Source organism: Budorcas taxicolor, chromosome X (assembly GCF_023091745.1).
Source record: "Budorcas taxicolor isolate Tak-1 chromosome X, Takin1.1, whole genome shotgun sequence".
NCBI lineage: Eukaryota > Metazoa > Chordata > Mammalia > Artiodactyla > Bovidae > Budorcas > Budorcas taxicolor.
In genome coordinates, this window is record NC_068935.1 from 130,746,477 (window position 1) to 131,024,973 (window position 278,497).

The window sequence follows — 278,497 nt, forward strand, 5'->3', positions numbered from 1 at the left end:
ATAAATTCAATAGATGAAATGTTTGTTTCCTCCACTCTTTCTCAGTCCTAAAGCCTCTTTCTTCAGGCTTAAATGTCCCTTAAGTGGACTATCTACTGTTACTGTTTATGTAACCCTCTGTTCAAGTAACACGATGTATTTTCAAAACAATGAAAAAACACAACATAAACTATCAGGGGGAAAGGTTAGGCTCAGAAATGTCTCACAAAGCATTAGCCAGGGGAAAACTGCAGGGATCTCAGAGCTTTGCTAATACCTTTGGAGACAGGAGAATTCTTCTCTTAAGGAGACAGAAGGAATTTAAGATCTGGACACTGTTAAACCATTAATTCCCTTACAAGCTCAAGCAGGAGGCCTGAGCACCGGGAAAGGCCCTGTCTGGGGAGGGTGGGCAAAGCCTTCTGGAGCCTTCCAGGGTGGGCTTCCAGGGATCGGGCGGCTTATGGAAACCCCCAAATCGGTCACCACTCAGATGGGAGAGTGCCATCTGTGCCCTTCTAAGTCATTTGTCTTCCACAAGTAAGTCAGTGTGGCAACCTTGGCCGCACATTGGAACCAGCTGGGGAGATTTTGAGGCATGGAGGCCTCGGTCCCACCCGCTGAGGCCCAGAAGAAATTGAGTTTCAAAAGCTCGCCAGGTGATTCTAATGTGCAATCAGGGTGGAGACCCACGGAACGAACTAGCTCCTGCCGCCCCCACGTGAGCCAAAGGTTCCAGGACTCTGGGCTTGGGCGAGGCCGCCAAACACTGGGGCCTCGAGCAGCCTCTCGGGCCTCAGTTTCTTTATCTGCACAATGGGTGACGGCTAGGACTGCCGAGGCCCCTCCGGCTGGAAGAGTTCTCTTCTGGGACGCAGATCTGCGCCTCCGAGATCCTCTAAGCCCGCTTCCCTCGGTCCCCATTCCCCCCGCTGGCTTTTCCGGTTTCCTCGCCCCTCGGAGCTCGCCCAGGGGGTCCTAGAGGAAGCTGCGCGCTTCGCCGCCACCCCGGCGCGCGCGCTGCCCGGTTGGGGCCCCGGCTGCGGGCGCACAAAGCCCCCGGCGCTGACGTCAGGGGCCCCTCTCGGCGCGGCCGGCCCCCAGTGCAGGCGGAGCCGCGCCGCGCTCCCACCCCGGCCGGGAGTGATCACCAGCCGCCAGCCCCGCAGCCCAACGCCGCCCGCCCGCCCGCGCACGTGCCCGCCGGACCTGCAAACTTGTGCCGCCGGCTGTGTCCGTCCCCCGGGAGCCCGAGCGCCCGCAGCCCGCGCCTCCCGCCCGTCTCCAGCCATGGGTAAGCCGACGCGCTGGCCCCTCGCCCCGGCCACAGCCTCGCGCCCCCGCCCCCGCTCAGGTGGGGCCTCCTGGGGGCACCTCCCCGACCCGGGCCGGTTTTGGGGAGGCTGGAGGTGGGAGGGGCGCGGCGCAGGTGTCCCGAACGCCCAGGTGCGCGTCCCCGCCCCATCCCGGGGGCGTCCCCACTCCGACTGCGGCCCCCGCCCCGGGCGTGCGACTCGCCGGAGGGGACGGGCGGGACCCCCCAGAGGGGAGCCGAGGGGGCGGACGGAGCGTCCCGGGCTGCGGGCTCCTGCTGTAATTTTCAGGGGGTGAGAGACAGTTGCTCCTGGTCCTTTCCCCGGGACGCTCTCCAGTCGCCCGAGCTCCCGGCTGCGAGTCGGATTCGGTCCCACCCTGCCGGGGTCTTGTTCGCCTTAAGCCCACCTGAAATCAACGCCCAGTTCTTCAAGCCTGGGGTCTTCCGTGAGCTCGTTTGGGAACCGTGATCCTTGAAACCAGGAAAGTGGAAGGGAAGAGGGACAGGACGGGACGGAGGGCGAGGCTCTTTGTCCCCCGTTTCCACTATCAGAAGGCGAACCTGGGGCGCAGGTGGAGCCGATGTGCCCCGCGGGGTCCGAGGCAGTTGGGGAATCGACTAGCCGGGGTGAAAAAAAGCCAAGCTCTGGAGATTACAAAATCTCGCACCTGGCCCGGGGCGGAGAGCAGGAGGCTGTTGTGTGTTGTGTCTGTCACCTCCTGACACCTCCGAAATCCTGCAACATGTTTTACACAGGGACGCTGTATCTCTCGGAAAACTCGTTAGAGAGTGCGGTGGAAATCAACCTCGTTCCGCTGCACCCTCGAAAAATGTGCCTGGGAAAGGGTTTCCCCTGCCTGCTCTGTTATCCTTCTCTCGTGGCTGACAGGCTCCAGCCGCAAAAGCCACAAAGACTGTCACAGGAGCCCCTCGGAATCCGCATTCCGATGAGGGAGTCAGTGAATTTAACCATTGCGGCCCCTGGGGAGAGCTTGGGCATTCCCTACCGGGCCCCAACCCCGGCCCCCGGCCCCCGGCCCCATCCGGCAGTCCCTGTGCTGTTGGTGGCGTGGGTGGTAATTTTGCACCGAGCAAACGTTTGGTGAGGGTTTGTAAGGAGGGCACATGATTTTGCGTTTAAAAGGAAGCTCAAAGAATTTTAGAGTTAAATCTTTTTTTTTTTTCCCTTTTTCTTTTTTTTGGTTTGTTTTATAAATTTACTAGGTGATCAAAATCTGAAAGGAAATAAGGCCCGTGACTCCACCAGGACAATTTCTTGCCAAAAAGTTAGGGGTGAGCTAGGATAAGATCCTTCTACAAAAGGGCAGAATTGCTTGACCTGTATCTCACGTTCCTACTTGTTCAGTTGCTCAGTCGTGTCCACCTCTTTGTGACCCCATGGATTGCAGCACACCAGGCTTCCCTATCCCAATTCACCATCTGCCAGAGTTGGCTCAAACTCATGTTCACTGAGTGGGTGATGCCATCCACCCATCTCATCCTCTGTCGTCCCCTTCTCCTCCTGCCCTCAATGTTTCCCAACATCAAAGGTTCCTGCTCATCATGTCCTGTGACTATCAATATTTCAGTAATGCTTGGCTCAAAGACGTTGAAGTTGCACAAAGTGCCGGCTTGAGGAAGGCATTAACTACTTTTCCTGAAATAAAGTTATTTCTTTTTTTTTTTTTTTGATCCTAGGCTTTCGGATTTGTTCCGGTTAGAAATTGAGCGTCGAATTACCACTTGGGGACCTTCTTGGGAATGGCTTTCACAATGCCCAGGGCCTAATTGGGGGCGGGCTTTATTTTTAGGTAGGTGTGGAAGTTCCCCGAGATTCTCGTGAAGCAAATGCCCAAACCAGAGGCCTGTTCTCAAGGAAGTACTTTGTGTCTTGGACAATTGTTGCTTCTACACTTCAATTGCCAATTTATGTTAATTTGTGCATACCTCACTGGTTCTGGCAGTTTCCTTGGTTTTAGTTTTTAGCTTTTACATTAAAAAAGAAAAAAAAAAGTTCCCCTCAGGCTAGAAAGGAAACATACTGATTTCCTTTGGTAGATTCTTAGTAAATACACCACAAGGCCGTGAACTGGTTTTATTTTTCCAGATGTATTTAATTACTGAACATACCCCAATGAATGTTTTAATTGAAGTGATTTAATGCTGGGAAAACTCTGACCACTTGTCCATTGGCTGGAACTTTGATTCTTATATAAGTCATTTCCTTAATGTGGTATCAGTTCATTTCCTGGTAAACTGGGTGAGGTTTGTGGAAATAAAAGTTCCTCTGCACTCAAATTTTAAGGTATTCAGAATCTTTACGTTGACAAAATAATGAGCAATGTGCGTACAGCTTTATCTTTCAATGCATCTTAAAAGAAAGCATGCTTTTCAAAAATTGTTGAGCCAATTGACTTTTTTAATGGCTTTGTTGATAGAATTCACATACCATGTAATGCACACATTTAAGTGCACAAAATCAGTGAGTTTTAGTATATTCAAAGTTGTACAACCACCACCACTACCTAACATTGTCATCACCCCAAAAAGAAACCCTGTACCCATTAAAAATACCTCCCCAGGCTCCTAGCAAACACTGATCTACTTTCTGTCTCTCTAGATTTGCCTATTCTGAACATTTCATGTAAATGCATTGAGCCCATTGATGTTTGACGTGTGTTTGACTGTTCAGTACCTTGGATTCTTTTGCACAATGGGAAGATGTCATGATGTACTGTTTGTATGTAGTACACCACCTAAATGAGGCAACTGGAATTATTTCACTGGCTGAAGAGTTCCACATTTGGCCATTGTGCATGTGTATACTCTCTCTCTTTCTTTTACTCTCATCTCATTCTCTCATTCAGTGTAACTCTGGTTTTCTCTGATAGCAACTCAGGTTGCCTAATAGAATTTCGAACCTGTTACTTTCTTTATAGACCCTAAGACATGGCAACTAAATGGATTCCCTGCAATAATCTCTTACAAGGCTTTTGTGGACTATCCACCCAGAGTGAATATGGATCATGTATCCAGAGAGAGGGCTTCCCAGGTGGTGCTAGTGATAAAGAATCTGCCTGCAATGCAGGAGACGCGGGTTCGATCCCTGTGTCGGGAAGATCCCCGGGAGGAGAAAATGGCAACTCACTCCAGTATTCTTGCCTGGAGGATCCCATGGACTGAGGAGACTGGTGGGTTACAGTCCATGGGGTTGCAAAGAGTCAGACACAACTGAAGTGACTTATCAGGCACACATCCGAGAAGTACCAGTTTTGTTTCATTAGTTGCTCGTAATTTTAAATGAAAATTATATGTGAAATGATCAGATATAGCAAAACAATGAAGTAGTTGTTTAGATCTGTTTTTGTGATAAGGAAGTTTTTATGAGGATTATGAATTTAAACACAGTCAATCATTTCACTAAACAGCATTAAAAACACGAGTTGAGAGCTGATCTTTAATGTGCACGCAGGTCGTCTGGTGATCTTGTTCAAAATGCTGATTATGATTCTCTGGGTCTGGGTGGGGTCTGAGTTTCTGCATTTCTAGCAAGCTCTTGGTGGTACTGGAGCTGGTAATCCCCAAGGCCAGCAAATAGAGAAAGCAGAGCAATTCTGAGGCTGGGATGCCTGCCTCAGGAATTCCACGAACTTGCCATGTGAGCTTGGGTAAATCATTTTCATTTCTTAAGTTCAGTTTACTATACAGTGAAAGGATTTGATAAAATCATTTCTTCGGGCCCTTACAGATCTAAAAGGATATACTTTCTTGTTTTTCTGTTTTTAAAACTTCTTGTTTTATGTTGGAGTATAGCCAATTAGGGCTTCCCTGGTGGCTCAGAGGTTAAAGCATCTGCCTGCAATGCAGGAGACCTGGGTTCGATCCCTGGGTCAGGAAGATCCCCTGGAGAAGGAAATGGCAACACACTCCAGTATTCTTGCCTGGGAAATCCCATGGACAGGGGAGCCTGGTGGCCTACAGTCCACAGGGTCTCAGAGTCTGACACGCCTGAGTGACTTCACTTTCACTTTCATAGCCAATTAACAATATTGTGATAGTTTCAGGTGGACAGCAAAGGGACTCAGGTATACATATACATGTATCCATTCTCCCCAAAACTGCCCTCTCAAAGGATGTAAGTTAGAAAAAAGAAATAAGAGGGTCACGTTAGGCTTGACAAACGTGACAGAACAGCTTCCTAATTGTTTAAACACCACGTGTTTTCTTGAAGCCGGCATCACAGGCATCATTGGTTGTTGCATTGAATGCTGAGATCTTGATGTGCCCACCAACAGGACACCCAGCCATCCCCAAAGACACTAGTAGGAAGCCGTAGTGTTCACCCACTTGAGGGCTTCCAGCTTTAGCTTCTCCTGCCCTCTTGTCTTTAGAGCTGGCCTTGTCAGAGAGCCTCTCTTGATTCTACATGCAGGGCCCAGGCCACCTTCAGAGGCCAGAGTCAGAAGGAAGCATGGATGCCAAGGACCCACACATGTAACATTTGCTTCTGGCAGTTTGCTCAGGAATTCAGATGCAGCTGGAGATGAAGAATGCTACCCTGAAGATCAGCTGGGCAGGAAATAGTCCCAGGATGGTTCGCTTCCCTCTGTCTGAGTCTAAAGACCTAGGAACAGCCCACCCTCCGGTCTGGGAGAGAGTGCCCTTCAAGTTGTGGGGAAATTTTGCATAAAACTCTAGTCCTATAGCACAGAGTGCTATTTGTGACAAACAGGAAGTAATTAATTATTGAGTATCTTTTTGCTCTAGCAAAACCTCTAGCCCAAACCACTTGACCCTTCCAAGGGGTTCTTAGAGGACATCCTTATTGGCTGCATCCGGGGTCAAGTAGTTGATGGTTTATTGAAAATGCCAAAGGGGTGAATCACTGTCAGTAACCATCTTACACATTTTGTTTAACTTTAAACATGAATTCACCAGTATTTTGTTGTAAAGTCAAGGTCTTTGAGTGTGAACCCTGATTGAAATTCTTGAAGACGTCTATGTATATAAATCACAGCCAGAATTCAATGGCTTTTGATTTCCAGTTTGATCCTTTTAAAGTAGAGTGAGAACCAATCTGTGTGCAGATTCTTTGTAAATCAACAATCCCACTCCTCTTAAACCTTTAAAATTTTCTAGCCCCTACTTACTCTGGCAACTGTTTTTCGAAGTGACTCATCTCTTAAGACTTTCCAAAGCCAATCAACTTGGTTTTCAAAGAAATAAAAACTATTTTTGGAACTCATTTTATTAGCTTGTGTAACACCTAATTAAATGTCATAATTCTAGTAACAAGTACAGCTGGCATAAACAGACTTGAGAGTATAACAGACTTCTGAGGTACACAATTCAACTGGTGGGAGAAGCAGTATATACATAGATGTCTTGGAGAATAGCCTAGAAACCAAGTTCTGTGGGCAATGCCCAGTATTATTTACAAAAAGAATAGAGAATATTGGGTAATTGGGTGGATCCACTAGGTGAACATTGGTAAGAGGGCTCCTACTATATCTTTAAGCCAATATTATCCATTTAACATTTTAACATGATTTTTCTGGTTCCCATTAGCTGGCTTGTTAGTGTTTATGTCTTTTCTGTTCAAATGTCAAACTTTTAAAGAACAAAGATTGCTTTACTCATTGTTTTATCCCAATGTTCATTCAAATAATTGACATAGGTACTCCACAAGTATTTGTTAAAAGGATAAGGGTTTTATCATATAAAATCGATTTTATTAAGGCCTGTCTGCATTATAAGAGTATAGATTTCAAGGCGTATAAAATTATATTTATATATGACAAAATGTGATAAACTAGAACAAATTAACTAGGGCAAATGACATTAATTATTATTTTTTAATAACATTAATACATTGAGCACAGATTTGCCCAGAATAACAGAATTTCAGAGCTTGAAGCTACTTTCGAAGTAAGTTGATTGCTATAGGCATATACAGACACAAAAACAATTTAAAGAACAATGTGAATTTTATTTCATTACTTTTTTTTTGCCTTTAGCCTTTTCTTTTGATGTTATAAAATATTTTCCTCTCTGGTGAAAAGTACTTCCTTCTTGTCAGATTTTTGAAGTGTACAAACTTTTTGGAGTGAAAGTTTGTTTCAGTGTAATTCATTATTGCCCTGAGGATTAAAAGGTAACAATGGTCTTGAGCTTCCACTCTCCACTTGTGTAACTGGGTTAATGAATACCTACTGCTGTGCCATGCAACAGGCATGTGCCCGTTTCTAAGTGTTTGAGTTCCAGTTACATGGCCTTCACCGTGAAGGCTTTCAGGGAATATAAGACAGCTGCTCACGCAACAAGCGTTCACAGAGTCCTGTTCAGATGAGCCAGGTGCTGTGCTAAATCTTGAAGCAAAAATAAACAAGACCCAGTGCTGTCCTCAGATCACCACAGTTATTTCAGAGATGCAGATAAATAGTTATAATAGAAGTACAAGATCCTGTTGAATAATTTCCTCTGTCTCAGGGAGAAAAAAGGGTGGAGTGATATTTCTTAAGGGGATTTCCTGGGGAGGAGGTTTTCCTTGATCTGAGTCTTGAAGGATGAGCAGGATGACAGGAATCAGTGACGGCGGGGGGCGGGGACATCTTGTACATAAAGTGTACATAAAGTAACCTGTTTTAAGTGATTACACATGGACACACATAGCTGAATCTTGCAAGAATATTTTTGATCTTGTCTATTGCCTCCTCCCTTTCTAAAGATAAAGCAGAGAAGGAAGTGTGAGCCTTTGGGGGGAAGGAAAGGGTCTCTTTGGTGTGACTCCAGAGGGGTTAGGCATCAAAATGAAACCCAGTTCTTATCTATTTATACATTTGATTATTTTGAAAGTGTCATTATTTCTTCTTTACATATTTGAAAGAATTCACCAGTGAAGCTGTTTGGGTCTCAAGTTCTCCTTGTGGAAATGTTTTAAATTATGAATTATGTTTCTTTAACAGAGAGAGTACTATGCAGATTTCCTGTTTCTCTTTGTTTCAGGTTTGATAAGCTGTGTTTTTCAAGGACTTTTTTGTCTTATCTAAGTTATTAACATTATTGACATAAAGTCATTCATACTATTTTTGTATTATCTATCTAATCCTGTTGTCTATAAGATCTGTAGTGATGTTCCTGCATTCATTCCTAGTAATGTAGGTAATTTAAGTATATCTGTTTATTTTTCTTGATCAATCTTGGGCATTTATTTTAAAATTTATTTTAGTAGGTTGATGCTTACATCTGATAACTACATCTGATAGATAAGCTGATCACTTAATTAAAAAGGAGTACATTTTCTAGTAATCAGAAAATAGAATTTTAATGTCTAGAGGTAGAAGTTGCTTCCCTGATGGCTCAGACGATAAAGAATCTGCCTGCAATGAGGAAGAATCAAACCTGGGTTGGAAAGATCCCTGGGAGGAGGGCATGGCAACCTGCTCCAGTATTCTTGCCTGGAGAATCCCATGGACAGAGGAGCCTGGTGGTCTACAGTCTATTGGATCGAGAAGAGTCAGACACAGCTCAGCAGCTAAGCACAGCACAGAAGTTGCTTACTTGGTTAGAAACAGAATCTGCCAAAGGAAAAAGTATTAAACCTGATCTTTTGAATTTTACTCGTAATGGCTCTATAACTTGGGTATTTGAACTTGGTTTGCCAAGATCTGTTGTAAATGATCTTGCATTAGAGTTATTGCTTAGTATCTGCTTGTGTATTCATTTTCTGTAGGACTGTTGAATTCTGCTTTCCTCTTCAGAGCAACTGGAGACAGACACTGAAACAAAAGAAGTCTTTCCTTCCCTTTCAAGTGTACTTTTAGGTCAGGGTTTCTCAGGCTCAGCACTTTTTGACATTTGGGGCTGGATGATTCTTTGTTGTGTGGAGACCATTCTGTGCACTGTGGATTGTTTAGCAGCAACCCTGGCTTCTACATGCCAATAACATTACCCTACTTGTGACAACCAAAAATGTCTCCAGAAATTGCCAAGTAAGAACTATTGGGAGACAAAGTAATCCCATGTTGAGAACCACTGCTTTTGAGTAAGAGGGATTGAAAGCCTTTTGTGTTTCCCAATATTATAAAATCTGAATAATGGCATGATTGGAGACTTGGTTGAGCACACTTACAGGATCGCAAAATCTCTGGTTAAAACTGTTATCCTTCCAAAAGGGATACTTGACTTTTCTAGCTAAAGAAAGTTTTAAACCTTTTTTCAGCGTCATCAGAGAACCTGGAGATACAGTGGGGAGCGTTGCACACCATGTAATTCACTCTTCGTTTCGAGTAAAATGGTACCTAAACCATCTTAACAGTGAGAGCAAACCCCGAGTGTCTGGCTTTCCTTGGTAAATTGTTCTGATCTTCAGGATGCTTTATTTCTGAAAGAACTGAATCTATATGAAGTTCATTCTGCTTACCAAAGTTGTTTTCATCGTCCTTTGTTCTCTTCATTAAGTAGAGAGACCTCAAGGATCTAGTCCCATTTCTTAACATCCTTAATTACCTTGATGGCCTTTCCAAATTTAGAATTCATCCCCTTAGCTGTAATCAAATATACCCAGATTAAGCCTTAAAGGCAACCTCCTGCACACTCTGTTTCATCCTTAGGGTCTGTAGTAATGACTTCATTACATATTCCCTGTGGGTTTGAGAAATGTAGAAGTTGTAAGAGAGGGGACTGATTCTCCCTTCCTGCTCACAGAGATCCTTTTTGAACAGCCATTGGTCTCCCTGCCCACTCCTCATCCTTCACTTCCTCCCTCCGATGGAGAGCTTAAATTGGTGTTCTCCAAGAGATCTGAGCACACTTGCAAAATAGTTCCAGTATAAAAAGAGCAGGAGCCTTGGAAGTGAAAGTCAGAAGGAGCCTGTAAAATCTGCCATTTTGTGTGTGTATCAGGTCACCCTTTTAGGACTGCAGTGTTTCACGACTCACTGAAAAGATTGTTTAAATGGAGGATTTTCAAGTGGCAGCTTCAATTCAAGCATCTGCTCCTTCACACAAGGAGCAAAGAATGGAGATGTAAGTAACAAAGAAATTCACACCCTTAGGATAACCTTATTTGATGCAGCCCTCTATTTTGTATTTTCCTTTTAGTTTTCTCCTGTGGCATATTCTGACAATAACCATGATTAAGTAAAGCAGAATTCAGAACATTAAAGAGATGAATTTTTATTCCACAAATTACTGTCATGTTGCAAAGCCACTGTCCTGGATTACCAAAAACTGTTTTGAACTCTATTATATAATGATAGTTTGTCACAGGTATTTTTAGATGTTTTGTGAGAGGTACAAATATTATACAATCACTTTAAAATTTGATATTGAAGTATAACATACACGTAAAAAGTGGGCAGATGTTAAGCCTACAGCTCGATAAATTTTTGCAAACTTAACCAGTATATAGATTAAGAAGCAGAAAATTACCAGCCGCTCAGAAATCCCCTGCAAGCTCCCTTTTAGGCAGCCCTGACCAAGGGTAATCATTCCTAATTTCTGCCAACATAGTTTGGCCAGTTTGTGCACTTTATATAAATGGAATCATAGAGGATGAACTCTTAGGTCTGGAAGCTTTTGATCAACATGAATAACATTATGTTAAAACTCAGTAATATTTTCTGTCTGGAAATAGACCTGCTTCTAAATCATTATGGTTAAAAGCATTTATTAAATGCCTTCATGTGTAGAGCTATGCTAAGGAGTGCATCAGCCACTTGTTCCTACCCTCTGTTTTAAGTAGAAAACATTGACATAGCAGGTGTATGAAGGACTTTGAAAATAATTGGTGGGAGGTGAGATGGGTAACTGAAAAACATGCATTCAGTGGAAGGAATTATAAAGATAAGGTAACCCCACTATCCACCTTGGAAATGGAAAGATACGGAGGATTTGAGAATAAAGAGGAAGTTGTTGATGCTGTGTATTCAGGATATAATCAGTAAGAATGTTTTCTGGCTTCAGGGTATAAGGATGTAACAGATGTTAAGACCTCCTCCCAATTAGTTGCCTGAAGAAGATAGAATTTTAGGAATTGTTTCAATTAACAGTAGTTAGAGAACTGATGGCCAAATGGGTGTTCCAAGCAATATGCAGGTTTAGAAAAAAGATTGAAGGCCTGGGATGATTTCCAGTTATCTTCCTGAAAATTCTTAGATGTAAAACGGTTTTTGCTAAATTAACTTTTCTTCTTGCGGTGTTGGGACTTAGACAGTAAGCTGCCTTCGTTCCTTCAATGAGGTATTTTGTCATCTGGCTGACTGAAGTGATGGTATAGTTGTTACCAAACCAAACTTGGATCCCTTTGCTTGTGTGCAGTAAAGCCAATCTATTGATACCAAGTTGTGGTGAAGGAAAAGTGCAGCATTTATTGCTGGCGACAAGAAAGGAATCTGGGTCACTGGTGCTCACAAGACCCAAAGTCCCCAATGGCTTTTAGCAAGGCATTTTCAGAGGCCAGGTGAGGGAGGGGCATCCCACGGTGTGTGATCAGCTTGTGCTCAGTTCTCAGATTAGTTCTCAGATTAGTGAGGTAACAGGGTGGTGTCACAGGAGTTAATATTATCAGTCCTTAGGCTCCAGGAGGAGCCTGTAAGACAGCTTAGGAAATGTGCATCAGATACAGTGATCTAAGTACCTCAGAGAGGAGCTAAAGCAGAGAATATGGGGAAAGGGGTCTGTCCAGGTAATGCCCCATGGGGTCCTCCTGGGTCTCATAGTCTGCAGAATGAATGCTTTGTCATCACATGGAGCTGCCTTTCGACTGTATAGTGTCACCACTGTCCCCCAAGTCATGGTATCAGTTTATACTGTCACCAGGAGCATTGGAACATTCTCGTTTCTCCAAATCTTCTCCAGCATTTGGTGTTCTGTTTTAAATTTTTTTCAAGAATCTCATAGGTATGAAGTATTTCATTGTTTTTTTTATATTGAATTTCCCTAGAAAGGTTGAAACTTTGGGGTAGGTTATTGGCCGTTTGGCTTTTCTCTTTCATTTATATACTTATTTTGTTCTATTGATTTGTACCAATTCTTTATACATTCTGGATAATAACACTTAATTAAATGTATTGTCAATATCATCATGCTTTTTGTGGCTTATCTTTTAACTTTGAGCACATTTTGTGTTGTGCTGAACATTTTTTATTATAATAAAGCCCTAATTATCAGTCTTTTCCTTTATTCTTCTATGATTTGTGCCTTTTAGCCTTGTTCTAAAATTGTTCCTATCTCCAAGGTCATGCAGATGTTCTTCAATATTCTCTTTTAAAATGTGCTTTTCAAGGACCTATTGAAAAGCACAGGGAACTATAATATACTCAGTATTTTATAATAACCTGTAAGGGTAGAGAATCTGAAAAAGAGTACACACACACACACACACACACACACACACGTAACTGAATTACTGAAACTAACACAACTTTGTAAATCAACTACACTTCAATTTAGAAAACAATTGTGTTTCATAAAAAGTATGGTTTTCAGTTTTCAGTCTTTATTAGGATTTTAGTTTTTGGGGCATAGTATGAAGTAGAAATCTATATTTTACATTTCCTATACAGGAACCACTACATTCTTAATATTTCCTCCTTTCCCCACTGATTTTTATATAATCTCATGCATTACATTTCTCTGCTGTACCTGTGCATACATCTCTGGCCTCGGTTTGGTTTTCTTGGTCTATTTTGCCATCCGTCTGCTAAGACTGCACTGTCATAATTGGTATATATTTAAAGTAAGCCGGGATATCTCCTAGAAGTGTTCTCCTCTTATTCTTCTTTCAAAGTGTCTGAGATGTACACTTCACTGTTTGCTGTTTTTGCAATGAGCCGTTGATGTTCCACCAACTTCCCTGTTAGGATTTTGAGTGGGATTACAGTGAGTTTATAGAAGAATTTCCACCATAGTCACTGTGTTCACTGTATTGCACCTTCCATTTATATCCATGGTGTATGTTTTCACACAATCAGATCTTCTCTTTCATTCCCCAATAATGTTTTTGCACACCTTTAAAAAACTAGTGAAGGTCCCTCATAGAGTGAGAAAGTCAATCCATTGGAGTCAAAACTAATTCCACGGATGTTATGGTTTCCTTCCACAGACCTGCAACGAATTGCAGCCGAATGTACAAAAAGTTCAGATTAATACACAGGCTGTAGGGAAAGCTGATTTTGAGTTACCACCTACCAGCCTGGTCATAAGAAGTGAAGTGAGGTATTCTTACTTCAACCGACCCTAGATATATTCTAATAAGAAAATATAACCCTCAGCATGTTAAAAATGTGGATTTCTTTGAAAAGAAAAATATGGCCATATTTGCTGCATCATTACATTCAGGATGCAAACTCTCTGTGGAAAGAGAAAAAGAAAGGAAGCCAGTCTTCAGTTGGAGTGCACAGCCATGCAACCAGGGTAACCCTAGAGTGGAAGGAACCCGCCTCTTGTGTGGGAGTGTTACTTCCATGTTTGGCTGTGTCACTCATAAAAATGACCTTTTCTTGGTTGATTCAACATTACCTGGTTTCCCAAAGCGGTTTAATAGAACACTTTACCTGGGGTGTTTTTATATACTGCTCACCCCGCTGAGAGGAGGCCAGCGTCTGACCGGACTGTGAGCTTGATTTATTCTGGAAAGCGATTTGTTCAGCTGTCAAATGAGATTATGTGTGTGGCTGTTACCCATCACTTCACAGAAATATTCTTAGTCCTCCATGTGGCCTCGGACTTTTATTTATTTATTTGATGGCAACAGAAATCACACATGTAACATCTCCTAGAACACATCTTTGGAAATGCAGTTTTTCATAGAGCACGATTACCCCCTCACTGTTGATGATGGTGATGCTGCTGCTGGCTAGAATGGAACTGGACTGCTGGACAATTTCCTGCTGTCCCAGGACACCTTCCCTTACCCCCCGACATATGGACTTCCATATATTCAGATTTGAATAACCTGGAAAGGCCCGTCATCAGAATCCGTTCTTAAAATTCACTTGTTTTTTTTTTTTTGGTTACATTTCTTTGTCTTGGAGTGGTCGCTCATTGTAGAAACTCATTTAAAATGGAAGTCTAATAGAAAACACACTTGTGCTTATGAAAAGGGAGAAGGGGTGAGGAAAGGATAAATTAGGAGTTTGGGATTAGCAGATACTAATTACTACATATAAAGTAAATAGTGAGCCCTACTGTATGGCACACAGAACTATATTTGGTATCCTGTAAGAAACCATAATGGAAAAGAATATTATAAAAAAGAATGTGTATTTATGTATATAATTGAATCACCTTGCTGTACAGCAGAAATTAGCACAACATTGTAAGTCAACTATACTTCAAACAATTATTTAAGAATTGAAGTCTAAGTTTAAATATGAAAGTTAAGTTCTTTTTACTTCTTACCATCTTATTTTTGCCCTTGGAGATTTGAGCAAAAATGGTGGTATTTCTGCTTTGTGATTCAATTTCTATTTTCCTCAGCCTAACACAATGATGAGCGAGATATCATTTAAAAGAAAAAGAAAACTGACCAAAATAGCTATGTCCCAGCGTGGGTTATTGACTGAAAACTTCTGCTTGGTTGGAGGCTTAAGAGGTGGGACGAGCCACCTGGGCAGGCTCTTGGCCCATGTGCTCATTGGTGATGTTGGTAAAGTCAGGCGCTGCTGCTTTCCAGGACTCATGGGAAACAGTGGCCTCACAATTCTATCAGAAGTGACCATGAGTTCTATTTTGTTTGAAGTAGAGTTTGTTGAACCACTGATTTTCCACTCAAATTGATTTTTAGCCCCCAGGGGACGGTTGGCAATGTCTGGAGACATTTTTGGTTGTTAGCTGGGGTGAGGGGGAAGGTGCTACTGGTATCCAGTGGGTAGAGGGCAGGGCTGCTGCTAAATGTCCTATGAACCCAGAGCCCCCCTTCCCCAAACACAGTCTTATGGTTCTCACCTCAAGAGTGCCAAAGGCAGGAATCACTACTTAGACTAAACTTTGTATGTGGGTGTTAATTTCTGCTATACAGCAAAGTGGTTCAGTTATGCAAAATATACACATTCTTGTTTTCTTTTCATTTATGGTTTATCACCCAATATTAAATATAGTTTCCTGTGCTATACAGTAGAACTGTTGTTTAGCCATCCTATATATATGTAATAGTCTGCATTTCCTCATCCCAAACTCCCAGGCCTTCTCTCTCCCACCCGCCTCACCCTCTTGGCAACCACAGTCTGTTTTCTATGTTTGTGATTCTATTTTGTGGTTAAGTTCATTGTGCCTTGTTTTAGAGTCCACGTATCTTATGGTATTTGTCTTTCTCTTTCTGACTTACTTCAATCAGTACGATAACCTCTAATTGCATCCATCTTAGTGTAAATGGCATTATTTTGTTCACTTTTATGGCTGAGTGAAAGTGAAGTCGCTCAGTTGTGTCCGACTCTTTGCAACCCCATAGACTGTAGTCTACCAGGCTACTCTGTCCATGGGATTTTCCAGGCAATAGTACTGGAGTGGATTGTCATTTCCTTCTCCAGGGGATCTTCCCAACCCAGGGCTTGAACCCCGGTCTCCTGCATTGCAGACAGATGCTATACCGTCTGAGACACCAGGGAAGTATATGCCTTTGTGTATATGCACCACTGGAGAAGGCAGTGGCCCCCCACTCCAGTACTCTTGCCTGGAAAATCCCATGGATGGAGGAGCCTGGTGGGCTGCAGTCCATGGGGTTGCTAAGAGTTGGGCATGACTGAGTGACTTCACTTTCACTTTTCACTTTCATGCATTGGAGGAGGAAATGGCAGCCCACTCCAGTGTTCTTGCCTGGAGAATCCCAGGGATGGGGGAAGCCTGATGGTCTGCCGTCTATGGGGTCGCACAGAGTCGGACACGACTGAAGCAACTTAGCAGCAGCAGCAGCATATGCACCACATCTTCTTTATTCATTGCATCTGTTGGACATTGAGGTTGTTTCCATGTCTTGACTATTGTGAATAGTGCTGCTGTGAACATAGGGATGCATGCCCCTTTTTGAATTGTAGTTTTGTCCAGATATATGCCCAGGAATGGGATTGCTGGATCATGTGGTAGTTCCATTTGTACTTTTTTTTTTTGGGGGCGCCTCCATACTGTTCTCCGTAGTGGCTGTACCAGTTTATATTCCCACCAATAGTGCAGGAGCGTTCCCTTTTCTCCACATGCTCTCTGGCATTTATTATTTGTAGACTTTGTGATGATGGCCATTCTGACTTGTGTGAGGTGATAACCTCATTGTAGTTTTGATTTGCTTTTCTCTAATAGCTAGTGATGTTGGGCATATTTGCATGTGCCTTTTGGCCATCTGTATATCTTCTTTGGAGAAATGTCTTTAGGTCTTCTGCCCATTTTTCGATTGGCTTCTCTGTTTTGTTGCTGTTGTTATTGAGTTGTAGACTTAACTTTTGAACTCATGAAAGGCAGTCTTTGCCAACCTTTAAAACACAGAACCCGTGGTAAGGTTTCGAATTTGGCCTGAAATAGAGCAAGGGATTCTAGACACCAGATAAAGGGATCCAGGCATAGAAGAAGCTGCTGAGTTAAGAAGGTGCCTTTTTGAAGGGGAGCCTTCAGGACAAGCCTCTCTCTGATGCTGGCAAACCTAGTCCTGGTTGCCACTAGTTACTGGTGCCGATCTGAACCTACTTGATGAATCCAGTTGCAATCCATTGAACTCTTACCTTGCACAAGACCTTCTTTATGATAAGAAACAAATCAAACTATGATAGTGTATATGATCTAAAACCAAATCATAATCAGCTTCAGAAAATTCTTTTTGCCTGAGAAATTTCATTTATTATTTCGGCCTCTAGGAAAAATCGCCAATAGTCCTATAACAGAAGAAGAGAGCACAGAATATTGTAGTGAAGCAATTATTTTTTCACTCACCATTTAGTTTCAAGCAATAGGTTTAACCTTTTTTATGTTCTCCTAAGAGCTGGTAATGGATAGTACAGTAGGTGGGTTAAGTATCATATTTTCTCCATTTTTTTCCCAACCTTGGTGAAGATACTAAGTTGAGGCACGTAAAACAGACAATATGTGTCCATTTGGGGGCATACAGTATGGTATTTTCATATAGTTCAGTCTAATCCAGCATAGTTGCCCAGCTAGCTAAAAAGAAGGTAGTGGCCTAAATATTCCTTCCCAAGGGACTTTCCCAGCCTGAAATTGCCATGAGAAAAAAGAAATGCCTATTCATTTTTTTCTCTGAAGCTTTGCAGATGTAACTGAAACCTCATTCTGATGTGTCTTCAATGAACTCTGACTTTAAACCTGGGGTTTCCCTAAACCTGGGGTTTCCCTCATAGATATTTAAAAACCTAAGAATGCTGCCCTTCAGCAGCTTTTCTGGCAAAGCAAAGAATTGTCCCCCAGTTTATCTACTACTAAAGGTGGATTTGGGTGTTGTATTCTCTTTAGGTATGTGATACACCTGTCTGGATAATTGTTAAGCAGGAACTGTAGGAAGCTCTTAAGTTTGGTCTTTTTTTTTCTTTTTCCACTTGAATTTAGTGAATGCTTCTCGGTGGTTTAATTTTGGTGCAGAAAATTAATGATAGCTGATATTTGTAGAGATGTTTGTCCTCCATACTTTTAGTTGAAATCGATAAAAGTGTGGCCATTTCCAGGTAAGTGTCAAGGTTTTACATCCATACAGCTGAGTTATTCCTGCTGCTAAATCACTTCAGTCGTGTCCGACTCTGTGCGACCCCATAGACGGCAGACCATCAGGGTCCCCCATCCCTGGGATTCTCCAGGCAAGAATACTGGAGTGGGTTGCCATTTCCTTCTCCAATGCATGAAAGTGAAAAGTGAAAGTGAAGTCCTAAATGTATTTATATCTCTATGTTAGTGTGAATTTGCAATCTGTGCACCTTTGACATCTTCGTGAGAAAAATCCAACATAATTTCACAGGTTGTTGGAAAGTCTTATTCTCTTGTAATTTTACCCTGCTTAGCATTCCTGAACATTGTTGTTCAGTTGCTAAGTCATGTCTGACTCTGTGACCCCATGGACTGTAGCACGCCAGGCTTCCCTGTCCTTCACCATCTTCCAGAGCTTGCTCAAACTCATGTCCATTGAGTGATGCCATCTAACCATCTCATCCTCTGTCATCCCCTTACATGAAATAAATATAAAATTGCTCTTTGAGGATGAAATGAAGACTGGGGAAACCCCTATCTTAGTTTCCTAGCATTAAGAATTTATCCTACTATGAAACAGCAAGTCATCAGAATCCTGTTTATTTTAGCACTTACCCTGATGCTTGGAAGCAGGCGTTTTATCTTGAAAATGCTATCCAACAAAAACTCTAGAGCCACATATTGGCCCAATCAAAAAACTCTCTGCTTCTAGTTGTGATCCATTGGCAGCCATGGATCCAGCCCATTTGCCTGGTCCTTCTTTGCACTGTCCACAATACTGGTGTGCTGTTGTTATTTGAAATCTCTGTGATAAAAGGTCTGGCTTCTCTTGACCCTTCCCCAGCTGAGGAAAGTTTGGGGGGCTTCCCCAAAGAAGTAAACGAAGGGTGTTGAGAAGTTAAGAAAGGACGTGACCACGAAGGTGAGATGTGCCCCACTGTAACTCATGTGCCCGGGTAACTGGGAGATGTCTGTGCTTCCATCCCCAGGAAGAAGTGTGTTTGTATGTTACAGAGAAGGGCTACCATTTGGTCATTGTCACAGTTAGCTGCCACCTGGCCTGGGAAGAAAGGACAGGCTCTGAACATCCATGGTAGTTCTTTGCTGTGATGTGGCTTTTTGTTGATCTCATCAGAGGCATCCTGGGAGACTTGGCTTCTTTGACGAGCCAGCTTCCCAGTTTTCACTGTGTACTTTCATCGCCCAAATGTGACTGTAAATGAAAGAGCTATGGTGGTGAGAAAGAGGGCCCTTGACCTTGAGGAGGAGCCTGCATTCTGGTGGGAGAGATGTACCTGTGAGCAGAGAAATTATGATAAGATGAAAATAAAACAATAGTAGTGTGCTCAAAACAGCATTTTCTGCTGATGATGTGTGTATGTGCTCTGCGTGCCTGCCACATATATTACCAGCCAGGGGACAAATCTCTGTTCTTTTGCCAAGTACTGGCTGTTGTAATGACAATATGAACAAATGCCAGAGTTCATTATATCTGAATGTTGCGGCTTTTGCAGGTGGACATCCAGCCAAAACATACTCAGCTGGGGAGACTCAGACCTTCGCCAAAGGACATTGTGTGAATGTAGCAAATCCTCATCGATAGTTTAATGTAATTAGGGGTAAAATAGAGATGGTTGGTTGGAAAACTGATCAAAACCACAGATTGCATCACCAGATAAACCATCAGTGATGTCAGTAACTATAATGGCATAATGAGACATCATCATTATATGATGTTTCTTTCTTTAGAAGCCCAGCGACACCATCACAGGAAACCGAATGTTAATTAAGGTGTTGTTTGAATGCCTGTCGAATTGTAATCTCTTATAGAGTTTAGTCTTAAATGCGTCATTTAATTATTTCTATAATTTTATTACCTATGAAAACTTTATCTCGAGGTAAAGAAAACAGGGTCTGTGTTATCGTTGCCATGGTGACTCTGTACTTAAAATGGCAGGCTATGCTTACTTGGTTTAAAAATATCTACTGTGTGATTGCTGTAAAAATCTCCACAAGTAACTTGCTCATGTCCACACTGCCTTTTCACTGGCATTTCAGTGAACGACTTGATCACAGAAGTTGCTGTGAGAAATGCCAGAGGTTATTACTCTGAAGCACTAAAAATACGTTTAATTTCCACCACTAAAAATTTTAAATATTGCAAAATAGCTTCTATATGTCCTTTCCATGTTTCCCTGAGTGAAACAACCTTAACTGATCGTGTTGAGGGACCAGAGGGACTCGGGGGTGAATTGTACTTGGGCAAGATACAGGGTGTCTACAGTCAGCCGCCATTGTTGAGGCCATGTGCCCACTTTCCGCTCATGGCTCTAAGACACTAGATTGGAATAATCCAGTTGATTGTTGTCTCCCCTCTGCTGTCAGAGAGGTCCCATGAGAGCCAATTGGCTGCCTGATTTTATTTATTTTTTGAAGATGGAAACCCCTTAAAACACACACACACAAATGAATAAACAAATACATGTTCTTTGTAAACTAGCTTAAACAGCACAGAAATCTGCATTGTATTGCAGGCAGTAGCCTGGAGTGGGTGCCCAGGAACGTCGTGGCTCCTTTGTGGAGTGGGCTTTGTGACAGCTGTTGGCCACTCAGAGTTTTTGTACTTGACTGTTTTGCAAACGTTTTGCTTCCAGAACATTTCAAGTCCTGGATAAGTGGGGAGTAACAGTGGATATAGATGCATCCACGCAGAAGTTGCATTCTGTATCCACATGGGGGATATAAACATGTCATTGTTCTTTTTATTGTTTTTTTTTTTTTTTGTAAATATCCACTCCCAAGCCTTGGAGGCAGTGTGGGAAAGAGTACTGCTTCACTCATGAGTGTCTCTTTCATCCATTCCTGCCTGACCCAGAACTCTTTCTTTGGCAGAGTGTGTTTGTCTTTCTGTATTAGCATCTGTTTTTTTCCCCCTCTGATGGCGGCTCAGATCAGTGCCCTTGGTCACTGAGAAAATAAAATGATAGTTCAGAGCCTTGTGAGGCAAGTCTAGAGATGGCTGCCTTGGATGCCTTGCCCCTCTGTATCCACAGCCTCCTCCCACCCTGAGGTTGGGCCACAGCAGTTGAAAACCCCGCTGGGCCATTTCAAGCCCTTTAGGGGACGTGTAAGTGGCAGATGCACTTAATTATTAGGTATATTACAAATGCAGGAGATTAAGCTCTGACAAGGTTTTGGACTCAGGACAGAAGGGCACTTCATTTTTATGAGTCTACTTAGTTTCCAAAGAAATCACAATATAGATGTCTATCAGTCAAGAAATGGAGATACGCAGATACACAATACATATAGACCACACCCTGGTGGCTCAGATAGTAAAGAATCCATCTGCAATGTGGGAGGCCTGGGTATGATCCCTGGGTTGGGAAGATCCCCTGGAGGAGGGCATGGCAACCCACTCCAGTATTTGTGCCTGGAAAATCCCCATGGACAAAGGAACCTGGTGGGCTACAGTCCATGGGGTCACAAAAAGTCGGATACAACTGAGCGACTAAGCACACATGTATAATGAATATATATGTTAAATATAACATACATGTATGTGACAGACATGCATGTATATATATATAGCATGCATATCTATTAGATACATATATCACTACATGTGTGGTACACGTACATAGACGTGTAGGTACATGTGTGCTGTGTGTGCTCACTCAGTCATGTCCGACTCTGCAGCCCCTGGACTGTATCCCACCGTGCTCCTCTGTCCATGGGGATTCTCAAGGAAAGAATACCAGAGTGGGTTGCCATGCCCTCCTCCAGGAGATCTTCCTGACCTAGGGATCGAACCTCTGTGCATACATATGTGATACATATACAAAACCCGTACTGACAGTGTGTGGGCAGTGCTCTAAGTACTCTAGGTGCATCAACCAGTGTAATTCTCTCCATTTCGAAGATGTGACCATTGAGGTCACAGAGCCAGGAAGTGACAAGGCCAGTTTTGAACCCACGCAACTCTGGCTTCATCTTTGCGTTCCTCACCTCCTCTTGATGGAGGTGGTACAGTCAGTATCATTTAATGGTATGGTTAACTTGGTTTGTCGAGTTTGTCCCTTATAACCACAGGGAGCTTTGAACTGGTGGCGGAGGTGGAGGGATGTGGGGCATGCTCTTTCTCCTACTTGTTTTCTTGTGCCAGCACAGGAAAGGGAGAGGGAAACCTGAGGCTCGTTTATTTTAACTGTCTCAGCGGTGGCACACTTCTGAAGGTGGGTTAGATTTTGGGGAAGTGGTCACAGTTGACTGGGCCAGATCGAGTGGGTAAGGGGAGTGGTCAACTTGAGGACTGCCACTTAGGGACCCAGTAAAATGTTAATTGTTTATCCCCTCTGGAGATCCTTCAGCACCATTAGGGGCCAGGTGACCTGGAAGAACTGTTCTTTTTATGTACACTTTTGTAGTTATTGTTACTTTTTAATTGTAGTATAGATGATGTACAGTATTAGATAAGTTGCTGCTAAGCTGCTAAGTCGCTTCAGTCATGTCCGACTCTGTGCGACCCCATAGACAGCAGCCCACCAGGCTCCCCCGTCCCTGGGATTCTCCAGGCAGGAACACTGGAGTGGGTTGCCATTTCCTTCTCCAATGCATGAAAGTGAAAAGGGAAAGTGAAGTCGCTCAGTCGTGTCCGACTCTTAGCGACCCCATGGACTGTAGCCTACCAGGCTCCACCCATGGGATTTTCCAGGCAAGCGTACTGGAGTGGGGTGCCATTGCCTTCTCTGATTAGATAAGTTACAGATGTATAATATACTAATTCACAATTTTTGGTTATACTCCATTTGTAGTTACTATAAAATATTGACTGTTGCATCCTTATAGCTTATTTTAACCACAATAGGTTGTACCTCTTAATCCCCCTCCACTATATTGCCAGTCCCTGCTTCCCTCTCCCCACTGGTAACCACAAGTTTGTTCTCTACATCTGTGAGTCTGTTTCCTTTTTGTTATAGACACTAGTTTTTTCTGTTCTTTAGATTCTAAATATAAGTAATACACAGTATTTGTCCTTCTCTGACTTATTTAGCATGATACCCTCCCAAGTCCATCCATGTTGTTGTAAATGGCAAAATTTGACCCTTTTTTATGGCTGAGTAGTATTGCATTTTATATATGTATGTACATACATACACCACATCTTAATGCGTTCATCTATTGATGGACACTTAGGTTGCTTCCATGTCTTGGCAATTGTAAATGATGCTGTTTATATATATATATATATATATATATATATATATATCAAAAAAGTGGAATTGCTGGGTCATATGGTAGTTCTGTTTTTATATTTTTGAGAAACTTTTCTCCACATCCTCACCCAATTTATTTGTGTTCTTTCTGACAGGTGTGAGGTGATACCTCATTGTGATTTTGATTTTGATTTGTATTTCCCTGATACTTAGTGATGTTGAACATCTTTGTCTTTTCATGTGCCTATTGGCCCTCTGCATGTCCTCTTTGGAAAAATGTCTATTCAGGTCTTCTGTCCATTTTCTAATCAGGTTTGTTTTCTTAATGTTAACTTGTATGAGCTGTTTATATGTTTTGGAATATTAACCCTGTATTGGTCATATCAGTTGTAAATATTTTCTCCCATTCAGTAGGTTGCCCCTTTATTGGTCAATGATTTCCTTTGCTGTGCAAAAGCCTTTAAATTTCATTGGGTCCTATTTGTTTATTTTTGCTTTTATTTCCTTTGTTTCAGGAGACAGAACCAAAAAAATATTGTTAAGATTTATGCCAAAGAGTATTCTGCCTATATTTTCCTCTGGGAGTTTTATGGTTTCTAGTCTGACATTTAGGTCTTTAATCTATTTTGAGTTTATTTTTGTCTATACTGTTAGAGAATGTTCTCATTTCATTTTTACATGTAGCTACTCACTTTTCCCAGCACCACTTACTGAAGAGATTGTCTTTGCTCTATTGTATATTCTTTCCTCCTTTGTCATAGATTAATTGACCATAAGTGCATGGGTTTATTTCTGGGCTCTCTACTAATTATTTCTTAAGAGAACAAAACACAGATAATTTCATTACTTTGTCATCATAGCTTGGATATATGTTTACAGTAATAGACCCTCCCCAAAATGTTAATAATAACTTCGATTTGCCAAAATTTTCCACCCTTCTGGTGTACAAATGCCAAAATATGGTAACTCTCCTCCAAAACAAAAGTCAGAGACCAAACTCTGTCTTATTCTGTCCTACTCATGACCTGGCTTCCATTTCATGATTCAAGACAGCTGCTGCAGCTCCTGCCATCACCTTCACATTCCTGCTAATAGGGAAAAGAAAAGGTTAGGCAGGCCCTTCTCTTAAAGGCCATTCTGTGAAAGTTGCACATGTCACTCCTCACATCCCAGTGGCCAGAACCTGATAGCATAATCACACCTGCCTGCAAGTGATTCTAGCCCAATCTTTAGCTGGGCAGCTAGCTAAAAGTATTATTACTGTGGAAGAGGAGGGCAGAGATATTAGAAAAAAAGGAAGCAGTGTCATTTTAGAAAGAGAAATAAAATTGGTGAAAACATAAAAAGTAAACCTTCAGATTTTTAAAAATCTCACATGTTGAAATAATTTGATTTTTCTTTCAGAATAATGAAATGCTTGCAACCCATAATCCATATTAACATTACAAATGCAAAACTTGAAAGATCCATGTAGCTGATGTGTTACTAAATCTATGATGGAGAAAGGGAAGTTTTTGAAGTGGCTGATAGTGTTAACTTATTTTGAATATAAATTCCCTTGTTTTGCAAAAGGTTCCCAAGTGAAGACTGTAAATAAGATGGAACAAGAAGATGGCGGAAGTGTTTATTAACATTTGAACAATAGATTCAGGGACTGGCTCACCTCTTCTTTCCAGTCACGTTTTTTGGCTGGTGTAAATTGAGGAATTTACCTACTTTTCACATGATTTTCAATCATGTACAATTTCAAATGTAATTCAAAGTTACATTCAATACTGAGGCAGAACCCTACATTTACATCAAGTGTAGTGGTCTGACCAAAAGGGAAACATCTGGGATGTGATGAAATTGTCTTTCAGCACTGCAAGCTTTTTATTCTAAATATTTAGTACTTTTCACCTGAATAAAAAGAAAGTAAGATATATACAGCTGTCCCTTATATCCATGGAACACTGTTCAAGGACACCCCAGGGATACAAAAAACTCTGTAGACTCTCAAGGCCCTTATATTAAAAGGCTAGTATTTGCATACAACCTAAGCATATCCTCCTATATACTTTCAAATCATCTCCAGATTACTTAGAATAACTAATACAGTGGAAATGCTGTGTAAATAATGGCTTGCGGGCAGCTAATTCAAGTTTTGCTTTTTGAAACTTTCTAGAATCATTTTTTTCTGAGTATTTTCAATCTGAGTGTGGTTGAATCCTCAGATGTGGAAGTGAAGGATGTGGAGAGCCGACTCTACTGAATTTTCCTCACTCTGATATTATAAAATGGATGCAGTGATTTTTTTTTCCCCCCATCCCATATGGAGTTTTCTTCAGGCCAAGGTGTGGAAACAAATAGATTAAACTGGAAATTTATTTTCCTCTTCAAGTAACCATATGTGGAATCATTTTGAAATAGCCAAAACTGGGTCAAGTATAGGAAGTATATGGGTCAAGTATATGATTATCTTAGTGGCATTTACAACCCAAAGTGACCATTTGTTAACAGTGACCCATCTTTCCACTGGTAAAAGCAGGAATTCTGGCTAAATTCCCTCAGCTAAATACCCCAGCTATTTCTTTCACTGGGTTACTTCTATGTTTTTTCTTTTGCCTTCAAACTGTGCCCCCACCCTGCCAAGTTTAGATGGTCATTCTCCTTTTTTACCAAAGTTGAAATAATACTGACCTTCTTCCAAATGCATCCATCGAAAGATTGCAACAAAAGCATCTTGATCCCTAGTCTTTTACTTAACTGTTCTCTGCACAAACGTCACGTAAACATTCAAGTAGGTTTCTGCAATTGGATTTTAAGTGCTAATAAAGCATTCTGTTTACAAACCGCTTTCCACAGTGACAACCATTATATCTTTTATTGGTTCAGCACTGCTTTGCTCTCTGAACTAGAGGGATTTTTCAGCAGCAGAGCATATAGCAATAGAGAAACTGCAGAAAAAATTGTCCTCTTTGCTTTAATGGAAAGTAGTGCTTTCCGCGGAGAAGGCACTGGCACCCCACTCCAGTACTCTTGTCTGGAAAATCCCATGGATGGAGGAGCCTGGTAGGCTGCAGTCCATGGGGTCTCTGAGAGTTAGACACGACTGAGCGACTTCACGTTCACTTTTCACTTTCATGCACTGGAAAAGGAAATGGCAACCTACTCCAGTGTTCTTGCCTGGAGAATCCCAGGGACGGGGGAGCCTGGTGGGCTGCTCTCTATGAGGTCACACAGAGTCGGACACAACTGAAGCGACTTAGCAGCAGCAGCAGCAGTACTTTCCAGAATTCAACTTTAAAAGTAAGCCAGCATTTTAGGTTTTTATTCTAGGATTTACTCTCAGTTAAGCCTGTGATTATTTGGTAAGATTGTTCACCTTCGTCTTGGCCTCGGTTTTCTAAGCTATGGAAAGAAAATGGTGAGAGCATAGAGGAGATAACACCTTATGTGGTTGGCGTCTGGGGAAAGACTTGGGGTAACAGTGTCTTCAAGGCCACAATGTCTTCAAGGCCACAGTTTGTGCCATTATTTCAGGCAGGCCAGGCGATTGGCTCCCAGTCAGTGGAATTCATATTTGCCTTATCTTGAAACTTTTTCCAGCCCTTTGTAAACAAACAACATCCTCAACATGCAAAGAAATGTACAACGGCATTTCTTCAGGAAATATTTTCCTTGACTCTACTCCATTTCATGAATCACATGTTCCAATTTATAGCCAAGCCTGCTGTGGTGGTTTTGCCAGGCAAATATCCAGTGAGATCATGGAGATCACACTTGTTTAAACCCCTTGGTGGTTTAACCTCAATAGAGCTTGCAGTACACTGGTGAACTGTTAAATGAACATGGAAACAGAGCCTGGAAGTGCATTTGGTTTGAGAAGTAATTGGAAAAGGTGACAGTGATAAGCCTTTCATGGTCTGTCTAGCTGTGTGTCCAATATGATGGTCACTAGCTATTTCAGTTTGAATTAGCTGAAATTAAATCCACATCAGCCACATTTTAAATGTTCCGCAGTCACATGTGGCTAAAGGTGACCATATTGGATGACACAGATCTAGTAAATTTCCATCATTGTAGAAGATTCTCAGGCACTGCTACTCTTTAGATGGACACCTAGGAAAGAACTTTCTATGGTATAGAAAGGAGGAGGCTTGGAATGGAAGTCCAGAGTTGATTCTGTTCTAATGTGAGCCCTTAAAAGCTATATGACCTTATCTCTGAAACATTGTAGGCCTCAGTGGACGGGTCAGTATTGCAACCACTACCTTTGTGTGTTTTGGTATGTTATGATGCTAACATGAACAGATAGATAATCAGATGTAATAGTGCCGTTTCATGGTTTAGAGAGTGGCCTATGGAGTCAAACTGCTGGATTGAAATACCAGTGACCTATAGGTAGGCTTCTCTGGGCCTTGGTTTTCTAATCTGAAAAATGGGGACAGTGAAGCACCTCCTTTGCATGATTGAGTGGTAAATGGTTTCGTAGACATATATGAGACATATATCTGGCCCATGTTTAAGCTATCATTACTATTATTACAATGATTACTTATTTCATCTGTTGCAGAGTATAAGGTGCTATCAAAAGGTCCTGTTGCAAATAATATTTTCAGTTTGCTGGCGTTTTCTGATTTTTAAACCTCTTCGCACCCTGTCCTGTATCGAGTATAAGTGTGCCACGTTGTAGCTTCTTAATGCTTCTGTTGTCCTGCATAACTTAAGCCCCTTTGGGGAATAAATTACTTACAACTTAGAGGGACAGGTTCAAAGTTTATTCTTTGATATTTCAGCTCTATGATTGGTTCTTTGCAAAAGAAATTAATGAACTTGATGTCAACGCTGAGAAATGCTAGAGCAGATGAACAGCTCCATAGATCGGGGAGAGAAGCAAATCACAAGGGCAGGTATTCTCTTGGGAAAGGTGTTGCCATGGCCCACAGGGAGCCATATCCTTTGTCAGTAGGTGGTAATCCCCAGTCTCCTTGCGGATAAATGGGAGATGAATGCTACCCCAGCAGTTCTCACCCCAGACATGCTCCAGTCACCCAAGGGCTTTCAAAATGCTGACACCTGGCTGTGCACCGCCCGCCCCCCCGCCAGAGATTCTGCTGTGATTGTCTGGGGTGCTGCTTGAGTGTAGAGACTTTTTAAAATCCTCTGGTGATTTTAATGTGCCACCAGGGTTGTGAGGCACCAAGCCCGCCTCTCCCTGGTGAGATGGAGGAGCCGCTGTCCAGTGCTTGAGACTTTGCCCTCCACTGAAGCAGATGCAGGTGTGACCCCCTAGTCAGGGAGCCAAGATCCTACAGGCCTCATGGCCAGAAAACCAAAACATCAATCAAAAGCAGTGCTGTAACAAATTCCGATACCGTCCTAAGAGAACATGTTTGTTTAAAAAGTTATGGCTTCAACACAACATCGTAAATCGACTATACTTGAATAAAATCAGTTTGAGAAAAAAAAAGAACAAGTTATTGCTAAGGTAATACTGCCCTGTTAAGTGGGCATGGGATATTTATTTATTTTTCAACATATATTTGTGTGCCAACTCTGTTCGGTCAACAGGAAGTTGCCCCAATTCACGAAGAACCAAAATGTTTTTGTTGTAAATATTTCTAGGGTGGAGATTTCTAAGATAGTTATTTCCATATGTGTGGGGAACCAAATTCAGTCAATTTAAACTTTGCATTTATTTTGAAATCATTTTGGATACAGTTGTAAGAATAGTGCACAGTTCGTGTCTATCCTTCCCTAGGCTTCCCCCAACGTTAAGTATGACTCAAAACCAGGCAATGATCCTTGGTGTAGTACAGTTACATAAATTACAGCTTTTATTTGGGTTTCATCTGTTTCTCCTCTAATGTCATTTTTCTGTTCTGGGATGCAATGGAGGATCCCACACAGCATTTAGTTCTCACATCTCCTTCGTGTCTTCCAATCTGTGACAATTCAGTCTTTCCTCCTCTGTTCTGCTCTGATGAAGAGTACTGATCAGGTATTTTGTTGCGTGTCCCTCAACTGAGACCTGTCTGATCTCTCATGATGAGATTGAGGTTATGAGTTTGGGGCAAGAATGCCACCGGACATCTGACATTGTGCCCGTGGCAGGGTATCGCTTCAGGGGATACACAATGTCAGTAGGTGTCGTTCCTAGTGATATTAACCCTGATCACCTGGTTAAGGGGGCATCTGTGGATATTGGTCTATTTTTGTAAGTAGCTTTGATAACGGATGCCACTCCTGTGCCATGCTTCCGTGTAAGAATAAGATGAGAGGAATTACGGCCAAGCATTAAATGGTTTCAAACTGCTGTGCTTTGAACGTCTTATGTATAAGTCTTATCGTGTTGTCCTATTAATCTCATTTGTACTCGGAACGATGCCTTCTCACCATTTGCAGAGTTCTGCCCTGAGAGTTGATTGATAAAGCAGATAATCAAGCTGTTATAAGTGTGTGTAAAGTAAAAATGAACAGGCTATAAATCGAGACTTGGGAGAGTCCTCTGGCAATCAAGTACGTGAACTTTAATAGGCGTTGTCTGAAGCAGTTTTTTTTTTTTCCTGCTCTGAACAATCAAGTGCAATATTTGGCAGTCCATTCGGAAATTAGACAAGCCCCAGTCTCCACTCCCATCAAGCCTCCCCTGGCTCATTGTGAAGAGGAAGTGAAAAGATGTAAAGGGTGTGCTGGGCACCGCGTCTGGACCCGATAAATGGCCAGTGAACGTCAGCTGCTTTCTGTGATTTTATCCCACGCAGGGCTCATGTGGCCTCTTAAGAGCTGACAGAGCACGAAAGGATAAACAGTTAGCTTTATGTCCTAATTAATCTGCAATTGGGTTGTAGAATGAATAGGAGACACAGAAGGAGAAAGAGCATACAACCTCTTTTGTGCATTTATCCCCTCAAATTTAAATGCAGTTGGATCGTTCTCAAGTTAGTGATATTGCTTTTTATGACCATTTTCCCAGAATCTTTCTGGGGATGGCTATAAAACACAAAAGATCACTTTTGTCCATAATTACCACATCACTTCCTAGTAAAGGAATGATATCCTGAGATTAGCTTATTAAAATTGTTCTCTGGAATCAGTTTGGGGAGTAGTCTGACTGTTGACAAGATTTGATGAACCTGGGTGGTGAATTTCTTTCTCAGTAGTTACTCTGTTCTTTGAAGTACTAGCTCTTTCTGGTATATTTGATCCTAAAATTGGAAGGTCTTAACTGTGGTGTTGGGGAAGACTCTTGAGAGTCTCCTGGACTGCAAGGAGATCCAACCAGTCCATCCTAAAGGAGGTTAGTCCTGGATGTTCGTTGGAAGGACTGATGGTGAAGCTGAAACTCTAATACTCTGGCCACCTGATGCTAAGAGCTGACTCATTGGAAAAGACCCTGATGCTGGGAAAGATTGAGGGCAGGAGGAGAAGGGGATGACAGAGGATGAGATGGTTGGATGGCATCACCGACTCAATGGACATGAGTTTGGGTAAGCTCTGGGAGTTGGTGATGGACAGGGAGGCCTGGCGTGCTGCAGCCCGTGGGGTCGCAGAGTCAGACACAACTGAGCAACTCAACTGAACTTAGGCATTTCTTTAAAAATGCTAGATTTGTTCTATTTCTAGGAAGGTAACATCTAGTTAGGTGTAGTGTGGAAAAGATCAGAATTCTGTGTACAGCCACTGAGTTTAAATTTCATCTATGTCTGTGTCTCTATTTCTGCTTTGTAAATAGGTTCACCTGTACCATTTTTCTAGATTTCACATATATGCTTTAATACACAGTATTTGTTTTCTCTTTCTGACTTAACTTCACTCTGTATAACAGTCTCTAGGCCCATCTACATCTCTGCAAATAGCACAGTTTTGTCCCCTGTCGTGGCTGAGTTATCTTCCATTGTATATATGTGCTATGTCTTTTTCATCCATTCCTCAAATGTATGGATACCAAGGGGGAAAAGTGGGGTGGTGGTGGGATGAATTAAGAGATCGGGATTGATGTATGTTACACTACTATGTATAAAATAGATAGCTAATGAGAACCTACTATGTAGCACAGGGAACTCAGGGAACTCTACTCAGTGCTCTCGTAATCTAAATGGGAAGGAAGTCCAAAAAAAGAGGGAATATATGTATACATATGTTTGAGTCCCTTTGCTGTACAGCAGAAAATAACATAACATTGTTAAACAAATATACTCCAGTAATTTTTTTTAAAATTTCATTTAGTCATAAATTGTTGATTTAAACTAAAAATCTCTTCATTGCTTAGCTCTATGAGAAGTGGTTTGTTTAAGAAGTGACATCAAATTTTTACCAAAAAATTTTAATTGGAGGATAATTGCGTTACGATATTATGCTGGTTTCTGCTGTACAACAACAGGACTCAGCCACAGGTATGCATATGCCCCCTCCCTCTTGAACCCCCCTCCCATCTCCTACCCCATCTCACCCCTCTAGGTTGTCACAGAACACCTGATTTGAGCTCCCTGTGTCATACAGCAAATTCCCACTGGCTGGCTGTCTTACACATGGTGATGTAGGTTTCAATGTACTTGTCCCACTTTCTCCTTCCCCCACTGTGTCCACAAATCTGTTCTCTATGTGTCTGTGTCTCCATTGCAGCCCTGCCAATAGGTTCATCAGTACCATTTTTCTAGATTCCATATATGTGTGTTAATATATGATACTTGTTTTTCTTTTTCTGACTTCACTCTGTACAATAGGTTCTAGGTTCGTCTGCCTCATTAGGACTGACTCAAGTGCGTTGTTTTTTATAACTGAGTAATACTCCATTGTGTATATGTACCACAACTTCCTTATCCATTCATCTGCTGATGGACATCTAGGTTGCTTCCATGTTCTAGCTATTGTAAACAATGCTGTGATGAACATTGGGGTACACATGTCTCTTTCACTTATGGTGTCCTCAGGATGTATGGCCAGTAGTGGAATTATCAGGTCATATGGTAGTTCTGTTCCTAGATTTTTAAGGAATCTCCACACTGTCCTCCATAGTGGCTGTATCAATTTATATTCCCACCAACAGTGTAAGAGGGTTCCCTTTTCTCCACACCCTCTCCAGCATTTATTGTTTGTAGACTCTTTGATGATGGCCATTCTGACTGGCATGAGATGATACCTCATTGTAGCTTTGATTTGCATTTCTCTAATAATGAGCAACGTTGAGCATCTTTTCATGTGTGTGTTGGCGATCTGTATGTCATCTTTGGGGAAATGTAGTAGAAGTGGTTTATTTTTAACACATAGCAAATCTTCCAAACATGGTGGCCAATAGAATCAAATGAATCTCTTGCCCCCCCACCCCTCCCCCACAATAGGAACATGGTGTCCTAGAAACAGCCAGACCTATACTAGGTCCCATTTTAGTCCTGAGCCTCCAAAATGGGTCTTTAGAATTAAATTTGGCTATTAGCCCAGATTTACTCAAATTTTTAACAAGTGCTGCTTTGTATTTCAGCATCCCCCCCCAGCCCCCTACTTTGTCACTGGTTAGGGGAGGGGAAGTGGGAGGGGGGCCCATGAACAAGAAACAAAAGCAGCTGCTGGAGAGAAACCCCAGTGAAAGGGGGTGAAGAAAAACAGTTCTGCCACAGCAGCTGCTCCAATTATCAAAAGAGGAAGCCCTTGCTTTATATTTGAGCACTCTCGAGTTTGGAAGGTATTTATCGCTCTTCTTTATTTGAGAAGCAATGAAATGAAGTCTGTACAGGAAGCCAGTCGATTGGTGCAGAAATGAAATTGGCACGAGACCAGTGACTCTTGAATCAACATGGCCCTTGGTTTTAAAATTCTGAGCCATTACTTAATATTCGACCTTGAGATGAATTTGGACGTTTGTGTTGTTCTGTCGTATTCCCACTGTTAGACGAATGGAGGACATGGCTGTCATTGGCCCAGTCTTCTATCTGAGATCACATAGAGGTTTTGAAGCTTACAACAGGAGAGGAACAAGTCCACATGGTATATAGCAGAGAGAACTGGGAAGACAGGTGGCAAGGTAGCACCTTGATCCATTTCATAGGGGTGCTCTTCTTATCGCAAAACACATATATGGCCAGTGTGCAAAATTGTAATGACCCAGAGCCACGTGAAAGAGGCAGAGTGGCTAGCTGGCCTAGAAAACTCTTTCTTGGAAACGCTCATTTCCATGTTTTCCAGATGGCTTATGCATATGCAATACATTTATCATTGCGTTTCTCAGTCCCATGAGCGAGTTCTTGCATTTTGCAAGGGGGCCCACTTCACAAGGTGATTTTATCATAAGAAGTAAGGAGCTGAAGTTCCACATCAGCTTCTTGGTCTAAGAAACGGTAAAGGACGAATACAAACTCTGAATAGAGCCACGACTGCGTGCAGGACGAGGGGGTCTATGAAGGCCATGGCACGTCCTTGGAGGATCATCACAGAGTCTCAAAGGCAGAAGCAGGCCTGGTCGGCAGGAAGCCTGCTCTGGCCTTGCTCTTTCTCAGGCCCAGAGACAGACTTCCTGTGCAGTGAGCTCTGGCTCCCTTGAGGTTCAGAGAGCTCAGGAGGCTCGGAAGATGGGCACAGCATCAGGCGCTCCCTGCTGTGAGCATCTGCTTGGGACCCGCTGCCCCCTCTGTCACTCCCAGCATCAGACCTGAGCCCTGGCTGGCCCCAGACTCACCGAGTCTGTCTAACATTGGGCTCAGCCGACTCCTTCTGTAAAGAGCCAGGTAGTCAGGCTCAGTCACAATGACCCACCTGTGCCGCGACAGTGGGGGTGGCCTTGTGCCAGTAAAACTGTATTAACATGAACAGGCAGCAGGTCGGCTTCGGCCTTCGTGCCATAACTTCTTGAGCTCCGCTCTAGAGCAAGGGCTTCTCGAGGGCTCTGTGGGCTAGAACTCAGGGGGCACTGGGGTAGGGAAAAAATACGCCCCTGTATTCACTAACCTCCGACAGAAACTGAGCGCCTGCTCTCGTATGAGTAGGGGCAGTGCTTTAGCAGGCCTGTGACTTTGCCATGAATAGACATCATGGGTAGACCTGCCCACCGTATTTTATTGCACTTCATTTAATTGCACTTCCCAGGTATTGTGGTTGTGACAAAATGAAGGCTTGTGAGAGCCCTGTGTCAAGCAAGTCTATTGGTGCCATTTTTTTCAACAGAAGTTTTTTTTTTTCTTTTTTTTTTTAATAAGGAATGTACTTTTGGGGGAGGGCATAATGCTATTATTGCACACTTAATAGGCTGGTATGATGTAAAACTTTTATATGCACTGGAAAACCAGAAACTTTGTGTAATGCTTTCTGGCAGTGTTTGCTTCATCGCTGTGGTCTGGAACAAAATCTGCAGTATCTCCAAGGTTGGCCTTTATCCATTTCTCATTGCAGTTGTTTCAAGAATCTCCAAATATCATTATACTCGTCATGACTTTGATATTGTGTACTGTATCCTCAGCAGCATTAATAAAGAACATACATATTAATACATGTATATAGAGTTGCATATTATATGATTACGTATAAAGCTTTGACCCTGACATCCGCATCTGGTTGTGGTCATTTCTAGGACCCACTGCCCAGCCCTGGAGAACCCTGGGATGGTTCCGCAGTCTCTCGGTGGAGTCGACTATCGATGTAGCCCTTCATAGCCAACAGAGTACTCTTACCTGAGCCCTCTTCCATCTTGATGGAACCTGAACTTTAGTACCTTCTCTTTGGAACTGGGTCACACAGGCCTCCTGCAGTTCACCAGTTGGTACCACAGATCAAGCACTTTGAGGGTACCAGTGTTGTTGGGATTGTCCAGGCCATTGGGATAAGAAGAGACAGGCTTCTCTGCGGACTGGCCTTTGGTTGTGAGTGTGAGTCATTAGTCCTGACTGGGGTGGGAGAGAGAGGCCTGACCACCTCCTTAGTGATTTTCTGCTGGCCTTTGGGCCGCTCCTTCGGCGGGGGCTGTTGTGGCTGAGTAGAAGGTGTTAGCGGAGGCCCGGGTGTTAGCACTGTGACTTCCACTATCTATCTCATGATCTCGGCCAAGCTGCTTAACCTCTGTGTGCTTGTGTGACCTTGTTGAAAAAGGAGTAATACCCTCCCCAAGGAGTAGATGAGATGGTGTAGAGAAATCACTTGACAGGCAAGCGATTGTCCATGATCAAGTGAGATAATCAACACAAATGCCCAATAAATTCAATCCACCCTTATGGAATCACCTTTAATAACAAATTAAGAGGGAGGGAACGTTCCTGTGTTGGGCCTGTAGTATTTCCTGCTTGTTTCTGAGGGCACCTCTTGCCAGATAGGAATAAAGACCTTAGCAAACAGGATCCTATTTGTATTTCTACTGCCGCAGAGGTGTTAAAGGAGGTTCTGCATCACTGATGGTGGACCAAATATGGGAACCATACCTATTACACAGTCTCCTAACTTTCTCTATCCACTAGTAGCCCAGAGGTTGTATAGGAATCTAAATTCAGACCAACAAACGATGAGTCTTGATACTGGAAGTTTACATTTCTAGGGTAACCTTGTATTGTCACCTTTCCTCCTATGTGATGGTAAGCAATTCTTTTTTAAAAATACAACAAAACTGGAGATAATTTAATTAATGTGTAATGAGAAAGAAAATCAGCAGGCCAACTTCAGCCTTCAAAGCATCTCTTTCTTTGTTGGGAAAGTTCCCTGGGACCTAAGTTGCAGGACCAGGTTGAGCAGAGAGGAGTTGTTGTTTAGTCACTAATTCATGTCTGACCCTGTGACCCCCATGGACTATAGCATGCTAGGCTCCTGTGTCCTCCACTGTTTTCTGGAGTTTGCTGAAATTCATGTACATTCAGTCGATGATGCCATCCAACCAACTCATCCTCTGTCGCCCCCTTCTCCTCTTGCCCTGACTCTTTCCCAGTATCAGGGTCTTTTCCAATGAGTCTGCTCTTCACATCAGATGGGCAAAGTACTGGGGCTTCAGCTTCAGCATCAGTCCTTCCCATGAATATTCAGGTTTGATTTCCTTTAGTATTTGATTTGATCTCCTTGGAATTCAAGGGACTCTCAAGAAACTTTTCTAGCACCACAATTTGAAAGCATCCATTCTTCGGTCCTCAGCCTTCTATGGCCCAGCTCTCACATCTGTACATGACTCTTGGAAAAGCCATAGCTTTGACTGTATGGACCTTTGACTCAGTGGTAGAGTTGTTCTTCTGCCGATGCAGGAGAGGCAGAAGACTTGGGTTCGATCCTTGAGTCAGAAAGATCCCACGGAGGAGGAAACCCAATCCAGTATTCTTGTCTGGAGAATCCCATGGACACAGAAGCCTGATGGGCTAAAGTCCATGGGGTCACAAAGAGTCAGATGCAACTGAGCATGCACGCATTAAGAGCAGAGAGTAACAGGAAGGAAAATTCACCGAGTTCACAGCTCCATTCTTGCAGTCTATGTCCATCTTCAGGTTCACGTGCGTGTTCTCTGTCGAAGGAGATTTGCACGTGGACTCCCTAAAACAAACAAGAGAACTCTTGGGATTTGGCAGCATGACCTTGTCTGGCTGGCTGGGCTTTGGGAACAAGAGCTCTTCGTTCCTGGCAGGTCTTGAGGAAGAATGAAACCACATCACATGACTCTGAAGTTCCTTCCAACACTCTGACAGGAGGAATGGATTGAGCAAGAGTAAGTTTTGTAGACTCAGGAGATTGAACCTTCTTTTTTAGATGAGGAAGTGGGACATTCCAGACTGAGACAAGAGACCAGGGAGACGAAAGCTAATAAAACCCTGAAGGAGGAAATGAAATTCTCTCTGCGTTGGTAGAGGTGACTGCTTTCCCCCACGTCTTCCTGTGTCTGTAAACTGCCTTAGTCTTTCACATGTTTATTTTCTATTTTATCTGCATTTTTATAGCCACTTCAGTGACCGTTTTATGCCAAGGCAGTAAAATAAAGAATGTTTTTGATACGGTGCTCCTTACTTCGTAGAGGGACAAAGTTAAGCTTTCTTCATGATTATCAGTCAATCCGTGTCCAGATTTACATTCAGCTGATATTTTTCAAGCACTGGCCCAGGTAATTTCAACATGTATTATCTCACCTCATCCTCAGAGCAACCTGAGTTGAGAGATTTGGTATCGGGGCTCAGAGCGGTGAAGGGACGTTGCAAGGCAGACAGGGGTTTGCATGTAGACCCCTCTCTGTGAGTCTAGAATCCTCTCCACAGCTGCCTCCTGTGTTCATGACGTTGTGTTACTTTTGTGAATTCTTGAACTCTGCAGCAACTCAGGAATGGCATGAAATACTGTTCTTGAAAGCATTGTTGTATGGCAACATGGGCTAGACATATGTCAAGACTTAAGACTACAGCTGATGGATCTGATTCTGAATTAAAACATCCATCAGAAAAAGGAGTCTTTCTTTTTTGCAGAACACCCAAGATGAAAAAATGAAGCCATCTGGCTTAATACAGTCAGTTCTGTCCTAGCTCCGTTTTGAAATCATACATGTGTTCCAATGGAATTGATACAGTAGGGAACTGCATGAGCTTAACGGGAATTCACATTTCCTTACGTGCCATTTTCTCCTCATGAAACATTTGGTGAAAGCAGAGCACTACACCCAACTGAGCTGAGCAAAGTCAGAACAGACAGAACACACCAGCTCTCACACCTCCTGCATCTCTGAGCTGACCCACATTAGGAGGTGCATCCCCTCAACCTGGGCTGCAATGCCCCCCACCCCGAGTTTGAGGTCACCCTCTTCACAGTAACTCATAAGCTGTAGTACCTGTCAGCCACCCCAAAGCACCCTTCAGATCTTCCTTCAAGGGGAAGGAAAATATTGATGGTTATATTTATATATTTCTTAATCATTTCACTTGTATAAAATGTTACCGTTTTTATTAGGTTTCTTTTTTATGATGTGTGGCACTGATGAAGTTTTTGAGTATTGTGTCCTGAACCTTATTTTTCCCCATAAGACATATGCTTTTTTATTGTGCATTTTTGTAAAGAAGGATATTTTTAGGACCACCTGTGTGGCATTATAGCCCTAAACCTTACATCTAACTTCACCCTGTTGAATACAGTATTTGGGGAGTGAAAATGCTCTATAATAGGATGTACTAAAGTCCTGTTTATGATTTATTCAGAATCCAAACAAGGAATAGATTTATTTGCCAAAAAACCCTCAAAATTAATGACATTTTAAAAGTCCTTACATAAAACAAGCCAGGATTTACTGTATAGCATGTGGAATTATATTCAGTAACTTGTAATAGCCTATGATGGAAAATAATAATTATATATATATATATATATATATATATATATATATATATGATACTAGATGATAGATTCCGGCCTAGGGTATTAAAGAGTAGGGCTCCTAACCGAGTTACTTTGCTGTATATCTGCAACTTACCACAGCATTGTAGATCAGTTATATTTTTTAAAAAATTGCAAAATCATATGGTTAGAGAGGCTATTTAAGAGGAAAAGAGAAAGTTAACCTTGCCCTTGAACTTACCTTGTTCCAGGTCATGTTGAATGCCTTCAGTAGTCCCTGCATCTCATCCTCTTGACAAGGTACATGGTGGTGAGGAATTGAGGCTTTGAGGGAGAGGGGGACTTCTGTAGTAGGGAGGTGACCAGGCTGGGACTCAGAGCTCCAGACGGTTTTCTCTCCTTGTCCATGGGCTTTCCCATTCCTGCTTGTGTGTTTCTGTCTGCTGACACAAACACAGGACTCGTGAGCTTTACCCAAGGGTACATCGGGGTCTTAGAAGACTTTATCTTTCAGGAGACCATTTTTTTAAAAAGTCATTGTTTCTCAACGCCTTATTTTGTTATTGCTTTTTAGACATTTTCCCCCCAAAGAAGACATTTTTCCCTCAAAAGAAGACATTCCCCCCCACCAGAGGACATTTTAGATATTTTTTTCCAAATTGCTTCCCTATAAAATCTTAATACCTCAAATAAACCATCTGTATGTTTATGGACTGGGTGTCTTTTTGTGCTTTTTATGTAAGAAGAGTAAGGTTTCCTTTTGCCCCTCAAGAACCCGTTTTCATCATATTGGGGGTAATACTGCCCCTGTTGAAAATGCAGATCCTGGATTGTCAATTATCTTAAACTCATGTGCCTTTAAAACTACTGTCAGACTACCTGAGAATGGTATCCTTGAGTTGGTGGGGGTTGACAACTTGTTGGGGCTGCGTTGAATGAGCCTGGCAGGAAGTACACTGGGTTGGCTAACAGAGCACGGTCCCTGCGAGAAAGTGGGGCGTAAGAGCAAGTGCCCAATTCCCAGCAGTCTGTTTGTGTCTGTATAGAGAACAATTTTGAAAAAGTATGTATGGGGCCAAAAACAAAAGGGAAGAAATCAGCTATTGAATAATAAATGATTCTGGCTCATCAGTCTATATTTAGAACCTTTAGTTAACGAGTCATCTTCTTTGAACATACTAAATGATAGATTCCAACCTAAGATATGAAAGTGTAGGGCTTTCTCAGACTTTACTGTGCATCGCATCACCCATGGGTTTTGCTAAAGTGCAGGTAGGGGGTGGGGCCTGAGAGTCTGCGTTGCCAGCAGGTTTCCAGATGTTCCAGATGCTGCTGGTCCAAGGGTGCCACTTTGAGCTGCAAATTCCTAAGAGAACATAAAGGCAGTTATAAGAGCATCCTCAAATATCCTCAGAATTTTAGAAAGTCTGAAGCAATGCTTCTCTGGGGGGTGATTTGCTCTCAAGGGGCCCATTGTCAGTGTCTGCAGAAGTTTTTCGTTGCCCATCTGGGTGGCACTACTGGCATCTAGTGGGTAGAGACCAGGGATGCTGCTAAACATCCTACAGAGCACAGGACAGTGTCTGCTGCAAAGAATGGTCCAGCCCCACATGTCCTTAGTGCCGAAATTAGAAATCCTTGCCTAAAGGAAATCACACACTTGCCCCCTGTAAGGCAGCAGAGACTAAGACAAGTAGCTCCTTCTCTTCCTTGACAGCAGTGAGTCTAACCCATTGTGGTAGCACCAACTAGTTTATAGTGGCCACGTTCTGCAATTGACAGTAATATATACTGCTAATCAATTTCAATGGGAAAGTTAATTCATGGTAACATAAAGAAGAGCAGTTAAGTAGACTGCAAGGAAAAGACTTCTGTAATCCTGAGATCTGCGGCAGTTGTGCATGTATGTGTCGCAAGGGCCCCTGCTGGAGGAAGGAGGAGCATGCCTGCCCCTTGTGGGGTGTGAACGTGGTGGGCTGATCAGGCCGTGCACGCCTGGCCGTCAGGATTTTTTGGCGTGGTATGCGAGTGAGCCCATCTGGACATTTTTGGAACAAACTTAGGACATTCCTTTGGATTCTTAAATATGACTTGCAGCTGAGTAGGAAAGTGGTGCAATGTTCTGACCCACAGATTGAAGATACTTTTTAATAATAAAAATAATTCACTGTGGACGACTTTTCCCTCAAGAGAATCATAAATACAGATTGATGCGTTAAGTCTAGGTATGCTGATTTGCAAACCAGCCTTGTTGCATGGGATGTACATGTGGGAGCATTGGGATTTTTCAGTGTATTAATATCATCCGTTTGTATTTGAATCATTTAAAACAGCAGCAGCAGGAGATAAAAGTAGCTCCTCAGAGGATGGGTTGTTTGAAAATTCTCTTCTGTCAAGTGTAATTTTCCATTTATGTTAAAAGAATCTTAATATTAGGCAGTTTGCTCCTGAGAGATATTTGTAAATTTATACTGACTACAGTCTTTGTTGGAAGACAACATGATAGTCACCTCATGTCAACTGAGACATGTTGATCCACTCAACAGAAGGAGAGAAGATTTGTTGGGTTATTTAAGATGACTTTAACCCTTGTTGACCCTGAAGGAGAGAAGATTCTAAAATACACAATTCTAACAAATCCTAAGACCAGTAGACTCTTATAGACTGAGCTCAGCTTTTGGTGAAAAATCGTTGAGCCTGTGTGTTACATACACTTAAGACAAAATCCAGACTTTTCCTACAAATAAAAACATGTCTGCTCAACAGTTGACTCCATCATCTGGAATCAATGTTCCTTATTTTTTGTTCCCACTGGTAAAATCAGATTAATTAGCTGAATCATCACAGTTTCTCTGGTTTAATTTTTAAAATGCTAGACAAGCATTATCTTTTACCTTTCTCCATGTAATTCCTTTGTTAGAGCGAACTATGTGAAATTGCCAACATGGGCTCATTCCCTACCTACAAAACTGGTGATTTCATATGGTTCGATCTATTATTTAGTCATGTATTTTAACTGTGGTATTTAAAAAGCTTTGAGAAGCGTGAGGGGTAATGCCGAGGTCTGCTTTGTATTTTCCGATTAGCCAGCTCTGTTTGTTCTTTTCCTCTCTGTACAGGATATGGTTTCACACCAGTAACACCTTTCATACAGGGGGTGGCTCCTGAAACCTCACAGTACGTGAGTCACGGTGATTGGTTCTGTCCTTTTCCAGCCATACAGAGGTCTCATTTTTCTTAATTTTTAAAATGATAAACTACCTACTTTCTATTTTTAATTCCTGTTCACATGCACCATATTTAAGATTTTAAAAAGGAAAAACACTCATTGTATCCCAACATTTCTATCCTATCAACCAGACACTAGTATCTCAAGATATTGACAGATGTTCCTTAGGGGAAAATGGAGATTTTGAGGTCCTAGAAATGTCTGGAACACTGAGGTTTTTACAAAAGATTGCTTTGTTGCTAATCTGAACTCTGTGACTAATTTCCGTGGAGATATATATAAATTATTTTTCAGATATTTAACTGTGGAACACTTCATAACATCCCAGGGTACTAGCAGTCTTCAGTGTACAGTCTGGGAGATCCTTTCCAGATCCTGGGAGTGGGCTATGATTTTTCCCTCCAGATGATAGCTGTTCTTTTTTTCCCCCAGCTTTTGGTCCATTCCAAAATACACATGAGCTTGACCTAAGAATTTTGCCAAAGGAATATTATTCCCCTCCAGGGAAATGAAAGCAGCATGTTTCAACACAAGCTGAGAAATCTTAAAGTGGGAAAAAAAAAAGGACCAGATTATTATTATGTTTGGTGGAAATTACACTTTCAGGTAAGTCACAGCCTTACTGTGGGGCAGGATCATAACAAGGAGTTTATTGACCCTCCCATCCTGGGCTGTTGTGATTATGTGGGTATATTTAGAAGCTATAATGAAAGCAGAGCATCAGCTAAGATGCCCCAATAGACACTCTGAAATGAAGACGCTCCCATTATGAGAAAAACCCCCCAAAGAAAATATTTGCATGGCAAATAAAGAAGAGTGCTTTTCTCACCAAAATGATGTAACATTTCAGGGAAAACAGTAACCACAACTCACTTATTGTTGTCATGTGTATCTCCTAGAAGCTGAGCGGTTGTCAGAGAGGATAAGAGACAGGGAGTGTGTGGGAGCCTGCTCTGGGTCTCCTTTGATCAAAAGCGCCATGTTTCAGCAAACTGATATGCTGTTTCCTTCAAATGGATTGAAAGCAGCAGACCCTTTTGTTGCAGATGCAACCTATAAAATGGAAAGTGGTCCCGTAGCCAGTTTGCATCCAGGAAAGAACACAACATGGCATTCCTAACCAACTCCTTGATCTGCTGTATAATTTCCTCTCATGTGGTTGTGTGAATTTTTGTTCAACATGAATAATCACTGGGGGAAATGAATGTATGAAGCTATGATTTAGTTTGTAACAAAGAGTTACCAAAAGAATAAATACCCCCAGCATATGATTCTACCATATGAGTATGCTACCTAGGAATATTCCTCTAACCATAAGACAAATGAAATGCACTCTGAGATCCGTGGATGAAAAGGACCGCCTTACACAAACTCACACAGAGGGATCAAATTTGGGTGGTAATTGTGTGATAAACTTTTGCCATCTAGTTTGTCCGATCAGCCAGATTTCATAGCGTTTTGTCTAGTTTTACTATAGCAACACAGTGAGTGTTCCCTGAGCTGTCCTGGAGACAGAACCCTTTCCCCAGTGACACCCGCAGACCAAATCTGGCCTGCCACTGGTTTTTCAGTGGCTCACAGGTTAAGAAGGATTTTTGTATTTTGAAATGGTGTAAAGAAAAAGAATAATATTTCACGATAGGTGCAAATTACATGAACTCCAAATTTGTGTCCATAAATAAAGGCTTATTGTAGCACGGCCATGCCCCTTCCTTCTTATATTATCCATGGCTGTTTTTGTACTACAGTGGCAAAGCTGAGTCATGGCAACTGACTGCATGTGGCCCACAAAGCCTAAAATATTTACTGTCTGGCTCTTTACCAAAAAGAGTTCACTGACCCCTGATCAAAATGTTCCAGAATATGCTCATTGAAAGTTTCATTAGAGGACCCTCCAAGTGAAGTCACAAGAGTTAAAGTTGCCTGTGGCAGTCTGGTCGACCCCTGAGAATAAATGGGCTAAATGCCGACTGAGAGCAGAACTACAGGGAGGGCATGATCATCGTGTCCAGCCTTGAGTTGCTCAAAGCCTCTGTCCTACAAGCAAAATCTTGCAGTTACCCCATGCATCAGCTGCACTTAACCTCCCCTGCAAAAATCTTGCCCAGACCTGCTAATGAAAAGAGAGACTCAAAATGGTGCCTCAGCTTTGGAAGCATCATAGGCAAGGCCTCTTTGCCTAACCCCCATCCCCAGTGTCTGCCAGGAGTTTAGCAATGGGAGATCATGGAGCCCTTCGTGGTACAGTGGTAAAGAATCTGCCTGCCAGTGCAGGAGATGTGGGTTTGATCCCTGGATTGGGAAGATCCCTTAGAGGGGGGCATAGCAGCCCACTCCAGTATTCTTGCCTGGGGATTCCTGTGGACAGAGGAGCCTGGCAGGCTACAGTCCATGGAGTCAGACATAGCCAAGCACACGTGCACACACACACCAGCAGAAGACCACACCAGAGTTTAACTTTTGGTCACTAAAGGGAGAAATGATGTCTACAGTGTTCCCTCGCCCTTAGTCTGAGCCCACAAGGCCTTTTGGTTTCCTCTTATGGGACTTACAGTGTTCAACCTTTAACTAGTGATTTGGGAAACTATTTCATTCCCCTGGCCACCCTGGAAATTTTGTTAAAGGTCTCAAGAATGGATTTGATCACTGATACAAAGGATAGAAGATATATCTTTTACAAGTCTTTGTTGGCTTATATCTTTATTTCTGGCCACATTTCCTAACGTTGTTGTCAGTTGCTAAGTCGTGTCTGACTTTTTGCAATCCCATGAACTGCAGCACTCCAAGCTTCCCTGTTCTTCACTATCTCCTGGAGTTTGCTCAAACTCGTGTCCATTGAGTCATTGATGCCATCCAACCATCTAATCCTCTGTCATTCTCTTCTCCTCCTACCCTCAATCTTTCCCAACATGAGGGTCTTTTCCAGTGAGTCAGATCTTCACATTAAGTGGCCAAAGTATTGGAGCTTCAGCTTCAGCATCAGTCCTTCCAACAAGTATTCAGGGTTGATTTCCTTTAGGATTGACTGGTTTGATCATCTTGCTCTCCAAGGGACTCTCAAGAATCTTCTCCAGCACCATAGCTTGAAAGCATCAATTCTTCAGTGCTCAACCTTCTTATTCCCATATATACTTTTTACCACCATCCTTCCAATTAATTCATGTCCCTTCAAACTTGCCACAGTCTTTCATAGTGTTCCACCTTTGCATATTCTGTTCCTACTCCCTTCCTCACCTTGTCTGCCTAACTAGCCCCTACTGTTGCTTTAGTGTTCCTCTCAAAGGCCCTTTCTTCTCTGTGTAGACAGTTTCATTTTTCTCTCTTTTGTGGTATCATCCTGCATAGGTTCTGTCTCTCTTACCCATCAGATCACATGGTATTACATTGATTTGTTTACATGTCTGTTTCCTTCATGATCTTGTAAGCATTTTGAGGGCAATGATTGTGACTTGTTAACTTTGACAACAAACCTTATACATGACAAGGTGCTTCATAAACCCTGGTCTAATGGACACATGGTCACATGCACCTTCCCTGATTATTTCATTCTGTACTTAGGATGGAAGACTAAATGTATTTTCTGTTTGTCAAAGACCATTCCTCGGAACTCCCTTCTCCATAATTAGAAAAATTAGTGCATCTTTTTGAGCTCAGAGAAGTTCTATCCTTAAGCCTATCTGTGACTTTCTGCTTTAGCAGCGAGATGAAATGAAGTGATGTGACCCTTTAGTTTTCTTTGTTTGTTTATTTTTATTGAAATAATAGTTGATTTAGAGTGTTGTGTTAGTTTCAGGTATACAGCAAAGTGATTCAGTTATACATATACATATATATTCTTTTTCATATTCTTCTCCACTATAGGTTATTATAGTTCCCTGAATATAGTTCCCTCTGCTATACAGCAGGATCTTGTTATCTTCTTTATATACAGTAGTGGGTATGTGCTAATCCTATAACCCCTTACCCCTTTGGTGACCATCAGTTTGTTTTCTATGTCTGTATTTCTGTTTTGTAAATAAGTTCATTTGTATCATATTTTAGATTCCACATAAGAGTGATGTCATATGATACTTGTTTTTGACTTACTTCACTGAGTATGATCATCTCTAGATCCTTCCACATTGCTACAAATGGCATTATTCTTTTTTATGGCTGAGTAGTATTCCATTGTATACATATATACATATGGTAGAGAAGATATGATATACACACATAAATACTGTATTTTCTTTACCCATTCATCTGTTGATGGAGGCTTAAATTGCTTCTATATCCTGGCTATTGAGAATAGGGCTGCTGTGAACATTGAGGTGTGTGTATCTTTTTGAATTAGTTTTCTCCAGCTGCTTAACTTTTTGTTAGTAATCAGTTACCACTCAGTACAGACAAGTGCTATAAGGGAAATGGAACTGGAATTCCATACCAGAACATTTTACAAACGAGAGGAAACTCAGAAATGCATTTAAGGTTAAAACTAAATTTCATGACACAAATCAGAGAATAACACAATGATATTTCTCTTTCATTGCCTCAAATTATCTTTACCCAGTGGAACACCCTTGAGTAGAACATGCGAGCACAGAGCTGTGTTTATCACAGAGGGACATATAAGGTGCTTCACCGGGCACAGGAAGAAAATACCCCTCTGCATTTATTTAAAAACAACAAAATTAACCTTGTATTTACTATCTATCTATCTAGTGCTTTAACCTAAACTTACATGTATTGGGAATATATGAGCTTTTACTTTTAAGTAATAGAGGTATAGCAATGAAAAAATTGTGGAGTTCAAAATGTTGGCTTTTATATATGTACATTGTTCAAAGATAAAAGAATGGTATTTATGGTGCAATCTGCTGCTGCTGCTGCTAAGTCGCTTCAGTATGTCCGACTCTGTGCGACCCCATAGACAGCAGCCCACCAGAATCCCTGTCCCTGGGATTCTTCAGGCCAGAATGCTGGAGTGGGTCGCCATTTCCTTCTCCAATGCATGGAAGTGAAAAGTGAAAGTGAAGTTGCTCAGTCGTGTCCAACTCTTTGCGACCCCATGGGCTGCAGCCCACTAGGCTCCTCCGTCCATGGGATTTTCCAGGCAAGAGTACCGGAGTAGGTTGCCATTGCCTTCTCTATGATACAATCTAGTTGTTGTAAAAAAAAAAAATGGGGGCTTACCTAAGGTGGTAGTGGGAGGAAGTGAAAAGTAGTCAGCTCTCAGATATTTTGATGGTAGAACAGATAAGACTTGTTAAAATGTATAGAGCTAAACAGAAAAACTGGATATAGAAGTTTATCTGTATGTTAACAGAAGTTATCTCTGGGTGATAAGATTAAACATGATGCTTCCTTTATTCTTGTTAACTTTTTTGGAGTAATTAAGCTAGCCTAACTTAATTCTAAAGACAAGAATAAATTTTTTATGTAAAAAAAATTTTTTTTGAAAATGGGGGAGACTGTTGACTAAAGGGTCCATGTGATTACTTCCTAACCCTTTTGGACTGCATATGAGACCATTTATTTTGAATCGAAGCCTTGAAGCCTTGTCTGAAATAAGTCAGTATTCCTGGACTTCTCAAGCTGCTAGTTTAGGGACAACTCAAGCAGGCCTCCTGGTGCCTAATCGTCCACAGAAATGGATGGCATGACTTGTATTACCATGCTCTTCTTTAGTACTTGCCAGAACTCATTTATGGGAGATACAGACATGACTCGTCAGGGTAACTGACAAATAATGACTGAAGATCCAAAGGCAGAATGATGATGGCCAAGCTGTGCCCACAAGGCAGTTTTGTGGGCAAGGAGATTCTCGAAACACTTTTGCTGTGTCCATATCCAGCTAACCAGACCACCGCTGCCGTCTTGAGCCCTTGCTGCTACTTCAGAAAATGGTTTACAGAAAAAGAAATCCTCTCATCCCCAAGGACTCGGCAGGATAGACAGTTCAAATGTTCATTTGCTTGGCCCCCAAATGAAATGTTTCTTAGGTACACAATTCACTGCCCAGATCGAGAGCACAGCCCAGAAAGAAAAATGCCCCCGTGCATGGTAGGCAGAATTTTCTGCCCATGGACATTGACAAGGCTGCATTGTGGAAACAGAAGCCGCTCGGATTGTTCATTGTTCTTCAGCTCCTACTTTGGCAGCCAGAAGCGAATTCATTAGGCAGTGATTGGCATACTTCTCCTCTGTTTATTCCATGCCCTGAGTACAGTAAATACGTTCTGTGCCCCCCGCAGCCTCTTGCTTGGCCTCTTACTGTTCCAATCACCCCCCTCCTTCCCGCTTTGCGCCTGTAGCCCTCCTGCTTCTCAAAGCCTAGAGTCAAGCCAACTTGGGACTGCTCGCCCTAAATCGCAAGAAATGGTTCGGTTGGTCCATCTCCCCCAACTCAGAGAGAGGCACACTTTGTTCTCACATCTGGGCTGGTCAGCCAGCCAGCCCATGTTGATCAAGCACCCACGGAATGCATAGCAGCATGTCCAGCCCCCTCTGGGGGACTGCAGGCTCAGACAGAGGCAAACATGCCACACATCTCCCTTGGCGTCTCCACCCCCAAAGTGTGGCCTCTTGGGCTTGGAGGAGGGAACCTGAGAAGCAGCTCTTTTCAAAATGACCATTTGCAAGATTGGGTAGTGGGTTTTTTTTAAATCTGAATTGCTCTGTGCAGCTGGGGGAGAAAAGATGAGCATGACTGCTCACAAGGCAAGGTGCTATGTTTCATGAAATCCATAGCAGCATTTCTCAAACGCCATGGGATCTAGCGATAATGTAGATTTGGATTCAGCGGGCTGCCAGGAGCCTGAGACTCTGCATCTCTCACGACTCCTGGGTGATGCTGAGGGTGGTGATCCACGCACCACCCCGCTTACCTTGGATGCATGCATGTTGGTGTCATCTGGAGATCTTTTAAAACTAGTTATGTCAATAAAATAAATTTTAAAACTAGCTTTTGGACACGGGGGAGGGACAGGAGGAAGGAGAGGGTGAGATGTATGGAGAGAGTAACATGGAAACATGTACATTACTATATGTAAAATAGATGGCCAGTGGGAATTTGCTGTGTGACTCATGGAACTCAAACCAGGGCTCTGTGACCCAACCTAGATGGTTGGGATGGAGTGGGAGGTGGGAGTGAGGTTCAAGAGGGAGGGGACATATGTGCACCTATGGCTGATTCATGTTAATGTTTGGCAAAAACAAACACAGTATTGTAAAGCAATTATCCTTCAATTAAAAATGAATAAAAAACCAACAGGGTCCTACTGTATAGCACAGGGAGCTATGTAAACTGTAACGGAAAAGAATATGAAAAAGAATTATATATATATATATATATAACTGAATCAGTTTGCTGTGCAGCAGAAATTAACACAACCTTGTACTGGGTTGGCTGAAAAAGTTCGTTCGGGTTTTTTTTGTAACACCTTAGGGAAAAACTCAAACAAGCTTTTTGACCAACCCAATAAATCAACTATACTTCAACAAAAGTAAAAAATTACTTGTACCCAAGCCCCATCCCCAGATATTCTGGCACAACTGATCTGAGCTTGGGCACTGGGAGTTAAAAAAAAGACTCTCCCAAGAGGCTTTTCATATGTGCAGTGGTGGGGCTGTCGCAGCCTTGCACATGGAGGAAGTGGGTTTGTCCTCTTAGAAGGCAGGATATGTCTTCTTTTCGGGTCCCAAGTGAGACTGAGCCCAGTTCTTCAGCCCTTGAAAAGGTGGCACTTGAAGACAGCATCCTTCTGATTTACTGGTTCTCCACCAGGCCCTGGCGCTCCAGGAGACACATCTGTTGATGTCTGGAGATGTGCTTATTCACTGCAACTGGGGAGAGTGCTACCAGCATGGGGCAGGTAGAGGCCAGAGACATTGCTACACTTTTTGCAATCTAGGAGCTTTTCTTTGGGGTCTCATTTGGTTTTACAGCATGAGACTGTGGCAGATGTTCTGAACTGGAAAGTCAGTTTTCCTCCTCTAGAAAATCAGGCTGCAGAAGTACAAGCTTCCAAAAGCCCTTGTAGTCAAAAAAAAAATCCTACAGTTGTTTGAATGGTTACAGAGATTCTGTTTCTGGTGATGAACAAGTTCTGAGAATGGATGCTGGTGATGGTTACTTAATCCTGTGGATTACAAAGTTCGTGTTATACGTATATAACCACAGTGTTTAAAATTCCATGATCAGTGATTGGACAATAAACAAACTCTATGTTTGCCCAGTTCTAATGTGAAGCCAGCACTCTGCTCCACTTCTTATTACCCTCAGTACTTTTTTCCTAGTGCTTATGGTGGCTTAAAATTGCAAGGATTGGCATGGTTATTCGAGTAATGCCTTTGCTCACTAAGGTCAGCTTGATGAGTGTAAAGACCACATCTGTCTTGCTCTGCTAGGTATCCCAAATGCCCAGCAGGGTTTTCTTGTGATTTGTAGGCATGCCGCAAATATTGGGAATGATTGAGGGAATGATTGAGAGCAGGAGGTGAAGGGGGCAACTGAGGGTGAGATGGTTGGATGGCACTGACTCAATGGACATGAGTTTGAGCAAAGTCCGGGAGATAGTGAATGACCAGGAAACCTGGCGTGCTGCAGTCTGTGGGGTGGCGAAGAGCTGGACAGGACTGAGTGACTGAACAACAGCCACCACAGATATTCTTTAGATGGATGGATTTACTGTGGTTTATATGTTCTCCTCCCTGGGAATGGGAATTGGCCATTATCCATATGTTCAGACTTCGTATCTTCTGTCTTCTAGCCTCGGCTACTGTACAGGTTGTAAGATGGAGATTTGGTGCCTGAGCACTGTTTTTCTGATGGTCTTCTCTAGAAATTGTTTTAGAATAGAATCCCTGGTTCAACTCAATGTCGAGTCTCGCCCCAGGGGCTTAGGTTCCACTGGTGTGCCCCAGCATGCACTGAGCTTGAAAACCACCATCTAAGTCTTTGCTTCTCAAAATGTGGTCCTGAGACCAGCGGCAAGACCAGCCCCTTGGGCGTCTGTTGGAGTTCCAGATCCTCAGGCCCCAGCCCGAACCTGTAGAATAAGAAGCTGCATGTTTCCAGATGGGGCTGTAAGTTCCTTTTTTCCTGCTTATGTCCCATTGTTCTAGTTGGCCTAGAGGGCTGTTGATTCCAGGGTGAAGGAAAGTGGTGTGTAGTTTTGGAGGCCAATGGGGAGAGGTCTAAAATGCAAAAACATTTTACCGAGAAAGAGGTGTCATTAACCACCAGCACCAGTTGTGGTTTTATTTGTCAATAATTGGCTCGGGAAACAAAAGGCCAAAAGCCTACTTCATTTCTTGTCTTGGTTTTTAAAACCCACCCCCCCCCCACACCAAAACAAAAAACAAACAAACAAAAAAAAAACGGACCAAGCAAGGGTGAAGGGGGCCATTGAGGAACCAAATGGGTAGACGTTTCAAATCATCTTGCCCTGCGCTGAAAAAAAATAAAAGGCAGAAAGTGGCATCTTTCTCTTCCAGAGAAAAGAATGCATTTCCTGTTTGCCCTCACTGAGGGCTGGAACATAATGCTTCAGTGTGTGCAGGGCTGCTGAACAAAGAATATAGAACAGAGAGTTGGCTCCGCTAGAAACCATGTGACAAGCACAACTGCTGATTGCGTGTACCAGGGCAAGAGACAGAAATGTGTGTGTGTTTCTAGCTTCTGAGGCTTGAAAGACAGTTGAGAATGAATTTTACCTTCAAGAGTTTTCTGTGTGCTTTGGAAGATCTGTTAATGATTGAAAACACTTTTTTTTTTTTAATCAGGATGAGGCTTGTAACCAAATGGCTTTGTGCAGCAAAGCAGAGTTCCCAGTAACCCACGGCCACATGGGAAAATGTTGCAATACAGGGACATTCTCTGTTAGTGATTGGCTTGTTTCCTATAGGATGTGAGATGCTACTAGAAATCATGGGAAAAGAGCCCTTGGTTGCTGAAAGAAGCCTTAGAAATGATCAAATTCAGCGCATCTCAGTCTGTTTTTCTGTCCCCAACCCACCTGTAGAATCTAAACCTATGCCATTAGGAGCATTGGCTCCGTAATGCATAAATGATAAGGGGGGAAATGTTGTTTGTTTGTGAACCAAAAAACCCTGAGTTCTCATATGCCCAGGTACCAGTGGTTGTCAAACTTTGCTGTACACTGGGATCACCTGGGGAGCTTTATAAGGTACTGCTCTCTGGTCAGGGATTCAGATGTGATTGTTCAGGGGTGAGTGGGAGGGGACCATGCAAATCTCCCCAGTGAATCTGATGTTTAGTCCAGGTGGCAATCGCTGCCTCAGCCCATTGTCCTTCTCTCCCCATGTTGCAAATCTCTGTTTCTCTACCCTGGGCTTCGAGAAGAAGAGCAGGAAGACTGGGTGATTGTGTTGATGGCAGCTTTGTGATGGAAACTAATGAGAGGACCTGTGAGCCCTCTGACTGCCCTGCCAGGGATTCTGGTGGATTCAGACTGGGATGTGGAGGTTCACACCATTCACTCCAACGCCCTTACCTGTGTCTCCCCCCAGGATGGCCCCAGTGTGCTCCCGAAGGAGAAACTCAAAATGATGAACTTGATTAACTCTTTCCACTTCAGTCATCATCCTCTGAGCTTGACGTCTCTGTTTATCCCCAGCAGTAGAGACATAGAGCAGGTGTCAGTGGTCACAGTTGCATGGACAGGACTGCAGTTCATGCAGCTGGAAGATGAAGGCCACCATTAGAGGGGGTGTGTGTGGCTCAGCACCTGAGTTCATGCATCAACCATGGAGGATAAGGTCTGTTTTGCTATCACCTCTGATTGGGCTTCCCTGATGGCTCAGATAGTAAAGAAGCTTCCTGCAGTGCGGGAGACCCAGGTTCAATCCCTGGGTCGGGAAGATGCCCTGGAGAAGGGAATGGCTTCCACTCTAGTATTCTTGCCTGGAGAATCCCATGGACAGAGGAGCTTAGCAGGCTACAGTCCAGGGGGTCGCAGAATCAGACATGGCTGAGTGACTAACACTTCTTACTGAGTCAACTGTGGTTTGAGATAGAGAGCCATGGGACCTCAAAAGCGCCATTCTCTCTCATCAGGTGTTCCTGTTCCATCACGTTTGAGAGCTGGAAACGTGACGTCAGCAGAAGGGTGGCTGTTCAGGGTGCAGTGGCTCCTCTCAATGTGGGCTAAGATCTGAGTCCAAAGCCCCGGATTCTATACCAGGCCCTGTAATGTCAGCAGTGCTGGGAAATTATAAATGCTGTCTGTGCGGAGGCACTTTTCACGTGCTCAAGTGAAGCAGTGTTCTGATCCATACAGAACTATAAACGTGAAGATGAAGGAATGCCATATGTAGAGGGGAATGTTTGAAGACTTCACTGGAGGAAAATGTGTTGGCACCTACAAAGATAGCTCTTGAGTTCCTAAAGGCATTGGGTTAAATTAATCATTGATTAAACATGAAACTTCAGGATGAGATTTTGCTTCCTAGTTCATTAGCTTAAAATCTGAATAAATTTGCATCAGTGCACAAGTAGAATACTAATTTGGTGAAATCCTTTTGCAGTGCCTAACCAGAAAAGCAGTGGGTTTTATGCTTATGAGTTGTAGACTCGGCAGAAAGGGGGTAGATAGCATTTCTTTTGCTGATTGAACAAATGAACAGTGTATCCCCAAAGCATAGAGCCTAAGTTTTTGTGCTCTTTGGATATTTGTTCTTTTTTAAAAAGTGAAACTATGCACAATGAAGAGATGCCAGCTTTTCACTTGAGGCCTGATGATGACAGGTGGAAGCCATGTGGGTGCAAAACAAAACACTTCTCAAAATTCAGACATAAATTCAGTCATGACGTTCCCGTAGAAGGCAGACCTGGTCCTTCTCTGCTCACTCGCTGCTGTTAGATGACTCCCTCCCTGCACTTGCACCGCTCCATCCATCGCGCTGGTCTGCTCCAGTGCTGACCCTGGCACTGGGGCTCATTGACACAGATGTAGGGTGATAAGCACTTCATGGGGAGGGGAGCTTACGATGCCCTCATTCATGCATCCCTGGACCTGCCTCTGAAAATCTTGCTGAGGAGGGTCAAAAGTAGCAAAGGACAAGATCTTTGGGCTTGGGGGGTCTGCTTCTAGAGTCCTTGCCTGTGAACTTCCCAACCAAAGCTTAATGGTGCCCCCACTATTGGCAATACTGTAGAGGATATTTTTGGAGGTGACCTCTATTTGCTGGGGTGCTACTTACTTGGGACACATAAGTCCCAAATAAACTTGGGGTACTTAGCTGCCCCTTAGTGGACATCCACTTGAACAGCTAAGAATTCCTCTTAGGGGGCAAGCAAGATGGCAGTTTAGTGCTTGTGTTAGCTAACATGTTAGTTCTGGATGAAATAAAGGCACAGAGACATTTTGTTTTCCATATGATGCCTATATACTTCATAATAAACCTGTCCTCCATGTATCTGTACTTAATAGTTTAGTTATGCACAGTTTATAGAATTTACCAGAAGAGGGGTGCAGAATGGTTTTGTAAAAAATGCCCTTGGAACTTCCCTGGTGGCTCAGTGGTTAAGACTTTGCATTCCAATGTAAGGGCTGCATGTTCAGTCCCTCATCAGGGAGCTAAAATCCCACATGCCTCGTGGCCAACAAATCAGAACTTAAAACAGAAGCAATTTTGTAATGAATTCAATAAGACTTCCAAAAATTTTTTAAGGGAAAAAAAAAAAAAAAAGCCCTGGCCTCTAGTTTCCTCAGTTGGATATTGAAATAAACTGACCCAGTCAGTTCACTAGTTAGAAAGAACCACAAGGGACATTCCCACTGTACTGTTCATTGTTGGAAATTGGATTTGAAAAAATAGCTAAGGCAGCTACCGTTCACCTATCCAGACATTAAAGATGGCAGCAAAACTGGCCGAGGAGCAGCAATCAGTGCAGAGCAGATATTCTCATCACGTTCTTAGATGATTGTTTTTGTGATAGAATTTGATATTGGTAGGAGTCCGATGAGAGGACAGGACTAACTTCTCTCATTTGGCCTTAAGGACAGAATTCAGTGGACATCCATTCTTTTGGTGTGTATGTTTATTTATGTATCCAGTTCGTTATTTTCGTTAGAGTGTACGAGATTTGTTTCATGGATTCGTATGGATTAAAATGGGTTTTTTATTTAAAATACTGAAAATAAAAATGTCCTGGCTTGGGAATGCAGAGTTTAGGAACAAGACTTCTGTATTAACAGATGACTGGATTTCTCCTGAAGCAAAATACATGTAGATACGCAACAGATATTTTTCTAGCCCTGGCCTTCCCTTCCCTTGGGTTCCTGTTCCCCCACATATAAATTTGCAGACAGGACAAATCCCCTGGTGAAGCCTCTGCTGGGCCCATCCACTACATGGATCCTCCTCTGCTGTTTTAAATCTTTGTGCAGACCAGAGGTTGTACATTTCCTTCTGTCACATTTCTTTGCCTGCCTTTGTCTCTTTGATTTGGATCCTTGCTCAGGAACTCAGGTTCTGTTAGTTAATGTCTCTGGGAAAACTCAGCCCACTTAATAACATGCTGCATAATTTTGTAGCTCTCGAGGGAAAATTGTGGCAAGAAAATGGAGAATGCTTGTTATTTCTTCTTACACCATATTTCCAGAATCTTCTAATGCGAGTAGATAGAGAAAGGGTGAGATTTGCCGAATCCTTAGGGAGTTTTGCATTGCTGCTTGGTAGGTCCTTAAAAACATTTCCCTCTGTTTCAAAACAAGGCAGAATTGCTTTATGGCCATTAAATTTACTACTTTTGAAATAGGAAAATAAAGTGTAGAACGTCAGATTAGTAGTTTTGTGTATTCGGCTAAATTGTGGGAGCCCTGATGAATCCATGTGACATTTAAAATCTAGAGGAATCTGATCCTTGTTTCTAGAAAAAGCCTGATTAAAAAAATATGCATTTCCAACATGGAAAACTATTCTAAAAAAAGACATATATAATCATACAGACAAATGAAAATAGATATAGTATCTTTCACTCCAAAATTTTACCCATGAGTCACTAAAACACAGTAATATAGAATCATCTGTTTATATATAAAAAAAGAAAATGTGTGTTTCCAACATGGAAAACTATTCTAGATATTTTTGTGTATTTCCAACATGGAAAACTATTCTAGATATTTTGTCCAGTAGGAACTATTCTAGAATATTCTAGACCAGCACTGTCCAAGAGAATTATAATATGAACCACATGTTATTTTTCACAGGCTATTACAAATTATTTGAAAGGATAAGCAGGTATAATTAATAGCAATTTTATTTAATCTGATATATCTGAAATATCATTTCAGGGTGTAACCAATATAAAAAGTTGAGATATTTTACATTATTTTTCAGAGTAGGTCTTTTTGAAGTCCAGTCTAAATTTTCAAACCTTCTTAATGGTGACATGTGGCCAGAGGCAATGTATTGGACAACACAGCTGTCCATCTGCATTCCTAAATCCAGATAGTGAGAGGCTGAGAATTAACCAGGAGTCTGGCCCTGATTTAGAAGGATGACTTAAATGCTGAGAAAAGGTGCTCTTGGAGAAAAAAAAAATGTGATAGAAAACTTAAACAGTTGACCTTAGGAAGTAAACCGCTTTGCAAGAACTAAACAATTTTGGTTTTCATCTGAAGACCATGGTGGGAGACGACCAATCTCTTAAAATGTTTCTGTGTGGATTGGAAGGACATTGTCTTTCAGTTTGCGCTTGTGGAAAAAAACGAGATCCCGGGGACCTGGAAGGCAGATGGATTGTACTTGAAGGTTTAGGGTATGATCACTTTAGCTGCAGTGCCCAAGTTTACATCCCACTTGCTGGCTTTGTGATCTTGGGCAAATTCCTCTCCAGGCCTAGGTTTCTTTACCTGAAGGCTCAGGCTAGTAAAAAGTAACCAGCTTCTAGGTTTTTGAGAATTAAATAAGCTAACCGACCCAAAGGACTTATTATAACTAAGCAGTCAGCTAAAATTTTTTTTATTGATGTATAGTTGATTTACAACGTTGTGTTGGTTTCTGCTATAATCACAGCCAAGTGATTCAGCTATACAGATATGTATTCTTTTTCATATTCTTTTTCATTATGGTTTATCACAGAATGTGGAAAATTGTTCTCTGTGCTGTACAGTAGGACCTGTTATTTATCCATTCTGTATAAATAGTTTACATCTGCTAATCCCAAACTCCCAATTGATCTCTCCCCCATCCACTCCCCCTTGGTAACCATAAGTCTGTTTTCCATGTCCATGAATCTGTTTCTGTTTCATAGATAGATTCATTTCTGTCATATTTTAGATTCCACATATAAGCGATATCATATGGTATTTATCTTTATCTTTGTGATTTACTTCCCTTAGTATGATATCTATGTTGCTGCCAATGGCATTCTTTCATTCTTTTTATGGCTGAGTAGTATTCCATTTGGAGGAGGGCATGGCAACCCACTCCAGCATTCTTGCCTGGAGAATCCCATGGACAGAAGAGCCTGGCAGGCTCATGAAGAGTTGAGCATGACTGAAGTGACTTAGCACGCGTGAATGCAGCATTCCATTGTGTATGTGCCAAATCGTCTTTATCCTTTCATCTGGCAATGGACATTTAGGTTGGTCCCATGTCTTATTAGTTATTGTGTGTAGTGCTGTCATAGCATTAGCTCTTAAATGATCATCCTTCTCATTGAAAAGTTGTTCCATTGCCCTGCGTCTCACTTTGGACTGGCTTACCTGTTCATTCATTAACTTCTGGCTGAGTGTTCTCTGCATTCCAGTTAGAGGTTGTGTTGCTAGAAGCGTTAGTGGTGAATGAGGCGAAGGCGAAGCCTGTGCCTGCTCTCGCATGGGGCAGTTCCATGAAGGAAGATGAGAGGTAAGCAAGGAAATGAACAAGGAACAACAGAGAAATGAACAAGAGCACCTTGGAGGTTGGGCCCAGCTTTCCGTCTCTGACTGTGCTCAAGCATAGCCCACTGCCCTGCCGCCATCTCCTCTGCCAGCCCTGGGTTTTGAAAAGTGTCATTTTCTGTCTGTAAAGCTGGGTGTTGCGGCCTTTATCCTAATGTGGTCTGTCCTTCAGATTTAGACATGACCAGGTATGCACTGGCAAATGCCTCTAGGAGGATCAATGGGTGTGTCAGCAGAGGTCTTTTGTGTGCTTTGCAAAGGAGGGTAAAGAAACTCTCACAGAAGCTGCAAATTGCCACTAGCCACTGAAACAGCTGAACTCTGTTCATGGTCAACAGAACGCTGGCTCTGAGTTACCCCAAAGTAGGATGATGGATTTATACTAGTGGTTTTCAAAGTGTGGTTCCTGGACCAACAGCCTCATCATTACAGGAAGCTTGGTGGAAACAAAAAATGCTAGGCCCCCATCCTAGCAGATCTGTTGTGTCAGACACTCTGGAAGGGCCCAGCAATGTTTTTCTGTCTGTTTGTTCTTATCTTAAGGGATTTTATTTTATTGTTTTCAGTTTATTTACTTATTTATTTATTTTTACTTTATAATATTGTATTGGTTTTGCCATACATTGACATGAATCCGCCACGGGTGTACACGTGTTCCCCATCCTGAACCCCCCTCCCACCTCCCTCCCCATACCATGCCTCTGGGTCATCCCAGTGCACCAGCCCCGAGCACCCTGTATCATGCATGGAACCTGGACTGGTAATTCGTTTCACATGTGATAATTTACATGTTTCAATGCCATTCTCCCAAACCATCCCACCCTCGCCCTCTCCCACAGAGTCCAAAAGACTGTTCTATACATCTGTGTCTCTTTTGCTGTCTCGCATACAGGGTTATCGTTACCATCTTTCTAAATTCCATATATATGCGTTAGTATACTGTATTGGTGTTTTTCTTTCTGGCTTGCTTCACTCTGTATAATAGGCTCCAGTTTCATCCACCTCAATAGAACCGATTCAAATATATTCTTTTAATAGCTGTGGAATACTCCATTGTGCATATGTACCACAGCTTTCTTATCCATTCATCTGCTGATGGACATCTAGGTTGCTTCCATGTCCTGGCTATTATAAACAGTGCTGCGATGAACATTGGGGTACACGTGTCTCTTTCAATCAATGTTTTAATAAGCCCTCCAGGTGTCACAGTGGTAAGGAATCCGCCTGCCAGTACAGGAGACCCGGGTTCGATCCCTGGGTCGGGAAGATCCCCTGGAGAAGGAAATGGCAACCCACTCCAGTATTGTTGCTCGGGAAATCCCATGGACAGAGGAGCCTGGCGGGCTACAGTGCATGGAGTCACGAAAGAGTCAGAGACGACTGAGCGACTAAAGAACAACACACTAGGTGACTCACCCATCACAGTCGAGGGAACCGCTGGTTTTTGCTGATAGAAATGGTTGCCTGGAGTGAATAGTGCCGAGTGACTGAGGAGAGGGCTCCACTCCTTTCAGGGTAATCTTTTAAAGTCCGTCTGGAGCATTGGGGAGCTTTTGGAATCAAAGGTTTGAATCCAGCTCTTTGTGTTTGAGGCTATTCATGTTTTATTCAGGTTCTTCCTATCGGATGCTACTGTATGGGGTAATATTTACAAGGTTTCTGGGTTGGCTGCTTATCAGAATTTTCAGAGTTGTAGAACTGATGTAATTACGTCCTCTGTGAGCCGAATTGAACAGTGTAAATTGGTAGAAGCCTCTGGCTGTCCTGATAAAAAGTTCCTACTGGGAACAACCAGCAGCATTGTATTTGAATTTAAAAACCAGATTCTCAATTGCCTGCAGGTGGGCGGTCTACACTGCAGCTCCCCCCACCCCTTGAGTTTTTAATGCTTGGGTGGCTCATGCCACCAGCCAACTTGTTTGTACATGAATCTTCTACTTGGTTACAAATGATCTGCTTGTCCCGGTCCACTTGGGCATCTGTTACAGAATACCATAGACTTGGTGGCTTACAGATGACAGAAATTTATTTCTCACAGTTCTGGAAAGTCCATGATCAACGTTTGGTTTGTACAGGGCTGTTTTCTTGCTGTGTCGTTGCATGGTGGAAGGGGGAGGGACCTCTCTGGAGCCTCTTTTATGAGGGCACTAATCTCATTCACATTCAAAAAACGAAGACCATGGCATCCGGTCCCATCACTTCATGGCAAATCGATAGGGAAACAGTGGAAACAGTGACAGGTTTTGTTTTCTTGGGCTCCAGAATCACTGTGGAGGGTGACTGCAGCCAGGAAATTGAGAGATGCTTGCTCCTTGGAAGAAAAGCTATGACAAACCTAGACAGTGTATTAAAAAGCAAAGACATTATTTTGCCTACAAATGTCAAAGTTATTGTTTTCCCAGTAGCTATGCAGGGCCGTGTTACTTTCTGGACGCTCTCGGGGCGGGGGGCAGCGGGGGGAGCCCATTTCTTTGCCCTTTCCATTTTCTAGAAGTCGCACCCCCTCCCCGCACCCAGCCCCATTCCTTGTCTTGTGACCATCTTCCATTTTCAAAGCCAGCAGTGGCTTTACTGGGATCTGGGAGTGACCTCTCCTGCCGCCCTGTTCCACATTTAAGGACCCTGTGATTACATGGAGCCCACCGGGATCATTTAAGCTACTCTCCCTACTTTCAGGTCAGCTGCTTGGCAACCTTAATTCTGTGACCCTAATCCCGCTTTACCTTGGAAAGGATTAGGATGGGGGCATCTTGGGTGGTGGTGGTGGTGGTGGAGAACCATGATTCCTACACAGCAGGCCATGAAACTGCTTTACAACCTCAGTTTCTTTATCTATATAATGAGGATAGTAAAAAAAAAAAAAAATCCCTCATGGATCTCCTTGAGGATTAAATGGGACATATGTGAAAATATCTGGTACAGAGCTGCTCTAGGAAATGCTCGTGGCCTTTTGTGAGAATCTGAAATTCCCAGCATGTTTATTTTTGGCCTCCCCAAATCTCTACATTGGTTTTTTACAAATTACTTAAAGGCTTCCTTCTGGTCCCCCCCGTTTGTTGTTGTTGCTAAGTCACATCAGACTCTTTATGACCCCATGGACTGCAGCACCCCAGGCTTCCCTGTCCTTCACTATCTCCTGGAGTTCCCCCAAATTCATCCCTCTGTTTTTTGCCTCTGCTCAGTTTTTGACACCCCTAAGGGGCTGTTCCCCCGCTGCTGTTAGGGAGACTGAGAGATAAAGTATTTGCAAGTGGAAGGTAGGGGGAGGGAACAACCCTTCCTGCCCAAATAATCTGTGCCTGTTTTCCCCTACTTCAAACCCTGACTAGAAAAAAGTCCACAAAAGTGTGCGTGCTTCATTTGATTGTTTTTAAATCAGCTTTAGTAAGGTATAATTTTGATTTTTTTTCCCTTTCTCTGCTTTTTAGATTTGCTTCTGTCTCATATCCATCCAGGCCCTTGTCAAATCCTGGTCCAGTCATACCAACTTGTGAATGACGTTTGGGAGGGGGCAGTTAGCAAAATTTCAGTGTGCACGGGTCTTGCATGATATTAAGCAGCTGTTGTTAACTTGTATAGGGATGATAATAGTATTATTGTGGTTATGTTGGAAAATGTGCTTTGGGGGGATGTACATACTGAAATATTCAGCTGTGAAATGTCTTTAAAAAAAAAGATAAACCCAATATGCTGAAATGATTTTTGAAATGTTATCTACAATCAAGTGACTCAAAGGACCCAAATGGCCAGAAATCTAGTTTCTGAAACAGTGATCTTTTTATTAGTACCACACTGGAGAAATCCGTTGGATGCTCAGAGCTTTACCAGTAACCCCCGACCCCCACACACTCACAAACTCTTGTCTGTTGTTATAACTTGTGCTTCATCAGGAGCCTGAAGTTCTCTGCCTCAGTATCCCTGTCACGTTTACATGTTCTGATTGCTCTTTGGTGGGATGTCAGTTACATCTTTTAAAAATTAAAAAAAAAAATTTTTTTTGCCACATGGTGCAGGATCTTAGTTCCCCAAGTAGGTTCTCTTTGAACCTGCGGCCCCAAAGTGGGAGTCTGTAGTACTAACCACTGGACCATCAGGAAAGTCCCCTCATTTACAATTTTAAGAATGTCTGTCTGGTTACCTTTGTTATGTTCCATATCACAATCCACCCTTCAGCTTCTAAAGGATACATCCTCTTCTAGATCGACAGAGAGCCGATACAATCATGTACAGGCCTAGCCAGGATGTAGTCGCCAGTGGATCTTCAGCTATGTCACTGGGCCACGTGGTGGGAGGATATGGACAGGGAAGCGTCCTCTGCTGCCTCATGACCCAGGCCTTGCAGTGACCCTGAGACATTGTGTGACCCGGAAAACGGTCTTGCCTGTGGACTCATGGGAGCCCCAGACTCGCTGCCCCCAGCTTGGGAGTTGAGGTGGTGATCGCAAATTACCCCAGTGGCTTGCCCATTATTTCAGCAGCTGGATGGGGGTGGCACAGCCTCACGGTATGCGCATGGCCTCATCTCAGATGTCGCTGGACAACAGGCCCGCTCAAGTCGGCCCTGCGGTGCTCTGTAACAGAGGCTGGGCTCCGCTGGGAAGCAGCCGTTCTCTTGTCCACTGTCCCTAGTGTGGATGTGCTGTGCTGGGCCTTGCACAGGCTTGCAGAAGGTTCCTTATGCCTCCATAGCCAGCAGCAGGCCATCTTCACAAGTGGGAGATTGTTTCAGAGCACCCTTGACCAGCTGGCTGCGTCCATCCCACCATCTGCCCTGCAGGCCACTGGTATCCCATTCCCTCATGTTTCTGGTAAACAGCTTCAAGTTCCCTGTGACATGATCTACTTAGGGTTTTGAGTACCACTCCTGGGTGACCAGTTATTCTGCAAACGCAGGACCTATGGGCATTCATCAGAGAACATCTCAGGTAGAAATTTTGAACAAGTGCGACTTAAAATTTTGAAGACAAAGATGTAGACACCTTATATATTCCCCTTGATGAATAACCCAATCAATAACAATTTATCAGTGACCTGCTGCTGCTGCTGCTGCTAAGTCGCTTTAGTCATGTCCGACTCTGTGCAACCCCATAGACGGCAGCCCACCAGGCTCCCCCGTCCCTGGGATTCTCCAGGCAAGAACACTGGGGTGGGTTGCCATTTCCTTCTCCAATGCAGGAAAGTGAAAAGGGAAAGGGAAGTCTCTCAGTTGTGTCCGACTCCTAGCGACCCCATGGACTGGAGCCTACCAGGCTCCTCCATCCATAGGATTCTCCAGGCAAGAGTACTGGAGTGGGGTGCCATTGCCTTCTCCTTATCAGTGACTTAAAGACTTGTTAATATGTTTATTAGTCATCTGGAAGTAGGGTAGGGCCTAACCAGTAGGTTCAAACTATGTAGAGCTTTGAGAATGTTGCTTTTGGGTTTCCTTTTGATGTTGGATAAAAAAAGAATTGCCTTAGGCGCTGTACCAAGTTCATCCCATCCTGGTGACAAATGAATTACCATTAGTTCTCTTATTTCTACACAACATGTTACCCTGTCACACTCACCGTGGCTTTCTGTAGTTGTTTGTCTGAAATCTTTCCTTCTTTTTATCCCTTTCATTGAATTTATTTTTATTTTATGGTTATGTATATAGATATATATATACATGTAAAACATTTGTCCATCTAGCAATCTTAAAGTATACGATTCAGTGGCAAGTAATAGATTCATAACGTTGTGCAAACATCACCACTATCTAGTTCTAGAACACTTTCATGACCCCCCTGCCAAAACCCCTCTCCCTGCTCTCCATTTTCCTCTCCCCTCAGCTCCTGGCAACCACTAATCTGATTACTGTCTCTCTGAATTTGCCTGTTTTGGACATTTCATATAAATGGACTCACACAACATGTGGCCTTTTGTATCTGGCTTCTTTCATTTAGCATGTTTTCAGTGTTCACGTGCTTTGTCGCATGTATGAGGACTTTGTTCCTTTTTATGGGTGAATGCTGTTCTGTTGTACATTTTGTTTATTAATTGCTGGATGGGCATTTGGGTTATTTCCACCTTTTGGCAATTGTGAAGAGTGCTGCCGTGAACATGTGTGTACAAGTTTTTCTTTGAACACCTGTTTTTAATTTGGAGGGCTGTAGACCTAGGAGTGGAGTTCCTGGGTCATACAGTAATTTGATGTTTAACATATGAAGGAACTGCCCATGGTCTTCTGTGCATGCCAGTCCTCCTCCACCATATATGTCCATTCTTTTTCAAATCCATGTTGGAACTCGCCTCCACTGTGATTTCTTTGCCTGGTGGCTCCCTGCAGCTTCTGTTGACTCATGTGTGCCCCTCCTTCAGCTCTGCCTCGAGAAACTTTACTTTTGCCCCTTGGTATCTTCATTTGTACCTGCACTCTTTCTTTTGGCTTCAAGGATGTGTGTCCCTCTCCCGGCACCCAACTGCAGTCTCACAAGAACAGAGACAGACCCTTGTTCTCTGCGCTCAAAGGCACTTGGTACTATTTTTGCCTTTCTATTGTTGGGCTATTCTAGTAACAACTGGAGATGACAAAAATAGATTTGATTCTGTTGTTCATGAAGCTCAGATTTTCACTGAAATGGGGGTATCACAGATTCTACCATGTTTGAAACACTAAACTGTCAGAGGATTAAAAAGTAGGTCAAGGAGGGAAAGGGAATTGTTATGCATGCAGGGTAAAAAATTTAAGTTCCAGAATGACGATAATGGCATTCATGCTGCCTTCATGACTTTGATCTCATTTAATCTTCCTGATGGGCTTCCCTGGGGAGTCAGCTGGTAAAGAATCTGCCTGCAACGTGGGAGACCTGGGTTCGATCCCTGGAACAGCTGCCCATTCTAGTATTCTGGCCTGGGGAGTTCAAAGAGCTGGACATGACTGAGTGACTTTCACTTTCAATCTTCCTGACAACCATATGAGGTGGATCCTATTATTATCCACACTTGAAAACAGGGAAACTGAGGCACAGAGAGATTTAGCCCTGGCTGAAGGCCTTGCCGCTCTTGCATGGCAAGGTCAAAATATCAGACTGTAGAGCCTGTGTCTTTGACTCGTCTTCTATTCACCTTCTCAGATCCTTGAAGAGGGCGTGCCCAGTTCAGTTCAGTTCAGTCGCTCAGTCGTGTCCGACTCTTTGCAACCCCATGAATCGCAGCACGCCAGGCCTCCTTGTCCATCACCAACTCCTGGAGTCCACCCAGAGGCACGTGCATCGAGTCGGTGATGCCATCCAGCCACCTCATCCTCTGTCGGCCCCTTCTCCTCCTGCCCCCAACGCGCCTCATAAGTTAGTTTCCTAGGGCTGCTGTGACGAAGCACCACGAGCGGGATGGCTCAGTCGGCAGAACTTTACTCTCTCACCGTTCCATGGGCTGGAAGTCTGAAACCCCAGCAGGGCTGGCTCCCACTGAAGGCTCTGAGGGAAGGGTGTTTCATGCCTGTCTCCTTCCTTCTGGTGCTGCCCACAATCCTTGGCATTGCCCGGCTTGTGGCAGCATCATTCCAGTCTCTGCCTCTACCTTCACCTTTTCCCCGTGTCTCTCCTGTGTCCAGTTTTCCCACTATTTAGAAGAATAGCAGTCTTCAGCTTAGGGCTCACCCTAATCAACTGTGGCCTCATCTTGACTTGATTTCATTTGCAAAGACCCTGTTTCTGAGTGAGGTCAGATGCACAGGTATTGGACGTTAGGGCCTGAGCATATATTTTTGTTGGGACACAATTCAACCTACAACAATGTATAAAGTTAATTTTGCCCTCTGCCACACCTTATCTTTTCCAAGGCTGGACTGCCGTCATCACTCCCTGTACTAGCCTTGCAGGAATTACCCACGAACCTCTAGCATTCCAAGCTGCTCCCCAGTTCTATACTTGGTGCTCAATGACTAGCTGTTGAATTTAATGACTAAGGGGTAGGCCACTGATTGTATTAATTTTTCCTAACGTACATTTTCTTTCTTTCGGTGATTTTTTCCCTCAAGTCCCAGAAAAGTGTTGGCTTTTGTTTATGAGATTTTCTGATTTATTCTTAGATGGAAGCTTCAATCTTTATTTGCATCTGTTTACAAACTGTTGAAACAAAGCTTTTGACTGCCTCATAATGTCTTTCTTAATCCCATTCTTTTTGGATAAAAATGGTATTAATATATCCATTGTAAATCACTGGCAGCTCAATTTGAAATGTGTCTTTTTGCACAATAAGTACTATTAAATATTCTCTGGTGGTATTGTTCAGAGTAAGAAAAGATGACACAGTGTTTTCTCTTATTTAAAGAAGCCCAGTGGTTTTTTTTTAATGCTGTATTTCATTTTTAAAAGACAAAATGCAGCTGAATAAAATGGGAGCTTGCTGTTTAGATGATGGAAACTGTGGAAGACAGGATACTTTGACACATTCTAAGAGGAAATGCATTTTTAAATATAAATGTTTGGTTTTTAATCACTCATTAGGGAAAAATTGAGACACTTGAGTGGTCTAGATCCCTTAAGCATGCTTTCATGGCACTTACATGGAATGAAGCAGCTGAATGATGACCTAATTGTGCTCAATCTCATTGGAGCTTATGGCGTGTCAGACTGCATTCTCATTGCATAATGTGGATTGCCTGACCCATTTAATCCCAGGACTACACTGTATGAGGTCAGTAGCCTTCTTAAAACAAATTGAGATGAGATTCACATAACATTAACCATTTTAAATTGAACCATTCGGTGACGTTAATGCATTTAATATAGTGTTGAACAACCACCAACTCTATCTAGTTCCCAAACATTTTCATCGCCCCAAAGGGAAACCCCGTTATCCACTTTTTAAGAACCAGGAAACAGAGGCATGGAGTAGATAAACCTGTGTCCTAAGGCGGTGGTGGTGGTTGTTTAGTCACTAAGGCATGTCCGACTTTTTGTGACCTCATGAACTGTAGCCCACCAGGCTCCTCTGTCCATGGGATTCTCCAGGCAAGAATGCTGGAGTGGGTTGCCATTTTCTTCTCCAGGGGATCTTCTCAGACCAAGGATTGAACCCACATTTCCTGCATTGGCAGGTGGATTCTTTACCCCTGAGCCACCAGGGAAGCCCATGCTAAGGTTCCCCAACTGGTAAGTGATGGAGCCCATGTTTGAACCCGAGCACTGGGACTCAGGCCACTTGCTACCACTGTGGGCAGCTCTCTGCTGGTATCTGAGTGCCACCTCGCTCCTGGGGGGGGGGGGGTCAAAGCACTTAGCTTCTTTAACTTTGTGGTCTTCAGGGGAGATGCCTGCTGGTTGCTGAGCCCTCACAACTACTCAGCGTTCGCTACACTATGACCCTGAGGATTCGGGCCAGAGCTTTTTCTTCTGCCAATCTCTGGAACACTGGTTACACAGAGCAGAGCATGCTGTATCTGTTTCTTGCTGCCCCACCTCCACGTTTGTAAACATCAGTGTTCCTTGGTGCATCTCCTTCACCAGTACTGGGACTCTAGGGTGTGAAGCAAAAGAGATGCCCAGGGTGCAATCAATAAGGTGGTGTTCACTCTGGGGGTCGTGTGCACCCTGGGGCAGGGCTCTGTTGCCTCCCCTCATTCAGGCCTTGCCTTGCACCTCCTCCAAGATCATGTTCAATTGTTACTGCCTCTCCTTCTTGCCTCCCCTTTGAACTTCTTCCCTCTGCTGGCTTCTGGGCTCCTCCTGGTCCTGTTTCTGATCGTTGATTTCAACCCTGTCCAATGGGCTCTTGCTCCTCCCGCCGCCTTCTTGCTGGTGGTCTCTGCCTGTCTCTTTTCCTGGCTCTGCAGACCCAGCTGGCTCATCCATCCACCCAGACTTCCACCAGCGTGTGGTGATGCTCCCGCCTGCAGTTCTTCTCTCCCACCGTCAGCCTCAGTGGCCATAAATCCTGCTTGACCTGCGAAGTCCCAGTGTGTGCCTGCACTCTTGGAATTGGCGCTGGCAGTGCCTCCGTTCCTCTGTGCTCACACGGCCCTTGGTTTTGACCTCATTAGGATGGCCGTCATCGCTTTGTGACGTGTCTACGCCCTCTTTTTCCTTCTAGACTGAGAGCTCCTCCAAGGTAGGCCCACCATCCTGTTTTCTCTCTGCCTTTCCATCCAGGCCATTGCCATGGTCTCCTCTCTCAGACTCATGGGCTCTGAATCTCGAGAGGCTGAGCCCCAGGAATGTGTGTGTGTTGAAGGCCTCGCAGGCCATCTTGCTTTGCAGGCAGGAGTGTTCATTGCTGCTTTGGAGCCCCACATTCTCCCTGGCACATGCAGATAGTGAAGGAATATTTTTCTGAGCCTGTGGAAATAAATTTGAAATTTAAAATGTCAGTGGAGAATCTTGGCAGACCCACCCTGGCCAAGGGATCAAGGTTAACATCTCGAGCAGTACATGGCAACACCACTTGCCCCCGATACGATGCATCGCAAAGGATATGGTTTCTCTGGTTGCCTTTCCAGTAATGCTAAACCTCAGCCAAAGCCTGAGGGAATACCAGACAAATCAAACTGAGGGACTGTCTACCAAACACGTGACCAGTACTCTTCGAAAGAGTCAAGGGCATGAAGAGCTGTCCCAGGTGGAAGGTGACCAAGGAGACATGACAACTAAATGCAGTGGGAGAGCCTGGGTTGGATCCTGGAACAGAAAAAGAACATTGGTGGGAAGATTAGCAGAATCCCCCAAAGTTCTGTACTTTCGTTCATCCCGTTGTATCGAGCTTCATTTTCTTAGTTTTGATAAGTGTTCTGTAGTTACGTAAGCCACTAACATAAGGATGAAGGATACGTGGAACCTCCCTGCAGCAATTTTTGCCTAAAGTTATCCCAATCTCCTGCCAAAAAGAGTGGTTAAGAGGAAATTATGAATAAAGGAATGGGAAATAATTGCAATGTCACTGAACAGGACGTTCTGGAAGGAGAGTAAAGGAGCCCAAAGGGAGACAATTACTTCAACATAGAAACCCAACGGGATAATCACAGATGACACAGTGATGGCCCCTCATTTTCATCATTTCTTTCCCTATAGGTCGTTTTCCATCCATGTCTTATTCTGGACGTTTATTTTTTCAATTGTTTTAGAATTTTTCTTTATATTTGGCTATGCTGGGTCCTTGCTGCTTGGGCTTTTCTCTAGTTGAGGTGAGCGGGGGCTACTCCAGCTACGGTGCATGGGCTTATCACTGTGGTGGCTTCTCTTGTTGCAGAGCACGGGCTCTAGAGCAAGTTCAGTTCAGTCACTCAGTCATGTCCGACTCTTTGTGACCCCATGGACTGCAGCACACCAGGCTTCCCTGTCCATCATCAACTCCTGGAGCTGACTCAAACTCGTGTCCATCGCATCAGTGCTGCCATCCAACCATTTCATCCTCTGTCATCTGAGCGAGTGGGCTTCAGTAATTGGGGCTCAGGGGCTCAGTAGTTGCAGTTCCTGGGCTCTCGAGGGAAAGCCCAATAGTTGTGGGCTTAGTTGTTCCACGGCATGTGGGATCTCCCCAGACCAGAGATCAAACACCTGCCTCCTGCATTGTCAGGTGGATTCTTTACCACTGAGCCACCAGGGAAGCCTCTGGACATTTATGTTAAATGGTATTGTATGTGATCTTTTGGGTGTGACTTCTTTCACTTAGCATAACGTTTTTGAGATTCACCCATGTTGTAGTGAAGTGAAGTCGCTCAGTCATGTCAGACTCTCTGCGACCCCGTGGACTGTAGCCCACCAGGCCCCTCCGTCCATGGGATTCTCCAGGCAAGAATTCTGGAGTGGGTTGCCATTTCCTTCTCCAGGGGAATCTTCCTGACCCAGGGATCGAACCCAGGTCTCCCACATTGCAGGCAGACGCTTTAACCTCTGAGCCACCAGGGAAGCCCTGTATCAACACTTCATTCCTTTTTATGGCCCAGTAATAATACTCTGTTGTGTGGATATATATCACATTTCGTGTACCCCTTCATAAGTTGATGGACTGCTAATATATTCTGGAGATTGCCCTGGTGACTTTTGGTCAAATCCCAGAGAATTATAGAATTTCTCCAGATCCTCCTACATTCTGTGCATTTTGTTGCTCTAAGAGGTAACTCTTGGAATAGAGAGTCTGTAGCATCTCCAGAGTGTCCCATGCAGGATTGTTTGCTTATCTTAACCACTTGAGAATGTCTTTTGAATTAAGGCAAGCAGTGAACCCAGTATCCCAAAAAGAAAAAAAAGTGTGTGTTACATTATGTCCAAATCAATAGCCACTACTTCAAGGAGCTTCTCAGTGAAACATTTTATTGAATAAGTGTGAGAAAAGAAAGATGTTAGTTGTCCAAGAATGCTGTTGCCAAACTTTGTAGAAACAGAATCTTTTCTGTGAAAACAGCATACATTTTTTTCCTGTGCCATGGAATTTCCCCTCATTTGACCCAAGGGGTGAAGGAAAACTCTTATGCAACCATCTCATTTTAAAAGTTATTCTTTTATATGTAGGCTGGTTAATACCCAACAATAGACAATTTTATCTAAGAAGAGATGACTAAGATCCTGTATTTCACTTTTAGCGGTAGCTGATTTGCATATTTAATTCATGTTCCATTAGCCACAGTTAGGGTGAAAAAGAATGCAAGAAAAATCCAAGACTGGGCTTGCATCTGATTTCAATTTAGTTGTGAAAATTACCTTCCAAACTCAGAAACTGAGTAAACTGTCAACTTACTCTTTGCAGAGGTGTTGACTTTGACACTTTTACTTTTGAAATCCAACAGTTGTCAAGAGTTGCTCTCTAAAAGTTATTTTTATACAAAGCATTTCCTCCCATCATTTAAATAACTTTTTTTAGGGGTTCCTGTACACACACACACACACACACACACACACACACACACACACTCACTCACTCACTCACTCACTCTCTCTCTCTCTCTCTCTCTCTCTCTCTATTTCAGTGTCTAGGAAGAACTTTTCACTGTCTGGAAAACTTTGTGCCCAACTTGAATCTTCCTTAGTAATCTGATTCCATACCTAGATTTGAAATGGAGACTTATTTCACAGAATCTAAGAGTTCAAAATGAGGTTCTATGCTTATTACTTGAGAGCATAATTTCTGTTCTTCCCACCAGCCCTTCCACCCACCCACTTACTGGACTGCTTATAGTTACCCTAGAAGTACAGTATTCAGAACTGGACCCCAAGCAACAGATGTTGTTTCGCTGTCACATTTTTGGTCATTTAGCATAAGCCCTAATTGACCTTTCTGGGTGAACATGGCATTGAGCTCAAGTTGACGTTTATGTCTCCAAAGCCCTTCAGTCCCTTTTGATGTGTTGTCGATGAATGAGCCTGACCCCCGGCAACCCCTTCTCACCCACATCTTGAAATCATGGAATTGGTTCCTAAGACGTCAGTTTAGGAGATGACATCTGTCCCCACAGCATAGCGTTTTCAGATTCTCGTTTTGTCAAGTTCCTTTTGGCTTCTGGTGATTTTTGTCATTGTGACAAAAGGGTGTGGGTTGGCCTCACTGCCTAGTTTCCTGTCACCTACTGACCTAACCCAGTGGGTGTCAGTAGGTTTGCTGAGCCTTGGAGGAGCAGGCTTTGGTAGCAAACGGGTCAGCCCCACACCATGCCAACCAGTGGAGGCTGCCGGGCAGCTGGTACTTCATCCCCATGGCTGGGCACAGCCTGAGGTCTGTTGAAACATCAGCGTCACTAAAGATCGCTTCTTCCAAATCGATCTTTCTTGTGAACACTGGCAGTCTGAAAGGCCTTTACCAAGTGCCTTGCCATATCCAGTGACTTTGTGCCTGGAAAATTCCCTCATACTAATAATCTAATTAACTGAAAAAAAACAGGAAGACAGACTAATCTTCTTACATCTGATAATCCCTGCATCCTCTCTTAAGTGTGCATAGGACATTCTTTAATAATCTATTCTAGACTCTTGACTAGGATGTGTATCAAATCCAGCAACCCATGCTTTTAAAGCCATATGTCGTCTTTATTTCTTTGGAAAGTGACCACTACATTTCCTTGACTATTGGTATGACAGAGGTGTGTCCTAAGTTACTTCAGATGTGTCTGACTCTTGCAACCCTATAGACTGTAGCCCGCCAGGCTCCTCTGTCCATGGGGTTCTCCAGGCAAGAGTGGGTTGCCATGCCCTTCTCCAGGGGATCTTCCCAACCCAGGGATCGAACCCACATCTCTTATGTATCCTGCATTGGCAGGCAGTTCTTTACTACTAGTGCCACCTGGGAAGCCCTATGACAGAGGAGGGTTTAGCTGTTTTTTCTCCCAGGTCTCTTAAGAACCTGGCATGTGATTTGTCTTCACTATGATGCTTAAATTCCTTTAGAAAATCTTCTAATCAATTTGGGTCCTCGGTTCTCTCTCCCTAGGAGTATTTCCTACTCTTTTCCTGGGTGAAGGTCATTGTTCTTGGCCAAGAAATCAGAAGCAAAATGAAGTTGAGGAGATAATCAGGTTTTTCTTGTACCTGTTGGAATTGAAACATCAGCCCACAAGTTTAGCACATGACCTCTTTGCTCTTTTGATCGTGGTGTCAGGACCCACTTCATCGTTTACATGGTGCCCTCACACATATTTGATTTTTATAATCCCTGGTAACCTGGAGTCTTTACTAGCTGCCTTTGAGGAATTCTGAGGAATTTCTTAGATTCACTTGTGAGGAAATGGAACTGAACTTACGTGTGGTGACATGTAGCATTGAGTGAGTTTTCCTTTTTCTGCTCTTCATAGCAAAGTAGGCACCTCCTGGCTTGTACCCCACATGGCCTTTGCTGTATTTCATCACCCATACTGCAGCGCTCTGAGGCTCACCTTTCTAGACTTTCTCCTCCAAAGGCCTTGTTCATCCTTTCATCCAGACCCTTCTCTGTCTTTCATAGACATGGCCTGGGGAGGGAGATTCCCATAAACCATTTCAGCTCCTTTGTTCCTGTTTCACATCTTTTGGGGCTGGTTGATGAGTATATTACCAGAATATCATTTCTGCGATTGTCCCAATCCTCTAAAACTGTCTTCCTTTGAAGAGTCTGGAATCAAATTGGCCATTTTCTGAACCTTTGGAAAACCAAAAGGCTGGAACCTCGCCCTTCCCTGGGCCCCCTAGGCCGCCCCCCCCATTGTGAGAAAATGTAGCCCCTTCCTCCCAAAATTCCCTTCACTTCACCCACTTAGCTCCCAAGAGGGTTGGCATCAGTCTAGTAGAGCAGCCCCCTGGTTGACTTTCTCTAGGAGGAAATTAGCAGCGTTGCTAAGGAAGGTGATCCAGAATTTATCAGCTCCTCTGCTTTTTTGCTGAATAAGATGCTGTGCAGATCTGGTTCAGTGATGTGTTTACATTACCCGGCATGTCCTTGGAGAGCTGGCAGAAGGTCAAGGGTCAACATCGATTTCTTTCAGATTTGTCAAGCCTCTTGCTGACTTGCTGTGTTCCTAGTACTCTGAGAGTCGGGCAACAGATGACCTTTTAAATATAATTTTATTGATACTGTGTTGGGAACTTTTTCTCTTGCCTCCACTAACCTCTCCCCACTTTCCAGAAATAAATGAGCCACATGCTGCTGTCACTTGTTATCAAATCTGCATATAATGAAAGGCAGTCCCAGGAAGAATTGCTTGGGGGAAAATACTGATTTGGTTACCACATGTGATCCTAAAGATAAAACTGCAACGTTGAGTCTTTCTTTCTGGTTTCTCTCACCACTTCAGAACAAACTTATGAGACGGGACAAGGATGGACCAAAGGGAAATTATTTCTGTGTTGTTCTGCCAAAGACTCTTCTCATTCCTTTTCAAAACACCACACATCCTGGCATTTTGAAAACCACTGTAATTATCACAAGGCAGCTCTTTCTCTGGGAAAAAACTGAGCAAGTTTCCCACTAGGAGATGACGATTAAAATAATCCGTTGGTGCTGGGACCAAACGTAACTAGCAAAGTCCGTTGAAAAGCTGCATTCATTGGGGAAAGAGAAAGAACAACCTTCTTCATAATGAGCCCTGGGAAGCGGCCAGCGTGGAAAGAGGTCACACAATTGACAGCTTGGCGTCTGAGTAACTACTACAAGCCTATTTTTGCTTGCAGTGTTACAGCTTCTGTGGTTTTCTCTGGGGCCGATGCCGGGTGTCTTCAAGCAAGGTTTCCACCGAGTCTGTCTTTTTTTTTTGAAACCACCATGCATTGTGGGATTGTAATCTACCACTTTCGTAGGAGGTGAAAGAAGTTACCGTGACATGAGCAAGTAGAGTGGGGTGCACTGAACTTTTATTTCAGATGGATGTAGCATGGGGCCAGGACATTTGTTCTTATCCAGAAATGAGATGTTGTAAGATGGTGTAAACTTTTCTCAATCCTTTGCTGTTCACTTTTTGAAGATTGCCCCTGGAGGGTGGTGTGGTGAAACTCTTTATGTGATAGGTTAAAAATGTGCCCAGTCTTCTTGTCATCCCAGCAGAGCTGACGAGGATACTGTTTGTAAAGGTTCTGCTTGCTGCATATCCAACATGCAACACATCGGTGGGCTTGAGGGTGTGGGAGAGGGGGATGGCTTCAAGGCTAAATGGCTTTCTGTGGTCATACCAGTTTTGAAACTTTACATTCATGATTGAAGTCAGAAGTGAGAAAGCTCTTTGGGATAACATTCTTGATACTTGGCTCATTGGTTATTTTCCAAAAGCTCCACAATGTGCTTTTATTTATTACTGTTGCTTCATATTATTTGTGTTGTACCTGCCTGCTATTGGCTCAGTGGTAAAGAATCCGCCTGCAAATGCAGGAGACCCAGATTGGATCCCTGAAAGCTCCCCTGGAGAAGGGAATAGAATATGCCAGTATTCTTGCCTGGAAAATCCCATAGACAGAGGAGCCTGGCGGGCTACAGTCCAGGGGTTGCAGAGAGTCAGATACAACTTAGCGACTAAACCACCTCCTGCTGTGCTGCAGTTAGTATTTAATGTTAGGAAAATGGTGTTGGGGACTGAAAGCAGAAACCAGGGGAGGGTTTTTAAGGAGTCCCAGAGGCCAAGATTGCTGCGGCCTCTGCTGTCTTCATCAGAAGAAACAGTCACTGACTCCAGAGGGTCCTGTGAGACCTTCTGTAATCTCTTCCATGATGGCATGTGACCTCAGTGGAGGAGGGACAAATGCCAGGGTTTCCCCCATTGTCTCCCTTTTCCTTCAACCTGGATCTTGACTACCCTGTCCCTAGGAAGGGGGAACCACAGCTGAAGGCAAACAGAAGTTTCCTTTGGGCACTTCCAAGGACTAAGACCTACTTCACACACACACGCACATACACATACCCCTTCCCCTAGATTTGACCCTACTGAGCTGTACTAAGCAAGACGAAGCAATCTCTTGGTTCTCACCATTTCTGGGTTGTAGACCACGTAAGAATCAGTTGAAAACTTATAAATTCCCTCTCCCTTGAAAGTTTCTCTTGGAGAAGGGAATTACAACCCACTCCAGTATTCTTGCCTGGAGAATCCCCATGGACAGAGGAGCCTGGCGGGCTATAGTCCATGGGGTTGCAAAGAGTCAGATGTGACTGAGCGACTAAGCACAGCACAAGTTTTCTACAAATGAATGTAGTGTTTGTCTGTGGTTTCGCAGGAATTCATGGCTTCCATGAAGCCCGTGCTGAAGGATTTACTTTTCCTGTATACCCTTAATTGTTTTGAGTTGTGTTACCATCTGCATGTATTACTTTTGTTAATTGAATCTGTTGAGGTCACTTTTGCAGTTAACTAATTAATTAATTAGACGACCAGGAGCCTAAAACTGGTTTTTTGTATGTAAGTACAGCATTGAGTCCTGAGAATCGATTTGAAAGCCCGGTGTTCATTATTGACTTTTTTAATACCAAAACATATCAGTGTGACTGCCCCCCAAAAAGTGATGAGAACCAAAATAGTAAAAAAAAAAAAAATCAACAGTTGAATTTTTATCTGAATTATTGTTAATCAAAGAGTATGAAAAAAAGGCTCCTTATTTGAAAGCAGACATAAATATGTTCAGGGTTTGGCTGTGTTAATCGCCTCATATTCACACGGGAAAAATCTTATAGTTGCCAAAAGGGTTCTTTGACAGCATCAAAAGGATGAGAGTGGATAATTACCACATCAGGAGCAAAAATACTGGGAAAGCTCCCTGCAGGGTTTTCACCAGAGCTTATCTTATGTGACTATCTTTTTTTATTTAAAAAGCTTCTTCTGGAATGGTAACAAGTGCTTTGCCTTAGTTGGACTCCACACAGGAGCCCTCTTTTATAGTAGATCTTTCACTATACCAGAGTGTTATAAGATTCTTGTATATTTCAAATGGCAGTCATATTTTACTCTTCCCACCAAAGTTTTATGTGACATTTTTGTACTCTGTTCTTAAAATCCATAAAACTGAAATAACTTAGGGGAGGGAAAAGAAAGAGGTAGGTGAGGAAAGAAAAAATTCTAGTGAGGATTCTCTAGTCTTCTAATTCCTTCCTATGTAGAAGTTTCCCTGCCCACTAACAGAGCTTTACTTTCAACTCACTGTGAATTATTTGTCTTCAACACATGTTGGCATGGAATGAAGTTTCAGGTATTGCTGTGATGTGATGTCAGTTGCTCAAGTGATAAAACATGGATTTCTTTTTTACATCTGGGACTGAAATGGAGGATGGGGAAGAAAAGAGGGGTGAGCCGAGAACAAGGACAATGCAACTGACAGGCATACATTGGCGAGGTGCATTGTTCATTTATTTCAGTAGCTGCATAGCTTTAGTTTCAAACACTGTTGAATACTCTGCGTGGCAGGGCCATGTGTGGCAGAGTGTAGTTATGATAGCTAACAGTTATTGAATGGTTACTATTCTAAGCATTTTATATGTGTTATTGCTCTGTGAAAACTGTATGGGATAGCAGTGTTCAAATTCTGACCCCTCCACTTCTAGCTGTGTGTGCACATGTGCAACTTTGCAATTTTTTTTTTTAGATGAACCCTTAAGTACCCATCTCTTGGGGTTGATATTACCGTTAAATGAGGCGGTAGCCATAATACATCTATAATTATGCCTGATACATAAAAAGCTCAAAGGAGGTAAATAAGTTAGCAATAAAAAGAAAATATTTATACAGAGACTTACGAGTGACTGTTCATAGTGGCATTATTCACAGCAGCCCCAAACTGGAAACAGCTCAGATGTCCTTCAAGTGGTAATTGGATTAAGAAAAACACACACACACACACACACACTGTGTGTATCCCTGCCATGAAACAGTACTCAGCAACAAAAAGGACACACCTGTGGATGTGGACGTGCGCATGCTCAGTCACTCAGTCGTGTCCAGCTCTTCGTGACTCTGTGGACTGTAATCCGCCAGGCTCCTCTGTCCATGGGATTCTCCAGGCAAGAATACTGGAGTGGGTTGCTGTTTCCTGCTCTAGGGGATCTTCCCGACCCAGGGATCCAATCTGAGTCTCCTGGATTGGCAGGTGGGATCTTTACCGCTGAGCCACTTGAGAAGCCCTATGGATATAACACGGCAATAGGGAAGGGTCTCAAGCATTATGTCCAGTGAAAAAAGACAAATGCAAACATACTGTATAATTTCGTTGATGTGACATTCTGGAAAAGCCAAACTATAGCAATAAAAAGTATATCTGTGACTCTGCTCAATGTTATATGTCAGCATGGATGGGAGGGGGTTTCGGGGAGAATGGATACATGTTTATGTGTGGCTGAGTCCCTTTGCTGTTCACCTGGAACTATCACAATATTGTTAATTGGCTATACCCAGATACAAAATGTTTTTGGTGTTTTTTAAAAAGTATATGTGTGGTTGCCAGTGGTCAGAGAAGATCAGCTGCAGAAAGGTTCCAGGAAACTGCAAAGCAGCAACTGTTCTGTGTCTTGTTTGTGGTCATTATGCGGCAGCCCACAGTTACTAAATTTCAGCAGACTGCACATGGAAAAAAATAGGTGAAGTTAATATATGGAGGTTATACCTCAGAGCTAAAAAGCATACGTGCTGCAAATTGTAGGACTGTATGATATTAGAGGGCTTCCCAGGTGGCTCAGTGGGTAAAGAATCCACTTGCAATGTAGGAGATGCGAATTTGATCCCTGGGTTGGGAACATCCCCTGGAGAAGGGAATGACAACCCACTCCAGTGTTCTTGCCTGGAGAATTCCATGGAGAGAGGAGCCTGGTGGGCTACAGTCCATGGGGGTGCTGACTGAACACTCACATACATGATACTAGATTGTCTTATATTTTAGAACCAGGGTGAATGGGTTTTTAATACAGATCCAGTTTGAAGGACTATTTAGATTATTTCCAAGGAGAAATAAAGCAGGTGCCTTTGGGTGCTTACCATACACCTGTCTGCCATGAAAGAGACCCAGGATGCCACCAAAGGGACTGATGCTAGTCTTTATTTTACAGAAATGGTAGGGAAGTTCCAGAAAGTTCATGTCCATGAAACCATCAAGAAATCCCATGAGCAAGAAGAATTCAAGGTGTGCAGTGCAGATAAGAAATGGGTTGGATCAGCAAGAAGGGAGACAGTTTAATGGAGATAGCAGTAGCCACAGAAGCCCCCTGCCAGAGAGAAGACTTGAAAGGGTTGGATAGACTATGCTGGAAATAATTTGGAGAGAGGTATGGCTATATACTTGAAACTGACCAGACTGACTCTGAGGTCTGTCAGCTTCACAGCTATGATGCAGAGTGGGGAGTGGCAGTGAGGGTTCCTGATTGCCCAGTGGCCTGGCTGCCTAGAGTGGCATGCACTGTTCCTGCTCTGAGTAGGAGTGCCCCCCCCCCAACTCCAAGTTCAGCAACATCACATTGGTAGCTTACAGCTGGCCATGTATTTACACCAGGGACAAGGACAAATGCTGTACAGACCAGGTCTCCCCACCCCCAGTGATACCCCAGTGTCTGTGTGTATAGTATACCACTGATGGTGGAGATCCCACCAGTCCATCCTAAGGGAGTTCAGTCCTGAATATTCGCTGAAAGGACTGATGCTGAAGCTGAAACTCCAATACTTTGGCCACCTGATGCAAAGAACTAACTCATTGGAAAAAACCCTGATGCTGGGAAAGATTGAGGGCGGGAGGAGAAAGGGCCAACAGAGGATGAGATAGATGGTTGGATGGCATCACCAACTCGATGGACATGAGTTTGAGCAAGCTCTGGGAGTTGGTGATGGACAGGGAAGCCTGGCGTGCTGCAGTCCATGGGGTCGCAAAGAATTGGACACAACTGAGCTACTGAACTGAACTGATGGTGGTAATCTTAAATAATCATGAACTCGAGAGAGGGGAGCAAACAGAAGAATTGAGAGGTAGATAGGAGGGTGTTAAAAGAACAACAACAAAAAGAATTCCTCTTGAGGGGGTGAAAAGTCACAAATACTTAAACTGAAAGAGGAAAAGGTGGGTAATTTTCATGTTTCCCAGAGAGCTGAAGCAGTGGCAGGCATTTTCACAGCACAGATGTCATCACCTGTTACACAAAATGGGGTGCTTTCAGACTTTCAAGAAAGGGGCTCCCTCTTGATCAACAGCTGTTTTGAGATAATGCACAGCACTGGAGCTGTCAACGTGTGCAGCGCTAGTTGGGTCCTCCAGGCTCCAGGCCTGTGGAAGGCAGGCAGAGTGGTGGATGAGCGAAATCATGAACTCATCCCTCTCACAGTATTGTTCTCCAATACTGTGTGCTTCCAACAGAAAACCTCTCTTCCTTGTTTGTCTCCCCATTCATGTGAGCTCTGGGAAGAGCCGGGAATTTTGAGTCTTTGTGTATCCTAGAGCCTATCTCTATGCTAATTAAACTAGTGAATTTAGGCAATTTCCATTTTAGATACCATGCTGTTAGCAAAAGATCACTTAGGTTCTGGTCAATAACAGTCCAGCCTTTCTTAAAATATTAAAAAGAGATAGCTTTGGGTTGTTTAAAACATGGTTCCCATCCTCGTCTCTGGCTGGAGGACACTAGTTGGCCCATGCCTCGGTTTTTTTGTACCGTACCAAAGTTGAAGCAGTTTACTCTCAAGGATTCTCCCAAGTCTGAGGTGCTGTGATTCTATGAGGGAGGAAAGTTCAGACTTTGTGGGCTTAAAACTGTGGGTCCTTGATGGCTGTATGTTGGAGATACAAAGTTATACACTGTGAGGAAGTTTTCTCTTTTTGTTTGACTTCTTTGCATCAGATTCTTTTACCCGTATAAATGATCATTGATAAGTGATGCTGGCTAACAATCATTGCCTCATTCTGTCCCATTTCTCTTTCCCCTTATCTGCGATGTGCTGAATAATGCCCACCCCCTCCCAGTTCACCACATCCAGGTCATAATCTCTGGAACCTGTGAATGTATTACCTTATATGACAAAAGAGATGGCAGATGTAATTGAGAATCTTGAGATGGAGGGGTTATTCAGGTGGCCCAATGGAATCACAGTGCTCCTTGTGATTCCGTCTCTGGTCTGTGGCCAGAGATTCAACAGGAGATGTGAGGATGGCAGTCAAGATGACGGACAGGACTGGAAGATATTTTGTTACTTGCATTGAAGATGAAAAGGCCACCACCCAAAAGAGTACAAATGGGCCCTGGAAGCGGAAGAAAACCAGGAAATTCTCTCCCTAGAGCCTTCAGAAGGAAGCAGCCCTTCCAATAGTTTGACTTAACCTGATAAAACTGATTTTGAACTTCTGGCCTCTAGAACTATAAGAGAAGAAATTTATATTGTTTTAAGCCCTACAGTCTGTTCCTTGTGTGTTATAGCAGGGTTAAAAACCAGTAAATCATCTCTTCTCACGATTAACTTTTTTTTTGCTATGGTAAAAACCATTCAATTTTATTAATTAACATATTTTACATTCACAAATAGTCTAAATAAAGTCTTTCACACTGCACTGTGTGATTCTAAATCAAAATATAGATTCTTGTATTCTTACAAGAATTCAGAGGCCTTCTTGTTCTGATACACTGATCTGAGAATTGTGATTTCTATGGTTTACAAAATAGAGGCTAATTATTTAGTAAACATGGATGTACATTAATTTTATGACCTTTTAGGAAAGGGTTACCTATACTTTTCTTGAATAACTGTGAAGATGTCTTTATTTGAACCATGTCAACATGTCAACTAATATTGTAACTTCTATTGCTTTTATGAAGATACATCTTGGTGTTAATGGACTGCCTTCTTTTTATGCTTAAAAAGCAGTTGGAAATTAAAAAAGAAAAAGCAATTGGGAATTGAAAAGCAATTCCCCACTGGTCCAGTGGTTAGGACTCATGCTTCCACTGCCAGGGGCACAGGTTTGAGCTCCGGTTGGAAAACTAAGCTCCCACATGCTGCAGAGCCAAAAAAATAAATTTTAAAAAAAGTGAAAAAATTAATTTTAAAAAGTAAAAAAAAAATAGTTGAAACAACCATTTAAAATTTAGAGTGATCCTCAGCCTAACTTTGACACAAAGAATTATTCTCTGAACACTTGAGCAAGTAAATCATGTCTATTCAAGATTTACTTTTAGGTAGAACACCCTTTGCTCTCCACACTTCAGTATCCATCGGGTCATCTTGGTATCTGGTGAAAATGTGGTTGTGCTGAAGAGGTAGGCTCTGGAGGGTGGATTCATGATCCAGGCTTTGGTCTCCTCCATCAGTTTGGTCCATGTTCCTAAAATATTGTATCCTGTTGGGGCACTTTTGTGGAGGCATGTGGAGAATTAGAAAATGTTCCAAGGCGAGCCACAAAGACTTGGAGAAGAGCCAGTGTGGGCAGAATCAAAGAGCTGTAATTACTCAACACAAGGAGAAGGAGTCTGAAGCATGGTTTGATGATGATACATAAGAACCTTTAGAGTTAATCAGTGGGAAACAGTGATTAACTGCTCCTTGTCCTCATGGAGCCAACTCTTAGATAAAAGAGCAAAAAGAATTTGGGTTGAGGAACGAGGGACAGGCAGGGAAGGCTGTGGTTTTATTTGATGTGCAGACTTTTGCAGCTGTCTGGAGCCCTGGGGCCCCAACTAGCTTCATCTCCTCATTTGCAGGTGATGAAACAGAAGCTGAGAGTGACTTTTGTAAGGTCACAGGCAAATGACAGAGCCTTGAGTCAAACCCGCAGCTTGATCCTATTCACTGCACTACCTCAGTGGAGCATGCACAGTGGGTTTAAAGAGGGCTGGTAGCTTATCTCTTGGAAGTAATTTCAAGTTGAAGCAGTCTTAGGCAGCCTTTGAGGTTGATGAAAGTATTCCATGTCTTCCCCTTGGATTGTGTGTGTGTGTAAAATCCATCAAGTTATATACTTAGGATTTGTGTATCTGATGTATGCCTATTATTGATCAATTTTTAAAAAAAAATTATCAGCTTTTGGAAAATGAACATGCTGAACTCTTCATAATAGCCCCAAACTAGAAACACTTCAAATGTCCTTCAACAGTAGACAGGATGAATAAACTGTGGCATATTCATGCAGTGGATTTCGATACAGCAGTGAGAGTAAGTTAACTATATACCACAGTGCACAGCAACGTAGATGTATCTCACAAGCAAGCTATTAAATGAAAGCAGCCAATTAGGAGAGAACATTTCATGTGATTCCATTTATCTGAGAATCAAAGCTGAGCAAACGTATCAGTGGTGTTAAAAGTTGGGGTAGTGGCTAGCTTTGAGGGGCACAGGAAGGAGGGGATCTTGGGTGCTTATAGAGATATTTTAAAAAATCTGGCATTGGGTTACATGGCTATATTCATTTTGTGAAAATGGAGTGAGATGTATGTGCATTTGTGCATTTTATTTGTGTAGATTACATTTCAATTAAAGATTGACTTTAAAGATTAGAAGGTTTAGCAGGCAACCTCTTACAAGCCTTTCTACTGTTAAGCTCTAAAGAATTTAATGTGGGGATTTCTTTTAAAGGTGCACAGGTAGCCTGCATTAGCAAATGTGTGCTTTCATAGAATCATTAGAAAATACCCACTACAGAAAGTTCCTGTTAAGGAATCTGTCTATTTCTATCTCAGCAGTAGTAAACCAAAAGAAATTCATTCCATAGAGTGCATGATCCCTGAGCTAGTACAGTCTTTCTTTCATGAAAATCTATGAAGCCAGCACCAGCCCTCAGTTCCTTTTTAGCTCTTTGTAGTTCTATAGAATGAAAGAATGGGGTCATTTTTTCAAAGAAGCAGCTTGACATAAATAGTAAGTTTGTTAGGAGATGATTTTGTCATGCCGGGCACATTTTCCGGCAGCAGCGCCTGGAGTGCTCCATTGGGGTTCAAATCATGGGAAGTGGTTCAAGGCAAGCAGCCGACCAATCAGAACTGATCCTTCTGAGCCAGACTTCGCCAGTAGCCACATCCACTTCTGGCCACTAGCCGGAGAGTTTCCAGCTAGCTGGTTAGCTTACCTGAGAGCATCTTACGAGTCCACAGAATGCCAAAAGAGGATAAGGACAGGCATCATGGGGATCCCCACAGCTCTGTCTTCTCAGCCTCTTTTAATGAGCCTGCCTCCTTAATTTCATTCCTGCCTGTCCAGGCCCTGATCATCTCTGACCTGAATTGCTGTACCTGCTTCCTGACTATTTCTTCCACATCTGTTTTTTTAAACAATTGCATTGCATAATTTACACACCATCGAGTTCGCCAGTTTTAAAGACATTTAAGTACTCTTAGTACAGTAAATTTGCTGAGTGGTACATCCACCACCACAACCCAGTTTTAGAACATTTCCATCACCCCATAAAATCCATTCATCCCTTTTCCCATCTCCAGTCCTAGGTTCCCTGGGGAACCACTAGTCAACTTTCTGTTTCCCTTTTCTGAACAGTTTATATAAATGGACTTAATAATATGAATTCTTTTATGTCTGGCTTTTTCACTGAACATAATGTTTTTGAGGTTCATACATACTGAAGAATGTATCATTACTTTGTTTTCATTGCCAAATAGTATTCATCCCTGTATGGGCCACATTTTGTATATTTACCAGTCAATGGACACGTGGATTGTTTGTACTTTTTGGCGATTACAACTAATGCTGCTTTTTCATGTATGAGTTTTTCTTGGGTATATACCTAGGAGTGAAATTGTCGTGTGGATAACCCTGTCTAACTTGTCGAGAGATTTTTGTACTGTTTCCCAGAGTGGCTGAACTATTTATATTCTTGCCAGCAGGCCGTGTATGAGGGTTCCGGTTTCTCCTTATCCTCACTAACACTTGTTATTATCATTTTGAGTATGGCCATTCTAGTTTATTGAAGTGAAGTGATATTTCATCCTTGCATTTAGTTTTGTCAGGTGAGAAACATTTGTGATGTGGGGCAGTTGTTGGAGTAAACGGGAAAAAAGTGTTTGAAACTCCGTCTTTTGGTAGGCCCCTGAATATCTTTGTAATGGTCATTGAATATTCATGTGGTTCCAGACTTAGAATATAGAAAGAAAATGTAGGTGTTTATTCTCTGCTTCACCATTGTCCATGTCTTGAAGCAAATATTAAAGAAATAACAAAATTTTAAAAACAATTAATATTTAAATCACAGTATTCATACAATTGATTGAAAAAGAACCTTTCTATTAAGCAAGTATTAAAGCTGTAATTTGGAGGGCCTTTTTGGCTTTATTATTAAGTCCAATATTGGAATCACTCACTTGATGTGATATATAGGAGCCATTTTCTGATGCACCAGTATTAATCCACTTATAGCAGAGTGGCTAATGGATTAGCAAACACTTTCATTTTCTATAAAGGATATTGTGAGGGCCTGAGAGATGGTGCGAAACGCAGCTGAAGAGAATCATACTTCATGTATTCAAACTCTGCAAAAGTTTAGCATTGATGGTGGGATTAATGTTGTGTTAGAGTTTAGATAAGATATTTATGCCTTGCATTTAGAAATAATACAGTGAATTCATAAAAAAAGCATCCTTGTTTGTTTAAAGTAGACTTGGAGAGAGAAACTCATTAGTAAATGTTAAAATTTGACCTCTGAATACTTAATTATATTAAAAGTTTAGATTTTTTTTAATTGCCTTACTAAACAAATATAAAATAAATTTTCTTACTGCTCTGGTAACTGATTTTCTGCCAAATTTCTCTGTTCAACACTCAAGTTGGACAGCAAGTCGTGTGTAAGAATGTTTGCAGACACATAAGGCGGTATTTTCTCTCATCTCAAATCATTTCATAAGTCTCATTTTTATGTTATTACTGATTTAGGACTTTAAGTACCATGTTTATATATTTAACATATGGAAACACGACAAATGCTGGGGGGAAACACTTGGTGCAAACAGACATATTGACACAACCCCGAGGGCATCTGCCTGTCTTTGTCCATTAGGAGTCACCTCACTGGTGTAGTTCTGAGCAAGTGCTCACCCTTACTGTACATGATTGCTGTGTGCATTGGTGACCCACCACATTACTGACATTTGCCTAAAAAAGCCAGTGCTAGGAAGGATGGTTAAAGAAGAAAAAGTTAGCTTATTAAAAAAGATAGAGTGATAAGTCAGGAATTTGGGAGTAACAGGTATACACAAATATATAGATAAAATAGATAACAAGATCCTGCTGTATAGCCCAGGGAACTGTACTCAATATCTTGTAATAACCTATAATTGAAAGGAAACTGAAAAAGTGTATATGTGTGTGTGTATAACTGAGTCACTTTGCTGTACAACTGAAACTAACAGAACACTGTAAGTCAGTTATACTTCAATTTTAAAAATTAATTTTTTAAGAAAAAAGGGTAGTGAGGAAAGGGAAGAAGTCAGGATTTGCTCTGGTTGGTCAGAGTCAGTTTCTTTACATTTTACTATATGGAATAAGAAAACAGAAATATGAGCCTCCAAAGTGTAAGATGGACTTCGGGAGTCGTGGATATCAGAAGAGTGTTTTTTGGCTCAAGGTTCCTGAGAGTCATGTCTCGGAACACAGATCAGAATTAGATGAATGAAGTTAGAAATGCTGGGGGTGATTGGGAGATGCCATAGAGAGATGCATGAAAATTCTGAATTCTGTGGAGGAAATGCAAGTGTGGAAAAGGAAAGGGGCTCAGATGGAAAAGCCAGAGGTTTAGATACTAGGAGGAGGTGTGCAACTGGTGATGGAAGGGAAAGATGAAAAGTGAGGAAGGGAGAAAGAGTGGAGGGTGGAGGGCAGGATTTTGGGTGTTCTTCTCTGGGGAGTAGGACTCCCCATCCATTCTCTCCAAGACAGAGAACCTACCACTTCAGACATGGTGCCCATCCGTGGCTGGGAAGGAATCTTCAGAAGGACACAACCTCCTGCATGGACAGGAGGACATTTCTAAGAAAACCCATGATGAGAGCTGTTGATGTGAAGCTTGCCTGGGTTCTGTGTGGATATGTCCCCCTTACAGAACAGGGGATGAAAAATTCAACACATGCTACAGGAAGTTTCCTTGCAAGGTTGCTGATGGTCCTGAGGCTTTTTTAAAATCATCTAGTCTATAGACCTTTGTTAAATTTTATCAATTTTCCCAAAAATGTCTCTCATAATTTTTTTTTCTCTAGTTAGGTCCTTAGTCTTAAGAAGCTGAAGCATTAGGAGTGGTGGAATGCTAAAGATTTAAGCAAAACCCTAAAACTCAATTTAGAAACACAGAACAAGTGGTAAGCTGAAAGCTAACTAACTTTTAGTTGAATATAAATACAAAAAACACATATTACAGGAGAGAGAATTTTTACTGGCAGTTTCCTCTCTCGTGGAAAAAATCAAATCTATCTTCTCCGTGTGTGTAAGAATGTTTGCAGACACATAAGGGAAGCCTTTTGTTTTTGGAATAGGTTGTTGGAATAGGTGGGATTGAAGGCCATTTCATATAAATACACAGAAATTCTGTGAGAGGGAAAATGGCAGTCTATCCTAAATAAATACTGAACAAGCTGGAAGCTTTTCAACCGCTTAAATTTGCACCATAGAAAAGAAGGCATTCTGGCCAGTGTTAGAAGATACCTGAATAAGTAAGGAAAGATACAGCCCAGCTTCCTTGGTCTGACTTTATAATAAAGATAATGAGTTGTCTCTCCTGTTATCTGATTTTAGTTCAGATGATAGTCAATGGTAAAGAATGGTTAGAGAGCTGTAAGCCCTAGAGAGCTCAGATACCATGTTGGAGTCTGTTGGTAGGTTCTGAGGGTGGGGGAAATCACCTGGAGCTGAAGACAGTTGGAAAATTCTGTGGACCACGCCAGGAAATATTTTGTCTTACCTAGGTTTGAAACTCCTTCCAGATTCCAGCATTGACCTGGAGAATGACATTCTCCAGTTCCTTGGACTCTGAGTCTCTTTGTGTTCAAGGTTTGGCAGTCATCATACAGTATCCAGCTGGAATAATAATGTTGATGCTGTTTGCTCAAATAATTCTGAATATACTAAGCTGATGAAATTGTTGGATGGAGTGTTTGACTTTCCTAGCATATATATGTAATCAGAGTACCTTTTAACTGTCAGAAGATTAAGGCACTAAAAGTTTTTGCCATCTAATGAACACCAATCAGTCCAAATGTGAGATGAGGTTTTTCCAGTCACTTTTCATATAACCAGCATTTGCATTTATTTACATTTTTAGCTTTTTGGAACCCCCAAATAGCCAAAACTCCACAGCTAAATCAAGACAGTGTGCAACTGGCATAAGAATAGACATATAGATCAATAGAATAGAATTGAGAGTCCAAAAGTAATTCTTGCGCTTGTGGTCAGTTTATTTTTGACAAGGGTATTGCTGTAGGCTGAATGTTTGTGCTTGCCTCTCCTTCTATTCTTATGTTGCAGCCTAATCCCCAAAGTGATACTGTTTGGAGGTGGGGCCTTTGGAAGGTGATTAGGTCATAAGGGTGGAGCCCTCGAGAATGGAATTAGTGCTCTTACAAAAAAGAAGCCTCGGAGAGCTCCCTCACCCTTTCCACCTTATGGGGACACAGGGAGGAGTTGGTCATTCATGAACCAGGAAATGGAACCTCACCAGACATGGAATCTGCTCGCACCATGATGTTGGATTTCCTAGCCTCTGAAACTGTGAGAAATAAATGCTTGTCGTTTAAGCCAACCAGTTTATAGTAGTTTGTTATGGCAGCCTGGATCGACTAAGGTACTAAAACAACTGTGGAAACATGGTACGAGCACAACTGGATATCCACTTGCAAAAGAGTGAAGTTTGACCCCTACTTGGCATCACTCGCAAACACTAACTCAACATGTATCACAGGCTAAATATAAAAGCTAAAACAAACAGAAAAGCTAGAAAATGTGGGAGTAAATCTTCATGACTTTGATTTCTTAGGTGGAACACCAAAAGTATGAGTAATAAAAGAAAAAAATAAAAACCAAAATTTAAGACGTTTGTACTGTGAAGAATCAAAAAAGTGAAAAGATAACTGACAGAATGGAAGAAAATATTGGAAAATCATGTATCTAAGAGACTTGTGTCCAGAATATATATTATTTAAAGTCTTACAGCTCAATAATAAAAAGAGAACCTGAAACAAAAAGAGACAAGGGATTTAAGAGTTATTTCTCCAAAAAAGATAAACAGATGATATGCGCATGAGAAGATGTTCAGTATCGTTAGTCATTGTGGAAATGCAGATTGAAACCACAGTGAGGTACCACTTCACACCCACTAGGATGGCTGCAATGAAAAAAAGACAGACAATAGCAAGTATTGGTGAGGACAGGGAAACAATGGAACCCTCATACCGTGTAGGTAGAGATGTAACATGGTGCTGCTGCTTTGGAAAACAGTCTTGCAGCTCCTTAAATACTTAAACATAGAGTTACCATATGACCCAGCAATTCCATGCTTAGGTTTATACCCCAGAGCAATGAAAACTGATATCCACAGAAAAACTTGTACATGAATGTTTATAGCAGTGTAACTATAATAGCCAAAAAGTAGAAACAACCCAAATATTCATAAGTTGATGAATGGATAAATAAAATGTATATATAACATTGTTGAATATTACTCATCAACTAAAATAATGAAACACTGATACATACTACAACATGGATGACCCCTGAACATTATGCTAAGTAAAAGAAGCCAGTTACAGTTTTCCTGTATATATGCCCTATAATTTGAAAAGATGTTTACACCCCTAGCCAAGACATGGATGCAACCTAAATGTTCATTGACAGACGAGCAGATAAAGGAAATGTGGTGTGTACACACACACACAGGAATATTACTCAGCCATAAAAAGAATGAAATAATGCCATTTGCAGCAACAGAGATAGACCTAGAGATTATCATACTAAGTGACATGAGTCAGAAAAAGACAAATATCATATGATATTGCTTATATGTGAAATCTTACAAAATGATACAAATGGACTTACTTACAAAACAGAAGCAGGCTCACATACATGGAAAACAAACATGGTTACCATGAGGAAAGGTGAGAGAGATAAATTAAGCATTTAAGATTAACATAAACACTATTATATATAAAATAGATAACCAACAAGGACCTACTGTATAGCACAGGGAACTATACTCAATATTTTGTAATAAACTATAAGAGAAAATAATCTGAAAAAGAATATATATGTGTGTGTATATATATATGTGCATGTATCTGAATCACTTTGTTGTATACCTGAAACCAATAACATTGTAAATCTACTTTCTTCCAATAAAAAGAAAGGAAGCGAGTTACAAAGGACCATATACCCTAAGTCCAGAACAGGCAAATTTATAGATAGAAAAAGTAGATTGGAGATTGATTAGAGCCAGAGTTGGCAAGTGGGGTAGGGTTGGGAGGAAAGGGGACTGACTGCCAGTGTGATCAGAGTTTATTTTAGGGGTGACCAACATTTTCTAAACTAGATTGTGGTGACAGTTGCAGCCATAGAATTGAGGCAAGTGGAAAGGGAGAGATAAACACAAATCTGTTGAATTGTGTACTTTTCAAATGGGTGAATTACATGGTATGGCAATAATATCTCAGATAAGCTGCCTTTTTTAAACATGGATTTTGGCCTAATCATACATTTTAACCAGTGAAAGAAATATGTTGAGTAAATGTTAGTAATCCATCATTTTATGTTCTGCTCATTGACTCATATTTTAATTAGAGAAATATACATCTCTAATTACTGCCATTGTGTGCCTCAGGCTGATGTGTTTGGCTGGATCTGTTTGACCATGGAAATAGTTGTTCTTTAATCAGGTCAATAAAACAATTACTGCTGGCAGACGGATGTGCCTCCTGTTCAACATTGAGGTCATTCTGAGCCCCTGGGCCATACAAACTGTAGGTGGAAAATTAAAACCACTTGGTGTTTCTAGAGATTGAGCCCTACCAATATGATATATTCGATATGTAAATTTATACTTAAAAATATACTTTGCCAAGTATTCCCTCTCTGGCAGTGAAGGGCTGTTAACTTACTAATTTTTTAAAAGAGGGGTTCCTTTGTGGTCCATTTTTATTTCTTTAAGACAGAAAAACTATACTGTTATTTTAAAAGCCACTGGACATAAGCATAGCTAGGATCCTAGTAATTATTCTTTGACAAAATCAGTGGGTTTTCATTGAATGTGACTACATTTTTCTCAACCTAGGCTCTGTGCTTTGGCGAGGCACCAGAAAAGTAACGTGTGTGATCTCTCTCCCATCGGCAGTCAAAGCCTTTTTGTAAAATAGCAGATGGACACTTTCAGTTCAAGGTAATCGTCATAATGTGGTCAATTCAGACACTGAGATGTGGTAAGAACTGAACCATTAGGAGGGTTTCCCACAAACTGGAGCCTTTGGGTTACACCTTGAAGATGAGCAGAGTTAGAACAAGTGGATGAGGAGGGGGAAACAGGAGGAGGAAACTGGTCCAAGAAGCAGAGGCAAGAAGGTGCGTGTGGGAGCCGAGAGGAGCCTGGTGGGCGAGCGTGGACGACTTGGCTTGGAGGAGGGTGATCCACGTGGGTCCTTGAGACTCCTGTTCTAGTAGGCAGGGGTCCCACTGTAGACTGTGGGAACAGCTCAGTCAAAGTGTTCATTTTGAATGGAAGCCTTGATCTGGGACTTGAGATGGGAGATTGTAGAGATTGATAACCAGCTGGACAGCCATCGCTACTGTCCAAGTCTGAAGCCAGGAGAGATTGGATAAAGGGGTCAGGAAAGTTGAGTCACACACACACACAGACACAGAAATACATACATTTATTCTCTTTTCGTTTCTGTTCCCAGGTAGGTTATTACAGAGTGTGAAGTAGAGCAACCTGTGCTAAACAGTAGGTCTTATATATATACAATATATATATATATATCTTAGTGTGTATATGTTAATGTAGACCTCCTGATTTATCCCTCCTCCCCCGATACCCATCCCCTTTGATCACCTTAAGTTTCTTTTCTAAGGCTGTAAGTCTGTTTCTCTTTTGTAAATGAATCTATTTGTATCATTGTAGACACTAGCTCTTAATGGTATTATATGATATCCGTGTCTCTCGATCTGACTTACCTCTCTGACTTTGATCATGTCCAAGCCTCTTCGTGTTGTGGCAAGTGGCATAATTTCATTCCTTTGGATGGCTTAGTTGTATTCCATTGCATAGGTACCACATCTTCTTTATCCATTCCACTGTTGATGGACATCTAGGTTGCTTCCATGTCTTGGCTCTTAAGAGTAGTGCTGCTATGGCGATCGCAAAGTCTACAAGCAATAAATGCTAGAGAGGGTGTGGAAAAAAGGGAACCCTCTTACACTGTTGGTGGGAATGCAAACTAGTACAGCCACTATGGAGAACAGTGTGGAGATTCCTTAAAAAACTGCAAATAGAACTGCCTTATGACCCAGCAATCCCACTGCTGGGCATACACACTGAGGAAACCAGAATTGAAAGAGACACATGTACCCCAATGTTCATCGTAGCACTGTTTATAATAGCCAGGACATGGAAGCAACCTAGATGTCCATCAGCAGATGAATGGATAAGAAAGCTGTGGTACATATACACAATGAAGTATTACTCAGCCATTAAAAAGAATACATTTGAATCAGTTCTAATGAGGTGGATGAAACTGGAGCCGATTATATAGAGTGAAGTAAGCCAGAAAGAAAAACACCAATACAGTATACTAACACACATATATGGAATTTAGAAAGATGGTAATGATAACCCTGTATGGGAGACAGCAAAAGAGACACAGATGTATAGAACGAACTTTTGGACTCTGTGGGAGAGGGAGAAGGTGGGATGATTTGGGAGAATGGCATTGAAACATGTATACTATCAGGTAAGAAATGAATCACCAGTCTATGTTCGATACAGGATACAGGATGCTTGGGGCTGGTGCACGGGGATGATCCAGAGAGATGGTGGGAGGTGGGAGGGGGGTTCAGGATTGGGAACTCATGTATACCCGTGGCTGATTCATGTCACTGTATGGCAAAACCAATACAGTATTGTAAAGCAAAATAAAGTAAAAATAAAAATTTTAAAAAAAGAGTAGTGCTGCTATGAACATTGGGTACATGTATCTTCTTGAATTATGGTTTTCTCTGGACATACACCCAGGAGGGGGATTGCAGGATCATGTGGTAGCTCTATTTTTAGTTTTTTAAAGACCTTCCATACTGGTCTCCATAGTGGCTGTTGTTTGTCTGAATGTTTGTCAGTGTTGTGAGTTTAAAATATATATATATATATATATATATATATATACTATGTGCTTAGTATGCCCCAGGCACCGATTGAGGCCCTGATGTTGGGGGGCCACTAGGAAATCTCAGACATAGCCCCAACCCCTGGGGTCCTTGGCTGGGTGGGGAGACCACGCTGATAGCATTAGCGTGGCTCACAGTGGAAGAGGAAGTGCTAGGGCTTCAGAGATTCAGGCAGCTCATGTCGTTGGGAGTCACAGAGGATACCCCGGCCATGTTTGTGGGGTGGGTGGTGTGATGCTCAGCCATGTACTCCCCTCAGTGGGGAGGACTCCAGCCCTGGGGTGGTGTCCTTCAGGAGGAAGTCTTTCCCATAAACTCGTTCGCTCTGATGGAACAAATGTCTTTAAAAACATTTAAACCAAGGAGAACCTGCTTTCTTAAGCTCTCATTTTGAAGTCTACCTTGACACTTTCTCATTTGTGGATTGTGCTTTTGGGTTCTGTCCCTAAACACACATGCATGCTAAGTCACTTCAGTCTGACTCTCTGTGACCCTGTAGACTGTAGCCCGCCAGGCTCCTCTGTCCATGGGATTCTCCAGGCAAGAACACTGGAGCGGGTTGCCAAGCCCTCCTCCAGGGGATTTTCCCCACCCAGGGATCAAACCCAGGTCTCTTACATCTGCTGCATTAGCAGGCGGGTTCTTTACCACTAGCGCCACCTGGGAAGCCCGTATCTCTAAACACACATCCCCCAAACCCCAGTCGTGCAGATTTTCTCCTATAGTTTCCTCTACAAGTATTATAATTTTACATTTTGTCCTGTGATCCATTTGGAGTTCATTTTCTGTTCAAGGCATGTGTCTACGTCCATGTTTTGGCCTCTGGACATCCAGTTGTTCCCACACCATATGTTGAAAAGAGTAACATTTCTCTGTCAAGTTACCTTTGGTGAAAGTCAGTTGACTATATTTGTGTGGCTCTGGCTGTCTATTCTGTTCCATTGAGCTGTTTGCCCTTTTGTCAAAAGCACTCAGCCTTGATTGATGTTGCTTTATAGTACGTCTCGAAATTGGCTAATGTGAGTCCTCTGACTGTTCTTGGTTTTCAGAATGATTTTGGCTGTCCTTATTTCTTTGCATTTCCATAAGAGCTCAAGCATTTGCTCATTGACAGCTACCGAAAGGCTTGCCAGGATTTTGACTTGACTGCATTTGGTCCATAGCTCGGACTACAGAGAATTAAGCTGTTGTTTTGAACACTGAGTTTTAAATTGGGTTTGGGGACCTGGCACTAGGAAAGAGCCAAATTGAGAAACCCCTAGGTTAGTAAAGCATCAGTTAGCAGAGAACAAGGGGCTGGGGCCTGTGCTATAGATGAGACAGCGAGATGGAGGTGGGAGTTGAGGGTTTTGGGGGTCAGTTAGAGAAAACAGGTTGTCAGAATTAGTGACTAGGGGTATACTGAGGTCCCAGGGTTGTGGGGGGGCATGGGGTTGGACCAGAAGTTGTGTTTAGGCATCTCTGAAAGGCAGGAGAGGACCGCAGCTCTGTGGGGCGTGGCGAGGAGGCAGAGCAGATGGCCCAATGTCGTGTTCTTTGGCAGGAGGGCTGCCCTCTGGAGCCAGCTTAGCCCGAGCTGGTGCCTGGCTCCATCCTGACCCTGTGGAGAGCTCGAATGCTCCGAGTTTCCCCTTGGGAGGCCTTGAAAACCACCCACTTGGCCATAGGGAAGGAAGTGGAGCTTGCGGGGAGGAAGGGCATCCTTTCAAGTTATCCCTGATGGTGCTGGGTTACTATTAAAGCACTCTGAGCCCTTGCAGAGAATTCATTCTGAGCCAGAGAAATCTTCATTTCTCCCTGTTGAGTTGAGACGCTGTCTTCTGGAGAATGACTTTTTAGTGGCTGCTTAGAGATTTACTCGATTGATGCTTTTATGACCTTTCAAACGTCCTAGTCTGGTTGGCCAGCCAGTGCCTGTTGCAGCTTTAAGAGTCCCTGTTAGCCCAGACAAAGGTGACGGGGACTGTGATGGACAGCGTCAAGTCTAGGGGAGTTGGAGAATCTGCGATGCCTTTCCATCTTTTTTCCTCCTTTTTGTTAATGGGGATTGGAAACATATAAATACACATGGCAAGGGTGTCCCTGGAGAGGATTCCGCCCCCCTCCATAAGTATTTCCAGTAACCCAATCTCTTCACATTGTCAGTTTCTCTGTGAGGAAGGGAGATGCCATGCTCCATAGCCACATTGAAAGAAGAGTTTTGGGAGTTCATAAACTATTCTTTTGTAATCAAGGAGTTGAATCGCAATTCAGTAAGAGGGTGAATGCAGATTACTCCATGGCCCAGTAGGTATTTTCTAACAAGTTTTGAGGCCCGTGGAGAGGAGGCTGGCTTTAAGAAGATGGAAAAACACGCTAGCCGCTTTGAGGGAGGGCCATGACTACATTCAGACACTGTTGCTAAGAGCAGCCTGGCTTTTCCCCTCCTCCTCCCTCCCCTGCTTTTAAAAAGCTGCAGCTTAAAAGCCTCTATTGTGTGGAGGGGAGAAATATGCTAATTTGAGGCACAGCTCCCCTCGGAGTCTTTTTTGAGCCTGTCATAGCTGAGATATGACTGATGATAAAGAGAAGAGAAGGCGGGAGGGCTCTTATTGTGCCCAGAGAAAGGGGTTGAACCAGTGGCCACTCCAGTCACCCGTGACGCCCCCTGGGTGAGTGGGTCCCGCTGGGCCCCCTTGCCCTTGATCCTCCCTACCCCACGCTGTACCCTGCAGGGAGGCTGTACGCTGAAAATTATGAAATGCAAGGGATTGGCGGGAGGGAGAACCTTCCACCTCCTAGACACACCATAGCCAAGAAAAAAAAAAAAAAAAGGAATGGGTATTTTGAAATGGCAGCAAAACTGTGATTATACCCAGGCCATAATTGAAGAGTTGATCTAGATAACTTGGCGCTTTCCAAAGCTGATCCGATCAGTTTACCACCATTTGGGTGAGGTCAATTTCTGTCGTGTCTTCCCGTAAACACTTGGCTTGCCTCTTGGATCAATCAAGGTGTACCTCAATTCTGAGGCCTTGAACTTTGATCTGTACATCTGTACAATGAGATGACAGTTTTGGATATGCAATGTTTCCTTTCAACAGGAAAAACACATCTTCCTTTCTGCTCTGACTGGCTGATTTTTATGCAGGGAAGTACACTGATTTAATTCCTTGTGGACACATTTGAGTGCAGTTAGTTTTTTAAACGTGTGAAGTTTATAACTGAAGAATAATGCAGGCATTACCAAACAGCCATTAGGACTTGCGAAAGTGCTTCCAGATTGAAATTTCACACGACTCATTGGAGGCAGTTCATATACTTGTCACTTATACCTGTAGTATATCCTGTATATATATAGTTCTATGGTTTTTATACCATGTTTTGAAGTCAGAGAACAAATCTTAATTGAATTCTAGGTTTGTGTTGAGTGACTGGTAGATATGGATGGTTGTATCCTTTAGGTGGGAAACAAAAATATAGGATGCTTTTATTGCAATGGTTTCCAAATGTACCTTTTTTTTTTTAAATATGTTAAGCGTTGGGACTTCCTGGCGGTCCAGTGGTTAAGACTGTGCTTCTACTGCAGGGTGCATGGGTTCGATCCCTGGTTGCAGAAGTAAGATCCCTCATGCTGTGCAGTGTGGGTTGGGGAGGTGGCAGGGGGTGGATTTCTTTTTTAAAAAATCAAGCATTACGTCTTTGTATCTCTTCCTTATAAATTCTGAAAAACTGAAACATGGGAAATCTTTGCACTGTAAAAATGAGAAGTTACTCATAGGAGCTTCACTGGATAGAAACTAGGGTTGGAATTCCTTCCTTCATCCCTACAAAGAAGTAGCTCACGTACCTGGATGCACATACATATTAAATGAAGAAGACTGTAGGTTTGCTTCCTCCTGAAATTAAGGTTGGGGGTCCTCCCTTTGGTGGGTTCTGTCTGCTGGTATGGTGAGTGTACTTTACCATTAAAATCACAGCCTATAAACAGCTTCCATTCATCTTTTTTTTCTGAGTCAAGTCATAGCTGGCTAAGGATCTCATAGTGAAAAAACAGATCAACCACCTATTTTAGTGATTTACTGCTCACTAGTTCAGTAAATTCAGACGTGCTCAGATCACAAAGCAATGGTTTACCGTGCTTCCTTTGTATGTTTTTTAAACCTCAATAGGTGGCATAAAATCAGTGTTTAAGAGCCACATTATTCTGAGTAACGTTTTGCATGTGCTTCTAACTCAGCTTGGGCACACCTGTGAGCCACGGCTGGGTTTGCCTCCTTAGGAGCTGAAGCTAGTATGTGTCTTACTGAGCACTTTTTACCTCTAGCAATGATCATGAACTGAGACATTTCACCATAAACATGTAAAGGTTGAAGGAAAGCGGGAGCTCAGCAAACCACAAACGCCAGACTTTCTGCCTCTGATTTCAAACTTAGTAATGCGAGGAACCCTCGTGGAGTTCTCGATGGCTCCAGCACACTGCAGATCACAATGCTGTGACTTGGGAAGTGTGTCATGTGGTCATGGCTTTGAAAAAGGCGTGTGTACATGGCTAGCGTCAATCTCCACTGACATCCATTTAACACTTAATACTGTAGCCAGGAGCCGGTCTCACCACTTGGCCGCATTCTCTTTCATCTTCCCAGTCCCTTTTAAGGTGGCTCTACAGGTGGGGATCTGAGACCCAGAGGAGTTGAGTAAACTTGCTCCTGATGTTGAGCTGGAGAAACTCTTAAACTCCTAGTTTTTGCTGTGGGCTCTAGGACCGTGACACAGCTAAAAGTATCACAGGGAGAAAACGCCTGCTCGTTACCCCTCAGGTTCCCAATCAGATGGGGGCTACTTTCCTGAAGCCTGCCTTGCCCCCGACGTTCCCAGCCCACCGAAATCAGCCTTCCTGCTCGTGGTTCCCCCACGTCCTCCCGTGAGCTCTGGGCCACGTGAGTTCAGGGTGGCCAGGAACCAGATCCCACCCGGTGATCAGTGAGCAGCATTCATAAATCAGTTGCCCTGGACCAGACTGTGGGCCTGCTCCCGGGAATGAATCAGAAGTGGAGCCTGGGCCCAGGCAGATAGCTTGTGATTCTAGCTACCCTGACAGTGCTCCCACATGACTGGATGGGGTGCGGTGGGGGAAGCGGTCAATATTTGCTGAATCAGAAGTGACCATGTGTTCCTATGTTCCCAAGAGCCCTGTCACTCCTGGAATGATTGTGCCTGGCACAATCCCAGGCACATGATACATGTGTTAAGTGAACAAATGAGTCACTGAGTGAAAAGTTTTAGAACTGGTTTTCAGTGTTGTTAGTGCTAAATTGCAAGTATTTACAAAGGAAAGAAAGAATGGACCGTCGATGCCGTTTGTGTATTTCCCACTGTGAGCCTTAACGTATTTTTACTTGAAATAGTGAGATGTCTCAAGATGTCTGGATTTTTGATGAGTGAGGCAGAGGAGGACAAAGAGAAGGGAATGGAAACGTTCTGGCTGCAAACTTCAAAAGTTACCACTTCACGTAAAATAGCCAGTGGGCATTTGCTTGCTATATGACTCCGGGAACTCAAACTGGGGCTCTGTAACAACCTAGAGGAATCAGATGGGGTAGGAGGTGGGAGGGAGGTTCAAGAGGGAGGGGACATATGTACACCTATGGCTAATTCATGTTGAGGTATGGTAGAAATCAAACCGATACTGTAAAACAATTATCCTTCAATTAAAAAAATTAATTAAAAAGTTACCACTTCAGGCAAAGGCTTACTGCTTTTTATTCACAATGATACAAAAATAATCATTTTTCATGATAACAACTTAAGCTCTGAAATCGTTCCTGTCTTTCAGTTCAATTCAGTCACTCAGTCGTATTCAACTCTTTGTGACCCCATGAACTGCAGCACACCAGGCCTCCATGCCCATCACCAACTCCTGGAGTTTATTCAAGCTCATGTTCATTCAGTCGGTGATGCCATCCAACCATCTCATCCTCTGTCGCCCCCTTCTCCTCCCACCTTCAATCTTTCCCAGCATCAGGGTCTTTTCAAATGAGTCAGCTCTTTGCATCAGGTGGCCGAAGTATCAGAGTTTCAGCTTCAACATCAGTCCTTCCAGTGAACATTCAGGACTGATTTCCTTTAGGATGGACTGGTTGGATCTCCTTGCAGTCCAAGGGACTCTCAAGAGTCTTCTCCAACACCACAGTTCAAAAGCATCAGTTCTTCGGCACTCAGCTTTCTTTATAGTCCAACTCTCAGATCCATACACAACTACTGGAAAAACCATAGTCTTGACTAGATGGACCTTTGTTGGCAAAGTAATGACTCTGCTTTTTAATATGCTATCTAAGTTGGTCATAACTTTTCTTCCAAGGAGTAAGTGTCTTTTAATTTCATGGCTGCAATCACCATCTGCAGTGATTTTGGAGCTCCCCAAAATAAAGTCTGACACTGTTTCCACTGTTTTTCCATCTATTTGCCATGAAGTGATAGGACAAGATGCCATGATCTTCGTTTTCTGAATGTTGAGCTTTAAGCCAACTTTTTCACTCTCCTCTTTTGCTTTCATCAAGAGGCTTTTTAGTTCCTCTTCCCTTTCTGCCATAAGGGTGGTGTCATCTGCATATCTGAGGTAATTGATATTTCTCCCAGCAATCTTGATTCCAGCTTGTGCTTCTTCCAGCCCAGCGTTTCTCATGATGTACTCTGCATATAAGTTAAATAAGCAGGGGGACAATATACAGCCTTGACGTACTCCTTTTCCTATTTGGAACCAGTCTGTTGTTCCATGTCTGGTTCTAACTGTTGCTTCCTGACCTGCATATAGGTTTCTCAAGAGGCAGGTCAGGTGGTCTGGTATTCCCATCTCTTTCAGAATTTTCCACAGTTTCTTGTGATCCACACAGTCAAAGGCTTTGGCATAGTCAATAAAGCAGAAATAGGTGTTTTTCTGGAACTCTCTTGCTGTTTCGATGATTCAGCAGATGTTGGCAATTTGATCTCTGGTTCCTCTGCCTTTTCTAAAACCAGCTTGAACATCTGGAAGTTCACGGTTCACGTATTGCTGAAGCCTGGCTTGGAGAATTTTGAGCATTACTTTACTAGCATGTGAGATGAGTGCAATTGTGTGGTAGTTTGAGCATTCTTTTGCATTGCCTTTCTTTGGGATTGGAATGAAAACTGACCTTTTCCAGTCCTGTGGCCACTGCTGAGTTTTCCAAATTTGCTGGCATGTTGAATGCAGCACTTTCACAGACTTTTCCTGTCTTTGCCCCCACCGAATATATGAAAATAAACATGGGGTTAATGACTTTGAAATATATATCTCATTTCCTTTACATACTTCTACTGGGGTTAGCAGTAATTAGTGAAAAATAATCAAATTAGTTTTTTAAAAGGAGTAAATACACTGGGTAATTAACATATTGACTGATCAACTATTTGGCATGAACATGACAAATTACCTGTCACTTTTAGCCTTGAAACTGACAGAGCAGCAGAAAAAGTCACACAGCCAATCCCTCAAGTAAGATTTTTGACATTTTAAGCTAATTATTAGGATGGCCACTTAGAACTAAAAATGTTTAAATTTTCTAAATACATGTGACTTTCACAGTGCCATGTTCAATTTATCCTTTAGAGAGCAACCCCTGGAATCAGACACTTTTTAAAAAAGCTGCAAACTTATATTTCTTTTGGGGATTTATAGAATTTGCCCAAATCAAGAATGTGCTTATTTTTCTGTTATTGCAGACACTGGTGGGCGTTTCTCCTTTGGCATTTTAACACCAAGAGCTTGGATTCTTTTTAATGCTTGCTCATTTTAGGTGCTTTAAAGGCATTTGATATTCCATTGAAGTATCCAAAAATTCTCAGCTGGGGAACACATCACACTCACGTGCTCCAATTATTGGTGAGAAGTTCTAATTTGTTACTAATGTACAAGCATGGAGATGTACACTGATTGCCTTATTCTTTTTATAAATGTATCGTCTTTTCTTGTCATATACTGCCGTTTACTCCCTCGCACTTTGATCTCCTCTCCTAACTGGGATCTGAGATTCAGTTCAGTTCAGTCGCTCAGTCGTGTCCGACTCTTTGTGACTCCTTGAATCACAGCACACCAGGCCTCCCTGCCCATCACCAACTCCTGGAGTTCACCCAAACTCATGTTCATCGAGTTGGTGATGCCATCCAGCCATCTCACCCTCTGTTGTCCCCTTCTCCTGCCCCCAATCCCTCCCAGCATCAGGGTCTTTTCCAAAAAGTCAACCCTTCGCATGAGGTGGCCAAAGTATTGGAGTTTCAGCTTCAACATCAGTCCTTCCAATGAACACCCAGGACTGATCTCCTTTAGGATGGACTGATTAGATCTCCTTGCAGTCCAAGGGACTCTCAAGAGTCTTCTCCAACACCACAGTTCAAAACCGTCAATTCTTTGGGGCTCAGCCTTCTTCACAGTCGAACTCTCACATCCATACATGACCACTGGAAAAACCATAGCCTTGACTAGATGGACCTTTGTTGGCAAAGTAATGTCTCTGCTTTTTAACATACTATCTAGGTTGGTCATAAGTTTCCTTCCAAGGAGTAAGCATCTTTTAATTTCATGGCTGCAATCACCATCTGCAGTGATTTTGGAGCTCCCCAAAATAAAGTCTGACACTGTTTCCCCATCTATTTCCCATGAAGTGATGGGACCAGATGCCATGATCTTTGTTTTGTGAATGTTGAGCTTTAAGCCAACTTTTTCACTCTCCTCTTTTGCTTTCATCAAGAGGCTTTTTAGTTCCTCTTCCCTTTCTGCCATAAGGGTGGTGTCATCTGCATATCTGAGGTAATTGATATTTCTCCCAGCAATCTTGATTCCAGCTTGTGCTTCTTCCAGCCCAGCGTTTCTCATGATGTCCTCTGCATATAAGTTAAATAAGCAGGGGGACAATATACAGCCTTGACGTACTCCTTTTCCTATTTGGAACCAGTCTGTTGTTCCATGTCCAGTACTAACTGTTGCTTCCTGACCTGCATATAGGTTTCTCAAGAGGCAAGTCAGGTGGTCTGGTATTCCCATCTCTTTCAGAATTTTCTACAGTTTATTGTGATCCACACAGTCAAAGGCTTTGGCATAGTCAATAAAGCAGAAATAGATATTTTTCTGGAACTCTCTTGCTGTTTCGATGATTCAGCAGATGTTGGCAATTTGATCTCTGGTTCTTCTGCCTTTTCTAAAACCAGCTTGAACATCTGTGCGAGTGGGTAATTACCCAGAATCCTAGGCTGGCCCTCTGGCAGTGGGTGGAAGGGGTGACCATTACCTATCCATTACACTTGGGCTGGGGCTGCTTGACAAACACCATCCTGGAGTTTTATTGCTGTTGTGTGAAAGCATAAACTGCCTATTCATCATAGCAGCTACTTATTGAGTGCTCCCAGCTCTTGTGCAAAGCCTACAGCATGCATTAGATACTTAACCCAATGGCATGGTTTATCAGTGGCTTTTCATTAAAAAGATGAATTGACATTAAGAAGCATTGATTTGCAAAGATCTATGTTGTCTCCTCCCTATTCTCTGTCTTGGCCCAATATGATTTACTCTTAAGAGATGTTTTGTAAAATACACAAACTTTTTTTATAAAGGTATGATGTATATTTTAGGAATTACCTCTATCCAGTGTGCACATTGCAGATCTGGCATTTGCCTGGGCCTAACAGAATATTTACTTTGATAACTACACATCTCACAAAAACAAGAGCATGTTTGGCTAAGAGTCAAGAGACCTGAGTCTTTAGTTCCGTCTTTCCTAATTACACACTGGAAAAGCGAGTGATGGTTTTAAAATTTTCCTTCTGCGTAGAATTCTGTGTGCATGGAATGTTTATTTCAAGCAGGGCCAGAAAATCAGGCGAGGGTCGAACACATCTCTTCTCATTGTAGTTTCGTTGTTTGACTCCTGGGCCTCTTCTTAAGTGGCCTCGGTGGTGAAGTGACATTGTCGTGTCCACTGCCCCAGACCAAGGACAGAGCCCAGTGGTACAGAAGCCTTCCTCTGTGAATTGACATCCATCATTCAGTAACCACTTTGAAATCACATTAGCCCATTCTGATTCCGCTTGAGTGTATGATTAAGTGCCCTGAAATGTTGTTGATTAAAAGCGCAGGACGAGCACAGTGTTTTGAAGTGCACTGGCGTGTTGCCAGCCTTCCACCATCTTATCCCCCAAAACCCAGGAAGGGTTTTATCAAATGGCTTGTGAGGTCAGAGTAGATGATGACAGTCACCTGCCTTAGTTGTTCTCTCTTTAAAAGCAAACAAAGATTCCTTTTAGCAATACAGAACGCCATTGGTGTAAGAATAGTGAAGCCTCCATTTAGAATAAACACTAACTGCCTGACCCACCTGAAGAGGTGAATTCTGCCAGTTAGTGCTTGTCGTCTACTGGGCAAATCTCAGCAGTAGCCACAGACTTTTCAGAAGTGCTGGGTGTCAGCTTGGAAGGAAACAGAGGTAACAGGCTCTGGGAAACCAGTCCGTGACTCCAGTTGGCGCTGTCTTGGTGACCACGATGCTGACTGAGTGAATGAATAATATTGAAGATGTAAGAATAGAGTCTGACTAAAATTGATTCACAGAATGTTCATGGGAGATGGCAGGCTTTGTCCTCAGTGACTGGCATTTAAACATGTCAAATCCACAAATTTTAAATATTCAAATTACAAAAGAGCATAGGTTAGTTTGGTATCACTTGCGCCTCAGGAAACCTGGGCCGCCTTCTGGACATCACAGTTTCCTATATTCCTGAGTCATCTGTTGAAGAATCTCAAGTTTTTCCAGTGATCAGAGAGAACTCTGTTCTGTCTGCTTTCAAAATTTAGGATAATTTTTGTCTCAATTTCCAGCATTTCTCTGGTTTCACAGTGATTTTCTGTTGCTGCTATGCAATCACCACCTTTCAGGACCCATACAGAGAGGTTGCTCCTCACATTTTCCCTTTGCCTCTGAGATGCTCTGAATCGCTTAGATTTCCCAATAAGAAATAATTGCATCAGAAGTAATTCGTGACATCAAATAGTTTGATAGATTTCAGTGCGATGGCTAAGGTGTAATCTGTGTTGGCCGCCTTGTCGATGCTCTAGGATATTTTATGTCTGACCTGACAGGGACGGATATTTCAAGTCATCCCAGTGGTTTCCAACTTGCAAAGGCAAAGTGAAAGTGTTTGTCGCTCAGTCACGTCCAACTCTTTGCGACCCCATGGACTGCAGCCTGCTAGGGTCCTCTGTCCATGGGATTCTCCAGGCAAGAATACAAGGGTGGGTTGCCATTTCTTCCTCCAGGGGATCTTCCCGCCCAGAGATTGAGCCACCTGCAAAAGCAAAAAGCCCATAGATTATTTTAGTGCAGTACAGGGCCTTAAATGACTTCATCCTACTTCTCCTCATTTCCATTCCAGAAAAGAAACAGAAGAGGCCAAAGTGAATAAAAGATTGCATTTGAATAAATATGGTATATTTTGAAGTATGTGGTTTGGGTTCTCTTTTAGTGTAGGTTCTTAACAGCAGTTGACTAAATGACATAGCTCACAGTTTTGTGCAGTTTATATTTTATACCGGCCCTGGACCACCCATCTGCTGATCCACCAAGGGACTGATTTTTCTGTGGACTTTCATCTGAGGACACTTGAATTATGTATCAATGAATCCTGGGTGTTTCCCTGAACTAGCAGGAAATAGGCATTCTAACGGCCCCAAAGAGATGTCATGTACTCTGTCGGGCTAAGTATTGGTAACGTGCAAATGTTCTGTCAAGCTGCATGTTAGATGGTCACGCTCTCTGGTAAATCAGTGGTTTCTAGACTTTGGTGTGTTTATCAGAATCACTCGGTGTGAGACTGCCTGTCCGCACTATTCATTCTCCTTCATCTGAGTCGGGGGTTTCAGGAAGGTCATGTTGGCAGTAGGAGCAGATGACAGCCACATGCTCGCCCAGTCCACCCAGTCCACACTGGGAGTTCATGGGCCAACAAATACTATAGTCATTCCATCTTAGCCTCTCAGTAGCCTACTTTTTAATTGTCAAAAGTAAGCAACTGTATACTTCATTTGTACCAAAAATTAAAATCCCTGACCCACAAAGAGATCTTAATCAAACCTCAATTAAAACTTTCCTTCTACCAGATTTCTGTGTGGAAAACCCCCAAACATTAGAATGTGACCTTCAGTGTTAGTATTTTCTATTGGAAAGCACCATGTTTTATTCATTTTGCTTCAAAAACATATTTCCAAGTGGCTAACAGGGTCTAAAATTTTCATTATGAAAAGTTTTTGTAATGGTTCTATTGGTTTCCATTGTCTTTGTGCTGTCAGCTGTTTCACTCTCCTCTTTAAGTTGGCGTAAAGCTCAACATTCAAAAAACGAAGATCATGGCATCCAGTCCCATCCCTTCATGGCAAATAGATGGGGAAACAGTGGGAACAGTGGCTGACTTTATTTTTCTGGGCTCTAAAATTACTGTAGATGGTGATTGCAGCCATGAAATTAAAAGACACTTACTCCTTGGAAGGAAAGTTATGACCAACCTAGATAGCATATTCAAAAGCAGAGACATTACTTTGCCAACAAAGGTCCGTCTAGTCAAGGCTATGGTTTTCCAGTGGTCATGTACGGATGTGAGAGTTCGACTATAAAGAAAGCTGAGCACATGTACACCTGTGGCGGATGCATGTTGATGTATGGCAAAACCAATGCAATATTGTAAAGTAATTAGCCTCCAATTAAAATAAATTTAAATTAAAAAAAAAAAAGCTGAGTGTTGAAGAATTGATGCTTTTGAACTGTGGTGTTGAAGAAGACTCTTGAGAGTCCCTTGGACTGCAAGGAGTTCCAACCAGTCCAACCAGTCCTAAAGATCAGTCCTGGGTGTTCATTGGAGGGACTGATGGTGAAGCTGAAGCTCCAATACTTTGGTCACCTGATGCGAAGAGCTGACTCACTGGAAAAGACCCTGATGTTGGGAAAGATTGAGGGCAGGAGGAGAAGGGGGTGACAGAGGATGAGATGGTTGGATGGCATCACTGACTCGATGGACATGGGTTTGGGTGGACTCTGGGAGTTGGTGATGGACAGGGAGGCCTGGTGTGCTGCAATTCATGGGGTCGCAAAGAGTCAGACACGACTGAGCGACTGAACTGAACTGTGCTGTCAGCACTAAGGCTAAGTTTAGTGGAACTGCTTAAAGAAGCTCCAAGTTAGTCAGGGCAAAGCTGAGAAAAACTGAATTGCACCACATACTTCCAAAGGAAGAGGTGTTGGCATCTTGTTCCAGAGAATGCCAGGAGCCCAGCAGAATCCATCGCAGGGTGTTGACACGTCACGCAGAGCAGGTGAAGCATGACCTGCACAGGAAGAGGACGACTTAGGTCCATGGGAACAGTGATGGAGGTGGGGGTGGGGGGCGTGTGCAGAGCCTCTGACCTGATGTCTTTTATTTTTTGTAACCACGCTGCCAAACCAGTCATTTCAAGCTCAGTGGACCTTCGAGCCAGGACGGGCTTTGCAAAGCATCTTGTCCAGTCTTCATATAGATGAGGGAGTGGAGGCTCAGGCGTGCATTGCCCAAGTTGCCATGACTGGCAAGGGATGGAGCCAGTGCGCACTCGGTGGTAGACAGAACATCCTCACCTTGTCCTGTCGCCGACTCTTTCCCTGCCTCGTGGGCCCACTGGCTTTCTGTGCATGAGGCACTGTGAGTGCTGTATGCAAATAGGGGGCAAGGAGCACATGGCGCCCCTGCTCACACGCATGTGCCATTGTCCCATCGGATTTCACTTGCAGAACAAAAGTTCACAGGTAAGTTATTAAGAATTTCAAGACATTAACACAAATGTATGAAACCAATCTTGAGGCCCTTCTGATGGTGGGCTGTATGTGATTTTTGTTTTAAACAAGCATCAGGGGCAAATCTAATTTGGTCTTGAGTACCCAGGTATTGGGGCTTCCCTGGTGGCTCAGATGGTAAAGAATCCTGCAATGCAGGAGACCCAGCTTTGATCCTGGATTGGCAAGTTCCCCTGGAGAAGGGAATGGCAACCCACTCCAGTATTCTTGCCTGGGAAATCCGATGAACAGAGGAGTCTGGTGGGCTACAGTCCATGAGGTTGCAAAGAGTCGGACACAACTGAGTGACTAACACACACACACACATACACACACACACACACAGGTATTAGCAACATCTTCTAGATTCTAGAAACCAATTTGGACACTGTACTAACAAGTGCCCTTGGAGGCACATCTCTTTTTAATCCCGTTGCCTCATTTATCTCAGGCCCGTTGATCTGTTTATAGCTTATTCACAGAGGTCGCATACAAGCTGTGCCTCTGCAGGGAGGTCTGGGGTGGGTGTGGGACGCAGAGTGCCCTTCGAAGTTCATTCAGGCAAGATGAGCACAGAAGGGAACCCTCATGGACAGGTTAAGGTCTGAAAGGATGCAGAATCACTATCTCTTCCTTCTTCCTCTCTCTCCCTCCTTCTTGGACCTGTGTGATTGTGGTGTGAGCCTGAGAACCCAGAAGAAAGAAATCCTAGACTTTCGTGAGTACCCCATAGGACACTTTGTATGAGTCTCTAAGGGCAGGACTTCATCACCCTCACAGTAGCCTGAGGAGGGCAGGTCTCTACTGGCCGTTTTAACAGATGACAAAGCTGAGGTCACATGGCATCAACAAGGTCGGTACCTGGTGGAGCTGGCCTTGAAGGGGCGGTGGGCATCCTGAGTGCATCTTGGGCGGTGACCCGGATTCTCCAAGGTGACACAGCTGGTCACCTAGTCACCATCGTGGCTGCCTGACCCTTGAGTTCCCAGCTTTGGCATCCAATGGCCTGAGTCAGTCAATGCTCAGCATGGCCTCTGACCAGCTCTGTGACCTTGACTGAGTCCTGTTGGCTTCCTTTGGTCTGGGTCCCTCTGTCCCGGCAAGTGGGGTAATTATGCCCACCTCCCAATGCCATCATGAAGGCCAGAATGAAAGAGCATGGGTTCAAGCAAGTTCCAGCAGCAATCCCTGAGTTCTGGCCACTCTCCACCCCTTTTGAGCTGGTGTCACATCTCCGGGAGAAGGGGGGTATGGTGGCCTTCTGGACACGGTGCTACCTTGGTTCCACACCCATCCAGATCTTTTGCTGTAGCTTTTAAAGGGAACTGGCCAAGTGTCCCTGGTAACTGGTGCTTCCAGTCTAATATGATGACTTGCTGATCGTTGCAGAGGAGTGTATACAATGACTGGGCAAGAATAAGGTCTTCATGCTCCCAGAGTTCTCAAGCTTAAGGGTTCCCATCAGCTTTTTCCCTACCCTGACAGGCTCACCCCATAATTTGCCAAATTCTTCTGCTGAGAATTTTTGAAGCTTCGATGTCTTCAGATTTCATTTTGAATTTGAAAATGTCTGGCTTCCTTCCCGCCGGTGTGGGAGGTGGGTAAAGGGAGGTGATGTGTCTTTCCAGTGGAAATCGCTGCCCTTCAGAGTGGCTGCGTTTATAACGGAGAGAGGGATGGTTTGAGGGAAGAATGGGAGGAAGAGGAAGTGGGTAGATTGAACCCAGGAGGCCTTTCTGCAGGAGGAGACTTTGAGCTGTGCCTTCCTGGAAAAGGGGAAGAGCTGGGGAGGCAGTGTGGGAGGGATTTTGGCAGATAATGTAGAGAAAAATCCCCCTCAGAGCACCCCCGACCCACTCAGCTTTGAGGTTGAGCTACCACCTCCCCCTGGGTAAGAGGACATCCTTGCCCCAGGGGTCTCTAGCTAACAGAGAAGGGATGGCACCATTGATCCCACCAGTGCGATCTCAATAGTTGCAGGTCAGCAGTTAGCAGAAGGGCTTGGGAGACCTGCCCTTGTTCATATTGGCTGGTCCATGCTTAGTGGACGAGTTAATTGGGGGCCCTCCCAGGGAGAGCCCATTGATGGTACGCCACCCTTAATGAGGAGACTCAGTTCCCCACGGAATGTGATAATTAATCAGGAAGCATATTGTCAGGGGATCAGCTGCCTTGTCTCTTCATGTATGCCTTGTGTCCACAGGAAAAAGGAGAAAACTTGCCCTTTTTTCATTGAAACTGGTTGAAAAGCCCATCATCTCATCCTTGTGTATGGTTTGGCTTTCAGCATGGTTCCAGGGTGTTGGGGTCCATTTCTGTCCGGCACGATGAGAACCCCAGTGAGGGTAGTGTTTATCTTCCTCATTCAACTTCTGGTTGCGGATCTCCTGAAGTCTCAGCCCCATTCAGGATCCCAAGCCATCTGCACTCAGAGCACTCTGTTTCTCTGACTGAGACCAAACCCATCATACCTTCCCATCGTTATGGATGACATCCTAGAAGAAGGAGCCAATGATCCCTCCCTCCTAAGGCTGTGATGTGAACTACGAAAAGCAAGTAACAAATGGACCCTTCTCAGGGCCTTACAGGGGTGCCTTTGTAACCTCCCTGTCACTACTGGCACCTCTTCTAAGATGAAATGCCTTCAATCTTAGAGGAACTATTCCCTCCACTTCCTCTTTGCTCACTCCCACGTCAGAGGGAGCAGAGTTCCATCCTCCTCCGCCTCTCCTGTGACCTCCATCCGTCATTTCTCCACCTTCACTTGATTCTCCTTAAGTCTCTTTCAACCCCCTATCTTCTTTGCAGCCTTTGGGGACTCTCTTCCTCAGGGTGTTTCTCCCCCTTCATCTGCCTGCATCTTTCTCTCACCCTCCCCTCATGTTTCTTCAGAGAGCAGGCTGCCCCTGCTTCCTCTTCTTCATTCCACCAGATTGTTGTCTAAAGCGGGTGGGGGGGTGGGGAGAGCCAGTGTGGGGGGAGCTGAACCCTTAACCTCTGGGATCTGGTGCTGGGTCCTGGGAGTGTTGTACTTGAGGTGAACTGTAGGTCACCCTGGTGGTGTCAGAGAATTCCTTGGTGGTGTGGGGAAGTCCACCCCCATCTCTCCCCCCGACACACACACAGATTGGTGACCAGAATGGTTAGAGACAAAGTAAGCCTGGGAAGATCATTCTTAAAGGAATAGATCATAGAAGAAAAATCAAAATGGTCTTGACAAGTGGAATATTGGACCCAGAGAAAGAAACCTGGGCACAGAGCCCTATTACAAGATTACAATTTCAGCGGACCACGAGAGCCTTGCATCTTGAGTGATAGTTGTGCTCAGACTTGGGAATTGCTATCATCCCACCAAAACCCTTCTCATGGAAGTTTCTCTGGCTGTGTGGTGCTAAAGGGCCCACTCTGCTTGCCCCTTGGCATCTTCCTTGCTCCTTCTGTATTATTTAGCTCTGTCTGACACTGTTAGCTCAATGCCCTTCATGGGACCTTTTTCTCATCCCATCATCCCACTTTGGCCTTATTCCCTGGCTTTTCTGATTTTTTCCTTCTTGGTCTCTTTGACTTCCCTTTCAAGTGTTTCCTTAACCTTTGTATTTAAAAGTCAGTGTTCCTTAAAATTCAAATCTCAGTGTCGCTGGACTCTCTAATCTCTCCCCAGTCATTTGTTTGCTGTTCATTTAAAGTATGTTCTTTGAAGACCTACAGTTGAGGGACTGTTCTAGGAGCCAGTGATACAGCAGAGGACAAAGAGACCAAAATGTCTGTCTGCAAAGGGCTTATATTCTAAGGGAAGAGAGGCAGTGAGTGGATGAGCGAATAGCCAGATCAGTGGTGGACTGTGGTTAAACTCACAGTGAACAACCAAGGTTAAGGGACTGAGCCTGTCAGGGCTCCTCTTTGAGGCAAGAGAGTCAGGGAGGGTCCCCTGTGAAGGTACATTTGAGCACAGATGGACTTTGTGCATTCCCAAGGGTCCCTCTAGACCACAGCCTCCTAGATCCTCGTCTCGGAGCCCCCAGTCCATCAGAGCCAGGTTTCCAGTTGCCTCCTGGACAGCTTCTGCGGGCCATCTGGGGACCCTTGAAACCACACAGACTCAGCTCTCATACCAAACCTCTGCCTCCTCCTTCGTTTCCCCATTTAGTTCACAGCATGGCCAGCTCCTCACTCCCCCAAGCTAGAGACTCCAGACTTCCCTTCCCACCTTCTTTTCTACTCCCCTGATCCAATCAGGTGTCATCAGGGTCCTTGCCTTCCTCCTCGTGCCCTCATTCACACGCCCCTTCTCTCACCTGTACTCCATCAGGATACTCCAAATGAGTTTGGCAGCCTCTAGGTGTGCCCTGTGCCATGCTGTCTTTCCCATTACCAACAGGACGACCTTCGGAACTCATGGGTGAGATCTACTCTCAAGCCTTCCATCTCTACCCACTGCCTCCAGGATTAGCAGGTGTTCAACCTCCCTGCATCCCACTCTGCTGGTTCAGCTGCCTCATTTCCCTCCCCACTCCCACACCCTATGCTCTGGCCCCTCTGTCAAGAAAATCATCTCTCCAACACTTTGAAAATACCCTCTCTCCTTTTGTATGCTTTTCACCATTTCCTGGACTGATCTATCCCTGCGCCCCCCTCCCCACTCCCCGCCGGCTTCCCTGCTCTTAGTCTTTTGCTCACATGCCTTGCAGGCTGGGAATCCCTGGTGGCTCATAAGGTAAAGAATCTGCCTGCAATGTAGGAGACCCAGGTTCGATCCCTTAGTCGGGAAGATCCCCTGGAGGAGGGCATGGCAATCCACTCCAGTATTCTTGCCTGGAGAATCCCATGGACAGAGGAGCCTGGCGGGCTACAGTCCATGGGGTCACAAAGAGTTGGACATGACTGAGTGACTAACACAACAGCTCTGTAGGTTTTTAACCTTACTGCGGTAGCCAACTCTGTTCTGTGAAGCTTTTCGCCCACCTTGCCCTCCTCTCCTTTGTTGGGATACCATAGTGCTTGTATCAGATTGGATTCCCCTGTTTAGAAGGGTTCTCTGTATTCCATTAGCCTCCATTGTACCTGGTTGAACCATGAGAAACTCCTGTTCTTTTAGTCAATATCAGGAAGCTTGTATGGTTCAATCTACTGTATCCAGTTTATGTCAATACTTGTTATTCCTGTTTTGGCTTTGCTTTCAGAAATATTCATACCTTCCACCAGAATGCTTTAAAGCATGGGGCTCAGAATAATTTTCAGCTCTCGGAGATATTTTGCATCCTATTCATTCTACATAGTCCATTTTTCTGGCCAAAAATGGATGTGAACTTCAGAAAAGTTCTCAGTGTAGACTCCGCTTTCCTTCTGGCTATGAACAACTTTTCTGTCATGTTTCTTCTGATTCACATGGTTTGTCACAAACACCAGTGAGGATTTGAGGATGCTTAGAAAGTGATGCAATGGTAACTTCTAGAATTGTCATACTCATTGTCTCATGAAAAGAAAATGACAAAGTTGTGAATAAGGCAAAAGCAATGCATAGTCTATTTATAGTTTTTCAAGGTGAGAAAGAGATCAGACTATCAACTGGAGAATTTGTAAATATTTTGTCCAATGGTTATGATTTCCATGACTCTGATACAGAACTAGAGTGGCCCCTAAATTTAGAATGTGTTTTATATTCTGCCTGCCCACTTCCACCAACATTTTAAAATGCTCTTAAGTAATATCCCCTCAAAAAATTATTCTACTCTGCCATTTCTATAATTGACTGATTTTGCTTTTGATTGAATGATTGCACTTTTTAAATAAAACCCGATAATGTAGCTAATCTCAATTGTGCCCTTTTGTGCTGAATTGAATTTTGTTTTGGTATTAATTCTCTCTTGAACTGCTGAGGGAGAACAAGCCTGTCATGAAAGAACATTTGGCATCTTCCCCTCTGAATACACCTAAGCCATCTTTTAAAAATGTTTGCAGACCATCCTATGTGGACACATCATCACGTTTTTCTTTGCGGGTTAGTTACATCACATCCGTGTTTCTTTTGGCAAGTCTGAAATCTTAGGCTGCCATGCTTCTCAATCCTTCCACCGTGAGACAATAAAGTTGTCTGGGGCCGGAATTCAAGGGGCTAGTTGATTGTGGGCATGGTCTCCTAAGACAAGGCTGAAAGTGGAAAATGAGATGTACAAAATGAAAAATGTTGAAACAAGCTAAACTGGTTTTTAAAATCTTTTCTGGTTCAACCGGGCCAGAGGCATTGAATGTAGAAGTCTTCAGGGATTATCTCACATGAATGCATTAAAAGCTCAGGTTGTTAGAGGATTTTGATTCAGGATCTTATACCTTTTTTTTGTTTTCAGGTGTTGAGCAACAGACCTTCAAAACTTGGGAGAGGATTTTTTAGGAGATGGTGGCCTCCTACTTGTCTTTATGTCTGCTTCTGAGATGTGTTCACCCCCAAACAACTAGCAGACTGTTTGAATCAGGAAACCCTTCACGCTGTACTTATCAGTGGTCATGACTGTATTTGACTCAGGTTTCTAGAATTTTTTTCTAATTGAGGTACAACTGACATACAATATTATGTTAATTTTAGGTATACAGCATAGTGATTCAATGTTTGCATACATGGCAAAATGCTCACCATAATATGTCTAGTTGCTGTCTGTCACCTTACAAAGTTAATAGAATATTATTGACTGTATTTCCCATACTATACGTCACATCCCCACGATTCACTCATTGTTATAACTGGAAATGTTTACATCTTCATCTCCTTCACCCGTTTCTCCCTCCTCCCCAAACCCTCTCCCCTCTGGAAGCCACCAGTCTTGTCTCTGTATCTGTGGGTCTGGATTTTGCTTATTTGGTTTGGTTTGTTTGTTGGATTCCACATATAAGGGAAATCAGATGGTACAGTATCTGTCTTTCTCAGTCTGACTCACTTCACTTAGCGTCCATGGATGGACCTTGAGGGTGTTACACTGAATTTTTCTAAATCTTTTGAATAGGAGCAGTGGAGGTGAGCAGGTCAAACAAATGCTTAAAAGTGGTGCAGAAATTAGTGATGTTTGGAACCATATAGCTTATAACTCTGATATATATGCTTAGATGGGTTGAGAACATGGTCCAATAGTATCTGAGGAGGCAAGGAGACTTGTGAGAGCAGTAGTCACAACCATTGTTTTTAAAATAGCCTTTCTGCTGAACAATCAGAACGTTCTTGAAAACGGCCTTTTGACTCCGAATGTGGGATTCTGAGGACTAAGGCTCCATACAGAAATAACCACATCCAAGAAGAAAAACCACTCTAGTTTGATTTTTCAACCAAGGAGTCAGCAAACTGTCAGCTAGATATACTTGTAGCGTATTATGCTCCCTTTAAAATAAAGATGGATACTTTTTTATGAACTAGGTTTCAGCTGAAGTTTCTCTTACTATCTCATATGTTAGCTATAGATCAGGAAAAGGCTTCTGGGGCTGAATTGCTATACTGCTCTTGTTAAATCGGTGTTTAGGCCCTCCTCCTTCTTCTGTCCTTTTTCTCCCCTCTTTGATATGTTCAGGTCAATCTAGCTAGCTTGCTAGAGGTTGTGTGAAAGACACATTTAAAAAAATTGAAGCGTGGTTGATTTACAGTGTTGTTAATAGTTTCAGGTGTATAGGACAGGGATTCAGAACATATATGCATATCTGTTCTTTTTCTGATTCCTTTCCATTGTAGATTCTTACAAGATATTGAGTATAGTTCCATGTGCTAGCAAGTAAGGCCTTGTTGTTTATCTGTTTCATATACGGTAGTGTGTATAATCTCAAACTCCTAATTTACCCCTTCCCTCCACTTTTGCCTTTGTTAACAGTAAGTTTGCTTTCTTCTGTCTGTCCATGGGTCTCCTTTTGTACATGGTAACTGGTATCATTTTTGTTTGATTTTTACATTCCATATATAAGTGATGTCATATGGCATTCTGTCTCTTTTTGGAAAAACACATATTAAAGAATGAAAAAGAAAACGGAGACCCCGGGCAAGTCTTTACCTGGATCCTAGGGTCTAGGATCAGGGGTAAAGGAAATAAAACAAACTGATGCTGTGTCCAGGGGTCCCAGGGGAAGGTGAGAGTTCCCTTGTGGGAAGAAACGAGGCTTTCTGCAGAAACACACAGGGGCCGGCGGAGCGCGGAGTCACGTGGTGGGAGGGGGCTCTCTTCTCTCTCACAGCCCCTGCTCTGATGTCACAAATCTATTCTTTCCTGGGAGAATTAATTAGCATTCGTCCGGTGCAGTTGGCGAGGAGGAAGAAGGGAGCCGGAGCGCGTGTGTAGGCAGGCGAGCCAGAGGCGCAGCGCGGTCTGTGGGGTGCGGGGGGGCCTCCCCCGGGAGCCGCATCGGGGACTTGGGCAGCGGCGGGCAGGGGTGGCGGTGTTATAACCGGGATCCTCCGTGACGTATGGCTGCCGGCCCCTTGGCAGCTGTCTTTCTGGACCAGTAGGCGGAGGGGGATCGACGCCGCCGGAGACTTTTGCATCTTGGAAGGGACTGTAATCTTCTGGAGTGAAGAACCGAAGCTCTCCATCACCCGGGTGTAAATAAGAGCCGGAGGGGAGAGCAAAAGAAAAGGAAGAGGAGGGGGAGACGTGGGTGTCGAGGGGGGGGGAGCGGGCAAAGCATTTTTGGTGGATGGTATGAAGCCAGCCATGGAAACTGCAGCGGAGGAGAATACTGAACAGAGCGGAGAAAGAAAAGGTACCCTGGGCTCTGAGAAGAGCCCGTGTAAAGCTTTTCACTGTGGGGGAGTGGCTAGAAAGGGGCAGCCGGATTTGTGTCTCTGAAACCATCCGGATGGCCTGGCCTGGCTCTTGGGGTGGTTTTCTCCTGGAGGCTGGTGTTAAATGAATAGAGAGCAGCCTCTTTTCAGTGCATCGCTCGTCCGAATCTTTCTCCCAAACGTGGTATTGCACGGAAGGAGGTCCACAATATGTCACCTTGGGAAGCTGGGTTGGGGAAACTGTCTGTTTTAATTACTATAATGAGCCCTAACTGAGATCCTAGGCTCAGCAAGTTATATTCTGGGGACATAGAATGCATTGTCTGTTAGTAATGCGGAGGGGAAACTGGAGGGACACGCGTATTAAAATACGCTTTGGTTCTGCTGATGCTGTACTGATTTTGGACATGCTCTAATTTTTGTATTTAATACGATTGCTATTTCTGTGTATCAGACCCTAACTCGGATGTGTAATAACCATTTACAGTTGGAGCTTGAGAGAGAAAGCATCAGCTCTGTGGGCTAGTACTGATGGAAGACGGTTGCTGGGGGCAGGGGAGGGGGGAGGTTGATCTTTTGCTGTTTCTGACTTGGAGATCTCCAACAGGAAAATCCACACAGGTCCTGTTCTTCAAAGGGCATTTGAGAACACATCCCGATCTTGACTTTTGCAAGGAGAAGTCAGTGTTTTGCAGTAGGAAGAAGGCAGAAAATAGAGGCTAACATTAATCTCTCTTTTCCTCGATAATGACTGGTTTAGGTTCACTGCCTCCCAGAAGCAGCTCAGGCCTGTGAGGTGAAGAGCATCTCACTGCATTGTAATTTACCTCCTTCACCCGAAGTACTGTCCTAAAGGCACCAGGACACGTTCCGTACCTGCAGTGGCTCTTATAGCAAAAGCTCCCCATGCTAGGGTTATGTCTCCTGACCCTGACATCCACTAATAGTCACTAAACAATAGTCAGTCTCCCGGATAGAGATACAGGTACGTTTTACGTAAGACTATGTAGGTTGATCCCTCTGAAATTCCTGATGGTCAACCATTTTGCATCCGCAAAAACAGAAATTTCGAGAATTTCACTGTGCCAGCATGCTTGGGTAGAACAGTCCTTGACTCTCCCCTAAACTGAGCAATTTCACTTTTTAAATTAATTACTTTTCAAAGTATGATAAAATATGCAGAGAACAAAATGTGCCTTTTGAACCATTTTTAGATGGATAATTCGGTGGAATTAAGTACATAGCATTTAGATTTCTGCAGTTGATAGTTGAGCTTAACTGCTGTGGCAAACCTACCACCCACCGCCCCAAACAACAGCAAAAGCCAGCCCCCATATCCCCCTGTCTTTTCTTGTATGTATACATTTGTTCATTTATATGAATGACCAAATAAATAGCAGTAAGGGAAACTCAACGGGAATATCTGTAAAGCTGAGGAACTGAGATAAAAGTTGAAAGATTGATTTCCATGACAATTAGAGACAAAGCTTGGGCAATGTAATCACGCAATAACAGCATTGTTGTGAAGAAGCCGATCACAGTTGTAGCAATTTTCCCCAAAATAGATGCGTAGAACATACTTTGTACTAATATGCAGCTGAAACCACTTTTGGTCTCCACAGAAGCAAGAACAGGGCATAAAACCAATGTAGAATCCTTACTACCTAACTCTGGTTCTCACCATTGTTTATCGTCTGGAGTGCTATTAATTCATATCCATTAAATATTTATTATTTAATACCGAAAATCTACAGCTGCTACTCCATCCCTGGCAGTCTGTATATGAAAACTCGTTAGTGAGGGTTTCAGAGACAAAATTAGAAGCAAAACTTAATTTCTGGAGGAACTTTAAAAATTACCAAAATGGATAAACACTAGCTGTTGAGTAGTCCAGATGTACCAAGTTACTGCAAGACACGATCACACATATGGCTTATACTTGAGTAAGAACATGGGCCCGGGATTGGATTTTGAGCACAGCAACAGGGGTCGCACTTGCCCTTAACCCACCAGGAGTGTTGATCTGGACGGCAGCCCACCTGCTGAGCTTGGTTTAAATGAATAAGTTCATCTGCCAGCCAGGCAGGGTCAAAGCTTCCACGAGTGTGTCTTTGTAGTGTGCCCAGTTTGCTCTCCCATTGTAGTCCAAGGCACATACAGAGGCATAAAATGATAAACATGTTTGGACATGCTTGCCACTCCAGGATTCCTTCAGATTTAATTTTAAATTTATAAAATCAGTGTTCACTTGATTGAAATGAACATTTACAAGTTTGACACAGAGAATGCATTATATAATTCTTGAGCAGGTGGATCTAGGGGGCGGGGTGGTTTCCTTTAAGCCTGTCACCAAAGGATTTATTTTAGTAAACTGAATCCTCTACGGTTTGTCACTTCCCACAGAGTGTTTTATGCACATGTATTTTTCCCTCTCTATTCTTCCTTTCCCAGTTGTTTTCATTGTTGGTGGTACGGGCGATACTTCTCTCTGAATTTGGAGTATTATTGCCCAATGGCTAAAACCCAGTAGCTTGTGGATTAATGGCTTCAGATAATTATTAATAATGTTTACTAAGAATACAAGTTATTATAAACTGACCTCAGCTTTTCCAGACAGTCTCACTTCTCAGAGTTTTAGCAGGACAAAGAAAGCTGTTTCTTTAAACTCAATCAGAATGACTTTGTTCCTATTGTAAACAAAAATAATCCAAGTCCTTAAAAAAAAAAAAGTATGTGTTTTGAAACAGTCTCCTAGCTTTTGTCATGGAACCCTACTGGATGCTTGAAATTCACAAGAAGTAATTTAGCCTTTATTCAGGAATTTTTACAGAAAGCAAGAGGTTTTCTCAGAAGGATGTAAACAAAAAAAGCCAAATTATTACTAATGACAGTTTTTAAATCAAAAGTATTAAATCAAAGTTTTGGGGATTCAGTAAGCAGATTCACTGAAATGGAATAAGTGGAAAAAATGGAGAAGACAGAATAAAAGCAACTAGATCATGAGACTCGATAATAAAGAGAGTGAGGTTTCTATTTATTTCTGTGGACTATTACTTGATGGATGTCAATTCATTTGTAAAAAACCAATGCATCTAGACTCACTGGGAGGGTGTAATCTAGGGGCAGAAAAACAATTGAATCACTTGCTCTATTGGATGGAAAAAAAACCCTAAGTATCTGTTAGGAAAATTATTTTTAGTACATATAGGAAATTGGAGTCTACTGAAGCAATTGTAGTCAGGCTAGTTAAGCTTCTCTGAATCATTGCTCAGCTACATTTCAGAACTCCAGGTGTCAAATTTCTAAGCACATAAAAAGAAAAATGTAGAAAATCAGGAATAATGTGTAATTTAAAATGAATTGCAGGCCGTAGTCAACATAAGATATGAATGTGAATGGTTGATATAATTAGAAAATGAGCACATCCATTTAAATCTTTTTAATCAAATAAGTATAATTTCTTAGGTTTTTATTTTTTAAAAAAAATTGAGTGAAAGATGTGTACTTTTGGCCAAAAAAATTTTTATTTGTATTGTTTTTATTTAGGAAGGAAAACACTCCTCTAGAGTATCTGCCCCGTAGGCTAAAAACCCAGAGGGACACATTTAACACATTACACTCATCCTGGTGATCTAGGAATTATTTGATGTTGAGATTTTTATTGACGTTTTCTGACTTGATTACATACATATGATACAGAGAAAGTTGTAGATGCAGTTTTTTCCTATAAGGATCTTCCAAGGAGGACATTTGCAGAGAGGTTATCTGGGGATGAGACTGTAGAGAAAAGCAGGGCCGGCCAGATGGTGCTGGACATATGTGGTAGGTATGATACAGCTTGCTTTTATTTATTTATTCTTTTTTAGAAAGTTTAAATGTAGAGAAGATCTCAGCAAGCCAGTTGGTACCTCTCTTCCTTTGATACGATCATTTCCTTTCAAAGATTTGGCCTTGCTCATTCATTAGACAAAGAATTCGGACTCCTTTCTGGAGACAGAGATTTACCTTCCTTGGAAGTGAGCGGAAATCTTGAATTCTGATTGTAATGTTAAAAAACATCATCTCTCCCTGTTATTTGGGAGTACACGCCAATGTAAAGTAAACACTCTTCATAACATGACTTATTAACTTCGCTGTATCTGAGGACACATGACGTAACCAGTGTCCCCCTGACGTAAGTTCCCCCTCACTGGGATTGGTGATAAATTGGCCTGTTCTGAGATACTCCCTTGCTTGTTTCTCCTTGAGACCCAGTGTCCATCCATGTGAGATGGTTGGCCAGGAATAAGGATGGCTGTGGAGCAGAGGAAGAAGGTGGCTTTTAAGAGAGGGAAGCCAGACTCCCACCTTCACAAATGTACCTGGTTGTGCATTCTTTGGTTCATTTCTTTATTCATTTAATAATGTTCCCCTCTGAACATCACCCTTCTTCTGCCCTGTCAGCTCATGTCATAGGAGCAGAAGGTGCCAACTCATCGTAGGAACCATTCTGTAGGGTATAATCTTGCTTTTAACAATACTCTTGTTGATTGGTGGCAGATTAAATCTCAGATGACGATGTCCAAGAGGAGAATTTTGATCCTTGGCCAGCCCAGAGAAAGTATAATAGAGAAAATAAAATATTTTCCTATTTTGTAGACTCATTTGATGAATTGCATTAATTTTTTTTTGTAATTCACGCCTGACTATCTTTGAGATCAGGGATCAGTGCACTTGATCTGTAATGGGCCCGAGAGTAAATATTTAGGCCCAGTGGGCCACACAGTGTTGTAACTACTCAATACTTCCAGGTAGTAAACAGCCATAGATAGTGGATAAGCGCATAGGTGTGGCTGTGTTGTAGTAAAACTTCATTTGCAAAACCAGGTGGCCATCACTGGCTGACCCCTACTATATCCTATAGTGTTGTTATAGCGTCCTTTAATATTTTAAACTCTACTTGAGAATGGAGGGTGACAGACATAGCTTTCAGAGACCTGGCCCACTGAGTATGGTTTACTTATTTTTATTTAGGAAGCTCAATCTTTGTTATTTAGTTGCTTCCAGTGATAATTTCCTAGATGGCAGAAAGCACACCAGCCTGCAGCTTAGTTATTCAGCCTCATTTCTAAATCACAGCATCTGAGTCAATGGGGGGAAAGTGTCCACAGCATTATTTTTATTTTCTTTCATCAACCCCCCCATCGTTTGTGTCATGCCCATCTTTGGCGATGACCACTCAGTTCTGTGTCTCACCTCAGCCTCCACCATAAATAGTATGCAGTTGGCCAAGAAGTTCATTGGGATTTTTCGGTTCCCTTTTATGGAAAAACGCAATCAAACTTCTTGACCAAGACCATTTCTGAAATGTCATAGTATTCTGTGCTTCCTCGAGAATATCCAGTGGTCTCCTGCCCACATCTCCCTCCTACTCTCTAAGGGGAGCATTTGCAGTCTTCCCGCTGAAGAGCAGAAGCCGAAATCTTCCTGCGTCTGAACGTTTTCCCTACTTCTTGGCAGTTGGCAGTCCAGAAAGGACGCCATTTTCAAGCACTCCCCAAGCTGAGGCGTCCCCTCATGATCACGTGACTCCCTTTTAGGTTTTGGGCCCCTGTTCTTTTAAACAAAACATAACCTGTGTTCTTTGAAATTTTATAATTTGATACTTACTGTCTTTAAGTTTGGCTCAGAGATACAAAATAGAGGGTTTTCTTTCCCTCCATACGGAAAGATGAATTGTTGTCCAGAGGCCTTGTCACCCACTTACTGACCCCGTCTCCACACCGACAGGAGGAGGAAGAATGCTGAACCGAGTGTCCTGGGTGTAGCCGCCAGGCTTTACTCAGAAAACATGTTAGTTTGGGGCTTTTTCACTGTCATTGCCAAGCAGCCTGTGCCTGACTGCCCACATGAGGGGATGAGGGCAGAGCAGGGATGGGCCGTTGACACACATGTCCTGAATTGCCTACCCTGCCTTGGGTGAGGTTGGTGTGGGTGGGGTGGGGGTGGGGACCTGGAGACCTGTTGCTTGATCCACAAGGTCCAACTATTATCTGGCAGCATTCAGCCAACTATTTATCTGGCAGACATAGATTGGGCACCTGCTGTGTGTTGGACTTGGAGAGAGAAATTTTTTGAAAGGAGGATGAAAACTTTTCAGATAGAAGTGATCGAGCTACTGGGAATCCTCATGCTTGAGGTTGACATAGAGGGCTTATAGCCACTTTAACCAGGAGTATGACTTGATCTCCTGGTTCTTTCCACCGGCCCCAGTGGGTTGCCCTGCTTTTGGAGAATATAGCACAACCTGTGGTGTGAGAGAAACTCCCCTGAAGAGTAAACCAAAACTCTAAATGCAGGAAAGGCTGAGAGTTCAGAACTTTTAAGAACCCTGAAATAGCATCAGGAGCTTGGGATCTGAAACACATCTTGATGCACAGAAGCACAGCTTACCTCCAGACAGACCTTAGCAAAAGAGTAGAAACAGTGACAGCACAGGCCACAGCTGGATAACCTGCCCTCTGGAGTCATATCACCCACATTTATGCACAGGCTCCTCCCCTCCAACTGTGTGATCATGGGCAAATGACTTAACTCTCAGTTGCCCCTAGCTTCTTCATTTGTAAAGCTAGAGTAATAAGAGTACCTCCTTCATAGGATGGTTGTGACAAATACCTTGATCTCAAATGATTGAGGTCATGGTAACAGTGAGACTGTTTTTATCTTACGTATTGGCATATCCCAAATGTTCTAAGCTGTGGAAGGTATCTGATTTAAACCTAATGCATGTGTAGAGGCCATCTAAAATTCACAGCCAAGGCAGATCCATCTCCTCTGACCCTAAACAGGGTCCTAAAATAAATTGCTTGAGGAAATCAGATCCCCGTGATTCCAGGTGGGAAACTTTGAAGTGTGTCCAATATTCTATTGGAGATCAAAGAAGCCCAACTCAAGAAATTGTGGACTGACTGGGATAACAACCATGGACTGAGCAAGAATTCTTTTTGAAAGGACTGTCTTGAAACTTATGACAAACTTTGGAAAGACTAAAGTGATTGGCAGAATCAGAACATGTGACATTCCTTAAAAATGTATTGACTTAAATAGTTTTGCCTGTGTTACACATAGTTAAAAAAAAAAAAACTTTTAACACTTTGCATTAAAAAAAATTCCTGAGGGAACAGGTGTAACATGCTTTGTGGGCGCCCAGCACATTGTAGCACACATCTCCATTTAACAACAGAACCAGCAGCAATAAAAATACTTTCATTGTGCAGTTCTGATCTTGTCCTCACATCCTTTTTCCCCCTCTCAAATGTCTTTAAAAGCCTTTAACTCTTTTTAATGTCTCTAAAAAACATTACTTTATCATGAAACCAAAGAGATTTGCCCTAAAATACCACTTAGAAACGTAGGTCTCCACTTCCCAAGTGGAAATACCACAAGAGTTTTCAGAGACTGTGGAGAGCAGAGTCAGGTTTCATAATGGCTGAGAGGTGTTCAATGACTCTGCTCAGGGCATTTGCTCTTTTACCTTACCATGTGATGGTTTGCCTAGTCCTCATCCTCAGTGGTCTAAGATGCCTGATGGGGCATTATAATGTGCTCTTCTGATGGAATAATTCCCCCACATCAATGTCAGCACCGTTTGCTTAATCCTTAAATATTTGTGGCACCCCGGATGCCGTAATCCATCATTAGGTTTGATAGGATTCTCGGCTAGAAACCGGGCACAGTGACCTTATGGTCTCTTGGGATTTCAGGGTTGTAATTCAGCTAACAGTTACCAGCATCTGATTCTGTGTCAGGCAAGTTGGTAGATAGTTTTCTGTCTGGTTCCCTAAGAAGTACGAGATATAGTCAGATTACCAGTTGGGACCTACTGGAGTCCCCAGGAGGCCACTTGTCGCCTTGTGTATGAGGAAGCCCTGCTTCAAGCCCAGTGCCCACGGCCCTTTCTCTGTCAAGACACTGGGAGATCATTGGAACAAGACTGAATGTGGAAAATTCTAGACTCTGATGTCCTGAGCTCAGATGAGATGACAGAGAATACTGCTGATGTCATTGGGAGAACAGGAGTGTCACCTAAGATTCAGCAGACCATGGGGTTATTGGCTGGAACTAGCTACCATTAGAGCAAGCCTGGGTTCACCTTCACTTATGTAGCAACAATGATGATTGTGCTCTGTGGGTCTGAAAGTGAACTGAACAGAAAGAAAAAATACAATGGTGAGAAGCCAGCTTTTCCTTATCAACAGCGTCTGCCTAACACGAGCATTCGAAGGGGTGAGGAGGATTGGGAGGAGATGGAGAAAATAGAGAAAGAAAATATTGGTGATTTTTCTGTCAGATTCAAAAATGGAGGAGAAGATGCTAACGTTCTGAGCGTATCATGCTGAGTTGATAAGATGTACTGCAAGGTTGCAGTTCAATAGCGTTTTTTGTGTATTCGTCGTTTCCTTTAATTATATGGTAAAAGAATACATTAAAATGCTGATGTAGAATCTTTGCTGGAGATAGAGACACTGACTCTTTGCCACCTGAAATTGGCAGTGAACAGCAGAGCTGAAATGGAAATTGGCAGGTACCACTGGATGTACCCAGGCTCAAAGAACCACCAGTACCGTCCTGTGCCAACCCTGGGGGACAGGGCTAACCCCTTGAGCAGTCCAGGTAAATACAGCCTCGGGGTGCATTCGCATAGCAACTCAACTGTTACCTTTAATATGATTTGTGATAGCTCTTTTGGTTTGGTGCTGTTTTTTGTTTTGCTTGATGCATTCATTTGTTCACAGGGGCTGGGGTGGAAGTGGCCCTTTAAACATTGTTTTCATCATCTTTCTTTTTCTCTCTTCCTCTCCATTCCACCCCATCTTTCCCCTCTTTCTTCTCCCTCCTCCCTATTTTTTCCCCTCACCTCTTCTTCTCAAAGGGAGCAAGGTGCAATGAGATGTGCCTTGGGGTTAAGCACGAAATGTCTAATATTTGAACCACCAGTCGGGGAAGGGGGCAGTCACACGTGCCCATCATGGGACCAAGAACTGAGCTGGGACATTTGAGGAGCCTGGGCTCTGAGAGTGCTGTCAGTGGTCCCAAACATCTCTCTGGCCACATGGCTCTTCAGCCCTCTGATTTATTAACATCAGTCTGTTACCTTTGAGAAGGAAAACTCAGAGCCCATGAAATGAGGATCATATACTTGGGTACTTGACCCCATCAGGTAGATCCATGGGGTCCGATCTCTAGTCTCCTTGCTCAGAGGAACACCGGCCTCTCAAAACATCTAAGTGCTGGGTCTGAGTGAACTGTGCATCAGCCCGTCTGGGAACCTGGAAGGGGAGAAACCTGAGTGATATGCACACCCACCTTCCACATCCCTGAAGTCCATACAGAGCTAGATTCAGTGGTTTTGTTACTTAAAATGGGAATACGAAGAGATGGTGGTGGGTCAGAGAAACACACCAGGCTTCAAGTTATTGCTGGAATTCTGTGTGAACCCATAGCATCATTCATCTGAAATGTCTTCTTACTTCTGTAAGAATAAACCAGAAATGACAGCATAGAACCGAAAAGTCTAGAAAGAGCGATCTGGAGGTACAGTGTAAGACCTATACTGAGTTACAAAGTCATAGCACCTGTCATTCACTTAATAATTAAAACTTTTTTCCTTTAAAACCTGAATTGTGGCTTCAGGTTAATTAACATGAAATCTGTCTTTGGATTTAGTTCTATACCTTGAGTGACATATTCCTTTGCTCCATCTCTGGCCACTAGGTGCCAGCTCTGTGTGCCTGTGTTGTGCCAGCTCGAAGAGGTGAGCAAGAAATGCCACCAGACATTTGTTCTCTTGGAGCCTTTGAAGGATGGAAGGTTCTAGAAGCTTGATTGTAAAAAACTGCCATTAGGCACGATGTATCCATACAGTGGACTACTGTGCGGCGATGGGAGGGAATGAGGGACGCATACTACACACTGCAACACAGATGGGTCTCAGAAACAGGATGCTGAGTCAAAGATGACACATGAGAGCAAATACTGCAGGGTTCCACTGACATGAAACGTCTAGAAATGGCAAATCCGGAGAGACAGAAAATAGCTGAGTGTTTGCCAGAGGCTGGGGGAGGCAGCGTTGGGGAGTGACTGCTGAGGGTACAAGGATCCTTTATGGAGTGATGGAGGTGTTTTCAAATTAGATCATGGTGATGGTTACACCACGGGCAGTACTTGTTAACATGACAAGAAGGTCTCCACGTTATCTGTAACGGTTGGGGCTAAATTCTTAATTTAGTTAAGAATTCAGAAGAGTTGGGGCTTTTGAAAAGTGATCTGGCGCACATACCGTATGCACTTGCCGTGTCCCCAGCAAGGTCCGGGTGCGCCCCTCAAGTCCAACACATGGATCTTTCTGGAGCGCTGGACTCAGGTCGATGACATCTGTGAACAGCGTCTGGGCCATTCAAGGTCAGTTCTGGATATCAAGGGAATTCAGAGCAGGATGGGTTTCGCTGCCAGATGAACTCCGCTCCCACCCCACCCCCAAAGAGAAACCAACCTTAGTTTTCAGAGGTTTGGGAATTCTGGAGTGGTATGATGAGAAACTGTAGAACTCTAATAGTTAATCACATTGCGGGTGATGTTTCAGGTGAGAATTCCAGGATCAAGCAGGTTCTTGTCAGAGGGGGAGAAAGAAAATCCCCAGAGGGAGGGACTGACCCTAGCCATGGTGTCGCCTTCCCAGTGGCCCAGAGATTTTGCTGTCTCCTCAATCAGCGCAGTTGCCATTCTGTGCTTAGATCCCAAACCAGATGGTGTGAGGGAAAAAATAGACGATTCCATATGGCTCTTGTGTCTTTTATTTTCTCCCTTTGCAGAGTTCTCAGTTTCTTTCCAGTGGGGGACAGACAGTGGGAAGAGGTTTTTGTCCACGCCAATGGGGAGATTTTTGCCAAAGGAAAATGCAGGCAGTGTGGCAGAGACCTCCTCCCCCCGAACTGCTTACTCCCCGTGAGGGACGTCAAGGTGCTTCCAGTTTCCTTTGCCTCAGTCGTTTCCCATCTTCCTTTTTGGGTGAAACTTCTCTGTGGAGTTACATTTTTAGCACTTGGATAGTGAATCCTTCACCATCTGTACTGCTTTCTTCTTTTTGAATTGTTCAACTTCTTTGACCAGGTGGCATCCACATCTTCTTTGGGCCTCCAGGAAATCAAGGGGCGGGTGGCCACAAGGGCCACCTCGGGTGACACTGCCTTGGGGACCTCGGCCTGAAGCGGTGGCACTTGGGAAATAAGGAGCCCTTTGGGCTTCAGTTGCGTTCGATGGAATATTGTGCTTAGCGTGTAGGGCATGGTTCAGGCTACTGCAGGTTGTCACAAGGGCTTCAGTCAGTGTCATCAGAGAGAATTTAGATCCTCTCTTCCACATACGGTCCATGGGCCAGCAGGATCGGCATCCCCTGGAAGCTTGTTACAAGTGCAGAGTCTCAGGCCCCCCTGAGGCCTGCTGAATCCGAGTCTGCATTTTCAGAACTTTCCAGATAATTCCTGGGCATAATGCAGTTCAAGAAGCACTAATTGAGAGCAAGGTCCAAAAGCAAGAAGGGAGAAGACAGAAGAAGGAATTGAGGTGGATTTACTCTCAAAAGTTTGAGAAATTGCTGTGTTTTCCATTGTCCTTTCTGTCCCTCTTTATGGGGAGGTAGGTGTAAGAATTGCCAGTTGTTAATGCACCGAGTCCTGGTTAGTTTGAAAGGCCGGTGACCTTGGATTCTCTTAGCCACTTGTCTGAAAATGTGCCTCCTCTTATTTCTTTGTTTAAAATCCTGGTGAATGAGAGTGGGGGATGGGGCAGTGAAAATGGGTCTGGCTTGTCTCCTTCTGGAGAACGCGAAGAGAAAGCAGTTGATAGGAGTTGGGAGAAGTTCTCAAATGCCCCTCATCATCTTCTTGAATATAATCCAGTGACATGTAAGATGCTGCCACCTAATGCAGCTGTAAGCTAAAAGACCAAGAATGACTATTCAGACACTGGTAAATCTGTGTAGTTCTGCATTCAGTCCACCAGGTAAGGAGTACAAAGACCACTCCCTTCAGCAGTCGCCAGTTCCCCTCCTGTTGTTCTTGTGGATGAGTCACTAAGGCACGTCCAAGTCTTTTGCGACCCTATGAACTGTAGCCCTCCAGGCTTCTCTGTCCATGGGATTTCCCAGGCAAGAATACTGGAGTGGGTTGCCACATCCTTCTCCAGGGGATCTTCCAGACCCAGGGATCGAACCTGCGTCTCCTGCATTGGTAGGCCGGTTCTTTACCACTGAGCCAGCAGGGAAGCCCCTTTGGCCAGCTCACAAATCCTAATGGCTCTGATGCTTGGACTCAGATGTTTTAGATAATTCCAGAAGTCTAAAGAGATCACCCTCTCACATACGGACTAGAACTGAAGGTGTGGGGAGAGCATGAGGAATGTTGGTATTTGGGCAAGTGTTGAGCAGGAAGCCCCCGTGTTGGGATTTCCATGGCCAAGATTCCCAGGCAGCCATGGAAATCCGAACACAGGGGCTTCCTGCTCAACACTCAGCCAAATACCAAGATTGCGTAGTACTGTGCATCAGGTCACGCTGCTGAGCTCCTCCTATCTGCCCAGGTGGGACCTGAGAAGGCAGGCCCCTTGAGATCCCCAGTCTTTCTCCCTCTGGCCCCCTAGCTTGGGACTTCTCTGCCATGGATCCATTCTATAGAGTGACACCTGAGATATGAGAGTCCCGGGAAATGCTATTGGATTTGGTGTTAAACTGTCTTGTCGCACTGTCCTAACCTATAGTGGTAAGGCAACTATGTTTGAGGCCTCTTCTGAAAACACTTGAACTGTATTTCAAGGTGGGGAACCTGTGATCTCTCTGCGTGCATCTTTGGTGTCTGTTGCTGGTCACGTGTGGACTACAGCCCTGGGTCTGACAGTGTCGTGTGAGTTTTCGGGCAGGGCAGCTGTTCCCGGAGTCTGGCTGGAGAAGCACTCTCAGTTTACACAGCTATGGCCAGGGGAAGCACCCAGTGTGTGTGTCTGATGGCTGCCACTGATTGAGGGTGTTTCAGGTTACATGGAGGTGAACAATGGACACAGTACAAGCATGTTCTAGCCCAGGTTCATGCCATAATGTTTCTGAGTTTTTGAAGAGTTCTTTGCATTTTGTTTTCTGCTGTGGATTATTTATTCCATTTTCAAATTACCTGAAGTTTTCACCCCAAAATGTGCCAGTATAGGGCAGGTAACTATTTTATAACTTATTTACCAAAGGCTATTATGTCAGTCATATATGTAGAGTTTTTCATTTACAAATGTTCAACTTTTTATCAGCTATACTGTTGATACATGCTTAGTACTCAATTATGTAGCAGTGGCTGCCACTGTGTCTGTGACATACAGAACTCGCTTTGCCTTTTGGTCTTGTGCTATTCCTCAGCTCAGAGCAGACAAAGAAAGCAGAGATGAAAAGCAGATCAGTCAGAACTGAGTGTCTATCTGGGGCTTTCTGTCAGGTACAGCATCTGGTTTTAGAGAAACTGACTTGGATTATTCAAAGCAGCAATTTGTAGTCTCTTAGAGACAGTGACATCTGATCTTCATTACCTTTATAGTACTCCCTCCCATGTTGTATGTTTTCAGTTTGAGTTAATTAAAATTAATTTCGTCTTGAACTCTTTGGCCCGCCACCCCGCTACCCCCGCCCCAGAGAGCTAACTGGAGACATTGGGAAGCAGCTCAAGTCTGCTTTTAGAGGTTAGTCTTCCTACCTCCCCAAGCTGTGTCCTTTCGGGGGTCCCTGTTCACTCACAAATATACCCATACCCGTGTGTTTCTAGATCTATCAAAAGCTTTTGTAAAATGGCTTGTGCACCGGGAAGCAGAAAGCCCTGGAGGTCTGAGTCATCTAGGTAGGATGAGACTTTCTCTGAAGAGCAGCTTGTGTTTTCTCTAGGAACTTCCAGAGTCAGTGCTTTCACCCCAAGGAGTAACTCTAGTGGCAAAATGTCAGGCCAGTAGGAGCAAAATAGGTCTTTTCTGTGGTCTTAAGACAACCCTGTTCATGGTCCTGTGCTCTTTCCCAGTGGTGATAGATGGAGATTATGGAGACCTATGAGAACGTGGCTTAGACCAGGCCGATGATCACAACTGTGTTTCACCACACAAAAATTGCAACTGAGTTTTTGTGAATAAAGTTTTATTAGAACCAGCTATGGTCATTCATTTACAGATTGTCTGTGGCTGCTTTCCTACAAAAACTGCAAAATTGAGTGGTTTCAGCCATATGCTCTGCAAAGCCAAAGAAAGTTACTATCTGGCCCTTTTCATTAAAAAAAAAAAAAGCCACCCCCTGACTTAGAGTGATTGTATTCTTAGCACTCGTTATAAATCCAGTCACTTATGGTAGGCAAGACCTAAACATTTTGCTAGTCACTCAGTTTCCTAAAATCTCCACCCAAGATCCCTCACCTTCTTCTCTCCAGGCTCCAGAATCCTTGCTCCCTGGGGTACCGGTTGTTCACAGGCTTTAGGCTAAAGCTCAGTCTGTCTTCAGAGGGAACCTTGGCTCTTTTTGGAAGCTCAGCCCCTTTGGCCTCTTACAAGCCCTTTTCTGAGTGTTCCCACAATAAACCGAGTCCTGTTAAATAGATACCATGGGCTGTTTTCATCTATTACTCCATTTGTTGTACTTTAGCGAGTATTATTTTCTGTGTTAAGTAAAAGAATCACCAAGGATGCTGGTTAAATGTTCAGATTGCCAGATTCCCCCTTTGGGGTGGGTCCCAGGAATTTGATTTGTTTTAATAAGCTCCCCAGGCAATTCAGAGCCACACTGAAGTCTGACCACCACTACTGTATATGTGGAGGATCAAAATCTTAATGGAAAAAATAGTTCCTCATGATAACATCTTTGGTAAAGTATTGTTTCAGGTCAAAATACCTTTCTGAAGGGCAACATAAACTTGAAATTGAAAGGCAACTTGTATACATGTCTTCTATCAAGATGCCCAAAGTAAATCACCATACCCCTAGCAGAGAGTGAATTTGAAGCAAACTTCTCTTGATGTTTTAAGATTGTCATTGCATGTTTGTGTCATTGCATTTTTTAAAAAAATGCTTTAAAGATTCTATTGTAGAGCTGCAGGCATATACCAGAGCTGAAGCTGTGTATTAGTTATCTACTGTTGCATGACAGATTAATCTTAAACTCAATAGTCAGAAACAGTAACATATATCATCTCAGTTTCTGTAGGTCAGGAGTCTGGACTCTGCTTAGCTGTCTCTGGGTCTCTAACAAGGCTGTGACTGAAAGCTTTGGCCAGGGCTGCAGTCTCATCTGAAGGCTCAACCATAGAAGAATCCACTTCCTAGATCACTTTTTGTGGTTGTTGTTGGGATTCAGTTCCTCAAAGGCTGTGGAACTGAGGGCCTCAGCTACTCACTAGCTCTTGGCCTGAGACCTCCCTTGATTCTTTGCCATGTGGGCTTTCCCATATCTCCCTCGTGATGTGGCGACTGACTTCATCAGAGAGAGTGGGTGATAGAGTGTGCCAGCAAGAGTGACAGAGAGTGCTAGGAAGATGGAAGTCAGTTTTTTGAAACCTAATCAGGGAAGCTAGTCAGTAGGTTTAGCCCATACTGTGAGGGAGGGTATGAATATCAGGAGATGAGGACCATTGGGGGTGTCTTAGAAGGCTACCTGCTGCAAGCCATATAAACGTTTCAAAATGGAAATGTATCACATGTCCCCTTAAAGCACTGGCTTCTCTTCTTAATGACAGTAGCCCCTACACTTCCCTGTCACCAACTAGCCCATAGGTTCTGTAGCTGTAGGATATCTCCCTCCCCCCACACCAGCCCACCCAACCCAGGTCGATGTGGTTGTTAAGGCTCCTGACTTTGGCTGTCAATCCTTAGTTTCCAAAAGGGACTTATAACCTTTTACCATTACTAGCATCTTTTGTAAAAATTGAACTTAAGAAGCATATCTTGAAAAGGAAAAGAGAAAGGTCATTTTTAAAAACTTTTTTTTGAGTTACAGTCGATATGCACAACCTGCATACATGTAAAGTGACCTGTTGGATCAACTTTGACATACATATGTGCCCATGAAACGAGCAAGATGGTGACATGTCTGCCAATCCCCCGAGTCCCTTTGTAAGCCCTTTCTTTCCACACAACCTCTGTCTCTGGGTGAGTTGATATTTTCTGGAGTGGCCCCTAAGAAAATTCGTTCACATATATTCTCTCGTGTTTTCTCACCGAGCCATGCCTGTAAAATGCTGTGTGACTTTGACTGCTTCACAGCTCCAAGCTTTGTCTGATTTTTACCCTTCCTGCCTTCACTGAGTATACCCTGCGCCCTTTGAATAAAACTCAAAAAGACCCATTCTGCTGCCACCCACAGTGGAAGAGTTTAGTTTGCACCCACTGCAATTCAGCCTACACACTAGCACCAGATTAATCTCTTAAAAGCACACCTCAGATCATGTCACTCTCCTGTTCACAAACCTTCCCTCTCCTTACTGCCTGCAAAATGAAGCACCCAAGGCTGCAGGCTGGCTCAGAGACCTCCCTGCAGGAGGGCCTTGCCTACCTCTCCAGCTTGTCTCCTGACACTGTCCCAATGCCCTTGACAAACTCCACCACACACGCCCTCAACTTTCCCTACTGGCACCTAACCACATCAGTCCTGTTCTTCACTCATGCCTGTCAATCTGTCCTAACCACAGGATCCTTCTATTCTTAAAGGCCTATCTACACCACTGCCACCCACATGCCCCTTCCTAAGCTCCCCACACTAAGCCAAGGAGATGCCTCTACCTCCTTCCCCATGTCCCTGAGTCACCTCGCTCTTCATTCTACTTGAATATTTCTGCTGTGTTCGTGTCCCTCACCCCACTCCAAAGCGTCAAGACCAGGAGGGCAAACCAAATCCCTGCAGCTCCCAGCACAGTGCGTTGCATATAGCAGCAATTCCATAGACAATCACTGAACTCAGTGCAATCCAGCAACACATAGACCCTGAAACCTAGATGGTCAAGGAGGTTGAGTGGTGCTAAAGCTTAGTATTGCAGGGGCGCCTCAAATTTCCTGAACACCCTACAGATCTCCGTGCTCTTAAAACCTCTGTCATTTAGATTTAGAGCTAGCTTTCCAAAGAGTCTGACACAACTGAGCAAGCACACACACATCCCCAACTTGCCTAGATTTCCCTGGTTCTTTGCTCCCCACTTAACTAGGCTTAGAGCACACACATGGTCTTTAAGAAAACCAAAGCCAGTCCCCAAAGAAGGTGAAGGATGGGACTAACAAGATCTGTGTCTTAACTTTATTTGCTCTCACCATGTGAACATAGCTTTCCTTTTCTATGATTGCTTATCTCCTACTCCAAGCCATATTGCAAATGTGAGAGGCTCATCAATTGTGAGATATTGCACAACATGCCACAAAAATGAAAATTTTTTATTTCACAGGTTTTAGGACCAGGTTTTAGAAGGATATCCCAAAAAAACACAATTCTCTTTATATCATTAAAAATAGTTTCAGTGTTCTTGGCATTATACAGTTGGGCTTGTACATTAATGACTCTAAGAAGGTCTTAAGAGAACTGGGAAGCAACCTATCGTTTAGGTGTTTTCTTAAGTCTTTAGCAGGAAGCTCCCATGTCCACGGACTTCATGATACCTTCTTAATGGTATATGCCAGTGGTTTACAGACTTTGGGGTGTAAAGTCCCTTTTTTCTCTTAAAAATAATTGAAGACCCCAAAAGCTTTTGCTCATGTGGGCTATATCTCTAGGTATTTTTGTATTAGAAATTATAACTAAGATATTACTTAAGTAATGTTTTCATCATAGAAGTTAAAAGTTATATAATTTCTTTTATATTGTCTTTATTAGTATTTGACCTCAGAAATAGATTATATTCTATCCTTTAAAAAATAATGAACTTACTTATTTAAAATGTTACTAGTAAACCCATTACCTGGTAACAAAAATATTGTTTAAGAAAGATAACTCTTCCCAAACAAGGCAAAGCTTGAGTGAGAAGAGCAGCACTGGTTTACATTTTCTCAGATCTCTGTAATACCTGGCTTAATATTCAATAGCTGTTATCTTCACATCTGCCTCTGCCTTCACTCACATCTTGGAGCATCTAGTTTTTGCTGAAGTATATGAAGAAAGGTTAGTCTCTCACAGATAGGTGGTTGGGGAAGGGAGGAATGTTTTAATGGCCTTTTCATGTTTTTGTGGAACTCTTCCTTGATAATACACCAATATCCAGCAAGTGGTGATTTCTTATAGATTATTGATAATGTGGAATCTGAAACTGTATTAGTGAACTTTTTCTACTCCATTCCATTAAAATCTATTGCTCTCCCTTGCAGTCTGATCGGTCTGTATTGGAGAATGATTTTGTAACATCCTGCATTGGTCACTTGGAAAATACCGGTTCTCTGGCTGGTACAAATCTTCCAAGTATTGACACATTTTATTATACCATATCCCAAAAGTCACATTTTATTAACATCACCACTGATTTCATTAAGAAGTTTTCTGAGTACTGGGAAGCTGGGCCTTTCACAGGTGCAAGTTTTCCAAAATTGATTGGCAACAGATACTGTCGCTTATTATCTTTGAAGTTGACAAGCTCATTTACATTGTTTTTAAGAAAATTTGTGCCAGATAGCCAAGTCTGTGTGTGTGTGTGTGTGTGTGTATCATGTTTCAGGTACAGTATTGTAATTCAGCATCTGTATACAACATCTGTGTACACTGCAGAGTGGTCACCACCACAAAATCTGGTTACTGTCCATCATTTCACCCAACCCCCAACCCCCTTCCTCTCTGGTAACTACTAATCTGTTCTCTGTATCTATGAATTGTTTTTTGTTTTTTTAGATTCTACATATGAGTGAAATTATATGCTATTTGTCTTTCTCCACCTGACTTACCCTATGTAGCATAATGCCCTCAAGGTCCATCCATATTGTTGCAAATGGCAAGAATTTGTTCTTTTTTATAGCTGAGTAGTATTTCATTGTGTGTGTATGTGAGACGTACACATAAGATATATATCATATCATCTTTGTAAAAAATTTATTGAAGTATAGTTGGTTTATAATGTGTTAGTTTCTGGTGTACAGCAGAGTGATTCAGTTACACATATATTCATTCTTTTTCAAATTTTTTTTCCCATATAGGTTATTACAGAATATTGAGTATAGTTCCCTATGCTGTGCAGTAGGTCATTATTAGTTATCCATTTTATATATAGTAGTGTGTATATGTTAACCCCAAGCTCCTATTTTATCCTTTCCCCACGTATTTCCCCTTTGGTAATCATAAGTTTGTTTTTGAAATCTGTGAGTCTTTTTCTGTATTGTAAATAAGTTCATTTGCATCATTTTTAAAAATTAGGTACTGCTTATAAGTGATACATAATGTTTGTCCTTCTCTGACTTAACTCAGTATGATAATCTCTAGGTCCATCCATGTTGCTACAGATGGCATTATTTCATTCTTTTTAATGGCTGAGTAGTAGTCCATTGTATATATATACCACTACGTGGACATGAATTTGCCCAACTCTGCAAGATAGTGAAGGACAGGGAAGCCTGGTGTACTGCAGTCTATAGGGCTGCAAACAGTCGGACATGACTTAGCAACTGAACAACGACATCTTCTTTATCCATTCGTCTGTTGACGGACACTGAAGTTGCTTCCCTGTCTTGGTAAATAGTGCTGCAATGAACATTGGGTTGCATGTGTCTTTTCAAATTACAGTTGTCTCAGGATATATGCTCAGGCTTGGGACTGCTGGATCATATGGTAGTTCTTGAGCTTCCCAGGTGATGCTCGTAGTAAAAAACCTGCCTGCCAAGGCAGGAGACATAAGAGATGTGGGTTCAGGATCGAACCAGAGGAAATGGCAAGCCGCTCCAGTATCCTTTCCTGGAGAATCCCATGGACAGAGGAGCCTGGCGAGCTACAGTCCATCGGGTCACAAAGAGTTGGACGTGACTGATGTGACTTAGCATGCACGCACGCATGGTAGTTCTTATATCATCTTTATTCATTTATCCATCAGTGGGCATAGGTTGTTTCCATGTCTTGGCTATTATAAGTAATGTTGCAGTGAACAGAGGTACATATATCTTTTCAAATTAATGTGGAGATTCCTCAGAAATTAAGAATAGAATTACCAATATAACCAAAGCTATTTTACTTCTGAGTATTTATCCAGAGAACAAGAAAACATCGTTGGTGGGACTCTAAATTGGTGCAGCCACTATGGAAAACACTGGCCCACAGGGGTTTCCTTTTCTCCACACCTTTGCCAACACTTGTTATTTGTTGTCTTTTGGATAGTATTCTGGCAGGTATGAGGTGATATCTCATTGTGGTCTTAATTTGCGTTTCCCTGATGTTTAGTGAGTGATGTTGAGCATTGTTTATCATATGCTTGTTGGCCATCTGTCTTCTTCCTAAGTCTTAATAACTATACTGTGTTAGTCATTCTTTAAAGAAAAAAACAGCTGTCCACCAGAAACCAAGACGCTAGTTTAGCTTGACACTCAGTCGCACTTGAACTTTGCATCGTGCTCTGGAATGCTACAGAAGTCCTGGATGTGTCCTCATTTCATTGCACAGAATCTTCAACAGGGTGTGTAGATTTATCACAGTTGATAATGTTTTTCAACCACATCAAACTGAAACTCAATGTTTTCTCCCTGTGAGTGTGTGGTGGTAAGGAATAAACTGCTGATTCATTCACTTTGGTGCCACTGCCTGATTTGTGCTATAGCCATCGGCAGTTTTCCTGTGGAAACGTCAACAGTGGGAAAAAGTCAGTATTATCTAATGCTATCATGAAGACAGTTTGGGCCTCCTGCACCTCCGGAGTCTTGGGGTCTCTCAAGGCTGCACCAGCCCCCTTGGAGAGCCCCTCTTTTCTGCCCTTGTGGTTCAGTGAGGAGGTTCAGTGAGGAGCAATGGCCCAGACCTGCCTAAAGAGACCCTGCATTGTAAGGAGTTTCCCCAGGAATTGATGTGCACATGAAAGGTGGAGAACCAGTGCTCTTGAAGGGTGAGCTGCAAACTTTTCCTGTAAAAGGCCAGATGGTAAATATCTGGCAACTACTCAGCTCTGCCTTTGCAGCTTGAAAATACCCACATACAGTACAGAAAGGATTGAGCTCGGCCGTGTTCCAGTAAAACTTTATTTCTGGACACAGAACTTTGAATTCCATATACTTGTGTCACGAAGCAGGATTATTCTTTGAGTTTGGGTTTTTTTCACAATCATTTCAAATGTAAAAAAGTGTGCTGAGTTCACAGGCCCTGTGGAGAGCCCAGTTGGGCCCATGGGCCACAGTTGGCTGATGTCTGCTCTAGAACACGTGTTCTCCAACTTAAGATCACCTGGGGAGCTTTTTTTTTTTAAGCAAAAAAGCAAAACCTCTAATTCCTGAATCCCACCTCCAGAAATTGTGATTTAATTTGGTCTCGGGGAAAGTCTGGACATCAGGGCTTTCCCATGTGCTCCAGGTAATTCTCTTGGACAGCAAAATTTGTAAACTTCTGTCTGTAATATTTTTTAAACAAAGTAAGGTTATTTTAAGCTCTTTTTCTTTTTTTTAATTGTAGAATTTGGTGGTCATGCTGGTGTCTCAGACCAGGATGGTACACGGTAGCCTGAGAGCAGGGTTTCTCATCCTTGACCCTTGGTGTCGCCTCATTCTTTGTTGTGTTTGGGCTGGGGACCGTCCTATACACTGTGGAGTGTTGAACAGCATCACTGGCTTCTACCCACTACCTGCCAGTAGCACCTGCCCAGCTGTGATGACGCAGTGTCTCCACACCTCCCCTGGGGGCAGAGTCGTCCCCAGGTGAAAACCAGGGATGTGAACATTGTGCAGCACGTGTGTGCATGCACTGTCTCAGGACTCTTCCCCCGCGGTGCTGCAGACACTGGGGTTGTGTAATTGTTGGAGGGAGGGGTGCTCTCCTGTGCCCTGTAAGATATTGAGCAGCATGCCTGGCTTCCACCCACTAGAGCCAGGAGTATCCCCTCCACCAGTCCTGACAACCCCAGGTATCTCCGGATGTTGCCCCATGTCCCCAAGGGGGTACAGTCACTCCTGGTGGAGAACTAAGTCAGGGAGACCTTGGTCCCCCACCATCCAATCTTAACGTCTCTTAACTAAGGATTCTCTCTGCTTCCATTTTCCTGCTGGTTGTTTGAAAGTTGCAAACCTTGGTTACTTCTTTTCTTTTTAATTTGATGGATTGTTAGGAGTTAGTAAAGTGGCAAGAAGGGTCCTGAGTTGAGGGTGTGTGCGTGTGTGAGACATTCATTCCCTGGGGAAGAATCTGAGCCCTTGTTGCTGCCAGCCCTCCTGGGAGCCAGCATGAGAGCTGCAGCCAGGATCACAGACAACTTGGGGCAAATGACTGGGCCGTTGTGAACTCCCAGCCATGGCAACGGGCATCCGCGAGCCTGAGGACAAAGCCAGTTTTCTTCTGTTGTTCTGCACAAAAGGTTCTAGAGATGCCGGAGACAAAATGGCCATTGAGAGGGTGAGGCATTGAAGCCTGTTTTTTTTCTCCCTACTGTGTGGTTTATATTTAAACCATCTTAGACTAACGCACACTGGAGTTTTTGTGCAAATCAAAACCGAAAATTCTCTTTAGCCGCAGAGACCAGCTAAATGAAGGCTGAAGATGTGACTAACCTAATGGAGGTTCAGGGGGCCGGGTGAGAGGCACTGAGAATTACTAGTAAAATGCACTAGAAAGCCTAGCAGTGATTTGTTTTTTCCATGAGTTGTTCACAGTCATCAAAAAAAATGCTTTCCTTGCCCTTTTCTGGTTCATATTCACCAGCGTTGTCGTTGCTGGTTTGAAGCTTGGGAAAACTCAGCGTGTGGATTTATCGGAATATCCAAGAAAAGCATTGCTCTTGCTTAGCTGGCATCCACTTTGCACGGCGTGGTGCTCTGCTGATACTCGGCACCACCTCCCTCTTTTTAAAAAAAAAACATCAGCCTGGCCTGTGACTTCTCCTGCTGGGGACAGCCCAAAACCCAGGTGCTTGTCTGAACGGGGGAGGTGGGATAGGTCTGTGTTCTCAGCCCCTGTCAGTGGTAGACACTAAAGCATCTTTGTTGTGAAAAATCTGAGCTTAACAGTGCTTGCTTGGCTCAGAAGAAACACTCTAGTGGCACTCTTTTCAAGGCGGCTGAACAGCTTGGAACACTGTGTTTTCTTCTTTGTGGCCCCTGGAACTTGCCATTTGATTTGCAAGTGGCTGGAGTTAGGGCCAAGCCCAGCAGGCTTTGGAAAAAACACCAAACACAGTTGCACACAAAAGCAAGCACTTCACAGGGACTTGGGGCTCCGCACCTGGGACTGGACAGATAGGACTGGTGACTGGAAGTGGGCTTCTCAGACTTCCATGTTCACTCCTGGGGGCTTGTTCTCACACAGATTCCACCTACTCGACTGGTCCTGGGGTGGGGCCTGAGACTCTGCATTTCCCCCAAACTCCCTGCTGAAGCTCTTGCTGCTTGTCCAAGGACCATGCCTGGCAAAAGAAAGGGTCTAAAGCACTTGGAACTGCTCAGCGCTCCCATGTCTTTCCTTGACCTCTGAAAGTTTTCACTGCAATCCAGAAGCTGACAGCATCCAGCATCAGCTCATCTGAGCTACAGACCTAATGTCTGATCACCCCCTGGAATCTCTCCCTTTGGATGGCATCAGGTGACCTCAAAGTCAGCACGTCTAAAACTGAACTCAACATCTTAAAAAAAACTTTTTTTTTAAATTGAAGTATAAGGGACTTCCCAGGTGGTGCTAGTGGTAAAGAACCCATCTGCTAATGCAAGAGACATAAGAGATGCTGCTTCGATCCCTGGGTTGGGAAGATCCCCTGGATGAGGGCATGGCAACCCACTCCAGTATCCTTGCCTGGAGAATCCCATGGACAGAGAAGCCGGGTGGGCTATGGTCCATGGGGTTGCAAAAGAGTCAGACATGACTGAAGCAACTTAGCATGCAAGCACACACAATTAAGAAGATTAGATAATCATATAAGTGAATCCATATTTCATGGATTTCCATATTTCATGCAGGAAAATCTGCACTCATTTAACTACAAATCTGACTCAATTATATACATACAGACATTCTTTTTTAAGATTCTTTTGTGATTTATCACAGGATATTGAATATAGTTCCCTGTGCTATACAGTAAGGCCGTGTTGTTTACCCATCCTATACATAAAAGTTTACATCTGCTAGTCCCTCACTCTATTAGCCTTTGCCCTGCTTCATTCCACATTCCAAGGCCAAATTTGCCTGTTACCCCAGGTGTTTCTTGACTTCTGACTTTTGCATTCAAGTCCCCTATAATGAAAAGGACATCTTTTTGGGTGTCAGTTCTAAAAGATCTTGTAGGTCTTCATAGAACCATTCAACTTCAGCTTCTTCAGTGTTATTGGTTGGGGCATAGACTTGGATTACCATGATATTGAATGGTTTGCCTTGGAAACGAACAGAGATCATTCTGTTGTTTTTGAGATTGCATCCAAGTACTGCATTTTGGACTCGTTTGTTGACCTTGAGGGCTATTCCATTTCTTCTGTGGGATTCCTGCCTGCAGTAGTAGATATAATGGTCCTCTGAGTTAAATTCACCCATTCCAGTCCATTTTAGTTCGCTGATTCCTAGAATGTCGACGTTCACTCTTGCCATCTCTTGTTTGACCACTTCCAATTTGCCTTAATTCATGGACCTGACATTCCAGGTTCCTATGCAATATTGCTCTTTACAGCGTTGGATCTTACTTCTATCACCAGTCACATCCACAGCTGGGTGTTTTTGCTTTGGCTCCATCCCTTCATTCTTTCTGGAGTTATTTCTCCACTGATCTACAGCAGCATATTGGGCACCTACTGACCTGGGGAGTTCCTCTTTCAGTATCCTATCATTTTGCCTTTTCATACTGTTCATGGGGTTCTCAAGGCCAGAATACTGAAGTGGTTTGCCATTCCCTTCTCCAGTGGACCACATTCTGTCAGACCTCTCCACCATGACCTGTCCATCTTGGGTGGTCCCACACGGCATGGCTTAGTTTCATTGAGTTGGACCAGGCTGTGGTCCATGTGATCAGACTGGCTAGTTTTCTGTGATTATGGTTTCCGTGTGTCTGCCCTCTGATGCCCTCTCACAACACCTACCGTCTTACTTGGGTTTCTCTTACCTTGGACGTGGGGTATCTCTTCATGGCTGCTCCAGCAAAGCGCAGCCACTGCTCCTTACCTTGGACAAGGGGTTCTCCTCACGGCTGCCCCTCCTGACCTTGAATGTGGAGTAGCTCCTCTCGGCCCTCTTGTGCCCATGCAGCTGCCGCTCCTTGGACGTGGGGTAGCTCCTCTCAGCCACCGCCCCTGACCTTGGCATGGAGTAGCTCCTCTTGGCCGCTGCCCCTGACCTCGGGTACATGGACATCACCAGATGGTCAACACTGAAATCAGATTGATTATATTCTTTGCCGCCAAAGATTGAGAAGCTCTATACAGTCAGCAAAAACAAGACTGGGAGCTGACTGTGGCTCAGACCATGAACTCCTTATTGCCAAATTCAGACTTAAATGAAGAAAGTAGGGAAAACCACTAGACCATTCAGGTATGACCTAAATCAAATCCCTTATGATTATACACTGGAAGTGAAAAATAGATTTAAGGGACTAGATCTGATAGATAGAGTGCCTGATGAACTATGGACGGATGTTCATGACATTGTACAGGAGATGGGGATCAAGATCATCCCCATGGAAAAGAAATGCAAAAAAGCAAAATGGCTGTCTGGGGAGGCCTTACAAATAGCTGTGAGAAGAAGAGAAGTGAAAAGCAAAGGAGAAAAGGAAAGATATAAGCATCTGAATGCAGAGTTCCAAAGAATAGCAAGGAGAGATAAGAAAGCCTTCCTCAGCGATCAATGCAAAGAAATAGAGGAAAAGAACAGAATGGGAAAGACTAGAGATCTCTTCAAGAAAATTAGAGATACCAAGGGAACATTTCATGCAATGATGGGCTCGATAAAGGACAGAAATGGTATGGACCTAACAGAAGCAGAAGATTTTAAGAAGAGGTGGCAAGAATACACAGAAGAACTGTATAAAAAATATATTCATGACCATATAATCACGATGGTGTGATCACTCATCTAGAGCCAGACATCCTGGAATGTGAAGTCAAGTGGGCCTTAGAAAGCATCACTATGAACAAAGCTAGTGGAGGTGATGGAATTTCAGTTGAGCTATTTGAAATCCTGAAACATGATGCTGTGAACGTGCTGCATTCAATATGCCAGCAAATTTGGAAAACTCATTTCATTCCAATCCCAAAGAAAGGCAATGTCAAAGAATGCTAAAACTACCACACAGTTGCACTCATCTCACATGCTAGTAAAGTAATGCTCAAAATTCTCCAAGCCAGGCTTCAGCAATACATAAACTGTGAACTTCCAGATGTTCAAGCTGGTTTTAGAAAAGGCAGAAGAACCAGAGATCAAGTTGCCAACATCCACTGGATCATGGAAAAAGCAAGACAGTTCCAGAAAAACATCTATTTCTGCTTTTATTGACTATGCCAAAGCCTTTGACTATGTGGATCACAATAAACTGTGGAAAATTCTGAAAGAGATGGGAATACCAGACCACCTAACCTGCCTCTTGAGAAACCTATATGCAGGTCAGGAGGCAACAGTTAGAACTGGACATGGAACAACAGACTGGTTCCTAATAGGAAAAGGGGTACATCAAGGCTGTATACTGTCACCCTGCTTATTTAACTTACATGCAGAGTACATCATGAGAAACGCTGGGCTGGAAGAAGCACAAGCTGGAATCAAGATTGCTGGGAGAAATATCAATAACCTCAGATATGCAGATGACACCACCCTTATGGCAGAAAGGGAAGAGGAACTAAAAAGCCTCTTGATGAAAGTGAAAGAGGAGAGTGAAAAAGTTGGCTTAAAGCTCAACATTCAGAAAACGAAGATCATGGCATCTGGTCCCATCACTTCGTGGGAAATAGATGGGGAAACCGTGGAAACAGTGTCAGACTTTTTTTGGGCTCCAAAATCACTGCAGATGGTGATTGCAGACATGAAATGAAATGACACTTACTCCTTGGAAGTAAAGTTATGACCAACCTAGATAGCATATTAAAAAGCAGAGACATTACTTTGCCAACAAAGGTCCGTCTAGTCAAGGCTATGGTTTTTCCAGTGGTCATGTATGGATGTGAGAATTGGACTGTGAAGAAAGCTGAGCACCAAAGAATTGATGGTTTTGAACTGTGGTGTTGGAGAAGACTCTTGAGAGTCCCTTGAACTGCAAGGAGGTCCAACCAGTCCATCCTAAAGGAGATCAGTCCTGGGTGTTCATTGGAAGGACTGATGCTAAAGCTGAAATTCCAGTACTTTGGCCCCCTCATGTGAAGGGTTGATTCATTGGAAAAGACCCTGTTGCTGGGAGGGATTGGGGGCAGGAGGAGAAGGGGACAACAGAGGATGAGATGGCTGGATGGCATCACTGACTCGATGGACGTGAGTTTGAGTAAACTCCGGGAGTTGGTGATAGACAAGGAGGCCTGGCATGCTGTGATTCATGGGGTCGCAAAGAGTCGGACATGACTGAGCAACTGAACTGAACTGAGTCCCTCACTTCCAGTCCTTTCTTCCCCCATGCCTCTTCCCCTTGGCAACCACAAGTCTGACCTCTATGTTCATAAGTCTGTTTCTGTTTCATAGACAGGTTCATTTTGTGCCATATTTTAGGTTCCACATATAAGTAATATTGTATTTGTCTTTCTGTTTCAAACTCACTTCACTTAGTATGTAGCCATGTTGCTCCAAAATGGCATTATTTCATCCTTTTTCATGCTGAGTAGTAGTCCACTGTATGTACGTACCATATCTTCTTTGTCCATTCCTCTGTTGATGGACATTGAGGTTGTTTCCATGTCTTGGCTATTGTAAACAGTGCTGCTGTGAACGTAGAGAAGCATGTTATGTTTTTAGATTAGAGTTTTGTCTGGGTATATGTCCAGGAGTGGGATTGCTGGATCACATGGTAACCTTTCTTTTAGTTTTTTGAGGAACTTCCACACTATTCTCCATAGTGGCTGCACTAATTTACTTTCCCACCAACAGTGTAGGAGGGTTAAACTCAGCGTCTTTGTCCTCAAAGCCTAGCCCTCCTGCATCAACCCCAGTTCAAGGAACAGCACAGCACCATGGGGTTCCATGTGCAGAAATGGAGGAGTCACTCTTGGTTCTCAGCACCCATCCCCAACCCCTCGTTTGAGTTCACAGCAAGTTGTGCCCACTTGCCATCTCAAACCTCTCTCTGACGCATCCCTTTCTACCACTTCTGCTGCTTTTGCCCTGGTCCAAGCACCTGTCCTCTTTTGCCTGCACCATTGCAGTGAGCTCCTATTCATCTCCAGTGCCACTTTGTTCCTGTCATATCCTGCAGAGGAATCTTCCGCAGCCCCGGTCTGTTCCCCAGGGTCAGAAAGGCTTGGTGGTGTCCTGTGATTCTGAGGCTAAAGTCCAGATCCCTTTGGGTGGCCTGGAAAGCCTCCAGTGCATCTGGCTCCCCTAGACCCCTTCTGCCTTCCTTGCCCCACCCTCCTCCCATACCCGCTCTGTTCTGGCATCATCTTCCATGCCCAGGAAAGCGCCGTGCCCTTTTTCCCTCACAGAGCTTTTGTTCTCGCAGTTCCTGTTTGCTGGAACACCCTCCCTAACCATCCCTCAGCTCAAACCCACCCTTCATGTCTAAGCTGTGGAGGCTGTCCCCGGTCACCCTCCAAAAGCCTGAGTAAGTCCCTACTGTTTCCTAGCACTTCTAATCCCCACGCCATTTGGATAATGTCTGTTTTCCCCCAGGCTATAAACTGCATTAGCATGTAGCTCGCCTATCTTAGCTGGCTGTCGAGTCTCCAGTGTCCAGCCCAGTCCGTGGGACCTCAGAGACACTTGGGTGAGCATTGAGTGTGCTAATGGAATGAGATGGAATAAATGGACAGCTGTGCCCTCCCTCCCAGTGCTCTTGTCCACCCATATCCGTTACTACCCTGCTTAACTGACAGCTTCCATTCAATCAGGCCTTTAAGAAACCCCAGTACCCGAGATGATGATCACAGCAAGGTTATGGGGAAGAGCTTCTCTTGTTCCAGTGAGAGCTGAGCTGCATCTTCAGGTGACCCCATACCAACTGCGTCTTTGAAACGTGTCACAGGGCGTTTCACATGGCTTCTTTGGTTGTGTTGAGAACTTATTTTAATCGTTGACTCATTCGCCATGGGTGGTCCTTCACAGTCTGCTGTCTTAATACCTTGAAGACCATTGTTGCATAGGTTTCGTTCAGTTTGGTTGTGGTTTCAGGCTGGAGGATAAACTGGCTCCCTGATACTCCATCTTGGCCAGAAGCCAGGAAATTGTTTCATGGTGTTCAGTGTTTATTGTCAACGGAGTTCGGCTGGTAATAAAAGAAAGCTGGTGGGACTGCCACAGTGAAGAGCTGGCGCGACTCGTTAGGACTGTGGTTCTCAGATTTGAGCCTCTGTGGGACTCGTCTGAAAGCCCAGATGCCAGGCTACCCTGCCGCACTGCTGATTTTCTGATTCAGTTGTCCTAGGGTGGGACCTGAGACTCTGCATCTTTCACATGTTCACAGGTGATGTTGGTGCTCCTGGTCCTCAGACCACAGTCTGCATGTCAGTGCCTCCAGATAGGGGTCTGCAAACTTTTCCTGGAAATAGTAACTGTTGCAGGCTTTGTAAGCCACGCACTCTCTGTCACAGCTACCCAGCTCTGCCTTGGTAGAGCAGAAATAGCCGCCAGCAATTTGTCAATGAAGGGATGTAAGCTGTGTTCCAATAAAACTTTATTGACAAACCACAGGCTTTAGTTTGCAGATTCCTGGTTTAGCAGAACCTGGAGTGTTGGTTCTGTTGGGGGTAGTACAGTGGGTGATTCCTACTCCCTCTCAGAGCAAAGGGGAAGCTAGTAATTCTCCCACATGCCAGGCATTTGACCTCATGGGACAGTTGCTGTGCTCAGGACAATGTGGTAGGTAGGCAAGGTGACATCTGCCTTTCTAGGCTGTATTTCTATCTGACACTGAAATAAAACCATGCCACGGTGGACATATAAAGTAGGAAGAACCCCTCCTGTCTCCTCTTACGTAAGTACACCCAGGACTGGCTCCATAATTTGTAGGCCAAGTGCAAAATTGAAAATTCAGACACCCTTGTGCGGAAAGTAGTAAGGATGTCAAGATGGCAGTAGTGGAGCATTATAGTAAACCCAGGACTCCATGGGGCTGTGCTGGTGTACTCCTGTGAGGCTAGCCTGAACGCACAGCATCACCATGGCCTCCACCCCCTACCTCTGCCAAAACGTACCCATAGGTCAGAAATGCTCTTAATGTGAGGACACTATCAGTATTGATATCATATTTTAGAAACATATTTAGCTTTTCCTTGCCAGCTTTTTGCAGCACTCTTGGTTCCTCTGGGATGTGTGTGGCATATGACCAAATTACCCCGTGTTCAAAGATATGTTACACAGTGTAGGGAGAGATGGCTTCTAGACTGACAGAAAATGTACAGTGGGGAGCATTCCATCCACAGCTGGTTGGATATCCACCAGAAATGCAGCTGTAGCCTTGTGGGTAACTGGCCAACCATGTTAGAATAAGCTCTGTATCCAGTTCTATTATTTCCTATAGTTTTTTCCCAGGATGTATTTCACAGGCTTTGGCTCCTGGTGGCCAGCAGGGTCCATAAGAGTTTTAGGTGTGCACATGCAACAGCCCTGACCAATATGGAGACTTCTACAGGAGCCAGAGTTCCATGTTCATAAATAAAACCCACCCAAAACCTAAGAGCATTGGCTTCTGCTGAGAGAGTATGCTTCATTGAAGTGATCCTGAAAGTCTTGAGTCTCTGGTTTCCCCTGCTGTTCTAGAACTAGACCCCCAGCATGAGGGTACATAGCCCATGAGAGAGACAAATTGGAGGAAAATGTTAGCCTTGATCTGGTGGTGAATTGGGGACTGAAGAGCATCATTCTTCTGATCCACCCTTGTCTTTTTTGAGCCACGGAACAGCTGTGGCATTTCCTTTGAAAGAAGCAGACAGCTCTAGCCCATTTGGAGGAAAGATTTTTTGAAGTTGCAACCATGGATTTGGAAGGTTGCATTCTCTTGTTAAAGGGTGAGTGCACTGCACTATAACACCTAACCGTAATCCCAGATGATGAGAAAGGATGTAGGCTTAGTAAGATAATGTACACCAGTAATACGCAGATTTCTTCAAACTTTATCAGACTATGTATCAATGTCCCCATGTCAGCTGTTCACGTATTTGGCATCCTAGGTTTTACTGTAGAAAGCCTTTCAGGATCCCTCTCCAATTTGAATTATATTTCCTCCTGTCCTACTGTACCTCTCTCCTCCACCTGACCATCCACTGGCCCTCTAGCAGCCTCTGTCTTGGTAGTCATCACGGTGTGCCATAGAAATTGTTACTCATCTAACTGATCTCCTTGAAGGCAAGGAAGACGTCTTATTTTATGTTTGTATTCCCAGTGCCAACAACAGTGCTTATCACCCTCTATATCTTCAAAAAGGACTGAATGAATGAAATCCAAAGTAAAACTCACAACCTAGCTCAGGTCACAAGAAAGTGAGTATGTGGCACGTCAAAATTGATCTTCCACAACAGCAGTGTTCTCCAGTGAATCTCCGGTATCTCTTCTGTCCAAGATGGTAGCCAAAAGCCCATGTGGCTCCTGAGCATGTGAAATGTGACTTTCTACAAAGGAAGAGCTGAAGTTTTGATTTTGAGTAATTTAAACAGCCACATGTGCCCAGTGGCCACCATCTTGGCCAGCGGTCTCAAGGCCACACATCTCTATCCAATAAAGACCAGAGATAACTTCATTAGCCATGGAAGCAGGCATTCATCTTGTCCCTAACTTCATCATGGAGCCTGAGAATGGGAGAAGTGGGGATGATACAACACAAGAAAAAAGAGGTCTGTTTTCTCTCTTGTATGATGCAACATATATCAAGGACAGGAATTTTAGTTGCTGTTGGTTTGGGAGCCTGGAGAATTTGGGCTTTTAGTTGCGTTCCTCTTACCTCACTTCAACCTGCTAGGAAGTCATAGGACAAAATGAGATTGACCTCCACCATCTGTGTTCACAAATCTCACATGTCCGAATCTCTTTAAGGTACCGACTTGCTAGTGGACTTGAATTGTATTGTGTACTGGGTCCCATTTTGGGCAGTTTCATCAGTCCATTTCAGGGAGGTTGGTCTTCTTGAAAATAGCTGGTCATCTTTTGAAATGAAAGGCAGAACACTTTGTTATGAGGGCCTGGCATTTTTACTTTCCAATGGACTGAAGAGAGAGATGGGGTTATCTCCTAGGGTAGGTTTAAGCAAACCCTAGTTTAGCATGGAATGATCATCAAAATGGAAAGACCTAGCTCCAGTGTTTCATGCTGGGTAGTCATTCCCTATCTACTGTAAAGGCCATTTGGGGGAAAGAAATTTAGCCACCTTAATGTGCTTGCCCTGAAGTCATGAACTGCTCTTGATTGCTGTTAAACATCATAATGCATTCAGAGTTCAATTTCCCTGACAAGCCATTTAGTTAAGGGTCTGGATAGTATAAACAGGGACGGGAGGTCAGGAGAGGGACCAACATTACCCTGAGGCCTGCGCTGCTCCACTGAAACGTAAAGTGTCTCCGAACTGAAAATGTCACCTGACTCAGTCCCTGGGGAGGTCCTTATGGATGTCTCAAGTCAAAGTTGATTTGAAAAATGAATGAGTTTAATTTCTCTCAAGAATGAAGAGTGAACTGTGGCTCTCTCCTTCATTTCACTTCATGGATGCTCATTTTGTCCCCTCCCACCCCAACCCTGTTCCTTTTCCCTCTTCAAGTACTTAAACGTCACCCACCAGTTCTGGATTCTTACTCTCAACATGTGCGTTGGGCGGGGGCAGGTGGAAGTTGAGGAGGTGGGTTCGGGGGATGAGTATGATTATTCTGCTTGTGCTGCCTGGCTCTGGGGGAACATTTTTATTTAAAAGCTAAGCTGATTTGTGGTATTGACATGAATGAAACCTGAGTGAGCCCATTTGAGTGGATCTGGGTGGCTTGGTACTTCTAGGGACCCGTATGCCCACCCCCTTTCCAGACTGATTCCCTTGATATTTTTCTGATCACAGCAATAGTGTAATTACTGTATTTGACTCTTCTGGTTGCCCAGGAGGTCAGAGGCTGGGGAAAGCCCTTGGCTGCTGTGAAAATAGAGAAATAGCTACCTGAAACCCCATAAAGGTGAGGCTGGGGGGAACTTGATGGTCACTTGTCTTCATAGAATGGCAGCTTCACTGAAATTCTTCTGACATTGTTAGTGGGGTGATTGCTTCTCATTGTCACTTGAGCAGGGGTCCCCTAACCTCAACCCTGGATCAATCAGGAAGTGGTAGAGTTGTGCCTTACTCCATAACAATTTGTCACTTAGCTGCTCTGCCACACACCCCGAACAAATTAAGCTTCATTTCCCCTTGAAGCCCCCAGGTCCTCACCCACAGAAGGAGATGAGGACAGCTCCCCTTGGCCCCTGCGATGCTGAGCTGTTGCCCAAAGAGCATGTGGGGCAGAGGGAAGAGTTGACCTTCTCTGTTAATGCGTGGTCTTCATGAAGTTGTAGGCATTTTACCCTTACCAGCCGTGTTTTCTCTCCCCTGGGTCCAGGCTGCTTTGAATGCTGCATCAAGTGTCTGGGCGGAGTCCCCTACGCCTCCCTGGTGGCCACCATCCTCTGCTTCTCGGGTGTCGCCCTGTTCTGCGGCTGTGGGCACGTGGCTCTGGCAGGCACCGTGGCAATCCTGGAGCAGCACTTCTCCACCAACACCAGTGACCATGCCCTGCTGAGTGAGGTGTAAGTTGCCTCCTTCCTTTTAGAAGTGCATTTAAAGTGCCACCACCCCAGGAGGGCTGCAGAAAGACTGCTGTGGGCGCCCCTGGGAGAAAATGGATGCCTTTCATTCACGCTCCCCAGGGATAGACAGGAAGAGGGCCGGGAAAGAAGGGAAAAGAAAGGGCCAGGAGTGCAGTGGGTGTTGGGGACCTGGGATAGGACTGCGCCTGGGGAATGGGACGGTGCACACATAAGACACAGTGCACGTGTGGCCAAGGGGGATGGTGGCAACACTGCCCATCCTCTCACCGAGGGTTACCACGGTCCCCGAGTAACAGATGCCCTCCGGTGCTGTCAGAGAAAATGGCTTAGCCCCACCCGAAGTCTACAGGAGCAGGACCTGGACGTTCATTCTTCAAGCAGAGGAAAAATCCCCGGGGATCCTCCAGTTCAGAAAAGGGGAAGTCTTAGGGGTATGGCCTCAGCCCTGCTATCCTAGAATCCTCCTGAGTGTCCAACTCCCATGCATGGATTCTCATAAGCGTGCCTGCCCGGCAGCAGTGTATTGATGATTGTCTTCGTGTGTCTTCCCCTGCCCCTCACTGTTTGCTTTTTCCTTCCTTACTCCCAAAGTCTGACAGTCTTTAGGTGCCTTGTGATTGGGAGATACTTTTCTACCAGCCCTTTGAAAAAAGGCAGGAATGAATTTTTATGAAATAATAAGGGAAGCATATTGGAAGAGTCCTTGGGAAATTTTTTTTATCTGTGAAATGATTCAAAGAAATCAGCAGTTGGGGAGGCTGTGAGGAGGATCAAGCAGGCCAAGGGATTCAATGAGTGCCAACTGGGTACAAAAAAAAGACCAAGAAATATTTACCATGACTGAGCCTCGGGAAAGCATGGTAGTTTAATTAGCTGGTGATGCTGATAAGTGGCTCTAAAAAAATCCAAAGGTCTGTGTTTCACCCCAGACTAATTGAGTCATTATCTCTGGGGATATAGGACCCAGGTACCTGTAGTCTCTAACTCACCAGCTGGTTCCACTGGGCAGCCAAAGGTTGTCATCTGCATTTCTGTTGGCTTTCATAGGACAAAATTAGATGTGAATTAACTTTTTGTATCTTAAACCTGCTGGATACATTATCACTTGTGTTATGACAGTGTCTTGTGCAAAAAGCGTTCGCCCAAGTTACTCCATAGAGAGGCCATGAATGCTTACTTAGGGGTTTTAGCAGAAAACCATTAAGCACAAAGCCTGGTTGGGAGACATTCTGCTGTGGTGGAAGGAACAGGCTGTCCACTGGACCCAAGTTGAAATGCTGGCTGTATGTGTGTCCTGGATGAGTGGCTGTAACTCATCAATCTCTGCATTTACTTACATGCAAAGGCGTATCATCTAGTAAGTACTAAAAGTCCATCGGGGCCCCGCCCAAAGGAAACATCTCCCTCATCTGGGAAGTTGCCCACCCCTTGGAAGAAGGGTCCAGGTTGCTGTGGTCTGGGCAGGGGTGCCTGTCTGCGGCACCCCCACTGAAGCCATCAGTGGGTCGGCTGTCACAGGATGTCACCTACCCTCATGGCCTCCCTCCAGAGGCCAAAATCAGGCCGCGAATGTAACCACTTGGGATCTTGTTTTCACAGAATTCAACTGATGCAGTATGTCATCTACGGAATTGCATCCTTTTTCTTCTTGTATGGGATCATTCTGCTGGCAGAAGGCTTCTACACCACGAGTGCAGTGAAAGAACTGCATGGGGAGTTTAAAACAACTGCCTGTGGCCGGTGCATCAGTGGGATGGTGAGTATGCATGAAATGATACAAAATTCAAGTTTTTTCTGTCTGGTATGGTTTTTGGCACCCGCTTCCCTTGCTGACATGTGGTCTGTGATTGCATTCACTCAGCAAAGCTGAGGCGTATGTGTGACCCAGTGGAACCTGACCAGTACCTTTTCTGGCCTTTCACAGGCAGTGTTTGCTGACCTAGTGGAGGACAGAGGCTTGGTAAGGGGCTTGGTAAGAGACAGGGTCAGAAAGTGCTCTATCACAAAAGGAGACTCAGGGGTGGAGGGAGAGGTGGGAAGGAGGCATTTTTGGAGTTGGAGTGGGGGGGGGGTCGTTGAAGTGGGGTTTATAATGGCCTATGCCAAGCAGCTGGATGTGTGGGTCTGGCATTTGAAAACTGGTTGGATGTGAAGAAAACAGCTGGAGAGTTGAGAGAGATGCACTCACATGGAGGCAGAAAGTCATGGAAGGAGGAAGATAAACACACAGGCTGCAGGGCTGAGGACACCAACTGAGCTCTCTGCTGTCCTGAGGTGAGGACTCTTAAAGATGTAAAACCAAGCAAGACTAGAGGGAAATGAGCATTTGAGCAGGTTTACTGTGCACTAAGCTTGTGTTCATGGCTATTGTAAATGTAGTAAAGGTGCATCTAATGCTTTTTAGTAATTTCACAGGATCATGAAACTACCCAGGTTCTTTTCCAGAAAGAGCTTCCTATAGTGGTGGCTGTTCTACAGCCCATCTATTATGTAGAATAAAGGCAATTTGGAACAGGGTTCTAATGCAGTGGCCTGTGAGAGCATCCACACACCTTGGTAAGTGTGGAACTGATATTTACAAGGCACGGCTGAATGAGGCCCTGTCCCAGCTAGCTCAGTGACCTTGGACAAGGGACAGCCTGCCTTGGCTACTTACGTCCTTACTAAATAGGGAACTGTAAAGTTCCAAAACTTCCCTGTATCTGCTATGGTCCAGTGACTGCATCCAGCAAGTGCAGTATTAGGAGAAATATATTAATTCTTCCTCCCAGGGACTGCACTGGTTGGTGAAAATTCTTTCTCCTTCTTGTCCTAGTTCGTCTTCCTCACCTATGTGTTGGGAGTGGCCTGGCTGGGTGTGTTTGGTTTCTCGGCAGTGCCAGTGTTTATGTTCTACAACATATGGTCCACCTGTGAAGTCATCAAGTCCCCCCAAACCAACGGGACAGCAGGAGTGGAGCAGATCTGTGTGGACATCCGGCAATATGGTACTTCCTGTGCAGTCCGTGATTTGTGTTCTATGTGCATATGCGGGTCTAAATTATTTCAGGGTTGTAATAATAATAATTCTAATAATCATTAGGATGGAGAAGAGCAGAAGAAAGCAGAGAAGACTGAAGAAACGAGACTCTGGAGATCAGGGGATGAGACCCTAGAGACTTAGGAGAGGAACTCGGGAGACTTGGGAGATGAGACCCAAGACTGGAGACTTTGGAGATTTGGGACAGGAGACTCAGGAGAGGAGACACTGGACAGTAGACTCAGGAGAGGAGACTTAGGAGACTAAGGAGACGAGAGGAGACTTAGGCTACTCAGGACAGGACAGTTAGGAGACTCGGGAGACAACACAGTGGAGACTCAGGAGATAAGACTCTGGAGACAAGACCCTGGATAGCAGAGTCAGGAGACAAGACCTTGGAGTCTTAGGAGAAGAGACACTAGAGACTCAGGAGACGAGACCCTGGAGAGCAGACTCAGGAGAGGAGACTTAGGAGACTAAAGAGAGGAGATGAGGGTTACGAGACTCAGGAGATGAGAGCCGAGTGATTCAGGAGATGAGAGCCCGGGGTCTCAGGACAGGAGACTGTGAAGAGGAGACTCATGAGAGGAGATTTAGGCTACTCATGAGCAGAGAGACAGGAGACTCAGGAGAGGAGATCTGTAGCTACAGGAGATGAGACCCTGGACAGGAGGGTCAGGAGAAAGACCCTGGAGACTCAGGAGACGAGACTCTGGAGACTCAGCGAATGAGACTCAGGAGACAAGACCCTGGACAAGATACACTATCGACTCAGGATAGCACACTCAGGAAAGGACACCTAGGATACTCAGCAGAGCAGACGAGGCTTACGCTACTCAGGAGAGTCAGGAGACTGAGCAGACGAGACTCAGGAGATGAGACCCTGGTGTCTCAGGAGCTCAAGAAAGGAGACTCAGGAGAGGAGAAGAGGGTTAGGCGACTCGGGAGAGGAGACTTAGGAGATGCGACTCTGGAGGTTAGACCCTGAAGACTCAGGAGACTCTGGAGATAAGACTCGGGAAAGGAGAGAAGACCTAGGCTAGTCTTGAGAGGAGACTGTAGACAAGATTCTGGACACTCAGGAGATGAGATTCTGGAGACTCAGGATGTGAGTGGAGACTTTGAAGATTCAGGAGAGGAGATGCGGCTCTAGATGACAACATAAAATCCAGGCATATTTTAAAGTCATCCAAAGGGACTCTAACAAAGCTGAGCGCTGGATATCTATTCAAACATATTTTTCTGAGTGGGCACTTCATCTAAGTTCAGTTCATCTTGAGAGGCCACAGAAAGGGCCATGGCACCTCCTGTCCATCACTGCAAACCAGATATCCCTCCTGAATGAGAAAAGGCAGTTTCAGTAGTACTTCTGTCCAGGATGGTGGAAATCCTGTTCTTGGCAGGATCAACTAGGGGAAAAAAAGTTTTCCATTAGAATTGAAGAGGAAATAATTGTTCTTTCAGAGCTTTTCTAAAAGAGGTTTCTTCCTGTCTGGCTTATCCTCAGCATCTTACCTTGAACCATAATACAAAACTTAACCTAAAATGCCCCTTGCACTGAGCTCTTCTCTTAGAGCCAAAGGTTCAACTACACTGTTCTTTAGAATAGATGGAAAACAGAGATTCAAATTGATTTTTAAAATATTTATAAATGAATATCTAGGTGCATGTATCATTTCCCTACTCTTCAGCATTCACTACAAATGTCATCAGTAATCATTTTTAAAAATCTTCTGTTCTTGAAATCAGTGGTTTCATCATTTCCTATTCTCCTGGAACAAAGACTTACTACTGGTCCATAACAAAGGTAGAAGGAATAGTTTTTAAGTATCTTCCTTTCTGACCTCCTGGGAGACAAGAGAACTTGATGTGTGTCTCATATTTAAGGGTACATCGAGGCATTAATGACAGAAAAAGCAGCAGCCGCCATGTGGATGAGGTGACCAGAGGGGAGTTGGATACAGCAAGGACACCACAGGCTGAGCTGGCCTCACTCTGTGAGGAAGTACAGTGGTTTTCCAAGCTTCCAATTGGACTTTCAATCCAGAAGTAGTTCTGAGATACTTGTAAAACACAACAAAAAGGAACAGAAAAGCAAAGACATACAAAATGGAAGTGCAGATTACAGAATATAAACAAATTCCTCTCAAATTGCCATGAACCTTTCTGAGCATAGCCTCTCCCTTTCAGAATGGAGTCAGGGCCAATCATGGTGAAAGAGCTTGAGGAGCAAGGCCACAGACCATGAAGTTCAAGGCGAGATGTGTTTGGTTTCAGGAGGAGGAAATGCCTTATAAGGGGGGTAGGATGGGGGTTGTCCTGCAGCTGTTGAACTCAAGTTCATGAATATCAGCTCAACTAACCAAAGCATAATTTGTCTAATTCTCTCATGGACCAGTTGCCTTTGCTCTTGCCCTGTTGTCCAAATAGGACTTTTTTTTATTCCAGAAAGTTTCTTCTGCAGAGGGTAGATACATCAATTGTTGATGAAGAGCACAGCATGTGACTGTGTTGTAACTGCCTCTGAAAGTGGAGGGGCCCAGTGCAAGCAGGGGCACTGGCATTTGTGCTAATCACTAACCTTCTGCTGGGATTCACTTTCTAGGAATCATCCCTTGGAATGCTTTCCCAGGAAGAATATGTGGCTCGGCCCTGGAAAACATCTGCAACACCAACGAGGTAGGCCCCGGCCCCTCAGCTGATCCTAGACGACCACTGGGCACTTCAGGCTGAGGCAAAGGGTGCTCCTAGGGAGAAAGACCACGAGAGGGCGCTGAGCCACCATTTTCTACCTAGACAATGGCCCTGTGCCATGGCTGAATCCAGAGTGACAGTCCTGCGCCACCAGACAGCTTTCTCTTTTGGTGATATTTGGAGAGTGATCCCAATCCTGCCCAGTCTGAATATATCTCAGTTCTTCATCTTCAGATCGTTTTTCAAAGTAGAACATTTGTCATAGGACCAATGTAAATTTTCCCAGAGAGGACTGCCCTCAATTTGTATACAACTGAATTTTTATACACTGGCAACTTATTCTTTTGATTAGACTGAGTTGCTGCTATTGCTTATTCATCCTTACTTGGCAGTAAATCCTGACACACTATGGTTGAAAAATCTCTCTGCCCTAGAAAGTCTTCAGGCATTGGCTTATAACTGTATATAAAAGCAGATTCTCAAATGCACTGGTGGAAGCTTGCATTTAAGATGATCCTGACATGGTTTAGGAAGTAAGGAACAACTGCAATAATCAGGGCCCGCCTACCTGGCTGCTGGGTGTGTACATCCATGATCTGGGCCGCAGGTAGCAGGCACGCAGGAGCAAGATAATACCCTGTTTGTGGGGAGCAGCCCCAGCTACTCCCATGTAACTGGCCGGGGGTACAGCCTCTTGCCAAGTTCTGAAAGCTCCCCAGCTAAGCCCAGCATGTGCCTGGCCTTCAGAAATCAGCCCTACAGAGGAAGAGGGAGTGCGCCCAGAATAGAGGAGGCCATCACTCCCCCGCAGAATGCTCACCTCGGTGCCCGGTTCTCTCCTAGTTCTACATGTCCTATCACCTGTTCATCGTGGCCTGTGCCGGAGCTGGCGCCACCGTCATTGCCCTGGTGAGTGCTGGCCCCCTTCCTGCAGGCACCATCCTAACAGACTTCCCTTCCAGCCAACACACCTGGGACTCTGCCTCGGTTCAGGTGCCCCTATGTAAACGTACCCCGTCTCTAGCTTGCAGGAAGGATGAGGTGCTGGTCTTGGCATTCATGGTAGGTGATGAGATTCAGATTCAGTGGGAAGAATCCTTTTGCCTCCGTTTAAAGGCATCTTGTGGGGTATACATTGCTGATTCATGAACAGTGTACCCACGGCCAGCAGCAGTGTGTCTCAGGCCTGACTGGAGCTTGCTGAACACATGTATTTTCTCCGTCAGGTCCCCTGCAGTCTCCCTGCGCTTAGGAACACTAGACGGCCCTTTAGCACTCTCATGAGGGACCACAGAAAGAGTGAGGTCACAAAAATGCAAAAACCAGGGCACATGATGAAAAAGATGCTTGTTTACAGCTTGCCATAGCTGCCAAGGCTGCCACAGTTGCCTTGGGCATGTCAGCTTTTCCGCATCCTGTGTGTCCGCATGGCTGTGAGTGCTGACCTGAGAGTTAAGGAAATTTTAGCACAAGGACAGATTCACAAATACGGAAGATGCCACCACACAGGCGTGTGTCTGTGTGTATCACGTGGACCGAAAACTTGGGAGGGCTTGGCTTGTGCTGTCCAGAGCTCTAAGGTGGGTAGAGTGAGGGGGAACCTCAAGTGCTGAGAAATGAGGAAGTGAGTCCTTCAGAGTTTGTCCAACCTTTGATGTCATCCCTCCCCACGTGGAGGCAACCCTCTATTCCCTCAGGATGGGGACCTGTTCTCTGGGCTGATGACTTACTGTATACGTGAGACTCCAGAAACTTGAGTGTGCGAGATATAATGGGCTTACAAATGGCAAAAAAGAAACACCCTAGGCTCTGAGCTGGCTCCCATCACCGGCCGAGTTTAGAAGTGTCGGGGCAGAGGCCCGCACTGCCTGTATCTTACTGTCCTGTTCTGTTCTCTTCCACCAGCTGATCTACATGATGGCTACCACATATAACTATGCGGTTTTGAAGTTTAAGAGTCGGGAAGATTGCTGCACTAAGTTCTAAGTTGCATAAGGCCAATAAGGAGCTTTAGAGAGCTATATTCCGTAGCATGAAGTATCACTGACCCCCAGACTAAAGCAGAGCCTAGGCTTCTGCAGTTTTGTTACAGTAATTTGTAAATCGCTTTAGTCAACTCATTTTGCATGGTAGATTACTCAAATGACTTACCGTACATGAACTCCAAAATGATGATGAGATCTGGCTATTTCCACATTGTGGAAAGGATTCAGTTATTTACTGACACTGGTGAGCAGCCACTGAAAAACAATGTCTTTGTTTTTTAACAAAGTTCTTTGAACTTAAACTCTGAGCAGTATCTCTAAGTGAAGTATTAAAACTGGAATACCTGTGTTTTCCATTATTTTTGCTTGCTTGATAACCCATTTCAGTAATGAACACACGTGCTGAAGATGAATTGGAAGAGAACCATTTTCATCTGGATTTGGTCTTCTCAGACTCTGTTTGGAAAATATTTTATAAATATTTTTTAAATCTGATTACCGTATTTTTAATGATTATAGGGCTCACTACCAAATAAATGCCCCTCAAATAAGCTGACAAAAATTTGAAGAAAAAGAGCTCACTTGTTATCTCTCAAAAAATATTTATATGTAGTTTTATTTTTACACAACACCATCAGTCCTTTCAGAGCCCACAGAATGGATAACCTCACAGTGTTGGATTGGGGTGAGTAGTAACTGATTCCTCATAGCCACTTCTCAAACTGCACGTAAGATTCTAATGGGGAAAGTAATTGTGCTTGGATCTGAAAGTCTCCAATATGTTGAGAAGGAAATATAAGGAACTTGATATATAGATTTTGCAGGAAAGATGAGGAAAATAAGCGGGAAAGAAGCATTTGCCACATCAAACTGTAAAGAATGATCATAACGATTTTGACGTTTTGTGAAATGAAATCACGGCAGTTATACACGAAAACTAGTTTCACTGCTAAAAGTGTTAACACAGGGACTGCATGCTTTGCTGATAGTTCTTAATTTTGGTTTTGACATTCACTTAATTTTTCCATGTTAAATATGTAGTTTATATTATTTACTCAAAATAAACACCGTTCACACTTTCAGGCCTTTGGGGAAATTGATTTTTGTCCACAGATAGGAAAGATCTTTGCACGACACTCATTCCAAAATAACCACACAGCGTGTTTCTGAACTTTTGCCTTCGTTTTTCAAGTGACTCTTAAAATGGTAAAAAGCACCCTGTCGTATTTCATTTTTGCCTTTTCTTAACAGTAACTTGGGCCATTTTCTCTTGATTCATTATGTTTGTTTACTAACTTTTTTCACCCTTTTAATATGAAGCGTCCTAGCAGAGCTTGCACTCAGTCTCCGATGCCTCTGATAGCAGAATGAATATTAATCCGGAATAACCCTCTCCATTTTTACAGCACAGAGCGTCTAATCTGCCTTCACAGCTCGCTTTGCCTTCTCACATGCTCACTAGCCATCATGCTCACCCTTCTTTTCCAGATCCACTTCCTCATGATACTGTCTTCTAACTGGGCTTACTTAAAGGATGCAAGCAAAATGCAGGCTTACCAGGATATCAAAGCAAAGGAAGAACAGGAACTGCAAGATATCCAGTCTCGGTCAAAAGAACAACTCAATTCTTACACATAAATGTTTGCCAGAGGGTCTCAGCCAACGAATTTACAGCTCTGACAAATCATCAGACAGCTGCTCTGCAGTACAGATGTGTACCCCACCAAACAAACTCACGTAGAAGTCCAAACACTTCACTGTCTGTCTCAAGCTGCTGGGATGTATTTCTAGGAAAACCTTCCAGTAGGTAACTGTTTCTTTACAAGATATTGGAGGTTTCATGGGAGCCATTTTAAAAGGCAACATTTCAACAAAATGAATATTTATCCTTTTGAAATTTGTGGCATGTTCACAATCCCACCAAGACAGGCTCTGAGAACACGATACCCCTTGATAAGGACCATGCCATCACAGCATCAGGCGGTATGACCACACATTCCCTTCTACCATCTGTCCTCAAACATATCTAAATAGGAACTAAAATGGAATTGATGTGACATTGCATTCCTGACAGCTGACATGTATGAAATTGTGGCTCAAAGATAAAGTGATTCTTAGAGTTGACCCTTGTAAGAAAAATAGCTGACCTCCCCACCCCTCTTAAGTCCAGGACATACTAATTTCCTGGTCCAATCAGAAATTGTTTTTTTTTTTCTTTCTCTCAAGAATGCTAAAATAAGCCCATTATAATAATTCTGCATTACCTACCATGGATGAAGCTAGATTCAGACTGACAAGCTATCCAAAATCAATTTTTGTAATAGGTTTCTTCTTTTACATAAATGTCAGCTTTGCCTTAATGAGTATTTGTTTTCAATTTCTAAGAACTTAAAATAGGTAACCCCAAATCCTTCAAAGAATTTTGTTCCACAAATGTTTTTCTTAATGAAGAAGTGTTACCTTATTAAAATGACCACCACTCAAAACCATTTTTATGTGGTCTGAAGAGCAAGTTTACAATTTCATACCAACTACCCAAAACCTAATTACCAACAGACCACAGACCTCCTACTTTTATAGACTTGAATACTGAATTAATTTCAATTAGGTTTGGTATTTATTTCATGTTTTCTTATCTAAATCTTAAGTTTCCTGGAATAAAGTTCAATGTTCAGGAAAAGAAAAAAAAAACCCAAATGCTTGAGTTTAAGCCATCTTCAAAAGAAACTTGCCTTTTAAATCATTGTGTTTCAGAACATTAAGTGACTATAGGTATTGGGTATTAGTGATGGTAAACTTTGTGTTGTTCTTTATGAAATGATACATATAACTGTTGGGTGCATCAGTGCTTTTAAAGGGGGCTGCATAATATAATAGGGTTAACTATGTATATTCATGTTAAGAATTAACTTGTGGTTTGGCTGTTTCCTGGATTTTAAACATATCCACGTGCAGAAATGTGTTAAAATGAAAGGAAGCATACCTTTATCAGATGCTATTAAAATTGAACAGCAAGTATAATATTTCATTTGGATTCTTTTTGTTGGTGTTGTTGTTAATGCCTAAAAATGCCTATTTGGATCTTGACTATTTTTTCTTTTTCTAAATCGGGAGACGATCTCTTCTGTGTAGAACAGTTGTTCCAGAATAGCTTGGTGTTTTGTTTTCCTGTTGCATGACAGACCTAAATATTTTTTCCAGCAGTGGAGGTGCTGTTTGAGTCCAGTGTTCTAGAAGAGGCAGTGTCTAAAGCCTAATTTTACTTTTCTAATTCTGGTAGCTCTTACCAGGAATTTTTGAAAGTTTTGTTTAAGTAGTCTAATATTTTTTATGTAAAGAGCATTAAATTTTGCTATGTATAAATTTTTGTAACCTAACAGTGAATCAATATTTTCTATCAGTGCCAAGGGCTTCCTGTAGTTCTATTCAAGTGTTACAATAAATATTTGTAGATAATAGTCAATACCTGTGTATGCTTATTTTAAAGATCTATTTAGGTGGAAATAGCTGTGGATGTATTACGAGAAATGAAATAAAAATTATAGCTTCATTCACTTGCCTTTTTACCATACATATATACTCTCTCTCTGTCCTCGGTATGGTGTTATTTTTAAACAGTATGCATAATCAAGATTCTACATTTGTACAGAAATCAAGTTTCCAAGTGCTACGTGTTTCATTTCTGACAGAAGCCTCTTTTAAAGCAAGAGCAATTTGAGAAAACACTGTAACCCACTGGGCAGTATGTTACATAAATTGCCACTAACACTTAGGTATGAAGCTAGTCAGAAAAATTATATACTAATTTATGGGATTAACACAAAGCTTTCTGTTTGGAGACAGTGGGAACAGTGAGGAACCTTCATAAAGGTCCACGTAACACTGGCTGTTTTACCAACCGAAGATACCACGGTCTATTCAACAACAGGGTCCTACTGTATAGAGCACAGTATAATACTGTATAATCACTATTTTGTAATAAACTATAAACGGAAAGAAGAGTCTGAAAAAATGTATATAAAAAACACATATATGTGTTTATATATATATACACACATGCATAACTGAATCACTTTTGTATACATCACTAACACAACATTGTAAATCAACTATATTTCAATTAAAAAAACTAAGCCGCAGAGCTAGATTTCTTACTTAGGACTTCGTTTTATAATCTCTTTCAACTACTTACCTGTCAGCATGACTATACATGTGGACTGTCTATGTATGACCTTTCTGAGTACTACTGACGTTTCTAAAGGAGGCACTGCCTCTGGATTATCACCCTTCCCTCATGCACAGCAGGAGATCAGCAGTCCAATTATTATGCTGTTGGCCACACATCTTAACACTTTGTTTATGGAGTTTTGTGTGCAGTTATTTCTTAAGTTAATCAGATCACAGGTACTATCTAAAATACTGACAGATATCCTGCCACAAAATGTAGGAACCTCTAGAGGTTTAAGAGTTTTCCCTTTTTCTAGTTACACATTGTGAAAATTAATTTCTAAGGAATGAAAATCAAGTCAAAATTATACGGGACTCACCTACTCATTTAATAACCAACAAGCAAAATACTCTACATTGAAACAATCCTTTTAGGGCTTTCTAACAGTTCCTAATCCAGGCAAACCTCAGAGACACTGCAGGTTTGGTTCCATACCACTGCGATACAGAAAATGGTGCAATAAAGAGTAACATGAATTTTTGGACTTCCCAGGGCATATAGGTGTTCTACAGCACAGTCTAGTAACATGTGCAGTAACATTATATCTTAAAAAACAAACAACATATACACCTTAATTAAAGGATACTTCACTGCAGAAAACACTATCCATTACCTGAGCTTTCAGTGAGCTGTCATCTTTTTGCTAGCAGTGGTTTGAAATACTGTTCAGTTCCATTCAGTCGCTCAGTTGTGTCCAACTCTTTGCGACCCCATGAATCGCAGCACGCCAGGCCTCCCTGTCCATCACCATCTCCCAGAGTTCACTCAAACTCACCTCCATCGAGTCAGTGATGCCACCCAGCCGTCTCATCCTCTGTCGTCCCCTTTTCCTCCTGCCCCCAATCCCTCCCAGCATCAGAGTCTTTTCCATTGAGTCACCTCTTTGAATGAGGTGGCCAAAGTACTGGAGTTTCAGCTTGAGCATCATTCCTTCCAAAGAACACCCAGGGCTGATCTTTAGGATGGGCTGGTTGGATCTCCTTGCAGTCCAAGGGAATCTCAAGAGTCTTCTCCAACGCCACAGTTCAAAAGCATCAATTCTTTGGTGCTCAGCTTTCTTTATAGTCCAACTCTCACATCCATACATGACCACTGGAAAAACCATAGCCTTGCCTAGACGGACCTTTGTTGGCAAAGTAACATCTCTGCTTTTCAATATGCTATCTAGGTTGGTCATAACTTTTCTCCCAAGGAGTAAGCGTCTTTTAAATACTGTTAGAATTACCAAAATGTGACACAGACACAAAGTGGGCAAATGCTGTTGGAAAAACAGCAACAACAGATTTGTTCAGGTTGCCACAGACCTTTAAATTATAAAAATCTTAGTTATCTGTGACATGCAATAAAGCAAAGCACAATAGGAGGAGGTCTGCCTCTTTCAAGATTTAAAGGAGGCAGCATGCTTTGTGAGTACTGTATTGTCCTAAATGGTGACAGCTTCTGCTAGCCAATGCAGGGTTACTTTGTTCTTGGCAGTGTGTGAAAAATTACAAATTTTACTTAAGGTAACTTTTTCAAAGTGAGTGTTAGGATGAGTAAAACAACAGAAAGTTTTGAAAAAAAAAATACAAAGGTCAGTTGGGTTTGGTAAAAAACAAACGCTTTTTCTCAACTGCCCCTCCATCTTCCTGTTGGCTATCTATATAACTTACCCACCTGGGGAGGATTTGAACAGACTCCATTTGGGGGGTCTTGGGGAGGCAGGAGTAGGCAGCCTGCAGGGGAGCATGTCACATTTCGAAGACTGTATTCACTCGTGTGGGGAATGATGTGACCACCTGCCGTGCTGCATAAAGAGATGACTTACTGCTCTTGAAACAGACCCTAACCTCATCTGGAGTAATAAGAATACTGTTTAGAATTAAGTTGACTGACAGAGGGAAAAAAAAAAAAAAAAAGAAATGAAGCTAACAAACCCCAACCTAGAAAACTGAAACAACACAATAAATGATTTAGACAAGGGCTTTGAAGATAGAGAAGGGGAGGGGAAAAGCAATACTTCAGTTCAGTTCAGTTCAGTTCAGTCACTCAGTCGTGTCCGAATCTTTGCGACCCCATGAATCGCAGCATGCCAGGCCTCCCTGTTCATCACCATCTCCCAGAGTTCACTCAGACTCACGTCCATGGAGTCCGTGATGCCATCCAGCCATCTCATCCTCGGTCATCCCCTTCTCCTCCTGCCCCCAATCCCTCCCAGCATCAGAGTCTTTTCCAATGAGTCAACTCTTCGCATGAGGTGGCCAAAGTACTGGAGTTTCAGCTTCCGAAGAAATCCCAGGGCTGATCTCCTTCAGAATGGACTAGTTGGATCTCCTTGCAGTCCAAGGGACTCTCAAGAGTCTTCTCCAGCACCACAGTTCAAAAGCATCAATTCTTCGGCGCTCAGCCTTCTTCACAGTCCAACTCTCACATCCATACATGACCACTGGAAAAACCATAGCCTTGATTAGATGGACTTTAGTCGGCAAAGTAATGTCTCTGCTTTTGAATATACTATCTAGGTTGGTCATAACTTTTCTTCCAAGGAGTAAGTGTCTTTTAATTTCATGGCTGCAGTCACCATCTGCAGTGAATTTGGAGCCCAAAAAAATAAAGTCTGACACTGTTTCCCCATCTGTTTCCCATGAAGTGATGGGACTGGATGCCATGATCTTCGTTTTCTGAATGTTGAGCTTTAAGCCAACTTTTTCGTTCTCCTCTTTCACTTTCATCAAGAGGCTCTTTAGCTCTTCTTCACTTTCTGCCATAAGGGTGGTGTCATCTGCATATCTGAGGTTATTGATATTTCTCCCAGCAATCTTGATTCCAGCTTGTGTTTCTTCCAGTCCAGCGTGTCTCATGATGTACTCTGCATATAAGTTAAATAAGCAGGGTGACAATATACAGCCTTGACGTACTCCTTTTCCTATTTGGAACCAGTCTGTTGTTCCATGTCCAGTTCTCACTGTTGCTTCCTGACCTGCATACAGATTTCTCAAGAGGCAGGTTAGGTGGTCTGGTACTCCCATCTCTTTCAGAATTTTCCACAGTTTATTGTGATCCACAAAGTCAAAGGCTTTGGCATACGCAATAAAGCAGAAAGGGAAGTGTTAAATGTTATCTGAGGGTTTAGGACTAAGACCATGACATAGGAGGCTCCTGAACTGCCCCTCCTCCCATGGACACACGACACAGGACACTGCACACCGAGCAGGTTTTTCTAAAAGAAAAAACTAGCTGGGCTACTCTTACACAATGAGCAGAAAACACCCACGTTGAAATGGACAGGAAAGGCTCAGACATAAGACTTACCAGAAACCCTAACTCTGGCACACCACCACACAATCTGGTGGGCACTCCCACCTCCACAATTCACCTTGAAGAGCAAAGGGTTCGGACCCCACATCTAGCACTTCCCCTTTTTATGACTCACCTACAGAACAGACCATGCCCCAAACACCTTGTTTAAGGTGTTTTGTGGTGTCCAAGAAACCCACATGGCTGTCACAGCCAGTTCTTACCCAGCTCGAGAGGACTCACCAACTCCTAAGTCTTTCCCTGAAAAGGGTCTATTTACATATATTAAAAGGCTGCCTAAAGTCAGGCTTCTAATTTAGCACACAGGGCACTGCCATCCTCCCCTGGGACCAAGAAAGCCACTGCATCCATGCTCTACCTGCTCTAACCACCCATGTCTCCAGGGAGGAGCTGGTACACTGATCTGTGTTCCAGCATCGGCACCTGCCACCCAGGGGACAGATCCGAAGACTATCTGGCTCTGACAGCCACCAGGACTGGCATTCACAAGGCCTACAGGATGTAGCAGCAGTTCTTACCAGGCACTGGAGTACGAGTACCCCTGTAGCTATGCACCCAGGCCAAGTGCAGAGGGAGCAGGCAAAAACCACTAGCTTCCAGGATCAGACCTAATGCTCATTTTCCCAGCTGCCATCTGAGAGGTCAGTTTCCCAATCAGCCTGCATCTACATGCTGACTGTGATCGTCCCCACTGCCACACTGACCAGTCCTGACAACACTCTCAACTACTAAGAAGCACCAAGAACAAAGAAGGTAGCTTGGACTACCATGAAGGTTTGAAAAGCAACGAAAAGCTTGGGCTGGGCTGAATGACAAAGTTCATCTCCCACAGAGACCACTCTGTTGAGACTGGGAGAGGTGACTGTTTTATCCAGTGTACAGAAACCAACACAGACAAAGAAAATGAAGAAAAAAATATACTATATTCCAAACAAATAAAACTCCAGAAATAGACTTTAATAAAATGGAAATAAGTGACTCACCTGAGAGTTCAAAGTAATAGTCATGCAGATGCTCATTGAGATTAGGATAACAATGCATGAACAAAGTGAGAATTTCAAATAGTATGTCTAAAAGCACCAAACAAATCATATAGTTGAAGAATACCTAGAAAATTCAACAGATGGGTTCAACAGCAGACTAAACAAATGGGTAAGCAAATTTGAAGACAGTCACTGGAATTTATCCAGTTAGAGGAGCAAATAGGAAAAAACTGAAAAAGAATTAAGATAATTTAAGGGACTTATAGGACACCATCAGGTAAACCAACTATATACATTATAGAGGTCAATGAAGGAGACAAGAAAGGGGCAGAAAATTTATTGAAACAAATAATGGCTGAAAACTTCCCTAATATGGGGAAAGAAATATTCAGATCCACAAAGTCCATAGTGTTCCAAAAAAAAAAAAAAAGGAATCCAAAGAGATATAAACACTGAAACACAATATTTTATTTGTTTGTTTGGCTGACCAGGGACTGAACCTGCAGTGGAAGCGTGAAGTTTTAACCTCTGGACTTCCAGAGAAGTCCCCAAGATACATTAATTTTGAATTGTCAAAAGCTACAGACAGGAAAGAATCTGAAAAACACCAAGAGATAAAACAACTTGTTACATATAAGGGAATACCTGGAAGACTACCAGCAGAAACTGTGTAAGCCAGAGGATACTGAAATGATGTATTCAAACTGTTCAAAGAGAAAAACTTTCAAGCAAGGATACTATACCCAGTTAAGCTGTGCCTCACAACTAAAGTTGAGAGAGATTTCCCAACAAGCAAAAGCTAAAGGGAGTTCATCACCACCAGAGCAGTCTTACAAGAAATGTTTAAAAAAAGTTCTTCAAGCTAAAATGAAGAGATGCTAATTAGTGACAGAAAACCTATCAAAGTACTAAACTCACTGGTAAATATAAAGTCAAAATACTCTAATGTTGTAATGGTGGTAGGTAAATCCCTTGAAACTCTAGCATAAAAATTAAAAGACAAAAGGATTGAAAATAACTATAATTTGTCAGTGGATACATGATGTAAAAAGATATAAATTGTGACATCAAATACAAAATGGGAAGAAGTAGTCTATAAATGTACAGCCTTTGTATATGTTCAAAATTATCAGGTTAAACTGTTATAAATATGTTTTATGTAATCCCCAGGGTAACAGCAAAGTGAAAAGCTATAGAAGATACACAAAAGATAAATGTACGTATAACATAACAGAAAACCATCAAATCACAAAGAACACAAGAAAAAAACAAGTGAATACAAAACAATAAAAAAAATTTAACAAAATGTCAAAAGCTAACATACCTATCAAAAATTACTTTAAAGGGACTCTGAAAAACAGAATGAACTGAATCACTTTTCTGTACACTTGAAACTAACATAACACTGTACAGTAACTTTACTTCAATTAAAAAAAATAGACAAATGGATTAAAAAAAAGAAAAACAAAAAAAAGACCCATAAATAATGCTGCTCACAAGAGACTCACTTTAGCTTTAAGGACAAACCGGATTGAAAATGAAGGGAGAAGACAGCTGGCAACTCATAGGCAGGATGCATCTGGATGGCCAGGCAGATACTTGTTGCTGGTCCCGATCTTCCTGGTGCACATTTCTCCACATGGGGCTTACTGAGAAGCCGGCAAGATTATTTCTGAATGTCCCTGGATGGGGTATGACAGCTGGGTAGGGGACAGATTCCTCCCTCCCCAACACACCTCCTGACCCATGCTTGGCTGATTCCGGGGACTGGAGTTCACTTCCGAGTTTCACCGTAGGTCAGCCTCAGCCAGCCCAAGGATGTTGAGCAATTGTCACCATCACCCTTGGTCAGTATCACACTTTGTGCACGCATGAAGAAAGTTTCCCTTTATCCCCCCCTTACTGCCACCACAACAAAAGAACATCCATAAATGACACAAATAAAAACATAGTAATATTGAAAAAATTTTTTAAAAAAGCAAAGAGGGGAAAATTCTATACAAATAGAAGCCAAAAGAAAGCAGAGGTGCTATACTTTTATCATACAAAGTAAACTTTAAGCCAGAGACTGTAACAATACACAAAGGAGGTCATAATGTAATGATATAGAGGTCAGTTCAGCAAAACATGTAACACTTGTAAATATTTATGCAACCAATATAAAAGCACCTATATTACAAAGTACAGTAATCAAAACAGTACGGTACTGGCATAAAAACACACACATAGATCAACAGAACAGAATATGGAACCCAGAAATAAACCTATGTATATATGGTCAACTGATTTCCAACAAAGGAGCCAAGACTATGTAAGAGGGAAAGAACAGTCTCATCAATAAGTGGTGTTGGGAAAATTGTATAGGCACATGCAAAAGAATGAAACCTGACCCCTATCTTACACCACACACAAAAATCAACTCAAAATGGATTAAAGACTTGAAGACATAAGACCTGAAACCACAAATTCCTAGAAGAAAACATACAGGGTAAACACTGGTTTTGATGAAGACTCTGATTTCATACCAAAAAGAAAAACAAACAAATGAGAAATCAAACTTTTGCACAGCAAAGAAAATAATCAACATAATGAAATGGTAATCTATATAATGGAATATTTACAAACCATGTTTCTGACAAGGGGATAACATTCAAAATATATAAAGAACTCCAATAACTCAATCCAACAACTCCAACTCTCACATCCATACATGACTACTGGAAAAACCATAGCTTTGACTAGATGGACCTTTGTTGGCAAAGTAATATCTCTGCTTTTTAATATGCTATCTAGGTTGGTCATAGCTTTTCTTCCAAGGAGTAAGTGTCTTTTAATTTCATGGCTGCAGTCACCATTTGCAGTGATTATGGAGCCCAAGAAAATAAAGTCTGTCACTGTTTCCATTATCTCCCCATCTATTTGCCATGAAGTGATGGGACTGGATGCCATGATCTTAGTCTTCTGAATGTTGAGTTTTCAGCCAGCTTTTCACTCTCCTCTTTCACCTTCATTAAGAGTCTCTTTAGTTCCTCTTTGCTTTCTAAGCCATAAGAGTGGTATCATCTGCACATCAGAGGTTACTGATATTTCTCCTTACAATCTTGATTCCATCTTGTGATTCATCCACCCTGGCATTTCACATCATGTACTCTGCATATAAGTTAAATAAGCTCAGTGACAATATACAGCCTTGACGTACTCCATTCCCTGATTCTGAAGCAGTCTGTTGTCCCATGTCTGGTTCTAACTGTTGCTTCTTGACCTGCATACAGAGTCCTCAGGAGGCAGGTAAGGTATTCTGGTATTCTCATCTCTTTAAGAATTTTCCACAGTTTGTTGTGATCCACACAGTCAAAGGCTGAAGTAGAAGCAGATGAAGCAGAATTATTTCTGGAATTCTCTTGCTTTTTCTATGATCCAATGGATGCTGGGGCAATTTGATCTCTGGTTCTTCTGCCTTTTCTAAATCCAGCTTGCACATCTGGAAGTTCTCGGTTCACGTACTGTTGAAGCCTAGCTTGGAGGATTTTGAGCTAGCATGTGAAATGAGTGCAATTGTGCAGTAGTTTGATCATTAGAAGCCTAAGGAATAATAAACACCCCCAAATCTCCTTCCTGTTTTAGTATGGAACTTAATGGCCAAACAAGCATCACCAGCAAAGACAACTAGCCCAATCTGAATATGTAAAGGGGAAGGAATACTCTAGGGTTTCACTGGAAAGACAGAGTAGACAGACCCTGCCTGTGTTATGCTCTTGGTGACCACTGGTTAGCACTGAAACTCTAGAATAGAAAAATATGTGTTTGTATTTTCGGGGACAAACCATAAGGAGAATGCCAGGGAAGATGGCCTCCTGTTTGACAGGTGGGAACCCAACACTTAAGAGGAAAGGACACAACTGAAAGTTCGAAAAGGGAGGCCTAGAACTTAACCAATAAGATAAGTTCTCAATAAGATATAACCAAAGACAAAAATGGAGAAAAAAATTAGCTCATTTCAGTGTAATGAAAGGCCTAAGAATGAGAAACCCTGAAGAGGTGTCACTTGACTAGATTATTTTTCATTTATACACTATAATAGCAAACAGAACCTAGGAGAAAAAAAAAATCACACTGGATTCCACATGATTTTTATTAAGCAGTTTGTCTCATTACAGAGAACTCACAGGCCGTTAGTTATGATATTGGAGTAAGAAGCTGGGCAGCCAACACGGTTACCAAATGTCATCTGGTTCCTCATGAGAAAAGGCCGCAAAACTAAATTAGGAAAAGACAAAAATTTTTTTAATCTGTTATATTCTTGTCAAGTTTCTTCTGTGATCTCTATCATGTTCTCATTCCTTTCCTGTGGGGTTTCTGCCCTTGCTCACAATTTTTATCAGTAATTTGACAGGTTAATAAAATGCAATAGATTTTTTTTTTTTTTAAGTCAGTCATTTTGACTGATTCAGTTACAGGCAGACTCAAATATCTGAACGCTTCCCTGGCTGAGAATGAACCAGCAATATGATAAATGGTTTGCATAAGAACACAATGTTGGGGACACCATACCTTTTGTCTTTGGTGTCACTAGACGGCAGTGTGTCCAACTGTGAGCTCTCTCGGACCGCCTTTTTGGAACTCTGACACAAAGAGGAGGGGGGAGAGGAATGTTGCAATTAGATGTATATTTATATTCATTTTTATTTAAAACTTTATGATTTCTATAAGAACTGTTTTTGAAATATATAAGTAACTGAGTCTATAAAAGCAGTGACTTTTAAACATGACATTCAGCAAGCACATCAGAATAAGCTACCTGGAAGGTATTCTCAACATAGTACATTAGACTTAGATAAAATATTACTGTCTCAGGACTAACTCATTCATTATTCAATCATAGAGCTTTCATTTTATTTATTTCTTGTTCTGAAAATAATAAGATATCCCAACTTTTACAAACTTTGACAAATCAAAACTTCTTCAATCTTTTAATCAAACAAAAGCCATGATTTGTCAGGAGTGTCAGATATTGAGAAGGCTGGAGCTCTATGTGACCTTCAGATTTTCTATGCTTTTCCCTTTGTCTCCAGTAGAGATGGCAGATCTTTACCACAAGGTTTTCAAGTAAACCACAGAAGCCCTCAGCACTCCCCACCCACAGACGCCCGTCCACAGCATCGGCACCTTATCTGTGGTGTCCTCGTCTGGATTCTGTTGCATGATTTTCATGTATTTCTCTAAAGGATTTTCACCACAAACAGATTTAGATTTGTCTTCCATTTCCTGAACACTTGATTCGTATTCTTTTTCAATTTCCAGCTTCAAAGATTGTTCAATTAGCCTCTGAAACAGATGGGTACCAGAATAGGAACTATACATCTTTTAGAACTTCTAAGGGTTGAGAAACACACAGTAATGTAATCCTGATCCTTTACCTACAACCTGCATGCCAGAGAATTGTTTTTTAATTGAAGTCACTGCTACCATCAAAGGGGCACAAGTGAAGTGGCCTGATTACCTGTCTGGGACCAGCCTAAGGGCCAGGAGCACATCAAAGTAAAGAGGACAGGGGAGCCCTGAAGCAAGAGGCTCTTTTTTTCACCTCATTTACAATGAGAAAATCAACCGCAAAACAAGGTCCTCCTCATTCATGAGCCTGTTGCGAGGCCCAAATGAGGATGCATGCGACTAGGCTGGCCCTGCTACCCTGAGCCAGAAGGCCTGTGTGCTCCACAGCTCTCCTCAGGCCGCCCAGGGCTGGTTTGCATCCCTCCTCCTCCTAGCACTTGGAGACCCAGGGGGCTCCCTCTCCCACCAGCATCATTACCCTTTCCTGATCCAGCTTTTCAAGTTTTTGCCGCTCCCTCTGCAGAGTTTCCTGCCACTTGCTCTGCCTCTGCTCTTCTCCCTGCCTTCGTTCCCTAGCCTGCTGTTCTCGGAGTTTTTCTTCTTCCTTCTGTTCTCCGAGTGGTTTCTGGTTGACACCTAATGGGACAGAAAATAAAGAACGAATAGCTTCCGGCAGCAGATTTTTCAGACAAGCGCGGGATGGGTACGCAGGGGTCTTGCCAAGCCCCAGGGAGACGGTGTGATTGTCAGCCACCTCTGCTGGCCTCCAAGCCCTCAGCCCCAAACCTGGCAGCGTGTCCCACCCACCTCGCAACTGTGTCCCCATCCCCTCCTTCCTCGCCGAGGGGAGCCCTATATTTCTGCCTCTGCATCTGGTTCTGAGCCTGCCAGATCCTTAACATTCTGACCCGATCATTCATCCCCATTTATTCCCACAACATTCTGGTCACTACCCCCATCCTACTTCCACATGGGTACAAGAGTCTCCTGCCCAGAGCAAGACAAAACCACTAACCACCCTCCCCTCTCCGCTCAGGCCGCCTGGCCATCACTCCATCCCCTCCAGGCGGATCCCTCCCTGGGGTTTGGGGTTGCCTCTGTCCCCATCATCCCCCACGTTTTCTCCTGTCCCTTTCTGGCCTCACACCGATGCTTCTATGGGGCGGTTCCCTGCCATCTGCACGTGGCAATCCCACAACGCTGGCTTCCTTTGCTGAGCTCACTCTACGCTCTGTCCACCAACCTCCAGGGCTTCGGGCTCCCACCTCTCCTCATCCTGCTGCTGCAGTGAGGGTCCTGACCACCCTTCACCCAGAGCGCCAACACCACAGGCTCTGCAGTCCCTGACACCAGTCTCTCAGCCTTCAAGCCAGTATGCTTCCTTAGCACCAGTCACCTCCTGAAGAGAAGGGAGGATGCACTGAGCACTGTCTCCACTCCAGTAGAGTCCAGACCATGGCAGCCGAGGCCCTGACAAGCGGTCTTTTCCTATCAGACTGACTTCCTCCACCATCACCGTCTCCTGCACGTCCAACCTCCACAAACCCCCTCCCAGCAGTTCACTGTCATCTGACTCCAGCTGCTCTTCTCGCCCCCGCCTTTGCTCCCACAGTCTCACCAGCTGGGTGTGCTCCCTCCCCATCTCTCCCCAGAAACCCCCCTCCTAATCCTAGCGCCCCCAGTAGCCCCTCTCCAGTGCCTGCCTTGTATGTGTCTATTTTCTGTTCCTTCTGGGCGTGGCCCAGGCTTCATTTGCTGACTCCTGAGAGCCCACAGCACAAGTCCCTGTGCCTCGTGGTTGAATTACCTTCCAATCCCACTGATGCTTATGCAGACTTTTCTCCTCCAGCCCTGGCTGAAAAACCTCATCTCTGAACTGTCCCCACCCCCAACAGTGTGGAGAAACAGACAAATTCTCTAGTTCACCCTGAATCTCTGTGCCAGACCCTGGTTCCACATCACCCATGGGAGACAACACAGGCTTGTCTGGCCCTTGATCCTGGCCATGAACCTGACTACTGGAGGCAGCCAGTACTCACTTCCATGGGCAGAAAGGCAATCTTCTGGTCGTTCCTGGGGGAGGAGGGTCACTCCTGAATGGTGCAGCCACACTTTTGAATACTCATTTTAGAAGACCTTATTATATCATCTAGTACCTCTCAGAGGCAGAACACCTATTTCCTCAGTTGGTTTCTCTTACTCTGTTATTTCTATTACCATCTCCTCCAGATGGCTGCCACCATCCCTACTGAGTAGACTGGGGCTCCTTGGTGATGGCTTGCTGACCACCCTCTCCTCCACAACCCCCCAACCCTGAGATGCTCCACAAAGCAGGGGCTGCTTGATTGCAGGATGCCCAGCCCCCAGGAAAGTGCCTGGCATAGAAAAAGCTCTTGATCAAGCCATCCTGAATGGATGTTTTCCACAGTGATTTACGCTGGACTCAGCAAAATCAACCCTCTCACAATCTTTCTTCTGTCAGCAATTCCTCCTGTTCCCGAGTACGTGACTTCACACTGCCTACAAGAGGCTTTGCACAGCTTTGGGGGAAGATGGTTTTACTAGTAGGTGGTTTTACTTGAAGAAAGGTATGTACGAGGCTTCAATGCTTTGGTCCCAGGAGAGAAAAGGATCTGTCCACTGGCCAAGGCCAGAACCACTTCCACATGCTGGTGAGGGAAGGGGGAGCCTGAAGAAGAGACGGGGAGAGAAAGTGGGCCAGACAGGACGGAGGGGTATAATGACCACTTTTCCTTCAATGTCATCACTATTTTGAAGACTGAAATGTAACAGGTTAACCATCCTAATTTTTTAAGGTATGAAGGAAGCAAACAGATAGAAAGAAAACAATATTAAATGTTATTATTGACATACCTCGTTAGTTAGAACAGAGGAAAACTCACCTGGGTACTGAAAGGAGATGGGCCTGGTGGGCACAGGGGCTGCAGCGTCATCCACGTGAAGCATGTCACCAGCATGATGGAGGCCCTCTCTCTCGAATTGCCTTGGCACACTCCATCCATCTATAAGAAGTGCAAGTGAGCCACCCCTAGCCCTCAGCAGCAGCAAGAGAAGAGAGGGTGGGGACAACCGCTTGCTGCGCACTGAAGTTTCAGACAAAGCAACTGGGCCAGCCCTTTCCTTACAGGGTTCCAGGAGCTCACTGGAGCCACTCGCCAACGTATCTGCTTCTCAAAGCATTCTTAGGAGATTCATTTGCAAATTTGACTTGTTATTCAGCAGGGAAATCAGTCTAGTGACAGCAGAATTCATCTGGCTTGGTGAAAGGCATCTGAATTCTATTTCAATAGCAGTGATTTAACAAAGTTACTGAAGTTGGTTCAAAGATTTCATAAAACATACTAAGCCCTTTCACTTCTCTGTTCAAAGTACTAGACATTCAGACTTGAGGATGAAGCTCTCAAGGCAAAACAATAGGTTAACACACAAATGTAAAGACTTTCTGTGGGATGGGATCAAGATGGTGGAGGAGTAGGTCGTGGAGCTCTCCTTCTCCCACAAACATGTGGAATGATTCTCACTACTACAAAAAACATCAATTAAACACTGGCAGAACACCTCAGACTTAAACAGAAGGGTAAGAAAAACTCTAGGTAACTGGGTAGGATGAAAGAAAAAAAAAAAAAAGGAAGGAATTGGGAGGGGACCTGCACCCGTGGGAGGGAGCTGTGAAAAAGGAAAGGTTTCCACACCCTGCGAGCTGAGGCTCAGCCTTCAGAGGTCAGAACCTGGGAGACAGCCTGAGGGGCTACAGTGTGGTGCGCCACAACCAAGGGAGTACAGCAAGAAGCCTGGATCAGCCAGGTTGTTCACGGGGTCACAAAGAGTTGCACACGACTTAGTGACTGAACAACAACTGATGGATACCTAGATTATTTCAAGTTTCTGGCTATTATGAATAAAGCTTCTACACCCGAAAACAAAAAAAGACTTGGTAAGCCAAAAAGAACCTCAGAGCTGGTTGACACTACATTCTAATTGTTTAGTGAAGTAGTAGGCTCCGAGGTAGAACAATCTAAGGCAGGACCAAAGTCAGGACAACAATTTCTAGTCTCTGAAGCTAATACTCCTTAATCTCCATTCTGTAACTAAGGAAGGTCTGAGGCAATTGATGGAATCCCTATAATTCAAAGAAAAGTCACTTAACATGTTCACGTTCCATAAAGTGGGGGGGGGGGGGGAGCAAATTTTAAGAAGTCACTTATTTTAAATCTGAGGCAATCCTAACCTTCACAAAATAAGGATTTATTTACAGGCTTCATTTACCCCATGAACAGTATGAAAAGGCAAAAAGATATAACACTGAAAGATGAACTGCCCAGGTCGGTAGGTCATGGAGCCCAATATGCTACTGGAGAAGAATGGAGAAATAACTCTAGAAAGAATGAAGTGACAGGGTCAAAGCAAAAACAACACCCAATTGTGCACATGACTGGTGATGGAAGTAAAGTCTGATGTTGTAAAGAACAATATTGCATAGGAACCTGGAATGTTAGGTCCATGAATCAAGGTAAACTGGAAGTGATCAAACAGGAGATGGCAAGGGTGAACACTGACATTTTAGGAATCAGTTAACTAAAATGGACTGGAATGGGCAAATTTAATTCAGATGACCATTATATTGACTACTGTGGGCAAGAATCCCTTAGAAGAAATGGAGTAGCCATCACAGTCGACAAGAGTCTGAAATGCTGTACTTGGCTGCAATCCCAAAAATGACAGAATGATCTCTGTTTGTTTCCAAGGCAAACCATCCAATATCACGGTAATCCAAGTCTATGCCCCGACCAGTAACGCTGAAGAAGCTGAAGTCGAACAGTTCTATGAAGACATACAAGACCTTCTAGAACTAACACCCAAATGTCCTTTTCATTATAGGGGACTAGAATGCAAAAGTAGGAAGTTAAGAGATACCTGGAATATAACAGGTAAATTTGGCCTTGGAGTACAAAATGAAGCAGGGCAAAGGCTAATAGAGTTTTGCCAACAGAATGCACTGGTCATAGCAAATACCCTCTTCCAACAAGATAAGAGAAGACTCTACATATGGACATCAGCAGATGGTCAATACTGAAATCAGATTTGATTATATTCTTTGCCGCCAAAGATGGAGAAGCTCTATACAGTCAGCAAAAACAAGACTGGGAGCTGACTGTGGCTCAGATCATGAACTCCTTATTGCCAAATTCAGACTTAATTGAAGAAAGTAGGGAAAACCACTAGACCATTCAGGTATGACCTAAATCAAATCCCTTACAATTATACAGTAGAAATGACAAATAGATTCAAGGGATTAGATCTGTTAGACAGAGTGCCTGAAGAACTATGGACAGAGGTTTGTGATATTGTACAGGAGGCAGTGATCAAGACTATCCCCAAGAAAAAGAAATGCAAAATGGTTGTCTGAGGAAGCCTTACAAATAGCTGAAAAAAGAAGAGAAGCTAAAGGCAAAGGAGAAAAGGAAAGATATATCCATTTGAATGCAGAGTTCCAAAGAAGAGCAAGGAGAGAGAAGAAAGCCTTCCTCAGAGATCAATGCAAAGAAATAGAGGAAAACAATAGAATGGGAAAGACTAGAGATCTCTTCAAGAAAATCAGAGATACCACGGGAAAATTTAATGCAAAGATGGGAACAATAAAGGACAAAAATGGTATGGACCTAACAGCAGCAGAAGATATTAAGAAAAGGTGGCAAGAATACACAGAAGAACTATACAAAAAAGATCTTCATGACCCAGATAACCATGATGGTATGATCACTCACCTAGAGTCAGACATCCTGGAATGCAAAGTCAAGTAAGCCTTAGGAAGCATCACTTTGAACAAAGCTAGTGGAGATGATGGTATTCCAGGTGAGCTATTTCAAATCCTAAAAGATAATGTTGTGAAAGTGCTGCACTCAATATGCAAGCAAATTTGGAAAACTCAGCAGTGGCCACAAGACTGGAAAAGGTCAGTTTTCACTGCAATACCAAAGAATGCTCAAACTACTACACAGTTGTACTCATCTCACATGCTAGCAAAGTAATGCTCAAAATTCTCCAAGCTAGGCTTCAACAGTACGTGAACTGTGAGCTTCCAGATGTTCAAGCTAGATTTAGAAAAGGCAGACGAACCAGAGATCAAACTGCCAGCATCCACTGGATCATTGAAAAAGCAAGGGAATTCCAGAAAAAACATATACTTCTGCTTTATTGACTATGCCAAAGCCTTTGACTGTGTGGATCACAACAAACTGGAAAATTCTGAAAGAGATGGGAATACCAGACCACCTTACCTGCCTCCTGAGAAATCTGTATGTAGATCAAGAAGCAACAGTTAGAACTGGTCATGGAACAACGGACCAGTTTCAAATTGGGAAAGGAGTGTATCAAAGCTGTATATTGTCACCCTGCTTATTTAACTTATATGCAGAGTACATCATGCAAAATGCCATGCTGGATGAAACACAAGCTGGAATCAAGATTCCTGGGAGAAATATCAATAACCTCAGATATGCAGATGACATCACCCTTATGGCAGAAAGCAAAGAGGAACTAAAGAGCCTCTTGAGCAAAGTGAAAAAGGAGAGTGAAAAAGCTGGCTAAAACTCAACATTCAAAAAATTAAGATCATGGCTTCTGGTCCCATCACTTCATGGCAAATAGATGGGGAAACAATGGAAACAGTGACAGACTTTAATTTTGGGGGCTCCAAAATCACTGCAGATGGTGACTGCAGCCATTAAAAAATACTTTCTCCTTGGAAGGAAAGTTATGAACAACCTAGACCGCATATTAAAAAGCAGAGACATTTCTTTGCCAACAAAGGACCATCTAGTCAAAGCTGTGGTTTTTCCAGTAGTCACATATACATATGAGAGTTGGACTATAAAGAAAGCTGAGTGCTAAAGAATTGATGCTTTTGAATTGTGGTATTGGAGAAGACTCTTGAGAGTCCCTTGGACTGCAAGGAGATCAAACCAGTCAATCCTAAAGGAAATCAATCCCAATATTCATTGGATGAACTGATGCTGAAGCTGAAGCGCCAATACTTTGGCCACCTGATGCAAAGAACTGACTCATTTGAAAAGACCCTGATGCTGGGAAAGATTGAAGGCAGGAGGAGAAGAGGACAACAGAGGATGAGATGGTTGGATGGCATCACTGACTTGACGGACAATAGTTTGAGCAAGCTCCAGAAGTTGGTGATGGACAGGGAAGCCTGGCGTGACTGACAGGCTTAGCTCTGATTTGCAATTGTTGTTGTTCAATCCCTAAGTCATGTCCCGGGTCTTTGTGACCCTGTGGACTGCAGCACACCAGGCTTCCCTGTCCTTCACTATCTCCTGGAGTGTGCTCAACTCATGTCCATTGAGTGGGTGCTGTCATCCAACCATCTCATCCTCTGTTGCACACTTCTCTTCCTGCCCTCAGTCTTTCCCTAACTTTGCAATTTAGTTATCCTGAAATTTTAAAAAAATGGAACTGAGAACCTAAAAATCTTCATGATACAAAAACATGGCACTATATCTGTATCACTGATGTTATCAGAAAATAAAAATGTGTTACTTTGTAACTGTTTTCCATTTTCTAGCAATCGGTGTTTTGCCAAAACATTTTACATTTTGAAACAAGTTCTATATACAAAAGCAAGTATTAATATTTAAACTTACATTCAAAAGATGGTTCAAATTCCTCGTTATCCTTAAAAACTAGCTTGTCCGGATTTGAAAATTCACTTTTGTCTTGAAGTTCTGTATGTCTTTGATAAAGACTGGATGGGAAGAATAAAATTCAAGAATGTGAAGCTTTAATAATGTAAGACACAAGAGCAGAGGGTGATGAAAAGCCTTTTGTGATTTGAGAAAATGCTTCAGAAAATTAATTTTTCGTGGACACATAGTGAATAGGAGCTACTCTGCACTGGGTGCTCTCCATGCACCAGACATCATTCCAAACCATTAATACGCATTAACTCAATCACTCTTCCACACTGCCTCATGCCATGAGTTGGGTACTACCATTGCTAATAAAGAATATCCTGGCACTCTCAAAGCTGTTCTGATGAGGAATTTTTATTTAAAGAACTTGAAAATTTTTTCAAAAAGCTCTTTACACCATTAGCATGAGCCAGCTGAAGATGCCACGCATCACAGTGCCCTAACTCGGCCCACATGTGTCCTGCCTCTCTTCTTGGCTTTAACACAGAAGAACCGATACAAGAAAAAATTACCTACTTTAGGACCAGACAAGCACCTGTGGTAGTTTTCAACTTTGTACAGTAGATGAACATCAACACACAGATGCCCACCAGGCCTGAGCTGAGAGAGGAGGAGTCAGAATCTCCCACGGTGGGGACCGGGCACAGGTAGAAGGCCCACCCTTGACTTGAATCTCAGCCTGCTGCCCACCCCTGCCCCCAAGTTTCTTGACACCATTAGCTTGACCCCATTCTGCTTCAGCCCGTGTATCCTAGGACTAACTACCACTTTTGAATTTATTTCAGTGATTGACACTGTGGAACCTTATTTATATTTAAATGCCTAAATATTTGTAAGTGACTTTTTAATGATGTACAAAACTATTTAACATTCACAGTGAATTGGTTTGCATTTGCAAATTTTTTATGTCTGTTTTATCTTTATAAACCAAGTCTCTTCACAGAACTATGACGATGCTTATTAATACCCAAATACATATACTATAGGTCTTCCCTGGTAGCTCAGTTGGTAAAGATTCCACCTGTAATGCAAGAGACCCCGGTTCGATTTCTGGGTTGGGAAGATCCGCTGGAGAAGGGATAGGCTACCCACTCCAGTATTCTTGGGCTTCCCTTGTGGCTCAGCTGGTAAAGAATCTGCCTGCAATGTGGGAGACCTGGGTTTGATCTCTGGGTTGGGAAGATCCCCTGGAGAAGGGAAAGGCTACCCTCTCCAGTATTCTGGCCTGGAGAATTCCATGGACTGTATAATCCATGGGGTCACAAAGAGTCAGACACGACTGAGTGACTTCCATGCATACATTATACATCAAGTTTAGCAAACAAGTAGAATGTTTTTTTCCTCCAGGCAATAATTCAAATGATTCTCAGAGATCATGCATCTTATAATCTGACTGCAAATTCTATCCTGCCACATGGTCTTTAACATCACCTAAAAATCCGGAGCCAGTCCTGGCTGAGACCACAGGAAGCTAACCAGCCTCAGCAGAGGCCAGGCAGAGAACGAGGTACTTACTTGGCTTTCTGCTCCAGAGGGCTGGAGAGCGAGTGCACCGAAATGTTGTGCCTGGACTCTGCAGGCAAAGGCTGTGGCTCTCTGTCAGGACAGGTGGCGGTGACAGTGGACCGGCCCAGACCTATAGGGCAGGAGGAACCAGGACAAGCACGTTATAGACTGCATGGAGAAGATGGCAGTGCAGCTTCTAGAGGTTTCTACCACTTTGAAAATGCATTCGATCATCTTTGCAAGCAGTGGGGTATGTGAAAATCATCCACAAAACTAACAATTCAGGCATGAAAATGAAACTTCAGTGATAACAGGAGAACACATGAAACTAACCAGCAGCCAAAGAAAAGCCACAGTCACTCTAAAAACCTCCACGTGCCAAGCAAAATGCCGGCACTTGACGCTCCATCCTATGGCCTCCACACCACCTGTAACCTGGGGTGGTGGAGTCAGGGTTCCCCAGGAGCCCACAGTTCAGAGGCTCCCATGACTCCCAGTTTATCAGCCTCCAGCTGCACTGTTACCCAGAGAAGAGGGGGGATGAGGAGCAACTGACCCCCATCCAGAGCATCCACAGGCCTGTCCATAGCTCACCTTCCAGGTACGTTTCACTTTTGAGGCTTCTCGCTTTGGGGAGTGGTGTGGAGGAGAGTCGTCCGGAGGCTGCGCTCTTGTGTGACCTTGAGGCCATGCTGCTGGGCACCTCAGACACCTCGCTCTCGTCCCCTCCTCGTGTGCTCACCAGAGGCTGCTGAGAGGTGACTCTGGCGTCCACAAAAACACACCTCTCGGGAGCAGCTGCAGTCATGTTCTTGAGAGTTCCCGGTAGACACAGCAAGGGTGGGCTCCTGGCTGCCAAGCGGCTCTTGGCAGGGCACTGACTGACCCTTTGTTGGTAGTTCTGGAAAGCTTTTTCCAGGTGCTCTGCTTCCTGCTCCAGCTCTCTCACCCTTACCTTAGTACTGGCTACAAACTCAAGGTCGGAATCAAGGGAACTTCCCTCTATGCTGGCATTTGGATATTTGGGGATCCGTGGTGTAACTGGGCCTGCTGTCGCCTCTTGTCTCAGAGGATTTTTCAAGAAATCCCCACTGATGTCGCCATCACGAGGCCTCACCCTGGTGCTCATTAACCAACTGATGGAGCGATTCAGCAGTGAGTGCCCTGGGTTGCGGTACACTTCGTTCTCTAGTGCTGCAGGTCACAAACAGAGAGTGTGAGACAAGAAAGGAAGAGGTAGAGAACCGAACTGAAATGTTTCAGCAATTTTTTTGTTGAAAAATCAGCTAGCACATTGAACAGTTTGTGGCATGTGATCAAGATGGTGGAGTAGTAAGATGTGAAGCTCATCTCTGCCCACAATACATCAACAATACATCTATGTGTAGAGTGATTCGCACAGAATATCTACTGAACACTGGCAGAAGACCTCAGACCTCCGAAAGGGCAAGAAAATCTCCATGGAACCAGGTAGGACAAAAGGGGGGGAAAAAGCAAGGAAGAAGTTGGGACAGGATCTGTATCCTCAGGAGGGTGCTATAAAAGAGGCAAGGTTCCTGCACCCCATGAGATCAGCCAAGATGGAGGTGAGCTCCAGAGCCTCTGGAGGAGAATGCAGCCTCTGGTGTGCAGCAGCTGGGAGGGAGAGACCTGCACAAAAGGTCAGCACCACTGCCCTGTACTCCCCAGCCCAAGACATGTATCCTCCCATGCAGGCAGGAGCTGGGTGCTGAAGCTCACACTTCAGAAATCAGACCCAGGGAGAGGGCTAGGGTGGGCTGTGTGGAAACAGCCTGAAGGGGCTGGAGTCTGGAGCAGTCGCTCCTGAGGGTGTACACGGAGGAAGCTTGGGCCGCCTTAGAGGCCAGGTGCTATTGATGGTTGGGGTGTGTGAGGGGTGGGACGCACCACTGCAGCTTCTTCCACTGTGCACGCTTTCAGGTGGCATGACACGGCCTACAGGAGCTCCAAGAGGGGTCACAAGCTGCAGCAACCGCCACCTGCATGCCACAGGCTTCAGGATCAGTTCTGAGCCTCTGCTGTGACTTACTCCCCACCTCAGGCCACAGAAGCAGTCTCGAATGGCCACCACTGCCGCCCTTCTGGGCTCCAGGAGTGGTCTCAAGCCGTTAATGATCCCATCACGTGCTCTGGGAGTGTGTGAGATCCTCCACCAATGCTGAGAACCTCAGGACTGGGCACCAGCCACTGCATCTGCACACCCCAATTATAAGGGGATAATGACCATGGCCAGCACACACTGAGCAAAGAGGTCACAGGCATCCATACCAAAAACAGCCCTCATGCCAAACAAACACTAAACCCACAGAAGCTACACAGTGATGCTTCCACATATAAATAGTCCTCCAAGACCACAATAGATATATTTCTCTTCTGTATGTTTGAGAGAGAAAATTAAGTAAAATGAAGCAAAGGAACCACTCCCAGTTCAAAGACCAAGATAATTCCCCTGAAAGTACAAACAATGAAACAGACCTCTTCAGTTTAACAGACACTGATTTCAAAAAAGATAATGAAAATACTAAAGGGATTAAGGAAAAGTATCAGTAAAAATGCAGAGTACTGTAAAAAAGGGACTAGAAACGATAAAGAGGAAGCAAGAGAATCACAAAACTCATTGCTGAGATGAAAACTGAACTAAAGGGAATGAATAATGTAGAAAAACAACCAATTCCCCGGTGATGCGGTGGTTAGGACTCCACACTTTCACTGCTGAGGGTGTGGGTTCAATCCCTGGTCAGGGTACTGAGATCCTGCAAGCCATGCGGCATGGCCAAAACAAAACAAAACCAGTAACGCTGAAGAATGAATAAGTGACCCAGAAGACAATAATGTAAATCATCCATTCAGGACAGCAGACAGAAAGCCAAATGAAAGAAATAAAAGAAACCTAAACAAAAGACCTGAAAGTAGTGAAAGTGAAAGTCGCTCAGTCCTGTCCAACTCTGTGACCGCATGGACTATACAGTTCATGGAATTCTCCAGGCCAGAATACTGGAGAGGGTAACCTTTATCTTCTCCAGGGGATCTTCCCAACCCAGGGATCGAACCCAAGTCTCCCGCATTGTGGGCAGATTCTTCACCAGCTGAGCCACAAGGGAAGCCCAAGAATACTGGAGTGGGTAGCCTATCCCTTCTCCAGCGGATCTTCCTGACCCAGGAATCGAACTGGGGTCTCCTGCATTGCAGGCGGATACTTTACCAATTGATCTAGAGACCTATGGGACAATAAAAAGCATGCCAATCTATACATAATAGGGATTCCAGAAGGGAAAGAAAGAGAAAAGATCAAAAATGTATTTGAAGAAATTACGGCTGAAAACTTCCCAAACCTGAAGATGTAAACAGATATCTGGTGCAGGAAGCAGACAGGGTTCCACATAAGGTAAACTCAAAGAGACCTACACCAAGGCATATTCTAATAAAAAATGGCAAAAGTTAAAGAGAGGATTCTAAAGACAGCAGGAGAAAGAGAGTAGAAAACATAGATTCTGCCCCCCCCCCACTTCCTAGAATATGTTAGAGCCTATATGGCTACCAGTCTAAGGCAAGTAGATAAAGGATAGAGTTAACATACTTGAAAAACAGGGTAACTACAAATCAAAAACATACAACAGATTCACAAAAACCAAAAAGAAGAGAACATAAGTATAATACAAAAGAAAATCATCAAACTACACAAAGAAAAACAAAAAGAAATGGGCAAATATAAAATCAATGGGAAAACAAGCCTTAAAATGGCAATAAATGTATATCTAACAATAATCACTTTAAATGCAAATGGACTGAATGCACCAATCAAAAGACACAGAGTGATTGATGGGATTAAAAAAAAACCAAGAGCTTAGGGCAAAGGAAACAGAATGAAAGTAAGGAGATATAAAAAGATATTTCAACCAAAGGAGAAATGAAAAGAAAGCAGGGCTCACAATACTTTAATGAGACAAAATAGACTTTAACACAAAGGTCATAAAGAAAGATAATGAAGGACACTTTATAATGATAAAAGGATCAATACAAGAAGAAGATTTTACATGTGTTAACCTAAAATATATGCGCCTAACATAGAAGCACCCAAACATGTAAAACAAATACAAACAGATATAAAGAGATAAATTCACAAGAATATGATAACAGTAGGAGACTTTAACACCCCACTCCCATCAATGGACAGATCTTCTATGCAAAATAATAATAAAACAACAGAGATCCTAAATGGTACAATAGAGCAGTTAGACCTAATTGATATTTTCATGACATTATATCCAAGAACAAAAAACCAATACACATTCCTTTCAACTGCACATGGAACAGTCTCTACAACTGACCACATGATGGAGCACAAAACAAGCCTCAACATATGCAACGGTACAGAAATTATCACACATCTTTTCTGACTACAAAGGCATGAAACTAGAAATTAACCACAGAAAAAGAAATGTGGAAAGACTAAACAATATGCTACTGGAAAACCAATGGATCAACAAGGAAACCAAAGTGGAAATTTAAAATACCTTAAGACAAATGACAGTGAAAACAGAACCATACAAAATCTAAGGGACATAGCAAAAGCAGTTCTTAGAAGTTCACAGTAATATAGGCCTTCCTCAAAAAAACAAAAAAATCTCAAATAAACAACGTAATACACCACCTAAAAGAATCAGAAAAAGAACAAACAAAACCTAAAGTCAGCAGAAAGAAGGAATAAAGATAGAAAATAAAGTAGCAATTAAAAAATGGAAAAAGTCAATAAAACCAAGAGCTGGGTCTTTGAAAGAGTAAATAAAGCTGATAAACCTCTGGCCAGGCTCACCAAGAAAAGAGACAGAACCCAAATAAACAAAATAAAAAATTAAAAAAGAGATACAACAGCCAATACCACAGAAATACCAAAAAAAAAACCAAAAAAAAACCCTAAGGAAATACTAAGAACAATTATATGCCAATAAATTTGACAACTTATAAGAAATTGACAATTCTGTAGAAATAAAGAGCTCACCAAAACTGAATCAAGAAGAAATAATTTGAACAGACTGATCACTAGAAGTGAAAGAGAATCTGTAATTAAAACAAACACAAAAAACTCCATACAAACAAAGTACAAGACCAGATGTCTTCAAAAGAACTTATACAGATCCTTCTCAAACTCTTACAAAAACTTGAGGAGGTAGGAACACTCACAAAGATCTTCTATGAAACCACCATCACCCTGATACCAAAACCAGACAAAGATATCACCAAAAAAGAAAATTACAGATCAATATCTTTGATGAATATAGATGAAAAATGCCTCAGCAAACTATTAGCAAACTGAATCCAACAATATGTACAAAAGATCATATACTACAACCCACATGAGATTCATCCCAAGCTCACAAGAATGGTTCAATGTACACAAATCAATGTGAAACACCACATAAACAAAAGACAAAAACCACATGATCATCTCAATAGATGCACAAAAACCATTTAAGAAAACTCAACATCCAGTCAAGACAAAACTCTTACTAAGGTGGGTATAGAGGGAACAAGTCTGAACACAATAACCATTCATGAAAAACGCAAGCCAACGTAAATGGTAAAAAGCCAATGGTAAAAAGCCAAAAGCCTTTCTAGTAAAATTTAGAACAAGACAAGGAAGCCCACTCTAACCTCTTCTATTCAATATAGTACTGAAAGCTCTAGCCACAACAATTAGACAAGAAAAAGAAATAACAGGTATCCAAATTGGAAGGGAAGAGGTAAAATTGCCACTATATGCAGATGACATGAAACTACATATATAGAAAATCCTAAGGACTCTACACAAAAACTACTATTTCTAATAAATGAATTCAGCAAAGTAGCAGGATACAAGATTAACTTTTTTTTACATTAACAATGAAATATTAGAAAGGGAATGTAAAAAAAACAGTACTTTTAAAATTACTTCCCCCTCCAAAAAAATGAAAAATAAACTTGACCGAGGTGAAAGATTTATACATTGAGAACTATAAAATAGGATTCTTTACCAGCTGAGCCACCAGAGACGCCCAAGATACAGGAGTGGGTAGCCTATCCCTTCTCCAGTGGATCTTCCAGACCCAGGAATTGAACTGGTGTCTCCTGCATTGCAGGTGGAATCTTTACCAGCTGAGTTACTAGGGAAGCCCATCAAATATTAATAAAGGAAATTAAAGATGATTCAAAGAAATGGAAAGATATCCCATGCTCTTGGACTGGGACAATACTGTTAAAATGGCAATACTACCCAAAGAAATCTATAGATTTAATGTGATCTCTATCAAATTACCCGTTATATTTCTTCAAAGAACTAGAATAATCAATCCTAAAATTTATATGGAACCATAAAAGACCCAGAATTGCCAAAGTAATCCTGAGGGGAAAAAAAAAACAAGCCAGAAGGCATAACCCTTCCAGACTTCAGACAATATTACAAAGCTACTGTAATCAAAACATCATTGTACTGACACAAAAACAGACATATGCATTAATGGAATAGAATAGAGAGCCCATAAATAAACCCATACATCTACAGTCAATTAATCCTCAACAAAGGAGGCAATAATATACAATGGGAAAAACACAGTCTGTTCAACAAGTGGTGCTGGGAAAGCTGAAGAGCCGCATGTAAATCAGCAAAATCAGAACACACTCTCTCACCATACACAAAAATAAACTCAAAATAGCTTAAAGACTTAAACATAAAACATGATACTATAAAACTCCTAGAAGAGATCATAGGAAAATATTCTCTGACATAAATCACAGCAATGTTTTCTTAGGTCAGTCTCCCAAGGCAATAGAAATAAAAACAAAAATAAACAAATGAGACCTAATCAAACGTACAAGCCTTTGCACAGCAAAAGAAACCATAAACAAAACAAAAAGACAACCTACACAATGGGACAAAATATTTACTAATGATGCTACCAATGAGGGCTTAACTTCCAAAATACATACACTCAATGGCAAAAAAACTAAACAACTCAATTGAAAAATGGGAAAGAGTATGGAGGTTCCTCAGAAAAGTAAAAATAAATTACCATATGATCTAGTGATTCCACTCCTGGGCATATATACAGACAAAACTCTAATCCAAAAAGAAATATGCACCTGTATGTTGACAGCAGCACTATTCACAATAGCTGAGACATGGAAACAACCTAAACCTTCATCAACAGATGAGTGGATAAAGATGTGGTGTGTACACACACACACACACAGGAATATTACCTAGTCATAAAAAAGAACAAAATAATGCCATTTGCAGCAACACGGATGCAACTAGAGAATACCATAAGGTGAAGTAAGTCAGAAAGAGAAAACAAATACCATGTGGTATCACTTCTAGGTGGAATCTAACATATGACACAAATGAGCATATCTATGAAACAGAAACAGACTCTTAGACATTGGGAACAGACTTATGGTTGCCAAGGGGGAGGGAGTTGGGGGAGGGATAGAGTGGGAGGCTGGGGTTAGCAGATATAAGCTACTATGTATGGAAGGGATAAACAACAAAGTTCTACTGTAGAGCACAGAGAACTATATTCAGTATCCTGTGATAAACTGTAATGGAAAACAGTACCAAAAGCAATCTATGTGTGTGTGTGTGTGTGTGTGTGCGTGCATGCGTGTGTATGTGCAAGTGAATCACTTTGCTGTACAGCAGAATCAACACAATAGGGTAAATCAACTATACATCAATTTAAAAAAAATAGTTTGGAAAACCAAAGTTATACCTGATGGCTCAGAGGGTAAAGAATCTGCCTGCAATGCAGGAGACCTGGGTTTGATCCCTGGGTGGGGAAGCTCCCCTGGAGAAGGGAATGGCAACCCACTCCAGTACTCTTGCCTGGAGAATCCCATTGACAGAGGAGCCTGGTGAGCTACAGTCCTTGGGGTTGCACAAGCGTCTGACACAACTGAGAGACTAACACTTTCACAGCAGAAATCAACACAATAGGGTAAATCAACTATACTTCAACAAAAAAAAGTCTGTAAAATCATAGTCAAAACACTAATTATTAATGTTTGAGAGCTAATATGTACCAACTATTGCTTCATATGCCTTCTTTTGTAATGCATGCTATTATTTCACAATCCATTATGCACGACCTTGAAATCCATAAAGCTCTGAGAACTGAAAAGGCATTCACAATGTATTCGGGGACAAAGCCTAACCAGACTTGAACTCATGTGGTTGAAAAACCTGACCTGATCTGATATAACCCCATTTATAATGTTTATTTAATCAGCAGGAACATTCACACACTTGACTTCAAAATAATGAATGTGTCTCATTACAGGATGCCACCCCCGAACTCCCAGGGCTGCAGCAAAATCTACTGCCTACAGCCTGAATGTCAGAGAGGGGAAGAAGGGCGTGTGGTCAGGGCACCACCGTGGGCCCAAAACTCTCACTGCTCCCATGTCATGGACAGGAGACTATAGCTGAATCACCCAATTGCAAAGCACCAAGTCGGTGGGCTGGCCTAATGCAAGGCCACCACATGTGACCGCTCCTCTCCTGCAAGGCCACCTTGATGATGCCAGGGACAGATGCTTGGCAGGTCTGTGCTCATGAAGCTTCCATCATCAATGAACTATTTCTAATGATCTGAGCTCGGGACAGTTTCAGCAGTGGGAAGTTTGGCAAACGCAGAGTTGTGGCGAGAAAATGAGCAACAGGAAACAGCAGAGATGAGTGAAGAGATGGAAATAAAAGTAGGGTGGGGAGAAGGGGCCAAGGGCCCGAGGGGGAAGAAGTGCAAACAGGAACTGAGGAAGGTTCAGAATCATAAAGTCTCATGAACTTCTGTTGGGCTTGAAAGCAGCTCAAGAAAGCATCAAATTCGGCACGTGGTATGGAGGGGCAGATGTCATGCATCCACAGGAAGACACAGTAATAAAATGACAGCAGTGGCCATTTCCCCAAGTGTTTTATGTGCCCCAGGCACTGCACTGGAGCCGACCACAGATCCCCTTCATCCTCCATGGCATTACAAAGAGGGGTATCGAGGCCCAAGGAAGCTAAAAGAAATGTACCCAAAACAAAACAACTAAACTGCAAAACTGGGGTACAAAACCAGTTTTCTGATTTCAGCAGCAGTGCTCTTTCGGCCAGGCCACGCTGCCTCTCCCATTCACATAAACCTCTGTCAGGGAATGTATAAAACCACTCAAGAGTCGACTGGTCTTATCATCAGGATGTGTGAGTGTCAGTCGCTCAGTCACGTCCAACTCTTTGCAACCCCATGGACTGTAGCCCACCAGGCTCCTCCGTCCATGGGATTTCCCAGGCAGGAACACTGGAGTGGGTTGCCATTCCCTTCTCCAGGGGATCTTCCCCACCCAGGGATCAAACCCAGGTCTCCTGCACTGCAGGCAGATTCTTCGCTGTCTGAGCCATCAGACAGCAAATAAAAAAGGAAAGCCTAGGTCCAGGATGAATTTGGGGGCTTCTGTGTCACTATCACACCTATCTGTGGTATGAGGTTCCCCCAAGCATGTGGCACCTGTGAAAACAAGTCACGTTGGCTGACCACCTGGCTGGTATCCCTGAAATGGACAGGGAGCTTGACTTCTGAGATGGCACATTTCTCTATGACTGTTCCCTACGAGGTGCTGTGTGTGCTCAGCTGTGTCCAACTCTGTGGCCCCATGGACTATAGGCCACCAGGGCCCTCTGTCCATGGGATTCTCCAGGCAAGGATACTGGAATGGGTTGCCATGTCCTTCTCCAGGGGATGTTCCCAACCCAAGGATTGAACACATATTTCCCACATCTCCTGCACTGGCAGGAGGGTTCCTTACCACTGAGCCACCTGGGAAACTTTCCCCTACTATGAGAATTACTAAGAATTCAATGAGTAACAATCACATTTTCACAAATGTCAGAAGTTTTACACACACACACACACACACACACACATACAGAAGTTAAAAATGTCTCTAACCTGTCTGAGTTTGTTTTAGTTGCAATTTTAAAATTGAAACCTGCATAGTTAACCTCTTGACAGAAGCATCATATTCTAATACCTGGGCCTTCAGCTGGGCAGAGTGCTCAATCTGCAGAGAATTAGAGAAGAAAAGAAATGAACATAAAAGAAATCACAGCTCACTTCAAAGGGAGCTATTCTCTCTTTGGGCTTATTCTCGTTTGCCCTTTTGCCAATTCTGAGCAGTGTTACACCCTTAATGCACAGGGTCCCTACAAAATGACGAAAGATAAAACAAGTTTCCACCTCTTGTCACATGCAAGTTAGAGCAGCTACTCCAGGACAGACACAAGAGAGATGGCAGTAGTATTTCCAAGTCACAGGGTGAGAATCAAGACTCTGCCATTGTGGGCACCACTAGGACTTGAAAAATTGTGTATTTTCGTGAGTTTGCTTGCCTCTGGATTTTGTGACAATTATGAATATAAAGTTACATGATCACTGGAGAGTTCTCTCAGATGAGAAAGCACACACTTTAGCACCTTGGGGGAGCTCTGATGTTGAAGTAAACCCCATTTATGCTGGAGTGCCAAGTTCACATATCTATGCAGCAGACTGGCCCGACCCCTGGCTGCATAAGGCGCAATACTCACTTCATTTTGAAGCTGTTTTTGTAGAGCTTGCTTGTGAGTTTCAAACTCCTTATGCTCAAATGCAATAGCATTTTCTGCTTTCTGTAATTCTTTCTGAAAAATCAGTAGTTCGGGAGATGGCTGAGCTATGCCTAGGAAAGTAGCACAGAGTGATTGTTATCAACCTGAAATTTTCTCATTGAGCTTTACTTTTAAAAGCAGCTAGAGAAGTTCAAATTTTCTAACAGCTCCATCAAACGAACAATGAGCAATTCTGCCACAGGAATCTGAAAACAATTTAATGCACATAAATGCAAATTTTACTATTCTTGAGTCCTTCTCCATGTAATAGAGTTCTTTCAAATCCTTAAATTAATTTGAAAGCCTGCCTCTCCCCTCTACCAAGCACAGAGGTAGAGAAGGAATGCTCTAGCAAAACCTATCCATGACTACCCTGAGGTCCAATTCAATCTGTGCATCTGTCAGCAGCTCTCAGGGTCCAGGCAGAAAGCAGATGGCATCTCCAATTCAGGTCATCCGAGAAGCCTTCAACGAAGACTGACTTAGGCTGGCCCCTAGCCACAAACGATGGTGTAGTTCCCTAGACTGCTAATGGGGCCAGGCTGTTTGCTACCAGCCCTGGGGCCTGAAAGGCCTGGGAGGGAGGAACTCCCAGAAATGGAGAGAGCGAGCTTAAGTCCTAGCCATGGCAATCAGAGAAGAAAAAGAGATGAAACGAATCAAAATTGGAAAAAATGAAGTAAAACTGTCATGTTTGCAGATAACATGATACTATACAGAGAAAACCCTAAAGATGCTACCAGAAACTAGAGCTCATCAATGAATTTGGTAAAGCTGCAGGATACAAAATCGGTCCACAGAAATCTCTTGGATTTCTATACACTAACAATGAAAGATCAGAAAGAGTAATTAAGGAAACAATCCCATTCACCATTGCAACAAAAAGAATAAAATACCCAGGAATAAATCTACCTGTATGCAGAAAGCTATAATATGCTGATGAAAGAAATCAGACAACACAAAGAGATTTACCATGTTCTTGGACAAGATTCACTACTGTGAAAATGACCAGCAAAGTAATGCTCAAAATTCTCCAAGCCAGGCTTCAACAGTACGTGAACTGTGAGCTTCCAGATGTTCAAGCTGGCTTGAGAAAAGGCAGAGGAACCAGAGATCAAATTGCCAACATCCGCTGGATCATGGAAAAAGCAAGAGAGTTCCAGAAAAACATCTATTTCTGCTTTATTGACTATGCCAAAGCCTTTGACTGTGTGGATCACAACAAACTGTGGAAAATTCTGAAAGAGATGGGAATACCAGACCACCTTACCTGCCTCCTGAGAAATCTGTATGTAGATCAAGAAGCAACAGTTAGAACTGGTCATGGAACAACTGACCAAGTTCCAAATTGGGAAAGGAGTGTATCAAAGCTGTATATTGTCACCCTGCTTATTTAACTTATATGCAGAGTACATCATGCAAAATGCCATGTTGGATTAAACACAAGCTGGAATCAAGATTGCCGGGAGAAATATCAATAACCTCAGATATGCAGACGACACCACCCTTATGGCAGAAAGTGAAGAGGAACTAAAGAGCCTCTTGATGAAGGTGAAAGAGGAGAGTGAAAGAGCTGGCTAAAAGCTCAACATTCAAAAAACTAAGATAATGGCTTCTGGTCCCATCAATTCATGGCAATTAGATGGGGAAACAAAGGAAACAGTGACAGACTGTACTTTCTTGTGCTCCAAAATCACTGCAGATGGTGACTACAGCCATGAAAAGACACTTGCTCCTTGGAAGAAAAGGTATGACAAACTTAGTGTATTAAAAAGCAGAGACATTACTTTGCCAACAAAGGTCTGTCTAGTCAAAGCTATGGTTTTTCCAGTGGTCATGTATGGACATGAGAGTTGGGACCATAAAGAAGGCTGAGTGCCAAAGAATTGATGCTTTTGAACTATGGTGTTGGAGAAGACTTTTGAGAGTCCCTTGGACTGCAAGGAGATCCAACCAGTCAATCCTAAAGGAAATCAATCCTGACTATTCATTGGAAAGACTGATGCTGAAGCTGAAGCTCCAGTACTTTGCCACCTGATGCAAAGAGTCAACTCATTAGAAAACACCCTGATGCTGGGAAAGACTGAAGGCAGGAGGAGAAGGTGATGACAGAGGACGAGATGGTTGGAGAGCATCAACAACTTGTTGGACATGAGTTTGAGCAAGCTCTGGGTGATGGTGAAGGACAGAGGAGCCTGGCGTGCTGCAGTCCATGGGGTCACAAACAGTTAGACATGACTGAGTGACTGAACAACAACCCAAGGCAATCTACAGATACAGTGCAAACCCTATCAAATTACCAATGGCATTTTCCACAGAATTAGAACAAACAATTTCACTGTTTGTATGGAGACACAAAAGACCTCGAATAGCCAAAGCAGTCTTGAGAAAGAAGAATGAAGCTGGAGGAATCAGGGTCCCTGACTTTAGACTATACTACAAAGCTACAGTAATCAAGACAGTATGGTACTGGCACAAAAACAGAAATATAGATCAATGGGACAGAACAGAAAGCCCAGAAATAAACCCATGCACCTATGGTCAATTAATCTATGACAAAGAAGGCAAGAATATACAATGTTGAAAAGACAGTCTTTTCAAGTGGTGCTGGGAAAACTGGACAGCTACATGCAAAAGACTGAAATTAGAACATTCTCTAACACAATATACAAAAATAAACCCCAAACGGATTAAAGGGCCTAAATGTAAGCCCATGCATATATGCTCAGTCATGTCCAACTCTTTGCAACCCCATGGACTGTAACCTGCCAGGATCCTCTGTCCAAGGGATTCTCCAGGCAAGAGTACCAGAGTGGATTTCCATGCCCTCCTACAGGTGATCTTCTCGACCCAGGGATCAAACCCAGGTCTCCTACTTTATGGGCGATTCATTACCACTGAGCCACTGGGTAAGCTCAAATATTATAAAACACTTAGAGGAAAACACAGGCAGAACACTGATACAAATTGCAGCAATATCTTTTTGGATCCACCTCCTAGAGTAATAAAAATAAAAATAAACAAATGGGACCTAATAAAACTTCAAAGCTTTTGCACAGCAAAGGAAACCATACACAAAATGAAAAGACCACCCAACAGAATGGGAGAAAACACTTACAAATGAAGTAACCAACAAGGGATTAATCTCCAAAATATACAAACAGGTCATGCAGTTCAAATAACCCAATCAAAAAGTGGGCAAAAGATTTAAATAGACATTTCTCCAAAAAAGACATACAGATGGTCAAAAAGCACATGAAAAGATGCTCAACATGACTAATTATTAGAGAAATGCAAATCAAAACTACAATCAGATACAACCTCACACCAATCAGAATGGCCCTCATCAAAAAATGCTGGAAAGGGCATGGAGAAAGGGGAATCCTCCTTCACTGATGGTGGAAATGTAAACTGGTACAACCACTATGGAGAACAGTATGGAGGTTTCTCAAAAAAATAAAAACGGAACTACCATGTAATCCAGCAATCCCACTGCTAGGCACATATCTGGAGAAAACCATAATCTGAAAAGATACACATACCCCAATGATCACTGCAGTGCTATTTACAACAGTCAAGACATAGAAGCAACCAAATGTCCCATGGACAAATGAATGGATAAAGAAGATATGGTACATATACACAATGGAATACTGCTCAGCCACAAAAAAGAAATAATGCCATTTGCAGCAACAAGTATGCAACTAGAGAACACCATACTAAGTGAGGCCAAGTCACAGAAAAAGACAAATATCTTACAATATCACTTATATGTGGAATCTAAAAAGTCATACAAATGAACTTATTTACAAAACACAACAGACTATACAGACTTTGAAAACAAGTTTATGGTTAGCATAGGGGAAAGGCAGGGGGAAGGATAAAATTAGGAGTTTTGGGTTAACAGACCCACACTACCATATATGAAATAGATAATAAGGACCTATTGTATAGCACAGGGAACTTGACTCAATAACCTGTAATGACCTACATGGGAAAAGAAGCTGAGAAAGGATGGATATGTGTATATGTATAACAGAATCCCTTTGCTCTACGCCTGAAACACAACACTGTAAATCAACTACTCTAAAATAAAAATTAAATTTAAAAATGTTTATTCTTACAGACACTATGAATTATGGAATAGCAAGTAAAAAAGAAGGCATTTCAATCTGGAATTTTAATTTTATAAAACCTTCCCAACGGAAGCCTCCCCTAGAGCAGTTTCCTGGGACTTCCCTGGTGGTCCAGTAGTTAGGGCTCTGCACTTTCACTGCAGGGGGCACAGGTTTGAGCCTGGTTAGGGAACTAAGATCCCACATTCTCACAGTGTAGCCAAAAAGAAAAAAAAAGCAATTTCCTATTATGAACCTAACATGAATAACAAATCATTTTTAAAAAAAGACTTACGGTTTAGGAGATGCATGTTTTCACTTTTCATGTCTTCCACTTGTTGTTTAAGTAGTTTATTTTTTGCCTGAAGCTCCAGTTTTCCTTCTTTCAGTAGAGAATAGTCACTCATCTCTTTAACCTTCTCGCTTAGCATGTGGTTTTGCTTTGTTAATGCTGAACACTGAGCTCTGACAGACTCCAATTCAAGCTGGAATTGGAAAAGGAAAACTTGTATTTGAACAGAGACTTTACAGGACTGAGTAGGTAACTGCTGACAGTCTGCTCTCAGCTTTGTGGCATAATTTAATTATGGTCAACTCACTGGTCAGTTTCTCTGTAACAAGACGACTCTAACTACAACAACTTCTGTCTTGGAGCTGGGGCAAGTTCATACAACTCAATTTATGCAGAACCCTGTCCTACATAGCAAGTCCTTCAGATTCTCACCCAACTTTCCATATGCAACTAAGGACCCAAAAGCCATCACAGATTTAATAATGTGTCTGTTTTTTAATATGAAAAGGTGAGATAGATACTACTAAGGTGCTGGGAGGTGCTCCCCTTCCCTCAGTCTGATATATCTCATTTGAAGACAGGAGCCTATAAAGTTCTCAAGTAATTCATCACAGTTGCAAAAACAAATCTTATATGCAGAATATATTTTAAGTATCTGAAGGTCCAGTTCTGGACTTTGGATAGCAAGCACAGAAACGAACAGAAAAAAAGTAACAGTATCATGTGAAAAATGCCTCTCATTTTGCTTTAATCTGTGAGATCCTGATGTAGTGTTAGGAACTTTTACCTGGTGCTGAGGGGAAGGGAAAAGAAGCTGAGTAGATACTAGTACATGCCAGCCACCTGCTATGGAAAGGCAAAGAAACCAGCTGAAGTCCCTCAACAAACCATGGGATGCAGGCAATATTCCAGAGCTTACAGATAAGGGATCTGAGGTCACAGATCTTGCCCACAGGCACACAAACAGTGAGGGAGATAGGATTCAAGGACGACTCTGGGCCCCAAAGGACATGCTCTTTCTATGCTTCTCTAGGAGATAAAGATCGAAATGAACAACTACTGAATTAAGTTCAGCCATCACCCTCTGAATCATATAATAAACAGTCTAAACATACAAAGAGGATCTCTTGAGATAAATTATGTGTGACTTAAGTTAAAATTTCCTGTGTTGTCTAACATCTATTTAAAAAAATCAATATGATTAACAATTACCTCGAGTTCTTTCACACGGTTTATAGAACGATCAATTTCTTCCTTTTTACAATTAAGAGCTGCAAGTTCCTCTTGCAAATGTATAGTTTTCTCTGAAAGACAGAGCCAAGCAACTAAATATCATAAAGGTTTCTCAGTGAATACAAGTCATTTAATCATTTATAGCCAGTATGTCAGACCTAATGGCCATTATTTCATCATCTAAAATAGCAGAGGGGATTCCCTGGTGGCCCAGTTGTTAATATTCCATGCTTTCACTGCCCAGAGTGCAGGTTCGATCATTGATCAGGAAATTAAGATCTCATAAGCCCTGTGGCATGCCCCTCCGCAAAGATATGAAACAGCAGATATTGGGTCAAAAAAAATTAGCAGGCAAGTAAATCCTGTTACTCAATAGGTGATGTGAAGTCAGTTGTAACGGTCATATATGTGGTGAACTTCCTGCTACACACAAGCCACCAGAGTTACACCACCCATGTGGAACGCGGGGCCCTCATGCCAACAGCTCTGAATTTCCTTAAAGACAAAGACTGCTCTGGTAAGATTTTATAGTTATTATTTTGTCATTACCACTTCATCTAACATAAGGCTATATAGATGTATCATCAAAAAGTCACATGCTAACTACATGGCAATACCAATTCCTACAGAAGTATTAATATTAGTCTGAGCATGACAGGTGCAAAGGAGCAGCCAAACACACCTGGTGACCTTCTGAAAAGGACCAAGTACCCAGCCCTGGTTGACTCCTTACAATCCATTTGAAATATCCACCCAAAACTCGTCACAGGATAGTTCTTAGAAATACACTGCAATGTAAAATATCTGAAAGATCAATTACCTAACTTTCCTCATCTTGCGGTAATATATACAAGAGTTTAGGAGGCTATATGTGAAAATAAAATAGCATGAAGCATAAATATGTGTTAGAAGTTAAGAAAAATAAGAAACCAGGTCATGAGGTACAGAGAAGTTAAAATAAAATTTCCCCTAAGTAAAAAATAACACCTCTCATGGTTTATAGTAGTATTAACCAACAGCAGTAAGTTGCTGCCACCTTCTTAACATCAGAGATTTATTCATCAAGATATACTGAAATACAGTTGAATAAAATTCTACCAATAAATCACTGATCTTTGTGAATATACAAAAAGTTAAACAAGAAGGTTTGCAAAAACATTGAAAGACGGTGATTATTTTTTTCACTCTGTAAAATTAAAAGGACAAAAACTGTCAGTTAATAGTAACAATGAAGTGGAAGGTACATATTTTTTGGATTAAAGAACAGACCCAACTTAAGAAGCTGATAACCTGTGTCGAAACTGAAAAATACAGCTTCCTGCCCTGCCCCCCAAATCACCTTTATTTTTCCTTTCATCTTCGATCAGTCTGTTGGTTCTAGTGATATAATCCTCCTTCAGTTCAAGTTGATACCTGAGAATCAGAAGGATGGAAAATGAGTTTCGGTCACTTCCCTAGACAGACTGCTATCAATGATGAGCTTATCTTACGGCATCAGGGCACTGAAGGGTACTAAATAGGACAACACATGAACTTCAGGAGCACTCAGTGCTAAGGCCAGGGGTCCAAACTCTGGCTATAAAAAGTCCACTAAAGTCTTGCTGCAGTTCTATAAACTGGGTCCCAAAACTCAAGCACAAAATGAAGGGTCATGTTACTGAGGCTATAGAGGGCACTGTTTCTCAGCTGGTATCCAGTGACACAAAAAGAGTAAATTTACTTGCTTTATACTGTATACAGCAGACTCTAAATCCCAAAGGATAACAAGTCAGTCACTTCCAGTCCACCTGTCCCACCTTCCCACCTTCAAGCAGGATAAGACCTTTCGCCCTAAGGAACTGAACAGTAGTACCACAAGCCACTGTCAACAGCAAATATATTTGGACTGGTGATACCAGAGTCACATTTTCATGGAATTTTACCATCTCCACCAGCTGTTAGCAGCTGCCTTTCTGGTTCAAAGATTAGAGAGAAGAAAGAAGTGCTCCTAGTACTCCTGTGGCGAATATCCTCAGAACCTCAACACCTGCCAAAGTCATATGAGGACACCCACGGACAGACAAAGATACCTGACAGTCCACTCCATAGATATATCAAGCTAACATACACACTTTTATTCCCTTATTCCTAAAACTTTAACAACTATAGATTCTTTATAGGGCTTATCTCTAAAATATGTAGAGAAATCCATAAAATATGTGGATAAAAATCTACCACATCAAAACTGATCCACAGAAAACTGCTATATTTTTTATTAGAATTATTTTAAAGAATAACCTCAAAAAACCTTTGAAGGTACTATATCATGGACTATGAATGACAAATTATGGACAAAGCAGTAGAGAGAGGCCAATGATGAAGAAACGTCGAGAGCTGCTGTGTTAAGTCATCACTTCACTATGAATTCATTACACCAATAAACATTAAGCGAACACTTACTTTGTGCCAGACATTACACTGAACACTGGAGAGAAAACTTACCACATATGCACTTAATGCCTCTGCACTAAGATACTATCCACTAGAACACAACAAAACTCAGACTAGAGGAAGGCCATGGTACCATAGCTGTACATATCTTCCTTTCCCTCTATCATTTCTTGCTTTATACAGTTAATTCTAGTTTGTTCCTTTTGATTCTGGCTTTGCAGAATCTTGAAGGAATACAGATCAACAAATACTATAACGAATCAACAGAATAATTTACAGATCATTAGATATTCCATCTGAATAGCAGTATAAGTGGGGTAGAGGAAAACATAAAAAGTGACTATAATCCCCATTTGATAGCTTCTCAGCAAGGTACAAGGTGCCCTAAGAAATTCAAGCAAATCATAGGCCCTCAGTAAACACTCCAGGAGTGACTCTTATCAAGCAGAGGATGCTATTTTCTGTACTGTATCTTTTTAAAACCATCCTAACTCGAGTGCTCACAGGAAAAGCTTGACTGTCAATGAACATGTGTATTCTTTTTAAACACTGGATTTTGCCATAAAATACTAGTCTTATCTACTTTATTAGTGTTGCTGTGTTTCCATCAACTTAGTTCAAACATGATACTTTTTTTTTAAGATGCCAAACAATTACTTTAGAAGTTCGTTCTTAAGCTTTTGGTCATAGGTCTCCTCAATACTCTTGATATTCAACTCCCGCCTCCGCAGTCCATCAGTCACGCTTTTATTTTTTTCTTCTTGCAGCCTCTGGGCCCTGAAATTAGCAAAAACAGATAAGGCAAAATTGAAAAATATTAATATTGGGGAAAAGACACCATATGTTTTTAGCCCCACAGACTCAAACTGTTCTGTGACTGTTATGGCTAGGGAGTAAAAACAAAGGGCCAGAAGTGTCCCACTATTTTAGGAGCATGATGATGGATCTGAACTACAGATAGAACTCAATAGTTCTCTGGCTGGGGTGAGTGAGAAAATGCCAAAACCAAAGTGGTGTCTCACAGGAGATGGTTCACACTTAAAAAAAAAATGGTCACAAGTGGTTAAGTGGCCATAATGAATTCAGGGGTAAAAGATTAATGTTTTAAGTTACAAAGCTACACACAAACTTCAGTTAGCATACTCAAGTGCTTGTTTCTTTTATAATACTGTTTCTAACTGACTAGCCCAGAGCTATTAAAGACATAAAATTTGTTCTGGCCTTTTGTAATCTATTAGTTCAATATCAGTGAACTAAATCAATACTGAAGAGAAAATACTGAAAAGAGAGCAACAGATAGATGGGTCAATAGAACATCCCAACACCGAAAAAAGGAATGGTCTTAATAATGAAACCTCAAGTCTAGCACAAAATCAATTCCAAGCCGGGGAACTGGGTTCACAGGGACTCAGATCAAGCTAAAAACAGAAGTACTAGGCAACAGAGACTATTCCAAGCAAAGGATAAAACGTCTCTGTGTTAGCGCCCTCTGCTGGTTAATCTGTAAAGCAAAGGAGCAGAATTAAGTTTATATGATATGTTTCCCTGATGGCTCAGATGGTAAACAATCTGCCTGTGATGCAGGAGACCTGGATTCGATCTCTGGTTGGGAAGATCCCTTGGAGAAGGAAACAGAAACTCCCTCTAGTATCCTTGCCTGGAGAATTCCATGGACAGAGGAGCCCGGTGGGCTACAGTCCATGGGGTCACAAAGAGTCGGACACGACTGATGACTTAACATGTTCACTTTCAGTATGCTTAGAAAGGAGGAGGAGGGAAAATGGAGGTAAATAAGTGATTACATAATCATTAACTATCAATGCCCAAATTGGTTTCCTTTTCTCGCTTATGGTCAATTTACCTCCAGTACTGCCAAAAAGAGTAAGGTTGGCAGAGACAAGAAATCAAATGAACCTAGCCTACATAAATGAGAAAACAACATTCATGAAAATGAAGACAAATCTTTTAAGGAAAGAAGATTCCTGGAGTATCTGTGAGTACCGATTAATGGCAGATAAATGGGAAAGAAGGCTTATTCTATAAACTATACAATGCTGAGCTTGCTATGTATCCTAGGTAAGATGTGAAGAACGAAAGACTGGTGAACGTTTAGAAAAAAGCAACACATGCACTACAAGCAACAATTTCTCCCAATACAGGTCAACTCAGAGCCACCGTGTTGCCCTTTTTTGCCAGCAGAGCAGTCAATCTGGCAGGTCTGGCTGTCTGCAATTCAGTTACTACATGCACATGAAACTGTTAGATCTGAATGGTTGACATAAATGGGAAACGTATGATCTCTTAAAGCATTATTTGCTTCTCCAAATTATTTGTCTGGTCCCACTGTAGCCTGATGATGCCATTTCCTTCCGCTTTCATCCCAGTGTCTAATATTTCAAAAAAAATACTCATCCTCATTTCTCCTGAAGTGTGCCTTTGAAGCTAGGTGATATCACCTTTACAAACAAGAACTCTATTCTGTAGTATTAGAATATGTAGACATATTTAGTAGTTCTTTTTCATCTCGTTCATTCTGAAAGTCCAAAATGGACACATATTACTTACAATTCAAAGGCTTCAATTCTTTGCTTCAGCTCGGCTTCTCTGCCTCTTAGCAAATCTATGTCTTTTAGTAGCAGCTGCCTTTGAGCATAGATTTCTTTTGTTTCATTCTGTAGAAGAAAGCATTAATTTTTACCAAGCAAGCTAAAGAAGACAAAGGAGATTTGAACTAATACATTGCTTCCTAAATTCTAGAAAACAAAGGATGGACATTTAGAAGAACAACTTTCAAGAGGTTCCAATGCAAGGTGTATGTTTTGCCTTTTTATCCTCACAAAAATTTATTCCCCTCCTCCCTCAAGAACTGTTAAGTTAGATTACCCTGTATTTCCAGCATCCCTTGTATATAATTACTTTGTTACATCATTAACATCTCTCAGACACTTAAAAAACTTCGTCAAGTTCTACAGCAAGAAAAAAATGAAACAAAATGTTCATTCAGCAATAAAAACTTAAAAGATGATGGCCTGAATGAATGGCCACACTTCCATGTATGTGTTCCCTGAACACCTATCATGTGTTCAAGGCCACATTGGGTGCTGGGTACACAAAGATGGACAGATACAGGTCAGTCCCCACCTTAAAAAAAAACAACTCAGTTTATTCAAGGAGAGACAGACAAACCAAGAGTTACACTACAGCATGATGATTTCACAAAGTACATCAAGACTCCAAGGAACAAGCAATGCCTAGAAGAGTCCATCAGCGGGTGGGTCAAGATAGGCATCACGAGGACCTGGCATTCCAGCTGGATTTTGAAGGACTGGATGGTTTTATCAGGCCAAGAAGGGGAGGGGTATTTCAGGTAGTGGAATAAAGGCATGGTACTCTTTACAAACAACAACCGTCTCAAGAGCCTTCAGAGATCAGCTGAATAAACCAGGGTTCCAGTCTGTGAACTGGTTGATCTAGTCAGTCGTCTTTTTTTTTTTTTAAATGTTATTGAAGTGTAGTTGATTTACAATGCTATGTTACTTTCTGCTGTACCGTAGTAACTCAGTTATACAAATATATCTTTTTTATATTCTTTTCCATTATGGTTTATCACAGGATACTGAATATGGTTCCCTGTCCCATGCTGTAGGACCTTGTCCTTTATCCATCCTATATATAATAGTTAGCATCTGCTAATCCCAAACTCCCAATCCATCCCTCCTCCACATCCTTCCCCCATGGCAACAACAAGTCTCTCTGTGTCTCTGAGTTTCACAGATATGTCCATTTGTCTCATATTTAAGATTCCTCACTTAAGTGATATCATATGGTATATTTGTCTTTCTGAATTTGGACAACTCAGCAGTGGCCACAGGATTGGAAAAGATCTGTTTTCATTCCAATCCCAAAGAAAGGCAATGCCAAAGAATGCTCAAACTACCACACAATTGCACTCCTCTCACACACTACTAAAGTAATGCTCAAAATTTTCCAAGCCAGGCTTCAACAATATGTGAACCATGAACTTCCAGATGTTCAAGCTGGTTTTAGAAAAGGCACAGGAACCAGAGATCAAATTGCCAACATCCATCTAGATCACTGAAAAAGCAAGAGAGTTCCAAAAAAACAGCTACTTCTGCTTATTGATTACGCCAAAGCCTTTGTGTGGATCACAACAAACTGTGGAAAAGTCTGAAAGAGATGGGAATACCAGACCACCTGACTTGCCTCTTGAGATATCTGTATGCAGGTCAAGAAGCAACAGTTAGAACTGGACATGGAACAACAGACTGGTTCCAAATAGGAAGAGGAGTACGTCAAGGCTGTATATTGTCACCCTGCTTATTTAACTTCTATGCAGAGTACATCATGAGAAACGCTGGACTGGAAGAAACACAAGCTGGAATCAAGACTGCCGGGAGAAATATCAATAACCTCAGATATGCAGATGACAATACTCTTATGGCAGAAAGTGAAAAGGAACTAAAGAGCCTCTTGATGAAAGTGAAAGAGGAAAGTGAAAAAGTTGGCTTAAAGCTCAACATTCAGAAAACGAAGATCATGGCATCCAGTCCCATCACTTCATGGGAAATAGATGGGGAAACTATGGAAAGAGTGAGAGACTTTATTTTTTTGGGCTCCAAAATCACTGCAGATGGTGATTGCAACCATGAAATTAAAAGACACTTACTCCTTGGAAGAAAAGTTATGACCAACCTAGACAGCATATTAAGAAGCAGAGACATTACTTTGCCAAGAAAGGTCCATCTAGTCAAAAACTATAGTTTCTCCAGTAGTCATGTATGGACCAAAGAATTGACATCTTTGGACTGTGGTGTTGAAGAAGACTTTTGAGAGTCCCTTGGACTGCAAGGAGATCCAACCAGTCCATCCTAAAGGAAATCAGTCCTGAATATTCATTGGAAGGACTGATGCTGAAGCTGAAACTCCAATACTTTGGCCACCTGATGTGAAGAACTGACTCACTAGAAAAGACCCTGATTCTGGGCAAGATTGAAGGCAGGAAGAGAAGGGGACGACAGAGGATGAGATGGCTGGATGGCATCACCAACTCGATGGACTTGAGTTTGAGTGAACTCTGGGAGTTGGTGATGAACAGTGAGGCCTGGCATGCTGCAGCCCATGGGGTTATAAAGAGTCAGACACGACTGAGTGTCTGAACTGAACTGAATGGTCTATTTGTCCTTCTGACTTTGCCACCTGTCTTCAAGATGACACTGTTAGTGCTCGCTTTGGCAGCACATATACTAAAGGTAGAATGACACAGAGAAGATTAGCATGGCCCCTGCACAAAGATGACAGGCAAATTCGTGCAGTGGTCCATATTCTTCCTAGAACAGTGCTTTGCCATTATTAATGAACTGTGAGAAGAAGCTCAAGGCAGTGTTCCTCACCAGTAACTCCAGGTGAGGTAAGTTGAAGATGACTGAAGAAAAGGCTGGCTGTTGGTTAAGAAAATAACTAAAACCATCAGTTACTGGTTTCAGCTGAGAACAGAATGGTTTACTGCTGCCACTGTCCATGCCTACAGATAATTTATTTTGTATTTTTGAATAAAGACATTTGTACATTCTTGATAAATGAGCACAAGAGCCATGTACCAATATACTGCTTTCAACTTAAACCACTGAGGCATTTTTACTACAATGCTGTTAAAATCAGGAGTAAGAATAATTGTGTACAGAGTAGAGAAATATCCAATTATGTGAAAACCTTTCTATAATAAAAATTGTTTAAAGTTAAGAAAAACAGATGATATTGTTAGTATAAACACAATCCAAGCCTCACAAACACCTGTGCCTCCAACATTTATTTTATAGCTTGTTGTTGTTCAGTCACTACATCGTGTCCAAATCTTTGTGAATCCCATGGACTGCAACACACCAGGCTTCACTGTCCTTTACTATCTCCCAGAGCTTGCTCAAACTCATATCCATTGAATCAGTGATGACATCAAACCATCTCATCTTCTGTCTTGCCCCTTTCCTTCTGCCCTCAATCTTTCCCAGCATCAGGGTCTTTTCCAATGAGTTGGCTCTTCACATCAGGTGGCCAAAGTATTGGAGCTTCAGCTTCAGCATCAGTCCTTCCAATGAATATTCAGGGTTGATTTCCTTTACAAAAGACTAGTTTGATCTCCTTGCTGTCCAAGGGACTCTCAAGAGTCTTCTCACAACAACACAGTTCAAAAGCATCAATTCTTCAGCACTCAGTCTTCTTTATGGTCCAACTCTCACATCCATACACGACTACTGGAAAAACATAGCTTTGACTAAAGGGACTTTTGTCAACAAAGTGATATTTCTGCTCTTTAATACACTGTCTAGGTTTGTCATAACTTTTCTTTCAAGGAGCAAGCGTCTTTTAATTTCATGGCTGCAGTCACCGTACAGTGATTTTGGAGCCCAAGAAAATAGTTTCTGTCACTGCTTTCACTTTTCCCCCCATCATCTGCCATGAAGTGATGAGACCAGATGCCATGATCTTCATTTTCAGAATGTTAAGTTTTAAGTCAGCTTTTTCACTCCCCTCTGTCACTTTCATCAAGAGGCTCTTTAGTTCCTCTTCACTTTCTGCCATAAGGGTGGTGTCATCTGTATATCTGAGGTTATTGGTATTTCTCCCAGAAATCTTGATTCCAGTTTGTGGTTCATCTAGTCCAACATTTCACATGATGTACTTTGCACAGAAGCTAAATAATCAGAGTGACAATGTATAGCCTTGTTGTACTCCTTTCCCAATTTGCAACCAGTCCATTGTTCCAAGTCCAGTTCTAATCATTGCTTCTTGATCTGCATACAGGCTTCTCAGGAGGCAGGTAAGGTGGTCTGGTATTCCCAGCTCTTGAAGAATCTTCCACAGTTTGTTGTGATCCACACAGTCAAAGGCTTTGGCATAGTCAGTGAAGCAGAAATAGATGTTTTTCTGGAATTCCCTTGCTTTTTCTATGATCCAACGGGTATTGGCAATTTGATCTCTGGTTGCTCTGCCTTTTCTAAATCCAGCTTGTACATCTGAAAGTTCTCAGTTCATGTTCTGCTGAAGCCTAGCTTGAATGATTTTGAGCATTACCTTGCTAGCATGTGAAAAGAGCACAATTGTACAGTTGCTTAAACATTCTTTGGCACTGCCTTTCTTTGTGACTGGAATGAAAACTGACCTCTTCCAGCCCTGCAGCCATTGCTGAGTTTTCCAGATTTGCTGGCATATTGAGTGCAGTATTTTAACAGCATCATCTTTTAAGATTTGAAATAGCTTGGCTGGAATTCCATGACTTCCACTAGGTTTGTCTGTAGTAATGCTTCCTAAGTCCCACTTGACTTCACACTTCAGGATGTCTGGCTCTAGGTGAGTGATCACACTATCGTGGATATTCGGGATTAAGACCTTTTTTGTACAGTTCTTCTGTGTATTCTTGCCACCTCTTCTGCTTCTGTTAGGTCCTTGCTGTTTCTGTCTTTATTGTGCCCATCTCTGCATGAAATGTTCCCTTGGTATCTCCAATTTTCTTGAAGAGATCTTTAATCTTTCCCATTCTAAGTGAGCCCAATTCTTAGAACTGCTTATATAAAACTTGTAGAGGGGGTGCAATTACCATTCAATAACTGGTCTTTTTGAGAAGCTCTGAGCAAGGGTGGGCACTGGGAGGAAGTCTCTTCCTTTCAACACAACTTCCTGCCAGAAGCCCTGGCTGTCCACAGGAAGCAGGGCCCCAGGTCCAATCTGGTCTAAGACACAGCCTTAACAAAGGAACCTGCTTTCCCTAAAGCAATCGATCCAATCTCTCCCCACACCCACTCCTGCCACTGGGCAACCTCTCTACCTCCCGTCCAGCCACCATGCTGGTGGACAGGATCACACGGCCACGTGGCAGCCCTGGATGCCTCCACCCCAGGGACCTCACCTCTGTTCCCATGGCAGCACACTGCATTTTGTTTCCATTCTTGACCTCAAACCCCTACCTGCAACTCTGTCCTCTTGACCCATCTTCTTCCACCCATCAGAATCCCCAGACCTGCTTCTCAGTGTCTTTCAGGCGGCCATGTCACCGTCCCTGTTGCTTTATATTAGCGGCCACCCGCCATCTTGAGCTCCCTTCCCCACCCTGCCCAACCCCAGTGTCTTCCATGAAATGGGCTGCCTTTCTGAAGCCAAGGAGATTCAGCTCTCTGAAGCTCATCTCCCTGAGCAACTCCATCCCTCCAACCTTGCCAACACTACACACCCTCCTGAGAGCTGCACTGGGGCCATCACCTGGAAGCCCAGGACTTGGTCTACTGCTGGTCCAGGCTGCCTGCCTCAGCTGAGCCCTTGACACAGCTCAGCAACCCTGTTTGCTTTCCAGGGCTTTGTTTCCTTTAGTAACGGCAGCTACTTCACACCTCTGATCCTCTCCTCCTTGCTGTTAACCAAACCTCACAGCTGCTGCTTCTTTGGTGCAAGTTTCTCCCACTCCCAGCATGGACCAGTCCGTTTGTAGTTCATTCCCTCCAGCCGTCTTGGACAAAGGACACCTGCACATCCTTTCCAAGTCCTGTGCTTTCCCTTGTGCTCTTAACCCCGGGCCCTACTCAAGAGATAGCCCAGAAATGGCCCCCCCAGTAAATGATTTTAGAATATTACCTCCTGGTGCTTTTGAATTCTCTCAAGGGCTGTCTTTTCCTGAGATATCAGGGCTTCAGATTTTGCTTGACAAGTTCTCTCAAATTCATTCCGGAACTCAGCAAGCTCCTTCTCATACTTCTTTTTTTCTTCCATTTTAATTTTCACTATTTCAGTATCTTTAAAGTATTTCAACTGCCAATTGATGACAAAAAATTGTAAATACCAATAACTATAGTAAAGAAACAGTAACAAATTCTCTCTTCACTGTTAGCCTTAACATTAAACGCTATCCAAATATATTTAGTTTAATTCATCTTCATGTTTCATCTCATTCACTACACGTACAGGGTGTATTCAAAAGTCATAAAGAACTGACATCATCTGGCAAGAGAAACAGTAAGCACAACAGTATCGTATCACATTCATTAGTAAAGATTGTAGTGATTTCCCCATATACCAAAGGTGAAGACATTAAAAGACAAGCAAAAACACCACTCTTAATGATAACAAGATAAATCTTACCTTCTGACTCATTTCTGCCCGTAGCTGCTGTTCTACTTCCCTCTTATATTCGTTTAGCTTGATTTCTAAGGATTCTAACTTTGGCTGCTGAGGGCAAGCACCTGCAAACTCATTGTCAATAAGCCGAAGCTTCTCCGCTACCAAAAAATAACATAGAAAATGAGGTCAGAGACACGGGCAAGCACAGCGTTTACATAGGAGAAAGTGTTAAGGATGTCTGCCATTTACTTATTAATACAAATATATCCAAAAAGTGAGAGAGCTTAATGGACAGACAGGTAAGTGATTAAGCAAGTATGACAAACTTCATGGCAGACTCGAAGTGTATAAGCATTTGCCATAAAGCTTTCAACTGTTCTGAAAGTTTGAGAATCCAATATAAAATATCAGGGGAAAAGAAAACAAAAAGTATACTTTAAGTCAAATAACAGTGGCATCCCTTTCTAGTGTCTATGTGCCACAGGAGAGGGCTCTTTGACTGCACTTTGGTTAGAGCTGACTCACATTTTCAAAACACTGACCCTAAGAGGAATCAAAGATCACGTGTTTCACTTCCTCCACTTCACAGAGGAGGAAACTGATGCCCATCCAGTTGAAGGGACTTCCAGAGGGCTAAACAGCTACATAATAGCATCAATGGAGCTAAGGCCAGGTCTATGATTGTCTCACATTCTAGCAGTCTTTCCAGGAGACCCCCAGCCCTCAAACCAACTGTGGATTTGAAACTAACCATGAAGCACACTGCAAACCTGGCCCTCTCATACAGTCTTAATCATGTGTGACACCAATATCAACAAAAAGCAGGCAGAGGAAAAAACGGCTGGCAGAAGCAGACTAAAATATGTGTGCTCATTTGTATCTGACTCATGGACTGGGGCGTGCCAGGCTCCTCTGTCCATGGGGCTTCTCCAGACAAGAATGCTGGAGTGGGTTGCCATTCCCTTCTCCAGGGGATCTTCCTGACCCAAGGATTGAACCCAGGTCTTCTGTACTGCAGGAGAATTCTTGACCGCTTGAGTCATCAGGTAGTAAAATATTGGCAGTGATGTCTCTGATTGGCAAAATATCAGGCATGGTTTTCCATCTACTTTTCTGTATTCTACCGAAGCCTGTACAGCAGAAAAGGGTCTGGGTCATGGACCAGGAAACTTGGACTCTGGTATCAGTTCTGACCCAGACAGGGCATTGCCTAATTGTTCTTCCTCAAGTGACCTTAGCTTTGTCAACTATAAAATGAAAGGATGGCCCACTGACTTCTCTAGCTCCCTGCAATGCAAGTAGTCTGAAATCTTCCCACTTTAGTGGCTATAACATAAAGTCAGATGAAACACAGGGAAGAACCTCCCAGTCAAGAGAGCTTCAACCCAACAAACAAGAAAGGAAGTGAGCCTCTGGATCCCCGTCAGAGGTGGAAAGCATAGCCCTGGTGGTCAGGAAGGAAGGAGCAGCCCTGGGGAGCAGTTCCTAGTCTTTCTGAGAAAAAATGAGCAACAATTCCAGAAAACATGCCACCAGCAGCCTGCATCCCTCTTAGTGAAGCAACAAATACACAATATAGTACATCAGGCTGTCGCCTTCACTGAAAAAACAAAATGGAAGAAGTGTAATTATGGAAGAGGATCACAATTACCAAGAGAGTCTTTGACGGGAAATGTTGAAGTTGTCTGAGTTTCCATATTGCAACTTTCTTTATTCTGATGATATTTTGCCAATTCTTTCAGAAATTGTATAAGAAAACCTGAAAGACACAATGTATATAGTTTTGTTTCACACCTTTCTTTCATTCAACTACTGAATCACTTGCTCAATCACTGTTTATGCAATCTTGGTTTTATAACATTATCTTTTTCATATCATGTATCTTTTAAGAATAATTTCTGAGGAAAGGCCTTTCCAAGTATGACATCAAACATGAAAATTAAGAACTTATATAAGGCATGAAATAACAAAGTCAAAAGACAAATGATACACCAGAAACAAGTATTTGCCATAACATGGAGACAGGACTAATTTTCATAGTATAAAGAGCTTTTAAACATCAGCAAGAAAACAGAAAAATAGGGCAAGACATGGACAAAGTTTACAGAAAAAATTTTCAGTGTTAAATAAACATGAATAAAATAAAAATAAATGGAAATTAATACTACAAAAGAAGATTATACTTTCCCACTACACATATTATCAAAGTTTTAATCTTTAGCACTCTAAGTGTTGGCAAGGGAGTAGGGAAGCAGGAGTGCTCTTTCACTTGGGAGGGAAATTGGTCAGTGTTTATGGATATTCAAAATCCAAGTGCCCTTTAACCCAGTCATTCTACCGCTCTGAATTTATAGAACTACACTTTCTCAAAAGGGTGTAGCACCGCACACCACATGCTTCTAATGGCAAACGCCAAATAATAAAATCTTCATCAACATGGGGATAATTAAATACATTCTTTAAACATAATTAGTCTAAGTACACTGATAAAAATATATTGCTGGACAAAGGAAGCAAATTGCACAACAGTATAATATAATCCCATTTATGAACATATGTGGTTTAATTACATATAGACTTTGACCCCCATAAACTAAATGCTGGTAGGATACGCAAGACACTCTTCATTCTACTTATCAGCAGAAAGTGAAATTAGAGAATGTGAACAGAAGTTTCTATTTTTCTTTTACTTTATACCTTTCTGAATAGTTTGAAACTTTTTTTTTTCTTTTTGGCTGTGCCACGTGGCTTGTAGGATCTTAGGTTCCTAACCAGAGATCAAACCCAGGTCCCCAGCAATGGAAGGATGGAGTCCTTAACCGACAGACCACCAAGGAATTCCCTGAAACTTGTTTTGGGGTTTTTAAGTCATGAGTATAAATTTTATAAGTTTTCACTTTCTTAGAACAGATGACTGGATTTCTGTATCAGCCAAGGGCCTTTTTTCCTTTACTACTGAAGATATTACAATATACTAGATCTTTTTAACTGTGGTTGACTGACAATGTTACTTTCCTCTGTACAGCAAAGTGATTCAGTTTTACATATATGCACTTTTTAAAGAATATTCTTTTCCACTGTGGTTTATCATAGGATACTGAATATGTTTCTGTGCTCTATAGTAGGACCTTGTTGTTTATCCATTCCCTATGTAAAGCTTGCCTCTGCTAACCCCACCCTCCCCCACTTTGGCAATCACAAGTCTGCTCTCTGTCTGTAAGGCTGTTTCTGTTGCACAGATAGGTTCAATTGTGACATATTTGAGATTCCACATAAGTGATGCCGCACAATGTATTGTCTTTTACTTCCCCCATTGGACATATAAACTTTTCTTTCATATTCAGTGCCTTGTAACTCCTCTCTCATCCACCCTCTTCTCCTGACTATTTCCTGTGAGCCTGTTCTCACCTCATCCCTCACCTGTCACGCTGGGGCCAGATGTTGGCCCTTTTGGTGGAAAAAGGTCAACATTTGGCAGAAACCTTTAAGATCCTGCAGCAGGTCATCTCCAGACATGAGCCCTTCCATCTCAGCATTTCTAACACTGTCAGTTCTTCAGGGCTTTCCACAGGCCCCTAGCCCCCTACTTAGTTCCACTTCCCCCCTCCCTCCTCCACAACGCCCCCCCCCAAGAAGGATATGGCTAATCTCCTCTATCCACTCATTTCTATACATGAGTATGAATCCCCTACTTTATAATTTGGTAATTATAATTCATAGATAATTCTGTAACTCATATATATAACCCAATCTTTTATTTTGTTGCTCCAACTGTTCTAGCTTTCACCTTTGGGAGCACTTTCATTGTGAGTTTTTTTCTTAAGTACTTCCTCAGGCTCTGGCACTGTAAGGGGCTCCAGGCTCATTATCTTGGCTAGTCTCTGCTCCATTACGGGAATCAACTACTGCTCCAAGGAGCCCTGGTTCCGATTATCATGGAATGGTTTTAGAAACTGAATCTTAGCACTGCAAACTGGGCTTGAGATGTGCTCATTGTGACTGGGGTGCCACTGCTTCTAGCCCCTCAGCCTGCAGAGTAATGAAATATGAATGTACACTAACCTATGTATACATGCTGCTGCTGCTAAGTCACTTCAGTCGTGTCCAACTTTGTGCGACCCCATAGACGGCAGCCCACCAGGCTCCCCCATCTCTGGGATTCTCCAAGCAAGAAGGTTGCCATTTCCTTCTCCAATGCATGAAAGTGAAAAGTGCAAGTGAAGTCGCTCAGTCGTGTCCGACTCTTTGCGACCCCATGGACTGCAGCCTTCCAGGCTCCTCCATCCATGGGATTTTCCAGGCAAGAGTACTGGAGTGGGGTACCATTGCCTTCTCTAAACTATGTATACATACTTATTTATAAATATATCTATGTCTCATCTGTATCTATGTTAAGCTAAACATGAGTTCATACAGATGTCTCCAATGCCACCATTACCATATGAATCTTAGCCTCCTCCTGTTTATCTCTAAGTTCCCACCTGACTCCCACCATCTATTATTCCCTTACTGTATTGTTCAACTCCGGCCCACACATATAATGGTTTCAAAACTGTCAACCAGCACCCCCATGAGAAGTAACTCACCTTGACTACATAGCCTATGTATGGTTTCTTCTGCCTTCAGCTGCAATCTTCATCCCTCTCCAGAGTTAGACAGGTAGGCATATCTTTCCCCACCCGCTTCAGTGAGGTTACTATGGTTACATTGTTTTGTCACAATCAGCATTTAATCCTGAGATCACCTGACCTCTTACCCTTGCATACATGAAGGTGTGCTCTTTGTAAAGCTTTACAGGATTTGACAAATGTCTAGCGCCATGTATTCTACCATTACCATAATTTAAGAACACTTTCACCACCCTAAAAAACATCCTATGCTTCCCCTCTTCAACCTGCTACCCCTTCCCTCCACATCCCTAGCAACCACCTATCAACAAGGTGGTCAGGTGTGCTGACCACCTCTATAACTTTGCCTTTCCCAGGATGTCACATATATGGAATCACAGACCATGTAGCCTTTTCAGAGGAGCTTCTTACATTAACAACACAGAGTTGTGATTCATTTTTCTCTAGCTATCAAGCTTCATGGCTTGATAGCTCATTCCTTTTAGCTGAATAGTATTTCCCTGTTGGGATGTACCACAGCCTGTTTATCCATTCACTCACCAAAAGACATCTTGTTTGTTCCCAATTTCTGGCAACTGTAAATAAAGTTGCTATAAACACTCACACACAGTTTAAGTCACTTGGGTAAATACCTAGGACCGTGACTGGTGGATCACCCAGGAAGACTATGTTTAGTTCTACCAGCAAACTACTCCCCGCCACAAGCAGCTATACCATTTTGGATTTCCACCAGCAATGAGTGAGAGCACCTGTTACTCCACATCCTTCCAGCATTTAGTGTCATAGGTGAGCTGGATCTTAGCCATCCCAATACGTGGGATGTGTTATCTCATTTCTGTTTTAACTTCCATGTCTAATAACAAATAACATGGAGCATCTTTTGATATGCTTACTTGCCATCTATCTGCATATCTTCTTTGGAGAGCTACCTTTTCAGACCCTTTGCTCATTTTTCAACTGATTTGTGTCTTTATTGTTGAGTTTTCAGAGTTCTTGGTATATTTTTGACACAAGTCCTTTATTGGATGTCTTTTGCCAATACCCTCCCCCCGTCTGTAATTTGTCTTTTCATTCTCATAGAAAGGCGTTTTTAAATTTTAACAAAATCTAACTAGTTATTTTTAATCTTTCATTTAATCACACTTTTGATGTTTATATCTCATCACCAAAACCCAGGTCACAGAGATTTTCTCCTAATGTTTTCTTCCAGAAGTTATATCGTTTTGTGTTTTACATTTAGATATATGACTAATTTTCAGTTAATTTTTGTGTAAGGTGTAAGGTCTGTGTCCAAGTTCATTTTTGTGCATATGCATGTCCAATTGCTCCAGCATCACTTGTTGAAAAGTCTAAGTTTCCTCCACTAAATTGCTTTTTCATTTGTCAAAAACTAGTCGACTATGTTTGTATAGACCTATTTTGGGGTTTTCTATTCTGTCCCACTGATCTATTCTTTTGTCAATCATAGGTAAGGATTTTAACTTCCAGAAAGAAGAGCCAGTGTCCAAATTTTACACCCAGCTATTTTCTGGGTACCATTTACCTCTGAAAGGAAAAATTAGGTGTTGGAAGGATGTGTGAGTGGAATCTAGGGGAAAGTACCAAAACCATCCAACAGATCAGCATCCTCAAAGTATAAACACAGTTAGATAAGACCAAAAATCTCTGTCAGGAAATACACAACTGTCAGGTCCAAAACATCGTCCTACAGGTTTTTGATGGTCTCAATTTCTTGATGCTGAAGCTCCAGTACTTTGGCCACCTGATGTGAAGAGCTGACTCACTGGAAAAGACCCTAATGCTGGGAAAGATTGAAGGCAAAAGGAAAGAGCGACACAGGATGAGATGGTTGGATGGCATCACTGATTCAATGAACATGAATCTGAGCCAACTTTGGGAGACAGAGGACAGGGGAGCCTGGCGTGTTGGCAGTCCATGGGGTCTCAAAGCATTGGACACAACTTAGCGACTGAACAATAACAACAATTTCTTAATTGAAAGTCACCAATTTTAAAATCATTTCGTTGTAACAGTAGCTGTTTTACTGTTAGCCAAGAGTTTTATCCAAATTATGCCACTAGGATACATGACATGTCTGCAATTCAGTTTTTCTTACTTTCAGGGGTTTTACTCAGAGGCTGGGTGAAGCTGGTATGAAATGTTGACCAGACGTCTTTCTGAACTATAAAGGTTCAAAGAACAAGTTTAAAAGCAAAAAGCTATTTTTAATAATATACATACCTAGAAATAAGTAGATTATTTAAAAACCCCTTACAGCCCCTAATTCATTCCTGAAATAGTTACACTACAGACAGCAGCTATTTACTTAGACCCGTGCTGTCCAATATGACAACTAGTAGCCAAAAATCGTGTAGCTATTTAAATTATAATCTCAGTTCCTCACACCAACCACATGTGAAGTGCTCAGTAACCCCACGTGGCTAGTGGCTACCATATTAGAAAACACAGATTCAGACATTTCCATCATCACAGAGTTACACTAGACCCCACTGCCTTAGACTCTACAACCCCAATCACCTATCATCCTCAGCTTCAGTAAGGATGAGCTACTCTGCAGGTGGTCTAGAGCATCTTGTGATCCAAATATTATATACAGCATGGATAAGCAACAAGATCCTACTGTACAGCACAGGGAACTATGTTCAATATTCTATGATACTGGATTTGTGGGAAAGAATAGGAAAAAGAATGTATATGTATGTATAACTGAATCACTTTTCTGTACAGCTGAAATCAATGCAATACTGTAAGTCAACTATACTCCAATAATACAATGAAGTGAAGTGAAGTGAAAGTCACTCAGTTGTGTCTGACTCTTTGCGACCCCATGGACTATACAGTCCATGGAATTCTCCAGGCCAGAATATGGGAGTGGGTAGCCATTCCCTTCTCCAAGGGATCTTCCCAACCCAGATCTCCCACATTGCAGGCAGTTTCTTTACCAGCTGAGCCACAAGGGAAGCCCAACAATACAATAAAATAAAACAAAAATAGAACGTCGTGTGATTCACTTATCCTCTGCTAACATTACACCCAGGAGGCCAGGCAGTTAAGTGACAGATGAATGACTGGCAGAAACTAGGTACTCAAGTGTTTGCCAAATGGTAATTAATGAATGTTCCAGTGAGGATGGTAGCAATGTTGCCAACAGACAAAATCCAGGAGCACACCAACATGAAAGGGCCATCACATCATGTTACAGATTTTTTTAAAAGCTCTAAATAACAGCTATGCAACACAGGCAGGTTACTGGCTTATGTTCATACTACCAAGTCCATCAAGTCTAGCCCGTGGCCTGGCACCCACAGCAGCTGTAAAGGGACAAAGAATCTCAGCTTCCTTCCTTCTGTGTAGGCAAAAGTCCACCTCTTTCACCTCTCCGCTCCTTGTCAGCCTCCTCGGCTTTTACACAGAACAGGGCATCACACTTCACTCCTGGCACCCCTGCTCACCCAGAGTATTGGGGGTTTCTCCCCACACCAAGCCATATACTCTTAGGAGGCCAGCTGCGTGTCCTACAATTTAACTCAATTCTGACACTGTCCACCTGGAGCTAGGAACTGATCCCACTGGTGAAGGGCCTCATTCCCACAACACTGATTCCCCACCTCTCACAGATATATTAACCCATCCTTCAGATGCCAGCCCCAAGCCCAGGTTGTCACCTGTGCTTCTGAGCAATGGCTATTGATAGGAGATGCCATCCTCTTCCTTGGGCTTGCTGAATGTGTCCAACAGCTCACAGAACTCAGTGAAGCGCTTAGACTTGGCAGTTTATTAAAGGACATGATAAAGGATACAGATGAACAGCTGAATACGAGAACTGCACAGGAGCTGAGCAGGAGCCTGAGTTTCACTCCCTCTCCAGGCATGCTGCTCCCCCAGCACCTCCACCTGTGCAATGACCTGGAAGCTCTCTGAACCCCATACTTTGGGGATTTATGAAGACTTCATCACACATGCGTGACTGATTATTAACACCATTTCTAGTCCTTCTCCCTTCAACAGAATGGGGGGGTGGGCAGGGCTGAAAACCCCAAGCTTCTAATCATGGCTTGGTCCTTCTGATGACCAGCCCCTATCCAGGAGCACACCCAGTGCTGGCTCCTTCAAACAAGAGACACCCAGAAACTACAAGGGTTTCTGGAGCCCTGTGTCAAAAACTGAGATCAAAAAACACCACCAGAACAAGAGCTGCTCCATGTGTTCTTAGGAAATTACATGGGTTTGGGGAGCTGTGTGCTGGGACTTGGGGGTAGAGATCAATATATATTTTTTCTATTACCTCAGAGTAGTTGGGCTTCCCAGGTGGCACTAGTGGTAAAGAACCCACATGCCAATGCAGGAGACTTAAGAGATGAGGGCTCAATCCCTGGGTCAGGAAGATTCCCTAGAGAAGGAAATGGCAACCCACTCCAGTATTCTTGCCCAGAAAATCCCATGGACAGAGGAGCCTGGAGGGCTACAGTCCATAGGGTAGCGAAGAGTGAGACATGATTGAAGCGACAGCATCAGATCTATATAAACACTTGATTACAAAAATAACATACAATATACAGTTCGTTCTTCAAGCAAATATGAATACAATACTCGATATACTGTACTTGGGGAATATCTAGGGTACAAAGACAGATGCCTAAACACTGTTCTCTTTGTTTTGGAGGTGTTTCTTTGGTGGGTATCTTTAAAAAAAAAACTAGCATTCAACCTGTTTGTAGGGCTTTTGATGCTGTCTCTAGCTTTCTTATTTGAGTAAGAGCTATCTTAAAAGGTTGAAAATTGGGGGAAAAGGATCCACATTTGTCAAAACAGATGAACGGTTCTATTTTAAACTGAACTGCCAGCAAGGGAAAGCCGATGATTCAATTTAAATTCCCTTAAATGATTCAATTTAAATTCCCTATTCTTCCACCTAAAAATTATTAGCTTCATACTTTTATACAAAAAAACACATAACAAAAATGTTCCAATTCTCTACAAAGATGAAGTCTCCTACCTTTTTGGCTTTCTTTATCAAATCCTGAAATCTGTTAAAAGAAAACAGTTTACTTTTATTCAACTATTCAGTTATTATTAACAAATCAAAGCAGATTATTAAAAACTAAACAATCCTACCAGTGATTTGTAGAGACTGGATTCAGGACTGATTTTAAAAAGATGCAATAGATTCTGCATAGTAAATACCTTAAAAAAGAAAAAGTACACATATTTCAACATCAACAATTAAGTGATGATTTAAGATGGTTCTGAATATAAGACTAAAAATCATGCTTCAGACTAAATAAGATTATAAATACATGTTAATAACGTACAATGAAAGCTTTCTCATACTATTTAATAAATTACACTAAACTTTGAGTTCAAAAGGATAAAATTTCTCTTGATCATGTAATTAACCTCCAAATAATTCACATCAAAGATGATATACCTGGGGCTTCCCTGGTGACTCAGTGGTGAAGAATCTGCTTCCCAATATAGGAGACATGAGTTTGATCCCTGGTCTGAGAAGATCCCACAACAGAGCAGGCAAGCCTGTGCACCACAATTATTTTATTTAAATTGTGGCTCTTCATTTAAATTACACTAAACTTTGACGTCCCCACTCGACAGGGACCTCAGGGAACCTCTCATGTTGCCTCAGGGAAGTCAGGCCTCCTTTCGAGTGAGGGGGGATCTCTCAATTGCTCTCAAGTCACTGCAGGAATCGAGAGTCAACTCGCCTAGGGTGGGGAATTGCGTGGTTTTTCTTGAGTTGCGGTGGAAAGCTCGGGGTTCCTCTCGAGTTGCAACGGGGACCTGACGGAACCTCTCGTGTTGCTCCAGGGGAGTCAGGCCTCCTTTCAAGTTGTGAGGGTGTACTTGGGATTGCTCTTGAGTTGCTGTAGGGGAATCGGGCCTCATGTCGAGTTGCAGCAGGAAACTCTACAGCTTACCTGCTACAACTACTGAAGCCCACGGGCCAGAGAGCCCGCACTCCACAAGAGAAGCCCCGGCAAAGAGAAGCCTCATGCTGAAACAAAAAGTAGCCCCACTTGCCACAACTAGAGAAAAGCACATGCAGCAACGAAAACACAGCACAGTCTAAAAGAAATTCCAAAAAATTTTTAAGTATCTTTAAAAAATGACATCCCTGACAGAATAACAGAAATGGTTAATGGCTTACAGCTGACACTCAAATATCTGAGTTCACCCATGAACATGTGAGTAAATTCCAGGGTCTCTCAATGGCAATGAAGTTTTAAAATTACTATTGCTTCAAAATGGAAATAAACTAAGTTTTTACTCTCTTTGAAACTACGAATGTTTAAAGCTATTTTAGATATACCTGTGGTCAAACAGTTTGCATAATTTTTTTACTTATTCTGGTTGCACTGTGTCTTTGTTGCTGTGCATGGGCTTTCTCTAGTTGTGGTCAGTGGGGGCTACTCTTCACTGCAGTGTGCAGGCTTCTCATTGCAGTGGCTTCTCTTACTACAGAGCATACACTCTAAGGCGTGGGGGCTTATTTGCTCTGCAGCACGGGGGATCTTCCCAGGCCAGGGAATCAAACCCATGTCTCCCGCAATGGCAGGCGGATTCTTAGCCACTCCACCACCAGGGAAGTTCCTTGAGTAAATATTTTAACATGTATTTCTACTATGGTGTGTATTGTTTATTATGTCTACCCTGAGGACATTGATATAATCTTCTGTTGGTTTTCCTTTAAAGAAAATATTTTATGGTACAGAAACCTTTAACTGTGTGAACTACATCAGTGCTATAACTATGTGATTGACTATTATTCATTCAAGTGGCAAAATTGTGAAATATGAGAAACACAGATGAAAGGATCAAAAAAGAATTTGTAAGGCTGGTAAAATTTGGTTGTTTAAATATACTGTATCTATTCATTATTTATTTACTTAAGTATTTATTTATTTATTTGGCTGGGCTGGGTCTTAGCTGTGGTATGTGCGATCCAGTTCCCTGACCAAGGATTGAACCCAGAACCCCCTGCATTCGGAGTGTGGAGTCTTAGGCACTGAGCCACCAGGAAAGTCCCTATACAGGATATTTAAATTTTAAGTTTTTCCAATAACAACACTTTATTATTGTTAACAACAATAATAACTTCTGAGTATCCCACTTTCGGGCAATCATGGCCAAGATAAACAGCAAAAACACAGGGACAACCCCAAGAATGAACCCTGATGTACACTACAGACTTCAGGGGATAATGAAGTGCCAATGTAGGTTCACTGAATGTAAAAATGTACACAGTAGAAAATGCTGGGGTTGGGGGGAGGCTATGCTTGTGTGGGATCAGGGAGCAGATGCACTGCTTTTTGCTGTAAACATAAACTGCTCTAAAAAATTAAGTCTATTAAAAAACCCAGAAAGGTGGCTATATCTACCTTTAAAATAACGAAGTGTAACTACTATGTTCAATGGTTGATGGAGGGACAGTTAAAAAATAATTAGGAAAAAGCTGTTTCACTATTTAAGAACTCCACAGGTTTTTAAAAGGTAATTATTCTTCTCTTACTTAATCACAAACAGGACAAGTATCTGAAGAGACTGTAGCAGAGTTAAGGAAGTACGCTGTAGATGTAGATTAATGCCCTGGTTGCCACTTACAAATCATGTCAGTTTGAGTAAATCATCTCACCTCTCCAGAGGCTGGATCCTCACCTCTAATCCATCTACTATTTGCTAGTCTCACAACAGATGTTCAAGATAAATGGCAGTTTAGGGTCTCAGACTACATGGAGTGTCAGGTCAATTCTAGCTCCAAAACATCATAATTTTATAAAGACAAAGCAAGCCACCAAGGAACCGGTAACAATGTTAGATTTCATACTCCTTTGTCACATTGTTAACAAATACATGATGTAATTTCAGAGACAAAAAAGAAACAGACCCAGCTATCCAGGGAGCACTTAGCTATTACCTGAGGAAGAGGCTACTAACATAAAGTTCAGAAGAGCAAAGATGTTACCTTTTCTTTTGCCAAGCCACTTTCCGGAAAGAAGACAGAAAGCGAATACTCATAGCCACATCTCTGTAAGTGATCAGCCACTAGAGAGTTGGAAGCTCCTATTAAGAGGGAGCTCTCTTCCACTGAGATGGATGGGGACTGCGCTTTACCATTTAGAACAGGGTGCATCAGTTCGTGAATTAGCTGGTTTCTGAGTTGCGTCTAGAACAAATACAAAAATGAAACAAAAGAGAAAACAATTTCAGCAGGACTTTTTTCCACTGGAGGTACACGGATTTGTCACATGAATTAGAATCCTTCCTTTTATTTCCAGAATGGTTCAAGATTCATGGCCATAAGTTAGGAACCTTCTCCTCCACACTCTATCTTACCCTGTGAGACAAACAGCCCAGTGGGTTCTGGAAAGAGCAGCTTGACTGGGGGTGAGCCACAATGTGGTGAGACTCACTTCACTTTCCAGTTCAGGAACTTTTCATTGGGGTTTCAAATATAGGAGAAAATTCGGCTACTCCCTCAATTCTCTGCAGATTATTGGAGGAGATGAAAATATCTGGTTAAATATGTTAAAGTATATTAATCAAAGTAAAATAAGGTTCCCAAAAGGGAAATAATATATGCAAGAGAGAAATCAGTAAACCCCAAAACACTTATTAAGATTCACTTTCATGTGGACTATTTATAATTCTAGACACTGTAAAACGTAATAATTTTCCTCTATCTTACAAAGGAGAAAATTAAGGTTCAAGGTGGCTAATTTTCTCAAGGTTATAACATGAGCATCATTATTCATTTGGGTTTTAAGAAAATCCCCTAAGTTATTTGAACTAATGGATATTTACTTTAACTATTTTGCACATAATCTGGAAACATACAATTGGGCCAAGTTTAAGAGTACACTGCCTAGATTCATGGCAGTTAAGCAGTAAATAACATCTAAGAAATTGTTATTAATAGAATACAAACAAGAAACAAATGGAGATCTTGTTCCACTTCTTTCTTCTATCCTTTAGCTAAAAAGTAGAAAGTATATACTTAGTAGCATAGAACAGAATTTATTATATGTATTGTATGTATATCTAAAATCCTATAGTAAACAACACTTTTACACTAAACGAATATACATGCTTTGTCTCATCTGATGCAGTTAAGTAACTGAAAAGAGAAAACTATAGCCTTCTCCACCAGTAAAATGTAATAGTTTAATTTAATCTGAAACATAGGGAAGAAGAACTATATTCAGATCCAGCTTAATTAAAAGGATTTAAAGTGTCTTGCAAACAAGTACTGAAATGGGTAAGAATTAAATTAGGGATATAAGTAGGGTTAAATGAAAAGAAGAGTAGCAAACAGTGGAATGACATTACAGATGAATTTTCATCTAGACAAACACAAAAAGCACACCATCTAGCACTTGCTAGAAGGAATCCAAAAAGTGGCTGGGGGCTTTCCAGAAGCCAATGCAAAACGGGAAATCTATTTTCAGAATTCAAGCCTGCAATGTCCCTAAGACAGAAATAAGGACAGAGCCCTCACCAGAAAATTTGCCTATTAAAAATTTCTCACCCAAAAGCACTGGGGAATTTGGGATTTTGAGCATGAGCCCCCTGTTCTCCTTACTTGGCCCTACAATAAACCTTTCTCTGCTCAAAAAAAACAAAACAAAAAACCCCACAAATGTTGTGGGTGGTGGTGAAGTGGGAGAGATGAAAATTATGGATCCTCAGCATATCCCTCAGAAATTGACAGAGTATAAAACCAACATTACTCTATCCAGTAAGGATCTCACTCAGATTTAACAGACAAATCAAAAACTTTACAGACAAGCAAAAGCTAAGAGAATTCAGCACCACCAAATCAGCTTTACAACAAATGTTAAAGGAACTTCTATAGGCAGGACACACAGGAGAAGAAAAAGGCCCACAAAAACAAACCCCCCAAAATTAAGAAAATGGTAACAGGATCATGAGTGAGTGAGTGAGTGCGTGAAGTTACTCAGTCGTGTCCGACTCTTTGCAACCCCGTGGACTGTAGCCCACCAAGCTTCTCCGTCCATGGGATTCTCCACGCAAGAATACTGGAGTGGGTTGCCATTTCCTTCTCCAGGAGATCTTCCCAACCCAGGGATTGAACCCAGGTCTCTCACATTGCAGGCAGAAGCTTTAATCTCTGAGCCTCCAGGGAAGCCCTTGAATGGAAATGGATTAAATGCTCCAACCAAAGGACACAGACTGGCTGAATGGATACAAAAACAAGACCCATGTATACGCTGTCTGCAAGAGACCCACTTCAGACATAAAGACACATACAGATCAAATATGAAGGGATGGAAAAAGATATGCCACGCAAATAGAAATCAGAAGAAAGCTGGAGTAGCAGTACTCATATCAGACAAACAGACTTTAAAATAAAGATCATTATAAGAGACAAGGAAGGACACCACATAATGATCAAGGGATCAATCCAAAAAAATACAACAATTATAAATATATATGCACACAATACAGGAGCACCTCAATACATAAGGCAAATGCTAACAGCCATAAATGGGGAAATTAACAGTAACAATAATAGCGGTGGACTGTAACACCCCACTTATGCCAAAGGACAGATCATCCAGACAGAAAATAAAGAAACACAAGCTAGAAATGACACATTGGACCAGATAGATAGACTTAATTGATATTTATAGGACATTCCATCTGAAAGCAGAAGAATACACTTTCTTCTTAAGTGCACATGGAACATTCTCCAGGAAAGATCACATCTTGGGTCGCAAATCAAGCCTCGATAAATTTAACAAAATTTAAACTGTATCAAGCACCTTTTTCAACCACAATGCTACGAGATTAGATATCAGTTACAGGAAAAAACTATTTTAAAAAACACCTGGAAGCTAAACAATACACTAAATAACCAAGAGATCACTGAAGAAATCAAAGAGGAAATAAAAAATACATAGAAGCAAATGAAAATGAAAACACAATGACCCAAAACTTATAGAGCACACAACAAAAAGCAGTTAAAGGAGGGAAGTTTATAGCAATTCACCTCAAGAAACAAGAAAAATCTCAACAATCTAACATTACACCTAAAGCAACTAGAGAAAGAACAACAACAAAATCCTGTAGTAGAAGAAATCATAAATATCAGAGCAGATATACATGGAATAGCAACAAAGAAGACAAGAGCAAAAATCAATTAAGCTAAAAGTTGATTACTTGAGAAGATGAACAAAATTGATAAACCTTTAGCCAGACTCATCAAGAAAAAAAGGGAGAGGATTCAAATCAATAAATTAGAAATGAAAAAAAAGAAGTTACAGCTGACTCCACAGAAATACAAAGGATAATAGACTACTGCAAGCAGCTATACACAGATAAACAGGACAATCTGGAAGAAATGAACAAATTCTTAGAAAGGTACAACCTTCTTAGACTGAACCAATAAGAAATAAACAGATCAATGACAAGCAATAAAATTGAAACTGTAATTTAAAATCTTCCAACAAACAAAAGGCCAGGACCAGATGGCTTCACAGACCAATTCTAACAAACATTTAGAGAAAAGTTAATACCTATCCTTCTCAAACTCTTCCACAAAATTGCAGAGGGAAGAACAGTCCCAAACTTGCTACAAGGCCACTATCATTCTGATACCACAACCAGACAAAGATATCACAAGAAAATTACAGACCACTATAACCGATGAACACAGATTCAACAATCCTCAACAAAACACTAGCAAACAAAATCCAGCAATGCATTAAAAGGATCATACACCACGATCAAGTGGGATTTATCCCAGAGATGCAAGGATTCTTCAATATATACAAATCACTGTGATATACCATATCAACAAGTTGAAGAATAAAAAGCATATGGTCATCTCAAGAGATGCTGAAAAAAATTGACAAATTTCAATATCCATATATGATAAAAAAAGAAACTCTCCAGAAAGTGGGCATACAGAGAACCTACCCCAACAAAAGCCCATAATAAAGGCCGTATACAACAAACCCACAACTAATAACATCATTCTCAATGGTGAAAACCTGAAAGCATTTTCTCTAACATAAGAAACAAGACAAGGATGTGCACTCTCACCACTATTATGCAACATAGTTTTGGAAGTCTTAGCCATGGCAATCAGAGAAGAAAAAGAAATAAAAGGAATACAAACTTTAAAAGAAGTTAAACTCTGTTTTCAGATGTACTCTACAAAGAAAAATCCTAAAGATGCCACCAGAAAAACTACTAGCACTAATCGATGCATTTGGCTTGCATTCCTATACACTAACAATGAAAGATCAGAAAGAGAAATTAAGGAAATAATCCCATTTACCAATGCAACAAAAAGAATAAAACACCTAGGAAAAAATCTATCTAAGGAGGCAAAGTGAAAGAGAAGAGTGAAAAAGATGGCCTAAAGCTCAACATTCAGAAAACGAAGATCATGGCATCTGGTACCATCACTTCATGGGAAATGGATGGGGAAACAGTGGCAGACTTTATTTTTGGGGGCTCCAAAATCACTGCAGATGGTGACTGCAGCCATGAAATTAAAAAACGCTTACTCCTTGGAAGGAAAGTTATGACCAACCTAGATAGCATATTCAAAAGCAGAGACATTACTTTGGCGACTAAGGTCCGTCTAGTCAAGGCTATGGTTTTTCCAGTAGTCATGTATGGATGTGAGAGTTGGACTGTGAAGAAAGCTGAGTGCCAAAGAATGGATGCTTTTGAACTGTGGTGTTGGAGAAGACTCTTGAGAGTCCCTTGGACTGCAAGGAGATCCAACCAGTCCATTCTAAAGATCAGTCCTGGGTGTTCTTTGGAAGGAGTGATGCTAAAGCTGAAACTCTAGTACTTTGGCCACCTCATGCGAAGAGTTGACTCACTGGAAAAGACTCTGATGCTGGGAGGGATTGGGGGCAGGAGGAGAAGGGGACGACAGAGGATGAGATGGCTGGATAGCATCATTGACTCGATGGACGTGAGTTTGAGTGAACTCCGGGAGTTGGTGATGGACAGGGAGGCCTGGCGTGCTGCAATTCATGGTGTCACAAAGAGTTGGACACGACTGAGAGACTGAACTGAACTGAAGGAGGCAAAAGGCCTGCATTCAGAAAAGACTGATGAAAGAAATTAAAGATGATATAAACAGAAACAGATGTCTTAGAATCAATATTATGAAAATGATTACACTAAACAAAGCAATCTACAGATTCAATGCAATCCCTATCAAATTACCAATGGCATTTTTCACAGAATTAGAACAAAAATTTTTACAGTTTGTATGGAAACACAAAACACTCCAAATAGCCAAAGCAATCTTGAGAAAGAAAAACAGAATTGAAGGAATTAGGCTCCCTGACTTCAGACTATATTACAAAGCTACAGTAATCGAGACAGTATGATACTGGCAGCAAAACAGAAATACAGATCAGATCAATGGCACAGCATAAAAACCCAAAGATAAACTCACGCACCTACCACCACATAATCTGTGAAAAAGGAGACAAGAAAATACAACGAAAAGAAGACAATCTCTTCAATAAGTGGTGCTGGGAAAACTGGACAGCAACATGTAAAAGAATGAAATTATTAACATTTTCTAACATCATACAGAAAAACAAACTCAAAATGGATCAAAGACATAGATGTAACACTGGACACTATAAACTCCTAGAAGACAACATAGGCAGAACACTCTTTGACATAAATCACAGCAAGATCTTTTTTAACCTACCCCCTAGAGTAATAAAAATTTTAAAAAAATAAATAAATGGGACCTAAATAAACTTAAAAGCTTTTGCAGAGCAAAGGAAAACATAAACAAAACAAAAAGATAACTTTCAGAATGGGAGAAAATATTTGCAAATGAAGCAACTGACAAAGGATTTATCTCCAACATATACAAACATCTCATGCAGCTCAATATCAAAACAACAAACAACCCAATCAAAAAATGGGCAAAGCTCTAAACAGACATTTCTTCAAAGACATAAACACAGTCAAGAGGCACATGAAAAGATGCTCAATATCACTAATTATTAGAGAAATGCAAATCAAAACTACAGTGAGTAATCAGCTCACACCGGTCAGAATGACCATCATCAAAAAATCTATAAACAATAAATGCTGGAGGGGGTGTGGAGAAAAGGGAATCCTCTTGTATGGACAGTGGAAGTGTAAAATGATACAGCCACTATGGAGAACAGTATGGAGTGCCTTTAAAAAGCTAAAAATAGTACTACCCTATGACCCAGCAATGCCACTAATGTGAATATATCCTGAGAAAACCATAATTCAAATAGACACATGTACCCCAACGTTCACTGGAGCGCTATTTACAACAGCCAGTACATAGAAGCAACCTAAATGTCCATCGATGGATGAATGGATAAAGATGTGGTACATATATACAATGGAATATTATTCAGCCATAAAAGGAAATGAAATTGAGTCATTTGCAGAGATGTGGATGGACCCAGAGTCTGCCATACAGAGGAAAGTAAGTCAGCAAGAAAGAAACAAATATCATATATTAACTTATGACAAATATCATATATTAACTCATGTATGTGGAATCTAAAAAATGGTACAGGTGAACCTATTTGCAGGGGAGGAATAGAGACACAGACATAGAGAAGGGACATGCAGACACAGGGGAGGGGGGGAATGAATTGGAAGATTAGGAATGACATATATACACTACCATGTGCAAACAGACAGCTAGTGGGAAGCTGCTGTATAAGAGAGGGAGCTCAGCTCGGTGCTCTGTGATGACCTAGAGGGGTGGGATGCTGGGTTCAAGAGGAAGGGGGGAATATATAGGTGATTCACTTCACTGTACAGCAGAAATTAACACAACATTGTAAGGCAATTATACACCAACTTAAAAAAAGAAACTGACAGACTAGATTCAAAATCAGGAAAAAGATTTCATAAACTTCATTTAACAGATATTGATATAACTTCGGACTTAACCATTAAAACAAGTATTTTTCAAACACTCAAACAGAATGTGAATTAGACCACTGAACAGTTCAGGGAATTTCAAAAATTAGAACTCACCCAGGCCAGTCCTTAAACTGAGAAAATAAATTAGTTCAGACTTAGAAAGTAAAAATTCTCCCTGTCATTGATGAAGCTAGAGTAACAGAAACCAAATGGTCAGCTGCAAAGAACAAAGAGTATTTCAGAGCGTAGGCTGCAGCTGTAAAGAGAACAAGACTAGCATAATCCTGATACCAAAGCCCAAAAAAAGGCTAATGATAGGTTACTATCAACTGTGACCACACACATGAAGTAGAATCCTACTAAACTAAATCCAAAGCACAGTAAAAGAACATACACTATGCCTGGATGCAAGAAACATTCTGCATAAGAAAGTGGACTAACGCACGACACACTACAATTAATTCCAAGTAGGTTGAAGAGTTAACCGCAAAAAAGTGAAACCTTTTTAAAAACTTAAAAATTGAATACTCATTCTTAGTGGAAATGACTTACTGAGAATAATCAGCAGAAAATAGTAAACTAAAGATTTGACCATAAAAAATGCAACTTCAGCCTTTTTAGAGCCAAAATAAAATTGAACACCAACAGTACTGTCACAAAAATGAAAAGATGACTAATTTTCCATAGAGCATATATCAATAAGAAATACATCAATAAGAAACACATCAAAAAGAAATACATCAATAAAAAACACTAGCACTCTAGAGGGAAAAAATGGGCAAGGGGAACATGAACCACCAATCCAGGGAAAACATACAGCCAGAAAATACGCACAACCTTCTTGATAATCAAAAGAAAGAATGTTAAAACAATAAGGGCTTCTCGATCTTAGATTGATTTAAAACATGTCATGATCATTATATTGGCGAGAGATAAGCATTTTCAAAATACTGGTGGAATATAAACTGAAGTTGACTCTCAAACCAGAGTTTAGGGGCCCCTTCTAGATCCCCAGATTTGATTACGTGGATTCAATCAACACAATCAGTGTAGTACCATAGCAGATATTTATTGAAAAAAGTCCACGTATAAGTGGACCTGAGCAGTTCAAACATGTGTTGTTCAATGGTCAATAGATTACAATCTTTCTAGAAAAAGACACATAAACCAAGAGCCTTAAAATGGCTCACACCTTTTAATTCATTAATGCCACTTCATCTATCCAAAACAGAGAGTGAGAGGTGCAATTGCAGGAGTGTGTAAACCTCAATATAACAAAAATATTCCAGAGGAATGCTGCATAATTATGCATGTGGCACCAGGCTCAGCTTTGGACAATGAAAATTAGAATTTCAAGAAACATTTAAAAACAAAGGAAGGGCTTCCCTGGTGGCGTAGTGGCTAAGAATCCGCCAGCCAACGCAGGAGACACAGGCTGGATCCCTGAAATGGGAAGATCCCACATGCTGCGGAGCAACTAAGCCTGTGCACAACTACCGAAGCTCGTACACCTCAAGCCTGCTGTGCTCTACAACAAAAGAATCCACCGCAATGAGAAGCCAGAGCACCTCGAGGAAGAGTAGCTCCCACCCACCACAACTAGAAAAGCCGCATGCAGCAAGGAAGATTCAGCGCAGCCATAAATAAATAAAATGTTCTTTTCAAAAACCACACACAGGAAAATGATCACCATGTATTAAAGAAGATATACAAATAAACAAAACTACGCCAACTAGTGGTTGTGTTAGAGATGACGTCTCTTCTGTATGTTTTTCTATATTCAGATGAGTTTGAAGTATTTTTAAGGTACAAAAACAATGGAGCAGCCAGAAGAAAAAGTTTTCCCTCAATTTCCTACTTTAAGTATAAAATACTTTTATGAAATATATATATAGAAAACACATTTGAGCTAATCCTACTTCCTGCTGTTAATTCATACACGAAGTGTTCTAAGAAATATTTGCTGCTCAAGTATTTATACCTTTCAATATATTTTAAAGAAGAAATTTCTCATTTCCCAAACTTTTCTACAGTAAGTAGTCCCTTAATGTTTCCTATATGGTGTCAATATCCTCCATTCAAATATGAGTATTACAAAACCACTTAATAACTCAGGAACATCTAAGATTTCTAAAAGAAACGTTACTAAAATGTGTTTATTTAACGATTAAAGAGTTACACGGGAACAGAGCAATGTAACTCACCAACACAATCTCTGTATGAGCGTGATACCCAAGACATGGATGTATTTACATGCACTACCTGTCACAGGTTACACTTGCAAAATCTATGTTAACAGATATGCCTAAAACTGATACCTTGAGTGTGTCCAGTACACCCCGATCCTTAAACGTCTGGTACAGCTTTTTGCGCAGATCATCTTGACTCAACACATCAGATTTGGGGAACATGATGGACCAGAAGAGAAATCGGTTATGGTTTACCTGGCGGGCAGAGGAGATGTTAAATTCTGCACACAGACCAGTGATCTCCAAGGAAGCCCTCACAAGCCCAGGGGAGAAAGCGTTTTAACGGAACCAAAGGCTTCACTTCCGCCCGCCTCGAGGAGGCGGCAGGTGACGGCAGGTGAGCGAGCCATCAGGTGTCGGCTTCCTCCCGAGCCCGCCCCACCATGCCCCAAGTTTGAGTCGGAACCTGGGATGCAGGCCCTGGCCTAGGGGAACCCCTGCCTTCAGAGTCCTGCCTCAACCCCAGAGTACCAGGAGGAACAAGGTGAACCTTCCGCTTTGCACTGCAAACTAGGAACTCGGACAGAGACGCGCACGACTTGGAAGTTCTGATAGGGGAGCGTGGCTGTGGCCCACGCGCGACTCTCACGGGCGGAGACCGGAAGACTGAAGGCTAGAGAAAGTGCAGCATCGGCTGGAATTCGAGCTGCCCAAAGCCGATCCCAGCCCTCCCCGCAGTCCGGGCACTACGGCGCAAGCGCCAAGCTGCGTAGGGCTGCGGCAGGAAGCGCGCCCACTACGTGAGGGCGGTACCGCGGAATCTCGCGAGGGCTGCTTCCGGAGTCCCTACGGAAGTTGAAGAACGCGGTTCCGTTCCGCGGCAACTGACAGAGCGTTTCGGTTGCCGGCGTCTCGCCGCAGGTAGGGGGATGGAGCGAGTGGACGGTTGGTGCTTGGGGACTCTGGGGGATGTGTCTTGTCTCGCGGGAGCCGGGTGTTGGCCCTTTCTCTCCCCTGTCCCTGGCCGGCTGAGCTCATCAACAGCCCAGGTGGCCATTCCACACCGAGATTCAATGTGGAAACGTCCGTCTGCTTAGGCGCTTTGCTTCTTGTAATACCTTTCATTGGGTTGAGTTATTCAGCCCACCCTGGCTTTCTTAACTGCGGCACTATTGCCGTTTGGAGTCGGAAAATGCTCCATTGTGGTGCTCTCCTGTGCACTGTAAGATGCTGAGCAGCATCCTTGGTTTCCACCCAATCGTTGCCAGTAGCACCTCCCTCCCAGTTCTGACAACCTCCTGACATTGCCACCTGTCCCTGGGAGGCAAAGTCGCCCCTGGTTAAAAACCAGTGAGCTACACTTGGTGCGTGCTGTGAAGAAGATAGGTGAGCTGGGTTCCCAATATGCTTAAATCTTGTTAGAAAAGTCTCTCAAGAAGCAATGCTGAAAACATAGCCAGAGAATTGGCTAAGAACTAAGATGCATTGTGAAAATGTTACTCGCTTAATTGTGTCCGACTTTTTGCGATCCCATAGGCTGAATGGTAACCCACTTCAGTACTCTTGCCTGGAAAAATCCATGGACAGAGGAGCCTGGTAGGCTGCAGTCCATGGGGTCGCGAAGGGTCGGACACGACTGAGCGACTTCACTTTCACTTTTCACTTTGATACATTGGAGAAGGAAATGGCAACCCACTCCAGTGTTCTTGCCTGGAGAATCCCAGGGACGAGGGAGCCTGGTGGGCTGCCATCTATGGGGTTGCACAGAGTCGTACATGACTGAAGTGACTTAGCAGCAGCAGCAGACTGTAGCCTACTAGGCTCCTGTGTCCATGGAATTCTCCAGGCAAGAATACTGGGGTGGGTTGCCACTCCCTTTTCCAGAGGATCTTCCCAACCCAGGAATCGAACCAAGGTCTCCTACATTGCAGGTAGATTCTTTACCATCTGAGCCAGAGATGCATTGTAGACTGAGTAAAGATTTTAGAAAAAGTGGGTGGGGGTGGACATGAGCGGGCACATCTCTGAAAACTGTGACTTCATCAGGGCATTGTTAGGTAGTGTTTGGATAGTGGACAGAAAGCAAAGGAGGAAGGGTGAAAATTCTGAAAGGAATAAAAAAATAAGGACCCTTTCAAGAGCAGTGAGGCATCTGGCCTGACTCCAGAGCCCCATGCTGTGGGTATAAGGTATCTAAGGCCTACCTACGAGGACAAAATTGGGCCAGTGTTAGCTTTGTGAGCAGCAATGAAGAGTACAGTGAATTTTCACCCCTAGGTATGAAAGGCTTAAACGATTTAATAGGCATCAAGAGTGACAGGACTTAAATAGGAGGTAGAGACCGTGTAGGTTGGGTTGGGAAATACTTGGAGAAGAGAAATAAGTCTGGACTGGACACAGTCAGCTGGAGAGGGGAAAAATAAGTATACCAATCCACTGTAGCTGAGGTAGAACAACGTGGGACTAGGTTTTGGATACTGGTACTTAGTTAGATGAGCAGCACTAAGGCTTTTGAGCAGAATAGTGAGCTGATGAAGAATGTTCTAAGATGTTAGTATGGAGTCATTTCACAAGGCAACCTGATAATTCTTGGTTACTAAGTTGTCAATTATATTCACCCAAATGTCTTTCCGGGTAACTTCAAAGGAGCAGCCCTAGGCTTGGCCTCTAGAACAGTTTGGAATAAATCTGTCTAGTTCAGATTTAGCAAATACTTGGCACTCTCATCGGCACTCCCTTTCCCACACCCGTAGCAGACGTGATAACTGATCACAGCGATCTTTCTCCCGAACACCCTTAGTCTCAGAATCTTTCTCAGCACTGGTTCCTGACTATCACTATCAGCTGATAACAAGCTCATGGGGGAAAACCAGTTGGCATCCCTATTCAAATCCCTTCCCATAGACAGCATCATATTTATAAAGACTGCATCTATCCCACCAAAGGTCTTACCCTGCCTCCATTTTAAACATCCTCAGCTCCTTTAGTAGCTTTTGTCTTGTTCCCAGGGCATTCCTTAGCCTAAATGCTTCCTTCCTCCCAACACACACAGTTCAGAGTTATTGAATTTTAAAACTGTGATTCCCAGAACTGAGTATCTTCCCCAGAGATGGTATTATTAGTCATGAGGACATCATCTTTTCTTAATGCAGTCTGGAATTGCACTAGCTTTTCTGGCCAGTGTATTGGATTGCTGCCTCTGACTGAGCTGGCAGTAAATAAGAAGCAATCCCCATAGACGAGCTACTCTAACACTAGGTTTCCCTCATCCCCTTGTGCTGTTGATTTTTTCAGCCCAAGTATAGAACTTTATTTCGAATTCTTTAAATTCTGTCCTGTTCATGTCACCTATTTCTCCTAGCCATGGAGGTCTTTTGAATCCTAACTTTAGCCTTCTAATAAATTAGGTGCCTTTAGCATGTTATCTCAGAGAAGGCAATGGCACCCCACTCCAGTACTCTAGCCTGGAAAATCCCATGGACGGAGGAACCTGGTGGGCTGCAGTCGATGGGTTCGCAGAGTCGGACATGACTGAGCGACTTCACTTTCACTTTCATGCATTGGAGGAAATGGCAACCTGCTCCAGTGTTCTTGCCTGGAGAATCCCAGGGACGGGGGAGCCTGATGGGCTGCCGTCTCTGGGGTCGCACAGAGTCGGACACGACTGAAGCGACTTAGCAGCAGCAGCAGCATGTTATCTTTGGGTGTGAGAAGTTGGCTTCATCTCAGTTACTGATGCAAACCCCTTGAGCTGCACTAAGTGAAGGTCAACCTCCAAGGCTCCCTAGAGACCCCATGCTGTCCAGTGACATGGAGCCTGTGAACGTTCCAGTCAGTCTGCTCCTGTCCCTCCTTCAGCAGAGAATGTGCACACCCTGGGTCCCCAGCACTGCTCTTGCTCTGGGGGTACCCCAGGCTGTCACCCAGGCTACTGGTCTCCCATGAGTGCTTAGGTGGAGAACCACATGACTTCAGAAGGTGACTCACCTCCCTAGTTCCCTTCCACAACAGGGAGTGTAGGTCTGGAATGATTTGTTCTTCTAGAACAAGGGAGTAATGACCCACTGTTTCTAAGGATACACGTTAAAGGACTTAGTTTATCATAGAAGTTCCCAGCATAGTTAGTGTCTGACCGAAGACAGGCATTTCATACCTGTTTCTGTTGCTGTTTTAATCTCTTCAGAGGTACTCTGACTTCAAGATAAGCCTTTTTGTTTTCTGAAAGTTGGCATAACAGTTACCAACCTCTGAAAGCCTGGCTCTATTCCTATGATTTCTCAGTGTCCCTGGTCAGTAGTCACACCCTCAGAGTTGTTAACCCAACTTTTTTTTTAACATGCCCATCTTGGGGTTCATAGCCTGCCTAACCTCATGTCTCCCACACTTACTGTGTGAAAACCATTCTTTGAGAAAACTCAAATTTGACACACCTGTGTCCTGTGTTGTTTACACACCAGGTGCCTCAAATCGTTGTCCATTCTCCCTTGCTTTTTCCTGAAAGTAGCCTGCACGTCTCTTGTTTTTCTTAACATGCAGCACACATTTCAGCTCGTGTGGGGCTTTTGCCCTTCTGACTCAAGCCTCCTGGCTTTCTGGTCCCACGTTATGGCGATTACTAGCTAGTGCCCTACTTCTCACATTTTGTACATGGTCTCTTCAAGAAGTCCAGAGCTCCTTGTGTGTTGATTTCTTCAGTTCTCTCTCTCAAAAGCAGTTCAAGACATTTTAACCACCACAGACAGCTGTTCTTGGCACAGACGGGAGTCCTGGCTCCCCTCTGTTCAGCCAACAAGTTCTGCCCTTGTACAGGAGGGTTTCTTCATCCCATTTTAACAACTGTGGCAGCTTCTCCCAAACGTGCTGTTCGTCACCTGACACAGGCTTCATCAGTCAAGCCCCTGGAGGGTCTCGGCACTAGAAGTTTCAGACGGTTTCCGTCCTTGTTGAGGCTAGTTAATCCCGTCTCCCCCACCTCCTTCCTGCCTTCCTTTTCTTACATTCCAGCACTATGCCCTCCCCCTGGAGGAGGAAACGGCAACCCACTCCAGTATTCCTGCCTGGAGAATCCCATGGACAGAGAAGCCTGGCGGGCTACAGTCCATGGGTTCACACAGAGTCAGACACAACTGAGCACACAACGGCATGCCCTCCCCCTGCTCCCTGCAGGTCCGTCCTGCTAGCACTGAGCAGTTCCCTGTTCAAGGCTGTGTTAGGGGTATGAGACCCTAGCTGGAAAACCCAGCCGCTGTTCTCTTCCACTCTTGTCCCTGTACTGCTCTGAGTCGCTCTACCTTAACGCACTATTGGCCCGCCACCCCCCATTTCCACAGGGCTCTGAAACCTGTGACCCATGGAAAATAAGCTCACTCTGTCCCCAGTCTCTTCTACCTCCCTTTTCTTAAGCCTGCAGGTTTTTTCAGCTTTGACACATTGTTAGTTTCCTACTGCGGCTATAACACATTACCACAAATTTACTGGCTTAAAAAGACAAAAACTTATTATCTTAACCATTTTGTAGGGTAGAAGGCCAACGCGGGTCTCACTGGGCATAAATCCCTTCTGGAAGCTCTCTGGAAGAATCTGTTTCGTCATCCTTTCCAGCTTCGAGGGGCCACCCACATTCCTTGGTTCATGGCTGTTTTCTCCATCTTGAAAATCAGCAAGGTTTCATCTCCGTGGCGATCCACCCACTGCCATGCTTCCCCCCCCCAGAACCCCCAACTCTTCCCTGGGGTTCCACCCTCTTCCACTTTTAAAGACTCTGGTGATTACACTGGATCCACCTGAATAGCCAGGATCCTTGTCCTACCTGAAGATCAGCTGATGGGTGCCCTTAGTTGCATCTACAGCCTTAATGCCCTTTGCCACCTAGATTAATTTTCAGTTTCCCAAGCTTAGAATGTGGGCATCTTGGTGGGGGCCAGGGGAGCTTATTCTGGCTGCCCCCAACAGAATTGACCTGTTCATTTTCATCCCTCTTCCTTCCCTTTCTGGTTTCCTTTATAGCTTAATCACCTTGATATTCTGCTTGACCCCCTCAGCCAGACATTTGGCAACATCCTGAATTCTTCCTGCAGTTCCCCAGTTTCCCCCACTGCCAAGCTCTGTGTAACACCCCCACACCTTAAGACCTTGGAGACACTTGAAGGGCCCCTATTTCAGGTGACAGAAAGACTGCATAGGTGGAGATCATCTCCCTCCTCGCAGAAAGTCCCATCCATCGGACAGCACAGAATTCTATAGCAAGTCTCAGCGCTGCTCACCACCGAAGCCGAGGAGGCCCCGCGTATTAAATGGCTGTAGACGTTGCCTTCCTGGGACAAGGTGGTTATGTGCTCTTGCCACTTCCTTTTCTTCCACTGCACTGCTCAGCTTCTCTGCGTCCTTTCTTCAAGCCTGTGTGAAATCACGTGACTAGCAGCTCTCGTTCTATGTAGCTGGCGGGTTTGTGACCACCCCTTTCTTTCTTGCAGTTTCTTGTTTATCCTCATGCTCTTCTTAGGATATCCTTTTCTCCCCCACACGGGTCTCCACATGGGGCTGAGTGGGTTTGGGGGCCAGAGAAGAAGGGTAATCTTCCTTATACATATAGTGTCTCCTGCTGCTGCTTAACATGTGTGCAGAGGGAGAAGGATCTTCCTTGAGTATTTTTTTTCCCTGCTGCTACTTAAATGTTTGCGCTGAAGAAAGCAAGCCCTTCCCTTGGCAAACTTCACCTATGAAACCTTTTCCGGCAAGAAGGAATGATGTCATTGTTTGCTCTGTGAAGATTGCAGGCTTCCACCCCCTTCCCCTCACTTGAGCTTGAGGATCATTGCCACTTCTCCTAGTTTTGCAGAGCTTTGGTATCATCCCTGCCTTTGTCTTCAGGTTTCATGGCATGGAAGTCCCAGTGAGGCCGGATGAGCCCTGGGTTCTGACACATCTCACTGTCGGCGCCCCCGGTTAAGCCCGTCCCCGCTCCACAGGGAGGCCTTCCTCTGCCCTACGTCTCCATGTGCCTGTGCTCGTGTCGCTGGAGCTGGACATGAACCTAGCTTTGTCTGATTCAGAAGACCCTGTGCTAAAATTACATACACGAGTCCATTGCCTGTCTGCCCATCCATCCATCCAGATTGTGATCGTGCTAAAAGTCACAGAATCATTGATTTCTCCCCCAGCACCCCTATTTTCTCTTTTTATGCCGTTAGCAAACCTATCAACCCTTGTTGCAAGAGCTCTTTGTGCCTCAGAATGTCTTCTTTTGGATTGTGATCTCTTCCATCTCTTCTAGGGCACAGCACTGTGTCTCCCTCTCTTTCGAGGAGGCCTATCACAGACTCCCCTGCGCAGTGGCATCCACGGCACAGCGCCGCCAGGGGAGGGGGAGGGAGCAGCAGCGCCTCAGCCTGGCTGCACAGCAGTCTGCGCAGTGCTCGGCAGCTGCACAGTTTCCCGCTCAGCACCAGGCTGGCTGGCCCAGCCCATGGGGAAGCCAGCCTCAATGGCCCACACCCTCCCATCAGGAGAATGTCGTTTTTATGATTTCATGTTGGAGGCCTTCTAATTTCCCTATGAAAATGTAGTAGTGGATTCTCCAGAACATATCACAAAATAAATAAATTGTATCAGTCATAAGCTATATATCTATAGGAATGGAATGATGTCATTGTTTGCTCTGTGCAAATTGCAGGCTTCCACCCCTTTCCCCTCACTTGAGCTTGAGGATTATTGCCACTTCCAGATTTGCAGCACTTTGGTATCATCTTGGTGTGGTATCTATCACTTGGTATCTATCAATCTTGGCATGGAAAGCATGCCACTTTAGGGGCCACCTCCTCTACAATTTAGGTTTAAGTTAAAAATGGGAGTTCTTCACTTCCTTGGTTTTTGTATTGAGTACTAAAAATACACATTATTTTCATTTAATTAGGAGCTATATTGAAGACGATGTCTGGAAGCTTCTACTTTGTCATCGTTGGTCATCATGATAATCCAGTTTTTGAAATGGAGTTTTTGCCAGCTGGAAAAGCAGAATCCAAAGTGCGTATGAAACCTTAAAGCCCGTAGCAGTTGTTGTGTTCTGTAATGGTACTGGTGTGATGTGACTGTGGAACTGGAAGGGGTCTGGACAGATGAGGTCACTGCAGACCCAGCACAACTACAGGTGGCTCGCTCTGCAGTCATGCAGATTGAGAGGAGCCAGCTGGGAGTGTCCTCTGCATTGTGTGTTCGTGCTCTAGTTCAGCACACACTTGGCACAGGCTCACAGGATGCCCTGGGTCTCCTCTCCCTGGTTGCCAGTCCCTAGATCACCTGCCAAAGGCAGTGATCGTACTGGGTCTGCAGGGGCAGGCACTCCAGCCCTGAAATGCCAAGAAAGCCCCTTCTGTGCCCTCAAATCACCTTTTCCAGCAGGACAGACAGGCTAGAGGTTGAGAGAGACCTCGACTCCCATGTCCTCCTGCCATCCTCAGGATGGCAGCTGTTGTCATCGACTTCCCCCAGCATCCACTGGCCATGTGGGGCCCTCATGCTCTCCTCCCTGGCGACGGCACCCAACTTTCTTGTTGTCAAGAGTGGTTCCGAAAAAAACAGCTTGCTTCAAGAACGTGGTGCCCCTCAAGAGTAAACAGAGCTGTAGGGTCTTGGGATGAGGAGAGCTGGTCCCTCCATCTCCCTGTACAAAGCCATATTCCAAGTAAATTGCTGACCATTGCGCTGTGTTTCTCCCAGCCTCCAAAAATAGGCTTTAACGTCCTTTAAGACAGGAGCTGATGTTTAAAATTAGTCATGATTTGTAATGTCCAATGTAGGACGCTTTTCAACTGTTCAGACCTCGCCACTGAAATATGATAGAAATCCAAGGTATTATCTGAGCAGGTGTTGTTGCTCCATCATCTGCCCACATTCCCAGGAGCACACTGCTGTTTGAAAGCTGGATGGGAGGCATCGCTGCAGCAGTAGTTGCTTTGTGTGGTATGCAGCTACTTAGTTTTCCTCTCATTCCACTGGCCTCGTGGTAGGCAAAGTGGTGCCTATAAAAACTGTCACGTTACTTGATCTTGGCTTTTTCTCCTGATACCACTCACCTTTGTAAACCACTCCTACAGTTTTCTCCTGATCTATCAAGTTTGCTCATATGCAAAGGGAAAGACTGCCATGAGCCAGACACAAAACACATCCGTTTCTCTCAGAAATAAGTTAAGTTTTGTCCACGTGCTGGGACTGAAGTATAAACGTGCTTTACTTACGTGAGGGATTCCAGGGCACCTGACCACCTTCCTCCAGTCCAGGCACAGCCTCCTCAGCCAGGAAGCTCCATTCGTTTCCCAAGGCTGCAGTCATAGTACCAGACACTGGCTGCCTGAGAGGAGCAGAATCAGATTGTCTCACGGTTGGTGAGCCCAGAAGTCTTGAGATCAAGCCATCAGCAGGGCCAGCTCCATCCAAAGGTGCTAGGGAAGGCCTGTTTCAGGCCTTTCTCCCAGCTGCTGGCAGTTCGTGCCTTTTGGCAGAACTGCAGTCTCCCGTGGCTTTCTCCCTGCACCGCGAGCCTGTCTCCAGATTTCCCCCTTTTTATAAATACGTCAGTCACTGGATTAGGGACCCACTTGCTGCTAGCATGACCTCATGGTAACTGATTTCATCTTCAACAACCCTCTTTCCAAACATGCCCACATTCTGAGGGTTAGGACTGCAGCACAGGAATTGGGAGAACCTAGGATTTCTTTGAAAAATGCACTTTGAAAGTAAGCATCTCATGTGCGTGAGGCTACATTCCAGGTTGTGAATTCCCTCTCCACATTCGGGGGGACAGCCCCACCTTCTTCAGTTAGGCCTTTTAGGCCCATGAGAAGGACGTCTCCGGCTTGACAGGATCGCCTTGCGCTGTCAGCACAGGTGACTGCACACAGCTGGCACCGAGCCGGGTTGGCAGCCCAGGGATCTCCCTGCACCTCAGGGTAGCCAGTGCCAAGCTCTCTCCCCTGTGCACTAAGCCCCAGCCCCGCCCCCGCCCGAGGCTGGTGCCTGCAGCTTTCCTCGCCACCTCCCTGGCCTACCTTGTATTTTCCTGTCTTCCTTCTCAAAAGATATGTACTTCTTGAAAGCAGGATCTGAGCAGAGGGGAGGGGAAGGGGAGAAAAATTGAAAGCAGGATCTACTCTTTTTTTTTTTTTAAAGGAAGTATCCTTTTTTTTCCCCCATGCTTAAATGCTCATGCAATCTGATAGCTTCCTTCTTGCCAAATTTTTAAAAATCTTTATAGTTTCTTGAACACATTTCATAAGTAATTGGGTGTTTCTATTTGAGTTTTAGATAACCAGATTAGAAAATAGTGTGAAAACACTGAAGACCTTTAATAGCAGAAAGCTTCCCCCCACTCCCCATGAGCAATCTGTGTCTAGAATTCCCTGAATGGAAGTGTTAATCTGGTATCACTCACTGTCACCTAGGACGATCACCGCCATCTGAACCAGTTCATAGCTCACGCTGCCCTCGACCTTGTAGATGAGAACATGTGGCTGTCAAACAATATGTACTTGAAGACAGTGGACAAATTCAATGAATGGTTTGTCTCGGCATTCGTCACTGCGGGTCATATCCTTACCTGTTTAATAAAGAGCTCTAAGAAAGGGTTGGGGTGACAAACCAGACCAGCATGAGATCTGGATGCCAGATTCTGAGTCTGTGGACTGCAAAGTGTTAGGTAAAAAATGGCCATTGATGGTGCTTTTAAATTTTTTTTAGGGGGAAAAAACATCTTTTGTTTAACAGATAATTTTAAAGTCCAATCTCATAAAATTAAGGTTTATCTGAACCATATCAAGGATGATTTTATTTTGTAGTTACTTTCTAACTTAAAAAGATTATGTTCTCTTCAAGATAAAACTAACGGCACCCCACTCCAGTATTCTTGCCTGGAAAATCCCATGGATGGAGGAGACTGGTGGGCTGCAGTCCATGGGGTCGCTAAGAGTCGGACACAACTGAGCAACTTCACTTTGACTTTTCACTTTCATGCATTGGAGAAGGAAATGGCAACCCACTCCAGTATTCTTGCCTGGAGAATGCCAGGGATGGCGGAGCCTGGTGGGCTGCCATCTATGGGGTCGCACAGAGTCGGACACGACTGAAGCGACTTAGCAGCAGCAAGCTAACTCTGAACCCAGTTTATGGGTTTATCTTTTCCATCGTACAATACACTGCATGTGACTAAAAGACTATTTTATCAACTGATCAACTTTTCAGTTTTCATTTCTAAAGATTATACCTTAATTATTTCACATATGAGATTTATTATGCTGCATGATGTCAGGCAAGAAGACGGAATCAAGAACTTCTTTACTGATGTCTATGATTTATACATAAAGGTATGGTATGTTCTGTACCTTGTAAAATCTGATTATAAAAGACATGCCAACTATGGCAGGACACTGGCCTGTAGAGGGAATCCCCTTAGATGCCCAGTTCTCCTCCCTGCTTAGCTTCCCCCCAGCAGGACTATTTCTCGCAGCTCCCTCACCAGGCAGGTCTCTATCAGCAGCTTAACACACATGCAGGACAACTCGCAGTCATTTTTAGATCAGTTTCATTCTTTCCCTTTTGGTGCACATAGTTGATTTTATGAGGGAACCATAACTAGAGACACAGAAGCAGTCTATATAAGGGAAGTTGCTTCATGATTTTATTCCAGACTGTTTCCCATCTACTTATTAACGAGTAAGTTACGGTGCAATGAATGTAGATCATAAACCACTAGGAAGTGATTGATGTATTATCAAAGTCAAGGAGAAAGGGGCCACTTGCATTTCTTGATACTTAATTAGGAAAACTGAAATAGTAATATGTGAGTGGTTAAACTGTAGTGCTAACAGTATATTAATAATTTAAATGTTCTTTATTTGCACAAGATTTTTTGCATATCAGCATAGTTAACAATATTCCTAGTCAGAAGTAGCAGAGAATATTTAGCCCTCTTATAAAGATGGACAACACCAATCGATTAAGGTATAAAAGTTGGTAACTCCTTTCCTCACTTGTGACTCCATCCAGTACTAATTTTCCCTCACATATATTATGGTTTACTCATTATATCATCTGAGAAACTGATCACTTGCCTTGTGTTAAAGCAGAGTATTAAAAATCTGATTGTTAAAAATTACCACACTTTTAAAAATAGTGTGGTATTACTCTTTCCTTCAGTCAGAGCATATGGCAGATTTTTAGTGTGTTTTATATAGCCAGAGGCCTTCCACATGAATCAACATCTTGATAGTTGAATGTGAGTGTAATTGTATTTCACACACAGGGTAGATCCCAGGAGTTGGTTTTGCTTACACAGGTAGTGCTTAGATATGTGCCGCCGTGGGTTTTGCCACAGGTACTACCCTGGAACACCAAGACAGAAATTTCCTTAATGGGACATTAACATTTAAGAATGGAACATCTTCACTGAAACTTAAAAATGTGGTCTTTAGACTTTTGTTTTGAATGTCTTTGATTACTTACTTTAAAACTTTAAAATATCTTTATGATTTGTCAGCCTGTTTTACTTTGACAAGCTCACCTGAGTACTTTCTTCTCTCCTAGTTTGCAATGAATCCATTTTATGAACCCAATTCTCCTATTCGATCCAGCGCATTTGACAGAAAAGTTCAGTTTCTTGGGAAGAAACACCTTTTAAGCTGAATGCAAAAAAGTCAGAAGTACACAATGTCACTACAGTGGGTTATACTCAGGAATGTGTACATTGTAAGTAACAATTAAATAGCATGGTAAAGTTTTACTGGTAGTTTGTTTATCTAAACCTAATGAAATTGCTTCTATATTTAAAAAATAGTACATTCAGTTTCTTACAGCTATGAACAGATTGCTATTTGCTTGTGAACACTTATTTATAAAGAGCTCTTTATTGGTAATCTTGAAATGTCTTTATTTTTAAAAATTGAGATAAGCTTTTGACTTTCCTCAGATAGTTGATCTTGATGAAGCACTCCAGAACCAAGTACCATTGTCAAGATTTGGTAGGCAGATTTAAAAAGAAAAGCTTCTGCAGTAGGGAATGAAGTTGATAGCACATACATGGGCTCATCTATAGATCACGAGATGTTATGAAAACACATAGGCAGTATACATAGCTCTGCCCAAGAAGCCGGAGCAGACCGTGTTGCAGTGCCAAATGCCACAGGCCTGCCCCCATCAGAGACTAGAAACAGTGATCCTGCTGTAATTCGAGACTCCTGAGCCCAGGATTGTATAGTGGGAGGCCAGGACCACAGTGACAGGTTATGTTCTTGTTTCCTTTCCCTCAGACAATAAGGATTAAGTGAACCTGTTGATAGATGGACTAGTAGAAGGTTTTAAGGCAGTTTTAGAATTGTAAACAAAGAAAAGCTTGTGTCACATTAGCACTTGTACTCTAGGCTTTTCAGGCTGTATACCTGTATACCCGAGCGGGCGGGAGTGGTCTGTTTTTTTACTATAACTGTGGGATCTTAATTGTAAACCAGTAAATGTCCATTGAAAAGCAAGTAAATGTTCACTGAAAACCAGGTATTTTCTGTGCTGTGAGCACTTGAAGAATTTTGTTCATTCTGAATGAACAAAGCAAGGAATTCTCAGTTTGGTCTTGTATCTTTGTGTGAAGCTGCTATCAGTTTTTTACCCTATTTATTTGATTTCCTAAATAAAGATGTTTGTCCAAGATTATGGAAGTTTAGTATCAATTTTTTTTTTTTTAGCTGCACTGTACAGCTTGTGATATCTTAGTTCCCTGACCAGGGATCGAACCCGGACCCTGAACAGTCAAAAGCACCAAGCCCTTGAGCATTCAATCACCAGGGAATTCCCAATGTTGATTTTTTAGGTGCTGCTCTCCCCACCACCTCGACCATTTTAGTGGTATCTCCCCTAAAGTCTGCAAACATACATTGTAACTCATTTTACAGAATCCAGATCTCCTCAAACTGGGTGCCAGAGCTTTGGGAGCAGAAAAAGATACTCAGAAATCCAGGAGTAACTCAGCCATGCTCACTGGAGAGACCCACACATATACTTATCGTATACAGTTTGCTCTACCCTCCCGGAGCATAGAAGGCAGAGGGGAGGCAGTGCCCCAGTCAGGAGCTGAGCCGCGTGGTGTTTCAACAGGAAGGTGTAGGGTGGGGATGGTTCCCATCCACGCTTGTCCACAGGACAGCAGTACCCTGCAAATAGCCTTGTCACCAGGCTCTTGACAGTGAGATGGGAATGAGAACACAGGCCCTGTGGCAGCAGATCCCTGTGGCTAAGGATCGGCTTTCACATATGCCTGCCTCTGTCAGAGCGTGAAGGCAGATCCAGTGATGGGCATAGGAGTGGGCAGGATCTCAGAGATGGGCTGTGCTGGAAAAGCCTCCTGAAATAGGACAGCTGAAAGGATGGAACCGGGACTTATGTAAGGGGAAGATCAGGGACTGATCATTAGGAAAACGAAAGCAAAAAAGGCAAAAGAGCTCGCAAAAAGAGAGTAAGTGATGTCACTGAAAGTTCTGGAACACAAGACGAATTGGGGGACATCAGTAGCACCCTGGGCATCGGGCCCACCGAGCACACGCAAGTCAGCATTAAGCCCGTCATCTACACTAGCACTCCCAGTGATCCAAATAAAATGCACAAGCCCAGTTCACTCCTCTTTCACTACCTAGGATGCTTCAGTGGCGCCCACATTCTCCACATAAGTAGGGACCGTGGGTCTCTCCTCCGCCCTGCTACACCCACATCCATTACTTCTATGGTCAGGAAAGCACTTCCTGGTTGACAGTCCACAGTGGTAATTTCTCAGAATCCATGGACTACACCGAGCCTTCTTCCTACCTACCGCTTCCCTGCCCCACCACCCCAAGCTGCTGGCACTGAAAGCTTATACAAGGTTTCACAGAAACATGAAATGCCAGGTTTTAACATGTGGACCATCTTCGATATTTTAACTTCAGTTGGGGAGTTTTTCCCAAGGGGGAAGAGAGACAAAAACAGTTAAATATCCACTAACAAATATGCACTTTGCCATCTTCCATGCAGCACACTGTAACCGCTACATCAACTGTCAAATGTACATCTGTCCATCCTCCCAAGTTCAGTAGTTTGCCTTTTCCTTAACCTTGCCCTGTCTCAAAGGCTTTATATCCAAAGACAGCACGAAAGCCCCATCGGACCTGTAACCCTGGGGCCCCTGGTCCAGACAGGGACAGCATGCCCCACTTCTCCCCTCCTGCCTGCTCCCTTGGGGCTCTGCAGCTGCTTGCACCCTTCCTGCCACTGCAGTCGCCTGCTTTGCTCCTCAACTCTCACTTTCTCCGTTTCTCATCTTTGTGCAACACCAATCTGAGTGCCTTTTACTTTCTTAAAAGAACCAGACTTTCAGCTACCTTTTGCTGCAGCACGAAGAGCTCTTCCATCAGTGAGTGTTCCTGTGACGGCTGAAGCTCTTCAGTCAGGTCTTGTTCCTCCCCTTCTTGTCCCATTTCAGTTACTGGCTTTGCTCAGGGAGCCTCTGTTCACCAGGTCTTTTAAGTCACATTGTGATGCAAGATTACTCCCCCTTCCATCAGCCTGTCTACACACATGACAATATGGTCCTTTGATAAAAACTTTTTGCTGCCCAGCTCTAGACCTCTGAAATGCCAACTAATCTTTAACTGGAAAAAAGTTAACTGAAAAGATGCTTCAAAGTTTGGGAAAATCACTAAGCTATTAGTTAAATCTATACAAGTATCAAAATCATACATTTTGTAAATACCTACACACACATTGTATGTAAGGGGCTGAATTGTGTCCCTCCAAAAATTCATATTCAACAAGCCTAGCCCCCAGTCCCTCAGAATGTGACTATATTTGGAGACAGGGCCTTTTAAAAGGTAATTTAAGTTAAAATAAGCTCCTTATATGTAAAATAAACAAGGTCCTATTGTCTAATACAGGGAATCCAATCTCACTAGTAGTATTCTAAGGGGGAAATCTGGACACAGAGAGGTGGGGTTGGGGAGGTAGGGAGAGTTGTATGCAGAGGAAAGGTCCTCTACAAGCCATGATGAGAGGACTCAGGAAAAACTAAACCTGTCAACACCTTGCTTGTGGACTTCTAGCCTCCGGAACTGTAAGAAAAGAAATCCCCATTGTTTAAACCACCCAGTCCACGTGTTATGGCAGCCCTGGCAAACACAATATGCTTTCCTTATGTACTAAAAATCTACACGGATATCCAAGAGATTGATACATGGCTGCCTGCACAAGCAGGAAATGGAGACATTGGTTCCTTATGCTTTCTACTTTTCAACCATGTGACTCTATCATCTATTCAAATAATAAACAACAAAACATGTACTCCTGATATCCATTGGTGACCAAGGTATAGGAAATGTTAATATCCTACTGCCAGCTAGCTAGCAGTCAAGGGCTTGACTGTGAGAAATCCATGCAGCAAATAAATGAGGTGGGTCTACTGGAATGGAAATACATCCAGACAGATTAAGCAAAAAGGGCACATCACAAAACAATGGGCACACTTGGTTTAAAATAACAAAGCAACTCCCCTAGGGAAACAAATAAAGGCAATATATAATATACGCTAATTTGTTAACAGTGGATGCCTATTTTTTGAGTGGAGGATTAGTTTGGAGAAGCAGAATTGATTATAAATAATAAAAACTAGAGCTCTCTCTTCATCAACTTGAGAACATAAAGAGATTTAATCTCCCCAAATTTAAAATGTGAAAATGTTTTGCTTATAGCCAAACTGTCTGCAGTATTAGGAAGTGAAAGACTTTCACAATCTTAGCTTACTGTAATGATATTGTCAGTGGTTCCCAAGCTATGGGGCCAGGGAGAGAAGTATCTCAATCTAGCTGTTCCCAAAACATACTCCCCTGCCATAGGGCCCCCCCCCCAAAGCATGTCCCTTGATCTCCCATTGCTCTACAGCCCTGGGTGCTGGCCTCACTCACATGCAGCCCAGGCATCGGTGTGCCTCTGCAGGGCAGGATCAGCGTGAAGGACGCAGCACCCACAAAAGACCATGATTTGCTTTATCAATTAAGTCTGGTCACTGAAGCAGAGTTGACAAAAGATCTCCTTGCGACCAAATCACCACACAGTTCAGTGACACTGGATAAATACATGCCCAAATAAAGAGGTCTTTGTTTACCCTCACACTAAGTACCAGCCAGAAGTAGGATTTCCTCCAAAAATGATAAAAGCTGGCTTCTGTGTTGAAGGGGGTGTGGCTCACGTGTGGCACACAAATGACAAGTGATTACTAGTGAGATCAATTCTGATACGCAGAGTGAAAAAATGAACATAAAGAGAAAGAAGAAGTAATCAAATCAAATAACCACAGTGCAAATGCATTCAATTTTAATCTTTAATCGTTAACATTATTGCTTTAGGACATGCTTTCCCTGAACCAGAACAGAATGCTAATTACATAAAAATATACACATAGAAAAAGTAGTTCTCCATATTCCCAGGGAAAAGACAGTAACTTCTAGGATACTCAAGTGTTTTAATTATAAAGTCTTGGTCATTTCATTTATTAGCTCTGTAACATACATATTTAAATTAAACATTATTAGACAGCCGTTACAATGGGTGCGTGTCAGGCGCCGTTACTGAGTAAATGGATTCTCCCGTGAGGGGATGTGTCGCTTCCCCCACCCACTGACAGGCACGGTTAATGTTTGAGTATGTGATGCGTCGCTGCACACGCGTACCCTCTTCTCCGCCCAGAGCCCATCTGTGCATGTGGGTGAGCTGGTCAGGTCGCTACCTCTCTAACTTCCACAGCAAGACGAGCTGGGCTTGGGCTTCCGGTGCAGACGGACCGTGTCTGTCTGAATCAAGGGATCTGACCTATCCTCGGTAGCGAGCACTCTTCGAACTGCTTCCTCAAAGGCTGCTGCGACATTCGTGGCATCTTTTGCACTCGTTTCAAAGTAGGGATAGTCACCGTTGTCCCGGCACCAGGCTTGGGCTTCTTCTGCAGACACTTGCCGCTCGCTGATGTCAACCTTGTTGCCCAGAATCACAAAAGGAAAGCTTTCGGGCTCTTTCACATCTGCGTAATATATGAATTCTTTCTTCCAGTTACTCAAGTTCTGGAAGCTCTGAGAATCATCGACACTAAAGGTAAGCAGGCAACAGTCAGAACCTCTGTAGAACGGCGTCCTCAGGCTTCTGAAGCGCTCTTGACCAGCCGTGTCCCAGATCTGCATGGTGACAAAGTGTCCATCCACCTCCAAATCTTTATTTAAAAACTCCACACCTATTGTATGGAAGAGCTGGGCATCAAACTTATTAGTCACATATCTGTTCATTAGAGAACTCTTCCCAACACCACCATCTCCAAGGAGAATGACTTTGAAAAGCGATGATTTTCCTGCCATTATTAATCTCAAGATCTCTGACTGTGGAACCCTGTAAAACAGAAGAGTACCATTACATTCCTTTAGACCTGTACCTAGTTCCACGTGCCTCTCTGAACATCAGTGCTAAGGGAAAGAAAATGCAGGGAATACGTGACAGCAAGAGATGTCAGCTACTGAGCTCTGCACCTCGCGCCAGGCTGCATCCTACCGTCACTCCCGACGACCACTGCTGAGGGCTCGTTCTTCCCCTTCCTCTGGTTCCCCTTGACTGAGGCTGGCAGTCAAAGCGGAGTCTAACCCCCAAACCATCCTCTCAGCTCACAACAAGCCCTGCCACCATTTGTTAGAGAGGCACCAGGAGACCGAAGAGGGCACATTTCCAGAGCAACTGCAAATTGCCCTCTGGTGGCATGGTTCACTGATGGCTTTCCTCTCAGGAACAGGGGGCTTCTAGCCAATCCTCTCTGTCTCTCTCCCAACACTATCACCATAGGAGCTGGCAAGCAGGGAACAGGGGACAGAGTTCACTGATCTGGCTGTGAACAGACCAAAGCCAACCACTTGAGTAAAGGACTCTGTTCTCTTCACTGAGGACACTTTTTTGTATTGGCTAACACTAATGTCAGCACCAATGGAATTTTTATCATAATATAGTAACCTAGCACATTCTACCCACAAGATTCGTTTGGGCAGCTCCAACACTTCTGAACAAATGCGAGCCTGGGCTGTTTGTTACTTGTATTTCGAAGGGGGATGCAATGAACCTTAAACCAAAATGTGGTATGGTGCCCATGCTTTGAGGGAAAGCCCTGGGAAGGACTAGACTGCCCCGTGCACCAGTGAGGAGGCCAAGGGTGGGGTGGGGTGGCATATGAAGACTCAGACACCTATTTACAGCCTGGTGGGAGCGTTGTTTGTATTTAAGGCTTCTATTTTAACTCTTTATCATGGAAAATGTCAAACATACACAATTTTGGAATAATGAGAATAATATAATGATACCGCACAGGCCCTAAACCTAGTTTCACCAATTATCAACTTACAGCAAATCCTGTTTCCTCCATAGTGTTCCATTTTCCCTTCTCCCAAATTATTCTGAATCAAATTATAGCATGTAGTCTGTAAATATTTCAGTATAAACTGGCTTTTTAAGATATTAAAATTTCTGGAAGCAGACAATTTTTAGTACCGTCTAACAGTACTTTCTGCAATGAAGGAGACACCCTCCATGTGGACTGTCTGATATGACAGCCACTAGCCACATGTGGCTATTGAGCAGTGAACTTGTGCCTGGTGGGAGAAAGGAAATGAATTTTAAATCTTATATAGTCTTAACTAATTTGAATAGTCACATTTAAAGAGCAAACAGCTGTACTGGATAGCACAGCCCTACAGCAAAAATGGCAATTAATTTTCCCATGAAAGTAGATAATGTGAATCCCTCAATGGGAAGGTAGTTAAGGCATGAACAATAACTGTTATATTGACTAGGCAGTAGGGACCTCCCTGGCGGTCCAGTGGTTAAGACTCCATGTTTTCACTGCAAGGGGCGCAGGTTCGATCCCTAGTTGGAGATCTAATAAGATTCCACATGCTGAGCCACGTCAACCAAAAGAAAAAATAAATCATTGCAGTAAACAAACATTATCTGGCAATCTCCTGGTATACAAGAGCATGACCCAGTATAACGAAGCCAGCATAACTGAACACTCCCCATAACCAGCAAGAATTCATCTCCTACTACATGCTACCACACTATTCTTACAAACATGTGGCAACTTGCCCCTCTTATTGGCTCTCTGACATTACTTACTACAGTAATTACTACTATAATCTAAACAATTTAAATTGGCGAGGCAATCAGGGAGCATACTAGCTGGAGACTTTCCAACCTCAGCACATGGCTCTGCCCACTGCCCAGGCTAAATTACTATCAGAAAGGAAACTGAAACTATCTCAAACCCCTTCATTTCCTGACACAGTAACAGTGCACTAAATCAGTTCCTTGTTTAATTCTTTGGAATCTTGCTCACATGACTTCAAACCAGAAAAAAGAGCAGCAAAACCAAAAATGCACACAACTATTGTTACATAGGGAAAGCGAAAGTACTAGTCACTCAGTCCTGTTCGACTGTTTGCGACCCCAAGGACCAGAGCCCGCCAGGCTTCTCTGTCCATGGGATTCTCCAGGCAAGAATACAGGAGTGGGGTGCCATTTCCTCCTCCAAGGGATCTTCCCAGCCCAGAGATCAAACCCGCGTCTTCTGCCACTCCTGCATTTCAGGCGGATTCCAGACAGACTCTTTACCACTGAGCTACTGGGGAAGCATCTGCTAATGCCCCCTCCTTAACATTCTTTAGTGGTCTTCCAGACTCAGGTCTAAGTCCAACTTCTAAGGCAAGACACCTGGTCCTGTTCCCCATTCTCACCATCAGCCATTCAGAAATGCACTGTCAAGTGGAAGTGAAATTCAGATCCACGGGCTCAGCCCACATACTCACCTTTACCCTGGCCCACGCTGCTCCCCCTGCTGGCAACCCCACCCACTACTACTACTACTACTACTACTACTACTACTACTACTACTACTAAGTCTCTTCAGTCGTGTCCGACTCTGCGCAACCCCATAGATGGCAGCCCACCAGGCTCCGCCGTCCCTGGGATTCTCCAGGCAAGAATACTGGAGTGGGTTGCCATTTCCCTCTCCAATGCATGAAAGTGAAAAGTCAAAGTGAAGTCGCTCAGTCGTCTCCGACTATTAGCGACCCCATGGACTGTAGCCCAACAGGCTCCTCTGTCCATGGGATTTTCCAGGCAAGAGTACTGGAGTGGGGTGCCATTGTAACTTGGTGCTCAGAACGCTCTGTCATCCCTAACACTGTAAACTTCCCCCAGTAGCCCCTCATTCGAGGACTGTTCCTTTCCCAGGGTTTTCAAGATACATAAACACGGACATTCCATGTCGTGTTGTAAGGGTGTAAAAAACGTGCTCAATTCTAGTCTATCATTTACCCCAGGACTCTAGTTAAGTCTCTAGTTAAGTGTTTAGTTTGCTAGACACAAACTTCCACTGCACAGCATCAACTTGCTAGTATCTTTACATCACATTATAAACCGGACTGTGCAATCTAACAACCTCCACCCAAACGAGAGGTTACATATCTACCGAATTAAGTCTTAGAAATTCCTTGAGATTTGTAATCATAACTTTTATCAGGATACTTTGATAGTTCTATTCTTCTTGCATAATAATGTGGGATTTGGGATATGCTAGACTCACACACCAGGAAATAGGTACTTTTTTTACATTTCCCATATATAATTTGGGGCCTCCCAGATATCCTATTCCCATCACTTCATGGGAAATAGATGGGGAAACAGTGGCAGACTTTATTTTTGGGGGCTCCAAAATCACAACAGATGGTGACTGCAGCCATGAAATTAAAAGACGCTTACTCCTTGGAAGAAAAGTTATGACCAACCTAGATAGCATATTGAAAAGCAGAGATGTTACTTTGCCAACAAAGGTCCGTCTAGTCAAGGCTATGGTTTTTCCAGTGGTCATGTATGGATGTGAGAGTTGGACTGTGAAGAAAGCTGAGCACTGAAGAATTGATGCTTTTGAACTGTGGTGTTGGAGAAGACTCTTGAGAGTCCCTTGGACTGCAAGGAGATCCAACCAGTCCTTTCTAAAAGAAATCAGTCCTGGGTGTTCTTTGGAAGGAATGATGCTAAAGCTGAAACTCCAGTACTTTGGCCATCTCATGCGAAGAGCTGACTCATTGGAAAAGACTCTGATGCTGGGAGGGATTGGGGGCAGGAGGAGAAGGGGACGACAGAGGATGAGGTGGCTGGATGGTATCACTGACTTGATGGACGTGAATTTGAGTGAACTCCGGGAGATGGTGATGGACAGGGAGGCCTGGTATGCTGTGATTCATGGGGTCGGACACGACTGAGTGACTGAACTGAACTGAACTGAGATATCCTATTTGGGAGTATGTTGGCATTTGCTCAAACAACTAAGACAGACATACACAACTCTCTCAGTCTAGCTGCAGCACTGAATATAGACACACATATGATAAAGATAATTATACAAGCTATCTTATTTCCCACTGACATCTAACAAAAGTTAGCTTGATGCAATCTATCATTAACATAACAATTAGTTTATGAACATTAAAATTTTTCCCGTTTTCTTCTCTAAAAACAGAAAAATCCTTTGAAACCTCTTTAGTATAAGCTGAATGAATAAAGGTATCCTGCTATGTTCTTTTCAAGACTTACCTTAAAATGTAATATGAAGCCTTTTATACTTCAGTTTAGGATTGCCCAAAGGCAATAATTTTCACCCAAGCTAAAATATGACTTTAGCAATCAGTTAAACACTATTAAAAAAAAAAAAACTACATGTCTCTTCACTGTGCCAGACTAGAGTCAAGCTCAACAGGGTCTTCTTTCCCTGCTGATTCCGCCAAACCCATTCCCTTGGCAGGGACTTTCCAGGTGGCTCAGACAGTAAAGCATCTGTCTACAATGCGGGAGGACCCAGGTTCGATCCCTGGGTTGGGAAGATCCGCTGTAGAAGGAAATGGCAACCCACTCCAGTACTCTTGCCTGGAAAATCCCATGGACAGAGGAGCCTGGTAGGCTACAGTCCATGGGGTCGCAAAGAGTCGGACACGACTGAGCGACTTCATTTATTCATTCATTCAAACACTATAAAGAAATCTAAATAAGAAAAGCATAACACACAGACCATAAGTCTTACCTTAATTGTTCAGTTCAAACATCATCATTGTCTGCAAAGAAAAAATTTGAAAGCTCACCTTAGTAATATACATCGTCTGTTTTCATAATTTTAAGAGTAAACACAATAATTAAAAAGTAAAAGAAATGACTGACTTATATTAGTAGCTAGATTCTTAGTTTATGACTGATTCATGCTGAGGTTTGACAGAAAACAACAAAATTCTGTAAAGCAATTATCCTTCAATTAAAAAATAAATAAATAAATAAAGGAAAACTGCACCTGCAAGCTGTCCATGACCTTTCTCAGCCTAAAAGTAGCCCTAGAATCAAATACTACACTTTGTTTTTTTTTAAAGAAGTTTTTCACATGTCCCCATCCACCCTACTTTTCTAAGTATCCCATTCAGACAAATATAAAATCTGGTTAATATGAAATGTAAAACATTTCATTCGTTGTTCAAATTCTGCCCAAATTTTGAGTGATTTAAATTAATCATATTCCAGAGAATAAAATCAAGGCATCACCGACTCAATGGACATGAGTTTGAGCAATCTCCGGGAGATAGTGAAGGACAGAGAAACTTGGCATGCTGCAGCCCATGGGGTCGCAAAGTCAGCAGAGCAACTGAACAATACCAACAAGGATAAAAGAAGGACCACTCAAGGGACAGGCACCTAATGTGACACAGGAAAATTTGGGCTAAGGCAGCGCAGAATATCCTGAAGCTTCTTTCTGGGTAGCCAGAGCAGAGGGGAAACTTTGTGAGTTAACAAAAGCCACTGGCAGAAAGGAGAACTGGCTCCCCGTGCCAAAGGCCAAGAGCCCATACCCGTGGCCAAGCTCTTGGACACCCTGCAGCTTGGGGACTCTGGCGACAGCAGGACCTACCGGAGGGCTGAGGAAAGATTCACTGAGACACGGACACCAGGGAAAGCGGCTCACCACTGTGCCAGGCTCATGACCTGAGCACAGACAGCTTCTGTGGAACAAATACATGAAGAAGCCTTTACTGATAGTTTCATGGAAACCAGACAAGTTTCTTTTATGGCCATTTCTTCAGCCAAATTTCTGGAAGAGTCCCAGGCAGAACAAATGAGAGGGCAATGCAGGCTGACATTAGGAAGTCAAAGGAGCCTAGTCCCACACACCAAATTCAGTGTGGAGGTTTCCTGGGCCAACTAGGCTGTGCTAAAGCACTAGCCTCTTTCCATCTAAATCAACAGTTTCAAACTCCTCTCCCTCCCTTTTTTAAAAGCAAAGGGCATTTCTGTGGGACTTACATGAAGCAGCCTTCAACTTCTAAATTCAATCAATGAAAAACACAATACCCTTCAAAATCTTGACATTTGGGAGTTAAGGACAAAACCACCACCACCCTCACAATGACTGAGCCCTTCAGGCCACCAACTTTGCATCTCTGCATCCACTCGTCACCAGCTATCCTAGGGGTGAGGACTCTAACTCAGAGAGGTGACATTCCTTGCTGGCGGTCACACAGCTAGGAAAGTGTCCACCCCAGGGGCCTCTGACCCTGCCAAGTGGCTCTGACCACTGCACAGCTCCATCTGGAGGAGGAAGGAACTGGGGGGGGGGGGTATGACTGGAACCAGGAAGCGGGACCGAGGTGAGAAGGCACCCACATGGCCAGGGAGAGCCCAAGGTGGAGAGGGCACCTGGAGCCAGCGGTGGGGGGGGCGCCGTGGTGGGGTGGGTGGAGTGAGGAACGAGCTGTGCGGCCACAGGACTTCAGGGGCAGGCCACCAGAAGATTTCTGCCAATGCCCTCGGAGTGAGCCTACCTGCATCCCTGAGCAGATGCGGAGTCCAAAAAAGCATCTGTCTGCGATCACAAGAGCAGGCTGCGGGGAGGGCAGAAGGGAGGCCTGGGGCAGAGTGGTGGTGGCTCACTTACCATCCCTCTCCAACTACCGACGGTGTCAGCGGGCTCTGGGGTGGCTGGCCTCCTACTAGAGACTGCAGTAAGCTACTCACCCCAAACCCCTCCTCCTGCTCACCCCTGGCCAGGCGGCTAGACCTCAGCTCCCCGGAAGCCCTGCCCCTGCGCTCCTGGCAGCCCCCGCAGGCACCTCTGCATGCAGAGACAATACTGAGGTCAGTGTGCCTCCCAGGGCAACTTCACGTTTGTAAAAAGGCAAGATCTCGAAAAAGATTCAGTTAAGGGAAATGTCTTATACCATGATAAAAATGCCCAGATTTTTCCCTGAGCCATCCATTTTCTAAACTCTACACCAAAAATACATCCCCATATCATTCTAAAACTACTTGCCCTTGGAGAAAAAAAAATTGCAAAAATGTTCCCAGTGGGGCAAATGGAAATGACCTAAATGCATAATTGGGGATGCTCTGCAGCCCTTGAGAAGACTGGAGACATGGGTCTGTAGAAATGCATTAAGTAATAAATCCAAAGAACGTGTACGCTGTGATGACACCATGTAAAAAGTTCATAGGTTAACATGAAAGTCTGCAAGAAAATCTCGAACAATCAACACCAAGTCTTTAAAGTCCTGACTTGATTTCACACTCATACTCGTTTTTCAAATATCAAAAGTATTCTTTTAAAGCAACAACAATCATTTATTTTGCTCTTGAATCTGCAATGTGGGCAGGGGTTGGCAAACTCAGAAGCATTTTTTAAAACTTCATTTTCACTTAAAGCCTAGCTTGACTGAATGCTGTAATTGAAATAGAAATAATTTTCTTTTAAATTTTCTTCAAATACTGCTATCCATCAGACCTTAAGGACAACTGCTTCCTAAAGTTTTCTATAACTCAGATTATATTAAAAATAATTCAACATGAAACCCAAAACACAAGCAACAGAAGAAAAAATAGGTCAAATGAACTTCATCAGAATCTAAAACTTTTGTACTTCAAAGGGCACTATCAAGAAAGTGAAAAGACAATCCACAGGATGGGAGAAAATACTTGCAAATCATTAACTGATAAAGGACCTGTATCCAGGAACTCTTAAAATAACAATTTAAAAAGCAATTTAAAAATGGACAAAAATGGTCAATATCATTAGCCAGGAATGAAATGCAAATGAAAACTATAATGAGATACCACTTCACACCCAAAAGGCAGACAATAACAAGTGCTGCTGAGGATGTGAGAAAACTAGACCTCATACACTGCTGGTGGGAAGGCAGAATGAGTGAAGTCACTCAGTCGTGTCCGACTCTTTGTGACCCCATGGACGGTAGCCTACCAGGCTCCTCTTTCCATAGGATTTTCCAGGCAAGAGTACTGGAGTGGGTTGCCATTTCCTTCTCCAGGAGACCTTCCCAACCCAGGGATCGAACCCAGGTCTCCCACATTGTAGGCAGACGCTTTACCATCTGAACCACTAGGGAAGGGAAGGCAGAATGGTGCAATGACAATGAAAACAATCTGCGGTTCCCCAAAAAGGTGAACGCAGAGTTACCATCAGTTCAGTTCAGCTGTTGTGCCCGACTCTGCGACCCCATGGCCCGCAGTACTCTCCTAGGTATGTACTCAAGAGAAATTAAAAAAATCCACACAAAAACTTGTACATGAATAGCATAGTATTAATCATAATAGCCAAAACATGGAAACAGCACAATGTGCATCAACTGATGAATAACTAATAAAAATGTGGCCTCTCCATACAATGGAAGATTAATCAGTCACAGAAAAGGATGAAGTTCTGATACATGCAACTATATGGATGAACCTTAAAAACATGATAATTTAAGGAAGCCACACACAAAAGGCCATACATTATATCATTTATATGAAATGTTCAAAATAGACAAATCCACAGGGACAGAGAGTAAATTTGTGTTCCAAGGAATGGGGAGTGACTGCTAATGGGTACAGGTTTCTTTGTGTGTGTGTGTGTTGGGGGGAAGGTATATGACAAAAATACTCCAGAATTAGTGGTGATGATTGCATGATTTAGTGTCTATACTAAAAACAACTGAACTGTACACATTAAAAAGGTGAGCTTTATTGTATGTGAATTATAACTAAATAATCTAGACATATTTTTATTGACACACACATACACTCGGCCTGAGAATTAGCAATGAGACCCTAATTTATACATGCCACAAATGATCTCCTTGTCCCTTCAGCAATATCCTTTTCAATAAGCCAGTTACACACACAATAAATACTCCGTCAGGATTACAAGGTCATGTGCTGGCAACAATGCAGGTTAACGACGGTACACACGCATCTGAACGGGAAGCTGGTTAAGTAGGTTACTGGCAGCAAAGAAAATGAACTATGTTTTCAACAGATACATCAAAACTAAAGAGAAAAAGAGAGCACTGAATCCCAGCCCTTTCCTTTTTATAACACTCTTTTCCAACTTTTCAATCCTGCACTTTTATCTTGCACTATCAATTGTTTACGGATAGTGTAGAGGAGCCTTTTCTCTGGTCTCTCTCTCCATGCTGGCTTCCAAAGCTGATTATTACAATAAACCAAGGGGGAGTCAAATCCAAGCATGGAGAATATATATCTCCAACAGAAATGTTTGTATGGATTAAAGGTAGACCCTTTTTATTGGTCATGGACCTAACTGCCTCCATTTGCACACATAACAAAACCCATTTCTTTCTTTATTACTTTTATTATATAGGATTCTGAGCATGGCATTCAAAGAGCTCTCCAACCTCACATACCTATCTGCTTGTCCCAATTATAACCCTACAGGTCAGCACCCCCAAACCTATCAGGCATTTACTGTCCTGCCTTTGCTCAGGCCCTTATCTTACACTAGGAGTTCCCTCCCCACATCTTGAGAGCTATGAAATTCCTAGCTAGTTATCTAAAGGCCCACTTTCGCCACGTCCCTCACAACCTAATCTTTCTCTTCATTTTCATAATCATTCCACTTCTATTACAGCTCTCATTCCCTTACAGTTTCCTAATTACACTGTCACCCCCCTGGGAGCGGCACACAACACCTACTGCCATGCGTTCACTGGCCCTTTTTGGGGTCTGCAGCATCTAGCACAAAGCTTTCCACACGCTGAGGCACCAAATGAACGCTAAATTGAGAACAATGAGTAAACTACTTCCTCCTTCTTTCTTGCTATTCTATTCTTATTTTTCTATTTGTACTTTCCGTACTTACTTACAGTTTTTTGTTTCTCTATTCAATCAGTTCTTCCCCCATTCTGTTTTTGAGGTCTATTAAAATATGTGGGAGAGGACAAAAAAAAATTGATTCTTACTTGAAACTCAAATGAGAAAACCACTTTAAAATAAGTACTCTGGAATGCAACAGGAAATGCTGAAGACCCACATTCCTGTTAACAAGCTGCCAAAGGGATGCTAGATTTATAAACGGCTTCCTCAAATTCTCAGGTTTTCAAATCTGAAACCCCTTGACTAACTCTCATTTCCAAAAATTTAAACTGAATTTATCACTCCTGATTTAAATTTAGGAACAGATTTTTTTTTTCCTTCTTTTCAAAATCACATGTTTCTTTTGCACTCACTGTTAAATGTCCCAGTTAGAGGCATGCCACTTTATTTCATATCACAGCTTGAGAAACTGAGGCTCGAAGAAACTAACCAAGGCCACAAAAGCATGGTTAATCCCTCCATTGTTTCTATTTTCACCTAGGCTGTATTTATTTCCATATCTCTTAATACAGGTGTGTCTCGCTTAACAGCCTCTTAACTCCACTCTTTTATATCCGGTCTTCCTGGGTGTCTTGCTGAACAAGGCATGTCAAGGAAGTCATTAAGTATAATAATAGGCACTATCTCTACAGCAAGAAGTGGAGCATAACAAAACGAATTAAGCAAACAGCACAGGCACAAACCAACTTGGGAGGCACAACTTGCCACATGAAAACACGTTATCTAGGTGGCCACTGAGCACTGCCTGGAGACAGCTAGAGAAGGAAAGACTGCACAAATCAAAGCACACTCTGTCACCAAGTCAGAGCAGCTCATCCTACTTCAAGAAGTCATTCCGTGAGTGCTCTTTATGAAGAGCAGGCATCTAACTGAATTGTTAAGAAATATAAACTCTCAGTTTTGCTTAAAACAAGGCACCTTTGTAGTTAGATATACTAACTAATCACTAACAGTGGTGGAGTGAATGAGTAGGGAGAAGAGAGGAGAAAAACACAGATTTGGTTAAGGAACTCAATTTTCTTAAATTATCCTGAAAATAGAGAGCCATGTGCTCCAACACAACTTTCTGTGATGAAGGAAATGTTCTTATGTCCAATATAGTAGTCACAAATCACATGCAGCTACTGAGCGCTTGAAGTGTGGCTGGTCCAACTGAGGAAGTAAAGCGTTAATCTCATTTCAATTCGGTTACATTTAAGTTGCTACATGAGTACTGCATTGGAAAGTACAGGCATGGAGTGTGCTTAACTGAGAGTCCATGAAAGAGCTGCAGGGGGAAAATGCACCTTCTAGAATCATAGGTGAGACAAGGGTGAGTGAATGGATGGAACTGTGCTTGAGCCTTCCTCTGGAAAGAGTCAAAAAGGTTTCATCAGATTCTTAATGGAGTATGCACCTCAAGAAACGATCGATTAAAAATATTGTTTTTTAAAAAAAAGCAACGATCAATACGCATCTGCAACATTTGTACATTTCATGTGATTACCGTGTATAGTTCATAAGACCCTCAAGATTTTTACCTTTACTTGCCATTACTGTTTGGAGGTTCTCTCCCTTACCCATAAGACTTCATTAATATTACACTTGGACCATGAACTGTGACAGTTCAATCAAGAGACTTATTCACAGGAAACTGCTAATCCTGTGAGGAGAACATTTTGTTCTTCATTTTATTTAATGAAGTCCTCAAAAGGAACAAGCATAAATTTACCTGTAATGAAGACACCTGAAAATGGCATTTGAAATGCTTGACAGAAAAGAGTGGGGATAGTTTTAAGGCTGCACTTTGGGGGACAAAATTAAAATGCAAAGAAATGGGTAAAAGTCATAAAATAGGAATACTACACTAGGAAGCAGAGCAGGGTATTTCAGGAAGAAGACTGTGTTGTGAAAGAAGTGAATGTGAACGTGCAAGTTAGAAAAATATATTAAGAGCAACAAAACACAAACTGAACATCATCTGCGATGATCTGCTGTAACTTAAGGGAACCCTGGTTCTGACTCGTCTCTTCAAGTTAGGAAAGAAACCTGCTTGCGATCTTTAATTTGAAGCAGAAAGGGGTGAGGGCTGGAGAAACTTCCACGTAAGCTCAGGGAAGAGTCAGTATAGCAACACTCCCCACAAGGCATGAGGCCACAGCAAGGTAGAACTTCTTGGCTGTTAGAGAAATTAAGTAAGAGGGGTGGAATTTCCCAAGAAGATCTATTTCAAGAGAACAGCTGTATATCCGGCATCTAGGACTGAACTAGATTAGAGACTGCCATTCTGCTGGGAAACTGTCACCAGGTCAAAACGAGAAGAAACGTCAGAGCGCTGCAGGGAGCTTTCTGGAAAGTTCGCTTCATCACACGTCTCCATCACTGATGCTGCAGTTTGTCCCCACCAAGGTGGGGAGCTGACTTGGCTTACAAAAACCTTCCTGAGCCCAGACTTACTCAGTCATCATGACACATTTCGCTCTGTGCCTGATCAACTCTGCACCTGCTCACTGAATGGAGGTTCTCAACCTCTCTATCCCCCGAGCGTCAGCAGAAGTCATGGGAGACTTCCCAAAGGCCAATCCAAGGGCTTCTCCTCAGTGCTCATCTAAAACCCCTAAGGCGCACGCAGCCCTAAAGCGATTGAAGAAAAAAGTGCCCCCTGAGGACTTTGCTGTGTACACTTCTACAAACACACCCTCATGGCTGACCAGTGTCTTCAGCAGAGGCCCACCCAATGGACAGTGAATTCTAAGATGGAGCATTTTGTCTGAATGTATTACCTGGCATCAAATCTCAAAGGAGTACCCTTCTGAGGGTATTTTTTTTTAAACAAGTAAGATAATGGAGGCCCAAATGGGAAAGGGTCTTGCAAGTATCACACCTCTAACTAGAGGCATCAGTGGGACCTTGAAGTCTTAGCCAGGACTCAGTCACCAGTACTGTCTCTGTTAGGTCTAACGGCCTGGCAATGACCTTGAAAATGCTTCCTACTTCATCGTCCATAAAGCTACCCTGCCTTCTCTGCCCCTCACCCCATTAGCTTTCTGCAAACCAAATGGCTCCCTTTTCTAAGAGGCTCTTAGACCATATATATCACCAGGTTGATGCCCTTGCTGTTGTTCAGTCACTAAGTCATGTCAGACTCTGCGACCCAAGGACTGCAGCCTGCCAGGCTTCCCTGTCCTTCCCTCTCTCCCAGAGTTTGCTCACTCATGTCCGTTGTGTCAATGATGCCTTTACCTCTTCCCAAACCATATCTTCCTGGGATATAAAAACCTAGTGATTCCTAAAGTCCACCTTCCACCCTTCTGCCCCTTGGGCGCCAGATAAGAATTCCCACCCCTTTTATAATACAGTCATCTGATGTATTCAGATGGCAGTTCAAATTCAACAGATCTAAAAAAACCAAGTTAATTATTTTCCCCATTTTCAAAATCTCTTCTGTCTTACCCACTTCAACCACACAAGAAACGTGTCCAGTTCACTCCCTACCTACTGCCACTGTCTTTGCTCAAATAACAAATGCTATGACTACAATAACATCAGCCGCCACTGTTCCCTGAGTGTCTACTGGGTACCTGGCACAGAGCACCTTGAAGTCACCTGCAACCCAGATGCTACCACCCGTGCTTTATGGATCAATAAACCAAGTTCATAAAGATTGGATAACTTCCCCCTGGTATAATTGAACAGGGCAGGTCAAACATGCGTGACCTTCACTCCCATCAAAAGAAAAGAAAAGTCAAAAAAATATACAAAGCCAAAAAGGACAACAAGAGAACAACTGTAGGTGAGAGACAGCAACAAAACCAGGAAGATGGAAAGTAAATGGTCCAGCAGTGACAAGCTGAAGAGCCAGGGAACCTACCTGGGGAGAAACAGCTGTCAAGGAGAAATCGGCCCCGAGGGCACGGGGCACTTCTCAGCACAGACGCAGACAGGCCGGCTGGGTGGAAAGCACAAGGGGAGACCCCATGACACCCCCTCGGCACCCAGGGGCCTCTCCCTACCAGCAGACCTACTTCCTAATGAACTGTTTGCAGCAGGAGTTGGGGATGGAACTCTCCAGATGATGAGGGAGGGGAGAGCAAGCGACAGTGCGTGCAGGGAACTGGGCAGGGCAGGTTATATGACATTTCAGAGGGCATCACAGAGGTGCTGGCAGGATGCTTCACAACCGGTGCTCAAAAGGGAGTTCATTAGTTCATGGTAGATCACACCACATTCCTTTCTATGACATCCTATCTTTGGGAGGCGGGGTTCCCTGGGGCTAGTATGATAAAAATCAGGTGCTGCACAAGTATTAACGCAAAACAGGGTATGAGGGGAGCAGCTGTTTGTTTCCAAACGTTCTGCAATGTTACTGAAGAGTACTGGAGCTCATTCTAGAAATGCTTTGTATTCACCAACGCGTGGCCTTCCAGCAGCTCTTCTGTTCTGACTCCAATGAAACCACAGATGTATGTTCAGGTGCGTCCACCTAGTCCCTGCTCTGATTACACACCCCAGAGCAAGACTGCGCCCATGAGAGCAGTCGCCTAGCCACATGCCACACTCCAGGGAGTTCTGATATTTGCGAACCTGTTAAAGCAGTCAAACCCTCCATTATCTGTGACATGCTTCTACAGAGCAAGTGCCAGGAAGAAAAATCTGTAAGGCGCTTTTTCAGACTTCTCCAACACTGACAAATACAGCCCCTCTCACAAGAGCGAACCTTCTGGAAACGACCTTAGCCTCTGTTCCCCCAAAACCTAGCCCAGTTCACAAGAACCTGGGATGAAAACGGTTCAGCCCACACTGACCCAGCAGTCAGTTCACTGGCTGCCGTGATCTGCTCTCCTTCACTCCTGGATAATGAATGTGGCCACGGGATGAATGTAGCAAGCTGTTCCATACTGTTTCTCCATCCCCCTCTAACAATAGCAGACATTGGGAAGGCATCGGGCTGTGGACACAAGTGGGGCCTGTGTTCTGAGCCCCTGCACTGAAACGAGCAGGTTGAGGGCAGCCGGTTTGGTGAACCGCCACGGCCTGCCTCGCTCCGTTCTGTATTTCTTCCCAGACACGGGGCTGGCTCTCCCCAGCCCACGCTGATCTAGCTGCGACCTCACCTACATTCGCTCACCGCTCGTCATCCTCTCTATGTTTGTGATAAGCACCAGCATGCCCTACTCTGCACCCGGCATGGTCAAAAATTAACAGAAGGTAATGGAGGAACCCAGGATGAGCAAACACCCGGAGCGCACCTTCACAACACGTGTGCCAAGAATCACGCTGGGGAAGTTCTCTCCAGAGCAGAGGCAACCCCAGACTCCCTGGCAAGCTCCAGCCTCCCCTCCCCAACCCAGGGCAACCAGGCCCCCCCTCACCTACACACCTGGGTCCCCCAGCTCTCCTCCCTCGGGAACCTTGACCTTTCATCTGCATCACAGCTCTCCAAACGCCCTGAGGCCTTTTGTGAGTTCACCACCCCCCTCAAAAAAAAATTCTTAATACATGTTCTGTTGATGATCTACTTAGTCACAGGCTCTATTTTCTTTTCCTTGGTTTTGATTAACAAATTTATTACCGAGCTACCTTTCAAGTGAGACCTGTTTCTCACACACACAGACACACACACATTTTTCCATTTGGCTTATTTCCTTCTGTTGCTTCACCAGCTTGCCTGAGGCAGAACTCCAGGCAGCCCTCCTTTTACTGGGCTTCACAGTTATTAGGGGCTTTTTACAAACTGAAGGTTTCTGGCAAACTCTGCATGAAGCAAGTTTATGAGCACCATTTTCCAACAGTATTTGCTCACTGCTTGTCTCTGCGTCACGTTTTCATAATTCTTGCGTTATTTTAAACTTGTTCATTATTATTATATTTGTTACCATGATCTGTGATCAGTGATATCAACAGTGCAAAAAGATTACAACTCACTGAAGGCTCAGACAATGGCCAACAATTTTCAGCCACGAAGTATTTTTTAATTAAAGTGTGTATGTTTTTTTTAGGCATAACATACAGGTATGGTATAAACATCTTGTAACTTTCATAAACAGTGGTAAACCAAAACCTTTGGTCTGAAACCAAATCCAAAATATCTCCGAGGTATATCTGTACTTGGAAGCCAATAATTTGATGTCTTTACTTGATGTCATAAATCCACACAGGCATTACAAAGTACAACCAGCTCAATTTTACAAAGAAAGAAATGTGGTGACCTAACTTGGCCAGAGCAGCAAACCAGTGCACATGGAGCAAGACTCCCCAGAGCAGGGGGTGCTCCTCCTGCACCAGTTTCTCTTGATACTCCCCAGGATAAAACCCCTCCAGTAGTAACAGAGCACACATCCCTTTGGTAGACTGAACTTGATAGCAATCATTTTTAGGTGTATAATTCAGCATCCCCTCTACCCCACAGCAGACAGCTCCTGATACAAGGCAGAGAAATCTATTCATTGGCAATGAACACACTCAGTGTCCATCAGCACAAGGCAAAAAGCAAAGCTCCTCACAAAAGATGCCATGTTGCCCGAATGAATAACACTCTCACAGCAATTCCTAAATAGAGCCAATCTTTTCTTTTTTTTTCCTGGCCGCGCTGCAGAGCTTTCAGGATCTCAGTTTCCCCAACCAGCAACTGAACCCAGGCCACGGCAGTGAAGGCCCCAAGTCCTAATCACTACACCACCAGGGAACTTCCAGGGCCAAGCCTTTGGGACTCCTCTCACTCATAAAGTTCACCTAGGAGTTACATCTGCCACCAGAATGAAGCAGTACATGGACTGAAGGGGCTAGTTTTAGGCATGATGAAAACATGCTGGAAAAAGTCAGAAAAAAAATGCAAAAATCAATTAAAATTTTTCATTGCTTATTTCTTGAATTCATTGATATAATCCATGCAGAACTATTGTCCACTGAAGCTAATTTAAGGAAGAATTTTATGCTCAACAAGAATGGCTTCTCAATTTGTTTCTTGTAAATATTCACAAGTGTTCAATTTACAAAGCTATCAAAACCACATCAACCAGAGCTTGGGATTAACATATACACACTGCTATATACAAAACAGATCATCAGCAAGGTCCAACTGAGTAGCACAGAGGATTCTACTCAATATTCTGTAATAACTTATATGGGAAATGAATGTGAAAAAGAATCAATGTGTATATATGTATAACTGAGTCCCTATGCTACACACTGGAAACTAACACAACACTGTAAACCAACTATGTGGTAGCTGCTCAGTCGTGTCTGACTCTTTGCGACCCCGTGGACTGTAGCCTGCCAGGCTCCTCTGTCCATGGAATTCTCCAGGCAAGAATACTGGAGTGAGCTGCCATGACCTCCCCCAATAAAATTGAAAACAAAAAGAAAAATGCATCAACCTTTCCCCATTTCACCTAAGCCCACACACAGTAAATACCATGAAACAGGTACCTATGAGCTGGTTTGCAAATGTTTTGTTTAACAACACCTGGCCCACGACCTTAAGTAGGCTGGGTAATGAACTTTGTGGGAGGACAAAGTTAGATCCCCACCTCATGACTGTGATCAGACTGTATGATTCGGGGAGGGGGGGACTCCCCACTGCCCTTGGTATCACTAGCACCTTTTTGTCAGCAACCGAAGACTACTCAGAAAATGTTTGCTGACAATTCGAATAATACTGAAACCAAATTTCCTAAGTCAGGTTCAAAGGCCCTGAATGCCCCTCAAGTTCTTTCCAACACTTTTGCCAACGAAACAGAAACATGGAGCGGGGGGAGAGTTCTGTTATCAGAAAATTTTTGGTCACTCTTATTCTTTCAAATGAATGAATATATCTCTTAGTCAAGGGAAATCTCTTCAAGTTCCCAAGTCCAGGAGGTTCCTAAACAAGAACCAACAGCACTGACTGTGAGCTCTGGAGTTACATGGACTGACGTCAAGCGGGATTTCTCAACCCCAGCACAAGCAACATTCTGGGCTGGGCAACTCTCTGTCAGGAGCTGTCCTGTGCATTGGAGGACGTTGAGCAGCACTCCTGGTCTTTACTCAATAGATGCCTGCAGCACTCTCTCACATGTGTGAACCAAAAAGGCTGCAGAGGTTGTCAAATGCCAACCCCTACTAGCACTCTAAATTCACAGGGGCCTACTCGGAATCCTGGCTCTTATCTTCAGTCCTCCAGAGAACCACAGTGTAGATGGAAGAAGTGACGGAGGAAGAAAGAAATGGCAAGAGGAGAGCTTGGACAAGAGCGAACAGCACTGAAGTATTTCCTTAGTCTCCAAGAACTCCGCCAGGAGTCAAGGCCAACAGTATTCTACTTAGTTTTCCTCGGTCTATTCTAACCTTACAAATGACAAACCCAAAATCTCTCCAACTCACAAAACTCTCCAAAGTAAATAACTCAGCAAGCCAGAAGCTTTTTAGTATAAACTAGAGGAATTTACTATTAATACAATATCCACACACACAAAAACTGAAGACACCAGACGGCCACACCAGATGCAGAGTTTGAGACAAGTAGTGAAGGTAACTTCAACCCAAGGTTCTAAAACAGAAATGAGAAACAGTCTCCTTAAAGGTCCGTGGCATAAGAGTACTGAGCTTCCTTCATGTCTTTTGTTCCACTGAAAAGTTTCTGAGTTTACAGGCAATTTAGGGATTTTCCACTACAATTATGATGGCAGAGAAAGACAAGCACGAAAAATAATTTTTCATTAATTTTTAAAAAAGCAACCAAAATCTATTTTTATCAGGCCACTGAAATCCTACATAAAGAGCGTGTTCACGTGACGATTTGGAAACTACCCGAAGTCATTCCTCAAAAGAACCCTGGTCACGGGATGTATCATCACTTGAAAAAAAAAAAAAAAAACCACCCACCCAAAACCCAACTGATACTCTTCGACTTAAATTAATTAAATTGGCACTTAAAATTTTCACCTTGTCTCTTTAAAAAACGAAGTTGGAAGAACGAGAACACCATTCGGAAATCTTGGCCAGAGTCTGCATCCGATAACGGCCCAAACCGCCTCCGGCCCCTAGGATTAGTTTTATATTTCCCCCCTCGTCTCCAGAGTGGTACTAACACCTCAGCAAACGTTCACCTGGGAAGCAGGTCAGAAGTCGCCAGTATCAAATCGTGCGCGCCTCTGCTTTCCCTCTGTGAGTCACGTCAGAGTGGGTTGCTTTGGGGTGCCTGGGTGGATTTCTCCGTGTATGCGTGTTTCCCTGCGGGTAGCATATGCCCTCTCTCCCCCCTAGGGGTTTGTGTGGCTGTGTCCCTCTCCCTGATCCCAGCTGCTAATGGATCTCTTTCCCGTGTGCGTCTCCAGGACTTCTGGGTGTCTCTCTTGGGGCGTGTATCTCTCCCCGGGTGTGTAGGTGTGGGACCCCGTCTTTCCACCTGCGTCAGACACAGTAGGAGGCAAGGGGCTACAAGTCGTCCCTTCTCCCGGGGTGGGGAGCGGAAAAGTGACCCGCAATGGCCGCGCGCGCCCCCCGCCCCAGTGCCCGAAGCCCAGGCCGCACTCGCCGTCGGCGGGCTCCGCTCAGACCCTGACGCCCGCGCAGCTGGCCCCAACCCCCGGCCGGCCCCGAGGGGAGTCGGCGCCCCGCTCACCTCACGGCCACACGGAGTAAGTTCGGGAGCTCCGGGCCGGTCCGTCCGAGGGCAGGGGAAAAAAGTGAAGAGGGTCGAGGAGCCAGCGGGCAGGAGACGTCGGCGGCACGGCGAGGGTCAGTCTGCAGCTGCACCCGTCCTGCACGGACGGAACAACATGGCGACGGGCCGGGGCGGGGCCCGGGGAAAGCGGGCGGGACCTAGTCGGCGGGGCGGGGCCCGGGGTGGCCGGAGCCCTGGGAAGGTGGGGAGGGGCCTGGTCGGCAGAAGCCCTGGGAAGTCGGGGCGGGGCCTGATTGGGGGGCCCGGGGCCCGGGGCCTCGAGGTCGCCTCCGCCCCTCCCTCACCCACTCCTTGCCAATCCCCTCTAGCTGAATCACGGGTTTCCTTCGGGTGCGCTCTTTCTCTAGACCTCTGGTTGCGTTCCCGGGAAAAGAGAGCACGGATACTAGTCACCTTTAAAAGCTGACGTAAACTGGGAATAAGCAGACCGCAAAAGCACTGTCACACGATGCTGTGACTACGCGGTGAAATGAATATGCAAATAAACAAGTGAATAGATTGAAAAAACATCTGTGATATTGTGAAATAACAGGATTTTTTGATTAATTTTTTTAATTTCCTTGCTCTTGTTAACATTTTTACTGCCTCTCGCCTCTAAATATAAAGCAGTAGTAGGAAAAGACATAAAGAAGCAGTGAGAAAAGGCGGCATTGAAACTCTTAATTCCTCACTTGAAATACGGAGTTAAGTGCAGGTCGATACTGTAGACCAGAGAGGGATTTTTAGTCCCTCTATAAATATATTTTGTAGGGCAGATTCAGTTTGTTTATTTTCCAAGAAAAGATCTCACCTTTATTGTTTCCTGGGCCCACAATCATTAACCTCTGGCTCTGTTAGTTTAGTTCAGTTCAATCGCTCAGTTGTGTCCGACTCTTGGCGACCCCATGAATAGCAGCACGCCAGGCCTCCCTGTCCATCACCAACTCCTGGAGTTTACTCAAACTCATGTCCATTGAGTCGGTGATGCCATCCAGCCATCTCATCCTCTGTAATCCCCTTCTCCTCCTGCCCGCAATCCCTCCCAGCATCAGAGTCTTTTCCAATGAGTCAACTCTTTGCATGAGGTGGCCAAAGTTTTGGAGTTTCAGCTTCAGCCTCAGTCCTTCCAAAGAACACCCAGGGCTGATCTCAAGGGACTCTCAAGAGTCTTCTCCAACACCACAGGTCAAAAGCATCAATTCTTCGGCACTCAGCTTTCTTCACAGTCCAACTCTCACATCTTTCCATCCACTGGAAAAACCAGAGCCTTGACTAGACGGACCTTTGTTGACAAAGTAATGTCTCTGCTTTTCAATATGCTATCTAGGTTGGTCATAACTTTTCTTCCAAGGAGTAAGCGTCTTTTAATTTCATGGCTGCAATCATCATCTGCAGTGATTTTGGAGCCCCCAAAATAAAGTCTGACACTGTTTCCACTGTTTCCCCATCTATTTCCCATGAAGTGATGGGACCGGATGCCATGATCTTCATTTTCTGAATGTTGAGCTTTAAGCCAACTTTTTCACTCTCCTCTTTCACTTTCATCAAGAGGCTCTTTTGTTCCTCTTCACTTTCTGGCTCTTTAGGAAGTCAATTTTGGGTAAGGAATCTAATGTAATTATTCAGTACTAGAATAGTTCCATTTGAGAGAGTTTGTTACAAGCATAAAAGGCAATTTTAGAATCCTTGTGAAAGTGAGGCATGTGACTGAATTCTAGTTTAAGCTTAAATGAATTTTTCTTTCATAGAAAACAATCATATCCATGCAGGGTATTTCCCCAAGCAAATATAAGTAAAGGTTTATAAAATGCAAATCTACTGATAATAGGGAGGATGAAGAGATTCATTAGCTTATTTTAAAACACATAATTAAAACTACACAACAAAACATGTAAGAACTTTAATCTTTCAAAAATACACCAAAATAGATAGTGTTAGATACAGTGGACTAAATTGCAACAAGGAAGCCATGGGTCACTAAGGAAATGCTATCTGAAAAATTCTAGATCTACGTCATAATCATAGACAAGGAGTGATGCAGTAAGGGTTTATCGTCGTAATCGCTAATACCAACCAGCTATTAACAGGTGCACTTATGAAATTATTGTATCTTGACTTAAAGAAAGCCTTGAGAAATCTAAGAATTTTCAAGAAAGGGTCCTAAGAAGGTCCTACAAGTGATTCATAGGCTATTGCAAAATGTGAGTGAGCCATATAAACATATCTAGTTGTAGCCACAGTCAGCAGCTGAAGAAAGAACATGGGGTGGTGCTTTAATCGCTCAGTCGTGTCCAACTCTTGCGACCGCATGGACTGTAGCCCGCCAGGCTCCTCTGTTCATGGGATTCCCTAAGCAAGAGTACTGGAGTGGCTTGCCGTTTCCTTCTCCAGAGGATCTTCCTGACCCAGGAATCAAACCCAGGTCTCCTGCATTGCAGACAGATTCTTTACCAACTAAGCTATGAGGGAAGCCCCAAAGAAAGAATATGGAAAGGTACTTTTACTGAAATAACTCTTACTTGGTCGCTAGCCAACTGACACTTAAGAATACTTGTATATTCTGGTCTCTTCCACCATCCACTTCTTTACCTAATTGATATGACAATGCGAGAGTAGGCTGAGTGGAAAGATTCTTCCCTGAAGGGCAAGTTCGGGGATTTTTCCTGTGGATGTGTATAGTTGGCAAGCTGACACAAGTTAGATAAATATGGTCTCTATTGCTCTTGCTTCATGAACTTGTTTATTAATGAAAAACATTGAACAACTGACCTAGCTTGGCTCCCTTCATCTAATTAGGGTTTTTGCCTTTATATTCTGTAAACATCTGGTGCATCACTCAAGACGGAAAAAGAGGTCAAGATTGCTGGGCATTAATCATGCCTTTCCTTAAGTAACACCTACTTATTACTATGAGTGTTGGGAGTTAATACTCCATTTAAAGCTGGAGTCTGAAAGAGATAGCCTCTGGTATCTCTGATGAAAAGCTGCTGCTGCTGCTAAGTCACTTCAGTCGTGTCCAACTCTGTGGGACCCCATAGACGGCAGCCCACCAGGCTCCGCTGTCCCTGGGATTCTCCAGGCAAGAACACTGGAGTGGGTTGCCATTACCTTCTCCAGATGAAAAGCTACAAGTAAGTAAATATTATAATATTTATTATAGTCAATAAATATTATATTTATTATAATCAATAAGAAATATCGACCATAATTAAATTGATTGTGGACTTCCCTGGAGGTCCACTGGTTAAGACCCTGTGCTGCCACTGCAAGGGGTATGTGGGTGGATCCCTGGTCAGGGAACGAAGATCCCACAAACCTCAAGGCAGAGCACAAAAATTAAATTGATTATACTTTTCACAGATAAGGAAAAACACAGAACTCAATGGTAGGCAATTTGACCATTAAAAGACAAATCTGAGTAATCAGACCCTGGTGGCTCAGTGGTAAAGAATCTGCCTGCCAATGCAGGAGATGCAGGAGACCTGGGTTCCATCCCTGGCTGGGGAAGATCCCTTGGAGAAAGAAATGACATCCCACTTCAGGATTTTTGCCTGGGAAATCCTATGGACAGAGGAGCCTGGCGGGCTACAGTCCATGGGGTCACAAAAGCGTTGGACTCAACTTAGTGACTCAACAAGAAAAATAATCAGAAATGTGGCCCCTCAAGTACTGAGACTACAACGGGTAGACAAGACACTGGAGGAATTCAGGGGTGTCCCCAGACACTCTCCCACATTTTTGCTTCTATCCTCCAGCTGTGTTTATATTATATCATATGACCTTACCTTGCTGAATGAAATAGATTCAGTCTGTTTCCTAAGAGAGCTCAGAAGAGTAGAGGAGATATTCAGTAAGTAAGTACATGGATGTACAGTTATAAATTGGATGAAGGGCCTTGAAGGAAATAAACGAGGTGCAGCTAGTGGGAATACAGGGTGATGGGACCAGAGAAGGTGTGAGTGAGGAGGTGATTCATACTGAGCCCCAAAGATGGCAGTGGGCAGGGCTGATGCAAGTTGAGGGGACGGCAGTTCACTAAGAACCTAGCACATTGCTGCAGCCAATAAAATTATAAATAAAGATGCAAACTATTACAAAATCTTCAGAATTGGTGGAAAAGCTGAAATTATATTTGTGTCTCTAGTCATAACTAGATCTAATGTGCTATCTTAAAAATAACAAGTAGGTGTTGAATAGGGCTGCTCTTTCTTTACCACACTGTAAACAAAGCATAACCCAGGTAATTACAGAAGGCAGAATAAAACAGGCATTAACCTTCAGGAATGAGGTGGGGAATTTGATCCCTTTGCTGATTTCCTGATGAAAGTGAGTCATAAACTGAACTTCACCTTTAAGGGCAGCAGAAGGAAAATCCCAGGCATACCATGGTATGTAAAAATATGTTTGTGTGTGTTTGTGTGGGTCTTTGTACATATGAGTGTTTATTTAAAAAAAGAATGGAAAGGAAGTAGGAAAATCAAAACAGTTGAATTGTTACGGGAGTAGAATTTGGGGTAATTTTTACTGAAATTTTGAATCCCACATTATAATATGCTTTTGAGCAATAGGTAGAAATAGGTGAAAATAGGTTGCAAAGAGTCGGACATGGCTGAGTGACTGAACAACAACAACAACAACAATAGGTGGAAATTTTTTACTGAAGCAATATTAGGCAACCTTTAGAAATCTTTGCTTTAGCCTACACTGGTAAGAGCCAGACAAAAATCCAGTTATCTTAGCATCTCATTCCTTCAGATAGAAGTCCTTCCAAATCCACAGACACATCTAAAACTTCGAGCTGCTCCTAGAATTCAGGACAGTAACACCAAAGTGTGGTCCTCCTACGTCCCCACTGCCGTACGTCTGAACACCCGATGCACATCAGCAGCTTTCTTGACCTTCTTGGTACAAGAACTGAGACCACTATCATGCTCACATAAACAATTTCTTTCCTCTCATGTCACTGTCATCCACATAGGCATATACTCTCATGTCATCCACATGAACCCAAGCTGGTTCAGGCGGCTGGCCATAGCTGTAGTTAGACTCAGCCCAAACTCAATCCCTGACTGGATTAAAGTGATAAATCCCTCAGCCTATCTGCCTATTGGAGGACAGAGGGAACTCTCAGTGGTGGAAGATATTAACTAGAGCATTTATTTTTCATTTATGCATAATGCCCAGCACACAACAAAAAAATAGTAGCCATGCCAAGAAGCAGCAAAGAGTGACTCATAATCAAGAGAAACCAAAACAACAGGGGCTCCCATAGTAGGCCAGTGGTTAAGAGGCTGCCCTGCAATGCAGGGGACACTGGTTCAATCCCTGGTCCAGGAAGATCACACATGGCATGGAGCAACTAAGCTCACACGCCACAACTACTGAAACTGGTGAGCCCTAGAGCCTGTGCTCCGCAACATGGGAAGCCACCGCAATGAGAAGCCCTCGCACCGCTACTAGAGAATAGCCTCTGCTCACCACAACTGGAGAAAGCCCAAGTGCAGTAATGAAGACCCAGCACAGTGAAAAATAACTAAATAAATAAAGTTAAAACAGCAGCAACAACAATAGAATTGAATATATCATGACAATTTAAATGTATCTCAGGAATGTATGCTCAGGGAAGCCTGGCATGCTGCAGTCCATGGGGTCACAGAGTCAGACACGACTGAGCAACTGAACTGAACTGAACAGGAATGCAAGGGTGGTTTAACATTAACAGTGTAAAAGGAGAAAACATACAATCAATTCAATAGATGAAGAAAATAATACATTCAATTAACAGCCATTTGTGATAATCTCAGCAAACCAGGAATAAAAGGCAAGTTTCTTAACCTCATGAAGAATATCTATTGAAAACCTATACTGACTATCATTCATTCTTAATAGTTAAAATCTGTGAGTATGTGCTTTAAAGCAGGAAAAAGGTAAGTATGTCTCTTTAAGATTGCACTGGGGGTCCTAGCCCACAGTAGTAAAAGAAAGAACAAGTATGACGACTGCAAAGGGAGAAAAAAAAAAAAAAACAGTATTAAACACAGATGATATGCTGACAAAATCCAAAGGAGACTATAGAAAATTTACCAAAGAGTTTAACAAGTTGTCTTACTGTAGACTGAAAGTTTGTATCCCCTCAAAATGCATATGCTGAAATCCTAGCCGCCAATGTGATACTCTGGCCAATCACATACTCCCTTTGAAGGTCTGAGTCTCGGGCAAGCAACACAGAGATGCTGGAACAGTTCCGAGTTCATTCTGGAACGGAAGTCGTGGCCCCTGGTATCCAGTAATCACAGATAATGCCAGTGGTGATGACACCAGTGGCAGGATCTAGTACCTCACAAAGACAGCATCTTAATTAAGTCATTCACGATCTGGATTCCTGTTTTTCTTGTGCATGTGTGTGCAACCCTATGGACTGTTACCCACCAGGCTCCTCTGTCCCTGGGATTCTCCAGACAAGAGTACTGGAGTGGCTTGCCATTTCTTCCTCCAGGGGATCTTCCTGACCTAGGGATCTAACCTGCGTCTCCCGTGTCTCCTGCATTGGCAGGAGGATTCTTTATCACTGCGCCATCTGGGAAGGCCCCAGCGTCCAAACTCCATGCTCCATCCTTGCCTCTAAGAGCTACTCAGTATCTCCCCAAGAAATTCCTTTTCTAAGTTGATATCTTTATTTGCAACTAGGAACTCTGAATGGTACAGAGTTAGAATGTATCTTATAGATTATCTTGTGCCAGCTTACTATGATTCATCATATAAATGCAGCTAAATGGAATTATACCTTTCTTGATATTTTTGGATTGGCCTCGCTTAGGCTTAGCCACGGCAGTGGTAGAAAAAGATGACCCCTCCCCAAATCTCCGTGGCTTACAAAAATGAAGATGTATTCCTCACCTTCATGTCCATTATGGGTCAGCTGGGGCTCCACCCCATGTCATTCTGCTGGACCCAAACTGATGAACCTGAGCTAGCAGAGCAGCCTCTGTCTGATATATTGCAGGTCTCAGTGGTTGAAAGAAAAAAGACCAAACTAATATCCCTGCTAGCTCTTAGAGCTCCCACCCAGAAGTGACATTCATCGTTTCCACCCATGTGCATCATCCACTGGGATGCACATTCCTTCTAAAGGGAGGGGCACTGCACATCACGTGGCAAATCTGATCTGAATGGTGTGGTGTTCTACAACTGGCTCACTGGGAGGGTCACCAAATATTTGAACAGTAACACGATCTAACAGAACTCTTACCACTCAGGGCTTTGTTTTATTAATTTGATAAGTTTTACAGTGCATAATAGCAATGAAATAAATTTATTTTGAAGAAGTTCTTTTTCTGGAGGTTGGCTTTGAAACCTAAACAATAGTAACATTTGATCTAGTTTATTAAAGTTGGATCCGGGCTTCCAAAGTGAGAGGTGGAATATGAAGAATGCAAACACATAGGAACTCATACTGAAATTCCACTCTAAGTGAAAATCTATTTTACAAAGTCTCATTAAGCAGAGTTAGTCTCAGGGCTTTGAGAGAGATAAATACAACTAAGATGTGCACAGGGAACTTGATGGACAATTCAGGGGGAAAAAACATGTCCACAAATATAAGGCAATGATAAAAAATAGAGATAGGATAGAGAACAATTCATAGGTTAGCTAAGTGTGAAATCCTCCAGCCTAGAGACAAGATAAAATTGTATGAGGAAGGCACTACTTTACAACAAACCATACAATTCAAATGCACAATAATTTTACACCACAGGGTATGTGTGTTTTAGATAGAGACATGGAGAGGACAGAAGATTGATCTAATATGTTGCTAAGAATTCCTAACTAGTCCTTACAACAGTTATAATGATGACATTTGATTAAACTCATCTTTGCCAACTAAATTAAGAAACTAGGGGGAAATATCCAAATTTCCTTTTTCTTAAAGAAAACAAAATTTATGACCTTTATCTTATAGATAAAAGGGAGTTTTTGCTTTCAAAATGTCAAATTTGGCATGTGGTTAACCAAAAATAATTGCTGACACAAAAGTTTGAAGAAGTGTAATTGTGACAGATGTAAATATTAAATTATTTATGTAAATTCAGTTAGAGCTGCACTTTAAATAAAGGTCAGTAGAGTTCTTTTGGTTAGTAAAAGATGGCTTACTTCTTGAGTTTTCAAAAAACCACTCATGTGAAAGAAGCCAGACACAACAGACCACATATTGCATGATTCCATTTATAGGAAACGCCCAGGACAGGTAGGTCCATAGAGATGGAAGATAGACGAACAGTTGCCAGGGGCTGGGGGGACGCGGGAATGAGGAGGGACTGCTAATGGGTACGGGGTTTCTTTTTAGGGATGAAAATGTTCTGACATTGGGTAATGGTGATGCGTATACAACTTTGTGAATACACTAAAAAGCACTGAATTGGAACAAAAAACAAATGCACAAAAGCTTAAAAAAAACTCTTAAGTTGCAAATAGGGTATATAAAAGACCCACTTTTAGAAGTACTGATCTATAGTCAAGTACAGTCTGTAATGCATAAATAATTGGGTTAAAACAACAAGAAAATCACCAAGCAGCTCTTTTAATTCTATTCCTTATCAAATATTTGTAGGGTCTTCTGGCAAGTAACACAGTGAACAAGTAGAATTTTATTTTTGATTTCCTTTTCCTTCTTTATTTCTGGTGACAATGCTATTGACCATGAAAATGGAAAATGCAAAAGAAAGGGAAAGTTATAAGACAACTGGACAACTGTCTGTATGCTAGTTTGAGCATGTGGCATAATACTTGAAGGTGTATCTGATTCCCACTCAAAGACAATACATGGGGAAGAAAAGCTCGAAAATATTATGGAAAAAAATGTATGTTCTCTCTTTTCCAGTTCTCCATTCTCTCCACTCTGAAACTGTTTTGCTTGTTGTAAATTACAATCACTCCTTCTAAACTTGCTTTTAATCCTTCATATAAATGTATGTAAGTATCGATAGGTCACATTCCTGGCTCTTCTGGTTTTCTTAAGTACAGAACTTCCACAAATATTTATTGAAGCTTTTCTATGGGCCAGGAACTGTCCTAGGGGCTGTGAAACAAAAAGGCAAACATCCCTGACCCTATGGAGTTCACAATTTCGTTGGGGGAGGGAGGAAGCAGACAATAAACTATATAAGCAAGGCATTGCATTTAAGTAGCAAATAAGTTCCATGGGAAAAAACACACACACACACACACACACACACACAAAACAAAAAACAGGGTGCTAGGAAATGTAATAAACAGCCAGAAAAGCTTCACTGCCCAAGATGACATTTGAGGTACGGCCTGAGAAAGGTAAGTTAAGTTGTTAGGAATCTGGGACAAGAGCATTCCAGGCAGAAGCAACAGCCCACGCAAAGGTCCCGGGGCAGGCACATGCCTGGCACAGTCAAGGACGAGCAGGAGGCCAGCGTGACTGAGTGCAGGACATACTGAGGAGGGAAGTGGCAGTGAGTTGGGAAAGGCAGGAGAAAGTTGAGGAAAAGTAGCAGAGGGGCCAGAGAGGTAAAGCTTTAAAGAAAGACCACTGTAAGAACTTCGCTTTTCTCATAGAGACAGAAACTAACAGAGAGTTTTGAATAGAGGGGTGACATGATTTGATGTGCATATTTCCGAGAATCCCTCTGGCTGTTGTGTTGGAAATACACCCAAGGGACAAGAGCGGAAGTCAGGCAACCACTTAGCAAGGTGTTATGGTCACCCAGGTGGGGGATGATGCTGGCTGAGATACAGGATGGTGGCAGAGACCATGATGCAGCCAGATTCTGGGTACTTTTACCAGCTTTACTGAAGTACAATTTACATACAATAAAAGTCACTATTTTAAGCACACAGTTGAATGACCGTTAGACTTTGTATAGCCATCACAATCCAATTGCAGAGTGGCTCCATCACCCTGGTTGGATCCCTCGTGCACAAAGGCAGTCACTTCCCAGTCTTACCCCCAACCCCAGGCTCATCTACATTCTGTCTCTGGGTTTGCCTATTCTGGACATTTCCTATAAAGGGACTCATAGGAAGTGTGGTCTTTTGTGACTGGCTTCTTTCACTTAGCTAATGTTTCCACAGTGGTAGTGGTGGTTTAGTCGCTAAGTCGTGTTTGACTCTTGCGACCCCATGCACTGTAGCCCTCCAGGCTCCTCTGTCCATAGGATTCTCCAGGCAAGATATGGAGTGGGTAGCCATTTCCTTCTCCAGGGGATCTTCCCAGCCCAGGGATCGAACCCAGGTCTCCTGCATTGCAGGCAGATTCTTTACCGACTGAGCTACCAGGGAAGCATTGCTAAAGCACATATCACTACTTCAGTCCTGTATGTTACTGAACCAACTGATGGACATTTGGATTGCTTCCACTTTTTTGACTATTGTGAATTATACTGCTATGAACATGCACATACAAGTCTTTGTGTGTATGTCTGTTTTCATTTCTCTTCGATATGTACCAAGGGGAGGAAGTGCTGGGTTTTTTATGTAACGTCTTCTTTTTTTCAATATTTATTTTTATTTATTTGGCTGCGCCGGGTCTTCGCTGCGGCATGCAAACTCTTAGTTGTGGCATGTGGGATCTAGTTCCCCGACCAGGGATGTAATTCGAGCCCCCTGCATTGGGAGCGCAGAGTCTTAGCCACTGGACCATAAGGGAAGTAGCTGCGCAATTTGTTAACAAATGGCCGAACTATTTTCCAAAGTGACTGCACCATTTTACATTCCTACCAGCACTGTATGAGAGTTCCAATTTCTCCACGTCCTCTCCAACACTTGTTATTTTCCAAGTTTTTGATTATAGCCACCCTAGTGGGTATAAAGTGGTATCTCGTGCGTGTTTTGATTTGCATTTCCCTAAAGACAAAGGATTTGGGGCATCTTTTCATATGCTCATTGGCAATCCCTGCATCTAATTTCATCTTCTTTGGTGAAGTGTCTGTTCAAATCTTTTGCCCATTTTTAAGTTGGGCTTCTGGATATGTATTTGGAATAGAGCCAATAGGATTTGTTGATTGCTTGGAAGTTTGATGTGAGAGAAATAGAGGTATCAATCATGTCTTCAAGGTTTTTTAGCTCAAGTTATGCGAAGGTGGGTGGAGAAGGAAATGGCAACCCATTCCAGTATTCTTGCCTGGAGAATCCCAGGGACAGAGGAGCCTGGTGGGCTGCTGTCCACGGGGTCGCACAGAGTCAGACATGACTGAAGTGACTTAACATGCCTGCATGCATTGGAGAAAGAAATGGCAACCCACTCCA

At 43.0% G+C, this 278,497-nt stretch overlaps 4 protein-coding genes and 1 non-coding gene across 6 annotated transcripts; 3 read left to right on the top strand and 2 right to left on the bottom strand.

Annotated features, from left to right (window-relative positions):
• The first annotated feature begins 114,764 nt into the window (after positions 1 to 114,764).
• GPM6B (glycoprotein M6B) lies at positions 114,765 to 158,890 on the top strand. Its single transcript, XM_052663317.1, has 8 exons — positions 114,765 to 114,825; positions 123,380 to 123,499; positions 148,700 to 148,886; positions 150,507 to 150,663; positions 151,723 to 151,894; positions 154,532 to 154,605; positions 155,464 to 155,529; positions 158,094 to 158,890. The coding sequence occupies exons 1-8, from the start codon at positions 114,765 to 114,767 to the stop codon at positions 158,241 to 158,243; spliced, it is 987 nt and encodes a 328-aa protein (XP_052519277.1). The 3' UTR covers positions 158,244 to 158,890.
• Positions 158,891 to 169,231: 10,341 nt separating this feature from the next.
• Positions 169,232 to 230,009, bottom strand: OFD1 (OFD1 centriole and centriolar satellite protein). 2 transcript variants are annotated; one of them, XM_052663134.1, is made up of 23 exons: positions 229,855 to 230,009; positions 229,453 to 229,578; positions 220,173 to 220,373; positions 217,310 to 217,378; positions 217,191 to 217,221; positions 209,197 to 209,304; positions 207,567 to 207,703; positions 207,063 to 207,236; positions 200,988 to 201,094; positions 199,080 to 199,199; positions 197,332 to 197,405; positions 195,972 to 196,063; positions 194,763 to 194,952; positions 190,293 to 190,423; positions 189,658 to 189,769; positions 180,269 to 180,868; positions 179,684 to 179,804; positions 178,121 to 178,221; positions 173,348 to 173,467; positions 170,923 to 171,080; positions 170,280 to 170,438; positions 169,665 to 169,735; positions 169,232 to 169,370 (listed from the first exon to the last, which is right to left on the bottom strand). In XM_052663134.1, the coding sequence occupies exons 2-23, from the start codon at positions 229,543 to 229,545 to the stop codon at positions 169,328 to 169,330; spliced, it is 3,012 nt and encodes a 1,003-aa protein (XP_052519094.1). In that variant the 5' UTR covers positions 229,546 to 229,578; positions 229,855 to 230,009; the 3' UTR covers positions 169,232 to 169,327. The 2 variants fall into 2 exon arrangements, with proteins under 2 accessions (XP_052519094.1, XP_052519095.1); XM_052663135.1 differs by lacking the exons at positions 229,453 to 229,578; positions 229,855 to 230,009 and adding an exon at positions 220,544 to 220,644.
• Positions 203,663 to 203,769, top strand: LOC128070721 (U6 spliceosomal RNA). Its single transcript, XR_008201691.1, has one exon. It is a non-coding gene; the product is annotated as a U6 spliceosomal RNA (small nuclear RNA).
• Positions 230,010 to 230,179: 170 nt separating the features above from the next.
• On the top strand, positions 230,180 to 242,984 carry TRAPPC2 (trafficking protein particle complex subunit 2). The gene is made up of 5 exons (XM_052663296.1): positions 230,180 to 230,244; positions 237,236 to 237,345; positions 239,760 to 239,904; positions 240,592 to 240,677; positions 241,897 to 242,984. The coding sequence occupies exons 2-5, from the start codon at positions 237,253 to 237,255 to the stop codon at positions 241,993 to 241,995; spliced, it is 423 nt and encodes a 140-aa protein (XP_052519256.1). The 5' UTR covers positions 230,180 to 230,244; positions 237,236 to 237,252; the 3' UTR covers positions 241,996 to 242,984.
• Positions 242,985 to 246,692: 3,708 nt separating this feature from the next.
• Positions 246,693 to 267,474, bottom strand: RAB9A (RAB9A, member RAS oncogene family). The gene is made up of 4 exons (XM_052663038.1): positions 267,185 to 267,474; positions 253,352 to 253,442; positions 252,482 to 252,512; positions 246,693 to 247,755 (listed from the first exon to the last, which is right to left on the bottom strand). Exon 4 carries the CDS (start codon positions 247,722 to 247,724, stop codon positions 247,113 to 247,115), a length of 612 nt encoding a protein of 203 aa, XP_052518998.1. The 5' UTR covers positions 247,725 to 247,755; positions 252,482 to 252,512; positions 253,352 to 253,442; positions 267,185 to 267,474; the 3' UTR covers positions 246,693 to 247,112.
• Positions 267,475 to 278,497: the final 11,023 nt, after the last annotated feature.

What these genes read in the sequence shown, in the direction of transcription:
- GPM6B (XM_052663317.1), top strand. Translation starts at nt 114,765, where the DNA reads ATGAAGCCAGCCATGGAAACTGCAGCGGAGGAGAATACTGAACAGAGC. An exon ending in TAACCCCTTGAGCAGTCCAG is followed by an intron (nt 123,500 to 148,699) that starts GTAAATACAGCC and finishes CCCTGGGTCCAG; the next exon opens with GCTGCTTTGAATGCTGCATC. An exon ending in TGTGGACATCCGGCAATATG is followed by an intron (nt 151,895 to 154,531) that starts GTACTTCCTGTG and finishes TTCACTTTCTAG; the next exon opens with GAATCATCCCTTGGAATGCT.
- OFD1 (XM_052663134.1), bottom strand. Translation starts at nt 229,545, where the DNA reads ATGTTCCCCAAATCTGATGTGTTGAGTCAAGATGATCTGCGCAAAAAG. An exon ending in TGATAAAGAAAGCCAAAAAG is followed by an intron (nt 209,305 to 217,190) that starts GTAGGAGACTTC and finishes TGTGTCTTTCAG; the next exon opens with GTTTTCTTATACAATTTCTG. An exon ending in ACGAGGACACCACAGATAAG is followed by an intron (nt 169,736 to 170,279) that starts GTGCCGATGCTG and finishes TCTTTGTGTCAG; the next exon opens with AGTTCCAAAAAGGCGGTCCG.
- TRAPPC2 (XM_052663296.1), top strand. Translation starts at nt 237,253, where the DNA reads ATGTCTGGAAGCTTCTACTTTGTCATCGTTGGTCATCATGATAATCCA. An exon ending in CTGGAAAAGCAGAATCCAAA is followed by an intron (nt 237,346 to 239,759) that starts GTGCGTATGAAA and finishes ACTGTCACCTAG; the next exon opens with GACGATCACCGCCATCTGAA. An exon ending in TCTATGATTTATACATAAAG is followed by an intron (nt 240,678 to 241,896) that starts GTATGGTATGTT and finishes CTTCTCTCCTAG; the next exon opens with TTTGCAATGAATCCATTTTA.
- RAB9A (XM_052663038.1), bottom strand. Translation starts at nt 247,724, where the DNA reads ATGGCAGGAAAATCATCGCTTTTCAAAGTCATTCTCCTTGGAGATGGT.